Source organism: Chamaea fasciata, unplaced genomic scaffold (genome assembly GCF_029207755.1).
Source record: "Chamaea fasciata isolate MVZ Bird 193981 ecotype frontalis unplaced genomic scaffold, bChaFas1.0.hap1 SCAF_21, whole genome shotgun sequence".
NCBI classification, from domain to species: domain Eukaryota; kingdom Metazoa; phylum Chordata; class Aves; order Passeriformes; family Sylviidae; genus Chamaea; species Chamaea fasciata.
Window position 1 is genome coordinate 5,616,067 of NW_027094106.1, and position 273,944 is coordinate 5,890,010.

Consider the following 273,944-nt stretch of genomic DNA (forward strand, 5'->3'; position numbering starts at 1 on the left):
TGGATCACCGTCACATTCCCGCTCCCCTGCCCAGCTCTGAGCCAGCAGGAACATTTCTCTGTGTTTCCTTTGCAGACCTGGAAGGCAAAAAAGGGATGAAGAGCCGTGGCTGTGCATCCCAAATGTTTAAGGGAAAAGCGCTGGCAGCTTGGAACTGTGAGGGGTGAGAGGCAGGGAAAGAACCGAGTTAATTAACAGGGGCAAAATGATTATCTGAGGGAGCTGGTGGATCAAGGGCTGCTCACAAACCCTCCAAACACCTCCCGTGGCCCACAGGACTGCAGGAAATGTGACTTTATTGCCCAAACCTCTGGCAGAGCCCAGCTTTTCTTGGGAAAAATAAAAAAATCCTTTTTGTACAGCTCAGAGAAAACAGGAGCTTCACATCACTCTGACCTCCTGCTTTATTCCCACTGTATTATTTCCCCTGAAAAAAGCATCATTTTTTCACTTGATCCCCTGAGCTCTCTGTACAGGGAGCTGGAACACCCAAGGTCCATTTACAACATCTCCCTGACCCCAGGGCTCTGGTTTTTGGGAAGCTTTCCTGAGCTGAAAGCCTGTTCCACTCCACACACACCACTTCCCGTGGTCTCTCCCTCTCACTCTTCCGAGGCACTTCCAGCAAGAGAATGCCCAAAGTTTTTCCCTGGGGTGAGGCTGGGCACCTTTCTCCTTGCACAAAACCCACTGCAGGAATTGGCTGATCCTTCTCTGCGTGGGTGGGATGGTTGGAAGGGCAGCACAAAGGAGCTGAGTTCTCCAAGGGCACTCGAAGGGGTGGGACAGGCAGGAATTTGGTCATTCTGATTTTTTTTCTCTGAGTTTCCCCTCAGAGCTGCTCCCAGGATCCACATTCCCAGAAGCCAGCTCTCTCTCAGGCCCAGGTTTAAGCAGGAAGCATTTTTGGCTCCTTTGGATGTCAAACCTCCAGCTCAGCACCTCCCAGTGATGCTAAAACAGGACAAAGACCCTCCCAGGCCAATCGTGTTGTCGTGTCCTCTCAACTCCAACATTTTACTTTCCGAGTCCCTTCATTTTTGCTTTCTTTTTAGCCAAATTTGGTCCTGCTCAACTTGAAGATAAAGGTTTTTTTTTTTTTACTTCCTGGAGCAATGGCATTTGGTGCCAGACACCCATCTGACTGCCTGGCCTGGGGCCAGCAGCTCCCTGCCTCGCCAAGGATCCCAGGAATTTCACCCCCGGATCCTGTTTGCTTCCCATAGCAGGGACTGGTGCTGGCATCGAGCTGCAAGGGGAACAGCACCCTCAGAAGTTGTTCTGGGAGATAAAAAGGGGGTTGGGGTTTTTTTGTTTTCTTTTTTTCTCTTTGCATCGAGCTTGGAGCTGCAGATGGGCCCAGCTCAGAGAAGGGTTGGACTCAGCTCCGTGCCAGGACTAACCTGAGCCCAGACAGTCCAGACACTCCAGATAACTTCCCTCTCCACATTTTTGCCTTTCTGGAGCTGGCACAACCCAGGCTCTGTTCCTGGACACCCTTCATATCTCGCCATGCCCTGATTCTGCACCCTCAGCGATGCACCCGTGATCTCTTCCCATGTGCAGATCACTGAATCCCTGGAAACCAGCTCCAGTGGGAGATCAGCACTTTCCTGGCCAAAAACCCCACCAGTCTCATCAATCCTTGCAGGAATTAGCCCAAATTCACGTCACTGCTGGGTTTTCAGGCCTACCCAGCAGCAGCCTGGGGTCTCAGCTGGAGGCTGAGCTCAGAGTCTTCCTCTGCTTCCCATCCTTGGGGAGTGACTTTGCTTTTCCCACCTTGGAATGGGACTGGCAGGAATTGGGTGCTCTGGCTTGGAGCAGCATCTTAGAGGAGCCTGGGGCAAGGGAACAAACCCACAGCAGGGGAGAAGGTGGGTGGAGGTCCCAGGGTGCACTCAGGAGCTTTCTCTCCCTTTTCTTTCCCTAAACCCCAGGCTGGAACCTTCCAGGGTTTATCAGAGATCCCAGCGATCTCCTCCTGCTTCTCGGGGCTGGGCAGGTGGGTGGAACTGGAGCAGCTGCTCTGGAGCTGGGGACATCTCAGTCTCATCCCAGTGGCTCGGAAAGCCCTGCAGGCATCCTCCCCCTGGTTTATTGCCCTGTTGTCGCCTCCTGCCCCCACGCCTCGGGGAGGAAATCAAAGCCTGGAGCTGGAGAGCGCCGGCTCCCCTCTGAGCAGGGATTCATCCTCCCCAGACAAAGGAGGGTTTCTCCTCTCCCAAGCCCCGTCTAAATCCACGAACATACCATAACCGAAAGCAAAATACAAACCTTTTTGTTTAAACCGCTGAATTCAGGGGGAAAATCGATCCTTGAAGTGTGGGGCTGAGCCTCACCTCCCCTGTGCCCTCCCCGGGGCTGGGCTGCGGCAGGACCGGAGCTCTTCGGGATTTGGGGGGGAATTTTGGCTGCTGGGTGGCGGCGACGCCATTTGGCAGCGCAGCAGCAGGGACCTATTTCTGTCATCCTTCTGGCGCTGGGAGGGCTCAGGCTTTTTTAGGGGCCGCGGGTGCTGCTTGGCTCCCGTTTCCCAGCGAGGGGGAGCTGCCAATTGCATGACTCAGGGCGCTTTAAGGAAAAAGCGGGATGGAAACACCAGCGCTCTTGGCTCCCACCTCCTGTCTCCTGCCGCCGCCAGAGTTCATACAGCTGTTTCCTCCAGCCCAAAACCCGCTGCTAAAAATACTTCGGAAAACTCGGGGACGCTGGCAATACCAAATCGCCTCATTCCGAGGTTTTTCCGTGGGTTTTGGGGGCATTTTTTTCACTCTTAGTTGCTTTTCCCTGTGCAGAGGAGCTGCCCAGGTGCTCCCTGTGCTGGACCAGGGGTTGGGATGGGCCATGAGGAGGAGGAGGAGGAGGAAGAAGGGACAGTGATGAGCTGAGTCAGAGCTGCGAATGTGACCCCTGGGAGCGGCCAGATTTACACCAGCCCCGGTCTGTTCTTGGTTCAGCAGGGAAATATTCCTGCTCTCCCACCCCTCACCTCCGCCCTGCTGGCTGTGGCACAGGAGCCAGCCTAGTCCCCAGCCTGGAGCTGCCCACCAGGTAAGATTTGGGCAGCTGGGGCATCCCAAGCCATCCCTGAGCTCCTGGGAGCTGGGCAGAGCAGCAGGATGCTCCCAGGCTCCATTTATCCTTTTTGCTGCTGGGCACAGTCAGACTTTGGGGAAAGCCTGGATTTGGGGCTGTCCTGGGAGGGCAGTTTTGCTTTGCCAACAGGAAAGAGAAGCAGGGACGTGGTGGCTTTTTTCTCCGCGTCATCCCTGGGTGGATTCAGCAGGCACTGACTGCCCCGTGTGATCCTCTCCGTCAGTTCTCCCAGGATCCCGAATTATCTCCTGCTCCCAGCCTGAAAGGAGCGGTGATTCCAAGAAAAAACAGGAAAATCCACTCTGCCTGGTGTTTTGGTGCCATTTTTCCCCCTTCTCTTTGGTGTCCCCCATCCCCGAGCCATCCTTGGGCAGGGTGCAGCCCCAATTCCTGCCCCTCGAGGTTGGAATTCCCCCTGGACGCCGAGATCCAGGCGCTCTCTGGCTTTCCCTGCAATCCCCCTCAGGGCCACCGATCCCCAGCCCAGCAGGGAATCACCGCGAGGAGCAGCCTTTCCTTTCGGAACATTCAATTTTAACTCCCTCTCCCTTCGTTTAATTCCATCTTCCACCCGCGGGGGAAGCGATAGCGCGTCCCGATATCCGGGGAGAATTCGCTTTGCTCGTCTTTAATTCGTCTCCGCTGTCAAAAAAGGAGGGGAAAAAGGAGAGGCCACGATTCGTCTGATGGGATCTTAGCTTTCCTCTCATCCCAAAGTGCTTCCCAAAGCCCCGAGTCCGTGCTGGCAGCACCTCCAGGAGCTGTTGGAGGAGGATGCGGCTCTGTCCCAGTCCCTCCCAGTGGCTCCCAGCCACTCCACCAGTTAATCCCTTAATGCTCTCCCGACACGCTCCCATTTCCCGAGTGTTTCTCTTCCCCCCCCCCCCCCCCTCTTCCCCGGAGCTATTTTTACGAGGCCTTTTGTTACTTCCTAATTGTCCAAACCACTTTTCCACATTTCTCTTGATAAAGGCAGATTTCTAAAAGCAGTTCGGCATCTCAGCCATTTCAGCCTCATCATCTGTCTCATCCCTTTTATTGTTTAGCAAATGCCCTACTTTTGCTGGAGCATTTTTATTCCCCCCCCAAGAGAGGGTTGATTCCACCCCACCTCCTTTTTTTTTTTTTAAACAGTTTTTTCTACCTCTTAAATAATTCCTCTTACACTGATCCCTTCTGCCTTTATTTCACTATTTTACTCCCACCCATTCCTCTGCTGGGCCAGGCTCCATGGGCCCTCCCAGAGTTGAGATTTTGGGGTTATTTATTTTATTCTCTTTTTCCTCAGAAACATTTTGGGTTGGTTTGGTTTTTTTTTTTCTTTCGGGGTGGTTCAGAGCATTTATCAAAGGAGGGGAAGTGCTGGTGCTGGATTCCACCCACCCACAGTGATGTGCTGGTTGGCATCTCAGCGGCCAAACAGAGCAGGTTATTGAGGTTTTGGAATTTTCCAGCCTTTTCTTGGGAAAAAAAAAAAAATCCACACTTCAATGCTTTTCTGGTGATTCCAGTTGTTGGAGGAAAATCCCAGCAGGCCCTTGTCTCTTACCCCAGTAAAGAGGGAATTTGGTCCCTAAATGGAGTTTTTGGAGCTGCCTGGGGACCACTTGAGCAAATTATTTCCTCTCAGGGGGAAGGAAATGGAGAGGAGACAAAACTTTGCTGCACAAGCGTGTTGTTTGCAAATATTGGATTAAGGGACGTGAAGGGAAAGGGAATCCTGGATTCAAACAGAGCCTTTTCTTCCAGCTGAGACAGGGGAGGAAAAAAAAATCCCTCTGGGAGAGGATCCTGAATCCCATCCTGGATGGTTTGTGCAGCACTCCCTTTGCTCCGAGATCGACACAATCAAGAGCTTTTTGCTGTTCAGGACATTTTTCCCATGAAGGAAACAAAAAGTGTCAGGAAGACTCAAGTCCAGGTTTAAAACAAACCTTTCTGTGAAACCTCCTGAGGATCCAACCCGGTGTTTCCTCGCATTCCCCGGGATTCTGAGGGGGGACAAGTGATGTTTTCAGATGAGAGGGATGTAGAGCAGATCCCTGTGGCTGCCCGGAGCTGAGCGGGAATAGCAGGACAAGCACAGGAGGTGGTGCCTGTGCCCGGGAAAATCAGAGCAGCGCATCCTGAGGTGCCTTGGTGGAGGGTGAGGGTGGAGGAAAGGGTCCAGCTGGGAGGACTGGGGGTGTCCATGGCTTCCTTGGGTCTGGTGGAGCTCCTGCTTCCTGCTGTGAGTGTGGGACAGGGAGGGTGAGGGTGGAGGGAAGGATCGAGCCAGACTGGAGGAATTCATGGATCCTCCCTGGCTGGGAGGAAAGTTTTGAGGATTGGGGACGTCCATGGGTTCCTGGGTCTGGCTGAAGCTCCTTCTTCCTCCCAGGAGTGTGGGACAGGAGGGAACAGGGAAGGTGAGGATGCAGGAAAGGGTGCAGCCAGGGAGTATCCATGAATTCTGTGGGTCTGGCTGCAGTTCTAGCTTCCTCCCATGAATTTGGGACTGGGAAGGTGAGGATGGAGGGAAGGATCCAGCCAGGGAGGATCCATGCATTCCTCAAGTCTGGCTGCAGCTCCTGCTTCCTCTTGTGCCACAGGAGGGGACAGGGAGGGTGAGGTGGCTGCCCAGCAAAGGGAAAGGGAACTTTTCATCCTGGAGGCAAACAGAGCCTTCCCAAATTCATGGAGCAGACACCAGAGAACCCACACAGGACTGGGGTCCCAAACAGGAAACCCCTCCCTGAGCCAGGATTGCCCCACAAACCACCCCAAAGTCCCCGCAGCCAGCTGTGGGTTTCCTGCTGGCGCTGGATAGTGCTCCGGGAATTTCCCCAGGGACTGCTCCTAATTGCCTGGAGAGTCCCTGACGTCTGGTGAAGAGAAGGACGACATTCCCAGCACGGCCCTTTCCTCAGCAGGGCCATTAATTATGTCCTTCACTCCTCTGGCAGCCTGGGGATCCTCACCGAGCCTGTCAGAACATAATTCTCCTCAGATTCCCATTATTGCTGTCAAATCCAGTTCCAATTGCTTCCTGAAGTCAGAAATGAGGAGGGCAGACACTGCTGCTGTCTCAGGCACAGGGAGGGAGACCCCATAAACCTCTTTTCCCCAAGAAATCGGGTTTGCAGAAACCAAAATACTCCTTTTGTGTGTGTGTGTTTCTCTGCAGCTCAGCACATCCATCCTGGCGCTGGCCTCCAGCCCTCAGCAGAATCCAGGGATCTCTCCCTCCCTCCAGGAATCTCGGAGCACTCCTGGAAAGCTGTCCCAGCTGAGCCCACAGGGAATGACCTGTCCTGGAGCCACAGGAAAAGCTCCTGGAGCAAACCCAGCCCTGGAAGCAGCTGGTGGGCACCACAGTGGGAGAAGTCCCTCTGCCTCTGGATTTCACCCTGGGAATTCACATGGGCTTTAGCTAGAGGATAATTCCTGTTTTTTCTTCCCTCTGTGGGGTGCAGAGCTTGGTGCTTTCAGGGATTGGGATCGGCTCTATTTTGAGGGCTCAAAAGCCAGTTCATCCCTTCCCTGGGATGCACCAATGTCCCTGCTCATGGACAGTTTGGCACTTACCAAAAGTAAAATAAAATAAAAATGTCTTTCCAAGGTGGGATAGTGTCCATCCTTTGTCACCCTCTCCCTGTGTGTGAGTGCCAAGGAAAGCAGGAGCCAGCTGGGGCTGGAGGAGGCATCCTGAGATCCGCATCCATCTCAGCTCTGGAACAAACTAGAACAGAAATTAAACGTTTTCTCTCCCTTTTTAGTGTGCCTGCTGCCTTTTTTAGGACTCTCATGGGAGGCAGGGAGAGCGCAGGGATGTGGGCAGAATACAGCACTGGCTAAAGATGGGGAAAGGAGCTCCGAGTGGGAATAACTCCTTGCAGCAAAACCAGGGGGAGTGACACAGGGACAGGGACCTGTGCTGGGTGGGGACAAAACACAGCTCAGGAGCTGGAATATAAAAGGTGGGGAGAGAAAACAGGGATGCAGCAGTGGATGAGGGTTGGGAACAGGACAGGGCAGGACCCCAAGGGCAGCTGAGCCAATGTCACCTCGGCCAGGCTGTGCTGGGGACAAGGATTGGGCTGGGCTGTCCTGCAGGGACAGGGCACTCAGCGGGAAGGTGAAGGATCAGGATTGATCTTTCCTGCCTGGGAGGAGAATTTTTAGGGGCTGCTCCATCCCTTATGACAAAGAAACCACAAGGAAAACTCTCCCTGAGTGCTCGGGGGACTTGGGGGCTTTGCTCCCTCAGCCAGTGAGAGAGGGGATGTCTGGGGTGTGTGTTCTATTATCATCTGCTGAAACCGGTGGGGACGTCTTAATGGGCAGCTGTTAAACCAGCTGGGGCCGCGTTCTTCATCCCTTGCAGGACCCATCCTCCCTCCAGGGGATGTCTGCTGTTCACGGGCCATCCAGGCTCACTGCAGGGCTGATACAATCCCATCATCCCACGGGGAGAGGCTCCACCCAGGGGGAGGAGCCCAGCATTCCCGCCTGGATCAAACCTGGCATTCAGAACACCAGCACAGCCTGTGTGTGCTGGATTCCCAGAGGGAGACTGGACCCACCTCAGCACCACTGGGCCCTTCTCCAGGATCATCTCTGCTCCAGCAGAACCACAGCTGGCACTGCAGGAGGGTTTATCTGGGCTGCTCCCGACACACTGAACAGCAGGGTGACAGGTCGTATTTTGACTCTGTCAGTGTTTCTAGGAAATTTTTTTTGCATGGGTTTTTTTTGTTGTTGTTGTTTTTTGGTGGGTTTTTGTTTTGTTTTGGGGTTTTTTGGTTGTTTGTTTGGTTTGGGGTTTTTTGGTTGTTCTTTTTTTGTACTACTACATTTTTATTTTTGACATTCCTAGTAAAGGGCTGTTATTCCTATTCCCATATCTTTGCCTAAATGGCCCCTTAATTTCAAAATTAAAATAATTTGTAGGGAGGGGTTTTACATTCTCCATTCCAAGGGAAGCTCCAGCTTCCCCTGGCAGACACCTGTCCTTCCAAACCAAGAGCAGTGGAGAAGGGATCTGGTTGGGATGAAGGTGAGGTGAGCTCCTCTCTGCTGCCTGAGGACGCAGCCCTGAATGCAGCCTGCAATTCCCAGAACTCCAGAAGGAGAAACCAGGAGAGCCTCTCCCTTCCCCGGCACTTCACAGCTCACAGGAGCTGTTGGCGCTGCTTCCCCCGACACAGGAAGGCAGAACGGAGCCCTCGCTTCCTCTGGTGGGAAGGAACCAGGGAAGGGAAGGAAGGAAGTGAAATCATCCTCCTCCACGAGGCACCAGGATGCCAAAATCAGCCAGATCCCGCTCGGAAACATCCCCAGAGCGTTTGGGGGGTCGGTATCAGGGTGTGACACCCACGTCTGGTGTGACACGCACGTCCAGTGTGACCCGTGCTGGGTGTGGTGACACTGGCGAGTGCTGGCATTGCCACAAACCCCTGGCAAGGCACCTCTCTTCCCTTTAACACCCCAAGGAGATGGAAATGCTGGGAATGCTGGAAATGTGGCTGCCAAGGTGCAGGAGCTCCGTGCCTCCGAGCAGATGTTGCTCCTCCCGCTACACCAGCACTCGTCTGCTTCCCAGATGTCCCTGGCTAATGAGCAGCTCCTCTGTGCTCCTTCCCCTTGTTCCAGGGGTCATCCCAGGTCTGGGGTGTTTAAAAATATCCGTGGATGCTGCTGCTCAGCACAGCCAAAAGGTTTTGCTGTGTGTTGGGAGGTTCCGGTGCAGTGACTGAGCAGGGGGTGGATTTGGGGAGTATTTTAAACTCCTTTTGAAACCTGGAATGAAGCTGAAGTGTTGGTGCACGATACATCCCTCACTTTTCCTCCAGCAAACTCCATGGAGGCTGTGGCCATGGGATTCACCTGTCCTGGGGAAGGTGGGCTGAGTTTCCAAATCATTGGGTGGATGGGGAGATCCCAAATCATCCCATGCAGGAGGTGGATGGAGAATCCCCAAATCATCCCATGCAGGAGGTGGATGAGAGATCCCAAATTATCCTGTGCGGGATGCTCCATCTGCTCGTTTTCCAAGGGATTTTGGAAGGGGATGAGCCTCCTGCCCCTGCTACCTGCCCTGAGCCATATTATGGGGTTGGGATTAAACAGAAACCCCTTTGCAGGTGACAGTGCTGCACAAACAAATCGGAGCCGTGGTGAGAAGGAGGCAGGAGCCCTCAGCTCCAGCAGCGCTCGTGATCCGGAGGGAAATGAGTCTGTGAATAATGAATGGGCGCTGGAAAAATAAAACACATTATTGTGGGCAAGATAAGTCTATTAAAGTCTTGCTGCAGAGCCTGCCTGATGGATTAGGGAGCTCTCTGCCTCCGGCTGCAGCTCTTCCCCACGCTGGGCTGGGTGAGCATCCACCCAGAGAGCGCTTCCCAGGCATCCCAGCTCACCTTGATGGACATTCCTGGCCTCTCCTCCTGCTCCCCAGAAGTGCCCTGCAGTGGCTTTTAGCGAGCTCTAGGGAATCCCCACCATGGGATGGTGATGCTTTTTTTGGGGCTACCTAAAAAAACAGAGGCCAGGCAGAATTAAGGGAATAAAAAGCAATTTATTTTTATTTTTAAAATTATTTTTCTTCTATATTTTGCAATTTTTTATTTTTATTTATTGAAGGGCGTTCAGGTACATTTCAGGCAGACAAAGCCCCCCGGGGGTACACCCAAAATGGACCACGGGTCACAGATTTTCACGCTTTTATAAGTTTTATTTGCATATTGGGGGTTAATCTTCCAATTACAGCTGCAGGTAATGAAGTCACCCCCAGTTTGCTCCCCCAACTCACTTTTGTTTCCATTTCTTGGGGCCTGAGGCAGTGAGGGGTCCTCGGTCCCCAGGCCCGGAGAGGAATTGTTGTGTCTGACCAAAACGGGGAAGCAGCAGCTCACGCTGCATGTGGAGTTTGGAGTTACACACTAAAGAACTGCAGGAGTACAAATAGATGGAAAATATAAAAGCTAAAATCCCAAGGGATTAATGGGAGCTGGGTGAATTTGGGAGCGCAGCAGCCTCAGTCCTGGAGCCCTGGCGGGGTTTCCAGGCTCTGCCCCCACCCCTGCACGGGGACGGGGCTGCTCCAGGGTTATCCTGAAGGGAAATGCCAAATCCAGAGTTTCCGTACTCAGCTGTAGGAAATGAGCTGCCAAAGCTTGGACACCATCCCAGCATCTCCGGGTGCTGGAGATGGTGTCCAAGCTTTTCCCTCTCCTTGCACCACCTGAGCCGCCCTGAGATGGCTGGAACCCAACAAGAGGTGGGGCTGGGGGGTCCTGTGGGGTCTCCAGGCCTTCATCCCGCTCCCCCAGGCAGGGAATCCCCCACTCCTGTCCCTGGGGCTGCCACCTCAGGGGCTGCGTCCTGTGGGCCTGATATTTCTGGGTCTGAGAGATTTTATCCTGCTGGCAGCTGCTGACTTTTTCTCAAGGAAACATTTCTCAAGAAAATTTCTTCTCCAAACAATCTTGGCAAGCAACTCTCCTTTCTCCAAACAATCTCTCTCCAGGTGTTGTTTTGCTGTTTCTCTGGTTTAACCCATGGGATCAGTGAGGTGTCGTTCCTATTCACCAACCATGGTAAGTCTGTATTGAAACACCTTATAAAAGGCAGTAAGAATTGGACAATAAAAGCCTTTTTTATGTTCTCTTTGCCTTCTGAAGGATTTGGAGTCTCTCATCTTTCTTTTGTGTCCTACAGCGACAGTGTCCTGCTCTCTCCTTGCAGAGGTGTTGGGAACTCTGTCCCTGCCCCATCAGCCCTGGGTGTGCTGGCAAAGGGGGAAAACCCCTCTGGCCATCCCTCCTGGCTGTCCCTGCTCCTCCAGGGGATGGAGGCACCTCCTCACTCACCATCTGGGTCATCCTCGAGCTCTAAAGCACCCCCAGCTCGGCTCGTGGGCAGCAGAAGCTGTTTCTCCACCCCCTCAACCCCAGAGCAGCAGCAGGCAAGGTCCCCGTGTGCCAGGGCCTGGGGTCACACTGCTGTCCCCAAGCTCAGCCCCACAGCGCTGAGCCCGGCTGTGCCGCCCTAGTTAGGGACACCCAAATTAATCAGTGCGCTGCAGCTCTGAGGAGAGCCTGTGTTGTTCTGCACTGACCTGAAAGGATTTGTCAGGGGTCACTCCAGCCGTGTCTGCTCCCATTCCAGCTTTCCCTTCTGAGCTGGGCTTGGCTTCCATGGATTCTTTTTCTTCTTTTTTTTTTTTCCTTAAAGAAAAAGAGGTTTTGTTTGTGTTTCTCCTCCAGCAGCAGAAATTTTCCAAAGGCACAGCCACTTTCTGTCAAAGTCTATCCTTTCTGAGCGGGCCAGTGAGGTCTGGGGAGGTTTTCCCCGTTTCTTTTTGAACTTCTCCTGGATGAGGTTTGAGCTAGGTGGAAATGGGGAGTGGGGTCACCACCCTGAGCTCTGTGCAGGACAAACTGCTGTGTGAGCCACACTCCTGCCTTGTGGCAGATCCAGGGAAGTCCCTTCAGGGTCTTCCTCCCTCCATTTCAGTCTGGAGCCGTGACAGCTCAGGCTGTGCTGGGTTTATCACCCCAAACAGGGCAGGGAGGCTCTTTTTTTGTTTTCAGCTGAGGCTCTGTCCTGGGCTTTGATGGGGACACAGGGAGGACACGTGGGGATCAGACTTTTCTCCCGGGTGACAAGAGGAAATGGCCTCAAGTTGTTCCAGGGGAGGATTAGGGTGGATATCAGGGAAAATGTCTTCATAAAAGGGTTGTCAAGCCCAGAGCAGTGGTGGAGTCCCCATCCCCGTGTGTGGATGTGGTGCCTGGGGACATGTCAGTGGTGGCCTTGGCAGTGCTGACATTGAACTGGATGACCTTGGAGGCTTTTCCCAAGCTAAATGACCCCAGAATTCCAGTGCTCCCACGAGGAAAAGCGCCACAATCCATCCCTGTTTCTGCTCCCTGCCCTCCTCCAGACACACCCAGCCCTCAGCCCATCTGACACTCCCTGGAAATGGGGATGGGGAGCAGGCCACCAGCCCTGAGCAGAGGTGACATCCCAGCTGCTGCATCCTGCAGTGGAAAGTTGCCCCAATGTCATTGTCACTGCTGAAAGGCAGCCATAAAAGGGAAGGATTTACTTTGGGATGGTCATGGAACCTTCAGCCCACGGGCAAGGTGGCATTTTGGGGCGTGTGAGAGCTGCTGGGCGTCGTTTCCTTGCTCAGGTGTGCACCAAAGGAGCTCAGGGGTGGTGATTTAGGGCAGCCTGTGGTGTCACACCCCATCCCAGGTTTGCTCTGTCCCACAGCGATGCTCCTGGCCTCGAGGGCAAGGCTGCAGCTTCTCCTCCTCCTCCTCCCTGGGCTCCCACCCTGGGGGAAGGTCGCTGCAGCAGAGAGGCAGCACCAGCCCGGGGTTGGTGTTTGAAGAGCCAGCTCGATGAGTGCTGTGTGAGTTGGGGAATATTGGGGGTAAAATAACATCAATAGCGGAGAGAGCAGGGAGGGAACCAGCCAGGGCCGCCCGTCAGCCCGCTGCTTTAGGATTCACTGTGAAAACTGCAGGGGAAACACGTGCGTGCCCCGCCGGCAGGAGGAGGGAAGGGGAAGGATTGGAGGAGCAAAGCAGAGTTTTGTGGGGCCAAATCCCTTCAGGAGAGGAGCTGGGCAGGCGATTCCCACTCGATGGATGGAGTGTGAGTGGCCGGGCTTTGGCTCACCGGGAAGGGGAGGGGGAGAGGCTGGTCCTCAGCGCAGGAATTCAGGCACATCCCTCTGGGAAGAGCTTCAAGAGCTCTCCTGCCCCCAGCACCTTTCCTGCTTGTAGCCTCTGCTTTGCCTTTACATTGTTGTTGTTTTTTTGTTTTGTTTTGTTTTTTTTTTTTAAACACCACCTAATCACGCTAATTAATACATTCTGGGATAATTCCTCCTGGCTTCCATCGCACAGAAATCAGCTTTTATCAGCATTTTGCCGTGGCTGTGGTGGCTGCTCAGGTCCTGGTGCTTATCCCACCCTGCTGCCAGGGCCGGGTGCTCCTTCCCCAGTGCCTTTCTTCTCCCCAAAGGTGTCACGACGGGGGTGACGCTGTTTGGAATCGTCCTTCACAGCCAAAGTTGAGCATTTTTTGCCCTTTGATCCTGCTCTGTTCTTGCCTCCCCTTCCCTTATGCCAGCAGGAGCGATAAGGGATGCTGGGGATGGGTCAGCACAGGCACACAGGTGGTTTTGCTCCCCAAAACCATCTCTCGGAGCACACAGGAGCTCACACACCCTCCTGCAGGCTGGGGGAGCAGGAGGGGCTCCATTCGACTTGGGATGGGAGCCTGTGCTGGACGTTTGTGCACCGTGAGACATTCCTCGAGCCTTTATTGCCACATCAGCGTTTGAGACAATTGAAAGACGGCAGCAGCTCACATCTGCCAGCAGCAGCTGAAGATTTCTTCGTTACAGGGCATTTAAAAACTTTCCAGCCAATAACATGTTGCTAAAGCTTACAGACAATTGTTCTAGGCACACGGACACCTGCTTCAAACAATGCTTGCTTGGATGCTTTCCGTTAACAACACACAATATTCCATGATGAAGCTTTAAACCTTCCACTGTCTTGCTAGGCGTATTTTTTTCCTGAAGTCTTAAGGTCTATCCTAGCCAAGCCTAAAAACTCAAACTACTGTTTCATGTCCTTGCTTGCTGTACTATTGTATCTTCTACTTTCAAGCTTTGCAGCTAATTCCAAGTTGTCCTGCTCCTTCTGTTTCTGGGGCCTGCTTTCACAGCTTTCTGAAAGCCTCCTTACCTTTGACATTTCCCACAGGAGGCTGCACCCTTCTTCCTCATCTCCCACAGTGTGGGGAATGTTTAATCCCAGATTTCTGTGGAGATGAGGAGGTTTGGGGGTTACTACACGGATCACTCCTGATTTTTGGGGGTCAGAAATCCCCCCTGCCCCATTCCCTGCCCACCAACGCGCACAGAGAGTGCAGAGGCAGTAATGGAAGAGGCTTCGGGGTGTTTTTGGCACATTTACTGATATTTCCCGGGGCAAATTCCTGCCTTAGAGCAGAGCCACCCCTCCCTCCCCGCTGTCCCCGCTGTCCCTTGGCTGTGATGGATTCCCGGTGTCACCTCGGGGCAGGTCAGGGCTTGGTGCCCACAGCATCGTCGCGGTCATTAATCCTAATTAGACGTGCCAGGGCGGCTCGGAGCACATGGAGCCCGGCTGGTCTCGGCTGCCAAAGCCAGGTCCCGCCGGGCTGAGCCCACCGTGCCCGGGAAGAGGGCGGAAAGGATGGAGATTTAGGGAGGGGAGGAGTGCACACACCTGGTTTTTAAGGGACACAGATATTGGGATGTCCCTTTGCTGTCACCCTCTCCCTTCCCGTCCCAATCTCCCCTTTCACACCCTGATGCAGAAGCCCCCCAAAGAACCGGGAGGCAGCAGCACCACACCAGGATTAACACCGTCCCTAATTTTTTTTCCCCTCCTTCCCCAGCAATTATTTGCATTGAAAGATCTCAGAGACTTTTGGCTAACACAGCCCCCCCCCATATCTGCACTCCTTCTGAAAGCATTCCCAAAATATTCTGGGAAGTGGGGATGTTTCCCAGCTGTCTGACCATTTAGAAGGGAAAAAAGAAAAAAAAAGATCAAATTCCAGCGGCTGCTCAGTGCAGGGGACTTTGCTGCTGCATTAGCTGCATCAGCTTGGAAGATGTATCCTTCAATCAGTTTAAGCCTCTAGGCTTGATGTAATTTTACTGCTGCCTTCTCTCTGAGGTGCTTTTACGGCTGCTATCTCTGAGTATTTACAGCAAAGTGAGGAGAGACTCGGCTCAGTCTGTCCCCGCTCCAGGCTTGGCACAGGAGGGTTTTTTTTTTCCAGGGATTCATCCTGCTCTGACACGAGCAAGGAACATCTTCCAGCACCAGCAAAACCTTTTGGGTTTGTTTTATTTAGTACTGTAAGTGATATTTCATTTTATTTTATTTTGTTTTATTTTGACTTGTTTTATTTAGTACTGTAAGCGATATTTTATTGTGGTTTTGTCGTGTTTAAAGTGAAGTTACTAGGTTTTAGGGCTTTGGGCTTTGCGTTGGCGGACAAATTCTTGAGGAACTTCGAATGGGCAGGAGCTGGTCCTTAAATCCTCCCATCCCAGGTTTTTCCCTCCTGGGAGTTGAATTTGCTCTCGGATTTTTGCCACCCCTTCCATCCAGGTTTTCAGGAGGAAAAACCTCCCTGGAGATGAGGAAAAGCTGCAAAGATCCAGCGGTGATGCTGCACGTGCCGAGAACTCCACGTTTTCTTCCGCCTGGAACCGAGCTCGGCTTTAAATCGGGCTTAGAACAAGCGCCAGGGTTGGGCGTGAGCTTAATTGTAGATGGTGAGAGGATGAGTTGATTAATTGAAGAACTGACGTTGTTGCTTTTAAAATAGGGGCTTTTTATTTATAAACTATAAACGCATATTTATATTTTTATTTATAAGTCACTCAATTAGTTAAGGACATAATAAAAATATTAAACATTAAAATTCTATAAAAATAAAAATTAAAATATTCTTTTTACATTAATTTGAACTTAATTTTGAAAGTGTAAAACTACGAAGGATAGTATTAAACTTTACACAAAATTTACGTACATAGCATCTTTACTAACGTAAAAAGTTTTATTTTATTTATGTAAAGATTGTACTTGTTTTAGTTAGCACTGTCATAGATATTTTATTATGTTTTTGTTATTTTTATAGTTAAGTTACCAGGTTTTAGGGCGTTAGGCTTTGTGTTGGTTGACAGATTCTTAAGGTACTTAGAGTGTACCTTAATTTAAATTAATTTAGAGTAAAATTCAATTAATTAATTTAGAGTAAAATTTAAATTTTTACTTTATATTTACGTGGCTTAATATATTTTAATTTTTTCTAAGGGCTTTAATTTTTACATTTAAATTTTTTAAAAAACTTACATTCCTAATTTATATTTACATTTATAATTTATATTTGCACCTACAATTTATATTTGCATTTATAATTCTTAATTTTTTACATTTTAAAAAAATTTACCAAAAAAAATTTTACATTTATATTTTAGGGGTTTTTTTTCTAAAGGCTTTAATTTTAATTTTTACATTTTTCTCCCTCCCTCCGCCGGACGAAAAGAAGGACGCCGCTTGAAGTTCAGCACGAGTTTAAACCGCTCTGCGAGGCGGATCCAGCCCCGCAGCGAGAGCTTTAAATGAGCTTTAATTGCTCATTGTGTGCCTTGGGCGAGTCCTCGCCTCCAAAATCGCCGCCCATTATTTCTTGGGAAGGTTCTGCAGCAGCTGCACCGTCCACGCCAGCGGTGTTCCAGCTGGGTTGGCACGGCGAGGGGGAGTTTTGCTCGCTGGGTAGAAAAAGGGATTTATTAGAGCAGCCGGTGTGTTTTGGGTTCTTGGGGTAAATCCCGGTGGGACCCACAGCCCAAAACGCACAGGGGAACGGAGCAGGGAGAGGAGAAGTGATGGGAACCCTCACCAAGGCTTGCAGCCCGAAAATGGGGAGATTTCTGCATCATTTCTGCTTTCCTGGATCTGTCCCTGCTGTCCCTGCTCCTGGCAGGAGCATCGTCATCATCATCATCATCATCATCATCATCGCTCTCCTCCTCGCTTCTGGTGGCTCCTGGGCTGCTCAGGGTGACATTTCCAGTGGTGCCTCCTGTCCCAGTGCTGTCACCCGGGGGTGCTCGGGCAGGGGAATGTGACACAGCCGAAGTGTCCCCAGCCGGCTGCAGTGACGGCCGAAGTTGTCCCTCCTGGCGACATCCATGCCCACTGAACCCCAGGGAACAGCTGATCCCAGGGCCTTCAACTACACCAGCTTCCCTTCCCTCGGGTGAAACCCACCCTAAACCCACCCGGTGCCCGTGCAAGACCCTGGAAACGGTTTTTATCCCCTGGTTTTTACCCCACCCTGCAGATAATCCCAATAAATTCACCTGCATGGCCCCAGAGCTACCACGACCTTCCCCAGCAGCTGTCCTTGGCCTTTGGCTTGTCCCTGAAACAGCCTGGATGGATGGAAATGCTCCAGGTTTGGGTGGCAGGGACAGAAAACTTATCCTGGGACAAGTTTTGTGTTCTGGGACAAAGCCCATTTGTCCATCCCTCACATCTCAATTGAGCCACTTTGCTATTTGCTGCCCTGGCCCGGCAGATGAAGGTAAAGCTGTTAACGTGGTAAATGAAATTCATTAATCAAGGGGAAGAGAAGATCCTGCAGGGAAAGGTTCTCATTCATCCACTCCCTGCCACCTCTAATGGGGCTTTTGTTTTCCCTGCTTCTTCATCTCGCAGAGGCAGAAATTCCAGCGCTGAGCCGAGTTGGATATTCCAGCAGGAGGAAGCCCAAAATCTTCCTCCCATTCTCTCTTTGCATCCTCCAGACTGGGGAGGTTTCTGAGTGCCAGCGTTCCTGCTCTCACTGGCTTACCGTGAGAGCCTGAGTGCTTTAAAAGCAAGATCATGACGATTTAATCACCTGATAACTCCTGGGCTTGGGGGGCTCTTTGTTCTGGGAGGAATGGGGGGAATTCCAAGCAGGAATTTGGAGGGGATGGCTGGGAATTCCACCTTGCCTGCAGAGCTGGAGTGTGCCCAGATCCACGGGCATCCCTTGGGGGCTTTCAGCTCAGTTTGAGCCTGAGGGATGCCGTGCCTCAGTTTCCCTGTTTGGTGTGAGGAAGCTCAGGTCTGTCGGGACAGCCACCTGCCACATCTGGACGTCCAGGACCTGATGGTGATGCCACATCTGGATGTCCAGGCCCCTGGATCCTGTGCCAGATGTGACGCTGAAGGGCTGATCCCAATTTTACTGCCCAAGACAAAAGCTCAAGCCGAGCCTGCTATACCCTTTCCAGTCTCAGCTCTCTTCACCCGGGCAAATTCCCGAATGGATTGGGTGGATCCCGAGGCCCTGGAGCCCAGACCAGCAGCAGAGCCGGGTGCAGTCAGCCCAGCCCTTCCCCTCTCCGGGCTGCCAGGCAGCTCCATTAATTATTTTTATCCCGCTGCAGTTGGGATTGCTGTTCTGTGATCCCATTAAAAATCATTGATTTACCACCGAGGCCTCCAGAAGCAATTTGGAGCAATTGGAGCTGTTATCTCACTGTGGATCACGTGCTGCTGGCAGTGAGAGGGGGGAAAGGGGGAAAGGAGAGGGAAAAGAAGGAAAAGATCCAGGCTGGATCCATCCCTCACTCCATTCCACATCTCTGGAAGGGCGGGAGGGAGTTTGAGTGCTGTGGTCTGGGAGCAGGGAGATGGTCTTGGCTCCTTTTATTGGGATTTATCCTGGATTTGCCAGCACGAAGGGCCTGCAGGACAGGGAAGATCCAAGGAGGGCCCTGAGGGTCAGAACTTGGGAATAAACTGGATTTTTCCACCACAGCCATAGCCACAATCACGGGCACTTGTGGGAAGTATAACACAGCCCCAGCAGCAGAGCTGGGAGCTCTCCTGCAGCTTGGCTTCAGAAGTTTCTCCTCTCTCTGCTCAGGTTTGATGCCCTGGATGCCACCTTCCCTCCAGGCTGGCTTTGCCTCCCGTGTCTTCGGCTGTGTCCTTGGAAAAACACCTTTTTGCGTTCCCCAGCTCCATCAGGCAAAAAAACCATTCACAGGGTCGAAGGGAAGGATAAAACATTCCAGCACTGTCGTTTTTAGTGCTAAATTTCCAGTACATTCAAAGACCACCTGGAAAAGAGTTCAGGTCTTCAGAAAGTGCCTCAAAAAGCACGATTAGGGTGGGTTTTGGGGGGATCTGTGTCTTTTGAATCATTAGATGAAACCATAAAAGCCCTGGGAGGCTGTCCCACAGAGGCTTTGCTGATGGATGGAGAGCTCTCTCCTGGCCATAACCTCCAGGACAAACCCTAAAAATCCAAAAATCTGCTCGTGGAGAGAGTGAGAGGATCTGGTGAATGTGAGCGCTGCAGCGATCGGAAACAAACCATGAACGTTCTTCGAGTGGAGAGAAGATAAATCAGCCATAAAGCAGCTACCTGAGAGCTGTGGTAATAACAGCTTTAAAACCACCTCCATGAAGGGATCCAGCTCTTTTCCACAGGGTTTTGGAGCTGCTTTTTGGGGGCTGGGATGTGCGGGGTGTGCCTGTGCCCTGCTTGCATTGGCAGAGGCAAAGTGATGCTGTTTGGTGGCAGGGAAACACCTCAGAGATAACTTTTTTGGTGAAACGACACTGAATTTGTTGCTGCTGCTCCCGGAAGCGCCTGGTTTGTGTTCCTCCCCTGCCCCAAAGCTTTCTGCTGGAACGGAGCTCACCCTCGGGGCTTTTCCTGTGTCCTCACCCTCAGCAGCATGCCCGGTTGTGTGGGTGCCCCACACAGCACCCGGGGTGACCCCACCACTGCAACCAGCAGAAACCACCCAAGAAAACACCTCAGCAAAAAAACCCCAAACCCTTCCAAGTTGTAAAAGTCCCCAGTTTCCCTGTTTTTCTGTAGGGAAGAGGGAGATTTTTACGTGATGAGCTGGAGCAGGAGGCTCTCCCACAGAGCAGGACCCTGAGCTGCCTCCCTCGGAGGCCAAATCCTTCCAAGTGTCCCCAAAAGAGATCATTTCCATGCTGGAGGGCTCATCCTGGCTCCGGGCGTGCTGGATTCCATGCCTGTGCACCCCACAGCGTTTTTCCAGAGGCATTTTGGCACCTCCAGCTGTTGGCAGAGCAGAGCCAAGGCCATTCCTGCCAGAGACCTCCACAAACTCACTATCTCTCCTTTCCCAGCCATGCCAACAGAGGATTTATTTGGGCTTTTTCTTTTTCCTGGTTCTGGAGCAGTTGAGAAAAAAAAAAAAAAAAACAAACAACAAACCAGAAATCACTTTCCAGAGACATCATCTGTGCTCTGACTCCGTTCCAGTCAAAATCAAAAGGGCTTGGGTTGATTTCCAGCTTTTTAAGGTAAAAAATAAATAAAAGCAATCAAAGGATGTGTCAGGGGGGAAAGAAACTCCAGATCAAAAGATTGAGGCGGCTCATTGCGAGCCAAGGGAACGTGTCAAGAGGAAATGTTTTTATTTCTGAATGTGGGTTTTTTTCTGTCCCTTTTCTCCAGGAGTTTTCAGCCACAAACCATCAGGTGCAGCAGGGATAAATCCGAGGGGCTTGGAGCCACCTGGGACAGTGAGTTAACAAAAACCCAAAAAAAAAAAAAACCTTTTGTGTCAATGTAAAAAGTGTGGGAATCGTAGATCTCTATTGGCACAAGCGTGGTGTACATCATGTTATGATTTAGAACCCCAAACAAAGCACAAAGCCATTGAATTTTTAGTTGCAGTGCGTCACAAAGAAGAAAATTTCCACCGTCTTCCTGCTCCTAGGGAGGAATGCAGAAGAGAATTTTTGAGAGAATCAGAAGGGATTCAAATTTCCAGAGCTGAATGCAAACAAAACAATTTAGTGCCTGATGTTTGGTTGGTCCCAGAAGAAATCTGGGGGGAAAAAAAAATAAAAAGGAATGTGCTAAAAGATTTGCTTGGAAATTAAGAGTGAAAAAGAAGGTGCCCTAAATCAAAAAATTAACCAAAGAAAAAGCATTAAGCTAAATCAGGTATCATATTCTTGCCTTCAGCAATACAACCTTACCTGTCAATTAACTAATAATAATAAATAATAATGATGAATTTGGGGTTGAAGGTGTCCAGGAGGGGTGGAATGAGATGGTTTTTAAGGTCCCTTCCAACCTAAACCATTCCATGACCCCACATGTCCCTGTGGGAATCTGGGATGGGGAGAGGGAGCTTGGGATTGTCCGTGGAGCTGCCTCTGAACCTCGTGCTTCCAGAGGGACTGGGATGAATCCAGAGGGGCTGGGATCAGCAGGATGGGGGTGAATGGGTGGGCACAGCCCACAGAGATCAAAGGCGGGACTCTTTGCTGCTCATGGAGCTCTCACAGTGCTTCTCCCAGCTCATGTCCACACTCTCCAGCTCCATAAAGCCCTGATTTGGGATTTTTTGGGGATTTTTTTTTTTGGCATTTTTCCCACCTCCACTGCGGATGCAACTCAGAGAATCTTTCCTTTTCCCTAAGTAACCCCAGAGCCATCTGAGCAGCGATTTTTCCTCTTTTTTTTCCCCCGTGGTAAAACAGGGAACTGCTGCGCCTCCGTGTCCCCCCTGCCCCAGCCCCAAACCCCGTTTATTAATCTGCTCAGCGGGGTCCTGCCGGATGAAATGTCTTTCACTGCGAGGACAGCAAGGGATGGGCTGGCAGGAGGCAGCGGGATCATTTCCATGGCATTGATCGGGGCAGAGCTGCTGCTGGCTCAGCACTTCGGAACCCCTGGATTTCATCAGCAGGAGTGCTCGAGCCTCGCCTAATTGGATTTGCCGTCGTTAGGGTGATCTATGCCTCCTCCAAGTATTCCGGGCACGGGCCTGGCTGGGATTTTAGCAGGGACAGGGAGCCAGAAAGTCCAGAACCTGCAAGGTCAGGCAGGGAAAGGCATCCTGGGATGTTCAAAAATTGGGACATCAAACATTGGGACGTCACCGCCTGGAAAAGGCAGGGACAGAGCTGCAGCTGAAGTTTGGGCTGAGGGAGGGTTTTATTTTTAACTGGCAGGATCAGACCCTGCGAATCCAGCGTCAGGGAGGGTGTGAAAGCCCGGCTGGGGTTAATTACTGAGCAGTGAATTCCTGTCGCGTTAATTAGGCTGCAGCATCCCAAACCGCAGCCCTGAGCCTGTCACGGGCTAAGGGTGTGGCAGTGGCAAGGTAAGCTGAGGCATGGGTGGGTGAAGCTTTGTCACAGGGCCACCAAGAGGGGCTTTGAGGGGCTCTGCTCCTTGTCCCTGTCACGCTGCACCGTGACAGTGAAGCTGTTTCCATCCCCAGCCTGTTTTTTCCAGATGTGTCTCAGTTGAATCCACTTTTTCCTCAATCTGGTTTCCTCCCCCGTCGTGTGGAGCAGCTCTTTAGGTTTCTAATGAAGACAGAGAGTTACAACCAAAACCAGCTGCAAAGCCACTAATTTGCAGGGAATGAAAATCCATTACTTTTTTTTTTTCTTTTTCTGGCCAAAAGGCTTTGCTGTACCCGAGCTGGCAAAAAAAAAAAAAAAAAAAAAAAAAAAAAAGCAACTCAGTTTTGGACCCAAGCATGAGGAGAGCTCAGCTGTGCCTCAAAAATCCGATATCTGGGAGGTGTTTGCCCCCAGGGGAAGAAGGAGAGGCTCCAGCCCTGCCCAGCCCTCCCAGCCTGGTTTTCAATCATGTCCAACAGCAGCCCTTTGCCGGGAGGGAGCACAGACGGATAATTGGGAGCCGTGTCACGGCAGGTCAGACAAGCTGCTCTTCCCTGACCTTTAAATCCAGAAACTCACAAAATTGGGGCTTTTTCTACAGCCAGGCCGCCGGGACAGCATCTGCTGCTCAGCCCTGCCCGGCTGTGCCGTGCATCCAGGAATAGCTGGATTTATCCCAGCCATCCCTCTGAGCAGAGCTGGGACAGGGGACGGCGAATCCTGGCATGGGACCCCCGGGGACAGCAGTGCCAGGATGATCCCGGCAGGGCCAGGAGCGATCCGGGAAATGATTCCCCGCCGTGCTGAGTCGGGGGAATGGGAACGAGCCCGGCTCCTTTACGGGAAGCCGGGGCAGCTCATTGAAAATGCAGCCGTGGTTAAAGGATCTGCCTCTCCCAAAGCCATCCTGGCGGCGATCCTCGCCTGAAACGCTGCAATGACAGCCCAGAAGGGTTTGGAGGAGCAGCCTCTGCCCCAAAACAAAAAATTCTCGGTCCCAGAGAATTCCTGAATGATCCGGGTTGGAAAGGACCTTAAAGCTCACTTAATTCCAATGACATGAGCAGAGACGCCTTGCCCCACACCTAAAGAAACCCAGAAAGGCCCCCAAAATTCCCGGCAAGCCCAAAAGGAGTCCTGGAGAGCAGCAAAAGTTTCCAGCAAGCCCTGAAGAATATTTCAGAGGGGCTGCAGTCCTGCCATCCTTGGGGGAGTCCTAGAAAACGGGGAGAATTCATAGCAGGATCCTTGAGAAGGCTCCGTGGTGCTCCTGGGGGATTTGGGAACCGGGATGTTTCGGCAGCACGGAGGGATCCTCAGCTGGGAGGACGGGAACAACTTCCCCTCCCCAGATTTGGTGTCTGGTGGGTTTTCCTATTCCCCGGAGCCCCTCAGAAGCCGGCCTCCAGCTGGTGCGGAGACAGGAGCATCCCTCCTCTCTCCCTAGGAAGGGATCTCCGCTGAGCCTGGCAGAAAAAACAGCCGCGAGCCCCCAGAAATAATGGCGCAATTACCAAAGTAATTAAATCGCGGCTGGCAGCGCAAATCCTGCCCCGGTAATGTCAACAGCGGGGGCGGAGTGGGGACGGAGCCGGGTCCTGCCTTGATTAAACTTCCCCCGGACAGACAGACACTCTTCTTATCCCGGGAAATTGATCTCCTACGCTGCCAGGGATTTTCCTTCATCCCCTGGGATGTGGGGCAGCTCCGGGTGCAGCACCGCGGGTTTTGGGGTCTCCGTTCCCGGACAAATCCCACCCTGGGGACACCCTGGAGGCATCCCAAGGGGGTGGGATTGAGGGGAAAAAGGGCCCTGGGCGAGATTAGAGGTTGAGAGAAAACCCAAGGCGTGAGGAAATGATGGAGGAAAAGGGAAGGGGCTGACCCCAGCACAGAATAATCCCGATTTTTCGCTCTCCTTTGATCCCTCCTCTCTCTGAGCACACCGACATTGATACCCCGTGAGGTCTGTGGGGTTTTAGAAGGGTGTAAAGGGTTTGCAAGGCACGGCTGGGGCACCGAGCATCCCTTGGGGAGGTGGGGGACATCAGGGTGCAGGTCCCCAGCTCTGCCTCCTCCTCCTCCTCACAGGTGGCTCCCACAGCCTCACGAGGCCAAATTAAAATGCAAATATGTCCCTGCCTGCTGGGAACAGATAGTGAACCGCTAAACAGGGAAAAGGCAGCAGGGGTAAACACAGGGAGCACTGAGAGGAACTGCTCTTTCATTATTTTACCTTTTTTTTTTTTTTTTTGGCTATCTGTGACACTCTGGTTGGTTGGGGATTATTTAATGGGATCTGAGGCAATCAAGGAGGAAGGTTTTGGGGTAGCACAGGTGAGTTTGGGGCTTGTCCCCGTGGGTGCCACCAGCCCCCAGCTGCAACCTCCATCTCCTCATCTCCAACAGCACCCTGGGGTCTTTTTAAAAAATCATTATGTCCCAACAGGATCATTCCTACGGGAAAAAAAAATAATAAAAATGGCAGCGGCAGGAGTGAAGAGGACCAGATATCATCAGAGCCTTCAGAGAGTTCCCATTTTCCTGGGGTTTCTCCCTGGGTGTTTTTCATTTGCTGATGAACTTCCAGGGCATCAGAACCCTGGAAAAAAATCGGTGGGTAGCTGCTTTCCTGATATTCTGAGTTCCCAGAGGGCCTGGGATGGTGGGTGAGACTCAGGGGAGTGAACTCAGGGTTGTCTGTAAGTGCACCCCTGCCCCTGAGAAAAGCTTTGATATATTATATATATCTACGTATCTATACATCTATATTGATATATATAAATATATAAATAAATCTATAAATATATAAATAAATCTATAAATATATTAAAATAACTCTATATGCACACACACATTAGAGATGCATATATATATATATATATAAAGCCTAAATACATCCATATGTATGAAGTAGAAATATCTAATAAATAGATGGAGCTGCACAGAAGGGTTTGCTCTCCTCACCCTGGGCAGGGCTCTGCTCCCTCACCCAGGAGTGGTTGGGATCAGGGATGCTGGGAATTGCCTGCAGGAGATGCCAGGGATGCTGCAGGACACAAACTTGGGGGCACAGGGCCCTGAGAGCGTCCTCCAAACACCGTGGGGCTGTGGGTGCTGCCTTCCCAAGGATGCTGAGCTGGATCCATCAGCTGGAATGGGGAGTGACGGGCTGGAAAACCGCTGCTGATGCTCCGTGTCAGACCCTGGGCTTGGCTACGGCTGGGAGAGCAGCCAGGGGAAGTGGGAAAACCTGGCAGTGGGGACAGCCCGTGCCAAGCCTGGCCACGCTCCCTGATTCCCATGGATCTGTCCCTGTTGTCTCCAGCTTCCACCTCCATAGCCCCAGGACGTGCTCATGGACCGGAGTCAAGCACTGCCAGCTCTCATTACAACTAGAAAATTTTATTCCGCCCTTTTCTGACCTTTCCCCCCTCCTCTTTTTTCTTCCCTTTTAAAAGATTTCCCCCCCCCACAAATATTCATTTATGTTAATTGGGCCAGGAGGTTTGGCAGTTCCAGGCAGGGGATGCAGCTGCCTTAACTTTCCTGCTCAGAGCCACAATCAGCTCCCTGGCTGGTTCAGATAAGGGGGCAGAGTAAAACCAACTCCCTGCATGCCCTGCCTGCCCTCTGGGCAGGCCTCAACCCCTCCTGTATTCATATTTATATTTATATGTGTATATATGTATGTAGAAAACCAGCATAAAGCTCTCAGGTAAATTTTAAGGCCACCCAGCGGAGAAATTTCCACTGACCCAAAAGTGATAAACTCCTTAAAGAGGCTTTTGACACCCCACACACCACCCCAGACCACGGCTCACCTGCCAGGGAAACTGAGGCACAGGTGGGGCTGCTCTCTGCCCACCCAAGAGGGGAGGATTTTGGAGGGGGAGCCCTCAAAACCACAGCTTTGACCCCAAAATGCTCAGTCAAAGCTGAGCCACCCCCCAGCAGACCCCACAGCCACCAGAGCTCGCCCCCAAACCCACTGTGAACCCCCACCCCGGGCACCACAGCAGAGACAGGGCCCATGACAGTGCTGCCACTTGCTTTTTTGTTTCATTTTTTTTCTTTTTCTGGTCTTTTATTTAAGAAAAAAAAAAAAAAAAAAAAAAAAGGAAAAAAAAAGAAAAAAAAAAAAGGAAAAAAAAATAGAGACACAGTGGTGGGTAACTTTCGATCCAGAAATAATCCGCTGCCAGCCTCCAATGGTGATGCTGGGGGCGTCCCTGTCCCCCCATGCTGGGTGCTCACGGGGACAATTGCACAGCCCAGGGTGTCCCCCCCAGGCTGGGGGATGCTCCACACTGGGCTGGGAGTTGGGGTGGCCCTGGAGGTGGCCCCAGCACGGGGGGACCGGGAGGCATCGGGTTATGGCAGTCAGAAGGCACCACACAGGCTGAGCCCGGCCCCGGGCATCCCTGCTGGGCTGCCACTGGGACAACTGGGCTGCCACTGGGACACACAGGCCAGGTCCCTCCGAGGGTGCCCCCGGGGCACTGGGAAGCCCCCACACCACATTCCCATCCCATCCCAGCACTGGGAGGGGGCACAAAGCGGTGGCTGGCCCTGGAGGCCCCAGCAGGGCTGTGGGGTGGGGGGGCTCAGCACTGGCCCCATGGCTGGGACAGAGGGACAGCAGGGTGGGCAGCAAATGTCCCCACTGGTCACCCCCAAACTGCCTGAGCAGTCAGGGAGTGGGGCACACCGGGAATTTGGGGCTGGTGACGGGGACAGCAGTGCCCTGGGCCCGTGGCGACTGTGCCCCCCAGTCCTGCCTCCCCCAGCATCACCCAGTGTGGGCCAACACCCCAAAAACCACGCGGCGACCCAGCACTCACCCCCAAAATTGTGCAACTGAGCGCGGCGAAGGCTGGGGGAGACTCTAGGGAAGCCCTCACCCACCACCTCCCTGCTGGGCTCCGGGGGGAAAACAGGATCTGTCCCCTCTCCCAGCCCCTTCCCAGCAGGACCGACAGCCTCCCCCTGCCGGGGCCACACGCCCGCCCTGAGCTGTGACCCCATCCCCTCTGGGGGGGCCACGCGTGTGCTGCTGCCTCCCCTGGGAAAACCGGTGGCGGGGGGGAAAGGGCGAGAACTGAAGAAAGGCCGCCCCGGAGGTGCCTTTAGGGCGGGGTGAGGAGGTGAGATGTGTGGAGGAAGGAGCCGAGGGCAGGTGCCCGGCCCCGGGGAAGCGTGGTGGCGCGGCGTGGCACGGCGTGGCGTGGCGTGGCACAGCGTGGCAGCCCCTCCCTCCCGCCCCTGACCCCGCTGCCCCTGCGTTAAGCGATCTCCTTGATCCTGCGGATGTAGTTGTGGAGCTCCTCGGGGTCCTGCAGCCCCATGTCCTGGCACACCCACTCCAAGTCCTCCTCGTCGGCGATGGGGATGGAGTTGTAGGCCAGCTCGTCCGAGGGCATGGTGGCGAAGGTGGTGAACTTCACCCGCTTCCGTTTGGAGGTGGGCGAGTTGAGCGGGTCCTCGCTCTGGTCCCGCGTGGAGCCCCCCGAGGAGCCGTCCCCGCGCCCGTGCACCTGGCTCTGCACGCTGGTCTGCGAGCTCCCGCTGCTGTGGTGGTCCCCGTGGCAGCAGGTCTGCACGTTTTCCAGCGGGTTCCCCGGGCTCTCGGGCTGCGGGGAGAGGTCATTGTGAGCCCTCAAGGGCTGCCCGTTGCCCAGGAAGACCCAGTGGTGGGAATGGTCCATGTTGGTCTGGCCTTCCGGCGGGATGCGCTTGTGCCGGTACTTGAGCACAAAGACGATGCAGTTGATGAGGAAGACCAAGATGGCCAGGCAGAAGACGCCCAGCAGGGCGTACATCCCGATCTCCAGGTCCGTCAGCCCCCGCGTCACCTGCACGAAGCCGGTGGGGATGGTGGGGAAGTCCTCGGTGGGGTGAGACGCGCCGGACACCCGGCTGTCCACGCTGGGGTCCGCTTTCCTGTCCACCTCTGCCCGCAGGGTGGTGCTGGCCCCGGCCTCCCCCAGCCCCGGCCTGCTGGACACGTGGTCGTAGTCGTAGGTGGGGTCCTCCTCGGAGCCAAAGTGGACGCGCACGGTGGCCAAGGCCGTGGAGAGGACGCTCTTGCGCTTGGTCTTCTGGCAGCTCTCGCAGATGACCAGCTCCGCCCGCAGCAGCTCCCCCGAGCCCTCGCTCTCCGCCACCACCAAGGGGAACGCCCGGTCCTGGGTCACTGACACCACCTTCTCGTCCAGGCTGCTCACCACCAGGTTGTAGTCCTTAGGGTCATACAGGGACAGGGGGGCCGTGGTGCCGTCGCTGTAGGAAATCCACAGGCTCAGCAGCGCTTCCTGCGGGACCAACACAGGCACCGGTTGCCCAGCAGGAGGCCAGTCCCACCTGCAGCCCTTTGTCCAATCCCCCCATCCACCTCTCCATGCAATTCACCCTTTATCCCTCCATAATCCATCTTGTTCCAGCCATTCCCTGGTTTTTCTCCTCAGCCTGTTCTCTCCACGTTCCCCGTGCTTGCCGGGGCTCAACCCAAATCCCAGCGGTGCCAGATATGGCTACCAGGAGCTGTATAGGATTCCATCCCTCCCTCTTTGTCCCCACGGTTGTGTCCTGTCCCCAAGCCTGGATCACAGGTCTCTGTGAAGGTTTCTGGGGCGTTTTGTGGTCACCAGGGTGTCATGAGCACAGTGGGTGTTGTGTGGGCAGGATTTGGGAGGAGGGGCTTGCACCCCAGGTTCCCCCTCAAGCCTGGATGCCCCCCTGGCCTCACCTGCTTGAAGAAGCTGAGGGTTTGCTGCACGGACGTGCGGGCGATGATGGTGTGGCTGTTGCCAGGGCTGGGGTGGAGGGACAGCGAGAGGCTGGAGACCACCTGGGCCTTCAGGTCCGTGATGCTGACCTTCTCCTCCGCCACCGTCACCAACGTCTCACCCAGCACGGCCTCCACCAGCGGGGACACCACCTGCAGGGGACCAGGCTCCTGTCACCACCTGCCACCCCCAGCCAGGCTGGCAGAGGGAGGAAAGGTGGCCAGGGGTACCTTGAAGAGGGTGGTGCCCGGTTCCCGCCCGGCCAGCGTGGAGCTGTCCACCATGTGGGCCACCCGCGGGTCGTCCACGCGCATGAAGTCGCTGACCAGGTCGGTGACCTCCACCAGCCAGTCCGGTCCCAGCATGGTGACCACCTGGCCCGTGCCCTCAGCCGCCGTGGTGTGGAACTGGGTGAAGACCTGCAGCGTGGAGTGCTGGTACTGCAGGGCACAGCCCCGGCTCTGCTTCCGCTCGTCCTCGTCCTCCTCGTGCTCGCTGTCCCGCACCGACCTGCGGGAGGGATGTATGGATGATGGATGGATGGATGGATGGATGGATGGTGGATGGATGGAGGGATGGATGGATGGATGGATGGATGGACAGGGCAGTGGGTAGGCAGTGCTGCCAAGCTCCCCATACCGTGGGTCCTCAGCCCCACCCCCAGGAAAGGTAGCCAATCAGGGAAAAATGCAATGTCACCAAAAAATGGTGTCTCCTGGGCAAAGGATGCCCACTGTCCATGAGGGATTCAAGGGATTTAGCAGGAAGTGATAACAGCGGGGTCACCAGCATCTCTGCCCACTAAACAAATGAGAGGACATAGGAGGGACGCCTGGAGGTCTCTAGACCTCAAAAAAGGGACTTTGGAGCTTGGCTGTTCCCAGTTTCATCCAGGGAACTTTTGACCACTGCCAAGGAGGGATGTTCTCCACCAACCTCACTGTGAAATTTTTTCCTTCCCCATAACCTATGTCCATGGCTTGTCCCTTTTCCACCAAAGACCCCTGAGACACCTCTGTCTCCACCACCTTTAAAACCTCCTCACGAAGTAGCCAAGCAAGGCTATTAACCCACGACCACCACCTCCACCTCGCTTTCCCCAGTCTGACCAGTGCAGCTCCTCAGCACCCACCTCCTGTCCGGCAGGATGGGCACCCTCCAGCCCTTGACTTGGCTCAGCCGGGCGTCCGAGAGCTCGATGTGCAGGGGCAGTTTGGGCACCCACACCGTCATCTCCAGCGGGGCCGACAGGTGCTCGTAGGTGAAGGTGACCCGGGCGCTCATGGAGCCCCGCGACTCCTTCCCGCTGACGAAGACGTAGTCGCAGCTGCTGGAAACCTGCGGGGAAAGAGAGGGTGGGGATGGTCCTGTAGGCACAGCTGAGATCCTGGCAGGAGGCTGGAAGAGCAGAAGGTCACCCGGCATGAATCCAGTTCATGCCAGCCCCTGGAGCAGGGATGATCCCGCCTCCCGGAGATCCTACTCGGAGGGAGATCCACACCCCGTGTCCATCATCCAAAGTATCCCCTGACCCAGGTCCTCCTGAGGCACAGATCCACAGATCTGTGCCCACCATGCAGACTGTCCCTTGACCCAGGTGCTCCAGCCAGCCCTCACTCTCTCCCACCTGACCAAGAACCTCCACTTGGTGCCTCAGTTTCTCTTTGGCCTCCACACTGAATTGTCCCTGAGCTAGAGGCACCCATGGGTGCTTCACAGAGGTTGCAAATCGCTCAACCTGGAAATTTGCCCCAAAGTCTCTCCAGAGGAGGCAGCGAGTGCAGCCCCCCCTCGTGCCTTGTCCCTGTCCCTCCTGCTCACCCCAGAGCAAGATTCCTGGGGTCTGAATGAACTCTCCTGTTCCTCCTCTTGCTCCTCCTCTGTTTAATTCCCACTTATGCAAATGCCATTAGTGAAATTCGCTATAAAACAAATCCATCCTGCAGGGGGTCACTCATTACCGCCCGCCTGAGCTAATTAAGGAGCTCAGGGGATACCAGGGCAGCATCTCCCGGGGTTTGAGCTCAGGTCACCAGCCAACAGCTCCTTCCCAGCCAGAGTGGCAGAAGACAACCAGAAGAGGACTCCAACCTCTCATCTGCAGCCCCACGGCCCAACCCTGATCCCCTGTCAGGGATTGCCTCCGATTTGCTGGATGCTGGAGAAGAACAGAACTCGTTTTCTCAGCCAGCAGCACTGAGCACCTCAAACAGCACAGGAGAGCCGATTTCCAGCAACAGAGAATCCCTGGATTCTCTGATGGCTGATAAAGGGTTGAGGCCAGGCTGCAGGTGGCTGACAGCAGAGGTGACAGCATCCCTGGCTCTCTCCCAGCCTGTTCCTTTAGCACCTGTGGGCAACCAGATGCATTTCTGAGCCCAAAGCGGGGTTTGGCTTGTACAGCGGCTCCAGGAGCCCAGTGCATGGTGTCCACGGTCCCCTGGGGCTGGTGGAGGAGGCAGAGCCCTGGAGCTAGGCTCCTGGGGACACCCCTGAGCACAGGAGGGAAGGGCGATGCAGGAGGGTTTGTCCCTTGTCTTCCTATCAGAGGCACCAGCTCAGCAAGTCTGACAAGACAATCTCATCTGTGGCGAGGCAGCGCCTGAATAAGGATGAGCTCCCAGGTGAATCCTGCAGCAGAGGATCTCTGGATATTGTGCCATTTATCACAATAAACACGATGGGCTCTGCTTGCGTTACCTTGGCTAATAAAGCCCCCGGCACCTCCTTCTGGGCACCACTTGCTCTGCAGCCGGGAGGGGGTTGAAACTATGACAACAAAAAATCCCTGCACACCAGGCCTGTCCCGAAGATGGAGTGACTGCAGATTAGCTGGGAAATGAAGCTTGTTGGGGGAAACTTCCCGGATTTACGGCGAGGTGTCAGGAACAGAGAGGATGAGGGCTGCCAGGGCCCCCAGCCAAGGCACCGCTGCCTCCGCTGCTGTGGACAGGAGATCCCAGCTTGGGATGGAGACAGGCTTGGGATCAAGGGGACACATGTTCTCCAAGGCCCCCAGGAGTGGGGAGAGCCACCATGGTCCTGGTGGTGGCTGTGGGTGAGCAGGGTCTGTCCCATTGAGCTCCTGGGGGGTTCTCCAGGGGATGTGGAGTGTGGAGTTCTCAGAAGGGTCACGCACAGGTGGGGTTGAGCATCTCCCACCCCCTGTGTGTCCCTCCACAGCCCCACCCACTTTAAAAACGGGGCGATTTCCACACCACCCTGAGTGGTGATGTCCTCCTGCACGCCTTTGTCACCTTGTGTCACCACAGAAAGGGATGAGCATGACAACTCCCACTCGGGCTCTCCCACCACATCCTTCAGAGTCCACACCGAGCCCAGGACAAATCCCACGTTACACAAGAGAGCAACCACCGAGGAGCCACACCAGCTCCCCAGCCCGCCCTCACGTTAAATTATTTACAGTAACAGATAGCACATCCCACTCCGTAAGCTGTGATTTATGGAGCAGGTTTAGAGCCCTGACACCGCAATCATACTCCCCGATCTCAGCAGGTAACTGAGAGCTCCCTCGGAAAATGAAGCTCCAACACAAACACCAAATAACTCAGCGAGAAATTGCGCAGGGCTCCGAGCAGGATGAGAGCCGGGGCTGGAGGGCTGCTCCCTGCATTATTCATCCCGGCTCCTGGGCATGTGCCCGCTCCCCCCAGGTCTGGGGACAGAGTGTCAATAGATTTATGAGCAGAAAGGCAGCACATTAAACAGTTTAAGTGTCTTGGAGTCCATCCTGAAGTGTATTATTGCTCCAGTGTTTTATCACGCTGGGGAGGACTGGGCTCCATAAATTAGAGCCGGTCCTGTAAGTCCCATGGATCTGAGTTTTAGTCAAGAACTCGGGTCGGCACTCTGTGGCACTGGATGTCCCCCGTGGTGGGTAACACGGCCCCATGGACAGCAAATCCCAGCAGGGACAGGGGTCTGCCATCACCCCTGTGGAAAAGAGGAGAATCCCGACCCCTTCCCTGCCTCTGCCCACCCCAGAGGGAACATGGAAAGGGAGAGCTGGCTGGGTGCATGCAGGGAGAGGGGTGGGAGGTGTTTGGGAGAAGGGAATGATGTCTGGGGGCGGATGGATGGATGGAAGTGGTGGCAGAGTGACACGGGCAGGTGGGCAGATGGATTTATTCAGGGATGGAAAAATGTATATGGATGAACGGGGCTGGTGATGGAAAATTGAAGGGTTTGAGGGTCAGGGTCTGCCTCAGTGGCTGGGACAGGGAGCCTTTGGCATTGGCCCCGTCAGCACCTCTCCCACCTGGACCTTCCCCCTCAGCTCCTCTTTTCCCTCCATCATTCCCATCTCGCCAGTCCCCAGCCCACCATCTGATCCAACCAGGACATCAATGTCACTCCAAGGCCCGAGTACAGGCAGTGACGGGAACGTGCAGCTCAGCCCACAGTGCCAACATTTCCCCTTATCAGCACTATGTGCTGTGATAACCCACAGTCACTCTGCGGCTGCCAGTGCGGGAGCATCCCGTGGTCTCCTTGGGGACAGTGACAAAGTGTCTTGTCCTTCTCCCAGCAGGCCCCATGGCTTGCACAGACTGGAGCCACCCAGGGGATGACCCTTGGTTTGGGTGGGGTTGTGAGCCACACCAGCTCAGCCACCAGCCCCGGCCCAGGGTGCTGTTGGGGTCCTGGAGGAACCCCAGCCACTCATGAGGGTCACAAGACCCTCCCATCCCCACACCCACCTTGATGATGTCCTCGTTGTTGGACTTGCACTCCACCATGGCCGAGACATCCACGATGACGCCGCTGAGCTCGATGGCAATGACCTTCACGGGAATGGCCACGGTGCGCCCCGTCAGGATGGCCGTGTTGATGATCTCTGTGTCCTGGGGGTGGCATGGAAAGGGCAGCACCGTGTCAGAGGGCAGCCTGTCCCATCTGGGGCACAGAAGGACCTGGGTGTGGGTGGGATGGATGGATGGATGGATGATGGATAGATTGATCAATGGACAGATGGATGGATGGACAGACATACAGATGGATGGATGGATGCATGGGTGGATGGATGGATGGATGATGGGTGGATGGATGGATGGATGGATGGATCAATCAATGGACAGATGGATGGATGATGGATGGAGAGATGGAGGGATGGATGATGGACAGATGCATGGATGGATCAATGGAGAGATGGATGGATGGATGGATGGATGATGGATGGATGGATTGATCAATGGATAGATGGATCGATGGAGAGGTGCTATATGGCAGGTGATCAATCCCTCAGGGGGTCCCAACCCCTCAGAGCAGGTAACAGCTGAGGGCAGGAACCTGCTCACCATGGCCAGGGGCACGATGGCCCTGATGTCCCTCTGGATGACCGTCAGCTCCGTGACCACCTTCTCCAGGTCGGGTGGGGGGTTGCGGCCCCGGTAGTCGATGTGCCACATGATGCGGCGCGTCACCGACTGGCTCGTGAAGTTCTCCATCTCGAAATCCAGCTGCATGATCTCAGATGAGGAGTCCCCATCCCTGGGCAGGGGGACAGCAGAAGGGGACACAGTCAGGTGGCTGTCCCAGGTCCTACAGACATCCTGGGATGAACACCAGGCCGTCCATCCCTCTCTCCATCCATCCATCCATCCATCCATCCATCCACCCATCCATCTCTCCATCTCTCCATCCATCCATCCATCCATCCATCCATCCATCCATCCCTCCCTCCATCAGCTCAGCAAATACACACCAATGCCAGGGCTGAGGACAGCAGGACACGGAGTTAAAGGACAGGGAGTGACCTCTGGGGTGTCCCCGAGGCAGGACAGGGCGGAGAGGATGCCAACCCCAGCACGTGGTGCCAGACTAATGGACAGGTTGATGTCCATCTGCATCATGGCTTGGACACAACCTCACAGCAGCAGCATGAATCACTCCTACACCCCATCCCTACAGTGAAACCTCCCCAGACCTGATCCTGCCCTCCCAGCTCTGCCTCTGCCCTGCAAATCCTTGGAGTGACTCAGGGTTCAACCCTGCCCCAAGTCAAAGTTCCTGGCTCTCCAAAAATTGAACAGCCCTGGAGGAAACCCCAGAGCCCCCACAAACCACAGCACTGGTAAAAGCCCCCCAGAGCCAGCGAGGAAAAGTGAAATTCCAGTGGAAGGGAAGCCAGGACTGGCTGCAGTTTCATCTCAGTGCAGCAGCCACCGAGAAGGTCCCATCGATCTGGGGATGCAGGGCACAGCCGGGCTTCTCTCTAATCAATATCTGATGAGTGACAGGGAGCAGCGAGAGAGCAGAGCAAGAAGCTGGAGCTGCTCCGGGCCAGGGCAAGCCCTGCTCCCTTCTCCCTGATCCCACAGCAGCCGTGATGGGCTTTGCAGTGGAGCCGATCCACAGGGGCTGCTGGAGTCTTGCTCTGCCGCAAGGGGAGTTCAAGGCTTCAAGGGGAATGACCAAAGGCCACAGGGTCTGAAAAGCAGATTTGGCTGCTCTTCCAACACCAGGAGAATCAAACCCAGCTGGGAAGAGGCAGGTCCCAAGGCAAAGCAGAACCAGAGGTGCTGTGGCAGTGGAACTCCTGGCCGTGGGGTGCCCCGAGCTGTCCCAGGGGCGCTGCCAGGCCCAGCCACCATCCCCTGCCCTCCCCCAGCATCATCTGCTCTGAGCTGAGACACGAGCCAGGCTGCCCACATTGCGGGGGAACGATTTAGGGTACAGCTCCTGGGGTACAAAACACCCCAAATGGGCCATTCTGACCCCAAAACTCAGGGCTCTCAGCCCCTCCCTGCACAGCCAGCACTGCCAAACGCCCCCAGAGCCCCAGCGCAGCAACTCCTCTGTTTGCACAGCCCCGAGGGCAACACGGCTCGGAGTCATTCATCCTCTCCATTCCGTTAATATTTGATGGAGTTGTTTGTCTAAAAGGTGATTGTAATCACTTTAAATTCCTCCCCCGTCTCTAACCTTTGCAGGCTGATTGGAAGCGGTGCTGGCAGCGGCAGAGGGGGAAGGGGGAGAGGATCCTGCTGCCGGCAGTTCTGCTCTCCCTGCACTGGAGTGGGCGTGCAGGGGACAGCGGGCTGGCTGGTGGCCCTGGGGACACTCCAGGGTCAGCCATGGGGCCCTGGGTTTGGATGCTGTGGGTGCATTCTGGAAGCAGAGGGGTGGGGTGAAGGGAAATCCACCCTCCTGGTAAGAAGGGGGTTCTGCAGAGCTTTGGAGGTCACACCAGAGCAGGCAGAGCTGAGGAGCTCTTTCTTCCAAGAGTCTGGCCCCAGCTTTGCCCAGTTTTGGGATGGGGGACAGAGATGTGGGGAGATTCCCATGGCAGAGGACAGGAATGCCTTGAGCACATCAAGCTGCTCTAACCCAGCTCCTGGAGACACTTGTGTCCCTTTTCCCAAGGCACAGTGACACAGACATCACTGCTGTTTTCCTGCACTTCAGAACCTTTCCTGACCCCGTGCCCATCTCCTGCCCTGTCCTGCCTGGCTCACATCTCCCCTTCCTCAGGCTGAGAACCCTCCAGGAGTGTCACCTTGGCTCTGTGGGTTCTTTCTCCTTCAGATCATTCTCAGTTCCATCCCCAGGGCTCTCCTCAGCTGATCTGGGCCTTTTCCAGAGTCCCAGGAATGTGTGAGCAGGGCAGAACTGCCTGTCTCAGGTGCTGACTTGGATCCTGCTCCCCATCCAACACTCACCCATCACTTTAGGATTCAGGTGGGACCTTGCCTTGCTCCCCTTCCTTCCCAGAGGAGACGCCAGGATAGACAGCAAAGAGCTGCTGCTTCTCACAGTATTAAAACTTAATAAAAAAATCAAAATTCTTCCACCCCAGATGAAGGAATCATCCACAGCTTCACAACTGAGCCTTAAAATCCTCATTTTCCCCTGCCAACTCCCACGTGGCACTGCAGCCACCCAGACCCCCGGGCAGGGAACAGAGGGAGAAGTGCTCCAGGCCAAATCCCAGCACTTCCCTGGCACTCCCAGAGGTGCAGCCCTTACCTGGGCCCGGCCCCTTCCACCCTGGACACGTCCACGGTGGCAGTGGAGTGTTTGCCACCCGTCAGCAGCTCCGAGCTCACCAGCCACTGCCCGCTCCTGGACTTGGTGCTGAGCAGGTTCACACCTTTCTTGGCCTTCACCCTGCAGAGAGCGACAGTCAGGGGTGCATCCTCACCCACAGGCACTCCTGGATCCCCTTGGATACCCTGCCATGGCACAGGAGGAGTTCTTCCCCTGATCCCTTCCGGCTGTGGGGAGCACCATCCAGGCGGGCAGCAACAGCTCGTTACAGCTCCTCTTTCATGGCATTTCGTCCCTGCAATCACCGCTCCAGCAGGATGTTGGATCCCCAGCCCCACAGTGCTGCCCCAGGGCAGTAACACCCCTGTGGCATTGGGCATCTCTGGGGTGCAGGACAGGAGAGCCTGGAGCACCACACCCCCCATTCCAGGGGCTCCCTGCTGGTCCAGAGGCCACAGGGACACCTGAAAGTGCCCTTTGAGGAGGTGTGGCCAGGGCTTGTGTCCCCACCTCTGTGTCCTCACAGGGACAATTCCAAGCACACCTGCCCACACTGGGGTTCTCAGCACCTCCTGCCCATCATCCCATTCTGCTCCCACCTGCTTCTGGGGCAGGAGGAGGGGATATGGGGCACCCCCCTCACCCCACAGCAGCCCCAAGGCAGTGCCACGTCCTGTCCCCAAAGTGGCTCGGAATAATAATAATAATAATAATAATAATAATAATAATAATAATAATAATAATAATAATAATAATTCTGCCACAGCTGCTGGCAGAATCCCAGAGCAACTGGGAGCACTGGGAGAGCAAAGGCAGCAGTGCACAGATGTCCTGCGTGGACAGCCCTGCCCTGTAGCACTGTATTTGAACAGCTTAGGCCATAATGTGCTCCAGCCAAACCACCTGTAGTTATTCTCATCAGAACCCTCAGGAATTCGTCCAGGTTACTGAGACATAAACAGTGCTAAAATAAGTAAGAAGAGGCTGAGAAACAGAATACCAAGAGTGCAAGAACTAGATAAAGGAGGCCCACGAAGTGATGGACTGTGACCGATCATATTTCCTGAAAAGTGCACGCTGAATGCATGGACAAGGTAGAAGCTCCAATCAAATAATGCGTGATGGCGTGAACACCAGTGCTAGAATGCATAAATCAGCTTAATGTGAACAATAGATGGCTTCTGCAAAATCACATTGGTAGGTTGTACAGAAGTCCTGAGCTCCTGCACTTCCCTTTCCTGCAGGAAGCAATTCCCACATTCCAGATCTTGCTCTGGCCCCGCTTCCAGAGCTGCCCCAGCCTCCAGCAGATCCTACACACACCACACCCTCCCACCCCCTCCACAGCTGCTTTTCCGCAACAACCCCTCAGGAAAAGGGAGCGGGAACATCCCCAGGGCCTCACCTGAGTGTGAAGTGCTCCACCGTGGAGTTGGACATCAGGTAGAGGAGGATGCTCAGCACCTCTCCCGGCTTCAGCGGCTTGTCGGGCAGGCGGATGAAGACGTTCCCGTCCAGGCGATGCTCCTGCAGGGCGGGCCCGGGCGGGGGCTGCAGGAGGCTGACGCTGCCGATGCGCAGCAGCGGGTGCTGGGTGGGACCCTCGGTGCGAGCCCCGCCGGCCCCTCGGCGAGCCCCGCCGTCCCCCAGGCACTGCCCGGCCCCGTCGGGAGAGTGCAGCGTGTAGTACAGCTCAGCCTGCTGGCTCTCCCCCGCCACCACCTCCAGGCTCTCGGCGCTTTTCCTCCTGCCCAGCGGCACCGCCGAGGGCCCGAACCAGGCGTGCGGCAGCTCTGCCTGCACCAGGCACATGGCCAGGCTGCCCCGCAGGCGGCAGGAGCTCTTGAGCTCCCGGGCGTCGCGGAAGGCGTGCAGCCGAACGCAGGGCAGCCGCTCCGTCACCTCGAAGTCGTCCCAATCCCGGCCGGCCACGTAGAAGAGCACTTGGACCACGGGCTGGCTGGCCACCAGCCGCGGCTGCACGATGAAGGCGCGCACCTTCCAGTTGACGGTGAGGCGGTCGGGCACCTCCAGCGTGCTGGAGGGCTGGAGATGCTCCTTGGGCAGCACCAGCCCCGTGCTGAAGGGCCCCAGGGTGACGTTGAGGACGGGCAGCTCCTTGGTCTGGAAGACGACGAAGGGCTCGGAGCGCTGCAGAGGGGCGCTGCCGTTGCCCGCCCCCGGGCTGGCTCCCAGCTCCTTGAGGAAAAAAGCCAGGCGGGTGTTGGACAGGCGGTAGGCAGCAGGATGGCACCGGGGGGCTCGACGGGCTCCGGGCTGGGGGCTGGGCCCTTGGCCTGGGCTGCAAAGGGGAGGGAGAGTGAGGTTAGCACGGGCAGCCCCCTCTGGAGCAGCTCCTCAGCGGGGAACACTGATCCAGGTAAGAGTGGAACAAGGAGGAGTTGGAGTTTCAGCCCCAAAACCTCTGAGAAGGGCAGCAAGAGCCTGGCTGGGTTCCTGTCGCGCGAATCAAAAATGCAGAAGGATCCCGGGAGTGTGGAATCCTCCCGTTTTGAGGAGAGTGAAATCTGATCTTATTCTCCTTAATCTCCTCCCTTCACCCAAACCCGGGACTCCTGCCCTGCAACATCCGAAAAAAACCCCACCACCCTGCCCCTGCGGCCCCTTGGCCTTCTACTCCCTCCCCGGCTCGGGGTCGGAGGGAGAAATAAATTGGATTCTCGAGCTTAACACAACAGACACTTGTCTCGTCTGTTTCCCGCCGGCGGCTGTGCCTCCCTGGACACGATGATCACTGCGGCCACACGGCGCGACACAGGACCTGGAGCAGGGTTGTGCCTCCTGAGGGGCGGCAGCAGCCTCACCAAAGCCACCCTGGGCGTGGGATGGGGTGGCCGGGATGTGCTGAAGCCACTTCCAGTGAAGCACTGGTCACCCATACCAGCACTGCCTGAACCAGCACAAAACCTTTCACAGAAACAGGGCTGACTCCATCCCGGTTCCAATCCCTGCTCCTTCCCCGGCTCCATCCCGGCTCCATCCCAGCTCCATCCCGGCTCCATTCCTGTTTCCCAGGCATGGATGGTGAGTTTCTCCAGAGGCTCGTGACCAAAAGTTACATCCAGGTGTATTTCTGGCTGGCAGATCCCACCACGTATTTGTCATCATCAAGGCTTTCCTTCTGCTGCCAGATCGCCCAGGGAAGGTGGCTAAATCAGCCCTGCTCTGTCCCCACACCTGCCTTCAGGGTGGTGTCACAACCAGTCTGTCACCTGCCACCCACCCAGGCGTGCCACCCACACTGTGCTGTCGCCATGTGATAAAAGCCCAGATTTTTCCAGACCCCGTGGAAAGGTGACACAGATGACGTTGGTGCCACCTCGTGCAAACCCCAGCAGCGCCCCGGGCCCTTCAGAAATCCCCCTTTTTTTCCTTCATTTTGAGCAAATTTGCCTTAAAAAAAAAATAACTCCAGGCCTGGCACAGCAGCGACCCCCCTACCAGCCCAAGCCCCTCGGAAGAATCCCATTACTCGCTGCAAGCAGAGGGAAAACCCACGGAAATCTTCCTGGGAAGTGCTGCCGGTGCAGAGCTGGCGCCCGGCACGCGTTGTGCTGGCAGCTGCCGGAGCCTGGAAGACATCTCAAGGTCTTTGCCTTCTCCAGCGGCTGCCAAGAATTCCCGGGAGGGCTGGATCCACCCCCCCCCACCCCCCGCTCCCCTCGGCTCCCCGCATCCCCCCGCTCCCGGCGCTGATTGCAGCCGCTCCCAAGCGGCTCCCGAGCGGCGGAGCCCAAATTAGGTGGTGTCAAACGGCGGGGAAAGGTGTGGATGTGACGGCTCCGCTGCCGGGAATGACTCAGCCCCCTTCCCCACGGGGGCTTTGGAGCGTGCCGGGACCCGGAGGCTTTTTCCAGTCCTGAAAGTGACCCCAGCCACTTTTCCCTCGGGGTTCAAGGGATGCAGGAACCCCCTGGCCTAGCCGGGGAGGTCTCTGCTGCGGGGCACAGGGGAGTTTAAGCAGCTTAGAGGGTTGATAAAAGGATTAGCGCTGGATACGGGACAGGCAGAATGCACAGCCCGGGATGGAAGTTGTCCCGGAGCCAGGGAGAGAATTCCCCGGGGGTTTGGGAATGCTGGGGACACGCTGCCACGGTGGCACAGCCCCATCGCCTGCCCCATCACGGTGGCACAGTTCCCTCTGCCTGTTTTCCCATCTCCCGGGAGCTGCAGGAGAGGTGCTAAACCCGGGGCAGCACCCATGGGTGCCCTTCTGCTCAGCAATACCAGCACCGAGGGACTTTCTGCTCCTGGCTATTGAAGTTGTTTTCTGCTGTGAAAGGTGAAGGTTTGCACGCCCAACAAGTGGGAAAAGGGAATTTTTTTTCCCAAGGTATGAGATTATTTGAGGAAAAGGATCCAGCAGCTGGAGCAGCATGAGCTGGACTCACTTGGGTGAGGTTTAGGGAAAGGGGCTTTGCTCAACCCACTCCCTGAAACAGCACCAGACTTCATCCCTTCAAAATCTCCGGGGTTCTGAGCAGGACCAGGACATTTCACAGGGAAAACCCACCCCAAAACCCACCCAACTCAATCCCCAGCACAGCCCCAAGCCAAACCCATCCCTGAGGCGCTGCAAAATTCCTGGTGTCACCCTTGAGTGGGGGACAGGAGAAGCTCTGTGCCACCCGATGCCTGCGGTGAGGGGCACCCGCTGTCACCCCCCGGGAGGGCCGAAGCCGCAGGGTTTGGGTGCAGTTTGGCCCCTCCAGCACCCAGCTCCTTCCTCCTCTGATGGATAATGAGGGTTGGGCGCTGCAGGACGAGGAAAGCCCCTCCCAAACCGGTTCTGGGGACAGGCAGGGTGGCCCTGTCACCGAACCGTGCCAGCTGGGGCGGGGACAGGGCCAGGCTGGGCTGCAGATTAATGGGGTGGCCGCGATTAGTTGAGCGCCGGCGGATTGGCGGCACCCAGGGAAGTGATTTCCTTCCCAGACAAAATGCATTTAAATGATGCTCTAATCTGTAGCCGGGAGGGGACGGGAGCGGCGCCTCCTTTCCCTGGCCGTAAACTCATCCTGCCAGGAGAGGGGCTAAGCCAGCCTGGAATCACTGCCACAGGGACAGCAGGGAGGGAGAAGGGAGGTGTGCGGAGCTGTGGATGCAGCTGCGGGGTGAAGAAAAATGGGAATAAGGATAAAGAAAGCAGGAGGGAGACTGAAGGATGGAGGGGTGTGGGTTAAAAGTGTCTGGACGGCAAGAGAACAGCTCCGGGATGGGGGAGAAGGAAGGAAGGAAGGAAGGAAGGAAGGAAGGAAGGAAGGAAGGAAGGAAGGAAGGAAGGAAGGAAGGAAGGAAGGAAGGAAGGAAGGAAGGAAGGAAGGAAGGAAGGAAGGAAGGAAGGAAGGAAGGAAGGAAGGAAGGAAGGAAGGAAGGAAGGAAGGAAGGAAGGAAGGAAGGAAGGAAGGAAGGAAGGGAGGGAGGGAGGGAGGGAGGGAGGGAGGGAGGGAGGGAGGGAGGGAGGGAGGGAGGGAGGGAGGGAGGGAGGGAGGGAGGGAGGAAGGGAGGAAGGAAGGAAGGAAGGAAGGAAGGAAGGAAGGAAGGAAGGAAGGAAGGAAGGAAGGAAGGAAGGAAGGAAGGAAGGAAGGAAGGAAGGAAGGAAGGAAGGAAGGAAGGAAGGAAGGAAGGAAGGAAGGAAGGAAGGAAGGAAGGAAGGAAGGAAGGAAGGAAGGAAGGAAGGAAGGAAGGAAGGAAGGAAGGACACAGCTCAGGAGACTGCAGTCCCCACACCACTGTCCCCGGCCCTGCTTCCCTGTCACCCCCGGGAGGGGAGGTGACCTCACGTCCCCCTCTGGCCGGGTCTGGGGGCCCGAAGGGTTAAGCCCTGCCGGCTGGCTGTGCTCTGCAGCCCTGCTGCCGCTGTGCTGAGCGGGATTTGCAGCACCTGACCTGCATTCCGGGTTTATTAGGCCGGCACTGAGGGGCCCATATGGCCCTTCCACCCTGGCAGCCAAAACGCGGCTCTCCGTGCCCGCCCACATCCCCGCTGGCCCGGGGGCTTCCCGAGCCCCCCAGCTGAGGAGCCGCCCCCAGCCCCACCGCGGGACGGGGCGGGACTCCCGTGTGTCCCCTGGGCATCACCCGCAGCCTGGGCAGGGACAGCGAGATGTAAACACACCACCGGTGACCCCTTTGTGCAGCCCCACATCTGCCCCGCCAGATGTGCCCCGTGCCGGCCGCAGACATGGGGCCAGATGTGCACGAGCTGCTCTGCCCGCCCGGGAGGGCACGTGGGGACAGTGGCAGCGCCCTCCGGCCCGGCCTTAAACCCCAGGGCCGGCCCAAGGGGGAGAAAACAGCACCAAAATCCCCTGCACGTCCCCTCAACTTCGGGGTTAGGTCATCATCATCACCACCATCATCACATCATCATCGTCCCCACTCCTGGTGCAGGGGATGCTGGGCACACGGGAGACTGGATTGAGCCCCCAGCCCCATCAGCTTCCCCTCCTGCCCTGAATGCCCAGAGAACAGGGCACGGGCGCTCCTCTCCATCCTGCTCCCACCATCCCCGCTCCCAGCTGCCATCCCGGGGCTGGAGACCCTCCATCCTCCTCCTGACCCCAGCTCCAGAGCCCCCAGCAGAGCTGAGCCCCAGCTTAGCCCAACCCCAGCTGTCGGCCATAGGGATCTCTGCAGCCTCGCTCCAGGCGGGATCTTTATCCCGGCTTATCCCGTGGGACACAGCGGGGGCTCCCGGGGCTATAGCCCCACTTAGGGAGGGAAAAAACACCCGGGGAAAACCCTGGAGAGGAGGGACGGGAAGTTTGAGGTCAGCCCAGGAGGGTCAAAACCTCTCTGGATGTTATTGGGTGGCGCTGTGGATGGATGGATTGAAGGCAGCACCAAGGAATGTGGGACACCAGTCCCGGCTCTCACAGCTCCTGCCGGGCTGCCGTGGCAGTCCCAGCTTGGAACAAGGCAGGAGAGTTGGCTTGAGCTGCCACAATGATAAACCCACCCCAAATACCCGGGGAGGGATGGAGGGGGTGTCACTGTCCCTCCCAGAGGGCTCCACCCCAGATTCCAGCCTGGCTCTTCCCCACTGGACACCAGCATGGATCTCTCAGTTCTCTTTGCTTCCACTCCATTCCCCTGAGCATCCCGTGGATCCCAGGCCAAGCCCCAGAATCTGCTGGTTCAGGCTTTGCCACCCCATCCAAGCACCAAGGGGAAACAGGGGTGGCCCCAAATACCTGGGGTGTGCCACATCTGGAGCTTCCAGAGATGCCCCACGCCTGGAGCTCCCACAGCTGGATGTTCCCACAGCTGGAGGTGGTCCCAGCTCCCAGGGAAGGGTCAGGCTCAGACATCTTCGTTCCTCTCCTGGGAATCCCTTCCCTCCTCACCCTGCAGCACCGACCCCTGCCACCCTACACTCCCACCCCAGTGGGGTCAGCACCTCCAAATATCCCCCCAAAAACAACAAAAAAGGGAGAAAAGAAGCCTCCAGGCCTCCACTCAAAACTCAGCCAGCCCCAACATGTGCCCCTCTCCACTGCACACTCCCAGGGTAAAAAAACAAACAAACAAACCCAGGAATTAAATACAAACCAAAAGCAGAAAATACAGAGAGATCCCTCATGGAAATCTCCAAAACCTTCCTTGCAGGCAGAGCCTCGGAAATTGGTTTTGGTGACATAAATGACAACAAGCTCCCCCTTCCCTCTGATGCATCCAGAGCCTCCATCTCCAGTCCCAGCTAATTGGAACTCAATTAAGTGAATAATTGTTACAAATGCGGAATCACCTTCCCCTGGCGTGCGGCGTGGGAAGAGAGGGATGCAAGGATGCTCCTGGATCTGCCCATGGCAGGGATGAGCTGGGAATTCCCATGGCACCAGAGGCTAAACTGGCTCAAGCTTCCCAAAATCAGCCTGGGGTAGGGATTGAGTGGGAGCTGGATGGGATATGGAGTCCTGGATTCCTGGAGCAGCAAATGTGGATTCTCCAGCACAGGGTTGTGCCTGCTGGGCTCCTTTCCTGTAGATCCCTGAGATTCCTCCCTCTTCCAAAAGTCCAGCCTGGCTTTTCCATCAGCAGGAGCAATAAAATCTAATAACAGTGGTGGGACACATCCCTCGATTTTTTTAGGGGGAGAAGAAGCAGCACTGAGCAAAAGGGGAACCATCCCGGCAGTGCTGAGGGCTGTGCTTCCCCCAGGAAATTAATAAGAGGGAATAAACAAGACAAGGGGAGGGGAAAAAAAAAGGCAGGGACCTAAAGGAATAAATAAATAAATATGGCCTAAATGGGATGTGCCGTGCAGAGGCACAGCCTGCCATAAATTCCTGGAGCCAGCAAGGCTTTTACACGGCAGCTACTTTAGAGCAATTTCCACAAATCACGGCAAGGGACAGGCTGGGGGACAGGGAGGAGAAGGCCTTTCCGGAGGAGGGAGGAAAATGAAGAAATTAATTAAAAAGGAGGGATTAAAAAAAAAGGACAGGGAAGTGGCTGATTATGAATGTCCAAAAAAGCAACGGGAGGGGAAATACTCCGGGATGAACGGGGCAGCCCCAGAACGTTCCGTGGTGGCTGCTGGGCTGGGGGAGCCCAGCAAAAAAAACCCCAAAAACCACCCTGGGGAGGCAGAAATGGGAACAGGGGACAGGGACAGCAGGTCCTGAGGGACAAACCCCCAGCGCCCCAGTGTGGGGACTCCCAAAGCCACGTGTCCTGCTTGGATCCCCTCTCCACCCCTTCCCAGCATGGCCAGGAGCAGGAGCATCCTCCCAGCACCCTCTGAACATTGAATTTGTCCCCCAGGCTGCCCTCCCCGGCACCTCCAGGCCGTGCCCAGCAGCACCTTCCAGGATGATTTGATATAACTGGAATAACTCATTCCTTCCCCTCTGGTGACACGTGGTGGAGCCCGATTCCATTCCAGAGGCACCCAAGGGACATCCGGCCCCAGATCTCAGGTTTGGGGTCCAACATCACCCCTAAAAGCAGGGCTGGGAACAGGTACCAGCTCAAACACGGCTGGAATTCATCCCCTTCCTCTGCTCCAGGAGAGGAGCTGATCCCGCAGCAGCACCGAGCTGGCAGCAGCAGGGATTGCATATCCAACCTGATTTATCTTCCAGAGCGAAAACACAGCTTTTCCTTAAAGGAAAATTAATGGAAAAATGAATCGTTTCTCAAGTTTTGCCGCTCCTGGGGAAAAGCTCTGAGCAAACCCAAACTCCTGCAGGGGGACAGGAGGTGACAGCACCAGGTGAGGTGGCAAAGCCACCCCAGCAGCCCCTGCTTGGGCTTTTAGGGAAAATCCAGGGGGACAAATATTATCCAGGTGATGGGAAAATGCTCGCCAGAAGTTGACAGTGGCTTCATCAGAAGATTGAATTGGCCTTGTTGGTGGTGTCCTCCCCAAGGCCAGAGCAGAGGGGACGGGGGGGCGAGGGACATGGGACAGGCCAGGAGCAGCAACAGGTCAGCGAACAGCTCGAGGAAAAAGGGAGGGAGAGGCAAACCTTGAGGGACAACCTCGGCATGCCAGCCCTGGGGTGCTGGTGGCACAGGTGACAGCCCAGCTGGTGCCACCCCAGACCTCCCCATTTCCAGTCACATGAGCTCCAGCCTCCTTTTCCCCGGGAAAAGGGAGCAGGAGTCACCTCACTGCACCCCACTGAACCATTTCTCCTTCTGCCACCACAACTTCCAGCGGACATCCCATCCCCACAGCCACCACTGGCGTCCCCAACCCCATCCCAGCGTGTCCCACCCCAGGAGCAGCCCCTTCCCTCCCTGCCTGCCCAGGGGGGCTGCTCATTAGCAGAGCCACAGATTTAATCATCAAAGATCCTGATTAGATTAGCAGGAGTGACCTTTCCCAGATGGATGGGGCGCTCCTGTGGTGGCAGCGACAGGCGCCACACGGGGAGGGGACACCCAGCAGCTGCCACACAGCCAACACCATTTTGGCAATGCAGGGGCCCAAAAATAAATCAGGTTGTGCTGTCTGAGCAGCCCTTCCCTCACCCAGGATGATGCCACATCCCCCTGGCCCCCTCCACGAGAGGGACTGGAGCTGGGATGTGCTGATGGAACGTTGGGGATGCTCTGCAGGGATCCTCAGTTTTCCCTTTTTTTTTTTTGCCTTTTATAGGATGCAGAGGAGCTGGGAGAGGGACCTCAGCAGCTGGGGTGGTTTAAAGAGTAGCATTAAAAAAAAAAAAAATAATAAAAATTCTCAAGGAAATAGGCAGCTTTCCAAAAATTCCTGAGCAATCCCCAGCCAGGGGGTGCTGCCACCCCATCCCCTGCCTCAGTTTCCCCCAGAAGGACAGGTCTGGATGAGGACCAAACCCTGTGGCTGGTGCTCCCCACAATCATCGCTCAGGATCTCCCTCAGCCTTTTCCCTTCCCTCCAAAAACACCACGAGGGCAAAAGGGGTAGAAGAAAAGACAATTTCCCACGGGGGTTCCCAATTTCACAGCTCTAAATCCCAGCATGGGGCTGGGATTTAAGGTATTGGACTTTGGGGGAGGCGGAGCGGGCCTTGGGGTCACACAAGGGCACTCCAGAGGCAAAATCCGACAGGAATATCCCTGCGCATCCCTTCTTCCTGTGGCACCAACGGGAAAACTTGTGTGCTCAGAGGCTGGCTCCCCTCCCTTCACCTGCCTGCCAGGAATCCTATTCTCCCTTCCCTGCTCCTGGGAAGGCTCAGCTGCTCCGGGCCCATCCCGGGTTGGGGGCCGTTAGCCCAGCACACAGCGGGAGCTGTTCCCGAGGAGAATTCCCGGTGCTCAGCCAGCGGAGCCGGGTGTGGGTTGGCAGCTCCCGGCACGTTATGGCACATCTCCACCTGCTGGCCTGAAAACCCCGGAGTGGGAGAGGCTGGGAGCCGCGGGGATGGGGGCTGGGGTGTGTCCCCCGCCGGCTTTGGGGTGTCCGGGCTGGAGACCCCACAGGGATGGAGCCCTGGAGCCCAATCCTCCATCCCCAGTCCCATTTTCCTGGGGTGGGAGTTGGGAATGGGATACACGGGGAGAGCAGCACAGCCCAGCAGTGTGGGATGGGATGGGATGGGATGTGGGATCCAGCAGAGCACCCCGAACCTGCCCGGAATGCTGGGACAGCATAACCCCAGCGGATCTGGAGCACCTCAGAGCCTCCAGGCTCCTCTGGGAGCAGGGAAACTGAGGCACGCTGCAGGGAGCTGAGGGAAGGTGCAGAGTCCAGGTTCAACCCGACAGGCACAGCTCAGATCATCCCACAAAGCCATAAATTCCCTCCCGTGCTGCATCCCAACAGGTCCCGACACAGCAGCACGGAGCAGACACCACCAGCATCTCCTCATGTCCGTCTGTCCATCTGTCTGTCTGTCCATCTGTCCATCCTGAGAGCCCTCGGGGCCACCCTGGGGCCATCCCACCCCGGAGATGCCAAAAAACAAAATAAAACAAAAAAAAAAACCCAAAAAAAAAAACCATTTCTGGAAGCAGCCGATCTGGGGCCTCGGCCAAGCAGCTCCCGGGGAGCGCAGCAGGAGCGAGCCTGGCACGGAGGGCTGCTCTTAAATAAAAAAAATAAAAATAAAAAAAAAAAAAAAATAAAAAAAAAAAATAAAAAAAAAACCACAAGGGAAAAGGGGGAAAAAAAGGGAATGAAATCCTCCGAGCAGGGCGAGCGGGGCACTGCTTCCCCACGGGCTGACCCCGCCGCCAGCCCGAGCCGTTTGTGAGGAGCGCCGGGGAATCTGGAGCTCCCAGCGCCTTTTTCCGGCTCCCTCTGAGACCTTTATTTGTCCACCAAAGGCCAGCGAGGGCAGCTGCGAGTCCTGAAAGGAGCCTGAAAACTCCTGGCAGAGGTTTCCCTCTCGGTGGGCACAGGCGGCACGGCCAGCCCTGGCACAGGCCACCCTCGGCCACCTCGCAGTGTCACCGCTGCCACCCGGACCCGCCGGCGACACGGGGACACCGCATGCCCCAGGCCTGACCCAGCGGGTTTGTGGGGTCCCAGCAGCAATGGGGGAGGCTCAGAAAGGGGATGGGGAGCAGCGGGGGGGGTCACATCCAACCCCTGCAGCAGAGCAGAGGCCGTTCCCGAGGGATCGTCATTCCCACAGGGATGTTTCCCACAGCCGCCCCCGGCAGCGCACCCGACCCAGACAGCGGGATGTGAGCCGGGGAAATCGGGCACGGGGAGAGTTCCCGCTTCCCTCCAGGCTCCCAAAGAGCTCTGCCAGCACACCCCGCCCGGGGAGCACCCCGGGAACGGGCTGGGGGTGGGGACAGGGGTGCCTCTGCCACCTCTGAGGGTGCCACGGAAAGTTGTGTGGCTCCACAGCCTGGAGCATCCCTGCTCCTCCACCGGGGTCTCAATTTCCAGCGTGGAAAACCCTTTCCAGCCCCCTTCAATGCTCCCAATGTATCCCCTCCTCCTCTTTTCACCCCTCCTCCTTATTTCTCTCCTCCTCAAGCTCCTCCAAGACCCTCGGGTGCTGTGGATGCTGAGAGAGCCTCCAAAATGCCTTGGCCGCGGGCTGTTGGTGTGACACAGAGCCGGGCACGGTCCAGGGATCCCTGCAGCTCCCGGAGGGGTCATCCGAGCCGGGCAGTGTCCCCAGGACACCCCGAGTCCCGAGGCCAGGGCCAGGTGTCACCCCCAGGCTGCAAACAGCCCCATCTTTCTGCTTGGCCGGGCTGGGGAAAGCAGCTCCAGCCGGGGTGAAAAATCCATGATTTTAAATGGAAAGCATCCACAGAAATCATTGACGGGAACCAGCCCCGTGTCCCTCAGGCTGGGTGACCCCTCCGTGGCCTCGCTGGCCGATACCAGCCCCCAGCAGCAGGTGCTGGCGGCCCCAGCGCTGTCACCGGGCCAGGCCGGGATGTCACCGCAGCCCTGTGGCGGTGACACGGCGGCGACTCGGGGCAAGGGGGTGCAGGCCCCCCCAAAACCCACCGGGGCGGGAGAATGAAGGAGAGGGATGGGGCTGCCCCCACACCCCAAAACGCTGCCACCTGGGCTGGGCTTGCCCAGCAACTCGGCACAGACCGGGACAAGTGTCTGGGCGCGGGTCTGGGGGATCAGCGAGTGGATAATAGCGGATAAACCCCTGATCCTGCCGCTAAAGCAGCTCTGCATTAAGGAGACAAGAGTCGGGGGGGGGGGGACACCGGGGGACACCCCCTCGCCCCATGTGTCCCCCTGCCACCCTGCTGGCAGCCCAGGCTCAGCCCAGCCCGCTGCCAGCGCTCTCAAGCACAAGCTGTCATTTTATTAAGCCAGGAATAAACTCTAATCTTCACCCATTTCGCTTTGAGGAGGGGCGGGGGGGGGACACGGAGAGAACCAGGGAGGGGATGGCCGAGGGAGGGGGGCACAGAGGGGCAGGGGGTGCCCCGGGGGTGGGGGGCAGATGGTGCAAAGCCCGGTCTTGCAGACATATGAAATATAGAGATATATTTATAAATATTGCCCCCCTCCGTCTCCCCCGGCGGCAGCACTTACCGGGGAGCAGCAGGGAGCAGAGGCAGCAGAGCAGCGCGGCCGGTCCGGGCAGCATCTTCTCCGGAGAGGCCATTGCAAAGGTGGGGGGACAGCCAGAAAAAAACGCGGGGGGGGCGGGGGGGGCGGGTGGGAAGGGGGAAAAAAAACCACCCCGAGGCACCCCCGCGGCGAAAAAAAAATAATAAAAATAATAAATAAGAATAATAAAAGGAATCCAAACCAAGCACCAAAAAAACCCGCAGAAATCCCCCTAAATCCAACCACGTGCGAGCCGGGAGCAGCAGCCAGCGGCGGAATTTGGGGAGGGGGGGGGAACCGGGTCAGGTGAGGGGGGCTCGGCTTTGCCCCCCCCCCGGCTCAGCGAGCAGAGCACCCCATCTCCGGCCCCCCACCCCTCCCCAGCCCGCACCCCAAAGCTGCCGCAACCCCCCCCAGTGCCTGCAGGGCGGCCGGGGGAGCGCCCAGCCGGCGGGGGAGGGTCCCCCTCCTCTTCCTCCTCCTCCTCTTCCTCCTCAGGAGCCGCGAGCGGGGGGAGCAGAGCACGTGGAACCCCCTCCCGGAGGCAAAAACAGCCCCGATGTGCCGATGGAGGAGGATGATGATGCTGCTGCTGCTGCAGGGTGCGGGTCGTCAGCCCCCCCGCCGCCCTCCACTGCACGAGAAGAAAAAGCTGAATTCCAAGCGCTGTTCTTCCAAAGGGGTGAAAAAAAAATCGGGGGGGGGGGGGGGGGTGAGGAGCGGGTGGGAAGCCAAAAAAAAAAAAAAATCGGAATTAACGCGCTCCCCCAGAGGAAAAAGATAAACAGGCGGAAAAAAAAAAAAAAAAGAAATCAAGAAGAACGTAACCAAAAAATAATAAAAAAAAAAATTAAAAAACCACAACCCAGAGCCGGGTGAATAATTAATCCCAGGCAGATGCGATTAATCGGCGGCAGGAGCAGCTCGGCGGAGGAGTCCCCGCATCCAAAGTTTGGGGGGGCGGGGGGGACACCCCGGGGCTCGGCGCTGGCAGCGGGGGGACCCCGGCAGGAGCGGTCCAAGGAGGGGGTCCCCGCTTCCTCCGCGTTAAAGAGGGGGCGCCCCCCGTGCTGCTGGCAGATGGATGGAGACGGGGGGTGCCGGAGGGTCGCGCAGTCGAGGGGGGCTGTGCCGCGGGCCCCCCAGGCTGTGCCGGGCCGGGCTGGGCGCTCCGGTGCCCGCTCGCCCGGCCCGAGCCGCATCGGGCTCCGCTGGGCGCCAGCGAGGGGAGGGCGGCAGGGGGAGGCGCCTTCCTCCTCCTCCTCCTTCTCTTCCTCCTCCTCCTCCTCGCAGCTCCCACCTCCCGCTTCCCGAGCCCCCCACCCCGAACAGCCCCGGGGGGGGCCGGCCCTGCCCTGGGGGCAAAGCAAAGGGATGGTGAAAATTGGGGTGTTCGGAGCCCCCCCCCCCCGGAACGGGTGAGTGAGGAGAGGGGCAGCCAGAGGGTTTGGGCACTCCTGGCCACCCTGTGCCACACCTGCAGGGTGTCCCCTCTGTGCCACCTCTCTTGTCACCCCCTCCCCGCGGGCTGTGGGGTGTTGGGGACCCCCTGTGCCTCCCTGGTGCCCTGCACACCTCGGCACATCCCGGGATCGGCTCCTGCAGGGCCCAGAGGTGCTTCCAGCGCGGCTGGGGAGGGATTCCTTCACCCCGGCTTGCTGGAGCCATGCGAGAGTTGGGATTTTGGGAATGCCACGCTCCCCTCTAGTGCCCACCGGGAATGTTGAGAGCATTTGGGGGCTGAGACCCCATTCCCTCCGCGGCCGGCTGGCTTTTCCTGCCCACACCGAGCCCGGGTGCCTCCCCTCTCTCTGCTCTGCCTCCCTCCATTCCCCCATCTCCCTTTCCCAGGAAACCTCGACCGGCACGTTCCTCCTGGCAGCCTCGTTGGTGGTGGAAGCGCACAAGACATCTCCATTAACGCCCAAATAATTCACGGCAATTAATGGGATTGACCTTGAGCAGTGACAGGAGCTGGAGATGCCCCCGGGAAGAGGCAGCCTCGCAGGGCTGAGGGGGAGGATGGATTCCCCCCCCGCCCGAGGGTCCCCAGCACCTTTGGGTGCTGCTGGGAGGGCTTTGGGAACAACGCCGAGGAGTGGCAGGACCGGGGTGAGGAAGAGGAGGGAGATGGGATTGTGCCTCAAACCCCGCCACCTGGAATTCTGCAGGAATGCCGGAGGGTTGTTTTGGAGCGGCCCCGCCACCTCCCAGGAGCTGGCTGGGATTTCCATAAAAATCCCATGATTTATAAACCAATCTCCCGATGGTTTCAGAAGGGGAGGGCTGACTCCCGGGCCGAATCCCCGGGGACGACCCCGCGTTAGATGGAGCGAGGCCCCCGATTGCCCAGCCCCTGATTTCCTCCTCCCCACCAAAGCCTCAGTTTCCCCACCCCAAAACGAGCTTTGGGAAACGGGGACGAGCATGGGGATGGTGGCACCACCACGCCCCATCCCTCCCCGCCTTGGGATCCTTTTCCCGCTGATGGATGAGGGCTTTTAAAGAGGGATGTTTGGGTGCAATCCCTCCTGCGCTCCCGCGGCGCCTCTGGCAGGTTCTTGGCACCACCGCCGGGAGATTTTTTTCAGTCGTTCCAGAAAGGAGTATTTTTACCCCAGCTGGATTTTATTTATGACTCCGGCGCTGGCGGGAGCTGGGCTGGGATCACTCTTTCCCTGAGGAGCAAAGCCAGGGGGATGTGCTGGAGGTAAATCCCGATGTTCCAGCAGGAGCTGAGGCAGGGAAGGGCCAAATTCCGCCCCAGAACAATGTCCCACGTGTCCTTGCGGGGACCCACCTCAGCAGCTTCTGGGTGGATTTTCCAAGGAGTTATCCCAAAAAACCACTGAGGGACGTCCAGGCAGGCTCTGGCTTCCCAAATCACCACTGGGCATCTCCACCCCGTTGGCTTCACTCCCCCAAAACACCACGAACACCCCTTGGCCGCAGGCCCCGCACGGAGCGGGGTCTGACGGGCTGGAGGCGCTTCCCACGTGGATAAATCCGGGCTGCGGGAGCCAAATCCCGCAGATTCGGTGCCAGGTCGGGCAGAGAGCACCGCCGGTAATCCCCGGCCGGCGTTTCACCTGCCCTAATCCCGGGGCAGCACTAATCGCTGGGATAACAGGGCAATAATCACCCGGGCCAGCCCTAATCCCTGTGGGAGCCGCTCTGGAGGTGTCGCTGCTGCCAGGGGACACCCGGAGGTGACACCTTTCCCTTTTCCCTGAGGAAACTGAGGCACACACAGCTTCTCTCCAGCTCTGCTGTTCCCAAGGTTTCGCTGGGATGATCTGATGGATCCACGAAGATCAGGAGGAGCCCCTGGAGAGCAAACCCCTCCTCCTCTGGACGCATGAACAGGAAAACGCATCCCAAACCCCATTTTTTGGGATGCTTTGCACCTGGAGTTGTTATTTTTCACCCCCCAGGACCTTCCAGAGAAGATAAATCCCCTACAAACCAGAAAGAATTAATCCAAACCAGCCCTGGGGACAGGCCAGGAGAGTGAAAGCCTCACTCCAAGGTTTTCCCATTATTTTCCAATAATTCAGGCAGGGAAGTTCCTGGGTGGTGGCTGGAGCATCCCAGCCCCACAGCTAATCCTGAAACGTGATAAAAAATACATCTCCATCCCCTCCCTTGCAGAGCACTGCCCGAAATCCATTTGTATCCTCAGCCCCTCCTTCTATGGTTCTGACAATGACAGAAATAGAGAAATCCCGTAATTGCCATAAATTCATTTTATGTGAATATTTCTGAGGAGATGACGGGGGGAAGAAAGAAAGGGGAAAAAAGCCTTTTATTGGAATTAATTGTCCAGCTGGATTCATGGATTGTTCTGTGGATCCATGGCTCTGTCACTGGTCCCAAGGTTCTCTATCCTCCCAGGAAAAGGGGTGGGAAAAAAAACAACACAACAACAACAAAAAAAAAAATCAAAAAGGGCTGAAATACTGAAATATTTCACTCCCGAGCTGCTGCAGGTCCTGAGCACACCCCAGAAAATCTGACTTTTGGGTGCCCCGAAGAGTGCAAAGGCGCATTAGGTGCGGAATGCAATATTTATAATATTAAAATGAATATTTCAATAGGCCCCATAAAAGGAGCGGAAGGGAAGAGGCAAAGCAGCGGCGCCGAAGCCGCTCCTTCCTGCGGGATAAAAAATGTTTCATTTACAGTTTTACTGCTCCGGTTCGTCCCTGCCTCGACTTTTACGTTCGATTAAAATATTCATTTCGGGGCGTAACGGAGGGATTTAATATTTCAGCTGGTTTAACAATATTATCAAAGTTGGAGGGGGGTTGAGTGGGTCTCAGAGGAGAACATCTCAACAGACCAGCAGTGACATTATTCCCCTTTTCCTTCTGAAAATTTTTAATCCCGTGGGGAAATTTCTCCATTTACCTCTATTGTCGTGACAAAAAAACCACAAAAACCCCCAAAATATTGAGTTCCCCAATATTTAAATCACTGTGTCCAGGGGCTGGGCTGTGTTTTGTGTGCGCCCAGAACTACCTGATGGAAACAGAGCATCCCAACACCCTCGAAATCCAGGGAATTGCTGCTCACCCCCTTCCTCCAGCACCAGGGAATCAAAGCACCTAATTACAGCAGCTCGTTAGGAGGGTTGGTTATCTTGGCAGCCAGAGAGGCCAACAAGAGAGTTCCTTTCCTTGGCTTGCTGTTTGTTTCGGGGTTTTTAAAAGGAAAAAATAAACTGTGGAGGTTTGGAGTTGGATTTGAGCACTGAATGAGTTCAGGAGCAGCTCGTCTGAAATCAGAGCTGGGCTGGCCGTGGGTGTTTGGGGCTGGGAGCAGTGGGGTGAGGACCAGAACATCATTCTATCCTCATTTTTGGGAGGTTCAGGGAGGGTTTGCAGCACGGTGAGGACCAGAACATCATTTTATCCTCATTTTGAAGGCGTTGAGGGTGGATTTGCAGCACAGTGAGGACCAGCCCATTATTTTATCCTCATTTTGGAGGGGCTGAGGGCATTTGCAGCACCTAACTCAGCCTCTTGAAGTGAGCAAGGCCCGGGAGACACTGATAAAACCAAAAGCTTTTTGCTCAAGGTTCTGCCTTAAACAAAGCCCATTTTGATGCTGAGTTGCCATGAGGGCAGGATCCCAAATACATAAACACATAAAAATGGGAGAATCCCTTCTTTTCCAGCCCTGAGCAGGTTGGGGGCTGGCAGGAGGGCACCTGGAGCACCAAGGGACACCTCACCTGTCCCCACTGCCCTTTCCATGCCATCCCCACCCCTTCCCTGCCCCTCTGGCCCAGGTGAGAGCACAGGGAGGGGAAAGCATCACAGAGCAGCCTCATTTGTTTTGGTTTCCCAGTTTCGCCCTCACTTGGCTCCTCCAGGCAGATTTTCCAGAGGTTTTTTAGGATCAAGAGCCCTTAACAGTGCTTTGGGGACGAGGTCAGCACGGGGCACAGCCCTGGTGGCCCCTCAGGGCACCAAAGAGCTCCTGGCCAGCCCCTTCCCGCTTCCCCCAACTCCCCAGCCAGGATATTCCAGGCTTGAGCAGATCCCAGGAAATTCTGGGCAGGGGAGAGGTGGAGCTGGGGCTTTGCAGGGCGAGGGGAAGGGCACAGGGATGTCCTGGCCAGAAGTGCTCAGGGGTTTGCACCGAGCTCGGCATCCTGGAATTCCTGCCCTGGGAAGGGTTGGGCATCTCCAGGGTGGGAATTGCATCAGAAACTGGGATTGGCTGCTGGCTCTGTGCTCACTGCATCCCATCCATCCATCCATCCATCCATCCATCCATCCATCCATCCATCCATCCCCCCCCCCCCCTCCTGTCCCCTCTCTCCCCATGGCCACTGTCCCCTTTCCAGCTGGGGATCCCCATTCCAGGGGTTCCAGAGCCCCTTTCCCCCTTCCCTGGACCCGTCCCAACAGGTGTTTTCCATCTGGGACAGAGACAGTTGAGCATCCCACAGCCTGATTTGGGGTTTTGGGGTGCTTTGGGATCAGTTTTCTCCATCCCACAGCCTGATTTGTTGGTTGGGGTGCCCTGGGATCAGTTTGTGGTGGCAGCTCTGGGGTCCCACGACCACGTCACCTACAGGACACACACTGGGCACTCTGCTGCGCCCCAAACCCCACCCAAGCACCTCCAAAACCCCGAACCCCAACACCAACAGCAGGAGGGGGGTTCCCATTCTCCCTCCCCGCCTCCTGCCAGGGGATTTTAGCACATTCCCGAGGGAATCTCCCCCCGGGGCCGGCAGAGCGAGCAAGGAGGGATCAAACCCATCCCAAACTCCCCCCGGGCAGAGGGGGCAGCGCCCACCAGGCTCGGGAGGAGAAAGCAAAGCCTGGCTTTGATCCCGGAGCTCCGAGCTCCATCCCAGCGCCCGCCCGGCTGCCGCGTCCAGCGGGAAAACAACGGGAGCAGCTGCTGAACCAGCTGGGGTCAGCCTAATGGGCATCCCATAATGGCCAGGGGGCCGCGGGATCCCAGCTGGAGCGGCAGCCAGCACAATCCTTCCTGCCATTAGCCATCCCAGCTGGGATTTGGGCTGCTCCCGTCCCTCCCGGACCGCCGGAACCCCTCCCCCTGGAAGGAGCATTTAGGAGCATGAATTTTTCAGGAGCTCGTTTAGCAGCGAGGATCTGCCCAGCTGGTCGCGGGGATTTAAGGGGCAGATCCCGAGTGCCCATTGGGGCCGCTGGGATTTGGGGGGTGGGAAAGGCAGAATTCGGGGCAGGGAATGGATTTGGCTCCTTGTTTTGTTTTGTTTTTTTTCCAGACCAAGGAATGGCAGCAGGAGCAGCAGGAATTGTGTCTCGCCCAAAATATCCCTGAAACAAGTAGGGAAAACCCCGTCAGGGTGCACCTGGGAGGTAAAACCTGCCGGGAAATCCTCGCAGAGTCCCTGCATCCCCCATCACCTGCCGGGAGCCTTTGGGATCACAGGCAAACCCGGATCCGACGGGCAGGAGCCGCCAGCAGGGCTGGGAGGCGTCGGGGAAAATTGCATTTGAAGCAGAGCCAGTGCTGGAGTCCGGAATAATTATAGCAGCGGGGTCAAAAGAGCCTCCTGCAACATCGTTCGCCCGCTCAATAGGCAGCAGCTGTTCGAAATAAAATTAAAAATAAAATAAAAGCCCCCAGAAAGTCCACACCAGGGAAAGGGTGGGGAACGGCCAGGAGAGAGGGAGGATTCTCCAGTGGGATAATGGCCGGGCTGTCTCGGGAATAGAATCAGGATTTTCTGGCCAGCTCTGCCGTTTGAGGTTTCCAGCAATGATTTCTCTCAGGTTTTCCAGCAGAGCTCCCCTGCCCTCGGTGCTGTGTGGCCAGAAATGATTTTGGCTACAGGTGGGCCCGGCTCGATTAAAGCCCCCAGGGCCTCTGGTGAGGGTCTGATCGATCCTTTACATCGACCTGCTAATGGGGCCGGCTGTGGGGAGGGAATTTCCTGATGTCTCCAAGCCTTTTAGACCCTCTGGGATCAGGGGGAGCATCTGCTGGGTGATCCCGTCCTTCCTCAGCCTCATCTTCCCGTCAGAGGGTCCCCCATACCTGCGTTTCTCCAGTCTGGGATCAGGATTTGTAAAACCCAGTGGCCTCTGAGGGCCCTGCAAAAGGACTGAGGCGCTGTCACCGACGTTCAGGGTGTCCTTTGTCACCTCCCCTGCTCGGCCCCGGCCCCTGGGACGTTTCCAGAAGGGTCTTTCCCCACATCCCAAGGTTGGGGGGGTCCCACCACAGCCCTCCACCAGCTCCTCCTCTCCCATTTCCCCGTTTTTCCTCTCAGCCCTGCTCCCAGCTCAGCCTGAAGGTGAATTCTGGGGGGGAACAGCATTGATTTAGGATTAGTGTCACCAACAAAACCACTGGGATTGGTGACAAAGTGCCCTGACCGATATGTGCCCTCAGGATATTCCCCCAAACATCCAGGCTGCCATTCCCATGGAAAACCCCCTGGAAGAGACCAAAATCCCACAAATTCTAAACCAAACCTCCTGGAAGGACCAAAACCCCACAAATTCTAAACCATGTGATTTTTAGGGTCCTTAAAAGCATTTTCCAGCTATTTTTCCCTTCACTGCTGCTTCACCCTGAGATGCTAAAGGATCTGGGAAGATGGGGAATCCCAGGATAACCAGTTGTCAGGTGAATGGGATGCACTGGTGAGGATTTGTGGGCACAGGTTTGGGATGGGATGAATTGGGAGGGGTGAATCCCACCGGAGATTCAAGAAAAAAAAAAAAAAAATTAAAAATCCCTGAATTCCCTTTCCTCCGGCCAGAATTCCTGGTCCTGTGCCTGCCAGGGGATATTTATCCCTCTTTTTGGAGACAAAAACTGCGGGAAATTCCTGAGGGATCCTCAGCCCCTCCTCATCCTGGTGATGGAGGGGGGGAACGGGAGCATCCAGAGTGGGGAAACGGGCGAAACGATGGGAAAAGGGGTCGGAGAATCCAGGAGAGGGCGGAGCCAGAGCTGTGGGAATCAGGGAGTGAGGGGTGGCAGCTCCTCCGTGCCTGCGGCTGGATGCTGGCCCTGGCTTTGGGCGAACACAGGAAAGAAAATCCCCCCCGGGACTGCGGGCTCGGATGCTCTGAACGGCCCAAATTGGGGTTATTTTCCTGCTTTTTGGCCAAAGCTGCTGGAGCCTGACCTTGAACCAGTGTTTGGTTCTCTCCTGCCAAGCCCGAGCCGCCGGGATTTCAGCAAAATAAAACCTGGAGCTGGGTGTGAGCTGTTCCTGCCCAGCCCTGGAGCCAGGGAGCTTGGCTGGCACCCCAAATACCCCAAATGGCCCGGGGTGGCAGTCAGGCACCCCAAATATCCCAAATGGGCTCAAGGTGAAATCCAGGCACCTCAAAAACCCCAAATGGCCCTGGGTTAACAGCCCGAAACCCCAAATATCCCAAATGACCTCGGGGTGACAGCCAGGAACCCCAAATATCCCAAATGACCTCGGGGTAACAGCCCGAAACCCCAAATATCCCAAATGACTCGGGGTGACAGCCAGGAACCCCAAATATCCCAAATGACCTCGGGGTGACAGCCAGGAACCCCAAATATCCCAAATGACCTCGGGGTGACAGCCAGGAACCCCAAATATCCCAAATGACCTCGGGGTGACAGCCAGGCTTCAGCAGGGGGGATTTGCAGGCGGATTTTGGGGACACCCAGCAGCAGTGAAAGGGGAGCCCTGGGGAGGAAAGGGAAGCCAGCAGCCCCTTCCCACCCCCACTGCTCCCCCCGATCTCCCAATTAACGCTCCTAATTGCCCCTTTGCAGCCCAACCGCGGCGCCGATGGGATCAGGGATCCCTCTGGAGTCTCCCCTGCCCCGCGGGGAGCCACGGCCCGAGCCCGACTCCGGCACGGCGGCACCGCGCGGAGGAGATTGAATTATCCCGCTGCCTTCTGCTGGGAATTGCCAGTTAAGGCTCTTAGGCAGGGCTCCCTCCCAGCCCCTAATCTCATTCACCTGCCATTTACCCCGGGACGCGGAGATACCGGGGATCACGTTGCTAATTAGAGGGAATAATCAACATTTACCGGCGGGATCGCTTCGCTTGCCAGGGGGAACAATCGATATTTCGCAGGGGTGCTGCAAATTGCAGGGCAGAGCAGTTCCGATGTGCGGAGTTGGGGTGCAGCAAAGGGGAAAAAATGGGTCCTGGCGCTCCAAAATTCCTCAGGAAAGGAAGTGGGAAAGGAGAAATTTGGCGTTGCTGTGCGTGTGGATTCATCGCGTGAATAAAAAAATTAAAATCGCTCCCCAGGTACCCAACTAAGCGCCCAAAACACCAGCCTGGCACCCGGGAGCCTCCAGGGAATGTTCTCACAGTCCCAGGGATTTCTGGGCCCTGAAACCAGATTTGGGGACGCCAAAACCCTTTCTAAGCTCGATGGAACTCGGCCGAGTCGCTCATGAAATAAGGAGAGAGGAAATCTGACAGTTTGGGTTTCACACTGGCAGAGGGAGAGGCTTGATCCCAAAATCCCATCTCCAGCCCCAAGTTGCCTTCCGGGATGCTGGAAATACCCTGAAATCCAAGCAGCCCCCCCTCAAATCCCTTCCTTTCAGCCCTCAAAGTTATCATTTAATTAAATACAACCCGAAATGCTTTGATTAAGGCCCAAGACGGAAAAGTCTCATTTTTTCAAACCTATTAATGAAAGATAAAAACCCCAAAAGCCGTGGGGGTGGAAGTTCCCATCAATTTTGAGGCAGAACAGGGACGGAGCAGCATCAGGAATGGATGTGGTGCCACCGAGGCAGATGGAGGAGAGCTCTGCGTGAGAAATCCTCTTCACCCCCTTTGTATTTTGCTAAATTTTGATTATTTTTTTGGCTGGAAAGTTTTTTAAAAAAATACCTCTTTTTTAACACCTTCCCGAGGGCTGCCGAAAATAAAATAGGGAGGGTGCTGACACCCACTCCATGACTCCTCCCGTCCTCAGTTCCTTTTTTTTTTTTTTTGTGCTATTGATATGATTCTTTTTTTTTTTTTTTTTTTTCCCCTTCCGGCTCATTTCAAGCCTGAGCTCCCCAGCCTCTCGCTGACATCTGTTAATATCCCTGAAACCCGAGCCCGAAGGGTTTGGAGCCACGACTTGCTGCTATTTCCAGGATCAGGAGGGGTTTTCCCCACGCTGGGCTCGCCGGCAGCCCCGGGCGATCCAGGACATCAACCCGCTGAGTTTTCCGCTGGATTTGTTCTCCAGGGAACAGCAGAGACTCCAGAGAAGCTGCTGGAAGAGGGTGAAACACGAATTGTCCCCAATAACGAGGACAGAGGGGACCAGCAGGGAAAGACAAAGCATCCTGCACATCCCAGGGTGCCCAGCCCACCTTCCCCTCCTCATCCTGCTAATTCCAATCAAGGAAAACTCCATCTGAGGAGAAGAAAAAAAAAAAAAAGAAGTAATTTAATTTATTTATAATATTTTTTTTTTTTTTGGTGCGTATCGAGCGTGCCGCGCTCTCCGGCCGGCTCAGCCGCCCGATCCCAGCCCTCTGTTTCACCGTACTAATGACTTTTTACACTCCAGGTAAAATCAGAACAAGACAGGAAGGGCTTTCGAGAGAGCTCGTTCTGACAAATTCCTCACTGTAATTACTGGAGCAGAAAGAACTCATCAGCAGAACACGCCGTTGCTCGGGGCGCTAAAAGTCTCGAGTGGTGGTGAGTGGCCCAGATCCGGGAGCCGCAGCGCCGGGCAGGGCTCGGCAGGTCCCGCACGCCCAGCCCCGGCTCCCCCTCCCCGAACCAGGAGCGATTTTATACCCCAGTGACCCCGAGAAATCCCCGTCCCCTCGGGGCGCTGCGGGGGATGGGGTGGGGCCGATGGTTCCAGGAGGTTTGGGGCTGGTTGGATTCCCTGGGGAGGAAATCCAGGCTTGTTCCCACTGCTCAGCCAGGTCTGGTGCTGCTCTGGCAGAAAAAAAATAATAATAATTTAAAAAATAAAATCCATTTCTGTAGTTTTGGTTTTGTGCCTGAGATTGTTTTAGTTTTCTAAAATTCTTTTTTTTTGGGAACTTTTTTTTTTTAACAAGAAAAGTGTTTTTTTAAACTGCCCGTTTTTTAAATTTCTTTTCCCTAGGAGGGACTTCTTCTTGATGACCCTCTGCTCTGACCAATGCGATGGAAAAAGTTTATCTTTTTGTCACCAATCAGCTTGCTCTGTGTAAAACAGTATATAAGGGAGACACATCCCAAAAACAACAGAATCATTTTCAGCCTTCTGAAACTCAGAGTCTGTGTCGTTGTGTGCGTTGTGTCATTGCGTGCAACAGCGTCACGTTTCCATCAAAACCCAAATCAAATCCATCGAAAGGGGGAAGTAAAGCCCAGCCTGGGCTGGTGGCAAAGCTCCAGCAGTGGTTCCAGCAGGGCTGGAATGTCCCTTTTGGGCTGCACCCACAGCTCGGGAGGTGCTGGAGAAGCAGGCTGGGTGGGGAAAGCCACCGGGATGTCCCCAGGGGCAGGAGGAGGTGATGGGCAGGGCTGGAGGAGGGAGCAGCACCGGGGTGGAAGGAGGGGACAGCACAGAGGGACCCCAGGACCATCCCAACCCCACATCCTCACCCCAGACCTGGGCCTGACACCCTCACGGGGTCACCCACAGAATGTTTCTCTCCCACGAGCGATGGCTTGGCTGGGAAGGCGTTTGGGAAGAGCTTTTGGGGCGTTTGGAGGGAAGCACAGAGGTGTTGTGACATTCCTGTCCCTCATCCCTCAGGTCCTGGCCTCAGCACGGGAAAACCCCCCCCGGCTCGGCTTTCACTGCCCCTCCAGCCAAGGCAGCTCTCAGAGAGCGAAATCCCCTAAAAATACGGGAGAGGGAGGCTCTAAACCCGGTCTGAGCAGGTTTAGAGAGATGAGGGAGAGGAGAAATCCCTCCATCCTTGATCCTCTACGCCGGGATGAGCTTCCATCACGGCGGGCTGGGGGCTGCAGCGATGTCCCCCCGCCCAGGGGACAATGGGGACACACAGGGAGGGCTCACAGCGGCACACGGAGTGTCCATCCCCTCCCCTGCCGCCACCCCGCAGCCGCTGCTGGCACCTAAAAGGATTAGTCATTAGGGATTCATGGTGGATTAGACACTCGGCCCCATATGGCTTAAACACCGCGGGCGAAGCATTAGCGGGCAGCTGCCGGGGGAGGGACGGGCCGGGGGGCGGCCGGGGGACACTTGGGGACAGGCTGGCACCGCCCTGTCCCGCTGGCTGTGGCCCAGAGCTGGAGGGGCTCCCAGGCACCGGGGCAGGAGGGGGATTTGGAGCCCAAAAAGGGAAAAATATGGACCTGGCTGGATCCAGGATTGACCTGGATGGATCCAGAGCAGGATGGATCCAGGATGGATCAGGATGGACCCAGGATGGACCCGAATGGATCCAGAGCATGGATGGATCCAGGATTGATCAGGATGGAGCCAGAGCAGGATGGATCCAGGATTGATCAGGATGGACCCGGATGGATCCAGAGCATGGATAGTCCATGATAAACCTGGATGGATCCAGAGCAGGATGGATCCATGGATCTGGATGGATCCAGAGCATGGATGGATCCAGGATGGATGTGGGTGGATCCAGGATGGACCTGGGTGGATCCAGAGTAAGAGAAGTCACCTCCAGCTCCCCCCCACCGAGGTCAGCCCCACAGAGCATCCCAAACGGAGCTCTTCCAGCAGCACCACGATCCCACAAAGGTCTCCCTGCCCCCTGGAAAAGCTGGAGCTTGGATCCTGCCCCACCCTCTGCATTCTCCAGCTCCTCAGCTGCCAACCCATCGAAACATGAGGGCCCCGTGGCGCTGATGGGCAAAGCTGCTTTTCTGGCCCATCCTGAATCTCCAAAAATGACTTTTATAATTTCCTTGGACGGCTGGTTTGGATCTGCAACGCCCAGGTCATGCAAGAGTTCTCTCCCAGAGTGGGGCTTGGAAAAGAAACCCTTCCCTTTTGGGGGGCTCCCACCTTTCATCTGGGGCCCTGCACCCCGATTTTGGCACCGAGTGTGGCTCCAGGCCCCCCACAATCACCAAGATCCCCCCCAGCACCCTGAGAGTGGGGCTGGAGCACACGGGGAGAACGGATCCCTCTGCTCCTAATCTCCCTCTATCTGCTAATTAAATATTGATGGTAGTTAAATATTCATAGAACACTTGGCTCGGAGTTTTTTATCTGTCTTCAGGCAGACGTGGGGTCTTTGATGTGTTATTTTCCTGGTCACCCAAGGTCCCAGAAGCCTCCAGACTTGTCAACACTCTTTTGAGGGTTTTTTGTTTTGTTTTGTTTTGCTTTTTTTTTTTTCTCCTGTCATTGCCACGTGTTGCTGAGAGAGGCTTTTGGGTTCTTTCATCCGCAGCTTCTTCCCCCTCTGTACCCTCTCTCCTCCCGGATCTCTCCCCGGATGGTTCCCGCGGCTCCGGAGGTGTCTGGGAGCCTGGTGGTGCCTCCAGAGGGGAGGTCGAGCATCCCCCGCTGCTCTCGGCGTGTCTCCACCAGCGGGGAGAAGCCCCGGTGGGGTCCCCGCGGGTCCCGGGGGGCACGTCCGGACCCCGGGGTGCTGCACCCCGGTTTGGGGAGCCCCCCAAGGAGCGCCGTGGTCCGGCCTGGCCGGGCGGTGGAACGGCACCGAGAGCCGTTCGCGGGGCAGCACTGACATCTTGTGCCAAACGCAGGGAAAACAACATCCAGGGATTGTTGGGATGCAGGAATTCCTCCGCTCTCCCAAACCCTGCTCGTGCCCACCCTGGGCTGGCGCCACACTCATCTCAGCGTTTGGCCGCTGCCGGGAACCCCGAGCAAGTCCTGAGGTCCCAGAATTCACAGAGGGACCCAGGCCTCGCCCCAGCCCTGCACAGCTGGTGCTCACCCCCATCTTCCTCCCCATCTTCATCCCCATCATCATCCCCATCTTCCTCCCCATCTTCACCCCCAGCTTCACTCTCATCTTCATCCTCATCTTCATCCCCATCATCATCCCCATCTTCACCTTCATCTTCATCCCCATCTTCACCCCTCTCATCCCCATTATCCTCCCCATCATCCCCAGCTTCATCCCCTTCCTCATCCCCATCTTCACCCCCATCACCCCCATCTTTATCCTCACCTTCATCCCCATCTTCACCCTCATCTTCATCCTCATCATCCCCAGCTTCATCCCCTTCCTCATCCCCGTCTTCACCCCCATCTTCACCCCTATCATCCCCATCATCATCCCCAGCTTCATCCTCACCTTCCTCCTCATCATCCCCAGCTTTTCCCCATCTTCACCCTCATCTTCCTCCCCATCTTCACCCCCACCATCTCCCCCCATCCCCTTTCAGGCGTCCCATTCCAACTGCTTCCCACCTGGATTTTTCCCTGCAGCAAACTCACCAGGAAGGTCCTTCCCCACAGCCAGCCCAGGAAATGTTTGTGAGAGGATTTTAGGGGCATTTCCAAATCGGGGGAAGGAGAATCCACACCGGGGCTCTGCTGCGTGGGCTGCACCCGCCCCACCTGCTGGGAGTGATGCCAGGGGAAAGATTCTCGAGGAAAAACACCCCGGCCTGGGGCTGGAGGAAATGAATTCATCTCCCCTGGGGCGTCTTTTCCTCCCCTGGTCAGGCGGTGGCAGAAAATACGTGTGAAAAAAGGTCACCGAGGCCACAGAGGCCGATCGGAGCTGCTGATAGCCGGGAAAACACCGATGGGAGCCAGCTCGGGGAGGGGTCAAACAGAATTCCCCAAATCCTGGTGATGCTGATCCCCGTCACCCATCCCCACCTCCCCGCATCCCAAGGGCACCGTCCAGCCTTGGGGCTGGAGCCTGGAGGAAATCCAGCGAGCCCAGCAAGTCCCCAGCGTGGATTTTTTGGGATTAATTTTGATCCCAGCACCTGGGTCCTAAAGGTTTTACAAGCATCTTCCTTGCTGCTTTGGGATTTATCCTTTCCTCTTTTCTTGTTCTGTGCCTTTCAGGGTGCTGGGAAATCACGAGGGAAGTGGAAATTACAGGAATTGGGGTGCAGGTCAGGAATCAGGGTGAAGATCAGGGATCAGGGGGAAGATCAGGGATCAGGGGGAAGATCAGGAGTGAGAGGAGGCTTTGGGTGTCTTTGAGTTCCAAGTTGGGGTTTTCAAAGGTCAGGGCTGGGAAGAGCTGGCTCAGCCCGAGCAGCCCAGCGCTGATGGCAATCTCAGGCAGAGGAGTTGGGTGTCAATTCAGCGTTGGAGCCGGGGGCCGGCCCCGTGCGGGGGCAGCCAGGATGCCGGGGGCCAAAGGACACGGGAAATGAGTCATGAGCACTCGGAGATGTGTCGAGGAAGGGGGAAAGTTCAGCTCGGGACAGCTGAGAGAGGATGAAACGCTCAGGGGCGAGGGGACAACCACAAAACCCCTTCCTTGTGCCCAGGGACAAAGGGACAAGCAGGAAACCCCCGCCCTCAGGGGATGGGGACAGGGATTGGCATCCCAAATGGGAACTTTCCCCTCTCTGGGCTCCCCACCACTGCTCTGGGCTCCAGCCCCTTCCCTCTGGGGCTGCTCTCCCTCTGGGATGTGGGGACACAGCTCCAAAATCAGGAGACGAGCCCAAACCCTGGGAGATTTACACCAAAGCCACACAATGCCGTGTTTTTCACGGTGTTTCCACTTCCCACAGGTGGGAACATGGCTCCCAACCTTCCCCTGAGCCTGAATTAGGTAGGTGAGGGTGACATGGGCTTGTCCAAGCCTGGACCAGCACACCTGTGGCGTGCTCAGCATTCCTCCCACAGGATCAACATGTCTGAAATTGGATTTAGCCAAGATTTTCCTGGTGAAACCTCTGCTGGAACAGGAGGGCAGCACTCATTCCATCTTAATTCCATAGGAAGAAGGAGTCTCAGGGCAGCTGGGTGCTAGGCAATGCCTTGGACAAAAAAAGAAAAAATTAAAAAAAAACACCCCAAAACATCCCCAGTGCTTTTTGGGGGCAGAATCCAGCTGGGCTCTGCGGGGATGCGGGTGGCAAAGGGGACACTGTGAGCCACCTTTCCTTGGGGACCTTTTTTTGGTGACCCACCCCTGACAGAAACCGGGGGAAGTCCTGGGGGGCTGGGGCCGGACAAGGACTTTTAAAAAAGGAAATGGCACGAACGGGGCGTGAATTCAGTGGTTACCTCAGCGTCAGCCCCGGCCAGGCGACGGAAAAGCTGAGCCGACCACGCCTGAAAAGTGAGAAAAAGAGATCAAACAAAAGGTGAAGAAGAGATCAAAGGGAGAAGAAGAAATCAAACAAAGGGAGAGGAAGAAATCAAACAAATCCTTGTTAGAGGCAGCCCTGACCTGGCAAAGCAGCTTCGCTCCCAGCCCTGGCTTCGGCTGCCCCCGGGGGTATTGATCGGCTGGGAGGGAAATGCCGCAGCATCGATAAAGCAGCGGCTGCGAAAGCAGCTCTGCCCCGGGGGCGAGCGGCATTCCCGGGCTGTCCCGGTGTATCCCAGTGTGTCCCGGGCTGTCCCGGTGTATCCCAGTTTGTCCCGGGCTGTCCCGGTGTATCCCAGTTTGTCCCGAGCTGTCCCGGTTGGGGGGGTTTGTCCCGGTTTTGGGCCTGGTTGGGAGCGCAGGGCGGGATCCAGCACCGGCATTCCCGGTCCGGATTTCCCCAGAAATGTTCTGACTTCTGTCAGGAATTCTCAGCTTTGTCAGGAATGCTCTGAGTTCTGTCAGGAACACTCGCAGGAAGAGGGATGAGGGAAAAGATGGATCCAGCCAGGGAAAGGCGAGCCAGGAGCAGGGCCGGAGACATCTCCGCTCCCGGAGGAGGGATTAGTTGCGAAATTTGGGTGATGACAAAAGGTGCTCAGCTCGGCCAGACAAACACAACCCCCCTCACCGGCACCTCAGCGCCGTCCCACACGCGCGTCCCGAGCAAAGCGAGGCCGATTGCTGGGAGCCGCCTTTGGAGAAGAGCGAACGAGGCTCTCCCCGCTCCCCTCGGCGCCGGTCCCTCCCGGGAGCAGCACCCCGAGGCAGGGCCGTGTCCCGAGCACCCCAGGGTGCCCTCGGAGCCGTTCCCAGCCCCTCCAGCACAGCCCCCGCCTCTCCCCGCTGCTTCCCACCGCCCGCCAGCTGCCGGCAGCTGGGAAGCGCCCTGGGGATTCGCAGGGATTGCGGGGAGAGGGGATTTTTTTGACAGCTGCAGCCAGGCACAATCCACCAGGGAAGCCCCTCGCTGGCCCCTGCCTTTCCCAGCCCAGCGGGGCCAAGAACATGAGCTGTTGCTTTGGCACTGAGCTCGGGGAAGTGGAGCCACCTGCCCGTCCTCCCCCCGGCCCCAAACACCCCCAAAACCTGCTCAGAGGAGTTCATGTGCCTGATGCAACCGAGCAGGAGCTGTTTCTCTGCAGTTTGGGGGTTTTCTCTATAGGTTTATTTTCTCTCTGGCTGGTTTTGGGGGGCGGGTAAAGGGGGTTTCGGCTTTGGTGGTCCCCAGGGCCAGGAGAGAGAACTGCAGGGCAGGGGGAGGGCATGGACCATGGGAGACCCTACAGGGCACTGTGTCCCACCCAAAGGACATCCCCAAACCCTCTCACCTACCCTGGGGCTCCTTCCACGAGGCCTGGACACAGCCTGCCCAGGGAACCAGGGTGCAGAGCCAAACTTTGGGAACAGCCTGTCCATCAGCCCTAACCCCGGAGCTCAGGAAAAAATCCCAAGCCCATCGGTGCCAGAAGCGCAGCCTGGGAGCACATTTTTTCTTTCCCAGGGCTCAGGAGGGGATGAGGGGATGAGTATCACTTACCCTCTGTGCTTTGGGACGTGGCAGGGGACCAGGCCCTCCCCCTGGCTCCGGGGGAAGCTTTCCCCATAAAAGCAGCCGGGGCAGCCTGGCCCCGGCACAGGCGGCTCAGCCACGGCCACAGCCCGGCATGGGGACAGCAACCAGGGTGGTCTGCACCCTCCTCATCCTCTCCTCGCTGTGCTGGCACTGCCTGGCTCAGAGTGAGCATTACCCTGACCCCAGGGCTGGGGGACAGGGACAGGGACAGAACCCAGGGATGGGAGATGGAGACAGGACCCAGGGCTGGGGGACAGGGACAGAACCCAGGGCTGGGGGACAGGGACAGGACCCAGGGATGGGAGATGGAGACAGGACCCAGGGCTGGGGGACAGGGACAGAACCCAGGGATGGGAGATGGGGACAGGACCCAGGGCTGGGGGACAGGGACAGAACCCAGGGCTGGGGGACAGGGACAGGACCCAGGGATGGGAGATGGGGACAGGACCCAGGGCTGGGGGACAGGGACAGAACCCAGGGCTGGGGGACAGGGACAGGACCCAGGGATGGGAGATGGAGACAGGACCCAGGGCTAGGGGACAGAGACAGGACCCAGGGATGGGGGACAGGGACAGAACCCAGGGCTGTGGGGTCATGGACAGAACCCAGGGCGGGGGGTCGGGTTTGCTCCATGAATGGGGAGCATGCTCCATGCTCCAACTCCCCCAAGGAGCTGCCATTGCCGTGGCAGGAGGGCTGAGGAGGGACTGGGGGTCTCCAGACTAAGCCAGGCTCGTGCTGTCCCCCAGGAGCTCCGGCCATGCCCGACAAGTGCTGCTTCAACTTCCAGACGAGAAGGATCAAGAGGGACAACGTGGTGGCCTGTTACCCCACCAGCCCCGAGTGCCCACACCGGGCTGTGATGTGAGTACCCCAAATCCCTCCCGGATCCTGCCACAGCCCTTGCCTTGCTTTGGTGGGCCCAGCCCCATCCCCTGTGCCCCTGAGCCCCTCAGGAGCTCGCTGCTGGGGTCCCCACTGACCCCAGCCTCTCTGTGCCCCAGCTTCAGGGTGAGGAACGGGAAGGAGATCTGCACCCAGGCCAGCAGGGCGTGGGTCAAGAGGTACCAGCAGAGCTTCCAGGTCAGCTCCTTCTCCATCCCCAGCTAGCGGGGTGGCTGGGGACAGCGGGGACTCCTCCCCACGGGGGACACCTCCCAGGCACAGGGGACACTTTCGGATGGAGCAGCTCACAAGGGACATCCTCGCCATCACGATGACCCTCACCACCTCCCTGAAGGCAAACCCGCCAGGATGGAGTGTCCAGACCCTCTGTGGTCCACGGAGAGGCTGCAGCAGGTGGGGGGTGAAGGGGGAGCAGTTCCACTGATGGTTTTTGTAGACAGCGAACAGAATTAAACGTGATTCCCACATGCGAACATCTGTCTGTGCGAGTCTCTTGGGAATGGGCAGGTCCCTTCCTGCCCAGGTGTTGGGATCAGCAAGGAGCCAGGAAGAGCTGGAGCCTCAGCCAGGTCTCTGTGAGGATGTCCAGGGCTGAATGGGGCCAAACCAAACCCATGAGGCCTTTGGGGAGGAACCAGAGTAACAACAGTGCCCAGGAGGAGGGGGCTTCCTGTGCTCCTCACCCATCATCCTAATTAACAGCCCAAATTCCATTAGAGGGGGACCTCAGGGATGCCTGAGGCAGCCCAAAATCCCAGGATGCCACCAGGAAATGTGGCGGGCGCTGTGACAGTGGCAGAGAGCCACCAGGATGAGCAATCAGCAATGGGTGATGGAGAAACACCCAGGGACAAACCCAGCCACCACCAAGCCACCCACCCCAGAGCAGGCAGAGACCTCACAGCCACCATCAAGAGGTGATTTTTGCACAGGAACTCGCAAGGGGTGAGCATCACCCTGTGCTGCATGCTGCTGACCACAACTCAACCCAAAATAGACTCCCAGCCCCAGCAACACCGGCCGCTCCCACGCTTTCCAGCAGCCCTCGGGTGTCACCGTAGCCAAAGGGGCCACCAGAGGGAATTTCCCCCCACCACTCGCCCTTTATGGAGAGATCCAAGGGGTTCTTTCCATGGGGAGCTGTCACGGAAAGCGTGGCAGGGGCTGTTATAAATCACACAGGGCACCAGGCAGGAGGGCAGGCAGGTCTTGGTGGAATCAGAGCTGCTGGCACTGACAGAGCCTCGGGCTGGACATGAAGATCTCCTTGGCCCTGCTCATCCTGCTGCTGGCAGCTGCCTGGACTGGAAGCCAGGGGATGTCCTGTAAGTACCAACGGGGAAATTGTCCCCTCTTGAGCTGTCCCAGCTCCTCCTCTGGTGGGATTTGAGCACATCAAGAGGAGGGCAACAAGGCTGGTGAGGGATTTGGAGCACAAGCCCTGTGAGGAACGACTGAGGGAGCTGGGGTTGTTTATCCTGGAGAAAAAGAGACTCAGGGGTGACCTTATCACTCTCTACAACTCCCTGAAAGGTGGCTGTGCTCAGGTGGGATTGGTCTCTTTCTCCCGGCAGCAACTGACAAAAGGAGAGGACACAGCCTCAAGCTGTGCCAAGGGAAATACAGGTTGAATATTAGGAAAAAGTTTTTTACAGAAAGGGTGATAAAGTATTGTAAAGAATGCCCAGGGAGGTGGTGGAGTCATCATGCCTGGATGTGTTTAAGAAAAGACTGGATGTGGCACTTGGTGCCGTGGTTTAGGTGAGGTCAGGGTTGGGTTGGACTTGATGATCCTGGAGGTCTCTTCCAATCCAGTGGTTCTGACTCTCATTCTCATTCTCATTCTCATTCTCATTCTCATTTGGGGCTGGGGAAGGGGAGGAGAGTTCAGCTCCTGTTGGGGTTGTGGGGCTGTGGGGCTGTCATCACCAACTGCCTGAGCATGGGGCTGGTCCTGGATTTGTTCTAAACGAGTAAAAGTAGGGTTGGTTCAGCCCCAGAGACCCAGCAGGGGAGCAGGGAAATGAGGGGCTCCTACCCAGGGGCAGAACATCACCCCTGGGGCTGCAAGATGTTCTCTCTGTGGGATGGGGGAGCAGGAGCCAGGATGGGAGAGCACTGAGCCCTCCCTGCTGCTTTCAGTCCGCAGCCCCAGAGGCAGGTGCTGCACCAAGTTCTATCATAAGGAAATCTCAGAGTCCAAGATCCAAGGCTACCAGTACACACCTTCCAACTGCCCCCTCAGGGCTGTTCTGTGAGTAATCCCAGCTCCCACCCAGCCTTCCTCCCCACCATCCCATCCTCATCTCCCTCACCCTCCTCCACCACCAGCTGCTCTGCTCCTGGGGACTCCCCAAAAACCTGGGGATCAACCTGCACAGGGTGCCGTGGGTGGGGCTGTCCTGAGCTGGCTCTTCACACTCACCTCCCTCCCTGCTTAACCCAAACAGCCCCAAATCGCCCCATTTCTGCCGTCAGCAGGGCAAGAGCCAGCACTTGCAGGGAAAGTGGGGGGCAGGACGCTGCAGGAATCCCGGGTGGGATCCTCCCCTCCCAGGCTGACTCGGGATATTCTTTCCCCCCAAGTGTGAAGCTGCCACAGGTGCAGGTCTGTGTGGACCCACGGAAGAGATGGCTCCAGATGTACCTGAGGAAGCAGATGTCAAACTGCACCTCCACGTGAAGCTGCCTTCCCAAAAGCTCTATTTATTTGTATCCCCTAATTCTTTGTGTGTTTTCGTGTCACTCACTGATTCACGGAGCTGGCTCCGTCCCCTCCCCTGCACTGCACATCCCCACATGGACTCAGTAAACCTCCTTGTGTTCACCTGCAGCTGGAGTGAGGTGTCAATCCAGCCACAGCCTTCCCAGGAATAGTCCAGGAGCCCCTGGGAGGACAGGGACACCCAAAGGGCCCAGCTCCCCTCCAAGGTGAAGCAGCCCCTGCCCCGGTGTGGCGTTTGAGGATTCCCGTGGGATGGGGATGGAGGCAAGGCTGGCCACGGGAGGAAGATTCCCTTTGGGGTGTTTGAGGGTGTTTAGGGGTTGGGTTGGCTCTGTCTCTGGCTGGTGACAGCCCCAGCTGGGTGTCACTGCCTTCCCCAGCACTCCCAGAGCCAGCAGGCAGTTTGTCACCCAAACAGGGCACCCGTCCAAGCCATGGGCAGACAGTTTCTCCAGAATAATCTGCATTGTCCACTTCCCTCTTAGTTTGTGACTCATTTGAATAATTTTTTGATGAGTTAGGACATGCCTCACTCTTAAAGACACCTTTACACACATTGCCAGACTTTCTGCCCTTTATCTGCTCCCATTTAGAGCATTTCCTTGTACAAATCAATGACCTCGGGTCAATGAATCTGCCACAATGCCTACAGGACTCCAACACCTGGAACTGGTCTGGAACTGGGAGGAATATTCTTGCCTAGGACTGTGTAACTGCAATTCTCCATCAAAGCGTTTTTGCAGAGAAAATGAGAGTTAACAAGACTTTTCTGGTTGCTCTTTGGTGCTGGAAATCCCAGGACCCGGCAGAATATTGGGAAGTGTGAAGGATAGGGCAGGAATCGCTTCTCTGAATCATAGAAACATTGAGGACAAAACCTTGAAGGTCAAGTCCAACCATTAACCCAGCACCAAAACCACATCCCCAGGTGACACATCTTTGTGTCACACCTCCAGGGGTGGGGATCCCACTCCAAATGCCACGTTCACCCCGAGCATTCTGACTCAGAGGCAGAGCCCACACAGAGGTGCCAGATGGTGAAAGCATTGAATGAGCTGGAGATACCACGAGTGCCTTGGGAAGGCTGACCTGGAACAGAGACTGGGCAGAGCTAGAGAATTGATTGATATTTATTTAAAAGCTTTTGAGGATCCACCTTGGGCAGGGTAAGAGCCTGACCAGGGCTACACCCAAGGTGGACCCAAAATAGTCACAAAATGGACCCAAAATGGTCACAAAATGGCTGACTGGTCACCAGGTCTCACATTTTTATAAGTTTTGTTCCATTTGCATGTTGGGGTTTGATTGTCCAATTATAGATTCAGGGTTGTGAGGTCCCATCTTCTTGTTCCTCCCTCCAGCCCATCCTTGTTTGTGCTTTTGGGCCTGAAAGTTGTCCTTGGTGTGCAGCAGGAAAAGGATTTGTTTTGTGTCCCTGCTGTGTTCAGAGCTGAGTGACACTGACTGTGAGCTCAGAGCTGCACCCCTGGGCAGCACAGAACCTGAAAAACATGAAAGCTCAAACTTAAGGCATCACCAGATTGCCAAGGCTGGGGCAGAGGGCCCAGCTCAGTGTCCCTGTGGCCCTGGCAGTGCTGGGTGGCGGGAGGGTGGCAGGCACGTGTGGCTGCAGTGCCAAACCACCCCCCTGTGGCTGGACATAATCCCCCACTAATCCCTTTGGGATTTCCTGGACTGCCAGGTGTGCTGCAGCCTCCTGCCTGGGAGAGGCTGTTCTTTTCCTCACCATTCTTCCTCTCAGTGTGGTGCAAAAACCACTTTGACACAGGACCACAGAAAACCTGTCCTGGGCTGGGGGTTTTCCCACAGGATCCTCAGGGCGGGAAGGAATGTTTGGAAATCTGAATTACAAACCCACCAGCAGGGCCTGGTGTGGGAACTGTGCTTTGAATGCAGAGTTTCTCCCACAAAACCACACACACGAGGCTGAGGGACAGCTCATGAGCCTGCCCTGTGCTCTCCTTGAGGAACCAAGAGCCCCAGGACCCCTTTGCATAATTTTTATCAATGAGTGTCACTTCCCAGAGGGCTGTTGCATAACCCCAGTGGCTTCCTCTGCCCTGGCACGGGATCGAGGTGCTGGCACTGACTTTCATTTCTTTAATTTCTGCCTTGGGCTGAAGCCTGGGGAAGGCAGAAATTGCTTTGATGCCTTTGGTGCTGCAAAGTGTGGGGCTTCTCTCCTGGATGGGGTGCCCAGAGCTCCCCTCTGCCTCACGGTCAGCAGCTGGACTTGATAATCCTTGTGGATCCCTTCCAGCTCAAGAATATCCAGTGATTCTCCTCTTGTCCCTTATTTCTGGGCCCTAAGGGAGAGGTTCCTCACCCCGGGACTGAGCGAATTTGGGGTCTGCTCTGGCCCCACACTGTCCCTGCTGCTCCTGACTGCTCCCCTTTGTCCTGCCCTCAGTCAGGGATGGTCCCTCTGACAGTCCCAAGGACTGAGGGGGTTTTAGACCTAATTTCCTTTATTTAATTCCCTCCTTTTCTTTGGGATACCCATGCAAGGCGGTGCCAAAATCATCAGATTATGCCAGACCAGTGCCACGTTAGCTCTCCCACCCCATGTGAGTTTGTGCTGGTGGTGAGGTGGCCACAGCCTGGCTCAGGAGGAATTCATGGGAATCTTTGTAGCCTTTGTGTCTTGGCTGCACCTGCCTCTTCCTTCCTTATTTGTTCTATTTTCTCCTTTCTCTCTTGGGTGCACAAAACTTTGGTGGTGCTGAGAACCCGACCATAACCAGGCAAACCAAAAGGAAGTGGCATCTTTGGCTCTTTACTCCCCTCCCTAACCAATGGGCTTTTTCTTCCTTTAGTTTTTCAGATCTGCATTTGGAAAGGTGAAGTTGCTCTTTCCCTTTGTTCCCTCCAATTTGTGTTCTCCTGCTGGATCCAAACGTCACCTGCTCACAGAGGTCTTCCCTGGCAGGAGCAACAAAACCACGAGTCATTTCCTCACTCTCCCTTTATATCAGTTCCTTGTATCTAATTCCTTAAACAGAATTAAACACAAGCCTCCCTGCTCCTGCTGAGCTGCACTTTTGTGCAATTCTCCGTAATATCTCCCATTCCAGTCACAATGGAAAGTATTTCATCAGCATCCAGTAAGAAGTCCCATCCGGCCCTCAGCTGAATGGAGAACTGAAAGCTTGGCCAGTCACTTCTGCAGGAAAGAGGAAATGTTTTGGGTGGTTTTTTTTGCCTTTTCCATCAGAAATAATCTATTAATTGTGAGATTTTCCTGCTGGATGACAAGTCATGCTCTGGAAACTGCAGTGCCCACAGTGCCCTGGTCTCAGCTTCCAGGGGTTTCTGGCTGTGGGATGTTCCTCACCAAGCTCCTGGTGTTTGTGGTCCCCTAGTGCTGCTCTCTTGCCTATCCTGCCCCTTTTCCCTCTGTTTGGGCACCCACCTAGCCAAGCTCAGCTCATCCTTGGCTCTCTCCATAAAAAATCCCAGCCCAGGACTTGGACAGCGCAGGATCTCGTTCCTGTGGTTAACCCAGACAGCAATTCCTGGTTTCCTTCATCCTGTCTGTCCCCACTCCCAGTTCTCCCCCATGCACAAACACAGCTGGCCCTGGTGAGGGCAGGAGACGTGCCAGAATTCCAGGGGTGGCTGGAGGGCAGAGGTGTGGGGAAATCTCTGTGGGACACGTGGGGTTTACAGAGAGAGGGGCATGAAAGCACAAAAAAACTTCATGGAAACACAAAGAACTTCATGAAAACACAAAGAACTTCATGAAAACACAAAAAACTTCCACTGGCTAGCCCTGAACTTGGGATTCCTCTGCACACAGAAGGTGCTTTGAGTTCTAGAGAAACCTCTCGGTGTGTCTGCAACCAGCAGGGCAGAAAAACAGAACAAACTCGTGCAGATCTGCCTTATTCTGGGGAATCGAGGCCCTTCCTTCTACCTTTGTGTATCCAGGGACATGTGACAAAGCAGGAGCATCTACAGCAGGTGAATTTTCCAAACCTTCCTGAACCACCACTGATGGAGACCCTGGTTATTGTTAAATCCAAAAGGATTTACATATTCATTCCTTTGTATTTATTTATTTATTCATTCATTCATTTATAGCCCTATGCACAGAGTGGCTGAAACAGAAAGAGCTGAAAGTTGGGAGCTGGAGAAAGAGCTGGAACATCTGGAGCTGTTCTTCCACCACCCCAAGGCCAGATCAGCGCTGCCTGAGCAGCACCAGGAGATGATTTGCACCCATTCCCACCTCTGTCCCACAGATGCTCACACCAGGCAGGACCTGGTGGCTGGGGGAGCTTTTCTGGGCAAGAAATGGGGCTGGGAGCAACAGGCACTGCCATGGCTCAGCATTTTGGGCAGTTGGACTTTTCCCTTGAATCAGCCAGGAATTAGTCATGCCCGAGGCAGGGTCAGCAGCAAGGCCAGGGGAAGCTGAGGTTTGCATGGTAACTGGTGGCAGCATCAGGAAAAGGCTGGAAAAAGCAAAGAAAATTGGAGGAAGGAGTGATTTTGGCACTGGCTCTGTCTGGGTGTGCAGCATAGGGGGAGTGTTTGGGAATTACCCTCTGGCATTGCAAATGCTGCCCTTTTCCAGTCACTCTCCACTTTCCGGGAGACTTTATCTGCAATGAGCTGATCCCAGTGGGTACCAGCAGCATCCTCTCCTCCCTCTGCCTCCTACTCTTAATGCTGTCCCTGACAAGAGGAGGGTTTGCTTTTTGGGGCTAAATCAGGAGAGATTAAATGATCCTGCTTGGGAAGAAGTAGGCAAGCAGTTATTGCAACAACTTGAGCGCTGAGAGGCTGCAGCCAAAACTGAAACTCTTCGGTGTGAATTCAGCCGGGGTCAGGGAGGGTGACAGGGCTGATGCCTTGGGAAGGCTGAGCTGGAACAGAGAATGGACAGAGCTGGAGAATAAAGTAGATATTCATTAAAAAGCCTTTAGGATACACCTTGGGCAGGACAAGAGCCTGGCCAGGGCTGTACCCAAGGTGGACCCAAAAATGGTCACAAAATGGACAAACAGTCAGAAGATCTCACATTTTTATAAGTTTTGGTCCACTTGCATGTTGGGGTTTAATTGTCCAATTACAGCTTCAGGTTGTGAGGTCCCATCTTCTTGTTTCTCCCTTCAGTCCACTGTTGTTTCTGAGAAACATCAAAGTTAAAACTTACGGCATCAAGGGCTGTGGAGCAGCTCTGGGGTGCCATAGCCCAGCTCAGGTGCCCTGCCATGGACACCCCCAGCCACTGCTGCTGGCAGAAGAGCACTGCCAGGAGACAGATGCCAACTTCTCCCTGGGCTTGCCACAAATGCCACTTCTCACCCTGCTCCACCACCACAACCACTGCACATCTCCACTGCTAACACCAGCTCCTGCTTGGACAGGGAAAAAAGCATGAGGGAATGAGGTTGTGTTGAGCTAGGAGTCACTGTGGGCCTCACATTTGTCCCTTTTTGTTGGTGATTGATCAAAAGAACAATTTCCTTACAGGAAAGGCTGCAGAGGCACGGGGTCCCTGCAGGTGCAGGTGCAGGGTCTGACCTCTGGTGCCCTCATCCAGGCCAGCAGCCTGCCCTGATCCCTTATGTTTGAGCTTTCATATTTTCAGGTTCCGTGCTGTCCAGGGGTGCAGCTCTGAGCTCACAGTCAGTGTCACTCAGCTCTGCACAGAGCAGGGACACAAAACAAATCCTTTTCCTGCTGCACACCAAGGACAACTTTCAGGCCAAAAAGCACCAACAGCGGTAGGCTGAGGAGAGAAACAAGAAGATGGGACCTCACAACCTGAAGCTGTAATTGGACAATCAAACCTCAACATGCAAATGGACCAAAACTTATAAAAATGTCAGACTTTGTGACCGGTCAGCCACTTTGTGACCATTCCAAGCCTACCTTGGGCCCTGTCCCACCCAAGGCGTACCCTAAAGGCCCTTCAATAAATATCTACTTTATTCTCTAGCTCTGTGCAGTCTCTGCTCCAGCTCAGCCTTCCCAAGGCATCCCCCTGACACAGTCTGGGACCCCCAGGCACCCCCAGAGCCTCTGGAAAGCCGCAGCCTCGTGGCCAGCGCTTCCCCTTCTGCGGTTTCCTCGCCTTTTCCAGCTCAGCAAAACCGGGCGGTCCTGACATAATTTCCCCAGTATGATGCCCTCACTTTCTTTCTTTGAAACCCTGCACCCGCCCCTGGGATGGGGATAAAAGGGGAGCACGGCCCCAGGGGCCACAGAGAGATTCCTGCAGCCTCCCCAGCTCCAGCTCCAGCTCCAGCTGCACGCACAGAACCCTCGCCCGCAGCACCATGAAGGTCCTGGCAGCCGCCCTGGTCACTCTGCTCCTCCTGGCCACCTGCTCCACGTCTGAGGGTCACCTCGGTGAGTCCAGCACGGCTGTGTCCTCCCTGGAGAGCCCCAGGCCTGTGGGCAGGGTGGGGGGGTCAGTGTCACACTGTGGGATTGCAGGTTTGGAGATGACAGGCTCCTGGAGGGGGTTCTTGCCAGGGGGAGATGTGGCACCAGATGGCAAATCCCTGGAGGGGGCCGAGGCTGTGCTGCAGCTGGGGACTCACCAGGGCCCTGTGTGTGTCCCCTGTCCTCACAGATGGCGTCCCCAGCACCTGCTGCTCCAGCTACCAGAGGCAGCCCATCCCTCGGCGCCGCGTCAGCTCCGTCTTTGTCACCAGCAGCTCCTGCAGCCAGCCGGGCGTGATGTGAGTACCCAGCACTGCCAGCACTGGGGGACCTGGGGACACACATGGGACACCCGGGGTGCTGCTGGTGGCACTCAGGTCCCACTGCCTCAGCCCAGCAGCTCAAGGCAGGTTTTTTCCTGGCAGAGTGGTCACCAAGAAGGAGAAGGAGGTGTGTGCAGACCCACAGGCAGCGTGGGTGAAGGAGCTCCTGAAGCACTTCCAGAGCCAGGGGAACTGAGCCTTCCCTGCTGACAGCCACCATCCCACCCCTGCACAGCTTCCTTGGGCACAACAGAGAGGATTTGACCCCCAGCCTTCTCGACATGGAAAATTATTTTATTTAACTTATTTAAGTTAAACTAAATATTCTTTTTTTTTTCCTAAGGACAACGATTATTTAAAGTATGTCAGTATAATACACTAAAATAAAGATAATGTCAATTACATCTGTGTGTCTGTTAATGAAGGATCAGTTTTGATGCCTCCTTGCACCAAGGTGGGAGAAGGGACAACAGGGACTCCTGGGTTTGCTGTTCCCCACCTCAGGTGCCACCCAGTTTGTCCCCACAGGTGACACCAGTGTCTCAGCTGGGGCTGCCAGTGGTGGCTCTTGTTGGGGGAATGTCCCGGCAGTAGCCACGGGAGAGCTGGGGTATGATGGGATGGAACATCCTTTGGTCCATCCATCCATAGATTCCATCTATGGGATGGAATATCCTTTGGACCACCTGTCCTGACTCTGCCCCCTCACAGCAGCTCCTGAGCCCTTGAGGCAGGAGAACACCACTTAGGAACAGCACAAACATCACTGTGCTATCAACATTATTCTCATGCCGAATCCATCAGCAAATACCTTTAAAAAATTTAAAATTTGAGCTGCAGATCCTTTCCCAGCTCTGTTGTCCCACAGCACTGGTGACACCAGCAGCCAGTTTGTCACCCACCCATCCAGGACCCAAATTTCTGTGCCACCCAACCCTTCATTGATAGAACTGAAACGATTTTTGTTTAAATTATCATCCTGAGCTATTTTAAATACCACACCTAATAGGTGCCCTTCGTGAGTTCAGAGATACTTGTGGCGAAGGAAAGGCAGTAGATTTCACTCCTCTGGGCTTCAGGAAGACACTTGAATTAAGGCCAGATAGTAAATTATGAGCAAAGGCAGGGAAGATGTGACTGGCATATGAAAAGCAAATTTGGTCAAGAGCTGCCTGGAAGGGGAATGGTAATTGCTCCAGCTGAAAGGGGCTGTGTCACACTGAGAGGGGCTTGCCCACACCGTTCCTTGAGTTTCTGCCTCAAAAAATATCCTGCCTGACATTTGCATTAATGACCTTGGCACACGAAGCAGGAGAAGGCAGAGGAAATGTGCTGACGAGGCAAAACGAGATGGGATCATCAATCCAGGACAGCACACAAAAGGATTCTAACGACCTTGAGGGATGGAGGAGGGATCCAAGGCAGCAGAGCAGAGCAGGATCCTGCTGCTGGGGACAGGGATGACAGGAACAGCCCCTCCAGTTTGGGAGCTGGGAATGTGTGGGGCACAGAAAATCCCACAGCACATATCACAGAACTTGACTTTAACAACGTGAGAAGAGTTAAATGCAAAAGGTTTGGGTTGGAAAATGAGGGACTGATCCATGTGAAGGCACCAGAGGTTGGAAGGAGGTGCAGGAGTCACTGCTGGTGTGAGGGCAGGCTGGAAAGTGCCTGGGGATACCAACTGAGGGGGAATCAGGTTTGCATGGGGACGTTGTAAGGGTCTCATGCGGGTCTCTGACCCAAGATATAAACCAAGCACTGCTCCCATGGACACCAGTCCCACCAGCACCTTCCAAACCATCCAGACTGGAGCTGAGATTCCATCCCAGGGTGAACAAGGGCCTGTTCCCAGAGCCCTGTTTTCCAAGGTGTCCCCCCAAAGCAGTGTTGTTGTGGGATCCAACCTTCTCCCAGGCTGTCCAGCCACCAGCAAACTGCTCCCCTTCCCAGGAAAAGCACCAGATTCCCTCGTTCCCCTCCAGGCCTGCAGGTGGGTTTGGTGGTTGTGGGGTTTTGGTATGAGCTGCTTCACCCTGAAACTGGCTCAGCTCAACCCTACAACCACAGAATAACGGCATTTCTGTGAAGTCTCCTCCAGGATGTCCTTTCTGGACACTCTCAGCTCTAACACCCCTCTTTCTGTGCCCTGAAGGAGCAGAGCTCAGGCAGCCTCTGTTGGTGCAGACACCCCCATTTTTTTAAGCTGACCCCTTGCTGTTTCAGCTTGCCAGAGCTGAATGAATTTTGTGGTTCCAGCCTTTTACTCTCCACATTCCCTGTGTGTGCCCATCCCCAGGGATGTGTCACCACCACTGCAGTCCTTTAGCACACCAAATCTCCTCTGGGATCCTCAGGGGTTTCTATTTCTTTATTCCTCTCCTTTCGGTTTCCTCCACATCCTCATCTCTGACCAAGTCCCTCAGAGGTTCCTAGGCCGCCTCACTGCTGAGCTGAACGATTTTTATAGCACCATTTTAAATTTTCAGGCTTTTTCTAGCGACTTCCTCTTTCTCTGGAATTTCTCTTTCGAATTTACTGGGAAAAGACTAATCCTGGGGTCTGCTTGTATCCCTTTCCTTTTCAACCACAGGATGTGTGACTGACTCACGTTTTAGGGTGAATTACTTCTATCCCCCCCTGATCTGTGAATCCCAACACCCACAGCATCCCCCCACTCCCAAATCCCAGACAAAGGTGTCTCTCTGGACATTCTCTCTTGCTTTTCTCCTGAATTTTCCCTCTGTGAATTCCCCAGCAGGATCCAACCTTTGCTTTCCTTTTAGGACCAAGCCAGGAGTAATGGGAGCCATCAGCCCTTTCCCGTCCTTTTCAGAGCCACTTTCTTCCCCTGCAGCCTCCATGCCTGGACCCTGCTGGGTGTAATTCAGCATGACAAAGCCTCTTCCTCCCAGGAGAGGCATCACTCCTGATCCAAAGTGCTTTTTGGTGTGAAAACTGCTTTTTACCCCGGGCTAAATGCCTCGGTGCAGCCCCAGGGTGGGCTCTCCTGTGTGCCCACAGCCCCTGCAAAGAGCTGGCCCTGCTACCCCCAAAAAATGCCTTGCAGGAAGGTGGGAAAGGGTCCAGACAGTGCAGAGAACCAGAAATAACAAAACACAGCTGGGTTTTTGTGTCTGGGCCTGCCCTTTGCTCAAAGAGCTGAGGGAAAAAACAGTGGTTTTGCAAGCAAGGACTCAGGAGAGCTGTCCCCACACCGGGACTGTGTCCCCATCACCAGGGGCAGCAGGCTGGGAGCTCAGGTGACAACGACAAATTACAGGTGCCAGCCTAGAGCTCCGTGCACACGCCTGATGTTGGGGCACGAGTGCCAGGGATGCTCTGGGAAGGAAGGACACAGCCCCCAGCAAACACCTCGGGCACAAGAGCCAGCAGACCTCGGTGGCCCAGAGGGCACAACCCAGACACGGGGACGGCTGCAAGGAGAAAGAGGAAGGAGTTTGCTCTGGCCGTGATTCTGCAACAGGAGAGGTGTGAACTCATCCTGCTGCTGGTAAATGGGCTCCAGAGCAGCAGCAGCACGGGCAGGGAAGGGTCAGGATGACTCAGGGGTCAGCCACGAGTGTGTGGTGGTGCCCAAATTCCAGGGCCAGGTCAACCCTGGATCATCCAGGAGGTGAAAATAATCTGGTTTTTGAGAGATAGGTCCCAGCAGAGGATGTGCTGTCTCCAAGGATGGAACAGCATTTGCTGCTTTCCATGGCTCACGAGCACCCTGAGGAGCTTCCCATCTGCACAGCTCCCCTTCTGAGGGTTTCTGAGGGAAGGGAGAGGCCCTTGGGCTTAGAGCACGAGGTTTTTCAGAGAAACAGAGAAAGCAGGGCTGGGGACACTCAACTTGCACTCCCTGTGTCACTCTAGGAACAGACTTCCCCTCTCTCCAGGTGATCACTCAGCACCTCCTCACTGCCGCAGGAATTTTTCTCCCATTTTTTCCTCTGTTTGAGATCAGAACATCGTGTCCCTTCCCAAAGGAAAACAAAGGATGAGATTGTTCAGTGACCCCTGTGACTCGTTCTCAGGCCTCTCTCACCCTCTTTGCACTGCACACCACGATTCTTCCACGCTCTGCAAATTTAACAGATCCACGCTTGTTTCGAGCAGGCATTAATAAAAATATCACATAGCCCCTGAGCTGTGGGGTCCCACACGCTCCCAGCAGTCAGGGGTGAAATCCGCCCAGGCCATTTCCACAGGCTGACAATGACAATGAGGTGTCAGAAGCATTTAGGGGATTTTTTTTTTTTAATTTTTTTTTTTTTTTTCCAGTTTGGGGAGCTGGCTCATCCCCACGGGACCGAGCTGTGCTCATGCAATAATCCCTCCCCAGAGCGCAGCACTCGCAGATTTTGAATCCATGTCAAAAATGATGTCAGGTTAAACTCCACGAAAAGGACAGGAGCAAGTGAGTGCCTGCTAGTGTGGGAACAGAGGACTTGGCAGAGATTCCCGAGGAGGATTTCCCAGCCAGGTCCTCCCGAGCTGTTGCAGAGCAGCCTTGCAGCACCATCTGCTGCCTGCTGCTCCCCAGCTCCTCCACGGGCAGCTGAGAGATACCTCACTGCTCAGGGTGACAAACCCTGCAGTCACTGACCAGAAAGTGGTCAGTCTTCTTTTCTTGGGGGAGATCAGGGCTCAGGCCCCTCAGGCTGCCCTCAGCTGAAGCACAGCCTCCCATCCTGCTGCAGGTGAGTGTGAGCAGCAGCAGAAGCACCAACTTACAGAATTTAATGGCTGCAAATATTTACTCAGGGTTTAGGCAAATTAACGCCCTGCTGGCACTTCTCTTTGCAGTGGCCTCCCTGCGAGGGCACGGCACACCTGACTCCATGTGTGGCTGTGCACTTCTCAAGCTGATCTTCTCCGGACCCATCTGAAAGGCTCACAGCAGTTCCCAGCTCCTCTTTCTCCATCTGAAAGGCTCACAGGGGAACCCAGCTCTTCCTTCCCCATCCTAAAGGTCCACAGCAGATTCCAGCTCCTCTTGCCCCAGCTGAAAGATTCACAACAGACCCCAGCTCCTCTTTCTCCATCTAAAAGATTCATAGCACATCCCAGCTCCTCTTTCTCCATCTAAAAGATTCACAACAGACCCCAGCTCATCTTTCCCCATCTCAGTGGCTCAAAGCAGATCCCAGCTCCTCTTTCTCCATCTAAAATGTTCACAGCAGATTCCAGCTCCTCCTGACCCATCTGAAAGGTCCACAGGAGATTCCAGCTCCTCCTGCCACATCTCCAAGGCTCAAATACCCCTCCCAGCCTGCAGGAACACAGTGCTGCACAGGAGCAATGCACAGCAAGGACACTGCAGGCTGAGAACAGCTTGTAAAGGCAGGTTTTGTATTTGAACTGGCAGGAGCGTGACCTTGTCCTTTCCTTCACTGGGATTTTCAGGGCTAAGTCCAAAGGAATAAATCAAAGATGCACATGGTGCAGGTCTCCTCTCTGGGCCCTGCTCCATGGTGCAGCTCAGACACAAGAGCAGAAGGAAGGCCCAGCACGTGTGGAGGATGAGGGCACAAGCTCAGTTGGCTGCGGCAAGACACATGCCAGAAGAAAAGAGGGAACAGGAAAAGAAGAACCAGGGGGAATCCCAGCATTTCTCCTCACCCTCATATCCGAGAATGCCACACTCAAAGCTGCTGCAGCATTTCCTGGCTAACAGAGGAGATGGCTCACTGGCCCGAATCCCGGCCAATGCCCCCTCCCCAGCCTTGGGACCATGACAGCATCTGCCTCATCATTCTGGCATCTCCAACAGCTTCTCCCTCTCACACACCAGGCTTCTGCAGACAGCTCAGAAATTGTGTGTAACAGCCAATATCCTGCAAACATCTCGTGCCAGATTGAGCTGGGAGAGAATTAACACAGGCCAAGCCACCCAGGCAAGGCAGCAAGTGCCACCAGGGCTGGAGGCAGCCAGCAGAGCACTCCTGTCCCTCTGCACAGGCAGCTGCCAGCCCCCTCTGTGCCCAGCCTGCTGCAGATGTGTACAGAGGAGATTTGGGTGTTTGTTCTCCAAACCTGCCTCGGTAATGCTGGAGGAATATTGACACAACATTCCCTTCAAAGCAAGTGGAAACTGAAGCTTTTTATTGAAGCTGGTTTTGGTTTTTTTTTCTTTAATCCTAGCTTTTAGAACAAGACGCTTAACAACATTACCATTCATTTTTACACACGTGTCACAAGTTCAGCAGGGCTCCTGCTTTAGCTGCAGCTGAACGTTGTCTGCTTCCCCAGAGTGAAGATTTGTGGAGAAGCAAACACTTGAACACACACAAAACCAGAAAATGCAAGTGGGTTTTACTAATGAGGCAGGTGCTTTGCTGCATGCACCTCTCCACCAGAAACAAGTCCCACTTTAGCAGACACCACCAGCATCTTTTGTCTTTTCCTAACTTGGGAGCTGTGCTGCACAAGAAGTGGGAAGGCAGTTAATGTATGCAAAGTTTGCTCGAGCAGAAAGTGCTTGATCTAGTCAGGGACTGGAAGAACAGAGGCTCTGCATTCCAAACAAAGGATTCCCCCAGGAATGGGAGGTATTTGAAGATGTCCACTTCTGCAACTGGAATTAAAAGCTGAGATTTCTCACAGAGAAATGCAAATCAATTAAGTGAACCAAGAAATGTTTGGGGAGGAGAAGGAAAATATTTGGCAGGCAAACACTAAAACGTTGAGCCGCTCTGGGGGAGTCATGTCCCAGGGACTGGACCAAAAACATAATTAGTCTGTTGTGGAGATAAACACCAAGCTTGTGTTCTGTTTTCTCATCCCAAACACCTCCTGGGCACTTGGTGCCTCACATCCTTCCTCCAGCAGCAGAGCTCTAAGTGTGTGAAACACCAGGGGGAGGAAGGGTTTTAGCCAAGTGTGAAGTGTTCCTTCCAAAGTGCACGAGTAGCAAACAACATTTCCTCTGGGCTTGCACTTCTCCCAGCCACACCGAGGGCACTGTGACATTCCCAGCTGATGTCACCTGCCTGGGAGCTGGATGGCAGCTCTGCATCCACAGTACCTTGTCTCTCACACCTGGCAGCAGCCAGAGCTGCCCGAGTGTCCCCACAGAGGTAAAAAGACCACCAGTCCCACCAAGAAACGAGGGGCTTCAAATGTAGATGACATCTGAGTCATGCTGCTGAACCTGCAGGCAAATCAAAGAGGGAGAATTACTTCTGGCTCAGAGCAACTCCCTTTGGTCTGGGTCTTCCTTTCCTCCAACTCTGGAGCCTTTTGCAAGATGCTCTGCAATAGATTTTTCTTCCTTCTTTAAACAAATGTATTTGCCTCACCCCTGAGTTTGGTCTTAAAAGTTGCTTCTGTTGCCTCAGAAAGAGCTTCTCCTTCAGCTGCTGCTGCACTCAGCTGTGTCCTTTAGTTCTAAGCACACCAAACCCTGAAGGAGGTATTGAATGTTATATTCCGGGGCTTTTAATTGATCCTAAACCCCTCCAGTTTTGTTCAGATAAAACACAGCAAATCCATCAGGCTTTCCCCATTCCCAATACCTTGCCCAATTAGCACTGCCTACAGACAGCTGATTCCCTTCCCACTGTTCCAACCACATTTCCTTCCAGCTTCTTCTTCATTCTCCAGCCCAGTGACATTTCAAAGCAGGTTGTTTTCTCCTGCCACCCAGCTCATTGCTCTTCAGGCCTCATTGACAGGGAGCACATGGAAGAGAGCTGAGCTGTTGGGAGCCTGGGTATTTATTGGCCTCTTCCTCCCTGCCTTTTAAAAGCAGAAGAGGGGCACAGTATGTTTTAAGCTCTCTGTACCTGGGAGCACATTTCTCATTTCCAAGTCTGGCTGGTACAAATAAAATTTAACACAGATCCTCCTGCTGTGTACAGACATCTCTGCTTCATTTACCAAGGCTTACAGCTCTGCACTCCAGCTTAGATCAGAAGTGAGAAAAAACAGGCAGCCTCGAGTTATAAACATTCCCAAATGATGCGCCAGCACCAGGGGCTCCAAAATCCTGCAAAAGGGAGGCTGGGACAGAGCAGGACAAAGCAGGTCCCTACAGGCAGCCACCCCCTCTGAACTCTTCACTTTTAGGGAACATTTAGGTATTTACTTACAAATCTGATTACCTTTATGATCTGTTTTCTGGTTCCTGTGCCCACACTGTCGGCAGCCAAGGAATTGGCTTGGGGAGATGACTTTTCCACTGGCACCGTGTGCTGAATTTTGTTGGTGTAGGGCCAGCTGCTTGCAGTGTTTAACAAGGAAGCAGGGAAAGGTCTTTGAGGATTTACATCCAGTGAATCTCCAGTTTCGAAGGTTTTCATCCATGATGGGGCCTTTAAAAGAACAGAGCACATGGAAATTTAATGCCCTCTCTATATCAACACTCGTTAAGCCAAAAAGGACATCAGATGAGCAGTCAGAAAACAAAAGGCCATCTTTCCTCATCATTTTTCAAACCTCCCTCCTGTCTCTAAAAAAACCCATTGACTCAGAGCCATTTTTGCTCCATGAGGAGCAACCTGCAGACAAAGTCAGCCCTATTCCTGCCCTGCTTCAGGAAGAAGTTGAAGAGTTTTTTAAATAACAAGCAACTTATGACAAAAATTTGGGTCTAGTTCCTCATTGCCTTCAAAAAAAAACCACACACACCGAGGCTTTTATGACTTTCAGCAACCACAAAGCACATGAATGAGAATGTGATGCAAACTGCAAGAAACCACATTTAAATGTGTTAGTCACAACAATTTCATTTGCTCCAAGACCTTAAGCCCTGACTGTGATTTCATAATCATAAAATAGGATGATTATTTTTTTGCTGATGGTCCTGGTATTCAGCATAGGAAAAAGGCCTTGAGATTTTGTTTTGACATGAATTTTCCTCTAAAAGTGTTCATGTTTCTAATATTTTATCATCAAGGGTGCTAAAGGCTTGGACTGGAATACAGCAGCTCCCTTTGGCACACCCACACTGTTCCATTTTAGGGTTCATGCTGGAGAAAAGGGCAGGGATTTAGAGTTCTTACACTTCCTAAGGAGCGATCCAAGGAGCCCAGGACTTCATTCCAGTGACTGTAAAGCCCAGCCTGTTTCTCCTCCAGTTTCAGAGCATGAATTTCAGACTTCAGTTCTTTCAGTCGATCTTCAAATTTCCTGCTCTTTTCTAAGTAGTCCAGCCTGGGTCCACACATTGGAGACAAAAGGTTTAGGGTGGCATGATTTAACCCAAGAACAGGTGTTTGTGGAAGGAGGAGAGTCATTTCTTGTTTAATTTTATGTTTTATGACTAAAATAAACTCTGGCAATGTCAGCTTGGTTCCCCTGACCCAGTGGCCGGGGGGTTCAGTTGTTTCCTTTTTTGCTTCCTAACTTTTTACCAAGCATTTCCTCCCAGACTAAGGGATGTCTGATGGATCCAGCAATTCCTCACGTCAACACCAGAGGGAAACTTCTATCCTCTCACATGCTGTTACTTCAGTCCCTCCCCAAGACAGAAGGTTCTGGATTTATCATGCCTTGATGCCACCAAAAAAAACCCCTTCGCCTGTGAGAAAAGCCAGTCTGACACAGACATCACCCACACCAGCTCAGTAAAAGGCCTCCAGCCATATGCACATCCCAAATTATTAAAATATGAAGTGTGACTCCCAAAGATTTCATTGCCTCTCTCATTAATTTGCACCACAGGCACACTGATACCTCTCTCTCTCTATCTCAAAGGAGAGTCTCTTGAGGTCGATGTCCTTCAAGTCCAGCTTGGAGGATCCTTTGTCAAAGTTGGCATCTCTGCTGTCACCTGGGGAGTACTGGGGGTACTTGGCCATGTGCTGCAAGAGGCAACACAAGCACTGTCAGTCAGATCTGATGGACTGCTTTGGCATTTATCTCCTCAGTTCTGCAAGAATGCCATCTTGAGTTATTCCCACCATTTCTGAGACACCCACAGGCTCCTGCAGCCCTTCCCCTGCACCCAGCTGAAGTCCACAACCCCACAGAGCCAAGAGCAGAGATTCATCCTGACTGCAGTGTTTCTACCTCAGCAGAGAATGGAAACCCAGCCTCAGCAGGGCTGCAGCAGGAGAGGGAGTTGGGGATAGAACACCAGCAGTGCTTTCTTGCTGGGGACAACTTCACCTGCTTTGCCTAAAGACAGAGGGACGTGCCAGGATGACACAGCTGGCTCAGCACAACCACGTCCGCAAAAAACTGCCTGAAATGGCACCATGAAGGCAAGACATCTTCTGCTCCCTGAATCCATCACCAGTTCTGGTTTTAACTTTTGCCTTGCCTTTCTTACCATCCTGAACAAACCCAACTCCCATCCTCGCTGCTTTTCCACACCAGTTTGCCCCCCAGCTGGGTGCAGCCATGCCACTACTCAGCTTGATGGGGGCTATAAAAATGCCATCAGCTCCTGACTATCCCTGAAGGTGAAGTGGTGCCCAGTGGAGCAGGACTTACAGGATAATTAAGCCTGGTTATGTCCAAGAGCTTCTGCTTGGCTTTGCGCTCGGCCTCGCGGGCTTCGTGCAGGTCTTGTTTCAGGTGCTCTGCTTCCTTGGCTCTGCAAGGGAAATGTCCTGAGGGGAATGGCTCAAGCACCACATGGATTTCAGAGCTCACTGACTTCCAGAGAACAAGCCCACCACCGTGTTATCTTTACACCAAGGAACTCGTGGGAGGATGCTCACGTGGGCACAGCAGGACAGAGACACCCCTGCACAAAAGGCTGAATTAACATGATTGCCCTACTCCCCACTTCCATGGGCTCAGTTACAACCTGCTGACACAGATTCTCTCCGGGCCATCAGAGATCCTCCCTGAGGTGGGGAGAGATTGCTCTTTATTTTGGCAAGTTTCTTGGCAGTATCCTAAAACAAGTAGAAGGATGTCTTAAAAACAGAGTTTAAAAAATCCTCTGTCAACACTGGCCTGCTCTGCATGCTCAGGGAACATGCAAACACTCAGAGTGGTTTATATTCCACATGAGTTTACCTGGGTTTACACTTCTTAAAGATCTGAAAGGGGAACAAGAGACCATTCACTTGGTACTAATGAAAACAGCCTCATATCTCACAGGGCATAAAGAGTAAATTTAGATAGGTGGCCAGTGCTCATTTGATAGCAACAAACAGAAGGTGCGTCTGCATTCTGGATCTTTCTTGCCAAACATCTCTACAGCTTTGCATCTGATCCTCTGTAAACCTGACCTGCCATATAACAACAGCATCCAGGTGGAACAAACAAGGCACAAGGAGGCTTAGTCCCTCTGAAGTGTCACTTGAGGGATAATTCCTCGCTCCCGGGCTTGGCTCTGAGGAGAGCAGCACCCTCTGCAGCCCCAGGGAAGCAAACCCCACCTCCTGTCAGACTCCTTCACCAGCTTCACGGCGATCAGCTCCGCCTCCCGCATCTTCTGCTCCATCAGCCGCTTCTCCTCCTTGCTTTTCAGAGCTGTGATCTCCAGCCTCTGGCGTTCCTGCTCAGCCTCTGCAGCGTTCTGGGCCAGCAGCTTGGCCTCTTCTTCTGCAATCTGGGCTTTCTCAGCCAGCAGCTCTGCTGCTTCTTGGGATCGGAGCTGAGGAGAAAGAATTTTCCTTAGTTCCTTGTCTAGAACCTACAAAATCACCCCTGCAGGCAGGCAGGCAGGCAGGTGACATCTTTTACCAAGAGATCAAGTGATAAAATATTATTTCTTAAATAAAAACCAGACACAATTTCAAGGTCCAGTGTTCCTCCTCTGCTCCAGAATTTCCCATGCCTCACCTCTACAAAGCAAGGAGAAAAATCTCAGAGCTGGACAAAGCTGAAGTCAGCCCCTTCAGTTGCCTCTTTCTCCCAGTTTCAGCACCAAAATTGTTTCCTTTCCCCCCCCCTTAGCCTGAAGAGAGCACTGTGAGCCAAGTGCAGGGAGGGAATGGCTCACAGATTATGGCAGATCAGGGTTTTCCCAGGGATTCCTGCACACCCTTTCCACCAGTGACCAGAAACTCTCCAGCCCTGCCCGAGCTACAATCCCTGGTGTCAAAAAAATCCAGGAAAGCCCATCAGGCACAAGAACATTCAGCCTAACCCACCAGGGCCTCGTTGGCCTGCCTGGCTTCATCTTCCAGCTGGAAGAGGCGCCTTTCCAGCTCTTCTTTGGCTCTCTCAGCTTCTTCTCGGAGCTGCTTCTCCCTGGCCAGCCTCTGGTTCTCCATCTGGAAGCAGGAGGAGCAATAGTTGGTGGGATTGCAGCAGAATCTCACCCGGGCCTGAGTGAAATGCAGCAAATGAAGAAGGGGCTGCTCTCCAGCTGGGATGTTCAACCCAGAGATGCTGGAGCTGCCTGAACTTTGCAGCACTGACCTCCTCAGGCAGGCAGCCCTGGTTTATTTCAGACTGCTGGAAGAGGCCTTGGATTGCTGTGTTCTCTGCCCTGAATCTTTGGGATCACCTCTGCACACAGGCACCTCTGACCTCCTCAGGTGCCACAGAGCTGTTGCCACACTCAATGCTGCTGCACCTCCTCACCTCCCACACTCACACACTGATGGAATACAGGAGCAGCAAGGGCAGCAGCTGGAATAATAATCAGTGCCTTCAACAGCACAGGAGCAGGAAGAATCTACCTTTTTCCTGGCTTTTTCTTCCCTGGCTTGTGCTTTCATTTGCTGGATCTCTATGGAGTCCACTTTTCTCCTCCTCATAAACAGGTCGTGGTTTCCAATGCACAGCTGGAAAATCTGGATAGGAAAGGCAAAGCAAATGGGATTTTGATGGACTTGTGGCCCTGCCAGAGGGACAAAGAGGCCCCCACTGGCCCCAAAGGACAATTCTGACCAGCACAAGTGCTGGCAGCTCCAAGAAAATCAGCACCCAGGGCAGGCTCATAGCCAGGCACACAACAAACAGTTCAGGTCAGTTTGTAACAAGGTGAGAGATTCCCCCTGTCCTTCATCTCCCTCTGATCCCATTTTCCTGAATTACACAGGCTGATCTAGACTGACATCCCAAGATCACAGTTTTGTTTACAAACGATATTTCTCAGCAGGAAAGCAGTTCACTCACCAGTTTGTTCACTTTGAGCTGGGAGGAGAAGAACTTGAAGACTTCTGCTTTTTTGTCAAGGGGTTTAATTGTTAACTGCACAGGCAAAAGAAAAAGAGAAAGAAAGAAATATAGCACAGTGAGGAAGAAAACAAGTTGAAACTGTTAAAACCAATGCAAACTTGAGTTCATCTCCACTTCTCTCTGGGGAAGCAGGGATTTATGCCACAAACAGGGTGATGTAAAACTGGTTCTCTCCATAGAATCAGGCTGTGTTGGGGGATAAACCCCCAGTGCCAGTGTGGACGGGGGTTTTCCTGGTGCCACCTGTGCACTGCCCACTGTCCCCAGAGCTCTGGAACAAGCCCTGGTTATCAGAACAGGACATAGCAGCAATCCCTAGAAGCAGGCATGGCCTTAAACCCAGGGAAATGTCAAACACCTCTCAGAACAGCAGCAGTTGAAGGGATAAACAAATGTGTCAGAGGCCTAAGGACTTGTTCTACAGAGCAGCAGGTGAAAGCCCTGGAGAATTCCTCCCTTTTTCAGTCTCAAGCTGTTCCCAGAGGCCAGGCAGGGTTTTCCTGCTGCCAGCTCAGTGCTTCACTCCATACCTTGTGCTCTGTTTGGCTGCAGAATAAAATATGGCCCTTTTCTTTCTTAAGGCCCTGTTTTCTGTGCCTCACAGGTTCCCTGGCACTCTATTCTTCTAATTCATGGGCAAGGTAATTCCTGTCTAATTCCAGGGCATCTGAGTCACCGGGATCATAATGTCTTTTCACCCTCTAGGTAATGACTGGCTGCCTTTTGAGGAGCAAGGCTGTGATGTGTGACTGAATAAAGTGAAACTTAAACACAGGGCTGCCCAATTTCCCCCCCCAATAGGGAGTTAAAGCAGTTTATTCACAGATCTCAGGGGAAATCTGATGATATCAAAATTGTTTTGGAGGCAGCAAACCTGTAGTCCCCTCTGATTTAATGGACATGAATCTAAAATCTCATCTCAATTTTAGATCTCAGTTTTCTGTGGGTCATTTTCCAAAAGGCCCACAGAAAATAGAACAGGCTGAGCTGACAAATTGCTGCCCTTTGGCTGCCAAATTCCAGGTATTCCAGTACCACTGTAGTTTTCCTGGGTTTGTTTTTTCTGATTATAGCCTTCCATGCAGCCCACGAGCTGGACTGAGAATAAATTTTCCCCGCTCCTTCACTTTCTAGAAGCAAAAACTGTGCTTCATGGTGAAATTGCAGTGGTGGGGAGTGAAATCATGTCCCAACAAACTGGCAGAAGTGAGGCAGAAAACCATTAATACCTCCCTGCATGTCTCCTCTTGCCCCTGGGCTAAAAGGCTCAGCTTCTGTGTGTGCAAACAGCATTAAGGTTTTATGGATCATGGAATTCCTGCTGGGATAACTGAGGAAGCCAGGCACGGTGGCATTCATAATATCTGTCTTTTTCAGAGATCAACACATTTGTTTTGCAAAGGCCAAGCAGCAGGGAAGGAGCCAGAACAGAGTCAGAGCTCAGAGCAGCCTCGGGGAACCGAGGTGTTGAGCTCATCTGCAAGGCAGGGCTGTTATTTTTAGTTTTGGAACAAAGCTCCTCAGGTTTTTCCCCTTCTCCCCCAAAATTATTTCAACAGAGGAAGCTTTCAGCCTGTTCCAAGAATCCCAGTCCACACCCATGCCCATGGAAAAAGAATAATATATCAAAGCCATCATACCTCTTTCTCACTACAGGAAATGTTTCTGATAGAGCTCCACTCAAAGGATTTATTGGGGGAGAACCTGTTATTAATGCTGTAGATATGAATACCTTTGGCATCAACTCCAAGCAGGAGATCTGTGTGGTTTTTATTTTGCTAAAAAACAAGAGAGATCAGTAAGTGGCATTTTTGGTGACATTAAACAACCACAGACAAGAAGGACATATTTTGGTATATTGATATTTATTTGTATTTTAGGAAATCGGCGTTTATATAAAATATTATGAATGCTGTCACTGGTAATAATAAACTCAGTCCTCTAGGCTGCTTACAGCAGCTCAAACTATTTCTCCTTCCTATTCCATACCTGGAGTTACTCAAAACTTTTGTCAGGTTGTAAAATATTAATCTTAACTCTTTTATTCACCTGCTCATTTAGCAGGCAAGAAAACCGAGCTGGGGAAAAAAGAAAAACCAGCAGCAGGGAAAAGCAGAAGTCAGGAGTCCCAGTTCCAAACTCCCTGGAGGATTTTAAAAGGACAGCACCATTATCTGCAGCAAGTGAAAACTGCTAAAATAAGGCACTTACAGCAATTGGGAAATAATTGACACCGTACATTTCCAAGTCTTGGGCAATTTTCAGGTAGTTCATCTCAGCTTCATCCCTGGAGAATAAAGCCATGGTTATGAAATGCCTCTCCAGCCTTTCTCTCCATTTCCCACTTAGAAAAGAACAGCCAATCTAGCCCTTTGTACAAACTTACTTTAGTTTTGCCATCTTGCTCTCAATAATAGAAAAAAGGATAATAAAAACAGCATCTGGACAGACTAGAGGCAGTAAAGTTGCACCTATTTCTAAAGATGACTCATGGATAGTGTAATCTTCATTAAAATTCATGAAAAGTCTTATCCTTGTGTTAGTTTTGCCACTCCATGCCTCGGAAAATCCCCCTTGCACTGTTTTCCATGAATATATTTCTTTCAGGAAATAGAGTTCATTAAGAAATGAGTTTTGGACAGAGCTTTTGGCCAAGGCCAAAGAAGAGTGAGAATCTCTCCACTTGCTTTTCTTCTCCCTTCAAGGTAAATCAGTAAATCTTGAGGAAAATATTCAATAAAAACAATGCTAAGCAGCCTCCAGAAGAGAGAGAAATGCAACCCAAATATTAGGAAAAGCTGCCTCTGGGTGCTAACAGATCTTATTTATTGTTCAATTGGATTTCCAGATGGGCTGAATTACACTGAAGACAACAAATCCCATAAATAAATGTCTGGGGTTTCCAAGAAATGCAAAAGTTTCCTACCTGGCAATACCCCTGTGCTCAGCATACCAAGCAGTGATCTTCTCTTCCCACATCTCTGCTGTCAGCTGGTACTGCCTGAGCACCTGCAGGGGAAGGAAGGGAGGTTGGATCCCTGGGAAGATGCAAATCCAAGCTCTGCCTCTCCCAAGCAAAGTGAATGCAGAGGTGCAGTTCTCAGCTTGGTCATTTTGCAGAGTTTTTAACGCTCTGATTAATCCCCAGCAACATCTGCACTGCCAAGAAGAGATTCAAAGACCCTGAACTCCAAAAGAGGAGATTCAAAGACCCTGAACTCCAAAAGAGGAGATTCAAAGAACCTGAACTGCAAAGAGGAGATTGAAAGATTTGGTTTTGTATAAAGTTCAGACTCACCCTTTTGGGTAACAGCTCATCATGGGCTAGGAAGCCTGGCTCATGGAAGTTTGGGTCGTAGTCACCATACTGTCCCAAAAAAAGAAAAGTCATTTCAGTTTGTTCCTTGAATAGTCTGAAGTGGAAGCTTGAGGCAGATTTTTTTTTTTGGTTCCCCTCCTCTGAGCAGTCCATGGAAGTTCCTTCCAGCCCCTGTGCCATGGAGGTGGCTCCAAAACAGCCACTGAGCCACTCAGACTTCAATCCTAACCTGGAAACCTTCAACTCCATCCTGAAACCTTCAATCCTAACCTGGAAACCGCCAATTCCATCCTGGAAACCGCCAATCCTTACCTAGAAACTTCTAATTCCATCCTGGAAAACTCCAATCCCACCCTGGGAAGCTCCAATTTTAACCTGGAAACCTTCAATCCCATCCTGGAAACCTTCAATTCCATCCTGGAAACCTCCAATCCCAACCTGGAAACCTCCAATCCCAACCTGGAATTTAAAGGGGTTTTTTTTCTAGCTCTGCTTGTACCTCCCAGGATGACCACCTTTACCAGCAAATTTTAACCCTGCTGTGTTTTACACACCACCATGTAGATGTATTGGTTAAACAAAAAAAAAAAGTCGATTAAAAAAGAGATTTTTCTATGCACAAACCTTGGCCTGAACAGCATAAGAAGCCAGTAAAACTGTAGCTTCTGGTGAGCAATAGATTTCCTCATCCAGGATCTGCTTCTTAACCTAAACCAACAGAAAAAGGGAGCAAGTTCAAAGTCAGGACTTAAGTCAGGCTTGAAATGAAAGCAGACATGCCCAGACTATAACTTGGCACCAAATATCACCTTTAGGAGCTCATAACAGCAACAAGAAATTGGCATTCAGGAACACAGGAAGCCTTTAGTTAGCATTGCATTTAATGAGACCAAAAATGCCAGTCAGCTCTCTCCACACACTTACATAAGGAGTCCTATAAAAGAATATCCTATAAAACATCAATTTTATTGTCTGTGCTTCATTTCTTTTAACAATCCTCCTCTTTTTTTTTTTTTTTTTTTTTTTTTCCCCTGCCTGCTTTGGAAAAATCAGCTTTGCATCACGTCAGACATCAAATTTCAGCTTGGGAGGGAGCTCTGGAGGTCAGGTCTAAGCAGAGCAGGCTCAGGGCTGTGCAGCTGATATATAAAAACCATAAGAGATGTTCTCCAGAATGAGAGAATAAAGGAGACCCTCAAAAGAGAAGCTGAATAATAAAGCACTTAATTTATTCATTTTCAATGGTCCAAGCACAATCAGACAATTCTAAAGAGTCTTTCAACATTCTTTTCATTTTAATAACCTGTGGTGCTACCAAGAGCAGAGGTGTAATAGTTTGTAAGGTGTTGTTTGATTTTAAATCAGTTGTGCAATTTGTTTGAAAACCTAAAGAGGGAAGGGGAAATTAATCTTCCCAAATCCTCCTCTCAGGTGTATTTAGCTTAGGAACAAGCACAAGACAACAAAATTTTGCGCAGCTCACAGTCTTAAACATTTCCAAATAGAAAAATGACTTGAGCTAGCTGAAGTTCTGTTTACAAACACACGTCTGTAGGTGCTGGGAACTGAAATGAACCACCAAGGAAGGTTTTGCTTTTAAATTTAGTCCCTGGTGAGCACAATCCGTGAAGCTGAGTTACAGTGCAGGGAACATTCTTTCTAAGCTGTTAAAATGGAAAGAATGAAAAGATTTCTCTTCCCATTTGGAAAGCTCCAGCTTTCACTCTCCACGGTGCAAATCATGCTCCAGAATTTAGAACAATGTGGATAAATCCCCCATAAGTGCCTGGGTTGGTTTTGGGTTTTTTTCTGATCAGTTTTCACAAGGACTTTCTGTTAAACTTCATGAAGAAGTAGTAAATTACCTCATCTTTAAGCAGATAATAGTTAGCTTTAGTCACTGACATTTATTCAGGCATTTATGGCACATTAATTTGCAAAGGTCTGAAGAGTCAGGAGAGCTGAAATCTTCAGGTATCCAGATGTCTGTACATGTTTTTCCTATTAGCATCCAGGTGTGAGCTGAAGCTCTTACAGTCAGGAAGCTTTGCAAGTTCCAATTTGTTTCAGCCTTGTTTTCCTACTTTGGAATGAGAAGAATTTGCTAATTGCTTATCTGCTAGTTAAGGCAGGTTGAAGGAGAAAAGAAAAAAAAAAAAAAAAGTGGAAAAATCGGGATTAAAAGAGTAGGAAAAGAGTTCTGCTGTTCTCATTTCTTTCCAAAAGATAAACTGCCAAGTGGTTAAAAGTTCTGGATGAAGTTCTGGTGGGTTTATGAACCTTCAGAGCTGCAGCATTTCCCCATTATTTCATTAGCACATCCTCCTCAAGGAACAAGGGAATTTACTGGGTTTATTTCCAGCTGCAGGCTGAATTTCTCCCAGCTACCTGCACAGACACATCCTGCTGGAATAAAGCAACACTCCAGAGGCTGAAACTTCCAGAGGGACTCCACAGCAACTCAGGAGAGAAGCTGGATGTCCCAGACATCGGAATCGGCCATCCCAAACTCAGCTGTGGAACTTTTCCTGGTTGCTCCATCTTTATTTTTGATAAAGCTCCAAGATTTTTCTCCTTCATCTGCTTTTTGATGGAGCTCAAATAGTGTCTGCTGGTCTGCTCCTCTTAAGCTTTGCCAGGTGAACAAACCTGGATTTCAGAATGCCTCTCAAATTCCATGATGTTTTATTCCTACAATCCAAAATGAAGGTTTAGGGAGTCCTCGTTTTCTAGAGGTTTTGCCCTCCCCAAAAGCCTCACAGTTCTTCCAGCAGATACAGCTTTGCATGATTTTTTTTTTTTTTTAACACATATTAAGGAGCAAAACAAGCCTGGAATATTCAGGTTTGGAATTATCCCCCCAAACTGCTGGGTGCTTTCACAAAGACCTGCAGGAGATGAAACTTTCCGCTTACCTGGACACCGAACCCACAGCAGGCAGGAGAGATGTTTGTACTTCATAAAAATAATCTCTACAAAGTTCTTGATACAGCTGAAGCAAGCAAAACTATCCTGAGCTGCCAACAAGATCAAAGACAATGCAAAAGGACTGGGGGAAAATACAGAAGGAATTCATGGTTCAAAATTGTTCCTGACCTGAAGGAAGAATAAATGCTGGGTAATTTCCTGTAAGAGTTCCTCTTCTACCTTCTCTGGGTAGAATTTAGCCAAAAAATGAAAGCTGATGGGATCTTCTTTGGGGATTTCTTGATCTAAAACCTGTTTACAGATAAAATAAAATCAAATCAGCAGCAAAAAAAAATACATGAGTGTCTCCAGGTAATATCCCCGAGGAAAATCAGAAGGGAGCTAATAATCCACTTACAGCAGCCTTCCCATATTTTAAAGGGAAGGATAATTCTGAGCTTTAATCTAACAGCTATCAGCGGTGATTAGGGTGGGATGCTCCAGGTCAAATGGGATAAAAGCAATCAGAGCAAATAATCCAATTGTGGCCTTAAAGAAAGCCACCATGTCAAATTCCGAGTGCTCATGGAACACATCCCTTTAGCTCCCATGCTCCAGAATGTCAATATTTGTAGAAGTCAACAATTAATTGCCACCCATTTTGTCTCCTGTACCTTTTTGTCCATCTTTAACCAGGTGCACATTCCTTTAATTGTGTACTGCAAGCCAAAGAACCAAGTCTCCCTTAAACCAAGGGCTCGGCACACCAGGTCAAACAAATCCTTTCCCTTCCACTTCATCTGAAAGAGAGAAAAATCAAGGAAAAACATGTGCATCCTAAATGAATTTGCTCCATTTTAGCCCTTTCTCATATGAAATCTTGTTTCACCTTTAGGTTTTTTATGAAATGTTTTAGCGGCTGTGTCAGAGTTGCTGTGTTCCACCTCCTCTCCTTCTCCAGACACATCCAGAGAGCAGCTGGAGTCATTTCATTCACTTGAGGGAATGAGGGTTGTACCTTTGATTTCCTGGGATGTGGCAAGCCTTTATTAATACTTGTCCAAAATTTTGACTCAATGCTTTATACAAATTGGAGAGACTGGGAGAAAGCCAGGGGAAATCAAATCAGGACACGGGGTAGGAATGCTGAACAATGAGAGCAGATCCACCTCTCACACCCCTCAGGTATTTCAGTGGCACCAGGCCAAGCCTTTATCCTACTCTGATTTAAATGAGTCTTCTTAAATGTTCTCATTTCTATTTAGCAGCCACAGAGAGCAAACTTTGATTCAAGGTCCCACATCCACACACATCTGCTGCCTTGTTTCTTCCACCAAAGAGGCTGCTCATCTGTTTCTTCTATTTGACCCCGTTTCAGAAAGCTGACTTTCTCTAATTGCTAAAGCTAAAAACTCAATGGCAAAAAAAGAGTGGACTTTTAGGCAGTATTTGAGTGGAAAGCTGGAAATCATCCCAGCAGTGTCTGGGGAGAAAGGAGAGGTGGCAAAGGAAGGAATACAACTAATTGTTAACAAGGACTCTGATCTCTAAATCAAATTTTCTAAATCCTTTGTTTTCACTACTCTGCCTGCAAGTACTCCAGAGCAGTAAGTCATACAAGATTAATCTATTCTGTTTCTGAAGGACCTAATAAATTACATGAAATGGCTCACACAACAGTCAGGTCTCACTAAAACTGCCAGTCCCATTGGAACTGAGTTTTCTAACTCCCCAAAATACCTGTGTGTCTTGTTTTGCTTTTGCTGGATGATTAGAATTAATTAATCAGGGACAGTTCTGTCCCTTCAATAGTGCAGCCCAATTTAATTAGCAATCGATCATTTCTTCTTCTCCAGCCATGATTTCCCTAATCAATTTATCAGATAGCCATAATTAATTGAACTGCCAGCTTTCTCACCAATCCTTTTTTCTCTCCTGCCCAGAGATCCAAACGCCCATTGCAGGTAAAGAACTGGAGTTTATAAACGGCAAACTGGAAGAGAATGTCCCCGATCAACAAAAGTTACCTGTTCATAAATTATTTTACAAGCAACATCTTAGCACCAGCTCTGACCAGTTTATCCAAGCTGGAAGTGTCTTTATTAAAGAGTCGTGTCAGTTCCAAAAAAAGAAAAAAGAATTTAATGGAGAAGTAGGAATCCTTACAAACAACTGGAATGCTTATGAAGAAAGCAGGTTTAGTGTTAATTCAGCTGTGTCAGTCAAATGGATTTCATGCAAACAGCTTTAAATCCTGAACAAAGTTAAGAGAAGAACACACCTGAGATTAAATAATCCATTATTTATAAAAATAACAGATCAGTTTTAAGATCATCCATGAGCTGATAATCTGAATTTTTCGAATTTCTTGCTGATACAAAGGGCATTCCCCCAACTGCCCAGCATTTGCTGACGCTCTCACCTCACAGCTGAACTCCATCTCAGCATCCACTGTTATAATTCTGACTTTAAAAGTCTTGGGTTGTTTCTTCTTCAGGCCTCGGATGGACATATTTTTCAGCTGATGAGGGCAGCCACACCTGAAATCAAACATTGAGGGATGGAAATTCAGCAGCATTTCCTTGGTTCCATTCCAAAGTAGGACGAGTCCAAACGTGCAGAATGAAGTCACGTTTAGGGATGCATTTTTTTTGTGACTGCTAAGGATGTTGAAAGAAAAACCTTTAAAATTAGCTTGCTCCTTAAAGCAAGTTGCACAGAAAATGTTATTGCTGTCTTTTCTCAGATTTTTGGCTCTCACAAATAAAACTCTCTTTCTCAAGGGTCTCAGCAGCATCTCCACTCAGTAGAACACCAGAAAATGCAGCTAAACTTTATGATGTCAAGTCCAACACAACCCTTTTCCATCAGTTATGGCTCCTTCAGCAACTAAACTATTGGATTTCTTTACAACATGAGACTTTAACTCCCTGAAATTATACAAATGCCAAGAATATATGCATTGAAATTCAGCTGAATTCACCACATTCTCTTGTGCTGCTCACTCACGATGATAAAAGTTATTTAGAACAGGAAATTTCCCAGTGAAGTTCTTGTGAAATTAATTTAATTCTGCAGAAGCTGACAGAAAATTTCATCAGAAATCTTTTGTTCTAAATGTAATCACCCCCATGCCACCCCAAAAAAATGGCACAAGGGTTTTGTGGAAACAAAATATGGAAAGGTGGAGTGAAATGCTGGTGTGGATCTGCTCCAGGCAGTTCTCAGGCATTTCTTTCTGAGCCCAGGAAATCACCCAGTAAAGGTTTTTTGCTTCTTTTCACTTCATAAAATTAACAGGTCAAACTTGTATAATGCCGTGAGAATCTGTGAACTGTACAGGGCAAGAGACCGAGGCATTCCTGGTTTCCTGCAATATAAGACTATTACACTGTGGCAGAACTCCAATCTCTCCTCGAGGAATTCCAAAATAAAGCTCTAGTTTAAACTGAAAATTTCCATTTGCCTGCACCTTCCAGGATTTTATAAAATATTCTGCTCCCTTTTTTTTTTCTGCAGAGCTCTAAATTGGCTTGCAAATGTACTGGTTTTCCACTTACTTTGTTTGTACCCCTCACCCACAAATTTTGAGCAGTTAAATAGGAGGTGAAACAGAAATGGAAGTTCTCCTTTACAGATTATAAGGAAGTTGAGGCAGGGAAGAGATTAAATAGTTACCAAATCATAGGGACATCAGAGGCAGAGCTGAGAACAAGCGACTGGGACAGCTCAGAGGGGGGAAGACGAGCTCAGGAGGAAATTCATCCTTCTGACACCGCTGAGACCAGGTGGGGAATCCTCTGCCTCCAGCTGGCTCTGGTGGAGCTTCTGCTGAAATCTTGTTTGGGTTTGGGGCACCACTTCTGGAGCTGGGAAGAAAACTGGAGAGAGTCTGAAGGAGAGGTCCAAGGGCTAGAAAATCATCTGTGGTAAGATGAAAGCACTGGTTAGAACAGAGGAAGGACGAGTGGTGAGACATTGTGATGGCTGCTCTTCAGGACAAGGAATAATGGCCTTCATGAAGTGGCAGACTGGGGAGAATTCAAGAATAATCAGGATACTAATGATGTTAGGAAGGCACAGAGTGGAATTTCTCCTTCTGAACTACCCCCCAAAACAATGTGACAGCACTGTCCTCAGGACTGGAGGGACCCAAACCCTCATAGCACTCCCCCAAAGCTGGTCCCTCCTGGCAGTGCCCACCAGCAGCCCAGGAGAGGCCACACCACCAAAACCCAGTGAGACCCAAGGAACAGCACACCCAGAGCCCAAATCCCATCACCCCCAGGGGACCTTTCTCCTCAGGGATTGCATTTTAGAGCGAAAACCAGATCTTACCACAAACTTTCCTCTATAATTTAGGCAGCTCAGTGCACCCAACTGAGCAGAGCTCAGTCCTTCCTACTTAGCACAGCAAAGAGTGTTCAATTGAGGAATAAGGGAATATTGAAAACCCCCAAAATGACCACAGCAACATTGACAGGGAGAACATCATGTCAGGGCATCCAAACTAGTAGGAAATTACCACAGACATTTTTTGATCTCTAATCTGCAAAATTAAATTTTAACCTGTTGCATTCCAAATCTCTTTTCCATCAGTTTTCTTCAAAATTGTAAATAATTGTACCACTGGATACAGCATTTATAGCCTGAGTACTACAGACTTCTGCGCAAAACTGGAAATAGCTTTATTAGTTTCTAGAAGAAACATCAATGGCTGAAAACTAAGGAGAAAAAAAGCTTCATAATTCATTTTTAATAGGAAACCTGAAACAGCCAGCTGAGTTAAACAGGAACTTGGAGTTAGGGCCAGTACAGAACATTCTCAGAGTTTCATATGGAAAATTCTGAACAGATAAAATTGAGCAGCTGGAGAAAAATGTACTAATTTTCTCAAAATATGAGAAAAATACCAGAGCTTTTCACTTGGACTTTGAAGTTCTTTCTTTTTTTTCTTATATAACCAGGTTGAAATGACAATATAATTTGTTCAACATTTCCAATTGCATTTTTTTGTTGTTCTTTCCAGAATTTTTATTCCATGGAAAAGTACATTCTGACTCACAGCAAAAAGACATTTTTTGAATATCAAATTTTCCCCAGAAAAGTAAACTGCATTTTAATCAATAGCACTGGTAAAGAAATTGGAAAGGGTTTTCACACTGAATAGCTGAAACGAATGTCAGATCCTGACAACAGAAGCAAGAGCACTTAGCAGACGAGATTTTACAAAAAGAACTTTTTCAAATAAGAGAAATCTTGCTGAAAATAAGACAATTGGGTTTGCAATTTTTTTGTGTGTGTGTAAATGCAAAAGCAATCCCTTCCCCAGATCCCTGCTAACAACAGCCTTTAACTGGGAATCCAGTGCTCCAAGGCAGAGCTCCTGACACCCAGCTCCAGTGATTTATCCCTGCAGGTGCCACAGGGATCCAGAAGGAGCAAAATGTGATGGATCAGAGCATGAATGCAAAATAGGGCAGGGTGATAAAAGATCCCTGCCCAGCCAGAACCTGGGAACAGAGAGTTCAGGCGCTGGGAACAAGCACAGGGAGACGATAAAAGCTTGGTGTGGCGAGGGGGAACAGAAAGCCAGCGGTGGGGAATAAAAACGTGAAGGAACAGAACAGCCCAAACTCTCTGTTCACGCCCAAGATGAAAGAAGGGACACCCAGCAGCTCTGGATTTGAGTGTTCTCCCTCCTGGACAATGAGAAAACAGGAGCAAAGCATGGAGGGGGTGCAGTGGGAACTGGGAAGAGCAGGAAGAACTGGCCAGGTGACTGTTGCAGCAGCGGTGCTGATCTGTGTCACTGCACTTTGATCCACGTGGGGAGCAGCCCACACAGCAGACACCGCTCACTCACAGACAGGCAGAGAGAGAAAAGTGAAATCAGCACCGCCACACACACACACACCAAGCTCGACAAACCCACCAGAATCCAGCACCTTGTGGGCAAACACCTCAAGGAACAAGCTGCCCGAGAGAGAGAGCGTAATTTATTCCCAGTTTAGCATTTCCCAAGTGAACCCATGGGGTTTTGCAGGGCTCTCCACGGGGTATAAAAACTTCCCTTCACGTAGCACTGCCTCTCAGTGACAGCTGGCACACTTGGGGCAGCCACACTGGGGTGAAAAATCATCTGTTTTACACACACACACACACACACACAGAATTCAGCAGCACTAAGGTGAGAACTCATGTGCAGGCAGGCAAAGAATTAACGGCAATGGAGACCCCTCTCTTACATCCCCAAAATGAATCTGCCCTGTAGGATCAGCATCGTCCCCACAGGAGCTGGAAATATAAAATCTTTGGGAGAGCAACGAGGATTCAAGAGACGAGGCTTGGGAATTACTTTAAGAGCCACCAGCAGAAGATGCTTGAAGCAACCGCTGCAAAAGCACATTAACATAGCCACTACTACAGTTTGAAAGAGTGTCATCGCTGAAATATTTACTGCAACTCCGAGTGGCAAATTCCCCTGACTCATTATGTTTTCTCCCAGTTCCTGAATTTCCATACTCCAGCTCAGGAATTAATGCGAGCGATTTGAATGCAGACAACACAGGCGAGCGTCGTGGGCTTTGTGCAGTTGTTGACTCACGCTCCTGCCTGTGCTCCCTGCCCGAGGAACAATTTAAGCAGAGAATTCACTTTTGTTTTAAAATGGGTCAGCAAGATAAAGGGTTTTCTTAGCCCTCACTCTAAATAGAAGTTATCTAAAGTCACCAGTTGGAATCAAGACTTACCTCACAGATCCTTTTTTGAATGACGATAAGAAGGGGGGAAAAAAATTCCCGTTTAATCCAAAAACTCCGTATTTTCCCCACAGACATCAATATCCAGCCCTCACAAGTTCTGCCACTGAGAATAAAATCCAAGAACAACTTTTCTACTTGATCCCCTTCCCTTTGTTTCCATGAACTGCAGCATGTTAGCGCCCTCTGAAAAATCAAAGGATCGCTTTCCCAGGTGATAGGAACGGCTCTTAACCATTTCCTGCCTGCACCGGCGCTCCTCCCAACCTCCCTGCTCTGTAATTCAAGTAACCAGGCACTAAAATAAGAGAAACCCACGAGGCTTTGCTTGGATATCTGTTAAAAAAAAAAAAAAAAAAAATCAAGAACTTCTGAATAACTCCTTGGATGGTATGTGATCAAACTATTTCAGCAGTGCCTCCTGTTCTCCCAATATCTGCCACCTTAAGAAGGGAAACTGCCCGGAGTTGTGCTGTTAATTAAATGTGAATCCCTACCTGTCCTCTTCCTGCGGTGAGAGATGATGGGACACCCACCCCAGAAAGAGAGCAAGGCTCAAAACTGGGCAGCAGCCAAAATACCAGCAGAAAGTGGTAAGCGAACATATTTAAATTAAAATAAAGGCATGGCTTCAGCCTGAAGTCACAGGGGAAGTCCAGGAGCACGTTACCTCAAAGTCCAATAATTTTGCCATTATTCAGTTTCTAAGTGGTTTGGGAGTTTTTTTGCAAACTCTCCATTTTATACACAGATTCACAGAAACTGAATATCTGTCAGGTTATGGATAGCAAGGACAGCTCTCACTCCATATCTACTATAATTATTCTGGATTGATATGGAAAACCTTCAAGATTTGTCTCACGTCCATCATTTAGCAGCTGGGGGAAGAGCACCACACTTGTTGATGTGCAGAAACCTCAAAGAGGCTGCACTGAGAGTCATCTGCATCCCCAAAATTCCATGTAAAGGGGTCCCTCAGCAGCCACAGCCTGTGTTTGTTTCGAAGACGAGGCTCAGGGAGGAATTTCACCACTCCCCACAATTATCTGAGAGGAGGTTGTGGTGAGGTAGGGTCACTCTCTTCTACTGTGCTTGCAGTGAGAAGACAAGAAAATCCAGCCTTAAACTGAGATGGGAGATTCAGATTAGATATTAGGAAAAAATGTTTTCACTGTTTGGGTGGTCAGGCATGGGAGTAGGTTGCCCAGGGAGGTGGTGGGGTTACCATCCCTGGAAATGTCTGGACCCGGTGCTGGGTGATGTGGTTTGGGGTTGTACTGGTAGTACTGGATACACAGTTGGACTTGATAATCAGTCACGGAATAGCCTGAGGTGGAAGGAACCCATCAGGAACGTCGAGTCCAGCTCCTGACAGCGCACAGAACATCCCAGAAATCCCACCATGTATCTTGAGCTCTTGAGCAAGGTATGGTGCCATAACCACTGCGCTAAGGAGCCTGTTCCACTGCTCCACCACGCTCTGGGTGAAAAAACTTAACTAGATATCCAACATAAACCTCCTCTGACTGAGCTCCATTTCCTCGAGCCTTGTCAGACGTGAGGCAGAAGAGATGGGTACCTGCCCCACCTCTTACCCTCATGAGAATATCGAAGACCACAGCGAGGTCTGATCTTAGTCTCATCTTCACCAAGCTGAACAAACCAAGTGACCTCAGCCACTCCTCTTAAGGCTTTCCCTCCAGAGCCTCCATCATCCTTAAAGGATCTTCAAAGAGCTCTTAGGGAATCTCTTCCAACTTTAACGACCCCGCCCCACCACCAACACTCATTTCTCCCTCACCGCCTCTGAGGGAAGAACCGCCGCCTGCGCCTTTAAATACCCCGATAAGCCCCGCCCCCCCGTGGCCCCGCCCTGGCCCCGCCCCTTCCCGCCGCGCGGCGCTTCCGTGCTGGGCGCCGCCCGTTCCGGGCCCGTCCCTGTCAGGCCCCTGAGGCGCGGCGGCGGCAGCGGCGGTGAGCGGGGCCGGGGTCCCCGGGGCTGGGGGCTCCCCTGTGGGGGCTCCCCTGTGCTGGGACAGCGCCCTGGGTGCTGCACGACCCGCCCGGCTGAGCCCCGCTGCCTGCGCGGCCCTGCTGGCACGGAGGCCCCGGGGCAGGGCCTGGCGCGGAGCGCTGTGGGGAGCCGCGGTGGGGGGGGCTGAGGGCTCCCTGTCTGCTTCAGTTTCTTTTTCCATCCCTGTCCGCCGGTGCTCGGTGGGTGTTGGCTGTGCTGCACACCCTGTCTGCGTGGGGTGTTTAGCCCTGGGGCACAGGAGGGCCCCCCACACTGAATCTTCCCAGCCCCGAACACCCACGGCGGAGTCAGGCGTGGCAAAAAGCAGCCCCCGAGTATTTGCCGGAGCGTTTCATCCTATGGCTGTGTCCCTGTATCCCTAAACTCTTCTTTTGATGTGCTGCGACATCAAAGCAAGTTACAAATCGGGGGGCATGGAGAATACACAGGTGTTGGTGGTGCTTAACAACGGATCTGAGTGGGAGAGAAAATGGTCATTAATCTCCATCAGTTTTAATATTGATTCAAGTCTTCTGTTGGTTTTCCCCCTGACTCTTGCAAGAGTGGTACAGAAAGCTCTCCCTAATTAAACCGAATAAGGTAATGGGATATAATTTACTTGCAGGAAAGAACTGAAAAGCAAATGCAGGTACTACAGATCAGACAGCTCTTTGATGTGTCATTTATGGCTTGAGAAGCTCATTACCCTCCTTAGGTTTCATCAGCTCAGCTGATAATGAGAGGCACAGAAGCAAATGACTTTGAACAAACGCTGTAGGCTGCTCCCTTGTTTGGGTGCACTCTGTTCTGGTGAACAGGTTTCCAGCCGAAACAGCTTTTGGAGTGTGAGTTCAATGAATAAATTCCACAGCTGCACTTTACGGTGTTTGTGACAACTGGGGTGACTCAAAGGAGTTTTTGTGCGGTAAGGTCTCATCCTCGTGCTGTTCTGTCCAGTTTTACTGCTGTCCTGAAGTAACTTTCACTGATAGCAAGGACATGGTGACATCCCCTCTATATTGTCAAAAAGGCTGAGCTGGTGCAGTAAATGGAGATTTGACCTGTTCTTCCAACAAAGTGACCTAGTGAAGCTGTTAGTCCAAAATAAGGGAAATTTTGGTATTGATCAGAAAGGGGTTATGTTTTTTACTTTGTTACAATAACACATCTGCTTTCCTTGCTGCCAGGCACTGCATGACCATAAGTGAAGGATGTCTGTCCCACGTGGAGCTGTCCATGCAAAATGGATAGTGGGGAAAGTAATTGGGACCAAAATGCAGAAAACTGCCAAAGTGAGAGTGACCAGGCTGGTGCTGGATCCCTACTTGCTAAAGGTAACACCGGGGAACAGCTTCTCTTGCCTGCTGGGTTTGGTGTCTTGTGGAGAAATGTTCTGCTGAGTTGACTCTTGAAGGTTTTGATGACTCTTTACAAATCAAACTCCTTAAGGATCTGGCTGTGGGGGTGACTGCAAAGGATGAAAAGCCGTGAGTGGTGAGGACTTACAAATTACCTGCTAAATGTATTTCTTTGAAGTGCCTTGTTAATGCACTTCATTTGATCTTTTTGGAGAGGTAAGCTTTTGTTGTTCCACGCTCAGATTTAATGTTTCATCTTGATGTGGAGCATGCTTTGGAGGCTTGACAGTTTATTAGGCACTTATACAATAAATTTTATAGCTGTTTTGGTTTTTTTTTCTGTAGGCATAATTGTAACATTACTGTGATCTTGGATTTATCCCTTGTCAATGCACTTCAAACAGGAAGGTTTAAAATTGTATTTTCTCCATTTTAAACAGGGAAACAGTAGAACATGAAGGTAGAATAAATTGCTTTTGGTGACCAGAAGGCTAAGGATAGAGTCAGGACTGAAAAATGGGTCTTGTGGAGCCCATTTCAGTATTTTATCCAGTAGAAGAACCTTTATTTATTTCTTAACCTAATTTATTTCTTAAAGGATTCTGAATTCTGCTGTTCCAATTTAAAAAAAAAAAAAGCTTTTTATGTGAAAAAATTTGTTTCAGCAAGAAAACTCACATAAAAAACTTCAAAATACAGATTTCAGAGCTTTGTCTTCCCCATCCCCTTTCCTCCAGGCTCAGTTGGCAACACCACCCTGACAAGAGGTTGGGAAGGGCAGTACAGTGCTTTCTGTGGAGGACCTGTAGAGTGCACAGTTTCATTTTTTTTCATGATCCAAACCTATTCTCACTTGAAAAGCTGCAAAAGACTTCAGCAAAATTTATTTATTTGCTCTTAATTATATATTTGCCCATCGCGTAATTTTGAAATATCGTGCCAAGGTTTGTTTCTATTTTTATTGTTGTTGTTATTATTCTTTTTACAGTTCTTTAACAAAAGGAAAACCTATTTTGCCCATGACCCACTGCAGCAGTGTGTTGTTGGAGACATTGTTCTTCTGAAAGCTCTGCCCGAGCGAAGGAGCAAACACGTGAAACACGAACTGGCTGAAATTGTGTTCAAGGTTGGCAATGTCATAGATCCCATCACAGGAAAGCCCTGTGCAGGAACCAGATTCCTGGAAAACCTGTCAGATTCTGAAAATCTGACCGAGGCAGATACCACCTATCTAAGTGAGAAACTTCAGGAACTTAAAGTTTGTTCAACAGACAAATAGTTGGGGGGAAATATTTTAAGCAGAGGGCTTCCAGCTTTTGTCTCTCTCTCTCTCTGTTGGGGGTGTTTGAGGCCCTGCTGTGATATGTTCAATGTTTCAGTGAAATCTGTAGTCAAAATAAATAGTAAATGTAGTTGCTTATGCAAAGAGATGTTTTTTGCAGATTGATGGGCACCTGGAGCTTTGAATGAAAATAGAGAGAAAAATACAAGTTTAGTGTTCACACTTCATTTTGTTACCTGTAGTTTTGCCCCAGTGACAGCTCCCAAAGCCAGCTGCCCTCCTGGAGTGACTCCTCTGTGCTAAGACAAGACTACAACTGTGGGATGTTTCATTTTGGTGAGAGGGTCATTCTGTTACTTGATTGTTCTGTACTTCAGGCAGTCTCTTGTGGTTTGTAGGGTTACTGGAGATGATGCTATTAAAGCTTTTGAAAGGAAGTGTAGAATTTTAAAACCAGCTGCATGCCTGTGTCCTTATTTCCTCTTTACAGTGCCTTCTGACTTCCAAACTCTAACAAAAACACGGCCCTTTGCCTTTATAATGGTAGAGAGGTGAGAATCAAAGCTTTGGGCAGCTTAGAGTGGTTGGCTCTGTCATCACAGATTTATTTGGTCAAAATCCAAAGGCAGGATTTTGTCCTGGGAGATCTGAATCTCTTTGAGCTGCCAGCAGGACAGGAGAGCTGATGAGAATACAAAGCCAAAAAGTAAAAGTGAAGGTGATAAGATTTAGTCTCATTAGAAAAGCTAATTAAAATAACACATTTTGGGGAGATAGAGGTGCTGGTTTTGCTGCATGCTTTAATGTGGAGCTAAAGGCCAGAGCAGCTAATGATGAAAGATGACTTTATCCTGGTACAGCTCTGGGGATCTCATGTCCTCTGCTCCAGGGCATAGAGCAAGCTGAGAGCCTGTAGCTGTTGCAGCAGCCTCATGTTCCTGGCTTTGCATCTAAAAGGGCATCTGCCTCAAAATTTGGCCCTGTGGGAGGGGAGTGTGGGATACGAGAGCTGTGAGAAGCCCTTTCCAAAGAGGCTGTTGGTCTTTAGGGTCAGAAGCAAAACAAGGTGTATCAGACCTAAAATCTTACCCTCTGACCTAAAATACCTTACTTTAAGCAATTCTGTAGCTTCCAGCTGTGTTCTCTGCTGTTGTCAGATTACTAAAGATCATTTGCCCTTTAACTCCCTGCACAAAATCAGTTCTGGCTGCCTAAAAAGCCTGACTGAACTCAGCAAATGATTTGGGACAGCAGGAATGAGAAACTTTAACTTCCTTTGATGCTTCAAAGCAAAAAATGCTGCTCTTTGAATGCCAGTGTTCGTGTGGGATGTCAAGAGACCTTCACTGAAATGTCTCAGTGTAAAATACTGTGGGCTCTGAGGTTGAGGAAGTGCCTTAAGCATGTGGCTGTGGGGTTTGTCTTGTTGTTTGTGGCAGAGGTTTAGGTTTATGTAAATTCCTCAGGAACTGGAGCTGGCTGATCAAAGCAAAGGAAAAACCTGAGCTCTGACTCCTGCCCAGGTGAATGTAAAATGTGAAACTTCATCCAAGCAGAGATTGGGAGAACTTGGACACGGGTAGGATTTGGCCCTGGGCCGTGGGAAATGCACTGAAGCTGTATCCAAGCAAGACTTGACCTTCAGTATATGGGATATGAGTGTTCTAATAACTGGAAAATTATAAAAAATTGAAGAGCTTTCCTGTTTGCTTAAGAGGTTGCACCTACATGTAACTAGGGGAGTGAATATTTTCTTGTCTTTCTTGGGATTTCCCTTGAATAGCTGTGAAAATGCCACATTTTTTTTCTGTAAGATTGATTCATCACAGAAGGTTATAATTTTTCCAGTGTAGGCTCTGGGAGGGTTGCTCAAGAACCTGCCATGCTGTCAGATCAAAATGTGACTAAAACCAAATTACATATCAGACTGTGTTATTTAATAGAGTGATGGCAATTGTAGGTTAAATTGTTTTAAAGTACCAAGACTGTACTTTTGTGATGTTAAAGCCCATCATACGTGTTATCTTCTGGATTAGTCTCAGAGAGTGCTGATAGAGAAATCGTAAAATGGGAAGGGAAAGTTTATAGGGCCAAGATAGAATCATAATAGGTGTTATGTGGAATAAGGATTAGTAGTTAACTGCTTTCTGTGTTTATTGGCTTCTTGCTTTTAGAACTGCCCTTTAATTATTACCCTAATTATCACTTTATCCTTAATTTGAAGTGATTTAAGGATTCGATCCCAGCACATACCTCCTCCTCAGCCAAAATACCTCTGAGTGCAGCGGAGCAGATTGTGAGGAAAACCCTTCAGCTGCCAGCAAGTGAAAAATGTACCGGGAGAACAACAAATGGGGGCTGGGGGTCCCCTAAATCCACCTGGGTCCCCTAAAACCAGGGCTGGGATTCCCAGATTCCCCAAAATCTGACCGGGGTGCTCCAAACTGAGGCTGGAGTCTCTCAAAACTGGGACTTGGGAGTTTTGCTAAATCCAAGTGGGTCCCTCCCCAAACCAGGGCTTGGGTACCCCTAAACCAGGCTGGGGATCCCCCAAAACTGTGGCTGCAGTTCCCCCAAATACTGCCAGATCCCCACAAACTGGGGCTGGGCTCACCCCCAAACCAGGCTCAGTCTGACAGAGACCCCCCCAAAGCGGGGCCGGGGTCCCTCTAACGTCTGAGCAGGTGTTCCCAAACCAGGGCAGGGTCCCCCTAAACCCGACTTGCTCCCCCCAGACTGAGGCTGGGGTACCCCAAAACTAGAGCTGGGATCCCCTATGTCTGACGAGGTGTCCCCAGACCGGGGCAGGGTCCCCCCAGACTGAGGCTGGGGTACCCCAAAACTAGAGCTGGGATCCCCTGTGTCTGACGAGGTGTCCCCAGACCGGGGCAGGGTCCCCCCAGACTGAGGCTGGGGTACCCCAAAACTAGAGCTGGGATCCCCTATGTCTGACTAGGTGTCCCCAGACCGGGGCATGGTCCCCCCAGACTGAGGCTGGGATCCCCTATGTCTGACTAGGTGTCCCCAGACCGGGGCAGGGTCCCCCCAGACTGAGGCTGGGATCCCCTGTGTCTGACTAGGTGTCCCCAGACCGGGGCAGGGTCCCCCCAGACTGAGGCTGGGATCCCCTATGTCTGACTAGGTGTCCCCAGACCGGGGCAGGGTCCCCCCAGACTGAGGCTGGGGTACCCCAAAACTAGAGCTGGGATCCCCTGTGTCTGACTAGGTGTCCCCAGACCGGGGCAGGGTCCCCCCAGACTGAGGCTGGGATCCCCTGTGTCTGACTAGGTGTCCCCAGACCGGGGCCCGGGGTCCCCCCTCAGCTGAGGGGCCGCGCGGGGGTCCCGGGGCCGGCCCGGCCGCGCATGCGCAGGCGGCGCTGCCCGCCAGGGGGCGTGGCCGCAGCCCCCGGCCCAGGAGGGAGGCGGCGGGAGCAAGATGGCGGCGCGAGTGCTGCTGCGGGGGAGCCTGGCGGGAGCGCCCGCCGTGCCGCGCCTGCCGCCCGGCGCCGGGCCGGCCCTCAGGTGAGCCCTGAGGGGGCGAGGCGGGGCGGGACGGGGCCGCCGGGGGAAGGCTGCACGCGAAGCCGGCGGCCGCCCGAGCCGCCCGAGCGCTCCCGCCGCGCAGAGCGTCCCCTCGGCAGGCTGGAAATGGCGCCCCGCTCGCGGGGCAGCGGCCGGGCCTGGGCCGGGGAGTGCGAGGCGGCGGGGTGTCCCTCAAGGTCACGGGCCGCAAGGCCGGCCCCTTCCTTCCCTCCTCCCAGTCCGCCCCTGGGTGGGCGGGTGGCCGCGGCGCTGACCCGCCGGGACGGGGCGGCCGCCGGTGCCCGGGCTGAGGGGGCACCCGGAGCCCGTCCCTGCAGCGACGCCTCTTCCCCGCACGGACAGCCTGCGTGGAACACGGCACCCCACAGCCGCGGGCTCCGGGCTGTCCGGCCGCCCCGCGCACGTGTGTTCTGCCCGTTAAACACCTGGATGCTCCGCACCGCGCTATCGCTCCGGGATCGGGGCGTGCGGCTGCCCCGGATCGCAACTCCTCCGAGCAACAGGGTGCACGGCCGGCGGCGGCTCTGTCAGCGTGCACAGCCCCAAAGCCGTGTTCCCTCAGGGCTGGGCTGCCTGGCCGCACATCCCGACGTCTTCCTGCCTTCAGCGTTCACACAGAATCCCCCTGCGAGTCAGGGCTGGTGTGTCCGTGCTTCCCCTGGGAGCTGGGACCTGCACCCCGGTGCCGGGGCACACACAGAGGAACACCCCGCAAGTCTTGGGGTGCAGAGATTTGCGTTTCTGTGTGCAGGGCTGCCCGAGGTGCAGACACACACACACACACAGAGCTCCTGGGGCACCTCCCAGGGGTAGGGAGCAGGCACAGGGTGATGGAAACACAGGAATTCCCAAGCTGGGATGGATGTACACGGTTTTTCCTCCCTTTTATTTGAAGCTGCTGCCTCAAGCCTCAGAATAGACAAGACCAAAAGCATCCATGCAAGCAGCTGCTCAGGGAATATGTTGTGAGGTTTTACTACATGTTTTGGGGTTATTTTAGTTTCAAATAAACTTTGTTTAGATCACAGATCAAAAACTGTCAAAACGATAGACAAGTTGTTTTTCTTACTCTTCAAGCAGGTTTGGATTACTACAGAATCTAAATACTCGACCTGGTATGTCCCACCCAGATTATATTTTGTGCTATAGCAGGAGCTAAGTGTAAAGAAGTGTTTTCCCTGACGTTTTTAATCTAATCTAAGCAAGCTGTTGAGTGTTAGCCTTTTGTGTTCAGAGCCCAACCTTGGCAGCAAAAAAGCAAAGCCCACAGTTAAGAGAACTTGCTGCCAAAGACAAATTGATGCTCACAGCTGTTTAAAGATCTGAATTCAACCCCTACTCCTCCAGAGCTAATTTTGGGTACAGATTGCCCCCAAAATTGAACCAGTGATCAGTTCAGGGTTTCTTGGTTCATGGGAGTCTGGGGTGACAGGGGTATTTTGGGATTAAAAATCAGGCCCTTGAATCTCAGTTTAGGTGCAGTGAACATCTGCTTTAATAAACCCAGCCTGTTACCTGTATTCTGTGAGAGGTGTATATTTAGTGGTGGTTTGTTAGTCAGTGCTCATGAGGAGCTTTACAGCTGCTGGGGAAAAGATTTTCCATAAATGTAAAGTATTACTCATGTCGTTGTTTTGAAAATTACCCATACCTCCAGTTTTAGGTGCAGTTTAATGTTCAAGTCATGAGATTCTCCTGATAGCAAAGAAATCTGCTTTTCAGAGTTATCCCTGTAGGTCTGGCTTACTCCTGCTGCTGCTGCTGAAGTTCACAAAAAAAGCGTCAGGATTATTTCTCTTTCCTCTTCTAAGTTTGCTGCAAACGATCCTCAGAGATGAGTTTTTCTAAATATTACTTTGCTAGCTTTGTTTAATAAAGGGGAGGGCACGGTGAGAGTTTACAGGTCTGAGTATTGCAGGAATATTTCTGCCTCCTGGAGCCAGTGAGGGCTTAATTGGAGGGAGCTTTTTAAAACAAAGCTTGAATTTCTGAGCTGGGGTTCACCTCTGTGCTCAGAGACAGCTCTGCTCCAGCAGCAGCCTTACCATGGAATGCCCTTCAAATGCCTGCCCTCAGGAATAGCTGCTTGGCTTCCAGCACAGCCAAATGTCTGTGTGTGTGCCCAGGGCAAGGAAGGCACCATTTTCAATAGATACACCAAGATTTATACGTTATTTCTTCATGCTGAAGGTCATCTCAGCTGTGGTTGTTGTTTCTCTGCTGTGAAATACTTCCCCTCTCCTCCATCCTGCTCCCATGGGCAGAACCAGGTCATTATGTTCTTTCCTGACACTGGGATTAGAAGGTAAAAAACTGCTTTTGTGTAACGCAGGTGTGTTCAGGGGGATATCTTCCCAAAGGAAATTGAGATTTTCTTTCCCTATTTATTTTTTTTTTTCTGGAAGAAAGCTTTGGGCTGGAGATCCAGCTGTCTTCTGGATCCCCAAGTCAGCAATTAAGGGTGAAAAGTTGACATCTGAGGCAGGAAGAGGCTGAGATTTCCAGTTTAGGAGTAAATCTATGTGCTATAAATACGACTTTTAGTATTTCAGTATTTCAGGAGAAGCTTGTGACAGAATCAATTTTCATCACTGTGGCTACTGTGGGGCTGTCAAAAAAAAAAGGCAAATTGAAGGAAAAAAAAGAAGCAAAAACCTTTGAGCTTGTCAGACATTGTAGAGGATCAGTTAAATACATCCAGTTCCTTGTCCTGGTCATCTGGAAAAGAAGAATAATTCCTTTAACACATCACTTAAAAAAAACCCACAGTTGTCACTTGCTCTGTGTGCTCTGATGCACTTGGAACAGCTGAATAAAGATTAGATAAGAAAAGCCAGTGAGACCCTTGTGTTTTGAGGTGAGGGGAGCGTGGATGTACAGAGAGCCTGACTCTGTGTCCCCACATGACGCACTTGCCAGAATCTGGAATTGAAAAATCTCCTGGCTGCTTATTTCCTACCACTCATCACTTTTTTTTTTTTTTTCCCAAATTAGTCTTTCATGCTATTTTTCCCCTCTTGAAAACATTTCCCTTTCCCTTTTGTAGAGCTGTCTTTAAGCAGCATAGGAACATATGGCAGTTCCTTTCCCTTTTACACTGTGCACACTTTTCCTTCTGCACATTTCTTTGCTCTTTTTCACTCCTGACTCAGCCTCGGGCAGAGACAATGGGTTAAAAAGAGGATAAATAGGCAGGGGATAACCATGGTTATTAATTACACAGGGAAGAACCACGGGTAATGTGGATGAGTGTATGTAGTGAAATGATAAATCTCAGTGGGGATGAGCCGCCTTTGCCTTGCTGGGAGAGGCTGGGTGGGAAGTTCCAGCAATGTGGTGATGCCTTAAGTTTTAACTTTCATGTTTTTTAGGCTCTGTGCAGTTCTGAGCCTCACATTCAGTGTCACTCAGCTCTTCACAGAGCAGGGAGACAAAACAAATCCTTCTGCCGCACACCAAGGACAACTTTCAGGCCCAAAAGCATGAAAAAATGGTGGGCTGAGGAGATAAACCCCAATATGCAAATGGACCAAAACTTGTAAAAGTGTGAGACCTTGTGACCAGTGGTCCATTTTGTGACCATTTTGGGTCCAGTTTGGGTGCAGCCCTGGTCAGACCCTGTCCTGCCCAAGGTGTATCCTAAAGGCCTTTCAATAAATTTCTACTTTATCTCTGTCCAGTCTCTGTTTCAGGTCAGCCTTCCCAAGGCACCAGTGTAACTGTACATTGTGATTCTGTAATTCCCATTAAACATCTGGCTGCCCTGCCTGTCTGGTGGGAAGGGTGGGAAAAGTGGGAACTGCAGGGCTCAGTGCCTGTCCTGGTGGGAATTGCAGGGGCTTTGGTGGGAATTGGAGGGCTCAGTGGGAATTGCAGGGCTCAGTGGGATGTGCAGGGCTCAGTGGCTGTCGTTGTTCCCTGCAGGGGGCTGGGCTCCTCAGCCCGCAGCGCCCGCGAGGACAGCTGGTTAAAATCCCTCTTTGTGCGCAAGGTGGATCCCAGGAAAGACGCCCACTCCAACCTCCTGGCCAAACGAGAGACCAGCAGCCTGTACAAACTGCAGTGTGAGTGGTGGTTCTGTGCTCAGCAGCACCTTTCCTTCCCTCTGCCCCTGCCTGCCTCACTGCCCTCTTGTTGTTGTTGTTGTTGTTGTTTTTGCAGTTCACAATGTCAAACCTGAATGTCTAGAGGCCTACAACAAGCTCTGGTAAGTGTGTGAGTTCTCTTTTCACCTTTTAGATGTGTGGATTTGATCTGAAAGTTGGCAGGTAGCATAGTTATGTAGAGGGGAGGTGACAAAATTCTGCTTTTTTTTAGGATTTGGTATTAGATAGATCCTATGAAAGAGCAAAAAGCCCTGTACTCAGTTCACCCAACTTCCCTCTTGGTGTTATCATCTCCTAAGCTGCAGTTGGGGATGATTCCTGTCCTGAGAGCTTTGCTGGAGCAGCTCTCCCCCTTCCCTGAGTGGTCCTAAAGCTCCTGCTCCCTGCAGGGAAAGGTGGAGTGTTTGCATTCCCACTGCAGCTGCCAGGTTGAGGATGGATTTTGTCTGCACGCTGGAAGGAAAGAGAGATCACTGGTAAATAAAACTACACCGGTGTTAAACTCAGGTAGAACTTTGAGATGTTGAAAACCCAGGGGTTGGTTTCCTGTCAGCTCACTTGTATCCCTCTGCACAAGTCCTGTTGCTGAGCTGCTCCCAAGAAGTTACACAAAGCCTTGGGTGGGGTCTCTGCATTGGGGTGATGCCCTCCAAAGGGAGCAGCACTGGGACAGCTTTCCCAAAAAGTTCCCAAAAGGAATCACTCACACTTGAAATTGATTGCTTGAAGGGTAAAACTGCAGAAATGTTACTCCTTTTCTGCCTCCACAATCGCCCTTCTGGAGCCCTGAAAGAGCTGTGTGGTTAAATCTGGGGATGGAGTGAGCCTGGCACCCAGCAGTGCTTTTCTCACTGACAATAAAAAACATTCTCAGCGCAATGACACCTTTCTGCCACCAGCATTGAAGTGTGAGCACAGCAGCTGGGCTGGAGAGAGGGGAGGAAGTCCCAGCTCCCAGTTCATGTCCTCAGCTGTTCCTGGGTGGCTGCACAGCTCATCTGTCACCTCTGTGCCCCCCTCTGTTGGGCTGGATCACGCAAAACCGTTTCAGAAGCATAAAAAGCCACTAAAATAACATTCAGTTGAAATATTTTTAGCTTTTTTCTTGTTTAAAAAATAGATACACAGCAAAGGACAATTAACATTCAGCCAGCTTGCTGTTTAAAAGCTGAATATAAACATGTCCAATTGTGCAAGACAGGGAATCACTTCTCTGCAGTATTTCATGCACTGCCTGGATGTTGAGTGAGAGCAGAGATTGCTGTTTGCAAGGAAAGAGACAAACAGCAAAGAAAGAAACTGCTGACAGCAGTCAGATGAAATATCTGTGGTTAGATTGATTCTTTCCAAAGCAAATGGAAGTATCTCAGGCAAGGAGACAACTTGAATAAAGTAATAAACAAAATTAAGCCTCTCTGAACTTCCCTCCTGCCTCTCCCCAAAGAAAAAAAAAAAAAGAACAGGTTAATTCTGTATCCAATCAAAATGAGGGTTAATCATCAGGTATTAATAAATAATGTAATGAAGACAATTACAAGAATATTTAATGAATCACTGTGGTTAAGGAGCCCTTCCGAAGAATTAGGGACAGAGTTAGGAAAATCAAGGAATTTTTTAAAGGTGTTCTGTGGGTATTTTTTCTCTAATTTGCAACAATATATGGTAGAATTATGCCATAATTTCCCATTCCTCTTCAAAGCTGCCTTTCTAGGATCTCATTCTGCTTTACAAAAACGAACTGGTGGTGAAACATCCTTGAGAATGTCCTTGGAGAGTCATTTTATCATATTATTTACACTAGCTAGTGAGAAAATGTCGAGGTACAAATTGGTAATGAGATTTGCTCAAGGTTGTCTCGAAAGTCAGTGGCAGAATCCAGAGGAAAACTCATCTCTAATGACTCCCAGCCCCAGCCCAGCCTACTTTTTATTCCTTGATAGTGTGCAGAGACTCGTTCCCTGTGAGCCAAACTGAGGAAAAAGGATAATTATTTAGGGGAAAAACAGAAAAGGCAGAGTTCAACCAGACTAATTGATTTATTCATCAAGGCACAGTGCAGGGAAAGCTGTCTTGGCCAAGTCAGCAATCAGCAAAACTTAATTTCCTCATGCTAATATGGGCCACTTCGAAAGTTGGAAAGAGTGTTAGAAATCCTGGGAAGAGTCAGAAATTTTGAGTTGGAGGTGTTTTTAAGGCAGTCCTGCTGTTCATTAGTGGGTGAGTTGCCTCAAAGTAAGAACACTTTCTGAAATCAAAAAGCAATGCTCTGAGGTACAGCCATTATTTCCTTGATCAAATTATTTTTATTCATTCAGCTCAGCAATTGTAACTGGTTTAGAAGGGTGTGCTTTCATATTTCTGTGCATTCTCCCCCCCTTGAGGGGAGCTTTTCCTCAAGCAAAGAAAAACTTTTCCTCAGGCAAAGAAAAACTTTTCCTCAAGCAAAGAAAAGCTTTTCCTCAAGCAAATCACCCATGTAGGCTGAATTTTCACTGAGATATCCTGATATTTGTTTTCCTGATGTGTTGGATAACCTTTTAGATAGACATAATTATTTAGATACACCTAATTTACTGCATCCAAAGAATCCTTTGTTGTAGATTTCTACAAAAAAAAAAAAAAAAAGGTAACACTCACCTTAATTCTCCGTGGGGGTGTAGCCACCTTCCCCCTGCATAGCAGAATTTGATATTTCAGCTCCCCCCTCTGGAAAATAAAGCTTGTGAAATGTTCCTCGCATGATGCTGTGTTATATACATTTATGGACTGTGGCCTCCCTGAAGGTCAATGCAACCCAGTGTCTGTGTGTTCCTTGTTTTCAAGTCAAGAGGTGCTGCCAAAGATTCATGAAGAAAAACACTACCCTTGTGCTCTGGTGGGGACTTGGAACACGTGGTACGGAGAGCAAGATCAGGCTGGTAGGAGATAGAAGTACAACCCAATGTGAACCCATGTGCTTGGCAGGTTTCTTCTTTTTAAATCATCTCTGTTGGCACCCAAAAAAAAAGAAAAACCCTCCCCACTGTGGGGATGTGTCCAGTGCATCACTTCTCAGCTGTCTTTAAATGTGCACTGCTTGCTTTTGTCGTGCTGGGTTGGACAGCAGAGCCTTCATTCCTTCAGTTTTGTCTCGTTGTCGATGTATTTTTTTTTCATGTTTTCCAAGTGGTTGTTGAAATTAACAATTAATTAACAGGTTGTGGGGATGTATTTGTAAAATGCAGTGCTGTGGGCACAGCTCCTGAATATTTATGGATAATTTGCAAAGCCAGGGTTTGTCCTTCCTTTGGGCAGTACAAAAATTCAGACTGTAATTGCTGTGTGATAATGAATTGCAGATGATTCCAACCCCATCTGCATTGTAAACTTCATGTGAAACTTTACTGGGGGGAAAGTAAAAATCTTTCTGTTCATGTTCATACAAGGATACTGCCTAACTATGAAAACAAACTGGAACTAGACACATGACTGAAGAGCTGCTACAGAGGTAACTCCAAAGAGCCCAGTGTAGAGGGAAAACCTGAAAAATGCCCTGGGAATTGGAAGGAATGGGGAGCCACAGATCCAGATCCTGTGGGAGCTGTGCCAGGATCGGTGCTGTTGCTTCCTAATTAAAGAATAAACCCCTGCACACATCAGTTCTCCCTGCACTGCCAGCATATTGCAATATTGACACTGAACAAATGCAGGGAGTTAACAGCAGATGAACCAAACAGCGTCTGAGAGCCAACCCTGGAAGTTGGAGGGCAATTGGGGAATGAGGACAATTGAAATGGGAATTCCTCAGGCAAGTCCCAGCGGCTGCTTTTGGAACAGATGAACACAGGCTGGATCTGTCAGTGCATCCCCAGCCTGCCTTGGAAATGTTCTTGCAACACTTGGAACAAAGCAGATTGTGGGGTTTGACCCATTCAGTGCTGGGTTAATATCAGGTGGATCCATCAGATCTGCCCTGGGGCTGAGGCAGCAGGAGCAGGAGGAGAAATCTTCCTCCCATCAGCCTCCTGTGCTCTCTTGGAAAAGCTGCTTAAAAGGGGAGAAAATAGCTTTTGTTTTTCTGTGAGGTGAAATTATTGCCTTGCTATACTAAATGCTTGTAAATACATCTTCCTGTGATTTACTAAAGAGATTTATTCTGATTTATTAAAGAGGGAATGCTTTGAAAAAAATTCAGATACGAACACAGATGCTGGAATTGTTTTTATGGGGGAAAGCTCAGCAAATGTTCAGTTTTCTTCTGCTTTTGTTAATGTTGAGCTCAGAAATAACACCTGCATCGTTTTTCATGTCCTACAGAAAATGTCTTGCTTTTGTGCTGGAGTAATTCGCTGAACTGAAAATCTGCCCCTCTACTGCTCTTAGATGAAATTGGTACAAAGCACATTTTGGAACTAAGTCATCCTCTTCAGCTGAATCTTAATTTCAATAATAGTCATGACAAGTGATCACATCTCTACTAGCATGGCAACAAAAAGTCCTTTCAGAAACTCCCCTGTTACCCTCAGAGTAAATTGCCAAATTTTCCAAGAGAACCCCTTTCTAAAAGCAGATGATTCCATTATCCCTAAAATATTCCAATGTGTAGTGCTTTCATTAGTGAAAATCTGTTTTCAAACCTGCTGCCTGGTTTCTATTTTTGTGTAATTTTGTAGTGTGAAGAGCATTTTATAGTGTGATTTTTTTTTCCCATAAGATTTACCACTGCTCTGGGACATCCCTGAAAAAACTGAAATTTTCTCTGTTTCAGTTCATTTGTGGAGATACGAGGGAGGTTACCCAGCTCTCAACGAGGTCATGAGCAAACTTCGTCAAAATAAGGTAAAAAACACTGATTGTGTTACTCAGAAGAGAGCAAAGAACAGGCAGAGCAAATAAAAAAAATCCAGATTGAGATACCAAAGTGTCTCATCCCTTCCTGTACAAGCCCAGAAACCTCTTTGAGGCAGGATTTATTTTCACATTCAGCTTTAATTCCTGAATGCTTCATGTGTAAATCCTTGGAATTCTCAGATTCCTTTCAGTATTTCACTGTCCCACAACCCTGACAACATTAAAAAAAAACCCAGTCTAAGCCACTTTAAGTGCTGCTGTTCGTTGTTGCAGAATTTGACCCGTTGTCCCACGTTACTTTTTTAGGAATTCACAGAATTCCGTAAGGAGAGGGGTAACATGCTCCTGTCCCGTAAGAACCAGCTCCTGCTGGAGTTCAGCTTCTGGAATGAACCTGTCCCCAGAGATGGCCCTAATATTTATGAACTGAGATCCTACCAACTCAGAGTAAGTCAGAATTTTTTATTTCTTTCTGATTTTTGGAAGCTCTTTGCCGGCTTAAAACCTTCAGAGGGTTTTTATGGCAAGCAGAGCTTGTCTGGAAAATCTGCTTTATTTATCCAAGCTGGTTTCTGAGTCAGGGCTGCTCTCGGAGTGTGGAGTCTGAGGTAAAGACAGGCTCCAACAAGATCCTGATGTCTGCAGAGCTGAAACCCTGTGGTTGCTTTGAGGGATGCTCCAGAGATGATTAAGAGGTGGTAAACAGAGCAATTAAGAGATTATTTTAATATCCTTATCACTCAGAGGAAGGGATTGTGTTAATACAGGGTGGGTGCCATACAGAAACGGTGTGAAAATTGTATATATATTTTTTTGAACTGCAGCTTTAACAGTGTGTTTTGTTTTTTGCAGCCTGGAACAATGATTGAATGGGGCAATTACTGGTAAGTGCTGCCTTCAGGCCTGGGGTGGGAGGTGCAGGTGTAGGAAAAGCAGGACAGGAGGTGCCAGGGTGGCACCAAAGCCACCAAACCCCCAGTTAAGGGGCTGCTGCTGCACTTGCATCCCTGCTCACACAGTCCTGTGACCCTCTGAGGGGAAAAAAAATGGAATTTTGTGCACAAACAACCCTCTGTGGTTTGGTTTTGCTTCCCAGAACCCTTTTAGTTTGCTGCAAAACACCCGGATTTTTAGCAGAAAGCTGCTTGGGAAGAGTGGCACTTCTTGGTTCATCTTTCCCAAGACCACTTTCAGTTTAAATCTTGGATCTTTAACCTTTCAGAGTCAAATTGCTTCTTGAAAAGCTGCTGAGCAGCACATTTGTCTTTTAATATATGGGTTAGAAGTATTTGAGACAGTTTTCTATTGATTATATGCTTCTGGTTTTGTCTTATTTTTAACCAGTGTAAGCTTATTTCAATTTACACTCACTGTCCTTGCAATTCTAGTGGTTGATAGTTAAACAATTTGGAATATTTTCAGTTATTTGGACAAAGGTGAGGACTTAGGTTTTCAGGCTTGCCATTGATATATTTTTTTCAATTACAGTCATTTGAACAAATTGAATTTAGAAATTTTTTTTTAGAAAATAGGCACATCTCTACTGGTAGAAAATCTGTTTTATAAGATGCAACAAGAGAAGTATTTATCTTAATTTATGCAAAGATCCACATGAATAAAAAGTTGTGTTGCACTACCACAAAATCTGTGGGAAATTAATGTGGCAAAGCCAACATGACTAAAACTTAAAGATTTAGTTATAAAACCTGCTATAAAAATGCCACTTTACACTGTTCCAGCAATTACCTTTATCCTGAATTCAGCTGAAAAATGATGAATGTAAAGCTTAGTGAAAAATGTAACCTCCAATTTTAGCACATCCTAACAAGACACAGAGGTAAATCTTAATTACTTAGTGCTGAAAATGAGCACGGTGCAGATTTTTCTCTTACTTTTAATTGCTGAAGTGCCCAGCAAACACAGTTTTACATCCCAGCTTCCCTTCCACTGTGTTTTCCTGCCCATTTTCCCAGATTTCCTGCCCAGCTGTGCAGGCTGTGATGTGTCTCTGCTCCTCTGCAGGGCTCGTGCCATTCGGTTCCGACAGGACAGCAATGAAGCAGTTGGGGGATTTTTCTCCCAGATTGGACAGCTCTACATGGTCCATCACCTTTGGGGTAAATTCCTGCTCTCTGTTTGGTTTTTTTTTCTCCCACTGAGTCACTTTGCCCAGGAGGAAATAATTTTACAAAAGGCAAAGAAAATGGGGTCTTAAAAGTTGGGGTTTAAAGGGTTTTTTTATTTTCCTGATTTTTTTGATTGCTTAATTTGTTGATTTTTTTAAAAAAATGTGTAGGCAAATTTATTTTTTACCAAACAAGAAGTGAACATTTCCTGGTTTGTTCTGTTTCTCCCACAGTTTCTGCTGTCCCTTTCTCATTAGGAACTCAATGTTTGCTCTCAGTCCCACAACCACAACCCTGCTGAAATCAGTTTTTTACAGTTTCATTTCAAGCCTCACCTGCAGAAACGAAAGTCAGGCATTTATTTCCATGCCTGCATGGAGGTGTTTTGGCTTTCTCTGTGCATTCTTATTCATAAACACCTTAATATTGTTTCAATTTGGAAAAACAATAATCTGTTAGAATTGACTCTGATTTTTCTTCATATCCCAACAGTGCAGAATTTTATATTTCAGCAATCTGACAGCCCTCATGTAGAGCTCTGCATTCTCTTACCTGTGCCCAGGCATTCTCTCTCTTCCCCAGCTCCTCCTTGTGCTGCTCTGGGAGCTTTTCCTTCTGGCAGAGAACTCCTGATATCTTTTTTTTTCCTTCCTGCTGTTCCCAGCCTCCTAATTCCTTCTTGGAATTCTTTGAAGGGATCCCTTCTTGTGCAGAAGGGAAAGGAATCACTCTGTGCTTGTTTTCCCAGCTTACAAAGACCTGCAGACCAGGGAAGATATAAGGAATGCAGCGTGGCACAAACCTGGCTGGGATGAGCTGGTTTATTACACAGGTAACCCATTAACTTCTCTGGAATGCTGGGGGCAGACTTTGGGCTGTGCCACCCTCTCTGCTCCTCTGCACATCCAACTGGGAGAAAAAGGTTTCCTGTCTCAGGGGGAAATATGTGTCAGTTTTCAGTCTATAGAGGAGGAGATGGGCATTGCAGTGAGCTGTAAAGTGAATTTTTGGAGCTGGTTGCACGTGGAAGAGTTGCCCAAGTGACCCTAAAAAATTGCTGCATAAATACTGAATTTTTATAGCAGTAGAAATACACAGAATTTATATACAGAAAACACTTCTGTGGAAGAAGAGACTTATGTAAATGCTCGTCCAAAGGTTTAGGGAGCCAGGAGTGAAATTTACCTTTATATTAAGTGATTACTTTGAATATTTCTTGGGATACAGGAGCCTTGTTAAATGCATTGCTGGGAAAAGGGAATTTAGACTTTGGAACGAAAAGCCAGGAGATCTTTGAGATCAAAGCAAGCTGTCACAACAGAGCTCCCAGAAGTGTGCCAAGCATGTCAGCTCTGGGTTCCATAGGGCACATTTCAAAGGAAGTTACACCAGAAGAATGTAGGATCACTTCCATTTTGGTTAAAAGAATGGAAATACTTGTCTTCAATGAGCAGAGAGATGATATTAAAATCATTTTTTCCCAAAACTAGTGATTACTGAATGTGCTGAACTCTGTCAGTGAAATTAAAACCTCTCTCCATATTTTTCAGTGCCCCTTATTCAGGAGATGGAGTCCAGAATCATGATACCCTTGAAGATTTCTCCACTTCAATAAAGTCACTGATTTTCTTGTGCCTACATTGATGAAGTGACAAGTATTTGTCTTAATTTATGGTATACACTGTATATCATAGTCTGAAATATAAAAGTACTGTATTGAGCTTATAAAAGAGACCTCTTTTCTTCAGAACCCACAACCTTGTGCTCTTAGGGGGGGACAAATAACTCCAGGACTGTGATTAAAAGGTTGGAGAGTTGAAAACAAATCCCAATGTGTGGGCCAGGTCCCCAGGTAATGTGTGACCCAGAGGGTTTGAAATCTCCTGCTCCACAGGCGCTGCCCAGAGCTCAGTAACAGCCCTGCTGTGAGCAGTTAATGACTGCAGCTTTCCAAAACAAACGTGGGAGTGACACCAGAGCCTCTGGAGAAACAAGAATTTCAGATTGTGAAAGGAGCAGCTCCGGGGCTGCTGTGAAATCCCCCCTGGCTGGTGGAGCAGGCCTGAAATCAGCCAGTGTGCGTTTCCAAGCAGGCAGTCATTAATTGGGGATAATCCTGTGTGGCAGGGCATGGACTGGGGACATTGCAGGGACATTGCAGGGGCTCTGAGCACACCTTGGTGTGGAACTCCCCCCCGGGATGGATCCCACGCAGGGTGAGCTACGCTTCCCCCACAGACACTGCCTGAACACCCTGCAGGGAATCCACCCACTCCCAGGCACTTCCCTCCCCAAGGAGCTCCAAACTCTGGGAAAAGGGGTTGAATTTCATAAGCAGTGCTGGTTCAGACTCAGAGGCTGGGTTGGTGTGTGCAGCTGGGCTTGGCATTTCCGTGTACCATGGTGTCCAGTTCTGTTTTGGTTTCACTTCTAGGCTAGAATGTATCCACACTTTTTTGGTGTCTGCAACGATGTGAACATCCTGTAAGTGACAATAATATTCTCTTCTCTCTCTCTCTCTCTCTCTCAAGTGGCTCCAAGAATCAGTGTAACATACTGAATGTACAAATCAGTTCTGAATGTCCAGTTTGTACATTTCAAGAAGTTTTCAGGAAGAACATATCAGTCAATAAAAACCTTTTAATTTTCACTCTTTTTTTTGTTGGCATCTCCTATGTATTGCACCACTTGGGTTTTCTCTCCTCTTGCAGTGTTTAGTGTGGAAAATTTGGGATATTTCAGCTTAATTAACCAATATCACTTCTCTGGGTCAGGGACAGCATTTCCCATTTTCTGCTCTCCTTCTCCAAAGTGAATTGACAATCTCTCCATCACATCCCATTTTGCTGAGTGTTCTGAGTGCTTTGGTGATAAATACAAAACACTTCTCCTTTTGACTATGCTCCACAAACTGTGCTTCATTTTTCAGGTGTGGTTTCTTCCCTACTTACGTGAAATACACTGCACTTGTGCCTCCCCTTGAGTTTCCTCTTGAACAAAGCCAACATTTGACCTGGTTCTTGTCTGGTTTTGTATTTCCCTCCTGTTGTCAAGTAATGATGGAATTTTACTGAGTCACATTCTGTGCTTTATCAGCTTTAAGTTGCTCAGTGAGCCAAGGAAATAATTTGAGCTGATCTCCCTGTAAATCAGCCCTGAGCAGTGATATCACCTGGGGCTGCCATTTTATTCCAGACTTTTGGGGCTGCTCTTCAGCTGCAGAAGGAGAAAAGGGATGCCAATATCATCTCCCAGTCCTGTTCATCCTCCCAGATTTCCCTGGAGAATTGTCCTTGTAACTCTTACCCAGGAATCTCAAAGACAAACAGCAGAAAAACCATTTTTGGAGCCACAGGATTTTTTGTATTCTGATGCAATCCATGTTTTTTACCCTCACCAGGAATTAAATTCTGCCTGGCACAGCTCTTCTTGTTCAAAGGCCATGAAGTTTTGCCTGAATGAGGAATCAGAGCGACATCACAGAATGCAGGTCCTTTATCCCCTCCCACGATCTGAATTCCCCCTGGAATTCTGAATTCCCCCTGCCCTGATGTGTTATGGATGTGCCTCCCCTCATTCTGGGCTTCCTGCTGGTGCTCTGGCTGCCCTCAGGGGCAGGTTCATTCCTGTTCTTTTACCTGCCGATAAAACAGTTCCTGTTCTTTTCCTTACAGATAGCAATGTAAAGTCCAATGGAAATGGGAAATGCCAATCTTTCCTTGGCTTCCCTGTCCCTGGTCCTGTGAACACTGTTGGGATTTTCCCTCTGAATTCCATGGCTGAGTTGAAGTTTTCCGCAGACGAGCAATCCCTCAGCTTTTCTTACAGCGGTACTGCTGGAGTTCAGAGCTGGAGCTGCTTCCCAAAGGTTGGAAAGTGAGGGACAGTGCCTGGAAGGGCCCCTGGCAACTCACAACTCTTGTTCCATGACACAATTAAAGGTCAGCTTTAATTGTCCTGGAGAAGGCTGCAAAGTGTCCCTCGTGCAAACACATCATTTAAAGCAATTCTTCCTCATTGAACAATCACGAGAAAAGGCTTTATATGAAGGTCAAAAGACCCACCTGGAGCCCCGTGTGACCTGTGCTGCCCCCCGGACTTTGCCCCTCGGTGCTGGGATGTGCCCGGGCAGATCTGTGACACCGAAACTTCCCTCACCCCGCTTTATTCCCTGCTGGGAATTTTCCACTATTTCACGGACTAAACAGCTGAGCCTCTCCCTGAGCTCAGCAATCCTCCAGCTGCCTCCTGGGCTAGAGGTCACCCTCGATATTTGCCCAGTGCAAGGGGAGGGGGCTTTTTTTTTTTTTTTCCAAGCCAGTCCGACCTCTAGAGCAGTTGTGAAATCCCTGGCACGGCCCCACGTTTCCATAGTGCCCCGACGGGCAGAAGCTCCTGCTGTGAATGTTAACGTCCCTTCCAGGGCTCGGGGGGAATTGCCGAGCCCTGAGCCGTGCCCCAGTGCCTGCAGCTCCGGCTGATCAGCTCCATGGCAGGTTTATTTCCTTTTTATTCCATAAAAAACCGGCAAACTCCTTAACTCCTTTACCGTGGGGTTGCAGCAGAAACATTCTGGCCGTGCCCTGCTCGTGCAGCCTGGCCTGAACAAAAGCAGGATTGTCCGGGAGCTGCCCTGGGAGCTGGCTGGGACTTGGCTCAGGGAGAATTTCAAAGAGCCCATCTTGAACCCTCCCAGAAGTTGTGGGCAGCGCTGCCAACCATTGTCTGCCTGGCTTTTGTGGGCTTTGCTGAAGTCCCTGCAGATCCTCTGGGGTTCTGCCTTGCTCCAAAAAGTATCGCAAGTTTTCTTCTGGATTTGTTTTCTTTTAACCCTCCTCTACCATTGAAATGCTGTTGGAACTCCAAGCCAAAACCATCTGGCAGCATCACTGAGAGCTGCACCCTCACTCTGGGCTGTGGCATCTCCTCTGTCCCCCAGCCCCTCCTCAGTGGTGTCACAGGATGAACAGAACCAGTGTGTGCTCTAATTGTTGGGGATGCTTTAACGACTGGATAGCAGCTGTCTCCTGGCACCTTGGTTTAATCACTATAAATTAAGGAAATCCAGTGCTAATTAGGAAGAGCAGTGATTATTGTGAGACAATGTGAGATTTTGGAGGGTGGGGACATCACTTGTTTCTGTTCCACCCAGAAATACGTGGAGGGGTGAAAGAGAATTCCCACACTTCAGTTTCTGGGAAGATACTGGGGCTCCTTGTAAGCACTTAGAAGATAAAAACCTCTGCAGATATTACGTTTTTTTATACTAAATCTTGTCCTATTTACCCATCCTTCTCCTGTGTATTGTGGGGATTGAAGGAAGGGGCAGATGTGATGTATTTTAATGTTGGTAAAGCTTTTCACATCCTCACAGGTCAGGGAAATGAAAGTCCCACAACGTGAAAAACACACTCAAGAGAGCTGGCAGCATTTACCACGTGTGTTCTCCTGGATCAGGCACTAACGAGACTCCTTAAAAAACCAGGATCCATCAGCTGGAGCTCAGAGGAGTTCTCAGAACAGGTCAGGCTTAACTCTGGCAGAGTTCAGGGGTGGTTAATCCACGTTGGAGGCAGAGGAAGGGACTGAAACTTCCCAGAATTTCTTTAAACGTTGATGAATTCGCTCCCATCCTGTTACAGCTGATGGGGGTGGGTTGGTAAATGAATAAAACACTTCCACAAACACTGCGACCACTCTCCAAAAACAGAATCTGGAGGTTGATTGGAATATTTTGATGAAAGATGGGAACCCTCTATCCCTCATCTGAAAAATGTTTCTTGGCCAGGGGTGAAGGCTGGATCTGTCTCAGATTTCCATGCAGCTCCTGTCCCAGACAGGTTGAGTAACTGACGTTGAGTAAGAGATGACACCTCAAGTCCTCTGCAGCCATAATTTTAATGAAATCAGAGATATTCAGTGATGTTTTCCACCTGTTCACTGATCACCTGCTGCTGAGGTTCTGTGCAGTGAAAGGTACTTGCAAACTGTAGCCTGAATCACATTATTATTATTATTATTATTATTATTATTATTATTATTATTATTATTATTATTACTATTATTATTATTATTATCATCATCATCATCATCATCATCATCATTATTGATTAGGCAAAGTTCTTGTTTGTGGCCTTGTTCTTTTTTTTGTCACCCAAAATAAGCAGAGGCATTACTGAAGAAACAGCAGATGTGCAATTTTGACCAGGAGATAATCCCTCAAGGTATTTTTAACTTATTATTTTGTATGTTTGGTCTTCAGTTGGAAGTAAAAAAATAATTTATTTCTTCAACCACAGGAAAGCTTTCTAAAAAATCTTCCCCATTTTCATTACAACCCATTTGAGTAGAAAGGTGCCATTGGCCACAGCAGCCAGAGTGGAAGGTCCCCAACTCCCAGAACCATGAAAAACTCCAGCCCACGGGTTTGCAAACAAATAAATGTTTAATGGCATTGTATAATGGATTTACAGGTGTTAAATAGATTATTTTACACGAGGACTTATCGCTCTTCCAGCTCCTTTAGCAATTCATCAAAGTGGGTGATGTACCATTTTGCTTTCTCCTTTACTTGCTTTCTGACTACATTGCCTCCAAAGCCAATGAAGCAATCCTGGAAAGACACAAGGAATGGGCACATGGGTTATTGCATGGGAGGAATGGAGTTGTCAGTGATTAAATTTGCTTTTAAGATTGGATTTTAAAATCACGGCATTCCTCCCTGCCCTGGTTTCCTCAGCATGTTAATTTTTTCAGATTTATTAACGATTAATTCTGCAGCATTTTGGTTTATTGGGGTTTTTCTCAGTGCCTTGTCGCTTCCAGACTGTTGAGATGTGAGATTTTACTGAGAATCTGATGTAAATGTGATGCAATTCCTTTCAAGAGCAAGTAAACATTGGCTCATGCAGGAGCATCCCACAATTACCCCTCTGCTGTTTACCTTACCTCTGTTTACCTCATCTCAGAGATACCAAAAGCAAACTTTAACCCTGTCCTCAATCATTAACCAGAGCAATCATCATTTCTACATCTCACAAAACCCCCTGCAGTGAAAGTGCAGGGTTTAAAATTTCCACTGCAGCTTTTTTTTTTTCTTCTTCTTCTTTTTTTTCCCTTGAGGTGGGAAGCATTAAACAAATCCTGAGCTGCTTTGGGGTACTGGGGGACTTTTGTGTGGAGAAAGGAGCTGAAGGGGAGATGGAATTAAATCCCTCCATGGGACATGACCATTTATAAAAGTTGTCTTTTTGGTGATTTTTTTTTTTTTTTAATTAAAGAATCCAAACCTCCCTCTTCTTTTTTTCCCCCAAGGGTTTGCTTAGAAGGAATTCAGGATTTCTGTAATACTCACTCCAGGGGGGCAGGCTTCCATGTCTGTAGCTCCATCTCCAATCATAACCACTTTCTTGAAATGGAACTGTTCTTTCAGATGAGTGATAACTTTTCCTTTCCCCCCTGATTCAGCTGTTGGTTGTGTTTCATCAAACCCTGCATATTCTCCTAGGAAACAGTTGGAAGGACAGGTTGGAAATACAGATATTTTCTTGGAAGTGAAGGAAGACCTCTGCCTGTGGTCTTGACTTCACTGCATGCAGTCCTGTAAAACTCCCAGCATCAGCATCCCAAATACATAATTCCAAGGTGAGTTTAAGATTGGGATTTCACCCAAGCCTTCAGTGGGGGGATTTTCAAAGAAAAATAGAGAATTTTTAGAGAAGAACAGAAACCTGTGTGGGCAATGCTACCAATGCCTCCCCAGGCACTCTGGTGTGAATTTCCCAACAGCAGCACCCAGGACGATGCAGAGACAGTGTAGGAAACCCTGAGTAAGGAACGACCTCAGCCCCCACGGCTCTGCTGGGCCACTCCAGCTGAAAACCCAGAGCAGCTCTGCTCCAGAGCCCCAAAGCACTGAGAGGGAGGTTTGTGAGAGCAGCTCAGGTCATGAACTATTTCACTTGAAGGAGCAGGAGAAAATGAAACTTTGCTCTCAGCAGCTGTGACAAGTTTTACCTTTGGCACAGCCTGCAATTAAAAAGTAACTGCAGCTCTGTTTCTTACACCGAGTATGCCCTGAGCTGGTTTTGGGTGAAGTTTTGTGATTTTCCTCCACGGAGTTATCTGGATTGGTAACAGGACAGTGCCTGCAGCCCAGTGTGTGCCAGCTGGAAGCAGAGAAGTGCCATTATTGAGCAGAGAAAGGAGATTTGAGGAGACTCTCACCGTTGAAGTAAAACTTGAGCCTGTTGGCGAAGACGTTTGCTGTGGGAATGTTCAGCTGCAAGGCCACGTGTTCCACAATGCTCTGAAACCCCCCAGAGACCAAGAACACCTGAACCCCTCGTTGGTGCAGCCTGCTCACCAGCTCCCTGCGAGGAGACAGCACAAAGGTCAAATAAATCCTCCCTAAACCAAACTTGGTGCTATCCCAGCCTGGCTTGGGTGTGTGCTGCTTCCAGCTCCATCCATCTCTGCTGCACAAAACTTTTCCTTCTTTCCCTTTGTCTGTGCACACACCTGACTGGAAAGAGCTGGACAAAACCATAATTTCATTCCTCAAAAACAAGCACTCTTTAAACTCTTTCTTTTCCACTTTCACATTAGTTCCACTTCCTTCACATTAGTATAAATTCTTTCACATTTCTTTCACATTTCTTCCATTTCTTTCACATTAGTTCCCTTGAACAAGTGAGAGCATATCCGGCAGCTCAGGGTTTGTTTTGTTTTGTTTTGTTTTGTTTTGTTTTGTTTTTCTGAAGTGAAACAATGGCAAGAAAATGATTCTGGAAAATTGCAGCAAAAAGCAGGGAACGAGATAAAACCATTGCTCCAAAATGCTAAAAAAGTGCAAAGTGCAAATGTTTTCTAGCTCAGAGTTGGTTCACCAGATGCTGGACATGGATGCCATCTTTAGAAGAGGGCACCGGCTACAGAAAAGGAATCAATAAAAGCAGTTTGTGAGCCCAGCTCACGTGAGCAGGACTTGCAGGCAGTGAAAAGTTTTGGGGATTTGGCTCTGGAGGCAGGAGGATCAGCCTGCAGCAAGGGGAGCAGGGGAAGGGGTAGCAGAAACAGCAGAAACACTAAAGACTGAAAAGCAAAGCAGAGGCTTAAAGCAGGACACAGAAAAGGAGGAAGAAAGGGAAGGACTGAAAAGGAGAAAGAAAAGGAAGGAATGAAAAGGAGGAAGAAAAGGAAGGAATGAAAGGAAAATCACATGATCCTGAACCAGGAAACAATGTTCTCTTTGTAGGTATCTCTAGCTGTCTTCTACAGAAAAAAAAATATAAAATACTAGCACAGGATCATCTAAAATTCCTTTTATAGGCTAAAAATATTTCCAGACTTGAAGCTATGGTCAGATTTTGTAGTAAAGAAATTCTTTTCAATTGTTAGAAACAATGTGAATAGGGGAAAAAATCCCCAGAGCTTTTCAGTTTAAATAGTTCATGTTCATTCTAAACCTCAGGACAAATGAATACACATATTTATGTGTGTTTGCTGAATGAGTATTTTAATGTTTTTAAGGACTTCAGAATGAGTAGCTCTAAGCAATGGGTCCCCGAAACTGAGCCAGGGGTGTGACTGCACTGAGGAGAGTCAGAGAGAGGTCACAGAGTTGCAGAATAGACCAAATTTAAGGAGGTATTAAATCTCCTCCCAGTCCCATCACCCCTGAAAAAGCAGTGGTTGAACAGATTCTTTTCCATGCCCATTTAATCCTCAAGCCAGGATTTGAGCTTGGCAGCCAAGCTCCCAGTTAATATCTAAAAATCTTTTCTTTTTCCATGGATGCTTCACCACTTGCCATGGAGTCAGGCTCCCGATCCAAGCTCTGTAACACCCAGCAGGGAGATGGAGCAGGAAGGCAACACAAACCAGCTCTGTGGCCTTACAGGATCACTAATGACACAGAATTTAGTTTATTTATTCCATCTGCTTCCTGAATAATGAAAAAAAAATTCAGTTCTTCTTACCTTATTCCTGGAGTTAGCTGAGGTGGGTTGTCGGATATTAATTTCTGCACTTGTTCGTAGGAGGGCCGGATGAGACCTAACCGTGCTGTGAGAGCTGCCTTGAATGTCACAGTGCCACCCATGGCTCTGCGGGTCCTGAGGGACACCAAGAACTCACATCAGGGACACTTCACCAGCTGAGGCTTCTCCCAACTACAGAGAGAGGTAATACTGAGCCCAGAGACTGGTGGTGTCCACTGCTAGGAGATCTCCATGGATGGAGCAAAGGAGAACGGCTCTATTCCCTCTGTGATGCCAACGGGGATCGTATTCCTGAGCTGAATCTAACAAACCTTTAGCTAAAAGCTTCAGCTTGTGCTGTTTCCCAGCCTCAGCAAAGGGTTGGGAATGCTTGTCCCCTCTCCTCCATCTCATGGAAAGGTTTCCTCACTCAGAACAGGGTTTGGTAGCGCTTAGCCAAGTTTAATGATGAGGGCTGCTCCCAGTCTATCAAATTACCATTAGAGAATTCATGCCAGGATGGTTTTGTTGGGTGGCCTCACAATTCCCACACCAAGTTACTTCACCCTGCATTAATTCCACTTATTACCCCGACCCCGTTATAAACCTTAATAACCTACAGCAGACTCAAATGACCCTAAAGGATAAATTCAGGGTCTCAGATTAATCCCATCCCCGGCTCGTTCTGCCTGGCCCTGCGTGGGCTGCCCCAGCCATACGTACATCTCTGCCACGGCGTCCCCAACCCCACAGAACTTGGCCAGCTCGTCGATGCCCTCCTCCCTGATGACGGTGCTGTCCACGTCGAAGCACACGGCGTCGGCGCTGCGGAAGATCTCCTTCAGCTCCATCAGGGAGGCCATCCTTTTGGGAGCCTTCTTACTGTGAGGGGACAAGATGAAGTCTTTCTCTGAGTGGGAGTAGTGCACTGTTTCCTGAGCCATTGGTGCTGCTGCTCTGGCGCGTGCGAGAAGGGCCGAGCGCAGCCCGGCCACGGCTTTTATCCCGGGGGGAATGGTGGTGGAGGTCTGGCTCAGCTGCTGATTTGCTCCTGCCTGTTGCTGCCTACTGATGGTCACCTCGTGCTCCAGGTGGGCAGTGGAGCCCTGGGCTGCTGCTGATTTGCTCCCTGCTGCCTCAGCCCACTGATGTGCGTGGGTTCAAGGTTGTAATCCTTGGCATTGGCCGAGGCACCGGGCTGCCAAGGGCTGCGCGGGATTGCACGGCTCTGACTCATCCCAGGGGGGTCTTGATCTCTCATCCAGGCCCGAAGGATTGACTGCAAACTATCCTAAACATATCAAGGACTGGTTGTCCCTAAATCAGGAAGGTTTAAATCCTTTTCTACATTTTCATTAATAAAATGGGACTTAGCCTTCCATAAATCCATCAAACCCTTGGCCTTTGAGAACTTCACTCAACCCATCAAGACATCACAAATTTCCCTAACAGTCCCTGACAAAAGTTTATTTTCTACCCTTTTAGATCTGTCCACTTCAATATGTTGAGCACTTCTGCACATCAGACGCTTAAGGAGTGAATTATCTTCTCACCTTGTGCTTCGTCCTTTCATAGGGGAATTAATTCAGTGTGGATTTTACTATTTACTAATCTGTAATTTAGACACAAACAGCACCTTCCTAATTATCTCATTTCCCAGATTTTGGTAGAAGTTTTTCTTTCTTCTAATCTCTCAGACATGTCTTGTATGATGGGTTGCAGGTTCTTTTCCTGGGACAGGGGAAAAAACACCATCAGACAGCACATTCTTAAGAGTTATGGATGTCTTTATAACCTTTCATCTTTTGTTTTCCTCTCACTAATGGTCAAAGCAGGAATGAGAACTTTTGGGTTTATTTCCAGGACGTGGTGAATATCAGGATACGAAAGGCTTTATGAAAAATTCCCCTCATCACTACCAATGTAGAACACACACCTCTCTTATCTGCTCTTCTGCCTGGAATAAAAGAGAATGCTCCAATCTGTTGTTGAAAGGTGGAAATCTGTCTAAAGGAAACCACCCAGCCTGAGTGGTGAAACCTGTTGTGAACAGCCAGGAGCTGTGTCGGCACGAGAGAGTCTGCCTGACAAACAGGGAGATGTCAGCAAGCAAGGGACAGAGACAATAAGTGACGTGAGAGGCACGGGCAGCCCTCAGACAGGATTTCTTTGTGGGGTTTATTCTGCTACCTTTGAGGGGAGTGGGTGGCACTAGAGGAGATACCCCAAAAAAGGGCTTTTACAGAGCCCCTCTGAACTGCAGTTTGGCAGAACTCTGCCCATGGACACACCAGAAAACTCCAGCCTAGCCTGAGGATGGTGACTAAAGGATTATTTGCTGCAGGCCACGTGGGGTTTTATCTTTTTCTACAAAGACTGCACTGGACATATAAGAAGAATAGTTAAGAGCCATCAGCACAGCATCTAAAAGAAAAGTGGCCATGGACATCAAAACTTCCCTGTGCCAGAGGCCAGCTCTGAGGCAAGGCTGGGTGGCCAGAGGCCAGCTCTGAGCTCAGCCTTGGCACTGGCTGGGCAGGTGACACGTGAACTTCAGGTTTACTTTGCTTCAGCCTTGACTCGCCCCGGGCTGCAGAGCGCTCAGTGTGTGTGTTTGCAGTGAAATATCCCGGTGCTCCCAGCAGCAGGGCCGTGGTTCCAGGGCGGGGGTGACATTGGCGTCACGGCGACCCTGCTTGTGCAAAGGCAGCCTTGCCTCACCTGGGGCTGCGCTGCAACACCGCCGCACGGTGAGGCAACGGCACCGCGCGGGGACACGGCTCTGTGACGTGACAAGCTGGGATTTCGGGCTGGATACACGGATTTCATCTGTCCTAGAGAAATGTTATCTCCCTGAACGCGTGCTGGGAGCGGGGATGATGAAATGTTCACGTTTCCTTCTCTCTGATATCCACATTTCCCTTCCCTGCTGGATGGGCCTTACAGTGATGACATGAAAGTTGTTGGTGGACTCTGATGGGCAAATGAAGAATTATTGTGGAGTCATAGTCGGAATTAACCCTGTCCTCTCTTTAGTCCTGGAAATAACTCTCTGAAAATAGTTTCAAACTGTAGTAACTCTTTGAAAGTAGTTTCAAACTGTAGTAAATAACTCTTGGAAAATAATTTCAAACTTTGGTTTGCATTGTCTAAAAATGACAAATTGGAAGGGAAGAATTGCAAAAATCATCAGTAAAGAATTAAAGGTCTGTAGAGCCCTTCTAGGGACAAATCTCAGCTGCAGTCAGGGAAAAGCAATTTTTGTATTCCAGAGTGGTCCAGGCCTGTGTAAGTGGCAGAGATTAATCATTCCAAAATACACAGCATCTGATGGCTTAAAAGTGTAAATGTCTTAATGAGATGGGAAGACAAAAGAAATTCCCAAAAATACTGGGTTCTGTTTCCACATGAAAAACACCCTCTGATCTTCCCACCACTGAATTTCAGGTAGATAATCAATTCCTAGCCTGAAAAGCATCCAAGCAGCAAACATTTCAATGTCTGATAGAAAATATCATGGGGAAAAGCTGGAAGGAAGAATTATGGGGAAGAGAAGAAAAATGGGCAAAGAAGTGCCTAAAGACAAAAGAGTGACAGTGAGAGAGAGGTAGGGTGAAAGTTGACAAAAAGATGGAGAAAAAAGGAAATCACAAGGGAAAAGTGGAATTCCCAGGAGATCTCCTTGCCTCCAGACTATGAAGTGTTTCATTAGGCTGTTCTGAAAAAATAAAAAAAGAAGACATTTTCACAAGAAATAATTCTCTTTCATAATAGACAGGGTGGAGTCACAAACAGGAGAATTATGTAAGAGCACATGGGAAAGGAAAACAACTGAAATCCTTTCTGTTTGCTGTCCCTTCAAAGAAGGGCACTTGCCTCACTGGGAAAAAACTGCACCATCCTCTGTACCCACATGTAATGCAAATAGAAGCAGTAAGTGGTGCTCAGAACTGCAGGTGCTCTGCGGCTGCCAGGTTTTGATGAGATCTCAAACCCCTCATTGTGACTAGACCTCCCTTGTTGTCATATCTCAGCTTTCAGGAGTGCTGACACGCTGCTACTTTGCATGATGATCACATTTATTGCTGTTTAAAATGAAGATTAAGTGAATCTTAATGAAATATTACCCAGCACTCAGGAATATCCTTGTTTGCAAACAATTTCTGATTCACTTCCACATTTAACATTGTATTGAACGTTAACAGAAGTTCAACCACATTAAACTGTTTATTTTGCCTTGAAGGGGAACTGCTGCTCAGAGCAAAGGATTTGGAGAAAATAGTTCTCCAAAACTTTTTTTCAGGACCTTTTCCTCCTACAGCTTCTAAGAACATTCCCAGGAGTGTTTCCATGGTATGAGTTTAAACAAACCACTTAATCCTCATTGTTTCCAGTCCTGTGTCTGTAAAATGGGGATAATACAGTGACAGAGCTTTTCTGTGCTGAGCTTTCATCCTCAGAATTAGCAACGTTTTGAAAGCTTTAGAGGAAAGCTGATACATTTAAGCAGATTAGTTATATTTAAGCAAATTGTGTTTGTGTTTATATAAGTTTTAGAAGTTCAACCCATCCACCCATAACTTTCTATGGTTGCAGGGTAAGAATAGGAAGATTCAGTCCTTAATCTCCTAGGTTTTCTTCTTTTCTTTTTTTCTTTTCTTTTTTTTTTTTTTTTTTTTTTTTTTTTAGGTTGTTAAACCTCCCGGGCTTTCTATTTCATTTTAGGTTTTTCTTGACTCTCCTGCTCAGTTTGTAAAGGCGGTGGCATAAAGCTGTCTGCGAGTGAAAGGATGAACTGCTCGCAGCCCCAACACGATTATCTGCACAGCAGTGCCTCACAGCGAACTCATTTAAGCACCTCGTGAAAAGCAGGTGAAAAAGGGGCAGAAGGAACCTGTTGGATGTTGACATCCACCTCCCAACTCTCCAATCCCCTCTCGCCTGTCCTGCCAAAATGCTGCTGCTCCCCCCGTGCCCGATTGCATCATTCATTCACGCCGCTGTTATAAAACAGGCACCACGCCGGGCGCCGGGCAGCACAGGCACAACATCCTCCTCATTTTCCCCGCTGGAAAAAAAAAACTTCCCGGTGTTACGGATCTGCGAGCCAAACGCCAAGCCCTTCCGACCTGCGAGAAAAGCACGATGCCGGTGACTTACAGGACTGAACTGGCCGTGGCTGCCGCCGGGAACCTCTTGGCTGCGCCAGACAGGGAGGGATCGGCCGAGCCCTTCAGCGACACAAACCGCCGGCACGGGCTGCGCTGGACGAGAGCCGCATTTTGCCGCTCAGCCCCTGATAAAGCGCTGAGTCAGGCAGCCCGGGGGGTTTGTTTGAGGTGCTCGCACACATGGAAGCCGGAGCGGGGCAAGGCGCTCGCTGCCAGCGGGGGCAGCGGAGGTGTGACCGCCCCGCGCCGGGGGAGGAGCCGCCGCGGCCGGGCAGGGAGCGCGGGGAGCGCTCGGCCCTCTGCGGGCACGGGCCCCCGCAGTCAGCCGTCGGGAGTTTCTCCTGGCAGAAATCAGAGGCCGGGCACTTTTCTGTGTTTTCGGGACGCTGTTTAAGGGAGAGAAGAGAGGATTTGTGAGCAGAGGTCACGGAATCGCCGGGTTGGAAGAGACCTTTTAGGTCATCGAGTCTAACCCCAGTCCTAACACTTCAAACCATGACACCGAGTGCCACATCCAATCTTTCTTTAAACACATCCGGGCATGGTGACCCCACCACCTCCCCGGGCACACGAGTCCAGCACTTTATCATTCATTCAGTAAAAAACTTTTTCCTAACATCCGACCTAGATTTCCCTTGGCTCAGCCTAAGACTTGCCCCCCCTCATTCTGGAAAAAGAGACCAACCCCCCCACACTGACCACAACAACCTTCCAGGTATTTAAGTTTGCAATTTCTCCTCTTGGCTTTAGCTGTCAGTGCATCCCTGAGCGAAGTTACACACACTAATCACATCCAAAGCCGGCAGAAGCTCGGCAGCAAAGGGAAAAGGCGTGGGAAAAGGCTCCGTGTTGTTTCCCCAAATGCAGTGTTGTCAAAAGCTGTGGAAAAATTGCCAAAGCTGCCCGTGCTTGTGTTTTGGCATCCCACGGAAGAGCTGTCCTCACACTCTGCCATGGGTTGGAGAATGGGAGAGTGCCAGCCCTGGAGTTGTTTGGTTCAAGGTCAAGGAAAGCTGATTTAGCTGATTTAGCCACTTTTGTTCACTTGTGCCAGGAGTCCTGTGACTGCTGCCCGTCTGTTCTGCACCGCTGCCTGCTCCAGTCACGCTCTGTGCATGACCTCTCCTGCCACCCCGCAAAACTCCATTTATTAATTAAAACAAATCTCCTTTTCGTGCCCCTCCTCCCTTTATATCTTTGCAGAATTTCTCAGAACATGACCAAATGTTGACAGGATCATCTCTCAGTCACTTCTTCAGTCAGGAGGAGATGGGACCAGGCCCCTGTGCTGCCAAACCGGTGCCAGGGATCAGCAGCCTGCTGTTGTTTGTCAGCTTTAGACAGGATGTTGTTTAAAGCAGATTTAGAAATCATTTCTGTGAATAAGGTTAAAGGAAAACCCATCTTGATAAAGATGAAAGAAAATGGCTTTTACTGAGAATCTCAGAGGGGTTTTTGCCAAGATAAGCAGTGCCTGGTTTGACTAAGAGAACTGCTGCTGAATATTTCATGAAGGATATTGCCTTTATTTGGCTTGGTTTAATGGACATGTTGGCTTTAATTTAGTTAAATATTTTGATTCTAACCTGGTGTAATCCATTGAATTCATAGGGCAATTTATGTCTGGTAAGCATTCGCCCTTTATTTTTATTACACATAAAAAACGAATACACAGAACAGTTCTACAGCTAAGACTGAAAATAGGAAGAAAAGCTTGTCTTGATGGCTGAAAAATGCTGCAAAATGGGAATTTAATGTGAAGAGGCTCGTGAGAAATGTTACTATAACACAAAGTAACTATCCTGAGGAATGTGAGCCAGCAAAGAAACACAGAGAGCTCTGCCTGAGAGCTGTAGGAGGATGCTCAGGAATGAAAATACAAACTTGATACAAACACAGCACCCAACTCTTGTACATCACTACAGAACCTCTCCATTTGTACAAAAGCCAGCAGAAAACACCTGCATGGAGGATTAGGATGTCTTTGAAAACACATTTTCCTTTTTTTCCCGCTCTTCTAAAAAAAAAAAAATCTCAAAACTAAATTTTCCGTTTATTTTTCCTGCAGAAATAATTCCTTTCACAAACCTGAGAGAAATCACTGCCAGCCCCACACAGCACAGGTATTTTAGGGTGGGCAATTCCTGCCTTTCCATAGGCATCAGCAAGGAAAACTGAAAATACAACAAGCCTGCTGGGATGGGTTTGACAAGGCTGCCCTCTGCTGAGAGCAGCCCTGAGAGGAACAGGCAAAAAAATAACAAACCAGAGAAGCCAGAGCAACAAAATATTTGACCTGGGAGTTCCAGAACCCAGGGCAGAGCTGGGGATCCAGGTGTTTTACCTGGACATTGCACAGCAGCCTCTTGGGCCAGGTCTGGTGTTTTGCCTTGTTATGGTTTCAGCATCCCAACGAAGTGCAGACAACATTTTAACAGAGTTCCAGAGTCAAAACTGAAATGGCAATTTTGCAATGTTTAATGTTTATTCCTAATGATTGCAATCATTAGGAGAAAGCCCAGCCACACCACTGGAGTCAGCATCAAAATATTTCACAAGACACTGCTCAGCTAAACAAAAGGGTTCCACTCTTGTAGGATGCCCAAACATCACCTAAAACATTATAAAAACCAGAATCCCAAGGCTATCAGCAGCTGTCCCTTCCAGGGAGACAGACAGGCCACATATGGGAGTCCTCCTCTCGTACACAGCGTGGCATTTTGCCCAGAAACCTGAGATCCTCACCCAAAGCAGGTGGTGTAGCCAAACCCAGCCAGGCTGCCCTGACACCTGACACTGACTTTTCCCACCAGGCTCCCCAAAAACTCCTGTGCAGCAAAACTGGATTCAACAGCAGGCTCAGGCTTTATTCCAGGTGCCGGTGTTTGGTTGGAAAGGAACTTAAAGAATATCTTGTTTCAGCCCCCATGCCATGAGCCGGAACACTTTCCACTGTCCCAGGCTGCTCCACGCCCCATCCAACCTGGCCTTGGACACTTCCAGCTTCTCTGGGCATCCTCATGCCTGGTGGGCAAGGGCTGGGGAAGGGTTTCTGCCTTCCCTCTACCAGATCCTGACAAAATCCTGGTCTCGGGGCCAGTTGTCCCTGTGGTCAGCACCCTCTGGGCTGCAGAACACCGGGAACTGCCTGGGGATTATTCTGGGGCTGGGCACCTGCCTCATGCAACACCTGAAATAAGAAGTTGTTGTGTCACACCTGGTGTTGCCTTGTGCTCCAGTTTGAGGGTACAAGATGGAGCAATTTGGGATTCAAACCTGGTGCAATCAGTGCCCGCAGGGGTGTGAGGGACCATGGCAGGAGCTTCTTCTCAAGCTCCTCTCCAGGGAAACTCACTCATCCCTGTTTCGGAGTCCAAAGATACAAATGTTTGTCTCCAGGAGTGAGCCCCGACAAGCCACGAAGGGCAAATATTTCAGTTCCCATCAAGGTTGTCTTGACAACAATATTTCTAGTTTTATTCTACACGGAAACCACTGTGTGGCCCTGGGAGGGACCATCCCCATCCTTAGAACCCCTGGGAGGGGTTCAGGCCAGGAAAGCCCTGGGTAGAGGGCGTGCACTGGGGGCTCTGTGTTATAAGACGACGAGTTTTGATTAACCCCAACCCCGAATTTAACCAAGAACCGTTGATTATTAATCCAGTCCACTTAACTATTAATTCTATCGGCCCAATGTGAAATCACGCGGTTTAGTTATTTATTTTCACGGTTCTGGGGAGCAGCTGGGGGTGTCCGTGACATAAGAGGGCGGATTAGGCACCGACCATCCCCGCCCGCTCCCAGACCCCGGACCCGCCCCGCGCTCCCCTCACGGCCCGGTCTGAGGGCGGCGCCGCGCCCGCGCCCCAGCGGCGGGGCGGGGGGCGGGACTGGGCGGAGCGACAGGCGCTACAGCCAATGGGAACGCGGCAGGCGCGCTAATAAACCAATGAGAAGCCGGGACGCCCCAGCGGCGGGAGCATCGGCGATGAGCGACAGGCACTGTAACTAATAGAAACGCGGCACCGCGCCGGTGGGCCAATGGGTGAACCCGGAGGGTTCTAGAAGGGGCGGGCGGAGGCGGCTGCCCCGCCCGGCGCGGCCCAGAGCGGAGCGCGGTCATGGCGGTGAAGGCGCTCAACCCCAAGGCCGAGGTGGCCCGCGCCCAGGCCGCGCTGGCCGTCAACATCAGCGCGGCCCGCGGGCTGCAGGACGTGCTGAGGACCAACCTGGGGCCCAAGGGCACCATGAAGATGTGAGGGAGCCCCCGCGCCTCTCGCCGCGGGTGGGGTTGGGGGGAGCACGGCCTGAGGGGAGGCGTGAGGGGAGGCCGGGGTGTGCGGCGGGGAACAAAGACGGGAGGGGTGAGTGGCTGAGGGATGGAGGCAGCGGCGCGGGCCCGCGGCCCCGCACGTGTTCTGGGGCCGGAGATGGATGGATGAATGGCTGGGGAAGCAGCGGGGCGGGCCCGCGGCCTCACACACGTGTGTCGGGCCCGGGGCGCTGCTCACCCGCCCTGCGCCGCCCGCAGGCTCGTGTCGGGCTCCGGAGACATCAAGCTGACCAAAGATGGCAACGTGCTGCTGCAGGAAATGGTGAGCTGGGGCTGGTCCTCGCAGCGGGATTTAGGGAGGGATGGATGAGCGCCTTTGGGTGAGGGGGAATCGCGTCCCCCGCTGCCCCACCCACCCCTAAACATTGAAAGCGAAATATTCCTTGAGAGGAGGGTAAAGAAGTAAGAGCGGATTAAAGCAACCCTGTAAAGAAAATAACGTTAAAAACATAAACGGCACCATAAGAATGAGTAATATAACCAGCCAAAGGAGTAGCAAACCAATTAGGGTAAACCCTTAGAACATCACCTTTGTTTCTTTCTTAGCTGATCTCAGATTTTTGTTTAAGTGAAATTTAACTGCTCAGCTTCTTCTTTTTGTCCAGCAAATCCAACACCCCACGGCCTCCTTAATAGCAAAAGTGGCAACAGCACAAGATGACATCACTGGAGATGGCACCACCTCGAATGTCCTCATCATTGGAGAGCTCCTAAAGCAGGCAGACCTTTACATTTCTGAGGTGTGTATGCAGTGGTGGGCAAGTTAAAACCTTCACTGAGACATCTCTCTTTTTATTTTTCTTAAATACATTGTTCTGCCTAAAATGAAAAGTTATGAAAAGGGGGGAAAAGCTAGAGGAGAGGACTTAAAGCTTGTTGAAAATCAAACCCACTTATTGTGGTACTGTAGCTTTTAAGGTGTTGTGTGAGACCTGCTGTTACTTTGTTTTGTGGGAGTCTGAGCACTTCTGGAGTGTTAGAAAGGGGCTCCTCCCTGAGGGCAGGTAAAGGTGGACACTGCACAGCGAACACCCAAGTGTGCTTTGTAGTTCCCTTGGTTTCAGTCCTGTGCTAAATTAACCTGTACTTTTCCTCTGCATTGGAAGGATTTCCATTCCTTTTACATGTATTCAGAAGGACAGAACACCTGGCCTATGAGGGATATTCCCTGTGTTTTGCCATTGCATGGACTGTTGAAACCACGGGTTCTGTTTGTGGGAAAAGGGACCATTTTGTCTTCCATTGTCCAATGATTTCTCTCCCCTTGCCTTAGGGTTTGCACCCTAGAATAGTAGCAGAAGGATTTGAGATTGCCAAGGAAAAAGCACTTGAGGTTTTGGAGCAGGTCAAAGTGTCCAAGGAGATGGACAGGGAGACCCTGATTGATGTTGCCAGGACATCCCTCAGGACTAAAGTCCACACTGAGCTCGCTGACATCCTCACAGAGGTGAGTGTCCCTGTCACCTCTGCCTCTTGGTGTGCACAGATCCAGCTTTGAACGTGCTGGGATTATAACTCCAAGTGTGAAGGGTGTGAGCTTGCACTTTGGAAGACTGCAGGTCACTTGGGGATGTTTCCCTCCCCTGTGTTGCAGGCTGTGGTGGATTCTGTCCTGACAGTGAGAAAACCAGGTGAGCCCATTGACCTGTACATGGTGGAGATCATGGAGATGAAGCACAAATCAGAAACAGACACAACGTAAGTCAGGAGCATCCTTGAGCTTCAGTTTAGTGGGGTGTTGAGGAGCCTGAGTGGTTTTGGTTTCTCTTTAGGGTCTCCTAAAGCTGCCACTGGAAGAGCTGAAATACAGATTTCAGCCATAAATATCTTGGCAGGGGTTTCTCAGTTACTGAACTTGATTCCTTGATTAAATTATCAAATAGCTAAGAGTAACAGTGGCATAATTAATCTTAATTAATCAGCAGCATTTGATAAATGGAGACTGGGTTGTGGATTGGATGTTCCACAGGATTCCCATTTCCCTCAGTGCATGGATGAATTCTGCACTAGCTTTCCTCAGTAGCTGATGCAGTCAGACACCATGCCAGAGCAAATTCCTTTTTTCCACTGTGCCTGGTGTGCTTTTTTTCTGGGATTGGGCATGCCCTTGGAAGGGGAACACATCATCCTTGTTCACTGCCAACAGGAGGGCCCAGGCAGTTTGGGTTGGACCAGTTCCATCCTCTCCACTCCATGAAATCCTCTATTTGTGCCCATTGACACCCAGAGTTGTTTTTAATCTTGCAGATTGATCAGGGGGCTGGTTCTGGATCATGGAGCTCGCCACCCTGACATGAAGAAAAGAGTGGAAGATGCTTTTATTCTTACCTGCAATGTGTCTCTGGAGTATGAGAAAACGTGAGTACACAGCAGGTTCTCATGTCCTAAGGACTTTCATTTAAAGTATGCTTAAATACCAACCAAGACTGTGAAGGTGAAAGGTGATGCCCCTTCTGCAGCCCTTTTGGGAAAGGTGGTGGGTGAAGAAATCTCCACAGTGGTTTTTATTTTGTTGTTCAATCACAGGAAGGTTGTAAGTCCTTCCTTTCTTGGGCATAATTTGATATTCAAAAGCAAACATTAATACATTTCAGAGTTCTCTCAGCTTCAAGTGTCTGCCTTATTTTTTGAAGTAAAAGCTCTGAGGAAGCTCAGGAAAAGCTCTGAACTCAAGAGCAGGAACAGCAGTGTGGGTTGGGGGGCCTGGTTTGGTTTGGCTTGGCTTGATTTCTTTAGAATGTTACTGAAAGACCCATTCCTTATGCTCAAGTTTATTTCTACAGCAGAGAGGAAGGTTTCTCACTGCTTTTTTGTGGGGTTTTTTTCTCCTTCAGAGAGGTGAGCTCTGGATTCTTCTACAAAAGTGCTGAGGAGAGGGAGAAGTTGGTGAAAGCAGAAAGAAAGTTCATTGAAGACAGAGTCAACAAAATCATAGAGTTGAAAAGAAAGGTCTGTGGCGACTCAGACAAAGGATTTGTTGTGATTAACCAGAAGGTGAGAGGAGGAGAATAACTAAAAATTACTTGAAATTATGGTTTCTTTGTTCCTTCTCAAGTTCCAACTTGAGATCTTCTTTGAGCCTTGAGGAGGAACTTATTAGTGCCAGAATGCGAGAAGGTGTCTAGCTTGGTCCTTATGCTGATGGTCACTTTATTTTTGCAGGGAATTGACCCATTTTCCTTGGATGCCCTTGCCAAAGAAGGAATAGTTGCTTTGAGGAGAGCTAAAAGGAGGAACATGGAAAGGTCAGTTTTGGGGAGAGGAGAGGATACAATAACCTGCTCTTCCAAACTGAGACAGTGAGTCAAGTCTGGCTTAAATCCATCTTTTAAGACTTGACTAAAAATTCCACTTCCATCTGTGCAGCTCTTCTGGTGTAACTCAGGGCAGTTTGGACAAACTGTAGAAAGAGCAGCTTGAGCTCTCAGAGTGTTTTAAATGCAGATACCTACAGAGGAGCATTAATTCTACAAGTTAGTTTTTTAAGAGTTCTTCCATGATCAGAACCAAGCTGTTCCAAGCCTAGGCTCTGCATGCTGAAACACTGCACTTTCTGTCAGTGACTTTGTGTTTTATTGAACATAAAGCTGTGCCTGTTCTCTGTCAGACTGACCCTGGCCTGTGGAGGCACTGCCATGAATTCTGTGGAGGATCTCACTCCTGACTGCCTGGGACACACAGGGCTGGTCTATGAGTACACCCTGGTGAGTGACTGAGTGTTTGGAGAGTAAAGCTGGAGTGGGAAATAAAATACTGAAAACCCACTTGGATGTGGACATCTGCCTGGACGTTTGCTCCTCTCATAGACTGAGAAAGTGGAAATGCAAAAAGATAAAAGTTCTGCTGCTTCTCATCACTCCTTGAAGTGCTGTCAGTGCAGAACCCAGCCTGAGAGCATCCAGTCCATTAGTTTGTGTCCACATTGCTGAGGTAAGTGCCTGCCAGGCAAACACGAGTCTGTTTTCTACAGGGGGAGGAGAAATACACCTTCATTGAGAAGTGTGAGAACCCGCGCTCGGTGACCCTGCTCATCAGGGGCCCCAACAAGCACACGCTCACCCAGATCAAGGATGCGGTGAGGGATGGGCTGAGGGCTGTGAAGAATGCCATTGAGGATGGTGAGTCCCCTCCCTGCTAATCGTGATGAGCACTCATCCCAAAATTAGGGAATTATGTGTCAGCTCCCTTGGTTCCTGCTCCAATCCGAGACCGAGCTCAGTGAGGTGATTTTGTAGTTCTGTGGTTGATACCTGTGTAAGTGCTCACCTGTTCAGGTGCAGGATGTGGAGGGGAGGGATCAAGCTGCACTAAAAGTGAGCTGTTCAGACTGAAACAAGTGCTCTTCCCTTGCAGGGTGTGTGGTGCCAGGAGCAGGGGCACTGGAGGTGGCAGTAGCCAATGCTCTTGTGAAACACAAACCCAACGTGAAAGGAAGAGCCCAGCTCGGGGTTCAGGCTTTTGCTGATGCTCTGCTCATCATTCCAAAGGTAAAATGAGTTCCTGGGTGATGAAATGACTTTAAAGTACACACAGACTGACTGCTTTTTCTGCTGGAGGGCTCTGTAATCAGCAGAATGAATCCAGTCCCTGTGTCCTGTGGCAGGTGCTTGCTCAGAACTCGGGGTATGACCCCCAGGAGACGCTGGTGAAGGTCCAGGCCGAGCACGTGGAGTCGGGGCAGCTCATTGGGGTTGATCTCAGCACTGGTAAGAAATCCCTCGGCCCCAGGCTGATGATGCTCCTGTAAGAGCCTGGCTCAGCTCTGGAGAACAAAGTGCTCTGAATGCAGAAAGTTTTGCCTTTACTGATAAAAAGCTGCACAGAAGTCAGGCTGCTGTAGTTCAGTGTGTTCTGATTTGAGGTTTTTGGAGGATAAAGCGCGTGGTACCACTGTGCTGGGTACAGTGAGTGAGATCAGATGTCAGCCAGCACAAAGTCTCTGTGGGAACTGGATATTTAAAGGCTGCCTCACTTCTCTTGCAGGGGAGCCAATGGTGGCTGCAGCAGCTGGAATCTGGGACAATTACAATGTCAAAAAGCAGCTGCTTCATTCATGGTAAGGCTGGCAGTATTTCACTTCTAACATTACTCTGTGTGTGTTTAAGTGATGTACAACTGGGGATCCCACCTACAGGAAAATTGAAACAGTATTTCTTTCCTGTTTCCAGCACGGTGATTGCCAGCAACATTCTCCTGGTGGATGAAATCATGAGAGCTGGGATGTCTTCCCTGAAAGGCTGAGCTGGAGCTGCTCCCTGTGGAATTTCTCCCAGGAATCCACCCCAGGGCCCTGTCCCCTTGGCTGTGGTGGATATCCCAGCACCACAGGTCACTCTGCCACAGGGGCAGCCCTTTGGTAACACGGCCACTCAAAATCTCAGCAACTTCAATCCAAGATTTGGCTCTAAAAAGGAGTTATTTATTTTTGATTTCACTGAGCTGTGTGGCTGCAGTTGCTTTCCATTTTTACCCAATAAACTGTTCTGTTCTGTGCTTTTGGTGTCTGTTCTTTAACCTTCACCCCCTCCAGAATATTCTGCAGCTGGGGGGCTGCGTTCCTGAGTCCTGCTCTTGGGAATTTTACGAAATTACTGTTCTGGGAACAGGGTGGGATCAGGCCTGGAATTTGTTCAGTAAATTTTAAGAAAAAGCTGGATTAAGGCAATCACTTAATAGCTTTGTACTTGCTTGTGGAGAAAACAGTTCACTGACTGCAGAGTGGTTTGAAGGGGAGGGGTGAAGGACCTGTCTTAGCGGTTGGATTTTTAACTCTGGTTCTGCTGCATTGAAGGATTCATGGACAACGAGTGCTAGAGCAGGCACAGACACAGCTCTCTGGGGTTGTGCCAGGAGAACAGGCTCCTGCCTTTGGAATGATTTTCCCTGATCCCAGCCGTGCTTTGCGTTAAGAGGAATCTCCTTCCTCTGTCACACGCGATGCTGGATGACCATAAAACCTTGAATAAACCCTCGAACACCCAAAAACCCCCTCCCTTGTTGGGAAGGGTTGCGGGTGGCCCCGGTTCCTGGCAGTTTTACCCCGCTGTGCAGCCGGGGAGCCACAGAAATCCTTTTTTTTTTTTTTTCCTCTTACAGAACGGCTGCCCCGGAAGCGCTTCCCGAGCTCCGCAGCGCCTCCGGGGCGGGCCCGCGGATCCTCCGTGATGGGAACGGCGGCGGGACTGGTGCTGCTGTGCTGCGGCGTGCTGGGGGCTCAGCGCGGTGAGAGCCCCCAAAAATCCCCCCTGGCATCCCCCAAATCCCCCCTTAGCATCCCCCAAACTCCCCCTTAGCATCCCCGTCCACGGAGCCTCCTGCTGATCCCCCACTCAGGGCTCGCTCCTTTCCCGAAAATGGGGCTTTGAATGCTTTGAGCTGTCCGGACGCCGCTCGCTGTCACCCCTTCCCGCACACGCAGGGCCATCCCGTCAGCAGCTGCGCCTCGCTCCTGTTTGAAAGCGAAGCTCGGGCTGAATTTCTCCCTTTGCAGCGCTCGGAGAGGACGGGAGCATGGTGCAGCTGCCCGGAGGCACCTTCCAGATGGGATCCAGCTCCCCGCAGAGCAGCGGCGAGGAGGGACCCGTCAGGGAGGTGACAGTGAAGCCCTTCGCTCTCGACAAACACCCGGTGACAAACAGGGACTTCAGGTGAGCCCCTCCGGTGGCTGCGGGGAGGGGGCAGGGGCAGTGCCGGCTGTTCTGGGGTCTGAAAGCCGATGCTTGGGTGCTCATTGGGGGAAAAAATGTGTCTGGCGATAGTAAATCACCCCCAGAGGTGCCAGCTGAACCATCTTGGCAGTGTAGCTTGCAATCATGCTTTTATTTCCTTTTATGACCTTTTCACCTTTTCTTTCCTTTTTTTTTTTTCTTCTGTTTTCCATTTCCTCTTCCTCCTTCTCCTTTTTTTCTCCTTCTCTTCTTCACCTCCTCTCTTCTTCCTCTCTTTTTCTTCTCCTCCTCCTTTCCCTTTCTTCTCCCTATTCTTTCCCTCTCTTCTAACACTTTTCTTCCTCTCTTCTCCTCTTCCACTAACAGCAGCCACAGGTTTTATTGGCTTTTAAGGGATTTTTTCTCTCTGCAACTATGGAAACCTGAGTGCAGTCTGAGTTTACCTGCACAGGTAACATAAAAAGTATCAAATCTGTGCAAAGATGTACACTGGACTGTTTTATCTGTTAAATCTAAATGAAATCATCTGCAGCTGGGGGGTTCTGTAAATTTTGTACTTTTGCCTTGCTCTGAACTCGTTGCACGAGCAGATTTGTGAGGCAGAGCTTGAAGAACTCTTACCCAGAGCATGTTGTATTTATGCCAGGGAGTTTGTTAGAGAAAAGAAATACAAAACAGAAGCAGAAGCATTTGGCTGGAGCTTTGTCTTTGAGGATTTCGTATCTGAAGAGCTGAAAAAAAAAGTCACCAAAAAACTGGAGGTAAATCTGAATCCTATTATGAGTTTGATGTTGCTTTTCTGAGGAGCAGCTGCCTCTTTGCAGAGCCTGGCTGTTCTCAGAGGTTTGTCTTTGGTCTTTGGGGTTGTTTTGCTTTTGAACCTCAGCAGGATTGAGCTGGGGTTTGATTCATGTGCTCCTCTGTTTCCATGCTCTATGAGCTGTCAGTCTGGACTCCAGGGAGCTGGGAGGAAGTAAAATTTGTTTCAAAGTACTTCAATAATCCAATTTTCAAATAGAAAAACTGAACAGCATGAGCCTCTTGATCTATTTTCACTTTTAAAAGCAGATGCCTCTGCTCTGTGGGAAAGCAGCATCCAAATGTCTGTGATAACCCAGTTCCAACTGCAGCATTTCCCAGACTAACACACCCTGCTGTGGGACGGTGTCACCAGTCCAGGCGTCACCAGTTCACCTTTAATCTGGTGTCATTTCTTTCCCCAGTCAGCCCCGTGGTGGCTGCCCATCGAGAAGGCATTTTGGAGACGGGTGAGTAAAATCCTGGTGTAATAAAACCCTGCTGTGGTGACTCCTCCCCACGCTGGGAGCTTGTGTGTGTTGTGTGTGCTGAACCTTATCAACCAAAAATAGGTGCAAAAGCATTTTCCATCCTTTTGTCTCTTCCCCCCCCACCCTTATTCTCTTTGTAATGAAAATTGTATAAAATTAATTCCAATCTGCTTAAATCCCTCCCAGCCCTCAGGCCCTGGCTCCAGCATAAAGGACAGGCTGGATTACCCAGTGCTGCACGTGAGCTGGAACGATGCTCAGGCCTTCTGTGCCTGGAAAGGGAAGCGGCTCCCGTTGGAGGAGGAGTGGGAATTCGCTGCCAGGGGAGGACTGCAGCGTGAGTAGCACAAGCTCTGAGCTTTTCCCAAACCAGGCATGGAGTGGTGCTAGTTCCACCTGATCCAAACCTCCCTCCACATGTTAATCTGAGGGGGTTTGAACCACCTCTTTTGGCCTGAGAGTGTAATAATATTAATAATTAATTAAATGAATAAATAAAACCTCAGCATCCCAAGCTGAGCAGAAAAGGACAATCCTAAAAGCCTGGCTGGAGTAACCCAGGGTTAACAAGTGTCTTTTCCTCCCTGGCAGAAAGGATGTATCCCTGGGGAAACAAGTTCCAGGCAAACCGTACAAACCTGTGGCAGGTAAGATCCTAAAAATCATCCCATGCACAGTGTGGAGGGGTTTCACTGAGTGAGGGTGTCCTGGGAAACACTGTGGGTACTGAAACTGAGCTCCTGGGGGGTTGTAAAAATACCCTCAGAGGGAGCAGGCCCAGCCCATCTTCCCTGGGAAACCAGGATATCACTGCTGCTAAAAATTCATGCATAAATTCTTTCAGAGAGGGAACTTGTGACAGCTTCAGCTGGTTGATCTCTCTTGACCAGCATAAATTCACCCCAGAGAGTTATTTGCCTGCTTGAAGTGTGGCACAGCCCTGTGAGGAGCGGGATTTGGGGTTGTTTTTGGGGTGGCTCTTTGCTGGGAGTGGTTTCTGTTCCCCCAGGGTGACTTCCCTCGGGGGGACACGGCTGAGGATGGCTACCACGGCGTCTCCCCGGTGACAGCCTTCCCTGCCCAGAACAGCTACGGTACACAGCACCCTCAGCCTGCTTTGGGGATGGCATCTGCTCCCTAAATTCATGTTCATTGGCAAATCCTGGGGCTGGGCAGAGTTTCAGAGGGGTGGGATCTGGAGCAGAGGGAGTGAGCCCAGGAAAAGCATTGATGGTTGGTGCTGGAGTTGGCTGAGGGGCACCAAACCACCTCCTTTTAATTAAAACTGGGTTATTTTGCAGCTCAGTGGGATGTAACAAAAATTCCGAGGATATGGTTTGGCTGCCATGTCCTCATGCACATGGAGAATGATGACACCTTGAAGTTTGAAGTACAGTGAGGAATTTCTTGAGCCTCACCATTGAACCACGCTCTTGAGCAATGCTTTAAATGTAGTTCCCCCTCCCATACACCAAATTTGCAGCCCTTGCACACCTGTTCTCCTAATTCTCACACAAAACCATCTCAGGGCTCTATGACCTGCTGGGAAACACCTGGGAATGGACAGCATCAGAATTCTTGGCTCCAGGAAGGACATCCAGGGCTCAGAAGATGCAGGTGCTGAGAGGGGCCTCGTGGATTGACACTGCAGATGGCTCTGCAAACCACAGAGCTCGTGTCACCACCAGGTAGGTCTGACCAAAGCCCAGGTGCTGCTGCACAAGGATTTTCTCCGGGCTGGTTTTATTTTAAAAGATGTTTGTTCGTTCCTACACAATTTTTTTGAGAAGCAGTTGGCAGAGCACACTACAAATATGGCTAAAAACACCCCTGCTACAAATCCATTCCTAAATGCTTCTCAAATCATGTGTTTTCCAGCAGGTATTAATAATGAAATGCTTTTCATTCAGGGGATGTGGAAGATGTTTCTGGGCTGTTCCAGCAAGTCACATTAGGGTTGTGAGGGTTGTAATGTGTTAGGGATATGTGTCAGCTAGGAAGGATCCCTAATTTTGGGTCTTTTTTCCTGTGAGGATGGGGAACACACCAGACTCTGCCTCTGACAACCTCAGCTTCCGCTGCGCTGCCGACATCCCGTCCGTGCCGGCCTGGAAAAGCCAGAGCAAACCTGAGCTCTAAGGGCTCACTGGGAACACTCAGACCTGAGCTCTGGGGGCTCACTGGGAATACTCAGACCTGAGCTCTGGGGGCTCACTGGGAACACTCAGACCTGAGCTCTGGGGCTCACTGGGAATACTCAGATCTGAGCTCTGGGGGCTCACTGGGAACACTCAGACCTGAGCTCTGGGGGCTCACTGGGAATACTCAGACCTGAGCTCTGGGGGCTCACTGGGAACACTCAGACCTGAGCTCTGGGGCTCACTGGGAACACTCAGACCTGAGCTCTGGGGGGTCACTGGGAATACTCAGACCTGAGCTCTGGGGCTCACTGGGAATACTCAGACCTGAGCTCTGGGGGCTCACTGGGAACACTCAGACCTGAGCTCTGGGGGCTCACTGGGAACACTCAGACCTGAGCTCTGGGGGCTCACTGGGAACACTCAGACCTGAGCTCTGGGGCTCACTGGGAATACTCAGATCTGAGCTCTGGGGGCTCACTGGGAACACTCAGACCTGAGCTCTGGGGCTCACTGGGAATACTCAGATCTGAGCTCTGGGGCTCACTGGGAACACTCAGACCTGAGCTCTGGGGGCTCGCTGGGAACACTCAGACCTGAGCTCTGGGGCTCGCTGGGAAGACTCAGACCTGAGCTCTGGGGCTCACTGGGAATACTCAGACCTAAGCTCTAAGGGCTCACTGGGAACACTCAGATCTGAGCTCTGGGGCTCACTGGGAACACCTCAGGCATTTTCTCCTGTGGAGATGGACAGTAACCTCCAGCTGTCACTTCCATTAAACCCCAGTTGTTTTTAAAATTCAAAATCATTTTGATCTTTTCAGTGCTGGGATGGCTGGGTGGGAGCAGTGATTGGGATGGCAGGAAAGGGGGGTTTGTCTTTGGGGTCCTTTTGGTGTGGATATTCCAGCTCTCCTGCTGTTGTCCATGTAAAGCAGAGGGGTGCAGGTGTGGGACTGGGCCAGAGCTGCTCTGACCTCCAGCCCCAGCCAGGGGACACCCACAGCCCCCTGTGACCATCAGTGTGGGGCTGCCAGGGGGGAATTCATGGGGGCACATCCCTGGAAGGGGGAGTCATAATCAGTCCCCAGTCCCTTGGGAAGTTCCAGCTTTGGAGCAGTGCTGAGCCTTCCCAGAAGTAAAACAAGGCCCTTTCATTAGCATCTGAGCAGTGACAAAATGATGTGTGTGACAGATGCCACAAACCAGTGCCCCACCTCTCCCAGGAGTTAGAACCAGCACAAACTCTCTGTGCACGAGCTCTGCACCGAACCGGATGGGACCAGGAGCCTTGAGCACAAGGGTGGGCAAGAACACTGCTCAGGGATCTCTCATCCACCTCTAACTGTCCCAAAACAGGCACTGCAGGTGCCTGAGGGCTGAGCCTTCCCCCTGGGGAGCTGCAGCTCCAGTTGGACACACCCCAAAAGCAAATTATTCCCTGGGTTTGTCCCGAGCCCAGTGAAAGAAAACTTTTAAAAACTCCAGAAATCACCATTCCGTTTTCCAAGATTTTACTCGCCTACTGTGAGCCAAACCAGGGGCTGGGGCAGAGATCAGAACAGCTCCTCCTCTGCTGCCAGCGTGAGCAGGATGGCCTTGCAGGTGTTCTCAAAGAGGGCAGCTCTGTTCTGGGCCTCCCCTTTCTTCACCCAGTGGCGGTAGGTGCGGAAGGCACAGGCGTCGATGAGCTTGCGGACGGGCTTGAGGGCGTAGGGGTCCCTGACCACCAGCTCCCTGGTGACCGACTTCACCTGCCGGTACTGGTAGTAAATCCTCACCGAGGCCAGCACGGTCAGGCAGATCACCTGGGGCACAGGGAACAGCCTGGCACTCAGGGGAATTCTCCCACAGCAGCTTGGTATTCCCCATGCTGGGGGAGGCAGGAGGGAGCTCAGTGCCTGGCACAGTTTAGTTCCCGTGGGGCTGGCAAAGGGCAGGGGCTCATGCCAGGGAATCACAGAATTACAGCATGGTTTGAGTGAAAAGGGAACTTAAAAACCCATTTTACTCCATCCCCTGCCACGGGCAGGGACACCTTGCACTATCCCAGGGTGCTCCAAGCCCTGTCTGACCTGGCCTTGGACACCTCCAGGGATGGGGCAGCCACAGTTTCTCTGGGAAACCTCTGCCAGGGCCTCACCACCCTCACAGCCAAGAATTTCTTGCCACTATCCCATCTATCCCTGCCCTCTGGCAGTGGAAAGCTGCTCTCCCTTGCCCTGCCACTCCATCCTTTGTCCAAGGTCCCTCCCCAGGTCTCTTGGAGCCTCTTTAGGCAATGGAAGGGGCTCTAAGGTCCAGCCCCACCAGCCCTACCCAACCCCAAGTTCCTCCCAGCTCAGCTGGCAAACCCACCCCACCGCTGGCTGCTGCAGCTCCCAGCCTCATCCTCACCTTGAATTTTCGGAAGGGGCTGAAGTGCCGGACCTCCTCCACGTCGTACTGCTGGAAGAAGGGGTGTGCCAGCGCCTCGCCCGCCGTGTACCGCTGCCGCGGGTCCACCACCAGGAACCGCGAGATCTGCACGGGCCACCCGCTCGGTTTGGGCTGTCCCGGGGGTCTGCAGCACCCTCTGCTGACCCGAGTTCTCCCAGCCCAAGCACTCACCAGGTCCTTGACAGTGTCGGAGCGGTCGTCCCACTCCGGGGAGCCGAACTGGTAATCGCCGTTCATGATCATGCGCAGCATCAGCATCTGCTTGCGGTGCCAGAAGGGCGGCGAGCCGGCCAGCAGGGTGTACATGATCACCCCGGTGCTCCACCTGCGGGCAGCCCACACCGAGCCTCCAGCACCCCCGGGCCACCCCCGGGCCGCCCACCTGCCTCTGCCTCCCTGGAAAACCGGCAGGGAACTGCCCTGCCTGTGCCTGGGGCTGGGCTCGCTGCTGGAGCGGGGGTTTGTGCTGAGCTGGTGGGGAGTTGCTCCCTGGATGCTGCAGGATATTGAGTATTTGACCCTTGGAGAGTTTTTTAGGGAAGGGAGTGGGGCTTGGTGATGCCAGGCAGGCTGGATGCCCTCAGCTCACTGCCACGTGTCCTGGCTCCAACTGGGAAGGGGATGAAATGCCCTGGTGAGTGTCACAACTCTGAAGCCACCAGAGGTGGTGGCAAAGTCCCTGCAGGGCTCTGATGGGCTGCCCTGAGCTGGCTGCTCTCTCAGGAGCTGCATAAGGTGTGTCAAAACCCCCATGTCACAGAGGTCAGCCCAAGCTGACTTCCATGAACAGAAAGTGTTGCTTTCCCTCCCGCAATGGGGCGAAGTGGGGAGAGGGGCTTGTCCCCAGGCTGCTTCTCCCCCTGCTCTGTGCCAGAGCCCCCTGGTGACCCAGAGAGCCCCTCACAGCCACCAATATTGGCTTTAGCTGCATCATTTCCTTCTTTCCAAACACTCAAACAGGTCCCCATCGGCACAATTCTGGCCATGCCTCAAGCCACGTGTGTGTGTGTGTGTGTCTTTAGGGAACAGCTTCTCACTCACATATCCACCTCCTTCCCATAGCCTTGGTGCTCATCATCCATGGAGCACTGCAGGATCTCAGGGGCCAGGTAACCAGGAGTGCCACAGATCTCTGTGGGGACAGGACACAGGGCAGAGCATCAACCCAGGTGCCATTCCCACCCCCAGGCAGCCCATGGTGGGATCTTTGCAGGGATGGTGCTCACAGGGAGGAACTGCACCCTGTGTGCATCTCACTGGTGACTTTTTTGGTGAATTATTGTGGCTAAAAAGTGAGGAAAGAAAATTATAAAGGGTGCTTGTGGGAGGGCATGCCTGTTGTCAGATATGTGGCTCTTCGCATGTAGGAACTGGTGGAAATAATGCTGGGCAGTAAGTGGATGAGGTAATGGGGATCAACTGGAGGAAAAAAGAAGTGGAATGGATTAGGATGGTTTTCCTAAAGAGCAGCAAGGAGAGAGAGAGGTGTGGAGGATGTGTGCAGGCAGAACTTGCGTGTGAGGACAGCAAAAGCAGCCAAACAGCACCAATTTGCAGCCCCAGGTGAGACTTGGTGATAAGGAGAGAGTGGGGCTGGAAAATCTCACCAGGCCAGTATCCCCCCACCTCGCCAGCCCCTTACCTTTGAGCTTCTCATTCTCATTCAGCTGGCAGGAGAAGCCAAAATCTGTCAGCTTGATGTTCATGTCATCATCCAGCAGGATGTTCTCCGGCTTCAGGTCCCGGTGGACAATGTTGATGGAGTGCAGGTACTGGATCACTTCCAGCAGCGCTCGCATGATCTTCCTGGGGATGGGGACAGCTCATCCCCCATCCCAAACATCCACTGGCACCACGATCCCAGGGATGGGGACAGGGACAGTGCCCAGGGACACAGCCCAGGGTGCTGTGCTGCCTGCAAGGTCTCCCCTCTAACCCACGCTCTGCTCTTCCAAGGTGATTTCCACCCCTCTGCCCCTGGCCTTACCTGGTTTCCTTCTCGCTCAAGGTGACTTTCTCAGTGAGGTAGTCAAAGAGCTCCCCTCTCTTCATCCTGCATGAGAGAGGGGAAATAGAGTCTGGCAGAGAGTGAGCTGCAACAGCAAACCAGCCCTGAGTCCCTGGGGAGGATCAATCAGGGGTCTGTGCCCTTTAACAGCACAAAATAACTTCCATAAAAAGGGGTAAAAATGTCTTTATGTATTTCAGTAAAATATCAGGCAGGAGGAGAAGAAGCTGTGCCTGGAGAGGACAGGTTTTGGATAGAAACACAATTGTTAAGGGTGGAAAAGATCTTTAAGATCAGCAAGTCCAACCATCAAAGAAGGGGCAGGGATGGGGCTCTCCCAGTGCCATCCCACTCCTCTGACATCCACTGCGCTGCCCTGGCATTGGGAATTGTGGCTTTGAGACACCCTGGTCCCACTGAGCATATAAATAACCCTCAGGGATGCATGACAACTCCCACCAAAGGTTACAGGGAAACCCGAGCAGCGCTGAGCCGCTGACAGAGGGGAAACAGTGCTGGCAGCAGGGCTGCAATGAGCTTGCAGTAATTGGGGCTTGATTCTGCCTGAAGGGCTGCTTGGCCCTCCACTTTGCCATTTTTGGGCCACAAAAAGCTGGGGGACCAATCTGCAGAGAGGGAGTGGGCCCAGGCTGCTGAGCCAGCTGGTACTTACAGGTCAAACACCAAGAAGAAGAAGGTGCTGGATTCATAGCTGTCCTTCAGCTGGACTGCAATAAAGCACAGGGGGCTGTGAGCATGGTGCTCCTGTCCATCAATGGACTAAAAATCTGATTAAATTGCTAACTGAGTTAATGAGGAGCTGATCTTCTCAAGTGCTGTGGTCGGGAGACAACATGGGGGGCACTGCTGGGGCGTGTGTGTGTGGAGGGAGAGCAAACAATGCTCTGAGTGTCTGAGTCTGCATCATCCAGGGATTTCACCCCGAAAACCCTTCCTGGGGGACACCCTGAGGAACAAACAGGGCAGGAATTCCCCTTGGCTGGACGCTCGAGGCCTGACTTACTGACGTTGGGGTGGCCCGAGACCTTGCGGAGGATGTCGATCTCCTTGGCGGTGGCTTCCCGCAGCTCCTGCACCTCCTTGGGGGAGATGTTCCCCGCCGTGATGTCGATGATCTTCACAGCATATTCCTGCCTCGTGGTTTTGTGGATGCACCGCCGCACCACGCTGCTCACCCCCCTGCCAGGGACAACAGGGAGAGAAACAGGGGGGGTTCCATCCCTGCCTGCCCAGCCACCGGCACCTGGGCTGGCTGGGATTTTCATGCACCAGCGGGTCTCGCTCTGTCACCCTGTCTCGGTGGGACAGAAGGTTTTGAGCTGATGGAAAGTGCTGTTCCATGCTATTTTTAGCCCCATGCTGCTGTGGGCCCTGTTTGTATCAGATTCCCAGGGAACACTGTTCCTCTCTGGCTCTGGAGGACACGAAACCAAAACAAGGCGCTTGCCAAAAATAAAGCTTTACCTGCCCAAAATCTCCTTCGGCTCATATTTTTCATAAAACTCCTTGGATGAGTTCCAGTCTGGTAGATCTTCTTCCTTGGTCATCTCTGGCTCCTGTCAGGCAGCACTCTGGGCTTGTCTGAGGGCAGAAAGGGGCTGCAAGGAAAAAAAAAGTGAGGATGGGAACTCGCTGCCCCCAGAGATGGGATCATCAATCCTTCATGGAAGAAAAAACATTGAGGAGGAAGGAAGAGAAGGAAGATCCTGGACCAGCCAAAGGGGGTATTTTGCTGCTTGGAAAAGCCAACCTTTGCCCTTGGGATGCTGTGGAGATCCCACTGGGAACAGGAGAAACCCCACTGGATTCCCTCATGGCCTGGCTGTCCCCAGGGGCAGAAGCAGCCTGGCTGGGGCCCAGGCTGTGGGAAATGCTGCAGCACCCCAAAACCTCATCCCTTCCCTGTGCCCAGCACACAGCAGCAGCCCCCAGAAACACCAGCCCACCCCGACACCAACACAAGTGGAACCTGGAATCTGCCCCTATTGTTTTTCCTCTTTCTTTTCCTTATTATTTTTAAGAGGACAAAGTTGTCTTTGGTTGAGAATAAGGAGGGAAAATAATGTTTAAAGGGAAGGGAAAGGGACTGAGGAGGAAGAAGAGGTGGGTGAGGGTCAGTGAAGGGCTGGGTGCGTCAGGGTGCAGGTGGGGACAGAGGGACTGGGGACACTGGGAGCTGAGCCAGCATGAGGACAGCAGCTGAAAGCGCTCCCTCAGCCACTCCTGTGCAGCTGCCAGCAGCCTCCACAACTCCTGAAAGGCTCTTGTCCCATTTCTTTTTCCTATTTCAGGCTTGGAGAGGTTTTTACACAGCTTGTTTCTGTGCCCATACACGGAGTCCAAACAGTTAGGATGGAAAGCAGCTCTTACAAACCTGGGCAGCAAAACTGTCCCTTTGGGATGACGGTTGCTGGGGAGGGGACAAAGGTAGGCAGGAGATCCCCAGTTCCGTGAGCTTTCCTTTGCCCTCCTCTCAACAACTCTACCAGGGCACTGGCAGCTCTAAGATCATTTAAATCTCATTAGCAATGTGTATCTGTCCTGACCTGGTTTTAAGGACCAAAGTGGTGTTTTGGGTGTCTGGCTGCTGCTGCCAGGGGTACCTAACACAGGCTGGAGCATTTCTAAACAGCCATGAGTTTAACTTACAAAATTTTAGTTGTTGGAAACACTGTAACGCCAAACCAAGCTGAAATCACAAAGGAGAGGCAGGACCAGGAAGCAGAGAAAATAAAATATCTCTGAGTGGGGGGGGGTCACCCAAAACCTGATTATTTTTGAAAATCCACGTTTTGGGGCTTGGTGTTGTGGGGAAAGGCTGGAGGCTGGGCAGCACCCACGGAGCACTGCCGGGAGAAGCCTGGGGTCTGCTGCGAGGGAATAACCCGGGAGCTTCTTTAAAACCCCCTGGAATTACACACGGAGCCGGTGCAGGGCTCTTACGGGACACCCTGGGTACATCAGCAGAGTGCAGGGGGGGTCGTGAGGGGATTTTCTGCCTGGAGGAACACTGAGGGTGAGGCGCTGGGCATCGCCCCCCGCCCGCGGCTGCCAAACCGGGGTGGGTGGGTGGGGGGCCTCTGAGGAGGACAAAGATATTCAAATATTCATCGGGATAAACCCGCAAAGCTCAAGGGAAAAAAAAAAATAAAAAAAAGCAAGCCTTTAAGCCGGCAGGAGAACGCGGCCCCTCAACCCCGACCCTCCCGCCGCTGACCCGGAGACAAAGAACGCTGAGCACGGGAGTTTTCCGGGGCAGGACCCCCCCTCACACACCCTCCCCTCAGCGCCGCCGGCTCCTCACCTCGCTGAGGGCAGCGCCGGGCCCGGGCCTGGCGCCGGGAGCCGCCGGGAGCCGCCGGGAGCCGCCGGGAGCCGCCGGGAGCCGCCGGGAGCCGCCGGGAGCCGCCGGGAGCCGCCGGGAGCCGCCGGGAGCCGCCGGGAGCCGAGCGCTCAGGGCCGGCCGCCGCCGCCCGGCCCCGGAGAAAGCGCAACGCGAGTTGGCAGCGGCGGGCGCCGGGCGGGCATGGCCGGGCAAGGGGCAAGGGGGGGCCGGGGGCCGCCCCGGAGCTGCGGAGCTTCCCCGGTTTAACCCTCGGGCCGCCGAGCGCCGGCGCGGCCCCGGCCCCTCCTCCCCGGGGGTGTTGCTGTGGGGCTGCCCCCGGGGCGTGGGCAGGCCCGGCCGGGAGGGGCCGCGGGACGGGCCGGGAGCGCAGAGCCGGGCATCGGGAAAGGTGGGAGAGCCGCGGCACTGCCGCCCTAACCGCTGGGCCGGTCGGTCCTCACCCAGCGCCGCGTCCGGCGCCTCTTGGACACCTCCAGGGATGGTGACTCCACAGCTCCTCGGGGAAACTATTCCACTGCCTGACCACCCGAACAGTGTGCTTTTGTTTCCGTTTTTTCTCTAATATCTAACCGAATCTCCCCTACATCAGCTTAAGGCCACTTCCTCTTGTCACAGACTGGCCCAAACCCCCCATCGGTTTTCTTTCAGTTTCACCAGGACGGTGAAACACCCCAGAAAGGAGATGGGAGCTTGAGCAGCAGAGGCGAAGCTGCTCCGTCACCAGGACAGGCACTCCTGTCCTCATCCCCCCCAGTATGAGGTGATTCCTCGCCCTTTTGAACACCGATTTAACCTTTTCACTTCCAGGAACTGCAGGTGAGGGGTGCAGTGCTTTAGGAACAGGCAAAACATCCAACAGCACTTCGGGGAAAACAGGTCGTGCTAGGGAAAGTATTTTTCACAGGAACTGCATTTTTCAGAGCAGGGTTATTCCCCACCAGTTTCTGGTGGGAGCACAGCTTATCCAGGCCTTTCTAGTGGTGTCCAGGAGGGTGTTTACTTTAGCAGCCCCAAAGATTTGAGCAAGGCATGACGTAGCTGCTCCCTCCGATGGAAAGAGGAGGGTTTGCACTTCGAATCAGTAAACACTTTCAAAATAATTATTATTTTCACATAGCAGCAGTGGCTTTGCCTGAGCCAGGCAGGAGGGAAAGGCCACAGGCCCATCCTTCATGGTTCAGCCCTACCACAGCAGGAAAAGAAACACCTGCAGAACACCCTGCCAAAATCAATTCACCTCCAGCACTCAAACTCAACTAGAGCAAGGTACTTCAAGAGAGAGAAGTTTATTTAAAGACAACATTACATACATTCAACCCAACAATCAGCAAAACCAGTTAAACCAACGTTAGTTCATTCTGCTTTATTATTCACTCTTCCATTTTGTGCTAAATTAAATTGCGGCTGTGAAGTTGGCTCACATCAGAGGCAGCTATGGCAGGAGTCAAGCCACAGGGATGATGAGAGTGTGAACATATGGACTAACAAAATACCAGACAGCTTTAAACTTTATTACTGAAGCTTTTTGTTTTTCATTCATAGGTCAGTTCTTGCAAGATGATCTTCAGCAGCCTCGTTGTGCAGGCTTAGGCCAAACCTGAAAGGGAAGGAATCGTATCAGTGAGTTTTGGATCCCTGAATGGAAGGGTAAGGAGATATATCCCAGGAAGTTTTGGATCCCTGAATGGAAGTGTTTTCCTTGCCTTAAGACAGATTTGTTTTGTGTTCCCCCTTCCCTCATGCAATTTGCTGGGATATGCTGAGCTGCAGACATCAGCATGGTGCACAGCTGCCTCCTTCCTCCCAGGACAGGACAGTTTTGCTGTCCTTAGAGCTCTGCTAATGCCTCAAATGTGCTGCTGCCACTTTTCCAGTCACCTTCAATCCATGCAGCAGCACAAAGCACCAGGAATTCACCCTCTCTCCAGCCCAGCCACACGTACAGAACCCAAGCAGGAAGTCCAACAGAACAGCAGCTGCTTTACCTGACTTCAGAGCACCTTCATCACTCCCCGTCCTCCACCAGCTGGATCAAACCCTCCAGGACACCATTCCCACAATACTTTTACTGATTATCCCATTTAACAGCTGCCTGTCAGCACTGTGGACTTACCATTGGCAATCCTGCATTGCTTGAGCACCTCACTGAAGCCCTCACACAGCTTGAGGTCAGTCTGGTTCTGGGCACACTCCAGGAATTTTTTAATCTCATACTGGCAAGGACCATACTGCTGCTGCTCCTGGGCACCCTGAGCAGCCTGGGGCTCCTGAAACACCAAATGGCTCCGTAAGGACCCTTCCAACACTGCCAAACCACCCCCACGCTGCTTGCTGAGGGTTCTTCCCTGTGTTTCAGTCAAAATCTTCATTTTTTTAATGGAAAACAAGAGAAGGGCTGAAGCACAAAACTATTTTCCAGCAGTGGAATGCCACATTCAGAGCAGGTTTTTTTTTAAGTTACAAACATCTGAGTGACTTTGATACACTCAGATAACTCTGGATGGCACCTGAGCAAAAGTCTCCCCAACAGCGCACCTGGAACACGGAAGTCCTGCCTGGAGAGGAATAACACAGTAGAAAATAACACCAACACCTAAATAACACCACCAGCTTGCCACACATCACTCCTGCATCCCTCTGAATTTTTTTTAAGATGAGTCATGGTGAGTTACCTTGGAGATTCCGCCTGTAGCCACAGACTATCTATGGTTTTATATATATCTATAGTTTATAAAGACTGCAAGTACCCCAGCTGTGACTCATGTGGTGTTTAAGGCTCCCCCCCACGTGGGGCTCAGTCCGTGTCCAGCGGTGCCTCCCCTCACCTGGTAAGTGATATCGGGCCTGGCAGCCTCAGAGCCGCCCCCTCCGCTGAATCCCCCGGTGATGGCGTGGCCGATGGTGTGTCCCACGGCCGAGCCCACGGCCACCCCGGCAGCAGTCGTGGCCATCTGGGCCATCAGCCCCGGCTGCTTGGGCGCCGGGGCCGCCACGGCGGAAGGCGGAGCCGCTGCGGGGACGGAGGCCCGAGGAGCCGGAGATGGAGACGGGGCTCTCATCGGGGGCGCCCGGCTGCGGGGACACAGAGAGAAACATCACTCCATCATCATCATCATCGCAAACCACGCGGCTGCAGGGCCGGGAGTGCACCGCTCCTGCTGTGAGGAACAGAATGTCCCCAGCTGCAAGCGACACACGGGGACCGCCGAGCGCGACTCGTGGCGCGGCACAGGAGGCCCCAGGGATCACGCTGGGATTACACACACCCCCGTTACACGCTGAAGGAATGAACTCAGTGTCCTGGTGAGCGTCTTATGCAAGACCGGGTCAGGATTACAGGCTTCTTTCCGCCTGCTCATTCCCCAGCTCACATAGGGCTCTGCTGTTTCGGGGAAAAATACAATATGACCCAAAAGCGGTTGAATAACACGGTGCTGGCGCCCAGACCCTGCGGCCGAGCAGCCCCATTTCCATGCCCCAAAGCGCCCAACCCCGCCCCGCTAACCCAGAGCCAGCCCAGCTCAACCCAGCCGGGCGCTGCCACCACCCCGGTGCGTCACCCGCCCGCACAATGGCGGCCGGGCCGCTGCGGCCTGCGCGAGGGACACGGGAGAAGGAGAGGGGGCGCCGGCGGCCCTCACCTGGCGGGGGGCGCCATGCGGGACGTGCGGCTGCTGCGGCTGCCCCTGGGCATGGCGGCGGGAAACAAGAGAAAACCCCGAACGGCGCGGAGAGAACCGGAGGAAAGCCCCGAGTGCACGGCCTGGCCTGGCCCGACACCTGCCCGCCGCCTCTGAAGGTCACCTCCTGTGCGTCACTTCCGGAATGCCGCGCGCGGGGCGGGGCTGTGTCGAGGCCACGCCCTCTCCGCCCGCCTGAGGCGCCGCGCGCGGGGCGGGGCTGTGTCGAGGCCACGCCTTCTCCGCCCACTGAGGCGCCGCGCGGGGGCGGCCGCGTTGGTGACGGGAGCGGCAGTTCCGATAAATAAATAAACGCCTAAAGTGCGATTAAACCCGTGCTTGGGGGGCTGTCGGTCACAATAAACGTTTAAATAGCGATAAACCTGCATCTGCGGGACCTTCGGCCACAGTAAGCACCTAAATTGCGATAAATGTACGCGGGCAGGATCCTGGGTCACAATAAACGCCTAAATGGCCATGAACTCGCTTTTGTAGGATCTTCACCCACAGTAAATACTTTAATAGTGATAAAACCCCGTCTTTGTGGAACTTTCAGCCACAATAAACACCTGAATAGCGATAAATCCACTCCTGTAGGATCCTCGGTCACGATGAACACCTAAATAGCGATAAACCCGTGTCTGTGTGGGACCGTCGGTCACAATAAACGCCTAAACCACAATCAACCTGCACCCGTGGCACCTTCAGTCACAATAAAAACTAAATCGCCATGAAAAGTGTTCCAGCCTTCAGGGAGTCGTTCTCCGTGGGAAAGGAGCCTCCGAAAGCCTCTCGGTATTCAGCCCTTCAGTAGAGTTCCAGATTTTAGATTTCAGTCTGGAGCAGAGAAGGGATCCCATCAATCCATGGCGTGCCAGAGGACGATCCCGGATTCTTTTTGGTGATGTCCAGCAACAGGACGAGGAGTAATGGCTGTAAACTAAAACACAGCAAGTTTCACCTCAACGTGAGAAAGAATTTCTTTACGTTGAGGGCGGCAGAGCGCTGAACCTGCGGGGCCCCTCTCTGGAGACATTCCAACACCACCTGGATGTGCTCCTGTGTCACCTGCTCCAGCTGACCCTGCCTTGGATGATCTCCAGAAGTCACTTCCAATCCCAACCGTTCTGTGATTCTGTGATTTTCACCCCAAAAAAGAAGCAAGGCTCCCTCCTGCCCCCTCATCCCCACCCAGGGGCTGAGTATCCTTTGATTTAGAAACACTATCTACTTGGAGAAATTAATTTTAAATGAATTTATTATCTATGGTATTAATTAAGCTATTTCTATACACAGCAGCAATGATAAGGGAAACCACGGTCAACAGTTAGGATAATTCATGACAAAAAAAAATTCGCTTGTTCACAGTTTCTTCACTTAAAAAGGAGGTGAAAGACCAGGCATTTCAACATCTTTTACATCAGGGGATGTTACTGTTGCCTGATGAAAGAAGTGCTAACATTGTGAGTTTGTAGAGCAGAAGGACGGTTCAGAAAAGCAGTTGCTGACGAGAGAATTATCAGGAGATAAATATAAATGATAATTCACGTTTTGAACAGGGACATCTGCAGCAGCTCAGACCACTGGCGTTGCTGCAGGAGCTCATCCCTGAGAACTTCTCCTCCCTGGCCTCTCTCCAGCTCTGACAGCAAATCACAGCATTGAAAGCAGGAGTTATAATTTTGCTTTCACAGAGTTCAAGCAACACGTTTCTTAATGAGTGGTTTTCTCAGTGCTTTTTAATTAATAGCATTCAATTTTCCTTTTTTTTTTTTTTTTTTTCCTGGCAGAGGAATTCTTGACGCTCGAAGTCATTTCGCGGCCGCGTCCCTCTTGGCTTTGTTTTGTTCCGCAGAACAATGAGGGCAGGATGGCACCGCCGGCGGGATGAATGCTGCCATTGTGCTTTGTCCCCCCCGCTTTCCTTGGGAAAACTCCAGAGCTCCCTTTTGTACCGCATCACCCTCGCATCTGCTGATGCCCACAAGGATTTGGGGAAGGGCACCAGAACCAAAAATCAGCGATAATGGTGGCTGTGGTGATGTTTACAGCGAGCAGAGATTGTTTGTTTTCAGCTGCCAGGACTTTAGTGTGGGTACACCACAGGGATTCGGTGGTTCTTTAACCACCAGACAGGTGTTGATGCTATTTTTGATCGAAAGGCGTGAAAGGAAGAAGATCCAGCCCTGATTTTGGGTAGTGAGCCAGTCTGGCAGAATGCGATCCCAGATCACTGGGAAATAAGTGATGAAATCCCGTTGCTCAAGTGCAAGGCTGAGCGAGCCCTGGGGGAATCCATGGGCAGCTGCTCCCGAGCCAAGTGGAGCACAAGGCTGTGCTTGTGCGCTAGGAAAACCAAACTTTGAATATATTCCTTCTATCGTCTGTCGTGGTGAACTTCGGGAGTGTAAGAGGCCCTCTGCACACCAGATGGGCTCTGTGCCTCTGCAGGATGCGGGAGTTTGGTGCATTCTGCCCAAGATCATGGGAAAAAAAAACCTGGAGAACGGGGCTGAGGCTCACATCACCTTAGCTCCGGTGAAGTGACACATCGTCCCTGAGGGTCAGGTCAGCCGTGAAGACTTTTTTCGCGTTTTTCCGAACTGCCCAGTTTCTCCCGCGTCCAAGATCTGAGAGGGGAAACGCGAGGAAAACCCCATTTTTTTTTTAGGAAAACCCCATTTTCCTGCAGGAAAAGCCCATCTACCGGTGGAATCCGGCGGGGCGGGGGCGCGGGCGTGAGGGGACTCTGCCGGGAGTCCCGGCGGCCGCCAGGCGGCGCTGTGCCACGCCCCCCTCCCCCGCCCAGCCCTGACGTGACGTCGTCGCGGGGCGCCACGTCCGGCGCGAGCGGCGAGGGGCGGGGCCAGCGCGGGGGGCAGGGGAGGGGGCTGTGGCGCGCCCGCCCGCCCGGCCAATCAGGGGCCCGCGCGCGTGCGGGGCGGGCCAATGAGGAGCGCGCGCGCGTGCGCGGGGCGGGGCGGCGCCGGGCGCGCGTCGCGGGCTGAGGCGGAGGGACGGGGCCAAGATGGCGGCGCCCGTCCTGCTGCGGGTGTCGGTGCCGCGCTGGGAGCGGGTGGCGCGCTCCGCCGTGTGCGCCGCCGGCATCCTGCTGTCCCTGTACGCCTGCCACCTGGAGCGCGAGAAGGGCCGCGACAGCCACTACCAGGCCCTGTGCGACCTCAGCGAGCGGGTGCGCTGCTCCGCCGCCATCACCTCCAGGTGAGGCGCGGGTGGGAGCCGCCGCCGCCCCCGCGAGGGGAAGGGGCTGAGGGCTGCGGGAGCGCTGGGGACGGGTCCCGGAGGGCTGCCTCGGGGGTGCTGGGGGCCCGGAGCGGTGCTCGGAGGGGCTGCGGGCCGGGCGGGGCACGGAGGGGCCGGGGCAGCCCGGGGAGGGTCGGCGCTCCCGGTGTGGGGCAGCCCCATCGCCCCAGGGCCGCTCCGGGAACCGGGAATTTCGGGATCACTGCGGGCTGCAGGGTGAGGCACCCGCAATTGCTGTGTTGTAATCAGTGGTAATTAGGTGGAGTGACAGGCGGTTTAGTGGGAGAAGCTCGGCAGAGTGGAGTGTTGTGGCTGTGAGCAGTGGTTAAGGACAACATAAAGCGGTGCAATCGCAGGTGGTTTGCTTTGTTAGTTTTAATTGCAGTATCTGTGTTGCGTTTTCGTTGGGATGTCTGCTGGCAGCACAGGAGATGCTTTGGGGATACAGAGGAAGTGCTTCATTCAAGGGACACTTGGGTGCCCCTGCAGCACAAGCCCGGTCCAAATCCTGACTTATTTTTCCGACGTCCAGCCAGTTTAGCAGTTGTTTCCTAAAGGCTGAGGGCACTTATTCCTGTTAGGAGAGCCAGTGTATAAATCTGGTTTTTGAGCAAATTTATCGACTAACTCCTTTTTCTTCATTTTAGTGAGAATTTAGTTATTATTGTGCTGGTGCCTTCAACTGAGTGAGTACTAGGGGTTTCCTTTTCCCCCTCTCAGTGTAACCCGTGCAAAAGCTGTCACAGTTTTTATAGAGGTCCTTGCTGTATCATCACAACAAGCCGGTTTGAGGGAATATTCCCATCCTCTGCCAAGCTGGGAGCTGTGAAATTATTGAGGCAAAACATCCAGGGAGCTCTTTTTCCTAAAACCTCTCCTGTGGTGGCAGAAGTGAGATTGTGTGACAGAGATCTGCATCTCTGGCTGCCTGGAACTGAGGTTGAGTGAAGGCTGACTCTGTTTTTCTGTCTGCTCAGGTCATCTTTAGATTGTGAAGGTGCTTGTTCATGTCTCTGCTTGGAAAGTGTCCTGAGATGAGCAGTTTGGATCTAACTAGGGAGGAGACTTCAATAAACTCACCAGATAAATTCAAATAATATAAATGAAACTCTCCTTAGGCTGCTGAGCTAAAACCACGTGGGTCTCACTAGTCATTTCACTTGGTTCACACCTTCAGGGGTGAAAAGACAATAACAGAGATTTAAGCCATAAGTAGCCTGTTCTTATATAGCATTGCTTCTCCTGCAGCATTTTGTTTTTGCAGCAAATGCTGCTGTGACAGGGAACTGGATGTCACAGTTCTGATGTGTGTTTACCAACGCTCAGGAGAAGGAAATTACCTCAAGATATAATTGGAATTATTTCTAATTATGGCATGGAGCTCGGTAATTACAGCCTTCATTAGCCATGCTGCAGCTGACACGTTGAGTAAGACCTGGAATTCCTTTGCTGGAAGAATTCTGGGTGATAATGTGAAGAGTTTCAGGGATGAAATGCTCTCAGATCTCCCAGCAGTTGCTAGGAGAACCATGCCTGGAGTGAAGCTTGGCAAATGCCAGGGGAGCTCGTGATGGTTGGAGCAGGTGGTGAAAGGAGTTTGTGGAGAAGGAACGTGCAAGTTCTGTTCACTCCAACCATATTTGGAGAAGAATTTGCTTTCCAGGCTGTGCAGGACACAGAGGGGGAGTTCTGCTTTCAAAGTAAGGCAGGAGGACAAGGCATTAAAGTTGGAGAGAAATTAATTTTATTTTCCACGTTACCACAGCTCCCCATCCATGGTTCTCTGTCACTTTCTCCAGCTGAGTGTTCCTCGTTCCCACATCACCAGAGCAGCTCAGAAACTTCATTTCTAAAAGGAACTTTTAACCACAGTTTAGATTTCACTGGGGTTGCAGAGTTTCAATTCTGTGTTCCAGCTCTTCCTCAGGTTTGACTCTCACATTTCTTTTCTCACCAAGCTGTTACACTGACAGTCAGACATTAATTGATTTGCTGATTATTGGAGTTCACTCTGCAGAGTTTACTGCGTGAGAAACTTCTGTTTCTGCTTTGGCATTTAGATGGTTCATTGGGTTATGTGACCTTTTATTTAACTGGATTTGCTGGTGGAACTTGGAATGTTGCAACCTTCACATCTTGAGTTTTGACTCCAAGAGTGTGCTGAACTTTAAAAAGCACTTAATGCTGTTAGGGTTCATTTTCAACGCACAGAATAAATGAGTTTATTCTTTCCTGAGCTGACTTTCTGGTATGTTGGGCAGAGTTTTTTTTGCACCAGCTGTTGGTATTTCCAAGCCTTGCTTTTAAGCCAGACCTGGCATTGGCACAAGAAGAAGAACAGAAATGTAAAGACTGCCAGCACGCAGAGGGAGGAGCACAGAAAATCTCCTATCACAGCCTGACTCATGCAGAAGATTATTTTGGAGAGATCTCTTGCCCAAAACATGAATGGTCAGCATATTTCCAGTTTTTTTATCAGGGGGAAAGTTCATGAAATCATTTAAAAATAAAATCTGCTAAGGAGTGCCTGATAAAGGCAGGTATTAGGGCAATACCTCACATCTCTACTGGCAATTGCTGTATTTATTTTAAATCAATTGCTGTCTTACAGTTGAGAATAATTAAGTGTCAAGAATGGCTTTATTTATAGAATGAAACTGGCTAATAGCAGTTCCTGAAAAATACTTTTAGTCTTGCTGTAGTTTCACAGAGGGAATTAAAGTAATAAAACACATTTCAAGTCCTACAGGTCATGCTGCAGCTTGAAATAAAATGTGACCTTTAAGTGGTAATGCAGAGACCCAGAGCCTTTGGTCTTTTCCACACCATCTCCTAACACATTTCTGCTCTCTCTTGATGAACTGGAGATTGTGGAGGATAAATTAGTGGCTTTGAGGGATTTTTTTGCATTAATGAATGCTGTACCCAGTGTGGCAGAGGCTCAGGACAGCAGCACAAAGGAGCAAAGGACACATGTCCTGGGTATCTTTGGCAATATTTGCAGCTGCGTCAGTGGGGAGGTTTGGCAATAGTCAATATTGATCTTTGCCTGATTGCTGGAGGAGTTCTGGAGTCACAGTTGCATTTTGAGAGTCCGGATGTCTCTGATGTTTTAGGAATTCTGTGTTCATGGGCGAAGTCTTGGATGGGTGTGTTGTGTCTGAGGCACTCTGAGGAGTTCTGATGTGATGGAATGGTTTGGGCTGGAAGGGACCTTCAAGTTCCTCTTGTTGCAGCCCTTTCCATGGGCAGGGACACCTTCCTCTAGACCAAGGTGCAGCCACCTCGTGTTTTCTGGTGGCTGCAGCAGAATATTCACCTGGTAGTTCCGGAAAGTGCTTGTTAAATCTGGGCTGTGTTGTGGGTGGGCCTGTGACAGGTGTAGTGTTATAGTACAGCTCATAAATCACTTTAAACACTGGATTTACACCCCTCTGTGCTCACTCTGGTGTTCTGTGCACAGTGGGTGTGAATTGCTCTGAGAGCTGCAGGTAAAACTGCCCCGTGCTGGTTTCTCAGCAGAGCACACCTCGCTGGAAGTGTTCCAGTGCATCTTCACAGGGATCAGGGTGACAAGAACAACCCCATTATCCAAAGAAAAATGGACATGGAGAAAACTTCCCATATCCCCCCGAGCTGCTGTTTAAATAGGTTCCCACTGAGCTCTGTCGTGGGGCAGCTCCTGTAAACTTCTTGTCTGTCAAGTTTCCTTAATTCCTAAAAAAAGAACATTATGTAGCAGTTATTATTTGTATTTATAATAATAAATTCCTGATATCCCAGGAGTTTTTTCATTGCTGTACCTGCAGGAAAATGTCAGATGTGTGTGATTATTTCAGCTGCAAGTGTTGGTGACTGGTGTCAGGAGATGTAATAAGTTTTTTCAGGGATTCTGGATCCACTTTTAGATGGGTTTGGTGTGTGAGGGAAGCTCGGAAGATCTCTGCTTTGGAATTGGGCAGGGAGAAATTGGAACAGCCAAATTCAGTGCCACAGGGGGCGGGAGGGAAACCCAAAATCACTGCTCAGCTGAAGGGAAACCTGCCCTGTGAGCCAGGGTTCTGTGTCCCTTGTCCCCAGCTGGGCTGGCACAGGGGAGAGCAGAGCCTGAGGGGCTCAGCTGGGAGCATCCAGAGCTTCTTCCATGTGCTGGAGAGGGCAGCTGGGCCAGGAATGCTGCTAGAAACCAGCTTGGAAATTTAAACTTGCTCTTAAAGCTGCAGAAGCTGATAACTCAACTGGTTTTGGGGTTTTTTTCCATCTTTCTAGTAGAAAATTGATGATTTAATACTGATGCAACACTTACTGACTGAGGCGCATCTTTTATAAAGCACAGCACTGCCCTTGCTGTGGGAATCTTTTATTTCCCATCCTTACAGTGCTCACACAAACATTTTCATTTTAGCTTTTCATAAATACGTAATTTCCAGCTTGACTGGGATTTGTAATAGGGCTAGGAATTATTTTGCCTGGTGCAAAGTAAATTTAACAAAGTGCTTATAATTCAGACTTGGGCTTCATTTATGGTAGCTTAATAAAAAAGATTATGTAGAAGGAATCAGTACTGTTGGCTTCTTTCTTGAATAGCCAGTGCTTCTGTAAAGGCTGCTCTAAAATAATTACCCACTGTCTGCTTCACATTTTGCTGATCTGGACACTGAGAGTTTTTACAGATTCTTTCTGAAGCAGAGCTGGAGGTTACATAGAAGAAAACCTCATTTGGTTATGCTAAATGCTGCTAATAGATTTAAACATGAAATTAAGTGTATCAACATTTTTGAGCACTCCTGGCAAGTTTACAAATGGGAATTTTTAATCCCCTATTTTTTTTGTGGCTTCTAATTGAAGGCTTTTACTTAATTTATTAAAAGTGTTAGAGTGGCCTTGAAACCCTGAATTAGGTTTAATCCAAAATCCTCTGGTGAAGCTGGAAAGAAATTGCAGCCAAAGTTTCTTAACATGCTCCAGATCCTTTGACCTTTATATGAGCTTTTCCCTGAGGCTGAGCTCTGCTCCCCTCCGGGAACTTTCACTCTGGACCAGAAATTACCTCACAAGTCCAGTGGTGCTTCAGGAAATGTGCGCATCACTTAGCAAGTGTGGCCTTTTTTGGTTTCTTTAGAAAATTAGATTTATTGTTTCCTCAGGGTTACAAAGTGATAAGGAGTGCTTGCTGTTGATAACAAAATAATGCTCATGGGGTGATAAATAATCCTGAAATGAGAGGCTTCAAGGGAATACTGCTACCCCAAAAACACCCAGACTTGAGTTCCTTTCCTGCAGTTTGAGGACAGAATCTTCTTTATTGTTTGCCCTTTTCACTGCACCAAACCCAAAAACTGAGAGAGAATTGTGCTGGCAGAGCTGCCAATGCAGAGATTTGGGCTCAGACATCCTTTGAATCATCTGGTCCCCTGAAGGATTTGATTGAGGACACTGGAATGTGACCTGGGAGTTGTGTGCTGCTGGACCTGCCCTGGCCAGGGATGGTTCTTTGCACGTTAAAATGAAAACATGGGGGTTAATTCAGTTCTGGACATAAAACCGGAGGGGGTTACCAGGTGGAATTGAGGGGGTGTGATCCTGCTCATCACCAGGGGCTGTGGTGGAGGTCAAAAGTGCTCAGAAAACATCTGGGACATGCAGGAAGGCTTCAGGGTAGGGCACCAAGTGTCTTGGGCAGGTGAAACCCCAGCTGAGAAGTTTCAGCTGATCCTTAAGGACAGTGGAGGCCAAGGAAAATATCCTGGGGAATGATCTTTGACAAAATTATTAATAATATCTGCAGGTGACTGTCAGAGCTGGGGTTTGGCTACAAAAACACTCCAGCATTTCTTACCAGGGCTGCAGGGGACACTAATCCAGCTCCTGGCTAAACAAACACTTTTTGGTTTGTTTGTTTGACTTGGTGTGTTTGGCAGGCTTGGAATTCTGCTGCTTTTGGAGCCAGTGCTGATCACTCAGAGCTGTAACCTGTTAAACTGGAAGGTTGTTTGCTTGTCCTCTAAAATACTTGAGATACTGGGGGTCTAAATGAGGTTCCTGTGTTCCCTTTTAGCTTTTTCTCTGCTGTATTATGCTAAAATGTTTCAAGTGTGTCCAGTAATACACTGTTCTGGAACATAGAGGATGTTCATAATTGTGCAAAATAGATTTAAATGATTTTAATGATTTAAAAGGGTATGGTTTGATTGGAGGCACGTCACTTGTGGAGCACTGTGACCTCAGTTCTTTTTGTCTTCCTGTTAAGAAGTAACAATTGCACACAAATACTGCTTTAAACTTCTGAAAATGCAACATTGCTGAGCTTTGTGAAGCACCTCAGACCAAAGGGGGCTTTGTTTAGAGGGTGGATAATAACTTTCAAAACCTCCTTTTGATAAAAGTTTCTGCACATTGGACTGAAAATCACTGCGTTGTTCAACTGCAGATGTCGGGAAAGCAGATGAATCACTTTATTTTTGATTTCTTGAATCACTGTTGAACACTTTAAAGAACACTCCGAGTGGCACATGCAGATAGGGAGGGAAAACTGAGTCTCAAAGATGTCTTAAAGGTTTGTTCCTTGTAATTAGATCAGATTGCTCTTTATTCTTTAATAGCAATGAAACTGGGGTGTGGTGAAAGTGGGTTTGGCCCTTGTGTTTGTCACAGTGCTCTGAGTCACCTCGGGTGACTCCGACCTGGATCCACCATCAGAACCAGGAAAAACTCGGTGAAATCAGGCTGGGCTTCTGTCTTGCTGTGCAGGCAGCTCTGTGCTTACTGCAGGTCATTTTGTTTAGCGTTCTGTATCCAAAAAAAATGAATGTAAATTAATAACATGTCTTCTAAATTACTTTTTTTGTGAAGTGCATGTTACATGAAAGACTTCTGAGTTTATTTTTTGCAGCTTATCTTGCTGTAAGGACTTTCTTCTTGCTATTTGTTTGCCATATTTTTTTAGACTTTCGAAGTCATCATCAGTCAGGCAATTCTCACCTGAGTTTGGTGTGAAAAGGAACATTACCTACTCTGGCTTTATCCCTCCTCCACTTGCTGGCAGAAGTTCCTGGTTCATTGTGGAGTTTACAACCTTCATAAAGTTAGGAGACAATTTAGACTTTTCAGTAGGGAAATGAGATGGGAAAGGGATATACAAAGTAAATATATTTAAGGGTAAATAATTTGCTTTTCAGTTTGATGCAGAGCATTTGCTCCCACTCCAACCCTTATTAGGCTGGGAGAAGCGTTCTGTGCTAAACCCCAGGCTGCTTAGCTGTCTCCAAGCCTGTGGAATAAGATGTGAGATTAGACCTGGACTCCACGGGCTGAAATTTAATACTTGATGTCCTCAAAGCTGCTACAAGGCCAGCAAGACACTTAACGAACCCCTGCATGTGGAACAAGCTTTCCCTGTGCTCTGACCTTGCAGCTCTGCAGGGATCACTCCAGGACTGACTCTCAGGAAGGGCTGAATGAACTCACTATCCTTCCACTGGCAACATTTTATTCCCTCGCAGAACAATTGCCAAGGGTCAGGTTGTGTGGGATGCCATTTCTGATGTTTTCAGCGCGAGTTTGCTGTCAGACTCCACAGGATGTGCTGAGCACTCAGGTGGGGATGGATTCAGCATCCTGCAGTTTTTTGGGCTGAGGCTGAACCTTTGCCCACTTTGGGTTGTGCAGGAAAACCTGAGTGTGTTCAGATCATTTTAATGTCACCCTGCAAAGAATTCTCACTTGGAGTCCAGAACAGTAAACTGAGCCTGTGGATGGCAGGCTGAAACATCTCTAAATGTAGTAATACGGGAAAATAAGTATAAACTATTAAATATAAAAGTGATAAATCCTTTAATAGGTTTGTGTGGCTCTTTAATACAGCCTTTGGAATTTAGACAAGACAATTGTTACAGGTGCTGTGACCATCTTATCAAAGGAAGGCTAAACAATAAACAGTTCTCACTTAAAATCCAGATCACATTCCGGGTGTGGGATGAAATCTCACCACAGCTGAGGTTCTTTGTCATTCTTTGTCATTTCCACAGCCCCAGAGCTGCCCTGGGATGAGAGCAGAGAGCCAGGCAGTTCTGCACTGCTTTTCCCTGCAGTTCCCTGTCTGGCAGCTCTGGGATGCTGAGGCTCTGTCCCCTGGAAAATCATTGTCTGTGCTGCCTTGAAGCTTAATATTGGCACAGAAAGTTTCACTTTTAAAAGATTTGAGACCAAACTAGCTGAAAGTATGTTTGATTTTTGGCTGTTTGTACAGTAAATCTGCTTTCTAAGAATTGGGACCTGCTGGGTTTCTTGGGGAGAAGAGCACTAGAGTATTAATAGTGAAATCAAGCTTAGTCTGCAATTAAAATGATGAGTTTAAATGAGTTTTTGCACAGATGGCTGTGAGACTAGAAAGTGTTTTGGAGATGGTATTAAATTGTCCTTATTGTGGTGCTTCTCCCTGTGAGCAAACTGCTCGTGGTGTGGTGATGGCAGGTCCCAGCTGAGTGACACCAGCAACACTCCAGCCATGTGCAGGGACAAACCTGAGCTGGTTCATTGCCTCTAGGACAAGAAACTTCCTGAAAACTGCATTTTCCTTGGAGTTCCCTGCTGCAGCAGGATGAGGAGTGGCACTTCTTTACCTTGCTCAGTGAGGCTGATAATGTGAAACAAGCCTTACATTTGTGCAGTGCTTGGCTTGGTGCTCCAAAACTCCGCTGGCAGATATCCCAACGTGCTCCTGTGAGTTAAATCACTTGTTGGAGTAGCAAAATAACTTCATATTTTCAAGTGACACTCATAAATAGGGTCCTCACTTTGCTTTTACAAATAATGGCCTGATGTGCCTTAGGGCATGGAATTAATGGTTTCTGGCACAAACACATTTGCTAATTTAATCTTTCCCCCTCCTTCCCGCAGCAGCAGTAGTTTTGTCGGGCTTGTGCTGCTTTCTGCTTCATCACTGGGAAGCTGAAAGTCACTTTGTAGGGATTTCAGGTGTTGGTTCCAAGTGTCACACTGTGCAAGAGCTCCAACAAAACCAGGGCTGGGGATCTTGTGATGGTGCCACGCTCAGCTCGTGTGCCTGACAGATTTGGGTTCCTCCTGAGCTGTTGGGCTGAGGAGCAGCTGAGGTGCAGATTTGTGTCCTGATTCTCCTGCTCTGATGCAGGGAAGTGAGTGGAACAAATCCTTGCCTCAGCTTTGTAGTGACCTTGTGTCCAATTGGCTGTGGTGCAGGGAGCTGCTAAAGCTGTCACCGGGGGAAGGAAGTGTTTATTTGACAAAACAGCTCCAGACTCCAGCCCCGGGAAGCAGAGGTGGTGCAGCTGTGTGAACTCAGTGTTTCCTGGTGTGTCAAACAACTTTGATCAGCAAGGTGTGGGATAAAACCGTTCCCCTGTTGCTGCTTGGTTTTCCAGGAGAACTCCATCTCAATCATGTGTCCTTTTCTTTCCCCAACAGCCCTGAACTGAAACTGCTGCTGGAAAGCAGTAGGTGGCCAATGAAGAGTTAATTAGTTTCCCTGTTTTACAGATGGGGTCGAGGATTCGGTCTCTTGGGTTCCATCTTTGGGAAGGACAGTGCAATAAATCAGTCAAACAGTGTTTTTGGCCTGGTGTTTTATATACTACAAATGCTACTGGGTAAGTATTCATTCACTTCAGAGCCTCAAGTGTACAGCAGGGCTGTGGGGATGAAGGAGGACAGCAATATCCATTGCACAATCTGCAGGAAACCAGATAAATGATTCTGATTTTTATATCTTGGAGGGTTTTTTTAGCATCACTCTAATGATACATCTGTCCAAAGGGCTTAAAAACCCAACTGATAACGAGAGTAATTGCATTTTCTCCTGATATGCTATTAATAATCCGAGTGTGAAGACAGTTTCTGTGCTGGTATTTTCACTCCAATATATTTGGCATTGGATTGCATGGTGGGAAAGAGAGGGGAATAAAAATGGAATGGGCAACTTTTGCAGGAGTAATGGGGAGAGCAGGCAAAGAAGTGCACGAAATATAATTATCTCTATTTCTTGGCGACTCTGTGGTTTGCTCTAAAGCTATTAATCCTGACAGAAATAACTTGACCACTAATTTTCCTCTAACTCAGGAATATGAGCGTGGTTAATCCTACACACACTCCTTATCACAGACAGGGCTGGCAGACAGAGCCTGAGATCCTCCGCTCCAAACGCCCAGCCTGCTGTTTGAGCCAGAATTTTGTGTAACTGTTGCTGAGTTAGAATTCAGTTTTGCTCTCTGTGGAGAGGGGTGAGTAACTTTGTCTCTCTTGTTGCAGGTATGACAGCAAGTGCAGTAGCAGCTCTAATCCTCATGACCTCCTCCATAGTGTCTGTAGTAGGGTCCCTGTACTTGGCATACATTCTGTACTTCGTGCTGAAGGAATTTTGCATTGTCTTCGTGCTCACATATTTGCTGAACTTCATTCTCTTTATCATCAACTACAAACGACTAGTTTATTTGAACGAGGCCTGGAAGAGGCAACTCCAACCCAAACAGGAATAACCCCTGGTGGAACTTTTGACTGACAGTCTGAAGACCCAACTTCCATTAAGTTTATTTTGCAGTAATTTTTTTATTCTCCATATCAGACACTTTTTTTTCCCCCCTTCCCCCCCCCACTCCCCGAGAATCATAATGGAAGTTTTGAATTAGAAATTTCGTGGGGCCCCAGATAATTTCTCTGTGCTAATCTTCAGTTTAAATGTGGTTATGAAAGAAAGCTCTATAACAATCAAAGACAAGCTTTAACTTTACTTTGAAGGAGTTTTAGCCACAGCAAAACGTAGACTCTCTCTCTCTTCCCCCTCCACTTGTGAAGTGGGTAACACTTGCTATGAAATATCCTGTATATAAATTCAGGTATAACAAGATGTGATCATGACATGAAATATTCTAGACTAGCCTCACCATATTTAATGTTGCCATGTTTACAGTATGTGTATTTTTTTTCTTTTTTCTTCTTCCTTTTTTTTTTTTTTTTTTTTTTTTTTTTTTAGCTGATGGACTTAGATTTGACTAGGACTTATACTGTAAATAAAATTAGAACTGTTGGTTTCATCCCTGGAGAACTCACTGTCCCATGGGTTTGGTTAGGAGCTGTCAGAGGGTTCAGCTCAGAGTCGACTGACCACGATGGAAGAAGTGACCTCTAAAGAAGGTGGAGTTGCTGCTCTCACTGTTGTGTTTTCACAAGAATAATGCTTGGGGTTGGTTCCAGTTTTTCTTCTTTTTTTTTTCTTTTTTTTTCTTAAATCTCCAGTAACAAAAAATGGAATTAAAGCTGAAACGTGAAGTATGTTGATTAAACAACAACCTCATTAATTTCTGTACAGAACAAAAATAGCTTCATGTGGTCAATGAAAAGCTGATTTGCAGACCAGGGGTTGGATGAAGTGTTCTTTGAAAGGACTCAATTTCCAAGCAGAGCTGTTTTCATTTGAAGCTGTGCTCAGCCAGCCAGTGTTACTAATGTTTGATGTTCTATGAATGCTGCAGTATAGAATTGCAATTTGCAGTGGAAACCACTGAGTGAGCAGGATAACCAAGCAGTGCACTGAAAAAAGCAGTTCCTTAATTGATCTTGGTCAGGATCTTTGGTTTGTGCTATATTGGGAGATGAACTTTAGGCCTGACACACACACACACAGAGAAGATCTCTTGGAAGGGCAACCTGTTTAATGGGATAAGTAAGTCAATGTGCTCCTGAAAATGAAATGTGATATAGTGCTATCATTGCTCTTTCTAAGAACTAACTGGGGAAAAAAAAAAAGAAAACATTAAACTGCAGATTTAAACAAAGGAACAAAATTGTACACGTTGTTTCTGCACTCAGTATTCTAAGGCTGAATGTTAAAAGTGCCTTCTGTCTTCAAATCTTAAACCAAATACTTTGTGTTGAACTTGGCAGGCAGAAGTGTCCTTGCTTGAAAAATGAACAAACAGAATTCCCAGCAAACTTGCTGGGGATAGAAGAGTATTAAGAGATCTGGTTTTTTTTAGTTTTTAGACTGAGAAGTGGTAGCAGTATTGTTTTCAGTTTAATTTAAAAGGTTGATGTGATTTGGAAAAGTGAAATACGTGTGTTTCAGACTGTGACACCAAAATGTGTGGGTTCAGCTACTTTCTGTAATTGGTGCTGTGCTGCTTTTTGCCCTTGTCACTTCGAAATACGAAGAATTCCAACCGCATACCCATTTATTTAAAGGACTAATTTAACTCCTTTTAGCGTTTTCAGTCTCAAACACGAATGTCAGAGAGACACTTCCATTGAAAGTGGATTTTAAACACTAAGGATCAACTTGACTGTGAAACGAGCAGTGTTTCCATAGAGCAAAACGAGTCTGGAGCTTGAATTCACAAAATTAACACTGAAATTTCTACTGAAGTAATCCTGGTTTGCACCAAGGGTGGAGGTGGAAACTGCTTTTTCTGTACAGAGTTCTGTGGTGTGAGTAACATCTGTTGCATGTAACACTAAATGACTTGTCCCTCGTCTGACAGTTTTAGCCAACGATTCATTAAATGAGTTTTGTATTGACCGGAGTAGAGTTAAAGCTTGTCTTGATGTTTAGTTCTGTCTCTCAAATGCCTTCCACTTTGATACGAAGGGGAATGAATGATGTTAAATTGGTCCCTCAAGGCTTGGCTTTGTTCTCTCCCAAGCCTGGAGGCAGTAGCAGTGTTTAATGTGTTGTATAGATTTTTATTTCCATGCATTCCTGTGATCTACACTAAAGGCATCTTTTTTTCATCCAAGGAAGAGGTGAGCACGTGCTGCCTGAAAGTTGCTCCTCTCTCAGAGCAAGCAGCCATGGAGACAAGTCTAATCCATGAGTTCTTGGTCCAATTCCTGGGGAAAAAAAGAGGAAAAAAACTCACCCCCATCAGCTGAAAGTATTGGTATTGACTTAACTTCACTGTGTCTTGTGCTTGTTTGTGTGGGCATCGTCTGTTGATTCAGTTTGTTGAGTAAAAAAATTAGGGCCAGATTTTCAGCAGTGGTGTCTGCAGTCCTTGTGTGTGTGCACATAGGGAGCAAATGGAGCTGGAGTTGGGGCTCTGGGAGAATTTGCAGCCACACTTTGTGCACGACCTTGCAAATCTGATCCTTAATTGTGAGCTCTCTTGTCTTGTGTGCATCCCTTGCAGTTACTTTTTACTGGAAGTGATTTGCTAGAAACGGCCCAGATTTCTTCTAGTTCTCTCTCGTGCTTCAGAAATGCAGTTGGCCTGAATAAAGGGCAGAATAATCTTAGCAGGAGAGATTTGGACCTTTCTGCTTCCAGTTCTTTTGACTCTTTCCTTGCTGCTCCCAATGATGGAAACAGCATCTTCCTTCCAGTAAAATGGGTTGTGATGGAAATCAGGAGTGCAGCTGTGCCCCCCTGCCAAAACCTGGGGGCAAATGTGTGCTTGGTACTGGTTTTACCCTTACAAATCCAAAAAATTCTCAGTGATGCAGGAGTCTGGGTAAGGGCAGGTAAATGATATTTGGGCTGGCAGGGGACAGGGAGGTGTTACAGAGATCCTCATTGTGGTTTTAACACTCAGGAGAATGGACGGGATAAAAAATCACAGTGTCTGAACAGAGATTCTGAATTTGGGCTCTTCCTGCCCCTCTTTGGCTCTCTCAGAATCGCAGAATTCCTTTGGGATCACAGAATGTTCTGAGTTGGAAGTTCCACAGCGAGGGGCGGATTGGAAAGGCAAAAAAACCTCATCCCAAAACCTGCTTAGAAATTAAACATTCCTGAAATCCTCTTACTGTAAGGTACTTGCTACTCTTGGAGGCCAACACAGCATTTGAGTCTCGTGGAGGAAATGAATATTCTGGGAAGTTTCTTCCTCTAAAGCATTGGTGACACTGAGGCCAGTGAAACATTCCTGAGCACCTTGGAGATCTGAAGTGACAACAAATCTCTGCTGAGGAGGTTTCTGAGTGCTGGAATTTGCATTTTTTGTGCTGCTGTAGAGTCTCAGTTGTGCCAGGAGGTTGCTGAGGTGCTTCAGGCAGTTCTGCTCCTGATTTCTGTGGGCTGAATCAGAGGTTGGGTGGCTTTGGTTCTGCCAATGTTGTTTAAACTCAGAAAAGATGAAGTATTCTGTTACCATAGATCTGTGTTAAGCATGGCCTAAATATTAGGTGTTTGTTCTGTATAGTATGTTCCATCGACTATTTATTCCCAGTGCTTTCAACTCCAAATCCAGCACCCATTTAAAATGGAATCATTGGGCAAATATTCCTTTTCTCAATAGAGGCTGAGAGATTCTCTCTTGGAGGTTTAGGATACAATTTTGCTAACAGGTAAAAAAAAAAAACAAACCACAAACAAACCATGTAAATATGTATGAATTCTATTTGTTGCACATAACTCTTTTGGTATAAAAAAAAAAGAAAAAAAAGAAAAAAAAACCCAACAAAAAATAAATGTAGAAATTACCTGTGGATGTCTTGCTGCAATCATTCTTATGCTGCAATCATGCAGTCCAAACATAAGAGCTTGAATGAACCCAACCAGAGGCCTTTTTGGACTCAGTCTGAGCCTTAGAAACTGTTTTTAATGTCAGTACTGTAATTCTGTTTCTAGAAATTGTACCAAGTTGTGTGGGTTTTGGTTTTGTTTTTTGGTTTTTTTTTTTCTAAGACCTTGTGTGTGTTTAGCTGTAGAAGGGTTAAAGCACTTGATTTTCCCCCCAGATCCCAGTTTTCCCAGTAGAATTCCTGCAGCTTTGTGTCTGGCTGAGCATTGTGTGTAAAGGCTGAGCAGCGTTGACTTGAGGCTTTCACTGTTTACAGTTCTTTAAGCAAAAAACAAAACAACACAACCCAACATTGTGGTTTTTATCACTTTCTGCTTTATTTGGGCTGCTCAAAGCTGGTCCCACAGACCACAAAATCCCTGGGAACTGCTGGATGTGTCCCTGGATTTGGGGAGAGAGCTGCTGGGCAGGGTTGGGTTTGTTGAGAACAAGCAGGAATTAACGCTCAAATGTGTGCTCAGATTTTGGGGGGGCTGAGCTGAGCCCTGGTTTGTCAGGAGTGACCAGTGTCAAATCCTCAGCTGTCTTCTGGTCAGGTCTGTTGAAACGGGAAGAAAATGAGTTTTTAAAGGATGATGGCTGGAGATGGAGAGGCTGAAATGACTTTCAAACACTGCTAGTGGGCTTAAATACAGGAATTGCTCATACCATGGTATGTTTGAACAAATGTCTTTTTATTGTGCATAGAGATTTATATTCTGGGGATTTAGTTCTAGAGAAAATCTAGGCCTAGCACGGTGTGAGGAATGCTGTAGTGTTGTTTCTTTTCCCTTAAAAACACAAGAAAAATTGTTGTGGAGTCTGCAGTGAACATCTGTGTCCTTATTCTGCTGGGGCAGGGTGGAAGGTGCTGTTGGTTCCTGGTGTACCACCTCTGAAAGGAACAGAATTTGGCCAGCACACAACAGAAAACCAAGTATTTTCTTGATATGGTCAGATTTGGTCACTCCCCTGAGCCACTGACACCAGAGGCAGCTGCAGGACAGGGAATCATGGCACCAAGTTCACCCAGAATCTGTGAATTCCAGGAATCAAACTCCAGAACTGAAACTTCCCAAATGCACTGAGCAGCCTCTGGTTTTGTTGTGATGCTGCTGGGAAGTTTGCAGACTAAATCCACTGAGTTTTTGTGCGAGTGCTGGTGTGATCCATGCCAGGCTTTAGCCTGGCCCTGAAGGGACATCACTGGAGCAGCACAGGGATTTCCACCCCAGAGGGCTTCAGGCCACTCTCAGAAAGGCTTGGAACACAATTTCCCCCTGGGCTGCTCTTCTGTGGTGACACTGAATATGAAGGAAGCCCTTCCACGATGGAAGTGGCATTGTTAGACAAATTTGTGTCTAATGGTGGCAGTTTTGGTACTGTAAAATAAATAGATTTAAAGTTGAGTTGGTGTAGTCCCCTCCTTCTCTAACATTCCACCTTGCTGCTGGAACAGGAATCCCAAACTCTCTGCTGGAGTATGTTGGGTGGTTCACACCCTTCCTGACTGCTGGGAATGCTCAGGATTTCTCACACATCCATCCTGTCAGGCCAGAGCAGCTGCACAAACTGTGCTCCTCTGCAATCCTGTGGGCAGTTTGCTGTCACCTCAGTAGTGTTAATTCTTAGGGGAGTTTAACTGGACAACCTCATTTGCTTTAGAAGGACGTGATGTTCATTTAGAGTAACTTAGATTTTGTTTTTTAAGTTCAGCATCGAGTTGTATCATGTAATATTTGTAAATTTTTTTTTTTGCCATAAACAGATACCTCAGTCAGGATTTCTTAACTTCAGCTCCTTGAAAGTGACTATTTGTTTTCCTGCCTGGAAACAGGAAGCCTCCAGACATGGCTGAGCAGAGGAAACAAAAGTTTCTGATCTGCTTTGCATCACAGTAACTACTTCAGGTGGGCTAGAAATCGCATTGGACTTGCAAGACTTGAATCAGGCATAAAACTTATTTAAACAGAAATTTAATAACGTGTTCAACATAATCCCCAGCCACTAAACCCTTTGCGTTCATTGTAGGAAGAGGGAATGTGATGTTATCACTGGAGGAAGGCAGCTGGATTCATTTGCAATCTTCCAGTATCTGTCTCTAAGAACAAATGCAGCTGCTTTGGGCTGGCGCTGGCGAGTAAAGATTCCTTTCTTGTTCCCCAAAACTCGTGTGGTCCCTGCAGGGAAGTTAGAAAATAAAGAAATATTTAAGCCAAGCTCTTCCAGGCCCTGCTGTGAGCTGTTTCAATGTTGGTACTGGATCAGGCCAGGTGGAAGAGACCTCTGCACTTTCTTCTGCACAGTCAGGTACAAGAGGGAAGCTTGGCAGGATCCCAGGCTGTGACAGAGCAACCCAGCTGCAATTCCTTCTTTTTACAGCTGGGACACTTCACTGGGGTGTGCCCACTGATCCCTGTTAGATCTGCAATAGCTTGGCTCCACCTGCAGATTGGATGGAGGAAATGGTGATGACTATTTACTGTCCTCTCTGGTGTCTGGATCCTTTCTGCCTGTTTTAATTTTCATTGGAAATTAGAGAGGAGGATTGACAGACTGGAACTGCAGCTGTGTGTGACCTTGTCTACGTTTTCTCTGTCCTTTTTGATGCTGCTTTTCTGGCCACTGCCATCCCTGAGCCTTCCAATGCCTGTGCTGGTGCTCTGCAGGGTATTTTAGTGCTGTTCCTCCCTCTCACTGACCGCTCACCACCCCAACCCACTGCAGGTGGCAGAAGCAGAGCAGGCTCATCATTAGATTGTGATTAATTTCTGTGGGACTGCACTGTAAATTATGGATTTTTCCCTCCTTTGTGACTGCACTTATGTATTAGTAATGGGTGGAGTGTCATGGTGAGGCAGCTGTGTGCCAGTGTGGCATCTGCTCATCTACTGCTAAATGTTAATTGATGCCAAGTTAATGATGATGATTGAAGGTGCTCTGATCTCAGGGCAGCTGTAGGTGACACTGGGAGCACCTGAGATGGCCCTGAAGCTCTGAATTGAGGGTGGCCAAAAACCAGGAGCTGTCTGGGTCCCTCACAAGCTTCCCCTGTACATTGCCTCACATTCCTGGGAGCATCTGTGCAGGAGAAAAGATGAATTAAGCACAGGCAGGAGCTTCCGTCCTGGTCATGCTGGATTTTGGGACAAAACCAGCTGTGCTGTGTCCTGGTGAGCAGAGGGCAGCACAGTCACCAACCACTGACCTCCCAGGGAGGATGGGGAGGTGTTCAGAATATAAATAAAAAGCTCACCTTGATTGGTCATGAAATCAGCAAAATTCCAGATGAGCTCCCCGATGACGTACTCCTTCCTCTTCTTGTCAAAGACAGAGTGGTACTCCCTGAGCATGGCCTGCTGGTACTCCTCAGTGAACATCATGGGGGGGTCCTGCAGCCACAACAAGAGCCTGAGGGGACACAGAACCCCAGCAAAGCCATTCCCACTCACCCAGCAACTATTCCTGAACAGAAACCCTCTGGTTGCCTGCTCCGCATTAACTTGGCTGTTGTGACCATTAGCAAACACAAAATCCCAGGTATTCCCAGGGGGAATTCTGGTGGCTTTTGGCAGGACAGGGACAGGAGTGGCACCCCCCTGCATGGGACAGCACCAGGAACCTCCATTCCCCAGGGTTTGCTTTCATTGGAGCATTTTCTACCACTGCCACAGACAGATTTTGTCTCTTCAGACAGACAGAGTGGCAAAGCTCACTGGGTCTGGTGGAGCAGGATCCCAGCGCTGGAGCCTTTTGGACACTCCCAGGGGTGCCACCCTCTCCCAGTTCCATTTTGCTGCCCTGTAAGAGCTGTTTCCATCAGGCAAACACCACAACACTCACACTGTGCAGCCCAGGCACTGAGTCTGCTCCATATTCACTCTGGATTATGGGTTTTTGGTAGGTTTTATACCAGTTCTCAAACTGGGCTGTCAGTTGGAGTGGGATCACTTCCAGGTGGCCTGGGTCGTGGTACCAGGAGAAGTAGCTGTTCACACAAATCACATCCACATAGGGAGCCTGCAGAAAACAAGGTGAGAGTGTTTTGGCACAGACTCCAACCTTCTCTTGTAAACCTAAATCCTCCTTTGGGTTCATTTAATGGAATCCAGGTTTATTACACGTGGAATGAATCGTTTCCCCCATCACTCAGGCCCTCCAAACATCATTATCTTCCCCAGAAAAAAAAAAAGAAAAAAAGAAAAAAGCAGGATAAATTTAATAAGCTAACAGCATTAATCAGGCATTTTTCTCACAGATTAGGAAATCACAGCAAAGAGTTAGACAAGATCAACATGTTTCATTCTCAGGTTTGTTAGAAGTTGTTTTTTTTTTTGTTTGTTTGTTTCCAAGATGTCTCTGGCTTGCTGGTACATTTAGATGTACTTTTTCTTTTTGAGTATTGGAATGTGATTATCAAGTGAGTGGTCAAATATTTTGACTAGCAACTAAATTTTGTGCATCAATGGTGCAATACTAAGACTAAAGCATTCTGCAAGTTATTTGCCATTTCTACCACATGGACAGTGTGATAAAAGGGCACAAAGCCCCCTCAAGATAAAGTGATGTTGTATGTAACTTGTTCAATGTTCTCTTAACATGTTTTGTAATAAAAGAAAAAAAAAAGTTCTAATATCACATCAGTGTATGAGAGATCTGTTCTTTGGGTTTGTTTGCCTGAGCTCCTCCAGTTGGGCAGAGTGGGAGTGGGATATCCAAAAGCAGATTCCTGCTGGGATCCTTCAAATTTAAAGCCATCAGAAATTGTTTGTTTTGTTTTGTTTTCTCGGGTGGGGAGGAAAACAGAGTTGCAGTCATTCCTGCTGATTGGAAGACATTTTAGAAGAAATCCAAAGTGTAACCTGGAGCAGGGAGGTGTGGCAGCACAGACTCACCTGCTAGAAGTGATTATTGTACAAGGATCTACCCTGGAAACAAATACAACTGTTAAAAATTCCTTAGTCCATGCTATGAAAGGCCCAAAAGTCCAAGGAAAGTGCCTTTTGGTTATTTATCCAGCTCTAAGGCTTTAATTATGGAGCTGGAGGAGCTTTTAGATGATTCAACACAGACATCTGCCAAAGAAGATGTAGAGCAGTTTAAAGCAGGAATTAAAGCAAAGCTCCCTTCCTTTAGACTTCCACAAGGGTTGTGAGCATTTTAAAGAGGTTTAAGCTTTGGCTTAATTGCAAGTGAAAATCCTGAGCATTAGTAAACATAATCAATGGCATGGCAAAGCATGGCAATATTAATGGAATCCAGGGGCATAATCCTGCACACAAGGAATTGTTCTCTCTCTTACAGATTGTTTTTTCAGCTGGACTACAACTACAGCTTTCTACTAGAAACAAAAATGTAATTTTTCTTTAGCCTCTCCCTGCTAAATATCTCTAGGAAATTTAGGGAGTAGGAGGGGAAAGGACTATAAAACTAAGAGACAAGAGGAGGAAATCTAATGTTTGAATTAAAAAAATAAAATAAAATAAAGGAAAATCTGGAAAATGAAGCAAACTTACACCAAGATCAAGAGCGTAATTAGCATCTGTCACAAAGGTGACTGGTCTGGAGGGGTCCAGAGCTTTAGTGTGAGCTATCACTGTCCTGTTTGCAAACAGTAAAGCAAGAGTTCAACAACAGCATGGAGAAGCACAGCCCCCTCTCCCCAGGCTCTCTGTCCTTCCACCCTCCCCAGACAGAGCTGCTTTTGGTGTAGCAGGGTTTTAATGAAATGAAGAGAAGATCTGTCACCACGTGGTTGCTGCACCACCTGGAAAAGAGCAGAGTGGGAGCACAGGCACATGGGGTGGTGCCAGCAGCTTAGAAGTTAAAGGGACAGTTGAGTTTGAGGACAAAACTGTAAAAAGGGCAGTGGGAAGTTTGTTCTTGAGGCCCTGTGCCACAGCAGGCAGAGGCTGGATGCTTTTGAGGGAGCCCTGAGTGAGGGAGAAGGGACAGAATGGGACAGTCAAGCTCTGCTGCTGCCCTGACACTGCAGGAGGGTGGTGGAACATCCTGAAGAGTGAAACCTCACAGTTCTCTCCTAATGCACCTACAGCTCCCAGGGACAGTGTGCTGCCCATCACAGAGCTGCCTCTGGGCTATCCAAAGCTTAAATCTCTTCAGAAATAAACCCAAGGGGGCTGCAGGGACTCCAAGCAGTGGCTTTGAAGTGGGGAGCCACAGAACAAATAAGCAGCACTAACCGGAGAACCGTGTGTTCAGAATGAAAGGCCAGTTACTTTACAGCTTTGCTGTAATTCTCAAAGGATTCAGCACTCATCTTCCAGTGCTAACAAGGAACATTCCATTCTCACCAGGATTTTACTTAACCCTTAGCTCAAGAAGAGATGCTCAGACCAAGTGGACTCCTGGTAATTTTGTGGAGCTTTGGTGGTTCAGAACCAACACGCTGGGACAGTTCTGAGCATCAGCTGGGTACATGCAGCAGTTCCATTTCAGTTGGCATCCACAGGTTCAGTTCCAGGGCTCCCAAAAAATGCCTGCCCTCCCTTTACTACCTCTCTGTGCCATCCCAAAGGAAGAAGAGACATGCTGTACCCAGAGATGAGGAGCAGAGGCACTTACTTGAAGTAGTAAGCAGCTGGGGGCAGCTCTGATGCTGGCTCGTTGGCCACTGACCACATCACCACTGAGGGCCTGTTCTTATCCCTGCGGACCAGCTCCTCCATCACAGCCAGGTGATGCTGCAGGGACTTGTTCCCAAAGCTCTCGCTGCAAGACACAAGGAGGTGAGGGTGTAAAACCCATGCCCTCTGCCTTTCCCTGGGAAAACTCAGCCTCTGGGCACAGCAGAGCCTCGATGCTGAGGGTGGCAGAGGATGGCTCCTGCCCCTATTTCCCCAGTTTGCTGCACAGTTCAGGGTTGTGGTTTGGGCTCGTTAACGGAGCCATGTGGCAAAATGTGCCAAAATGCCCTCTGGTTGCCCAACATCACGAGGCACCGGTGGCGCAACGGGAGATTTCCACACGGAGCAAAGTACTCGCGTTATCAGCACCACGGGTGGGACACTGAGGACACAAGTGTAAAAAGGGTACTGGGACACTCGGAAAGGGCTCAGAGGGGAGCAGAGGAGCGAGGGGCAGGGCGTGCTGGGCAGCTCTTACGGCAGTTTGATGCCCACCCCCGGGCTCTCGTCGATGACCACGATGCCGTAGGCGTCGCACAGGTCCATGATCTCCTCGGCGTACGGGTAGTGGCTGGTGCGGAACGAGTTGGCCCCCAGCCAGCGCAGCAGGTTGAAATCCTTCACAATCAGGGGCCAGTCCAGGCCTTTGCCACGGATCTGGGGGGAGAGAGGGATCACCCTGTGTGACCACAGCTTCCCGGCCTGATCCAGCCCTGGAGCTGCCTGCCACCGACACTGCCCGGGGTGGGGAACCCAACAGCCACAGTCACAGGGGTTTGGGTTGGAGGGGACCTTAAAGCTCATCCCATTCCACCCCCTGCCATGGGCAGGGACACCTTCCACTAGCCCAGGTTGCTCCAAACCCTGTCCAACTGGCCTGGAACACTTGCAGGGATGGGGCAGCCACAGGTTCTCTGGGCAACGTGTGCCAGGGCCTCCCCACCCTCCCAGCAGACTGACTGAAATCTGGGGCTGGGAGATGCTTCAGTGTCTCCACCAGCACATCCATGTGCCCTGAGGGATGTCAGGGCTGTGGCAGGACTGGGCACGGTGTCCCCTTAGTGCCTAGCCTGGGAGGAGAGTGTGAGGAAATGAAAGGAGAGGGAAGAGGGAAGAGGACACAGGTGCCACCTCAGCAGTGTGAGCTGAGGTGCCCCTGGGTGTCCCTGCCGTGGGTGCCACACTTACATCTGCATCCTCGTGCTTGTTGACCCCGTGGAAGTAGAAGGGCCTGCCATTGATGAGGAACTGGGTGCTGGTGACGTGCACGGTGCGGATGCCGACCGGGAGCGTGTACACGTCCTCCAGCAGCACCCCGCCCACCTGGGCCTGCATCTTCACCTGCATGGCCAGGGAGGAATGGCAGGGATCCTCACAGGGGTGCCCAGTGCTCCCTCCCCCGTCTGTCAGGGAGATTTTGGCCCCACATCCCTTCCCAGCCCTGCCTCAGCACACAGCCTGCTCCTCACTGCTGCTGCTCAGGGAGGGGAGCCAGGTCTGACTGAACAAAACAGAAACCCAAGGAGTGGAAGCTGAAGGATGAAGAACGAGCCCCTGGATGAACCTTTTGGCACTTGCTCATCCCCAAAACTTCAGTGTCTTTTTCCCATGGCATCCACCCAGGCGAGAACATTTCTGTGCCCTGCAACTTCATGCCAGGCAATGCCTGACACATCACCTGCTGGAAACTCAGAGCAGCTCATCCTCCCTGATTCCTGCACCTGAACATCACTACTGATCCTAAAAGCCCACAGAATCTCCCAGGCTCGAGCTACTGAACTCATCATCTCCCCAGAAGGGATGGATTGGACCCTCAGAGTGAAGGGCCAGCACCTCAGAGCACACTCCAGGAATGCCCTTCTCTCTGCCAGACTCTTCAGAAGCTGCCAAAGCTTGATTTGATTACTGCCTAATTAGCAGAGCCACTCTGGTCACACACACAGGGCCCTTGAGAGGAGAGAGGATGGGCCACATGGCCGTGCCTTAACCCTGTTAAACACACCCACCCAGAGGAGGAAATGCCACTTTACCTCCAAGGAGTACAGGTATCCAGGGTTCTCGTGCATCAGGTAAGGCCACCAGAGGTTTGGGCTGAGGACTTTGAGCTCTCCCACTGGGCCATCACCTGCAGCAACCACCTTCCCCTCTTGGTCACGTAAACTCAGGGACAAGGAATTGGCTGTGCTGCCAACCACTGACACCTGATACTGCACCATGGCTGGCTCAGAGGAAACAAAACACAGAGAGTGCCGGAGGACAGCTCAGCTTCAGGAAAAAGCCACTGGGAAACAAATTCAATCAGACTCCTGCTGCCCTTGCCACCTCCACATGGAGTGTGAAGGAGCTGCTCTAATGGCAGTGGACCTACCAACACTGTCTGATGAGGTGGTTGTCACAGTGATGTCATCGATGTAGGCAGCAGGAGTGGTGTAAAGCACAACTGGGCGGTGGATCCCGGCGTAATTAAAGAAATCAAACCTGGTGTTCTGCACAAAATAGTTCCTGGGGTACCTGAGTGAGCAAGACAGGAGGACTGGCTGCATTTCACTTCATTACACGGCTGAAGGCAGCATGTGGATGCTGGCAGTGCAAAATAATCATGTAAAACATCCTTCCAACAGGGTGGATCTGTCTTTCAGCTGCTGCACTGAAGGGTTTTGTGTGGTAATGCACCCCACACCCCCAGCTTCCAAATAGGGAAACAGTTTCAGTTTATTTTTAGATATTTTAGGAAGTTTAACTGGAAAGTTCTGTGCCCTTCTCATTGTAATTAGCCCAGAGCCAAGAGATAAGCCCTTATTAGACTTTGTTACTGTTCTTCAAACCCTGTATCTCTATTGGCAGCAGGTCAAATTGTCCCTCCTAAAACATTCAGTATTTAGGAAGGAGCACAAAAGAAGTCAGAGGCTTTTTGAGTGTTTCTAGCAGGGTGTCAGAGGTTTTCTCAGACACCTGTGCACGGCTTTTGTTTTCTGTAACGTTTGTTATTTTTCTTTATTAAACCTTTTACTTCACAAACACCACTGAAGAGCAGTCTCCCTAAAATTGTTTTAAACCAATCTGCAAGGGCTGGACCCTCAGAGATGGATACATTTACACATGTTCATAACACCGGGCCAGGTGCTAACCTGTATCAGTTTTGCAGTTAACAAAGATCTTGATCCTTCAGGAGAGCTGAGGCTTGCAGCTTCCAGCTGAACCCAAGCTTCCCAAACCTGCCACGAATTCAGCCTGACAAATCACCCAACCTGACTGTGCACACAACCGATGCAACAACCCACTGCTGACTCCTCACAGTACCACAGTTTAAACTCCTCACAGTACCACAGTTTAAACTCCTCACTGCCCCACTGATGAATTCACCATAAACACAACCCCACGGAGGGATTTATGAACCAGCAGCTGAATAAACTGCCCCTCTCCCACCCCCCTGGGATGAGCCCAGCAGCAAAACACACCTGAATATTGAGTAAAACACACCTGAATACTGAGGAACTCACCTTGATCTGTCAGCCATGAACTGGATGGAGCCCGGGGGCAGCGTGTGGGGGCTCAGGGTGTTGTTGAGGGCCACGGTGATGCGGCACAGGGCGCCGGGGCTGCCCTGCACCACGCTGCTGATGTCAGCCTCAAAGGGCAGGTGTCCCCCTTCGTGCTCCACCACCTGCACCCCGTTCACCCACTGCAAGGAGAGACCCCCCCAAAAAAATCGGTTAGTGGGATTTTGCACGGAGAAGGGAAACCCAGTTGCAAGGAACAAGTTCGGGGGCTCGATCCTCAAAGGATCTTTGAGGGATCAGTCTTGATCTTTGAGGGATGTCCCTTTGCTGGGTCACATCAAGTGTCACCGAGGGACACGGTTTGGGGCAGATCCATTCATCAGGAAACGTTTAGTTACCAATCCCGACACTGCAGGATCAGGGAGGAGAAACTGGAATTCATTCTCGCTGGGGGAAAACAGGCACGAGCTCAGAAGGGCATGCAAAACCGAGGCAGGGACGCATTTGCTGGACGAACCATAAAACCGGCTTTAGTCCAGCCTAATTTAGGAAGCACGGGGCCAACCCCCGAGGCCACACGTACCACGATGGAGTAGTAATGGGCACTGCCGAAGCGCAGCACCACCCTGGGCGCGGGATCGCCCTGCAGCCAGCGCGGGGGGAGCAGCACCTCCTTCTCGTACCACACCCAGCCGATGTAGTTCTCCAGGCTGGGGTCCTGCGTGAGGTCGTTGAAGCTGGCAGGCACCGGCATGTCAATCACGGGGCCGGTCTAGCAGGAATTGCATGGAAAAGGAAGGAACAGAGAGTTTAAAAAATGGGATTTTACTGCTGGAGGTGTCCCCTCCCACTGACAGCCTTACAATGCCTTCGCCAAGGGGAAATACTTGGGAAAAGATGTTTAAAAACTGCTGAGATCTCTCACGGCTCCTACATAAGCCCTAATTAGCACCTGCCTGTTCCTACAGGAGAAAGCTGCTCCTTTCTTTTCCCCTCCTGCTGTGCAATGAAATGTTTTCTTTAATGGCACCGGCATCATGGAATCAGAGAAGTGAGGAGGGAAGAACACAAACCCAAGCTGTCCTTTCAGTAAGAATTTTCTCCTGCACAGCTCCAGAGCAATGTGGGAGTTGTGGTGCTGTTTTTCAGCTAAGACCTGTAGTAAAAGGGTAATAGTAGATACTTGAGCAGGAATGGATATTTTGGGATGTTCTTCTCCCCATGGAGACTGTTTGGGCTGAGTTCAGCCCTCCTCACTGCGTGAGAGCAACAGAGGTTCCTTGGAACTAAAACAGAATCCATTCAGTTGCTTATTCAATATGAAGCTTACAGGGAGGCAGTGTCACAGTACGTTGGATATTGAGGAATCCACAAGCTGTTGCCAAACAGAGCCGCTCATTTTCAGCACTTTCTGCCCTCAAGATGTTGCACAAAGGAGTTCTGCAGCTTCTCCTTTCCTGAGGAAGCCTCAGGGAACGGAATGAGGAAGGTCTGGGCACCCAGCGTGGGCATCATGTGCGTGGCTGACTCAGCAGTGGCACTGCAGAGAGCCCAGTGCCCTCGTCAGAAAATCCTAGCGGGAAAATCCTTGGATGGGGAAGAGGATTTTCTGTATCTGATGCAGGAAAACCCTTTCCTGGGCTGGCCAGAACCTGTGTGTCCTTCAGGGAGCTTCTCTGAGGTCTAAAACAGGTTGAATGCACTCATCTAAGCCTCCCTTGGAAGGAGCACATTTCAGGATTCCTCTCCTCTGGCAAAACTTCCAGCAGCACAGTGCCCTTCAGCTCTTCTCTCCTTCCATAGTCTGGCAACAAAATCGGCCAAAAGGCTAAAAACAGAAATAATGAACGACTTATCCATTTTATGCATAAAATCCGTAACTCTTTTCCTTCAGGTCATGTAGTTAATTTCCAAGCAGACCCCAGCCGCACCAAAACCTCAAATAAACAATTTCCAGCGCCCTTTCAGGCACAATTTTTGCCGATTCTGTGCTGCTGGAAGCTGAGCGCCGTGCAAGGCTCCTGCGGCACGGGACACGTGGAGGCGAACGGGGGTCATCCCAACCGTGTCTGCCTGCGGAGCAGCACCCGGGGGATCATCTGCGGCTGCTGCTGAGGAACTGCCTCAAAAAGAACCCGGGCACGGCCAGCACCGTGGGGCGAACGGCAGCGGCTCCGCCAGCCCCGTGCGGAGGAAAGCACGGAAAGAGGAAGGGAGGGAGAGGAAGAAAGAAGCGGAGCCCTCGGAGCGGGCCGGAGGCCGGCTCGGAGGGGAAAGAGCGCAGCCCGTGCCCGGGGATGGGCAGCGCCCGCCCCGCTCCCCGCTACCTGCCGGAGCGGCTGCCGGTACCAGCGCTGCGCGAACCCGGCGTCCCTGCCCGGAGACAGATCGGCGCGGAAGCTCCACAGCCCGCCCAGTTCCTTGCGCTCGCGGGACGGGGTGTCCCGGGGCTGCAGCATCCCGGCGGGACCGGCGGCCAGCGCCGGGAGGAACAGCAGCACCGCCGGCAGCAGCAGCAGCGGGCACAGCCCGGCCCTGCCGCCGCATGAGGCCGCCAGCGCCATCTTGGCTGTGGGCAGGGCCCGCTGAGGGAGGGGCGGGGCCAGGGCCGGGGCGGGGCCTGGCGGAGAGGCGGGGCCTGTGTGAGGGCGGGGTGGGGCGGGGCCGTGGAAGAGGGGCGGGGCCAGGGCCAGTCCCGATCCCTGTCACGATCCCGATCCCGGTTCCGATCCCGGTCCCCGTCCCGATCCCGCCCCAGCGGGATGAGCGACCGCAGAGCCCGACAGACACCGGGTCCTGTCCCACGGTCCCCTCCGGACAAAGCCACGAGTGTCCTGCCGGAAAGGCGCCTCCAGGAACTTTGAAGCTCAGTCCTGGATCGCTGGATTTCATCGAGCGGAGAGGGGTCTCCTCTCCTCTCCTCTCCTCTCCTCTCCTCTCCTCTCCTCTCCTCTCCTCTCCTCTCCTCTCCTCTCCTCTCCTCTCCTCTCCTCTCCTCTCCTCTCCTCTCCTCTCCTCTCCTCTCCTCTCCTCTCCTCTCCTCTCCTCTCCTCTCCTCTCCTCTCCTCTCCTCTCCTCTCCTCTCCTCTCCTCTCCTCTCCTCTCCTCTCCTCTCCTCTCCTCTCCTCTCCTCTCCTCTCCTCTCCTCTCCTCTCCTCTCCTCTCCTCTCCTCTCCTCTCCTCTCCTCTCCTCTCCTCTCCTCTCCTCTCCTCTCCTCTCCTCTCCTCTCCTCTCCTCTCCTCTCCTCTCCTCTCCTCTCCTCTCCGGATTTAAATGTATTTATCACCTATTTTTACTTATTTATTCACTTGCTTACTTATTTCCAGGTTGATTTACTTATTCATTTATTTGTCACAGAATCATTTAGGTTAGAAAAGACCCCCGAGGTCACCCAGTCCAGCCTGTGACCCAACAGCGCCACCCTGCCACCCAGAGCAGGGCACTGAGTGCCACATCCACCCTTCCCTTAAACACCTCCAGGGGTGGTGATGCCACCTCGCTGCTCAGCCCAGACTGTTCTGATGTTTGATCACCCTTTCTGTGAAGGAATTCTTCCTTGATGTCCAATCTAAACCTGCCCTTAAGCACAGCTTAGGTTTATTATTTTGGGTTATTTTCTTGCCTGCTTCCTTACTTCCATTTATTTTCAGAGTCACTTGTTGAAGTGTGACGGTTAATAGTTACTCGAAATGGCAGAAAGGGCGCTGGTGGCTTTTCAGAGAGGAGGGAGGACAAACCCTTGAAGAATCAAGAGGCAGGAGCAGGATTTCAGTGAACTACAGACACCCCGGTGTTTATTAACTCCAGGCACAACGCTGCAGGCACGGGATCTCTCCCCACACTCTAAGCCTGTTCCTTGAGCCTCTTGAGCAGCTCCCGCAGCTGCTCGATCTGGGCGGACACGCTGCTCTTGGCGGTGCCGCCCGCGGCCGTGTACTGCTCCACGCTGCTCACCACGCTGAACACCTGAGCCACATCGCTGCCGAACAGGGGGCTGCGGGCACGGCACGGCTGTCAGGGGGCTCTGGGATGCTCCAGGGGGGGTTTGGGGGGTGATTTGGGGAGTGGGGATAACAGAGGTGCCAACCTGATGTTCTGCAGCTCCTCCAGGCTGAGGCGGTTGATGGTGATGCCTTTGGTCTCGGCCAGCTGCACGGCCTTGCCAGAGGCCACGTGGGCTTGTCTGAAGGGCATCTGCAGGGGTAAGGGGACAGAGCAGAGGGGACTCGGCTCAGTTCCTCTGCATCCAGATAAACCCCAGCTCCAGCTCTCCCTCTGGCACTTACTCCCTTCCGAACCAGGTACAGAGCCAGGTCAGTAGCCAACATCTCCGGGCTCAGCGCCCTCTCCATGTTCGCCTTGTTGATCTGCAGGAGGAGGATCGCAGGGACACGTTACCATCAGCTCCTCCTTGGGGCAGCTTAGCGCTCAGGGTGAGAGGAATTCATCTAAAAGACTCTAGAAGACTGCTCTGACCCCCTGAGCAGCTGGCAGAGGGGACCAAAATGAGCAGCGTGGGTAAAGCACTGAAGAGTTTTCACTTTAGGACCAGTCTGGACTCCTGGGTTACTCACAGAATATGCACTGCACCATGATGTTGTCAAATGAACCCTTACCTGGAGGGTGGAAATCACTCCAGTGGCAACCTGGAGCACAGCATTCAGGGTGTCTACGACATCAAAGACGGCCTCCTTGTCCTCCTGTGTTGGAACAGTGATGGAAATGGCTCTGAGCCAGCCTGATACAGCACAAGAGGCTGAGCAGGCCAGGCAGCAGAGCAGGGATGTGATCCCAGAGGTGACACTCAGGGTGTCACCTGCAGCAGCCCCTTTCCAGGAGCTGTGCACAGAAATGGAGTGCTGGGACAGCTCAGGAGCAGGAGATGACTGTGTCTGCTCAGAGAGATGGTGTGGAGAGGAACAAGTGCTTTACCTGCAGGTCCTTGTTGTAGGTGCTCGGGAGGCCTTTGAGGACCATGAGAATTGCAGCCAGCTGCAGAGGGAAACAGGAGAGGCAGGAGTGAGGCACAGAGCAAAGCCGGGCAGGTGCAGAACCCACAGCTCTTTACAAAAGAAAAGGCAGGAAACAGGAGATTCTCCAGCCCCAACATGAGCAGTTTCCTCTCCCTCTTGCTCCCCTTTGGGGCTCACCCGTCCGAACACTCGCCCGGCTTTGCTGCGGATCAGCTCCAGACTGTCGGGGTTCTTCTTCTGAGGCATCAGGCTGCTGCCAGTGCTGGGTGGGAGATGAGTGGAGTGCACTGGTGAGCAAAACCCTCATCCATACACACTCATCATCACTGACCCAGCCCTCCAAATGCAATGTGTAGGACTCTCTTCACTGTACTCCTGTTTAGGGTGCAGGAAATCAGTGAACTGACTGAGTTGCTCTTGGGTTTTGCACCTTGTCTGGAGCTGCCACACAGTCCCACCTCTCAAAGAGAAACTTTAAAGGGGGCTCCCCTCCACGCTTCCTCAGGGTGGTATCAGCAGGTCAGACTAAGTGTCAGTGTGTCTTCATGGAAGGAGGGGCTGTGGCTGTGCCACCCTGCAGACAAGGAGTCTGTTGGGATTGCAAACCCAGCCAGGCAAGGAAGGCTCTGGCACCATTCCCAGCACAGCAGGAAGTTCTCTCTGCCAGCACTTCCAGGACAGGAATTGCTGGGCTGAACACAGACTTGGTTGAGTTAAGGGAATCAGAAATAAGTGACCATTGCTGAGGAATATTCACCCTGAGGGTGCCTTTGTGCCAAGCCCTTGATGTTGGGTCAGCCTCGTGCACACAGAGACCCCAACCCCTGCCTCACCCAGAGTGGGGGAGCTGAGAAGAGGCTGAGGGAGGAGCTCTGCACAGAGCTGAGGCCTACCTGTAGGCATCAGAGAGGGTCAGGAAGCCAAACTCGCTGGTGCTGTAGATGATGAGGTCCTCAGCCATCTTGCTGAGGTGGATCATCAGCAGGGTGGCAGCAGAGAGGAATTCCACTGCAGGGAAGCAGGAAATCAGGAGGGAAAAGGATGGTTGGAAAACTCTGGGAACCCTGACTGGGGCTTTACTCCCTAGTCATGGATTTCAGGCTTATTTTAAAGAAGGGTAACTGGAAAGGGGTCAGGAGCTGCTTCCCACAGTGCTGGGAGGGTTGGGCTGTGCTCACCCACAAAGTCCCTCTCGCTGACGGCATCCATGCTGTTCAGGCTGATGGAGGCAAAGTCCAGCTCTGCAAGGAAAGGGATGGACACAGGAGGTCACACTGGCCCTGACAGGACCCTCACTGCACCAGGCTGCCCCAGAGGAGGTGACTTTTTATCGATTCATGACCCTCCACCCCCTTGTTAAAGTGCTGTAACACGTCCAAAATAATATCAGGACAACCCACTGATGCTTCCCAAAATCCCAGATATTATGAGCAGTCCCGTTCCTCAGGCCCAGGGAGACATTTACCACTGCACAGCAGCTCTCTGTCGATTCCCAGGGGGTTTCCAGCCAGAGCTCCACTGCCAGGGGAGAAAGAACCAGAAGTCACATGTGGTACCCAAACTGATATCTGACCAAAACTGAGCTCCAGTGATATCAGACACCTCTCTGAACATTCCTCTCCCCTCATTCACTTTGATGTCACAGTGTGGCCTGAGGCTCATCAGACTCTGAACTCAGGACTAAACTAGAATTTCTCTCCCAAACAGGAAGAGTTGCTTAAGGGAAACCTTGTAATCCTTGAATTTCAAGAAGGAATAGAGAAATATTTCTCTGGTGAGAGTCTGTGGAGAGGGAATTGAGGTGTCTATGGAACAGAAACCCCAGTGGCTCAGGGGATGGATAGATCTGCCTCTTGTTTTTATCTCAGAGCAAAGTGAGGGATGAGGATCACAATAAAAAATAAACTTTACCTTCCCAAAGGCAAGACATTGATCCTCCTCTTCACCTCTCCCAGGCGCTCAGAATCCCGGGTCAGAGCAACAGCGTGGCTGGGCAAGGACAGGAGAGATGAGACAGGGAAATGAAGCTGGAAAATCTCCCACTCCAGGAGGTGAGAATGGCCAAAGGATGGAGAACAGGACGTTGCCCAATCCATGCTTGGATTCCCAGCTGGTCAAAGCCACGGGGAATTCCTGTTGCAGTTTGCAGGGTTCCCTCTGGTTTGTCACCACCCCCGGCTGTCCCCTGAGCAGAGCAGGGCCCCGACGGGCTCACCTGAGCAGGAACTGGCTCCATCGGATGGGCTGAGCTTTCTGCAGGTGGGTGTAGCCAGGCAGGATCACATCGATTTCTCTGGCAGGGGAAAGGACAGAGAGGTGACAGCAGGGACAGGAGGGAGGGCAGGGACAGGTCTGTAACTCCCGCTGCTGCACGGTCTCACAACAAACCAAGGAGTCTCCCGCCCCAAAAAGGCCAAAGTTTGGGAAAACAGGGACTGTGGACACGGACTCACATGGCAGCACGTTCCACCAGGGTCTCGATGAGCCGCAGGAGGTGTGTGGAGATGATGGAGAGGGAATTCCTCATGAACAGCTTCAGGTCAGTCACAACCTGTGGGAGATTGGCCAAGCACAATGGGACAGATTTAGTGACCAAATATTGCCCAGCAGAACCCTCTGGCACCGTTATCCCCTCCTGCTTCTGTGTGATGGGAAAGGGAAATCTCCCCTTGGGATGCATCCCTGGTCACTGATTTGTGAAAGCTGCTAGTGCTTTCCAGGGACAGAACCAAAATCTGGTATTTTCAGTGGGTTTGTCAGATATTGTCACCTTGGAAGCAGAAAATTCCCAGCCAACACAAGCTGATCATCCTGAGGAGGACTGCCCCTGAAAGATGTGTGTAGCCAGGCAGCAGAGTTAGGGCTTCTGGAGGTTTTCAGAGATGTCAGTGGAATTTTGTGGCCTTTTACCCCCAGGATGCAGCCCTGCAAATCCCACTCCCCTGGGTGGATGAGTCACTGCAGCATCATTAGTTTAAAGCAATCATTAATTTAAAGGGAATACAGGCTGGAGTGTGTCAGGGCATACAGAGCTGGCATAAAAATATTCAGTTCAGGAACTGAGGCGGAGGAATACAGAAGGAGAAAAACAAAGATTCCATCCATACCTGATCATTCCTGCTCCTGCCAGTGTGCAACTTCCCAGCCACGTCTCCAATCAGCTCCTGAGGACAAGAGCAGGCTTTCTGTCAGCATCTCTGTGCTCTGAACAGGACAATCCACAGCAGCAGATCCCCCTGCCTGGAGGGGACTCAGCTCCAGGACCCTCTGAGGATCCTCTGGGGAAGGGCAGATTTGGCTTCTGTGCCTGTCCAGCCCCAAAGGGGGTGTGGAGACCCTTGGCTGTGTCCCAGGGGGTTCAGTGCCAGCAGTTCCACAGGGATTTCACAGAGGGACACAGGGACAAGCCCTTAATGTCAGGCAGATGTGGAGGAACAGGAACAAGGGGTTAGGGAGCCAAACCTTCAGCCTGCGCTCGTTGGCAGTGTGGATATCCTCATCACTTTGTTTCAGCACAAAGACTCCCTTGGACCATTCCTCAGAGACCTGCAAACAGCACAAACACCAGTCAGCCACAGGAGTTAAATTAAATTAAATCCAGGGATAATTAATCATTGAATTTATTAAACTATTAACTCTCAGGTCAGGAGCCATTCATTCACCTGACAGTTTTTGAAGGAAAGAAGAAATACCTTTTCCAGGCCACTCAGGATCTTCTCCAGCTCAGTTTTGGACAGGATCCCAGACTTCTCCAAGGCTTTGGCATAAGCCATGCTCCCCTGGATATCCACCTCAGACAGTCTCTGGTCATAGCTAATGGAAGCATTGAGCATCTCCATGATGGGATCTGTGCTCCCACTGAATCTTCCACCCCAAAGTTTATTCCCCTGAGAGAGAAAACAGCAAGTTAAAGAGGCCTAATGACTTCAGATAAATCCTGTGCATTAAATAACACCCAGTGATCTATTTATCTGATACAGAGGCCATGCTCAGCTCCTTTCAGTGTGACAGCCCTGAGCAGGAAGTCCCCTGGACTCCAGGACCTCTGGCAAGTGGTTGAAGAGCTGGAGAACTCATCACTGTCAGTGTTATTTACCCCTGAGCTCCGAAGTCTGGCCCAGGAACCCTCCAAGGTATTTTGCCTCTGCAGGACTCTGCTGGGAGTCCTTGAAATTAATATCAGGGAAAGATGCAAGACCAGCACAGAATTCTGCTTTGAGGCCTTGCAAAGGGAGGAAAAACTAAGCACTCCGTAGGATTAGAGTGAAATTAATATCCTCTAAATCCTTTTTGTGCTGTTTAACTAACAGACCCTTCTCTGATTGAGGGAGAGCTGTGGGCCAGCACAGAAACAAAGGTGGGGTTTTCCCACCCAGACCAGGATTCCTGTGGTGACCTCAGCCCTGGAACGTGTCACCCAGTGACCAGAGGCTGTGCAGGGTTCCAGCTGTGCCCCAGAGCAGGGTGTGTGCTGTGTGGGAGCTTCTCCAGCACTGATTCACACTCTGGGTGGCCTCACCTGAGCTGTGTCACCTGCTCAGAAGATTTTTGCTTGCTTTGGACAACCCAAGAGGTTTTAATTCTGTCAGGCTTGCACTGAAGTGGGTAAGAATTTTCCTTGGGCAGAGACAATGAATTTTTCCAAGGTTTCAAAAGCAACTCTCCAGTGCTACCAGGCACAAAAAGGAATTGGAGGGCACCTGAAGGAAAGGACTAAACAGTGGATAATTACCAATCTACTCGATTTTTTAAACACCACTGGCACGTTTCTTCTCATGCTGGTCTCTATAACTACCATGGACAGCAAGGAGCTGGCAGGACAGCAGGAAGCTGATCTGTGCCAGGGCTTTACCAGCCAGACAAAACACTCAAAAATGTTTTCCCTGGTGACTGTTTCCATGTCCCTGTGGCTGAAAGGACAACAGGAGAGAGCCTGCAGAGGTGAGGGTGTAGCCGTGTGTAAAAGGCAGCTTTGTCAGAAAGCTGAGGAAAGGCAGAGAGGGGAATCAGAATTGAAAAGGAAGTGTTAGAGCTCCTCAGCACTCATTTGGTGGCCTCAGGAACAAAGTTAATGATAAATTAAAGGCCGTTCCAGAGGCTCAGCATTCCTGGGGACCAGGAATATCCAGGTATAACTTCAGTATTTAAAGCTTCCCATCAAAGCTGCAAGTGTGCCAGCAGAAACATTGCAACATACACATTTACAACCGGGAAATCCAAGCTGAAAAATTCATTTTAGGCATCTCCAGGACTCTGCCCAGTGGCTATGCAGCCTGGCAATGCCGGGCACTGCCTGGAAGGTGGAGCAGCGATGTGGAGAGCAGAAAGCGAACTGGCCAGGGTGCCTGATCACGTCTCGGCAGGGAAGGAAACTGAAAACGCGGTTTTTGTGCCGAGCAGTGTTTACACAAGCGGCTGGGAAGTGCCCGAGCACGAGTGTCGGCCTTTCCCAGGGACACAGGGCAGGAACGCCGAGGCTCCGGGACAGCCTCGCTCGGCTGAGCACCCCCGGCCACCCCCGGGAGGCAAAGTTCGCTCTCACCTCGGCTGCTGCCATCGCGGGCTCCGTGTGCTCAGCGGGCCGGGACACTGCGGGCGGCTCCGGGCACGGTCCTGGTCCCGGTCCTGGTCACAAGTCACGATCCCAGCTCTCGTGCTGATCCCAGCTCCAGTCCCGATGCCGGTCACAGTCCCGGCCCCGATCCCAATCCTGCTCAGAGTGGCGGTCCCAGCTCCGGTGCCGATCCCAGCTGTAATCCTGGCCCCGATCCCAATCCCAGCTCCAGTCCCTATCCCAGCTCCGCTCCCGGTGCCGGTGCCGATCCCAGCCCCGGTGCCGGTCCCAGCTCCGGCGCCGCTCCCGGCGCTCCCGCAGCCCGTCCCGCCCGTCGGGGCGGGGAGTTCCCGGGCCAGCCCCGCTCCCGGCCGTGCTGAGCAGTGCCCCGGCTGGTCCCTGTGCCTTACAGCACGCTCAGGAACAACATCCCCGTTTTCTTGTCGCCTTTCGGGGTTTGCTGCCCTTTAACCAGCCCCGGTGCCGGAATTCGGCCGGGAAGGGACCTAACCCAGCCCTTGGGTCCTTGTCCGGAGCAGCAGGACACTGCCAGTGACATCCAGCTGCCTCTGGATGCACCCACAAGGTCCTTTCACAGCTGGATTTCCCGTGTGCTGCCCTCGGTGTCCATCCAGAGCAAGGCTCAGACTCTTTCAGCCACCAATTAATTCCCTGCTTGTCAAACATTTCCACTCATGATTATTTTTTTTTCTCTTTCAGGCTTCCAGGCTTGAGGATGCACAGACCATCACATTATCTACACCGAGAAAAACTCTGGACCACTTTGTTTCCAGATTCCTTCTCCTTCTGGAGTGCCTCACTTTTAATGCTTCTCCTTCTTTTGTGTTCATCCTTTATGGATGGCCAAACTCCAGGCTTTCACAGGAGGTTGCCGAGGGTTCGGAAGGATGGTGAGCACGAGATTTACATCCAGAACGACCAAGCTGATGATCAGCCTAAGTGAATTCCTGCCTCAAGTGCCTTCCTGTGATGAGCAGGGGTTTGAGACCAAATCCCAATGAGTGAGGACGGTGATGGTGAAAGTCTGGAGACACCATAGACCACACTCTGTAATGTCTGTGGAGCTCCACAGGCCCCTCCAATCTCAAACATTTCACAATTTTAAGAAAAGGGTGGATGGGTGGGAAGTACCAGTCACTGTAAACTACTTATTTATGTAAGAAACTAAAATGTGGCAATCTGCTGCTTCCCTTTTCCTTTCATTTTGGCCCTGTGTCACCCAGCACTGGCCATGAAGGACAATGCCAGACTTTTGCTGCTGGGAGCAAGAGAAGATCTATTCAGCTGAGGATCTGAAGAGAAGGAACCAGAACATAAAAATAGGAAAAATAAGGGGAGTGGCGTGGATAAAGAAAGTTTATGGCAGGAAAAAGAATTGTGAAGGGGAGATGAGGAAATCTCTGTTCTTCTGACTCTGCAGGTGTTGAGTATTTGTGGCACCTGTGGCTTTCTTGTCCCTTCAGCCTGGCAGCTGAGTGTGCAGAAGTGATTTCCTGGCCACAGGTGACCAGTCTGGAGAGTGAGACATGAACCAAAACAGGAGCACAGCAGGAAGGAAGGGAGCAAACACAATGGAAAGGTAATTGAAGTGTGTTGCTTAAATGCCAAGAGAATGGATTTGTTTTAAGGCTAGAAAAAGGAGAGCCTGAGATTGGTGAGAAGTTGGAAAAGGGGAATTTTGCTGTTGCCGATCCTTCTCCACGTGTTAAAAGCACGAATACTCCGAAGGTGCAAGCACTCTGTGTCTCCTCGCGTACTCAGGCTGGAGATTCAGCTGCTGGCAGTTTGTCCTGCCCGTGCTGCAGCCCTTGCCCTAAACTCGGTGTGGAAACACCTTTGTTATTTCTGTTCCCTGCGTGTGTTGCAGACCTGCAGCTCTGAGTCAACAACGCGCTGCTGCCTCAGCACGGGGCCAGGGGGCTGAGCAAAACCCCGGCTCCGCAAGGTTGAGGACGGGAAAGGAATTCAGCTGAGTAAAAAGGGACAACCCCAGCCTGCCCTGCCAGGCACACGGGGGAGGAAGAGCCCACACCCCCTTTCCAACCCGGGCTGAGCTCAGCCCGCCCTCACGCCGAAGAATCAAGAGGCAGGAGCAGGATTTCAGTGAACTACAGACACCCCGGTGTTTATTAACTCCAGGCACAACGCTGCAGGCACGGGATCTCTCCCCACACTCTAAGCCTGTTCCTTGAGCCTCTTGAGCAGCTCCCGCAGCTGCTCGATCTGGGCGGACACGCTGCTCTTGGCGGTGCCGCCCGCGGCCGTGTACTGCTCCACGCTGCTCACCACGCTGAACACCTGAGCCACATCGCTGCCGAACAGGGGGCTGCGGGCACGGCACGGCTGTCAGGGGGCTCTGGGATGCTGCACCACCTGCCCCAGTGGCTGAGGGAGCGAGGGCACGGCAGCCTCCTGCCCCTCTGCTGATGTCAGCACCGAGGGGACGCCGAGCAGCTTCAAAGCCAAACCCCTCCGGGGGTTCTCCTGCCTCCCGGCCCCTCCCAGCCCCTCCTGCCCGTGCCCTGCTCGAGTGGAATGCAGGTGGTGTTGTCCCCTTCAATGTTTTCAGCCCCAGCGGGAGCAGCCTTGCTATTCAGGATACTGAGGTGCTGCCCAGCCCAGACACATCAGTTTCCCCTTTGGGGAAGGCCGTGCCCTGTCCTGCCCCTATGAAAGAGCTGAATGGTTCAGATAATTTTTTTTTTGCTTTACTTCTGTGCAAATTCTTTCTGGGATTCCAGTAGGTTGGATTTGCAGGATAGCTTTCTGGGCTGCTTCCTTAACATCTGTAATTACGTGTTGAGGCAGACCTACAGTTTGAGATTCTGGTTTATCATGAGGCAGGTCACCTGCTATATGGGCTAATATAAGGGCTGTAATTGGACCTTTAGCATAAAACTTTATTAATTGGGTGAGAGCTCTTCATGACTTTATTAATTTGGTGAGAGCTCTTCTCTATTTGACTTTTTATAGCATGCATTGTGAATCTGTTAAGATTGTGGTGGTAATATATTTGCAGCTATAAGGTATTAGATTGTAATTACTGAAAGTGCATTTTAATAGTTGCTTGAAGTAGGGAGAGCCTGAGCCACTCTCTTTAATTGCTTGTCCTAAGTTTTTTAATTATGTCGTGTGTTAGTTGTATCTCTCTGGGATTTATATTTGGTATGGCTGTTGTGTTGATGCTATGTCAAAATCATCTTTTAATGCTTTCCTTCTAATTTCTGCCTAATTGGTAAAATGTGCTAGAGTTTTTTTATAACAGAGGCACAAACCTGATGCTCTTCAGGTCCTCCAGGGTGAGATTGTTGATGGTGATGCCTTTGGTCTCGGCGAGGTGGACGGCCTTGCCAGCAGCAATGTGGGCTTGTCTGAAGGGCATCTGCAGGGGCAAGCACAGGGGGCACTCAGTCAGTGCCCAGGCAGCTGGGCTGCTTTTCCGTGAGGAAAATGGATGTGCCACTTTTTTTTTGGCTGGCCTGTTTTCCCTTAGGGCTATGCAAGCTGAAGCTGGCAGTGCTGGGGTGGAAGAGGGGAGGATTTAGGAATGAATTCTGATCAGGTAATTTGGGTGTAAATTAGCATGAAGTCCCCCAGGGCAGCACTTCGTGTGATGCATGTACAGGATGTGTTTTCAGCTTCCATGGTTGTTGGCTGCTCATCACCCAGGAGAGAACAGAGGGGCCTCATCCCAGCTCCTCCCTGAGCAGTTCTCTGCATCCAAAGGAATCCCAGCTCCAGCTCTCCCTCTGGCACTTACTCCTTTGTGAACCAGGTAGAGAGCCAGGTCAGACGACAGGATCTCAGGGCTCAGTGCCTTCTCCATGTTCTCCTTGTTGATCTGCAGAAAGGAGGGGCAGAGGGAGATGTTATCTCTCATCAGCTCCTCCTCAGGGCACATTAGCTCTAAGAGGGGACCAAAATGAGCAGCGTGGGTGAGGCACTGAAGAGTTTTCACTTTAGGACCAGTCTGGACCCCTGGCCCCTGGGTTACTCACAGAATATGCACTGCACCATGATGTTGTCAAATGAACCCTTACCTGGAGGGTGGAAATCACTCCAGTGGCAACCTGGAGCACAGCATTCAGGGTGTCTACGACATCAAAGACGGCCTCCTTGTCCTCCTGTGTTGGAACAGTGATGGAAATGGCTCTGAGCCAGCCTGATACAGCACAAGAGGCTGAGCAGGCCAGGCAGCAGAGCAGGGATGTGATCCCAGAGGTGACACTCAGGGTGTCACCTGCAGCAGCCCCTTTCCAGGGGCTGTGCACAGAAATGGAGTGCTGGGACAGCTCAGGAGCAGGAGATGAGTGTGTCTGCTCAGAGAGATGGTGTGGAGAGGAACAAGTGCTTTACCTGCAGGTCCTTGTTGTAGGTGCTCGGGAGGCCTTTGAGGACCATGAGAATTGCAGCCAACTGCAGAGGGAAACAGGAGAAGCAGGAGTGAGGCACAGAGCAAAGCAGGGCAGGTACAGAACCCACAGCTCTTTACAAAAGAAAGGGCAGGAAACAGGAGATTCTCCAGCCCCAACATGAGCAGTTTCCTCTCCCTCTTGCTCCCCTTTGGGGCTCACCCGTCCGAACACTCGCCCGGCTTTGCTGCGGATCAGCTCCAGACTGTCGGGGTTCTTCTTCTGAGGCATCAGGCTGCTGCCAGAGCTGCAGGGAAGGTGTGAGGAGTGCAGTGGTGAGCAAAACCCTCTGGCTGAAATCCCTGATCCAGCCCTCTGAAAGGAACCTCTAAACCCCCTTTCCTTGTGCTCCAGTTTAGGGCTCAGGAAATCAGTGAGCTGAGTGTGCAGAGTCTCTCATGTTTCCCACAGCAAAGCCTGGGGTTTTGCACCTTGTCTGGAGCTGTCACACAGTCCCATCTCTCACACAGAAAGGAAAAGGGGGTTCCCCCTCCAAGCTGCTCCAGAGGTGGTATCAGCAGGCCAGGCTAAGTGATCTCAGGGCTGTGGCTGTGCCACCTTGCAGACAAGGAGTCTGTTGGGATTGCAAACCCAGCCAGGCAAGGAAGGCTCTGGCACCATTCCCAGCACAGCAGGAAGTTCTCTCTGCCAGCACTTCCAGGACAGGAATTGCTGGGCTGAACACAGACTTGGTTGAGTTAAGGGAATCAGAAATAAGTGACCATTGCTGAGGAATATTCACCCTGAGGGTGCCTTTGTGCCAAGCCCTTGATGCTGGGTCAGCCTCAAGCACGCAGAGATCCCAACCCCTGCCTCACCAGGGTGGGAGAGCTGAGGAGAATCCCTCAGCAGGGACCAAAAACCTACCAGTAGGTATCAGAGAGGGTCAGGAAGCCAAACTCGCTGGTGCTGTAGATGATGAGGTCCTCAGCCATCTTGCTGAGGTGGATCATCAGCAGGGTGGCAGCAGAGAGGAATTCCACTGCAGGGAAGGCAGGAAATCAGGAGGGGAAAGGATGGTTGGAAAACCCAAAGAACCCTGACTGGAGTTTTAGTTCATCCTAATGATGGATTTCAGCCCCTTTATTAAATTAACTGGAAAGGGGTCAGGAGCTGCTTCCCACAGTGCTGGGAGGGTTGGGCTGTGCTCACCCACAAAGTCCCTCTCGCTGACGGCATCCATGCTGTTCAGGCTGATGGAGGCAAAGTCCAGCTCTGTAAGGAAAGGGATGGACACAGGAGGTCACACTGGCCCTGACAGGACCCTCAGTGCACCAGCCTGCCCCAGGGGAGGTCATTGTGAGCCCTTGAGCAGTCCCAGGAACACAAACACAATTAGTGAGGCTTTTGTTATGATCTCAGACAAGGCAGAGTGCAGCAGGGGAGGCTCTTCTTCCCCCCCCCCCCCCCCCTCCACTGGCACTGCCTCTCTCTCTGCAGCCAAAATCCCAGAAAATGAAAGGCTCTGGCTGCAGGATGGGACATTATGGTGCCATTCCCTCCCTCCCAGGTGTGACAGGCTCTCCCACCCCCCTCAGTCCCAGGGAGATATTCACCACTGCGCAGCAGCTCTCTGTCGATTTCTATGGGGTTCCCAGCCAGAGCTCCACTGCCAGGGGAGAAACAAACAGAAATCAAGCAATCTTCCTTTCATATCCACCCAAAGCTGAGCTCTGGGAAGCAGGGAAGGCACCCCTGAAGGATTTGCAGAGCAAAGCAAGGCCCAGTGATCACACACGCAGCAGATCTTACCTTCCCAAAGGCAAGACATTGATCCTCTTTTTTATCTCTCCCAGGCGCTCAGAATCGCGGGTCAGAGCCACGGCATGGCTGGGGAAGGACAAGGGGGAGAAAGCCCATGAAGCCAGGGAATGGCTCTTCCCTTTCCCATCATAATCCTGCCATGCCTGGAGCCTGGGATCCCCCCCTCAAACATGAGGTTGGAGCAGAGCCTGGACAGAGCCAGGGGGCACAGGGAATTCCTGGTGCAGTTTGCAGGGTTCCCTCTGGTTTGTCACCACCCCCGGCTGTCCCCTGAGCAGAGCAGGGCCCCGACGGGCTCACCTGAGCAGGAACTGGCTCCATCGGATGGGCTGAGCTTTCTGCAGGTGGGTGTAGCCAGGCAGGATCACATCGATTTCTCTGGCAGGGGAAAGGACAGAGAGGTGACAGCAGGGACAGGAGGGAGGGCAGGGACAGGGACACGCCAGGGCTCCTGGAAAGGTCACAAACTGAGCATCTTTAGCCTGTGTTGTGCTGAAGCTGGTCTATCTCCTGTCAGCTTTCAGGCCAAGCACACAGGTTTTCGATATTGCAGAGTGGTGAATCTGCCCTGAGCCTCCCTGGAAAATTTCCTGGAGCAGCAACCCCTCAATGACAGGCCAGGATTCCCCAGCCCACCCCAGGTTTGCAGTGTGAAGCAGGGGTGGACAGGGAGGTGACACAGCTGAGCTTTTTCCTCGTATAGAAAAACCTGAAACATTTTCCCCACTCCTTCAGATGGCTTTGGTGCCTTCTAAAATCTGTGGAGCTCCCACCTGAACTCCTTTGCCAGGCATGAAGGGAAGGGTCTCTGAGGGATGAGGAAACTTTCTGTGAGGTGAACTCTGGAGAAAAAGGGGCTGTTGTGTCCCCAAACTGCCCGGCTGTACCTCCCTGCACAGGAGACCCTGCTGCTGCCCAGTGGGGTCAGACAAAGGACAAACCAAGGAGTCTCCTGCCCCAAAAAGGCCAAAGTTTGGGAAAACAGGGACTGTGGACATGGACTCACATGGCAGCACGTTCCACCAGGGTCTTGATGAGCTGCAGGAGGTGTGTGGAGATGATGGAGAGGGAATTCTTCATGAACAGCTTCAGGTCAGTCACAACCTGTGGGAGATTTTGGCCACAGTCAGGCCACAAAGAATGTCACGCATGCAGTGACAGCAGGTAAACCCCTCCTTGCCCTGTGTGATAGGAAGGTGCATCTTCTTCTCATCATTCGGTTGTATTTATGTGGTGATGTCACCATTTCTTCTCTCCAGGAAGAGTTCCAGAGGCTACCCTGGACTGAGGTCTCCTGAAATAAGGAAGAGGAGGAATACAGAAGGAGAAAAACAAAGATTCCATCCATACCTGATCATTCCTGCTCCTGCCAGTGTGCAACTTCCCAGCCACGTCTCCGATCAGCTCCTGAGGACAAGAGCAGGCTTTCTGTCAGCATCTCTGTGCTCTGAACAGGACAATCCACAGCAGCAGATCCCCCTGCCTGGAGGGCACTCAGCTCCAGGACCCTCTGAGGATCCTCTGGGGAAGGGCAGATTTGGCTTCTGTGCCTGTCCAGCCCCAAAGGGGGTGTGGAGACCCTTGGCTGTGTCCCAGGGGGTTCAGTGCCAGCAGCTCCACAGGGATTTCACAGAGGGACACAGGGACAAGCCCTTAATGTCAGGCAGATGTGGAGGAACAGGCACAAGGGGTTAGGGAGCCAAACCTTCAGCCTGCGCTCGTTGGCAGTGTGGATATCCTCATCAGTCTGGATCACACCAAACACTCCCTTGGACCATTCCTCAGAGATCTGTAAACAGCACAAACATCACAGTTACCCTGCTGTGTCTCAATGTCCCCAGCAGTGTCCCCTGTCATTCCCAGAAGTCTCATGCAAACTGCATCCCGATATTCCATACTACAGGTGGGATTCACCTCTCTATCCATGATAATCCTGCAGGGTTATGGAGGATTTAAGCATTGTAAGGAAAGATTGAGCTTAAATGTCAGTGATTCCTTCAGCACCAGCCACAAAACTTTTCCTATAAAACATTGCCCAGACTCACCGCTGTCCAGGGTGGGGGAGCAACAACAACGGATATTTTATAAAAGCATTTCTCTGCTGCCTCCTCTTCCCCCCTACACCTGCTCTGCATTGCCTCCTGTCGGGCAGCAAGACTCAAAATGCCTCAGGGAAAATACCAGCAGGAAAAGGGTGTTCTTACTTCACACTGAAATGATTCCTAGTGACTGCTCAGGCTGAAGAGGACACGAGGACATTTAAAAACACTCTTTGAGACAGCAAAGTGCTGCGGGGTAAGGAAAGATTCATTCCAGCACACACGAGAGGTTGTGAAGGGAAGAAGAAATACCTTTTCCAGGCCACTCAGGATCTTCTCCAGCTCAGTTTTGGACAGGATTCCAGCCTTCTCCAAGGCTTTGGCATAAGCCATGCTCCCCTGGATATCCACCTCAGACAGTCTCTGATCAACAGTGATGGAAGCGCTGAGCATCTCCATGATGGGATCTGTGCTCCCCACAAACCTTCCTGCCATCATTTTGTCCCCCTGCAAGTAATGAAGGGAAGAGACACAGATTTATGGATATACCCCCTAAAAATCAGCTTTGTGTCCATCTCAATCCTTTACCAAAGTAAAACTGAGGAACCATCTCAGGAGTGGTTTTATTCAGTCTATACCAGCAAAACCCTGGACTTGGAGCGTGTCACTGTCACTAGAATTTAGCCCTTGAGGTTACAGGTCTGGCTTGGGGATCCTCCAAGATATTTTACTTCTGCAGGAGTCTCTGAAAAGAAGCATCAGGGCATGTGGTGCAAGACCAGCATGAAACTCTTTTTAAAAAGAGAAAAAGAAAAAAAAAAAAAGAGTGAAAAGTCAGGGTTATAGTGAAAGCTGTTCCCAAATCCTTGAAATAATTAAAAATCCCACTCTTTTAGGGAGATTAGAAGAAAATATCCAGCTCCTAAGGAGCTGTGGGCCAGCACAAGCCACATGCTCAAAAACATCCCTGTGACTATAAAGTGCCTGAAGTCACCGTCTGAAGCAGCTCCAGAGCCCACGACGTTGTTGCATAAAATCAGGATAAAACCAGCAAAGGTGCAGGTTGCAGACAGGGAGGCCTGGGTGCCTTTCAGTGACACAAATGTTCCAATGAGGTGAAAAGAGAAGAGAAAAGCCCAAAGCAGCCGCAGAAGGGCTCGGCGGGCGGGCGGCGGAGCTACCATGGACAGCGGGCAGGGAGCGCGGCATCAGCGCCCTTTTCCCCAAGGATTGGCACGGGGAAGAGCAGGAGGGAGCAGGATGGAGTGCGGGAGGTCTGCGTTTCCAGCGGGTTTGTCCGCAGGAGCTGCCGCGGAGGGGAAATGGGGGGGCGGGGGGGGGGGGGGGTGGGAATCAAAGTTTGGAGCTCCTGGCTGGACAGCCCGAGATGGGCGGAGGGGACAGGGAGCAAATGAATGGTGCTGCTGGGAGGGAAGGGATGGAATGGGATGGAGAGGGGTGTCCAGGGACATCTTGGCTGCCCGGATCAGAGGTGGGACGGTGGATTATTGCAGCAAAGGCGTTCGCTGCCCTCTTCTCCATTGGGAACCCGGGAAAACCACGCACAGAATCGTTCAGGTTGGAAAAGACCTCCAAGACCAGCGAGTCCAACACTGCCAGGACCACCCCTAACCCACGTCCCTGAGGACCACACGGACACCCTTCCCGATCCCACCCGTTCCAAACGGAGCACAGAAGGACCCGGAGCAAAGCCAAGCTCCCCCTCACCTCGGCTGCCATTTCGGACGACGTTTTGCTCGTTTCTGCAGCGATCCTGGCACCTGGTGCAAACCTGCGGGACAGCGCGGAGATGCTCAGCTGCGGCGGTGCGCGCTCCCGGTTCCTGGGGCATCCCTCCCTGCCCCGCTCCCGGTGCGTTCCCCGTTCTTGGGGCATCGTTCCCGGTGCGCTCCCGGTTCCCTGGCACCGCTCCCGGTGCTCTCCCGGTTCCTGGGCATCACTCCCTGCCCCGCTCCCAATTCCCCGGGCATCGCTCCAGGTGTGCTCCCGGTTCCTGGGGCATCACTCCCTGCCCCGCTCCCGGTGCATTCCCGGTTCCTGGGGCATCGCTCCCTGCCCCGTTCCCGGTGCGTTCCCGGTTCCTGGGGCATCGCTCCCTGCCCCGCTCCCAATTCCCCGGGCATCGCTCCAGGTGTGCTCCCGGTTCCTGGGGCATCGCTCCCTGCCCCGCTCCCGGTGCGTTCCCGGTTCCTGGGACATCCCTCCCTGCCCCGCTCCCTGTGCGTTCCCGGTTCCTGGGACATCCCTCCCTGCCCCGCTCCCGGTGCGTTCCCGGTTCCTGGGGCATCGCTCCCTGCCCCGTTCCCGGTGCGTTCCCGGTTCCTGGGGCATCGCTCCCTGCCCCGCTCCCGGCGCTGTGCCGGTTCCCCGGGGCCCGCTCACCTGCTCCGCACGCAGCCCCGGCCGCTCTGTGGCTCGCTGCTCCCCGGCCCCGCCGCCCCGCTTTTACAGCCCTCGGCTCGGGGCCGGCGGCTCGGCCCGCCCCGCCGGGGCGGGGTGTGCCCGGGGCCGGCCCCGCTCGGGTCCCCCCCGTGTCCCCCGTGTCCCTTCCCACCCCTGCGCTGCGGCTCGGGGGCAGGGGGTGATTTGGAGAGGGGAGGCTTGGGAGGGACGCTCCAGTGATGCTTCTTACCCGGCGTAGCTCCTGCGCCGTGGACGGGTCAGGAGTATCCTTGGAATGCTTTGCCGGGAATATCCCATCGCTCTGTGTCACACGCCTCTCATGAGCAATCTTAATTATAAATAAAAATAGTATAAACAATATAAACAATATAAATAATATAAATATAGCTGATCCAGGGCTCTGTCCCTACTGCCACCCCAGCAAAGGCAAGCAATGGATGGGAGCCCCTTGTTCTTTCCCATCTCTGCATGGATGAAACTGTTCACCCCTCCTGGAAAGTGGCTGCAGCCCCAGATTTGGGGCTCCCCACGTTGTGGGGCCACCTGAGAGCCTCAGGCTCTGGGGCTTGGAGTTATTATGGCAATAACCTCTATCTCAAACTCATCACACCCTAAATGTCATGGAATTAAGTGACTGATGTAAAGCACAAGAGACCTCTGAGAGCACCAGAGCTGCGGCTCAGCACGAATTTCTCATTAACTCCTCAGACAGAGCATTTTCTGCAGCCCCTCCACAGAAAGCTGAAGATTTGCTGCTTTCTCAAAGTAAGCTCCTGCAGTGTCATATTTTTCCAGGTACATTGTCCAAACCTCTAACAGAGTTCAGAAAATGTATTCCAGCTTTCTTATCCATGTTTTTGTTGGATTTTCCTCCCTTAAACTGACCCTCTTGCTCTTCTTCTACAGTTCTCTCAGTTCTACAACTTATCCCCTTTTCCTTTTTCCACTGGGAAACCGAAACAGTTCTCGATCCTTTTGCAGTCCTATTCCTCCCTCTTGTGAAATCCCTAATTTTTACCACGTTTCTTGTCTCCTTCACCTTTTCAGAGTGTCCTTGTCCGTACTCTGGGCTTTGACAGGAGATTGCCAGTGTGTTGTGAAAACATTAAGCACTGGATTTATAACCAGAGTGAATCGGTGTAAATAAGATTTTGCTACCCCGTGTCTGATATTACATGTGACAGGGGATATTCCATCCACATGGGATCTGTCAGCAGTGCCACTGTGGATTTAGCAAACTTCCCAGGGATTAGTTGGTTTGGAGTGCTCTGCTCAGCTCCTGCCCCAGTGTGTATCTAGGAAATGATGAATTCTCTCTTTATTTCTAGATCAAACAGGCAACAACTATGGTTTTCTGTATAATAAACAATGTAGAATGTAGATTAATATCTTTATAATCAGAGTGGAAGTAAAACAAAATACAAGCAGAATTCCTCAACTGAAAGATGAACATTGAAGAAACAGGATTTCTTAAAGATGCTTGGAGCTGGGGAGTTGAACTTTTTTGAGGGGAAAACAGTAAAACAGCAATGCAAAATACACTTTAATGCAATAAAATGTACTTTCTAATGCAAACTGAAGTGCATTCTCTTTACTATCTTCTCCATTTGTTCTGGTTTGGAAGTCTCTCCACTTCCCATCATCGTCTTTCAGTGTTTTATTTGAAACAGAAACATCAACCTCAAAATCCTCACCCCACAGTTAATACCAAGGAAGTTCTGAAGGAAAAGTCTCTCACTTATTTTCCTTTCTAGCACAAGAGATGGCAAATTATTCCTACATCAATATTCCCAGCTCCACCTTTTTCGAGATGAAAATAAGTGCTAGAGAGCAAATTGCCAATTCTGCAGCACAGAGAAGTTGAATTAAATATATTTGAATGTTCTCAAAGATCTGAGATTTATTTGTATTTCTGTAATCAGGGTCTTTCCCTACTATTTCACTTTTTTGCTGTAAGTGCGCAAAGCTGATGGAGCGCAGCTCCCAAGGAGCTTTGGTGGCTCTGGAAATCCACTTTAACAACAGGACTGCAAAGGAAAAGGATAGAGGCAGAAACAGCTACACTGCACCTTCTTTCAAAAACATCTTTTTTTTTTTTTAGCTGTCTTTTCACTTTGGAGAAAGAAAGAAAACAGCTCCATGGGCTGAACGTGCCGGTGCAAACGCATCGTCAGCTCGGCTGACGCGGAGCCCGTGCTGACATTTTTTTTTTCCAAAAAAAACCCCAACAAAACCAACCCAACTTTGTTTTTAACGATTTTTTTGAATGTAAAAGGCAAAAGAAAGAAAAGAAAAAAAATAGACGCCATAGGGTGCTGAGCGAAATGCTGAACACAGTAAACATCTTTCATGACAAAGAACACAAATAGCCAGCGGATCTGCTGTCAATAGCAAGTCCTGGGCCCCCTGCTTTCAACAGTTAATACTGAGGCCCCTCTCTCCCCAAGCCTTACTGGTAACAATCACAATGTTAAAATGTTGACATGCTAAGCACATTTGGAAAAAACCCATGTCTGCATTCCCTATGGATGGTGCAGCATCGCTGTCTAACACCTAAAGGGCAGCAGTTGAAGCCAAAGTGACCTTCTCACCTCAGCCAGTTGGTTCTCTCTTGATATTCCCTTTCAGGGTGCCAGTGGAGCTGGAGCTGACCCATATTTGTATTTACAGCCTACCAGGCCTCCTGTCCCCACTGGGAAATGTTTAGGAGGAGTATCTCAATTAGGGGGGAAAAAAAAAAAAAAAGCTGCTGGATGAGGTTGTTTGTGTTATGCTCCTTCAGCCCCAGCTGCGTCTTCGTCGTGGGTTGTAAAAAGCAGCAGTGATTGGAAAAACGTGTCAGGAAAGTGAAAATTTGGGGACAGGCTGGAAAAATGTGTCAGGAAAGTGAAATTTTGGGGAAAGAGTGGGAAAAACATGTCAGGAAAGTGACATTTTGGGGAAAGGGTGGAAAAAAACGTGTCAGGAAAGTGGAATTTTGGGGAAATTGTGGAAATAAGTATAATAATTTGCTGCTGGGGGAGAGATATAAAGAGGTGTAAAGGAGAATTAAGATTTTTGTGCTGAAGGTTCTGAACCCTTATCTATGAGGTGAGAGGCAGACAAGGATTAGCAGATTTCTGGGCTGAAACCCTTAAATTCGATTGTCTGGAAATAGTCTATTTTCACACGAAACCTGGCATCCTTTCCCTTCTTTCAGGCAGCTGCCTGTGGAGGGTTTGGGACATGGCAGGGCAGTCACAGAGCTTTTGCTGTGCCAGTTTTGGCCAACTTACAAGGCCAGTTAATCCTGACATGAAAAAGGGCAGCATCCATCGCATCCTGTGCCCTGAGTCACACCAGCAGCTCTCACTCTGCCTTTGGACACCTCTCTCCTGGCTTTTTTTTTTATTCCACAGGACTTCACAATAGATGATTCTGAAGCATAAATAAATTTCTGTCTGTACTACAACCCGAGTGTGATGGGGTGCACATGCCCACTGAAACTTTTTTCGCGGTTTTTCAAATTAAAAAGGCTAAAAAGCCTTTGCAGTCGGCTTTGAAATTTTGCCCAGCACTTCTAGATCTGGTGATGAAAATTCCTGGAAAACTGGGAGCTGGTGCTCACCTGCTGTCCTGGAGACTGTTCCTAAAGCACTGCAGTTTGCTCGTGTTACTCTGAATTGATTCAGCATTTGCAACACCCCAAGGAGAAGAAAAGATTTAATTTTGTCTGGTTTGGTGGTGGAGAAAAAAGCTGGAATTGCAAGGCAGAGGTTGCGGGCACAAGTCTGACCCATTCAGTTCCCTAAATCCCTAAAAGGTTCTTAAATCCCAGCTGCAAGCAAGCAAATACATCTGTATGACACTCCTCAGGGAGTTAGAGGTGCTGTGTCTGCATATAAATTTTTCTGAGAGATAATGTCAAAATTAAGGAATGAATATTTCCCAGGCCAGGTAATTTTCCCTGTTGTTGCCACTAGGATTTTCGGCTGTTTGCACTCATTGAAGTGCCACTGGTTTTACTGAGGACGAGAAGGGCTCTTGGAAAATTTAACAGCACGTGGTTTAGATGGGAAAGAGTCACGGTGAGGGCTGGGAAAGACACGATGCTGATGAATTTGATGGATGCACAGATGGCTGCTCTAAAAGACACCAGGAGTATCACACACCTGCTTCAGCCTCCCAGTACTCCGCACATGGTTAAAGATTTGATTCGAAGGTACTTTCGCGATAATGTTTTGCCTTGGTCACGGTTAACAGCGGCTAATTGCCAACCTGGGTGATGTCGGGCAAAAATTACACAAGTTTTTACCTGAAATACGTAGAAAACCTGTGACGGGGAAGCGCTTCTCATCACCGGCATTGGTGGTTCAGTGGTAGAATTCTCGCCTGCCACGCGGGAGGCCCGGGTTCGATTCCCGGCCAATGCAGTTGATCTTTTCCCGCCTCTCTCTCTCTTTTTTTTTTTTTTTAGTTCCTTATTTCTCCTTCCTTTTCCGCTTCCGTCGCGGCCGCCGAATCCTCCTTCAGCTCCACCGGGCCCGTTCCGCCGCCGTGTCCCGCCGTGTCCCGCCGGGCTGCCCGGGGATAGCGGGAGGATCCTCGGGGAGGACAAGATGGAGGTGTAAGGAAGGGCCTGAGGGGGGAGCCGAGGGCACGGCCAGGCCTGGCAGCCGCCCTGCCGTGCCCACAGCGCGTCTCTGTGGGGTTTCTGTGGGGTCTCTGTGGGGTTTCTGTGGGGTCTCTGTGGGGTTTATCCCTATGGGGTGTGTGGGTGCATCTCTGTGTGTGTGCGTACATCTGTATGTGGTGTGTGTGCGGGTTCAGCCATGTCGGCTGGTGCGTGAGGGCTGTGAGGGTACAAGAAATCCGCGGCTTGGGCGTGAGGGTGCAGTGAATCCGTGAGGGGTTTGTTGCCCCCAGCAGTGAGTTCAGGCGTTCTGCTCAATGTCCGAGGGGTTTGTTTTCTTTAAAACTCCTGCCGGACAAGCTTTTGGGGCGAAAAGCGGCGTGAATCCTGCTCTCGTCCCCTCCTGTCACATCCCCTCCCGCTCCCTCTGCCCTGGGAGAGGCTAAATGGGATTTTTTTTCGTTATTCCCGGGAAATTTTCATTATTCCCGTGAAATTTTCATTATTCCCCATGTTGTGTAGGGGCTGGAAATGCTGGGAAAGGAAAAAACCCGGAGGGGTTTGTGCCAGCGATTGCAAACACAGTAAGAGTCGGAATTTTGGCTGGGCGCTGTTTCAGGGCTCTTACACCCGGCCTGCTTGCCGTGTGTTTCGAGCACAAAAATACAGGATTTGACCTGTAAAATCTCACGAGTTCTGTGGAGCTGGTTAAATTTCTAGTTTTTATTTAATTTTAATTTCTCTAATGGGTGGGGGCACTCTTGGGATGTGTCCCCCGAAGTCACTGAGCTCCTCCTGCAGCTGGATAACCCAGGGATGCTTTATTATCATTAAATCTTCTCTGCTATGAGCGTGAAAATCAAGAGCTGATAAAAAATATTAAACATCTGCTGAAGTACAGGTTTGTATGGCAGTCTTTATACGTGTAGCAACCTGCAGAGAAACAAGCTGTTGTACGCTGAGAAAGATGCTTTTGACACAATAATAAAAAAAATAAATCTGTGACACTTCTTATAAATCCATTGAGTTTTTATTAATCTTCTTTTGCCTCCTGCCTGATTTGGAAGGGAAGCTTTGCAACTCTCCAAGTTCTTACTGGAATTATTCTGTATTTCTTACCAGAATTATCTGTTATTAGAGGAAGAAAACTCTCAGAAAACTGTGTGGATTAAAAACACAACACATGGGAAGCAGCAGACTTAAAAATATGAAGTGTCAGTGATATTTGTAAAGGTGTGATGCCCTGTGCTAAGATTTTTTTTTTGTATAGATGCAGCCCTACTCAAGAGTATTTTGGCTTAGAACTAAAATTTGGGCAAATATTAGCTATTTAAAGACTCTAAAAAGTGTTTATACTTTTGGTGTTACCATGAAAATTTTTGCCTTTCTGCTCAAGTCTTGATCACATAAAAATTAACCGAAGCGTTGAGCTGACTGCTGAAAAATATACATTAGAACCCATTATTCAGAATTCCTTATTTCCTGACTGAAAAATTGGTCAGGACTGAAGGAAATTTTATTTCTATTGTGAATGTTGATCGGTTTATAATTTTGGTGGTTCAGCACAACCAGGTGAAGAGTCAGCTGTTGAAGATTTGAGGCTGACTCGTTGGCAGAAATGGGAAAAAAAAAAAAGTATTTTTGTGAATGGCAAAGTGGATAGGAGTGGAAAAAGGAAAGCAGCTTGTCTTAAATCATTTCATTCTTGACCTTTGATGCCTCGCTTGCGTGGCGACGTGTTTATTTCACCCTCATCCACACGTAATTCTCCCCATAGAATGTCTTTGATCCGCGGGGATTTCTGCGGGGGCCCGGCTGAATGCAAACATTCTGAAGACTTGCATTTAACCTCCCAACAAAAGCTACATATATATATGGCTTGTAAAACATGAATGAAAAACTAATGCGTGCCTGAGCTCACTCGCTGAAGTTTTCACTCGGGTCAGCGAAATGGAAGTTTGAAGTTCATCTCAGCGTATTTTAGGAGGTCCTTTTCATTTAAAAACAATGCTAGAACCTGTGGAAGTTTGTGGACGCATTTACCATTTGAAAGTGATGAACGTGACAGTTCTATTCAGGCGGCTCGCTGTGCTTAACAACACATTGTACCTTTTTTTTTGTTTGTTTTATTTTCTCTCTTTCCTAAGCTGCCGCACAGACCTGAGAAAAGCCTTTTTTTCCTTTTGTATGGAAACTTTCTGCTGTTGTGGCTACTGACTGCTCAGCAGAATGTGTTGTTCAGGGACTGGGGCAGTTTTTCTCCCTCTTTTTACTTTAAATGTATAAATTTATAATATCCAGGAGGAATAAAGGCACGAGGTGCTTGGCTCTGCAGTCACCCTGGATAAGGATTCTTGCTGAAATGGGGACTGAGGAAGTGGAAAATGGGGAACTCAGCCTTGCCTTTCTAATATAGAAAGAGGCACATAAAGATGGGAAGAATAAATAAAGAGGAAATTCAATAAATTGGTGGTTTTTACACTCAGTACAACACATAAAAATTAAAGCCCTCTTTGTGTCTATACACAGACACGTGTCCATGGTACTAAAACACTCAGGGTGCTCTTGACTGATAAAATAGTGCTTGTAATCTGAATTCTTTTTCCCATCAGTCTTTATTTGAATAAAATCAGAGGCGTTTTTCCCTAAGGAAGAGGCAAAGAAATTTGATTTGAGTGTGTGAAATTGGGTGAGTAAGTCAAAATAGGGCGACTGAGTGAAAGGAGTGTGTTGTACAAGTGTATTATGATTTGTGGGGCAAACTGTGCAAAATCTACTCAATATTTATGTCATAATTTTTCTGACAGCATGGAAAATATTTTCCAGAGATGGCAATTGTAGAATCACCAAAATAAGATGTCTTGGGGCTTTTTTTTTTTTTAACTTCATGTTCTTTTAGTGTCTGTGACGGAGCAAAGAAAAGCTTCAAACAGTTTCATTTGGAACATAATTAATTGTTTTCATTTTTCGTTTTAGGAAAGATGCAAATGCTGCATTGCTGAGTAACTTTGAGGTAAGTTTGCCTTCGTTCTGCTTTTAAAGCAGCAATTTCAAGCTGTCATCAGTCCCTTGTAGAATCTTTGGAAGCTGCAACCTGGCAGTGGCAATCAGCAAAACCTCCTGGGGATTCACTCTTCTTTGCATTTGGTTAGTTTTCAAGGAAAAAAAAAAAAAGCTTTTAAAAGAAGATTTGGGAATGGTTTTGTTTGTTTGGAAGTGGTATTGTGTGTTTGGTCTTGAGATCATTCCAAAGTGGGTATTTTTCTCTCTCCTTTTAAGAGGGGTGGGAAGAAATCTTGTGTCCTTGTTGGTTTAATTTAAGCCAGGTAATGGAAATATTTTGCCTTGCTGATTAATGTGATTTTTGGCACAGTTTTAATAACCCAAGTGGTGTTGTGTGTGTTATTGTATTGCTGAAGGAGATCTTGATTGAAGCCAGGTACAAATGAGGGGAGGAAAAGTGAGAAGTGCTCAATTGCTTTGCTCTGGATATTGACTCTGGATATACTGCAAGGCCTGAAGCAAAACATCTGAAAAAGTTCCATTCATCTGTTTAAAATAGTCACAGCTTTATAAAAAAACAATTCACATCCTTATTCGTCACTCTGGGGCCAAAACATTTCTCATTTCAGTTGCTGGTCCATCCATAAAACAGCCACACACATTCTGTTGTGTGGCTGACAGGAATTTCCTGTTCATTTATGATTTCCTGCTGTAATATTTCCAGGTGAAATGCTCTCAGATCCTCTAAACCACTTTATTTTTTTTTATCTTTAGGTGTACCAGTTACTCACTGATCTGAAGCAGCAGCGAAAAGAGAGTGGCAAAAGCAAGCAGAGCTCTGGGCAGCAGAACCTGAACACAATCATGTATGAGGTGAGCAGCACTGGGAAAATCCATTCACCTCCTAGCTCAAGCTAATAATTCACATCCTCAGGGCTGTGTATTAAAGATTTGGTATCAAATGTCCCCTAATTCAAACCGGAATAAAATGTTTCATGTTCTGTGGTCAGCTTGTAGGGTAACTGTGCTGTCAGGGCAGAGTTAGGCAGCTGCTGTTCTTAAAATCTAGAAAAGAGTTTCAAGATTTCAAGCCCCCTGGTTTTCAACTGTTGAGTTTTGTTAGGATTTTTTTTTAAATTCTGAGTATTCCATCCTTTTAAGACACAGGGCAGAGCTCGCTATCATCTGATGAATTTCTGATGTCACCCAATGTGATAATTAAGATGATGATTTCAAAGCCGAGGCACAGATTGCATGGTATTTTTTTATTAACAGAATTAAATTAAGAATTCCCAGCCAAAGCAGATAATTTAAATCCGGTTTTTTGCTCCAAAAAAAAGCCAAACCACATGTACAGATGCCATCACTAGGATGCCAGGTCGGGAATAAACATTTCACCCCTTGCTGGGGAGGAATTCTAAAATCTTGCGATACAAATATCAACATTTAAAATAAATGAGCAACTTCCCAGAGCCTTGCAGTGAGAGCCATTGTGTGTGTGCTGGAGAACTGCACGAGCAGCACCCTGACTGACAGGCAGCTGAAAGCACTTTGCCTTTGCTTGCATGAGTAATTCTGTTGAGCCCTGGAACGACTCATGTGGATAAGATCTGGCCTAGGCTTTGGTTTTGTTTTAGTTCTGGCTTTGTTTGAAAAAAAGGTACAGGGGCTGTAATTCCTAAGCCTTGCATTCAACAGAATAGGGGTTTACCAAAACTGGGAATTAAATCTTCATGGAGACTGACAGTCTCTTCCCGCACCTCTGGGAAACAGCTGAGGAAGATCCTGGAAGTCAGTTTTATCAGGGTGCACCTGAAATCTTGAATTGCTTTGTTATTCTATATGTTCAATACCTAGAGGATGCTTTAGGGGTGTAGCTGGTGTCAATTCTGGGTGTATTTTCTACGTTTGACTGAAAGAAAAGCAGAATTTGATTTTACAGGATTGTCTTTGGATTTCTTCACAAGCTCCCTGCAGACTTGGATCCATTGGCACTGAAGTAGCTCCATGAAAGGAGCTTTGTTCTTCTGTATATTTGGCTTTTTCATTGATTTGGAATTGCCAAAGAAAAGATGAGCCTGGAAGAGAAATGACTCCTATGATATAATTAAATGACAGTATAATAATTTCATTTCAATCACTGGTGGTGAATAACAGCTTCATTTTATCTGGAAAGGTCAGACAGGGCTAAAAGAAGGGAATAATAAATTCTAATTATTTCCAGTCCTTCATTTTAGTGTTTAATTCAAGCAACAGTAAATATTTTAAGTCACTTCCAGTGAAAAGTCAGCTGTGAACTGGAATTTTTGTGGGGTTTTTATCTACAAATTGTTTTTTTACCAGGTCAGATTACTTTGTGTAATATAATTCCATTATCCACCTGCTCAATGTTGTTATTTTAAATACAGCAACTAAATGAAATATCTGCTATCAAAGTTGAGGTTGGTGGGTGTTACATGGAAAAAATTGATCAAAGTTTAATTGTCTCAATTTTTAATAACAAAATATCCATGTAGATTTCATAACAAGCTACTTAATCTGCTTCTGTCAAACTTTAAATTGCTGAAAAAGGAGGTAAAAGATATAAATAAAGACAGATTAGATATCTTAAAGAGGGATTTCTGGGCTGGCAGGGAGAATATTCCTGGCACTGAGCACATGAAAATTTGGGTTTAAGGATGAATTCAACTTTCCTGTGTGCTCTTAAAAGACAAAAACAAAACAAGGAGCAAACCAAGGTAGCAAATGTCTGCCACAAACAGCAAGAGGGTTTTTTTTTAATAGGCAGAACTAAAACTCAATCCTTTCCTGTATCCTTCAACTTGCAGTTTTGAGCTTTGAACAGCTCAGATAAAGTTGATTTCCAAACCTGAATTGATTTTCCAATTTTTCTCGGGGCTGAGGAGACTTTTCAGAGTTACTTGTTCCACACACAACTGGTAGAACAAGTATGAAGTGTGAAATAATTCGTATTTTCTTTCTGTCGCTTGCAGACGCTGAAGTACATTTCCAAAACACCCTGCAGGTACCAGAGTCCTGAGACTGTCAGGGAGTTCCTGGTAGCAATGAAAGGCCATAAATTAACCAAGTAAGTGCAGCTGTGCATTTGTACAGGAGTAAAAACTCAATTAATGCTGAAAAACTGATCCCTGTGGATGGTATGATGATCTGTTCAATGGATTTTCAGTATTTTCTGCCATTATTTAAATGCTCAGCCTTACATCTTTTCCTTCACTCGTGGGTATTTCCATCTTCTCTTCATGTGCTGTTTGTCCAGAATCTCTGAGATCTGCATTTCAGTTATTTAAATATTAGATCAACCAACCTTCCCTCCTCCCCCAGCAGTTTCCAGTGAAGCTGAACATCCAGGGGTTATTTTGGGAAGTTCTGCCTGGAAAAGAAAAGATTTCCAGTGCAGTTCCAAGACTCCAAGGGCTTTTGTCCCTCTTTGGCTCTGCTGTGAGTGCCTGTTCTTGAGGCACATAATCCTCTTGGAGCTGTGCAGAGTGGCAGTGAAGCCTGATGTAAGTAGAAATGGAATTAGCTCTGATCACTCCTCTGACTTCTAAAGCAGAAGAAAATCCAATATTTAGCTGCTTCTAAAGGACTCCTCCTTCATGTCTGAGGAGTTTATGCTTTATAGACACTGAGTGTTTTTATTCCCTGCTGGGAGAACTCCCAAGGAGTTCATCCTCTGGGGAAAAAAGCCTTTCATTCATTTGGCTGTGCCACAGAGTGCACAGTGAGAGCTCTGGGGTGCTGCAGGACAAGTTTTTAGCCTGTGCAGAGCAGGGAAAGCAGATTGTCAGCTTTTTGTTAGACTTTCAGTGCCCCCTCTCTACAGCCAGACACATCCAGCACAGCAGCAGCAGCTCTGCACAGAGGGATGCTGCTCCTTGGGAGTTCTGGAATTGTGCTTGTAGTGCTTTCCTTGCCAAGAAAGTCAGTGTTTAACCCTCCTGCAGCTCATTTTATGCAGCAGGATACTCACTTATCTGTCCTAATTGTTTTCTGGAGGTATTGAAGCATGGAGAAAAGAAAATGCTCTGCAATGAAAATACTAGAGGTGTACAGAGGTGGAAATGTGGTACTGAGAGGGTCTTAAAATTGGCAGCAAACATTTCTTGAGTAGTAGTGAGCATCCTTCCCTTCAGGTAACGTAAACCAGCCCTTTTTGAAGAGGAATGAGCTTTGCTGTGTGTGCAGGGCAGCAGTTCAGGAAGAACCAGCAGAAGGATGTAGCATAGCAAAAAGGCAGAGAAGGATTTTTCAGAGTAAAAGAAACTGAACGATGTTGATGGAAAACTCCCATTAAAAATCAAAGTGTTTATTTTAATTTAAAGCTCATTTCTAAACTTCTTTCAGGTAGGATTGGAGCAGGACCTGAGGGTTAACTGTTAGTGTTATCACTTTAGGTACCTCGACTGCAACTGTTCCCCTGGATGGGATGTCCAAGAATGAAATACTAAACAATTTAAATTATAACAGACAAACTTCCAGCTGCAGGTTCTCTGTCTCCCACAGTGCTGAGCACTTTTGTAGAAGATCTACCCAAATATTCACCTTCCCACACCTGCTTGTTCAGTGAGCTGGAAAGACTGGAACAGTTTCAAGCTTTTAAAGAACTTCTGGACTGTTTAATTTTTTCTGGGTGCTCTGAGGTGCCTTTGAGGTTAGGTATTATCCTGTGTGTCCTTTTCCTGAGGCAGTGAAGCAAGGGAATTATCCTCAAATCATTCTTTGTGCACAGTGGCAGCAGGATGAGAGTGAAGAGCCAGCCAGTGGTGTAGGTGACAAATTTACTCTGTCAGAACTCAGATTTGCTCTGTGAGCATCCTCTACAACTTTGAATTTTTTTAATCCCCATCTTATCTGGTAAAGAACTTCCAGAAGAAAACTTTACAGAATAAAAACCAGGACTGTTCTGTGTGATCCTGGCACTTCTTTTTTCTGGTTTTTTTTTTTTTTTTTTTTCATGCAGCCACTTGAAGGCAGAAGTGTCAGGGCCCATGTGGCAGCCCCTGCACCCCAAACCACAGAGAGCACAGGGGGTGCAGTTCCTCTTGAAGGCACTTCATGTTAAACCACTTAAAACAGCCCTGCCTCCAAGGCAGTTTGTCCCTTTGGTTCCTGACCAAGGTCATTTCAGCACTGCTGCTCTTGTTAAATGAAAAGGCTTTGATGGTTTCCATTCTGTGGATGGAGGTGGTGGTTAGGGATTTCATTCCAGCTGTCTGCCACAGAGCTTCCTTCCCCTGGAGAGGAAAGACCTGCAGGGTTTGCTCTTCCAGGACCTTGCTTGAGTGATCCCTGTAATGACCTTTCCTCCCACCAAGAGTAATGAGCTCCAGACTCTGTTTGCTGCTTCTTTTCTGGGTGAGGCACCCCAAAATGTGCTCTGTGAGCTGATCAGACACTGGCTGTGCTGGTACCAGCTCTCTGCAGTGGCTGATGAGATTTAAGACTTATTTGTGTTAATTGGGGTCTGTCCTCAAGGCAATTCAATCAGGTTAAAGGGTCAGCAACACCCCTTCACCCCATTTTGCTTCCCTGCCCTTTAAATTCCTGTCATGACTCCACCTCTGCTCAGAGGGGAGACAATTAAGCAGCGTGATCATGCTCTTAATTAGGCTCAGCCTGTTTCCTAAGATGGGGACTTTGAGGATGAGGATTTGCAGCCCTGCCTTGGGATGAGCCGTTCCCTGCTCAGGCTGTGATTGCTGCCCTCAGCACTAGGCTGTGCTCGTGGATGGGAGAAGCCCCAGCCAGGGAAACACCGGGAACTGAGGCACAGCAGAGCTTTGAATGGAGGGAATTGTTATTTTCCCTTCCACAACCCTGCAGGATGTCAGGCTGCACGTGATGTCTCTGCTCCACTGAGAGAACTGATAACGTAATTGTGGCCAAGTCTGCAGTTCCTGGAAAATAACCTCAAATCCTGCTGTTAGCACTGATTTTTGCCACTCCAAAGACCAGGTTAACAGAACCAACATCCATTTTGTGATGGGTTTGTCTCTTTAGTGTTAAGACACAAAAAAAAGCTTCCTAAAAGGGAAATTTTAAAAATAAACACCCAGAGTGTGCAAACAGATATTCCAGAGTCATTTCAGAAAGCTGCCTTGCTAAATGGAGCATATTCAAAGGCAGATATTTCACTGATACAGTTAATAAGTGCTAGAACAGTTTTCCCCATCATTTTTAATCATTACTTTGCTAAAATCCAAACTGTGGAACTGAGTTTGGTTTTTTTTTTAAGAACTGAAGCTCTGAACCCACATCATGAATTTTATTATTACCTTGTTGAGGCCTCAAGCTTTGGCTGGAGCTCCAGTTCAGTGAGCCATGTTGTACTTGGAAATAGAGTTTGCCACTAGCAGCTAATTTTCCAGTTTTAGTGCTGGAATGGCTTCGTATTTGTAAGGTCTAGTGAATTGCATTGCATGAAAAGAACATTTATTAAGCTGGAGCTCTGTAATTATGATTCAATGAGAACTGGCCCTACTTGTGCATCTTCCTGTTACTGATAGCTGATCTTGGATCTCATTTTGGGATAACCAAATTTCCACTCACTGCCTATTATTAGAATTTTAAAAAAAAAAAAAAAAAAAAAAAACAAAAAAACTGCTCAGGAACATTGCCCTTTTTGTCTTTAAATCAACACAGTTGAGGAAGTGCTGAGCTGAAAATCTTCAGTACTTGTAGAAAGTATTTTCCCTCCTGATTGCCAAAAGCTGCAACAGATACAAACCTCTGCAATATTAAAGGCTGAAGGATTTGCTTGGTGATTTTTGTCTCCTCCAGAGCTTTCAAAATGATTATTCAGCAGCAAGTCAGGATCGTGCTCATTGAACAGCAGCATCATTTATGAGATTTTAAAGAGATTATTCTCAGCTTTTCCCGGTGGGAATCCCTGTGGAGAATCACAGCACCCACTGGGGCTGTGATTTCCCATTTTGTGCTCAGGATTCAGGCATTAAAAGTTGCCCTGGTTGATTCAGGACCATGGGATTTCTATTTCCAGCAGGAATAAAACCCCTGGTTGTGTGTCCAGCTGTTACTTCCTGGTTTTCCTAGCAACTCTCAGACATCCATTCCTGAAGATAAATTTGCTTCTGCTCAGGCACAGATGTTTGAAGGGGTTTTTTTAAGCTCTCTGTGCTGGATCTTGGCACTGTCCTCTCCTTACCCAGACCTCTTGCTGGAAAAACACTCTGGGAGTTCAGCAGATTAATGAAAGGGTAATACCAACACACGCAGAGGAGATTCTGGTTCAAATACAAACTGCAAAATTTGCTTAGTGCTGACAGAAAATGGTTCATTTTGTCTGAATTTCCACAGGAGCGTGGAAGTATTTGTATTATTTTTTAGAATGGATGTGTCAGTGTAGGAGCGTGCTGTCTGTTCTGTCTGTGATCTTGAACATGACCCAGAGGTGGTTTTTGTCCTGTAGAAATGGGGTTTTTTAGGATTTTTTGGATCTTCACCTCTTCCAGCACTCTCCCCTCATCCAGACCTCAGACCCATTTTCCTCCCCGTAACCGCACAGGTTTTTGTCCCCTGCAGCCTGAGCTTCGTGTGTGTCCCCAAAGCCACTCCAGAGCATTTTTTTTCCATCCTGGAGAAGCTGCTGCTGGCTCCAGCTGAGCCCCAGAGCTGCAGGACGTGGCTGAGGCTCAGCCCCACAGCAGGAATTGCCATGTGGGGATTTCTCAGCAGGCAGGTCCTGTACAAGTCTGCAGCACGGCCCATTAACTCTGATCAGTGGAATCTTGCTTTTATGTGAGAAAATTGCTTTCAACTGTCACTCATCTTTTGTATGGATTCTCCTCTTGAGTGAGCAGCCCTCGTGTTCCAAACTGTTACTAAAATCCAGGCAGAGCAGGGAAAAGGCAGGTGCTGAATTTTGAGGGCAATGAAGCTGAAAATGTTCTTCACCTTCTGTTTGGATAAATGGGACAGTTCCCCTTTTTATTTAATGAGCATCAGCATGCTGTGGAAAGTGTAAAGATGAATTCATGGCAGCCGGAAAAAGTTAATTTTACTTTTTAGATTTAATGGAGCATGAGCTAAATGCAGGCTTAGGTCTGTGGCCAAGCCAAACGCTGCAGTCAGGGCTGATCCTAATGCGTGGTTGCCTTGCTTAAAGTTAATCTCTGATGAAATTGTGGTTATTCAGGTTTTGATTTGTGCATGTGCTGTCAGGAAATTCCAGGTACACAGAGAGCATGATCCTAGCAGTGAAATTTTGAGATCAGACAGAAAGAGCCTGATCTTAGCAGTGAATTTTTGGGATCAGACACAGAGGGCCTGGTCCTAGCAGTGAATTTTTGGGATCAGACACAGAGAGCCTGATCCTGGCAGTGAATTTTTGGGATCAGACACAGAGAGCCTGATCCTAGCAGTGAATTTTTGGGATCAGACACAGAGCCTGGTCCCAGCAGTCAGTTTTTGGGATCAGTGTTACAAAGGAGCAGTGTGTACTGAGCTCCAACTCAAACCTCTGCCTTCTGCTGCTGGCTGAGGGCTGAGCAATCCAGTTTCCTATTAAATGAAATTTAGAGACATTTTGGGAGTGTTTGTTTCATTGCTTACCTCCTAATTACATATTACCATGTCTAAAGATCGTTATGTTGGGCTGTTAATTAGTGCTCACGCTGCACAAGCAGCTCCAGATGAAATATGGCATTCATGCAGCTTTTGGGGTTTTTTTTTGCACCCTGCTGCTCGTTCCTTTGTGTTGTTCTGCATCATTTTCCAGAAGGGAGCTTTGCTGATCAAAACCAGCCATGAAATCCTTCAGAGTACACATCTGAATGTGTTAATCACTTGTAAGTCCTCTCTCATTCTTCCGTACACATTTGTAAAAACTGCAAATAACCCTGAAATGATGCTTTGAGGATCTGTTTGGCCTGACTGTAAAATTTCTGTCTATCCCTAATGAGTCTGAGTGGTGTTCATGGCTTATAAGCAAAACGTCTTGGAGAAGTGACCCTTTTTTTTGTTGTTGTGTCCTCTATTTCTTCAGGAAACATGAGCAGTTGCACTAATTGATTGTTTTAGTCACCATGTGTAATTGGTGTTAATTTATTTCTGCTTGCTGCTGTGCCAGTAATCTCCCGGTGATAAACACAAGCTCGACGTGCTTGAAAATAGCCCTGAGTAAATCAGGTTTGCCTTCTTCAGCTCAGGCATGAAATGGCTTTTGCTATTTGATCCTCTTTATTTGGCTCTGGAGTTTTGCTGGCAAGGAATTTCAAGGATATTACTTTGAAAAGAAGAAGAAGATGAGGAAAATTATTTCATAAAAGTCAGATAATGTGCTTTGTGTGGGGGAGTGGTGGAGCTGGAGGGTTGGGATGTGTACTGCTGCAAAAGAGAAGAAAGAGTTGTTTGAGAAGGCTCTGATCTCAGCAGTGGCATGTGAGAGAAACTTGGGCAAAATATGAATTCATCACAGCCTGTCCTTGTAAGTAGGGCTGGAGGAGGAGGGAGGTTTTTACAAGGAGGAGCTGTTGGAGAGCTCTGGAAACTGAGGCACCACCGCTGGCTTGGCCAGGGAGCAAAGCAAAGAGCACTGAAAGCACCAGCTCTGTGCCTCCATCAGGCAGGGAATTTCCCAGCTCTGCAGGAAAAATCTGTCACCAATCCAGCTGAATTGGCCAGATTTTTATAGAGCAAAGATATTATTTAATATTCTTTGCCCAGCTCTGCATGGCAGTGCTGCCTTTAGCCTGGCTTTTACACGGGTGAGTTTTATCTCTCATTGATTCCTTCAATCCCCTGCTTTCCATCTGAAGGATCTGAGTGCTCATCTCCTGGCATTATTGGGGTTTTATTCCTGCTTTTTATGACAGGGCTAGATGGCAGCAGTTACAAACACCTCATCTTTCTGCCAGTAAAGTGCTCTGAGTCCAGAGCAAAATCCAGGCACGCTCTCCATAAAGCCTCGTGATGAAAACAGCAAACAGATTTGAGTGATTCACATGGGAAAGCAAGGGAGGTGCATTCCTTGCTTCCCATCACCAGTGGAAACATGTTTTGGCTCTCCAAAAGCAAACCAAACTATAAGTAAATAAATAAATAAATAAATAAATAGGAGGATCTCCTGGAGCTTTCTGTTAGGAATGGTTAATATCTCACAAATGCTCTGTTGAAAATTTACAAGCTTTTCTTCTGAAGCTGAAAGGGATGATTAAAATGGACATTTGAGCTGGATCATCCAGCAGCCCGTGGCAGAGGCCATTTGAAATGAAATTCTATCTCTGAGGTATCTCCAGACACACAGAAATTGTTGGTTGTAAACCTCCAGTGATCTGTGTTCTCTTAAAAGCTGTCAGGTTTCCTTTCTAAAACCCCCCCAGGGGAAAACCCTCCAGAGTCAGGTTAAATACGCTTTAAACCCTCCAGAATCCATTTAAATATGCTTTAAACCCTCCAGAATCAGTTGAAATATGCTTTAAACCCTCCAGAATCTGTTTAAATATGCCTTAAAAAGTCCTATAAATAGTAAAAAATGCCAAGATGTAGTTTTTTTCCAAATTGTAGTTCCCTGCAGTTTGGAAACTGGAACTTTGTATTTGCAGTGAGCTGAAAGGATAAACAAGTTGCTGCCATTTGATGGGATTGTAACTCCTTAGGTATGAAAATTGTTCCTGTGGTTGTGTGTTCACAGCAGTTTTTGAGCTCTGCTGAGTTGTTGAACATTTCTGCACAGCTTTAACAAAGCAGCAGTTAATTAATGCTTGCACAGTGATGATCTGAGGGTCTCTGCTTGCCACCTTGGGCTCGAGATGCCAACAGCAGCCTGGCTGAACACAGGAAAGTCCCCAAATTATCCGAATTATGGCCCTTCAGCCACACTGCAAACCCGGCCAGGATTATTCCTGGCAGTGACATTTCGTCCCTAAGTTATCAGGAATGTGTTTGCATCACCGTGCAGGCATTGAGGGGATCCTCAAACCACCCAGTAATGTGGATTTTTCTTCTACTGTGCTTTTACCAGGGCAGAGAAGCTGCAGCTGCTGAACCACAGGCCTGTGACTGCAGTGGAAATCCAGCTGGTGAGTAACAAAGCCTGGGCCTGTTCAAAGCTGAACTGGGAGCAGCTTTTTAACCTTGGAGATCAAGTGAATAATTGCTTTCTCATGGGCCAGTGATGGAATGGATCCCTTTATGCACATTTTACATCCACTCAGGTTCCAATCCACTCAGCTTCCTGTCAGAGCTCTCCTCAGAGCCCTCTCAGACAGATTCTCCACCTCTGTTTGCTCCAGTGGCACACATTTAAAATGCCCAATGCAGTCATTAAAGGTGATTTAGGAAAGTATTGCAAATAAGGATGTATTTAATCTTTTTGCTCTGCAGCTCTGTGGTGGAATACTTTATTTTTTTATTTTATTTTTTTTTTTTTTACATCTTCCCTTGTTATTTTAATGGCAGGGTTAGACTAAAATCAAAAATTCCAGAAAGAAATGAGCTCAGTAATGCAGGACGAGAAATGGGTTTAAACTTTCTGATGGAAAGGAGCCATTGTCAGTCCAAGAATAATTCAGCTGTAAGGAGGGATTGCCGCTAAATAGAAATAGATGCTTCTGTTCCCTCAAGCATCTCCTCAGGAATACAAACCCCTGTGGTAATGAAGAGATTGTTACAATCAGGATATTATTTCAATAAAGATCTCTTGCATTAAGAACATCTGTTTGCAATCTTCCCCCTGGAACCTGAGGAGGAGCAGGATCATATTTTGCTGCACAAAAAGGGGAGGATTAAAGAGGGACCAGTAGGACTGTTTTTCTTCTGTCACCAAGGAGCAGAGCTCAGGATGCTGAAGGCTTCTCAGAAGAATGATCCCAGCTGAGGAATTAATGCTGTGCTCTGTGGCTCAGGAGATCAGTGTCCAGCAGCAGCCCCAGCAGGAGCTTTGAGGCTTTAAGTTAATCAGAAACCACGATTTGGAGCCTGTCTCACACCTTTGTTAGCTTCATATGCTTAGACAGATTTATTTTATTGCCATCTGCAGGCTTTTCTTCCCTTCTTTAAATCTTTTGGGGGCTCTCAGGTGACTGCATGGCTTTGTCAGTCTCTCCCCTCCTGTCCTGCCTGCTTCATTGGTATCCTTCCTGCCCATAAAATCTTGAAAATAGTTTGCTCTTGTGTCATGTTTGAAGAAAAGAAGAATTTGGGGCCTTTCTATTAGAAGTCAGCTTTCTGTAGAGCGCCATGTTTTAGATATTCCAAGTTAAATAAAACTCGTTGAAGCTTAGAGAGCACAGACACAAGATTTGAGTTCAGTGCCAGTTCATTATTGATCCAATAATGATCAATTGCTGATCATTATTGATGATAATGATCTAAATGATCTCCTCTAATGCTCTAAAACCACCTGTGAGAAGTTGAATATCTGTACATTTGGGGGTTAGGAAGTTGAATATCTGTACATTTGAGGGTTAGTCTGAGTTTGTATCTTCATGGAGTTATTGGGGATGCAGTTACTCCTGCTCCATTGTGATTCCCCTGTAATTCCCAGGGCACATTTCCCCAAAAATCAGCATGGCAGTGCTGGGAGTGTCCTGGATTGTTCACCCTGTGTCAGGTGAGCCCTCCCCAGGACTGCACCACATTTGGAAGTGCTTCAATCAAAGCTTTTGGAGCCCAGGGACTGTCAGGGCAGCTGCAGGTTGGTGTTACTGAAATCCAGGGCTGGGAGAAGCAAGGAGATGGTTTTGCTGTTCAGTTGCTGCCTTGGATCCTGGTTTTGGTGAGGACAGAGGTTGCAGCAGTCACTGAACACACAAAATCTGCCTTTCCTGGCTGTAAAATAACGCAGAGGTCACCCCTGCACAGCTTCCCTGCAGCGATGGATGAGACACAACCTGCTGAGAAGTGAATTTGGACTCTAAAATGGCCTGGATTCTCTCCTCACTGGACTTGCCCCTGAATCAGAAATAAATGCTGGGGAGAACTTCTGAGCAGTTCCTGGAATGGAGGCACATCAATCTTCTTTTTCAGAAAGCTTTAAACAAAATGCCAGCCTAGTCCAAGCTGGCTCTCACCAGCTCAGTTTTGATGTCTCAAACCTTTACTCATTGCAGCCTGACCATGGAATGGAGCCTGATTTACCTGGCAGCCTCATGGGAGAGGATATTTATATTTATAATTATAATTATTGCTGCTTTTTGCCTTTCCAGCTTGTTAGTTTTACTCTCCCTCTACAAAATTCTGTATTTTTAGCTGTATTGCAAACAATAAATCCATTTTGATGAAATTATTTTGCAGCTAAAAAGCAATTTTCTGTCGTGGTCTTTTGATCTTTTGTAAACCTTAATGCATAAAGTTCTGCCATTGCCCATCTTTGCCTCTTTCAGCCTCTGTGCCAGGATTTATTTTCCAGCAATAAAAGCAACAAAAAGGAGCATAAAGTTCAAATTCTTACCCCACAGAGTAAAACACTGTACACATTGCAGTTATCTTCACCTCCTGATTGAAATTTTATATATTGAGCCTGGCCCAATGATTCCCAAAAGGAGGAAATAAAAAATCAGGGATGTTCAGCTCACCATGAGAGTGGTTCAGTTTTATTTAATGCTGGAGATGAAGCATCATCTTTTTTTAAGGAACAAATTGCTCCACATTTTTCTCTCTGAGTGGAAAAGCAGATTTTAATTTTGTGCTTTTTGAAAATGCATTTTTACCTTGGAGAATTTCATACTTATGTGCATAACCAGGCTGGCAAGTTGTCTTTTATACTGGAAAATAATGATGAAAAGTGTTTTGGAGAATGAGAGATCTTAAGAGGGTTTGAACATTTTATTTTCTCAACAATGTATTTTGCCTTGCCCTTGGTAAATTATCTCTGAGGGACATTAATTCAATCATTCAGTCTTTAACTTTATTTCTTTTTTTTTTTTTTTTTTTAATGTGCTTTTTTCCTATTAATGTGGTGGTGGCTGAGCAATTTCAAGTCACTGCTCAGAGGAGGCAATAACAGTGATTTTCTCATCAAACATCTCCCTCCTCCACTGGAGTTAAATGATGTGCTGGCTTGCTTTGGAAATGATCAGAGCCCCTGTTACCTTTATTACCCTACTTTACTGATTATTTTAAAATCTAACCCTTTAGCTTATTATTCCAATAAACAATAACTTTTAACCCACAGGTTGTTCTGTGATATTGAGACAATTTCTCAGTTCTTTCAGGACTTTTTGGGGTTCTTCAGTGTGGCTTCATTTATTCTTCATTTCCTGATTTATTGTTGTGTCTCAGGGGACAAAACCAAATAAACATTAGCATTGGAAGCAGCACAGGGAGGAGGATGAAGTCTCTTAAATTCTGCTTTTATTGGGGTAAGCACAAAAGATAGGTATGGTTTGAATTAAGGATGTTTGTCCTTGTTTCACTGCGGAAAAAAAAAGGAATTTAGACAGTCCTGAGTGATTTTGTGCTTCCATTTGTCCAGAGCACTGCGAACATAGATTTGCATCTTAATTTTTGAATAAACACTTTAATCCCTGGGATTATCTTCATGGGCTGGCTGTGAATTAAATTTGAGCTGCAGGGGGAACGTGCTGCTTGTCGTTTGAGCTGGGAGAATTTTCTGCCAATTAATTTATAAAGTTTTCCTGATTCCCTCTTTGATCAGATGTGGAGCATTGTGGAAACTAAATGGGAGCATTGCTGACTTCATGGAAACTAAGTAACAAACTGCTCTAATTTGGGTGAAATAGAAATTATTAGCTGAGTGAATGACCACATTTCACAGGTATCACACGCTGGGTGTGTTCAGGAATGACATTGGTGTGCTGCAGCAATTTTTTCCTAAACCCCTGGAGTTACTTTGGGGCAGCACAGCCTTGAATGCTGAAAAGCAAAAGTGAGAATTATTCATGACATCGAGGGGGGAGCTTTTTATGCACAAATTGTATTTCTGTCACCCTGCCCACTTCTGCTCCTCACCCAAATCTCCAGATATTGAGGGCCAGCAGCACTTTGGTCAGAAATACCCCAAACTTTTCACATGAGAGGGGCAACTGTTCCCCTTTGGGCTGGGTGGCACTGCCAACATCAACATCTGAGCTCATCCCCTCCCTTCAAACATTTGCGTTTTTGTTTTCCTTACTATAAACTTTGCATTCCTTGCTGCTTATGGGCTCAGTCTGGCTCTTGAGCAGTTTTAACCAGTGCAGGGCTTTTTGCTGGAGATTTTCTCCAAGATTGGTAAAATTGCTGCTGCAAAAGGAGGTACCTGAATCCAACTGGGTTTTTCTTTTTTGCCTCTTAGGCTGCTTCTTGCACTTCATTTCTCTTCTCAGCACCAGATTTCTTAGTGCTGTCAGCATCAAAGGTATTTTGTCTTGCAGCTGTAAATCAGAAGGCTGTGGGAACATCTGCTGAGTGTAGAATGAGCCTGGAGTGACCTCCTGTTCCCCCTGAGATCTGTTTTCTTTTAGGACAGTTTCATTTGTCTCTTTATCTGCCTGCTGTCTGTGCTTAATTTCTGAGTTTTTCCTTTTGGCTTCTTGCTTTGCTGCTTCCTCACTGCTTATGTTTTCATAAATCAGGCTCAGGCTGTTTTTTCACTTCCTGAAAGAGTGGAAAAATTTGATTTTACAGTTTGTGCTTTTGATCCTTTGAAATCTCACATAATATCACAGCAAAATAAGGCTGAAGCATCAACTTGACTAGGAAGCCGTCTGTCCATGCTGCTAAATGTTGATTTGTGTCTGTTGGTGATTCCTGGGAGCTGCTGGAGAGGCACCAAGAGATGAATTTGCTGCAGGAATTCCCACTTCCCTCTGGATCTGTCAGCAGAAGGGAATTTGGGAGCTCCATCCCCTTCTCAGTGCAGGGTCTGACATCTCTAAAAATGCTTTTCACAACGTTTTCACGAGACATCACAAACACCAGAGATGATTTTCTTTCATTTCTGGGATTTCTGGGGCTGCTGTGTCTGTCCCTGCAGTTTGTCAGCCTCGTGCTGTGCCAGTAAAAGTGACATCAGTGGGGTTCTTCATACTGGGAGTTGGGGCATTACTCATTGGGAGTCACTGGGGAACAGGGAGGAAAACAGGGATTAGAATTCACATGTTCTGCCTTAAAATCAGGAGTTGGTAAGAGCTGGTGCTGGTCAGAAATCCCTGGTTTTTATTTGAGTTCTGATTTCATCAGAGCAAGCACCTAAAGGAGAAAGTGGAAGGGAAAAAAAAAGGGAGAGGAGATACAGCTAGAGATAAAATGAAAATGGGAAGAGGGTTGGGCTTTATGTCCTGCAATAAATCAAATCTGAACAAGGCCAAGTGCTCTTTCTCTGAGGAATGGTAACAAATCTGGAGACATTGGTTCAGTCATCCTACCTGGAGTAATTCCTTAATCCAAAACACCTGGGCTGCTTCTTTGTGCAGCTCCTGCTCCTGCAGCACCTACCCCACCTTGAAAATTCAGAGTAACAGCCATGAGTAACCCCATAATCCAGTCTGAAAGCCAGCCTGATAATCCTCTGTGAAATTTAATAGCAAAGGTCATCTGGAGAGGAGGGATTTGTCAGCAGCACTGGCACCGAGGAGTGGGTGGAGCAGGTTTGATCATGGAATCACAATCCCAGAATAGTTTGGGCTGGGAGTGACCTGAAAGAACATTTAGTTCCAGGAACATCTTCCACACTTGGTGTGGTGCTGATGCTCCGAGGTGTGCTGAGCTGATTCCCTGGGGGAATTGCCTGGCAGGAATCAGCTGCCAGGGGATCTCCCAGGCAGGGAAGGAGGATTTGGAGTGTTTGAGCACAGGATGAGCAGTGGAGCAGCTGCTGGGAAGCAGAGCCAGGGCTGCTGTTCAAGCCAGTGTCCTAGAGTAGTTGTTGAGCTAACAGTGCTTGGAAATCCCACTCCACAGGGATTTGCATCCTTTGATGGGGATAGTCCCCAGAAAGTCATTTACAGATGGAAATTCTCTGTCTGCCCTTTGCTGAGCACTGGATTCTCTGTGTGTGTGCAGATCTGTGGATGATCCTGATGAAAGATGATCAGATTGTGCAAAGAGGGCTCGGAGGACTCTGAAGAAAAACAGAAATGAATTGAATGTCCCACTCTGCCTTTTCAGAAGGCATCTGAAGAGCTGGCAATTTACAGCTCGAGCTGATTAAACCTGCTCTGACTTGGAACTGTCACTCATATAAATCACTCCTCTTCAAAGGCCATTCTCAAGGACTTGGTGTAAAAAAAGAAAACTCAAACCCCTCAATCCTAATTGGTTTCATTTGTGTTTGAAGAGTTCTTCTGACTTGCTTTTCCAGTCCTCTGACAAGCTTTTTTTCCTTTTAACAGCTGCCTATAAATTAGGGCAGTTGTTTTACTGGTAGCAATGATCTAAAAGCTGCCACAGCTCCACAGTGGGAGTAGGTCCCTAATTAATCTCATGGAATCATGGAGTTGATTCATGACAGCGTTTTTGATGTTGCTCAGAGCTTTTAAATGTCTTTATATCCAGGAATCTCCCAATCCAAGCAAATTCCAGCTGCTGTAGGATGAGGTGGTTTCTTTTATGGGCCGATGATTTCCTGTAGGTACTGGATGAGATGCCATGGTGGGTCCAGGGAATCCCTCTCAGGATATCCCATGGAAACACAGAAACTTGGGGAAAAGGCTCGGGAATGTGGGGCTGCATCTGAGCTAAAGGAAAAGCCTGGTTTAGGACATGGATGTGGAGGCTGAGAGAGGCTTTAGGATGAACCAGGCTGTTCCCAGGGTGGTGTTTTCCTTGCTGGAAGGAAAGCAGGATCTCATTACACAGTGCCAATTGTCGTGGGGAACAATGGAGTTCTTTCTCATTTTTTTTTTCCACAATATTCCAAGAGTTCTGCTTTGTCAAATGCTTTTGTGATGAGCTCAGGCTGTGTCTTGACAAAGTCTTCCCTGCTGAGCTGAGTCCTTCTCTCTGAGGGAGGAAGTGTGCATTTAATGATGCCAATGAGGGGTTTTTTTTGACCTGCAGATGGTGGAGGAGAGCGAGGAGAGGCTGACAGAGGAGGAGATCGAGTCCCTCCTGCAGACAGTCACCACCATCCTGCCAGGGGACCCAGAGGAGCAGCAGAGAGACTCAGCAATGGCAGCAGAAGACAAAGGTGACCAGGCATAGGAGGCGGCACTTCCAGAAGACAACCAGCTGCTGTCAGTCTGGGTTTGATACCAGCTCAATCCTGCATTGGCCATAACTGTAAAATATATTCCTTTTTTTTTTTTTTTTTTATGATTTGGAGGTGATGAGGGAACCAATTGTTCCCAAGCAAGCAGGGAAAAGGACACTATTGTTTGGGTGTTTTGTCATAAACAGGGGGGGCAGAGTTTGCCTGGAGCAGCCTGAGCAGTGCTGGGGCTCAGCATCTTTTGGGGGTTTTCCATTCCCCAGGGGATCAGCACAGCAGTGCTGCACTGAGAATTCCTTTCAGAAGCTTTGGAGTTGCCCAAGTGGCTTCCAGAGCAGTGCAAAGGCCATTTGGGGGCTGTTTACGGGGGTGTACAGGAGCTCTTTGGGGTCTGGGCAGGCACTCCCAAATCCTGGCATCAGGGAATGGAGAGGATCTGTGGGAGGGCGACTCAAGGATGTCTGATAGACCCTTCTGAATAAAAGAGATCCAGATTCAGCAAATGGCACTGAAACCAGGGAGCTGGAGCTGTGAAATCAAAGCTGTGAGTGCCCAAACAGCAGAATATTGAGGTGTCTCTGCCCTCTGAACATTTATTCCAATATTTACACACAGATGAGGCACTCCTGTGATAGAGGAATAAATGAGGCAACACTGAGCTCTTGATCTGGTTTGGTAAAATGAGAGTCAGGCGTGGATGAAGCAGAATTTCCTGAGGTTTTTTTTGTCTGATGAAGGATTTCAGGATCAAGTATTTCATGTTGAAAGCCTTTGTGATTATAATAAAATCATCTGTGTGTGAATATCCACACAAAGTCAGCCATTGGTTTAAATTGTGGCCGCAGACCATTCTTTTATAATTATTATGATCTACTGGAAATAGAAATAAAATTTTAAATACATCCTGGGGAGTTTTGTGGCTTACAGGCGAGATCAAATCACAGTATCTGACTTTTTTTTTTCCCCCCCTCAGCTCTGTCATGGGTTTATTTTGTGTTTTTATGCAGAGAATTTGTGCTTTCTGAGCTTCAGTTGTGCAGTGTATGAAAGGGACTGATAAATTCCAGTGTCTGGGGGATTTGTCATATTCGTTTCCATGGTATTTAAGCTTCTTTGATGTCTGGAGAGGAAAGAAAATCATTGGAAAAAATATATTTGTCGCCTCTTAAAGATAATTTATCGTACATTAAATGCCTTTCCAGGCTGGAGACTAAAGGTACATTTAGACTGGGTTTGTTTAGTGTTGGAGGGGGAAAGTCCTTGTTGGGTTTTTGATACATCAATGTATATTTTTCTCTCCAAAAGGGAAAGAAAGCAAGAGATAAGTGGATCATAGCATGGAAAGACACACAATTAATTTTAATATTAACATTTTTTCTTCATAGCAACCACTGATGCTGTTTGACAGGCTGCAGCCTTGGGCTGCAAGTGTTTACATTTTCATCTGCCCCTTTCCTAAAATGAAGTTATTGAGATTTGCTCTGAACATATCAAAAGCAGCTGGGAGCAGACTGTAAATATCTTCAGCCAACAAGAGCAACTCAACAGATCCCTGGAGTTGGATGTTGCACCTTGAGGATTGATTTGTTGCTGGGATGGATTGTTGCCAGCAGCTGTGTTGTTCTGGGGGTGCTGTGCAGGGTGCAGAACTCCCTCACTGGCTGTTGGAGTGAACCTTTGTGTCAGGATCAGTTCCAGATGTTAACAGCTGTTGGCCCTCTGCAAATGCATGGATGGCTTGTAAACAGTAATTCCCCTAAAAATCCAGTGCTGAACAAGGCTCTGGGCTTGTGGCATGTGCACAACATCAGGGAATGAGTTTTAAACCTGTAAATTCAGGGGAGAATTTACTCTGAGGACAGCTTTGAGTTGTGGTGTTTGATCTTCTCTGTGTCAGAACCCCCAGAGCAGAAATGATTTCTGGAGAGCAGATCCCACCTTGCTGATGTGGCACCATTTCCCAATGTCCTGAATATCACACAGAGGATCTGCCAGTCCCCCACGTTTCTTTTTATTCCCTTAATTATTCCCTTAATGAACCATTCCCTACCACAGGAGATGGATCCTCCTAATTCTTGGAACAGATGAGGTGGCACCGAGTGGCTCTGAGGGTGCAAGAAAGGTAAATCTGTGTCCTGAGGAGAAACTGAGCACTCAGCACTTTCTGAGTATCTAAGAAGTGGATATTACTCTTAATTTTCTCATTTCTTATCTCTCCCTCACTCTTTTTTCTCTGTTCTGTGTGTTTGGCTCTGCTCAGGGCTGCTCTTGTGCTGAGAGAGTGGAACAAGCTGACAGAATTCCTGATCTGATACTTCAAAACACCTGGGCTTTCTCTTCCCGTAAATCCTGATTTCTTGAGGATTCTTTGGCAGTCCCTGCTGGAGAAGTTTCATCAGAAGGAGATTTGTTTTATGGGAGGAGAAGGAGCTGCTGCTCCTACCTGGCTGTGGGCAAGGGTAATGGATCTGCTGGAAGCAGCCGTGCACTGGGAATTTTGAGGAAGATCTAGGAAATCCCTGCTGCTGAGCTGAGCAGCTTTGGGGGAGCTCAGGGCTGTGTGTGAGGCTGTGCCCAGCACTGAGTGCAGAATGGGACAAGCAAGGAGCAAAGTTCATTTGGTTCGTGTCTGTGTGGGTGTTCATTAGCTAAAGGTGGGGCAGGAAAAGCAAACCCACAGAATTTAGAGCTTTGGGGGTTTTTTTGGAAGCAGATGGATTAAGGGCTGGGATGCAGAAATCTGGGATTTGCTCCCTGTCCCCCTTCCCATCCCTGCCTGGCACCTTGGCAGGTGGGAGCCTGACTCTGGCACAGTGCAAATCCTTCATTTCTGGGATGTGGGCAAAGGGCAGGGGCCAGGCTGGCAAGGCCTGCAGCAGGATTTGGGGTTGTGCCTGTGGGTTCAGCCCTTCCTTGGGGCTGGATTTGGGGTTTGTGGGCAGCTGAGGCTGTTCCAGAAGAGGCTGCTCTGGTGTGAAGGATGAGTCCCAGGATGCTGCTGGGAGATGGTAGAGTTTCAGGGTGATCTTAACCACAGTTTTCTCTTTAAGTTTTCTTACTTTAGTTAAAATTACTCCACAGTGCCTCTCCGCTGCCTTAAATTTGGCCCAGGCCAGAACCATTCCCTCCTGCAGCCTGGCCGTGCTGGGCCCCTCCAGCTCAATCCATCCCAGCCCAGACTGGGATTATTCTTTTCAAACACACACAGTTATTTTTTGTGTTGCATTTTCTCTGATGAAACTTTTCATTGCCTCTGCCTGCCCTGGGGTGGCAGCTGTGCCAGACAGCACGTTCTGCATCCCAGAAACTGCCTGGCTGCCTTGGCACCACTTCCACTTCCCTGTGCTCCACAGGCTTCGGAAGCAGCAGCCTCAGCTGGGAGTTCAACTTGTGAAACTCTTTTTGGTTTTGGCAGAGAGGAGTCAGGAAAGGCTTTGTGCACCTCAGCCTGACCAGTATCAGGATTTTCCTTTTTTTTTTTTTTTATTGCTGCCCATAACCAGAGTGGAATTTAACCCCTGGAGATGTGCTGGAGGCTTTAAACATGGACTTAGAGAGATTTTGGCCAGGTCTAAAAGCCTCTCCCAAGTTTTTTGCTGCCTGTGAAGGAGGGAGAACCTGAGGGCTTTTATTGGCAGCTGTGGGTCAAGTGTCTGCTCTTGTACAGGGCTGAGAGGGTTCAAAAAATTGCTGGTTTTTAATTGATTTGATGTTTTCTGAGTGCCCCAGACCAGGATGGGGATGAGCAACACACGCTGAGCCCCAAAATGTTGTGGGTGAACAAAAGGCAGGTGGAGAAATGTGCAGAACAGGCACCTTGGATTCTCTTGGGGGAAAGTGGGATAGGATTCACCTTGCTGGGGCTTGGCTGAGCCCAGGCAGCTCTGGAGCCCTTCCAGCCTCACCAGCTGCAGTGTTCAGTCTCAATCCCCTGCATCATCTGCTGGGTTTTTAACACTCCTCAAATTCATCTGCATTTTCCCTTCTGTGTGGTTCCTGGATTTCCTGACACGAAGCCCTGGCTCAGGGGTGCAGCAGCCCTGAGGGAGGCAGGGAAAAGGAAAGGCTGGAAACACCCACACAAAACCTGATGGGATCCAGCTCTTCCTCCCTGCAGGTTTGCTGCTCATCCCCCATTCCAAATGGGATCCAGCTCTTCCTCCCTGCAGGTTTGTCCTTCATCACTCAGAAACTCCCCCAAAAGCTGCTGCTTCCCACTGCCCACGCTGGGGGATGGAATGCACCATTCCAGGCCAATTTAAACATTGTCCCTTTCCCTCTTCAGCATCCTGCCCCCAGGCATGGGCTCAGCAGGAATTAGCCTCTTTCCCATCCCCATGGGCTGCTCCCAGTGGGACAGGAGCCCCTGTCCTGTGTCACCACCTCAGGTGAGCTTCAGCAGTTGAATCCACAGGGAAAAGCTGCTCAAATCACTGGAAATGGCCCCAGTCCTCCTCATGCTCCCAAAAGCTGCTTGTCACCCTTGGAACCCAGCAGGTTCAGTGGGATGAGATGGGATGTGAAGGTTTTCACCCCGAAGCGTGACTGACTCTCCAAGCGCTGCTTCTTCCTCTTTGAATTTTGAGTTTTCCCCAGCCTTTTCCCCCTGCTTTCCCACTGAAATCTTCCCTCCAGTGCCAGCTGAGCTGGTTGGAGCAGGCCAGGAGCAGCAAGGAAAGCCACAATATTTTGGGAGCAGTGGTGAGGCAGGGAGAGTCGGAGGGAGCCTTTTGGATTTAGCATTTTCTACTGGGGCCTCAGCGGAGCCCAGGAGTTAATCATTCAAATATGCTTATGTGTAACTAATCTCTGCAGGACAATGAGCTGAGGAATTACTGAATGCAATTGAAATGGGGCAGAGTGGCTGCTATAAAAAGGGTGTCCCGAGCCAATGGGAGCCAGCAGGCTCCTATAAAAGTGGGTGGGGAAGGAAAAGCAGCTGGTGGGGAGAGATCCCCAAAATCCCAAAGCGTGTCCCGAGCTGCCTCTGCTTGGGCAGAGATCATCCTGAGCTGCTGGAAATCAGGCTGAGCCCTTCTCCCAGCACTTGTGGGGTCAGTGGATGTGGTGGGATCTGCCCAGAATCACCTGGTGGAGCCTAAGAAGATGAATTCCAGCAGTGCAGTGAGTTGGGATCAGATTTTGGGGAGGATTGGGATGCTGTTCCAGGAGCTGGGTGGGATCCGTGGAAGGAAAAGTAGCTGGTGGGAGGAGATCCTCAAAAATCCCAAAGAGTGTCCTGAGCTGCCTCTGCTTGGGCAGAGATCCTCCTGTGCTGCTGGAAATCAGGCTGAGCCCTTCTCCCAGCACTACTGATCCCTGTGGGGTCAGTGGATGTGGTGGGAAGGGCAGGATCTGCCTGGAATCGCCTGGTGGAGCCAAAAAGATGAAATCCAGCGGTGCTGTGAGTTGGGGTTGGATTTTGGGGAGGAGCAGGATGCCCTGCCAGGAGCTGGGTGGGATCCATGGCAGTGGAAGGCCAGGTGAGGCTGGAATTTGGGGGCTGTGAGGATGTTCAGCAGCGTTATCCCGTGGGATATCCATGGAGCAGGCTGCTGCAGTGGGAATAGGGAGGTGGGGAAGGGGTGGGAATGGATTTTAGTGGATTTAGGGATTAGATCAGATGGGCTGATCCCGATGACCATCTCAGGGCTTGTCCTGCACACTCATCCCTTGGCTCCCAGCCTTCCCACCAACAGGTTTTGGCTTTATCCCTGGTGTTGTTTGGAGCCTCACGGGATCCATGCTCCGGGTGCCATTGGTGAGCTCAGCACTGGCCAGGGCTGGCAGGAGAAGATTCCTCCTGGAGCTTTCTGCCAGCCTTCAATTCCCCCAAAGAGGTGTTAAGTGCAGCTATTTCCAGCTCCAGGGCACAGACATTTATTCCTCCCGTGATGCCACTGCCAATCCTTCCAAAAGCAGGAAATCCCAGCATCTCCAGGCATCACATTTCTCCTGCTACTCGTTTTTTTTTCTCCAGGCTTTTAGTTGAATAATATTTTATCTGTCTCTTTTTGTGACTTTTCTGCCTCGTGGCCCATTTGAAGCCACAAACAGATGATTTACACCAACGTCCCCCCCATGAAATCAGCCTTCAGCCCCCTTTTTTTCTCTTGCAAATCAGCAAATGGGTGTGAGGAGTTTTGGATGGGATCATCCCTGCCCCAGCCAGCTGCTCTCCCATCCAGAAAACGAAGAGCACAGCCTGTTTCCTGTTAAATCTTGCTGCTTGCATTGGTTTACATTGTTTGTCTGATGTTTTACAGCTTCCAAGCTGATGTTGCATTAAAGCTGGCTGGAGCTGAGGCAAGAAATCAGATACAGGCACTGGCAGGGTTCCCCAAATGCATTCATGAGGGTTGATCCCACAGTCACATTTTCTCAGTCCCTGCAGGAGCTGCGTCCTGGCTGAGGCTCCGAAAGGTGCGTTGGGGACAATTTGGGAGTTTTAATCACAGGGCAAGTGGTGGAGGGGCTGTGCCTGCCCCTCCTCCAGCCAGGTTTGCTGGCTCTGGGGTGGCTCCTGAGTTTCTCTTGACCCCTGAGCTTTGTTTGCAGTTGCTCTGGGGCAGAATTTTTATTAGATTTAGATTCAGAGTTATTTATGTGTGTGTTTATAGAATCATTGAATGATGGAGTTTAAAGGGATCCCTAAGGATCACTGAGTTCAATTCCCTGCTCTTCACCCCTACCTAAAGTTATCCGTGTGAGTAGGAGGATCCAGATGCCCCTTGAACTCTGATGAGCTCCCTTCCCTGGAGAGCCTTTTCCAGAGCATTTTCTGTGGAGATTATGGATATAAAAATGGATTTTGGGCAAAGCAGGATGAGTCTGTCGTGCCCTTGCGCAGATGAACAGGACAGGGCTGAATTGGGGTGGCAGATCCAGATCCCCCACGGTTTGGTGGTGTTGTCCTTGCTGGATGCTTCCACAAAAAAAAAAAAAAAATCCCCAAAAAACCCCCCAAAAACCCCCAAAACACTAAATCCAGCTGCTTTCCATCCATCCCAGCTTAGCCAGAGGCTGCCTGAAGGGCAAGGCAAGGATTTCTGCCTAAAGGAACCAAGTTTTTGGGATCCAAAGCTCTGATGTAAGGGCAAAAGCTTCTTGCTGCCTACAGGAGTGCAGGGAGTTTTTTATGTGGCTTTAGGAGCAGCAGCAGGTGTTGGCTGGGGGGTTCTGCCCTTTGTGGGCACCATCCCATCAGCAGCATTAATGACCTTCCCTCAGAGGTTTGATCCTGTGTCTTTGGCAGTGGGGAGTTTTATTTTATTTTTTAGATGCTGGGGTTTGTGAGCTGCTCTCACTTCCTTGTGCCATTTTCCACGTGGAGACGAGATCATTCCTTGATGATCTCTTTATTAACGAGCTGGTGGATATTTATCTCGTTAGGAGGCCTGTGTGCTAAAGCTTTACAATCTCTGGCCTTGATCTGGCCAATCGCTGGGAATTTTCATCCATTTAAACCTCATGGGACAAGAAATAAGAAATCCCTCTTCTTTTAAGGGTCAGCTGAGAGCATCACGCAAAGCCTTCAGTGGAGACTTTATAAAAACTCTAGCTTAGCCAGTCTCTGTGATACTGATTTGGGGTTTTTAGGGGAAATTTTTTCCTTCTGGAAAACCTAAAGAAGGGGAAGGAATTAGGCAATGGGTTATTCTGGGATGTCCCCGTGCCGGAGATGAGCTCTCTCCTCCCGCACACGTCCTCGTGCCACATCAGCAGCTGTCTGCAAGCCAAGGACACGGGGAGATGCCTATGGCTGGAAAAACAGCTCCTTCTGTATTTATTGGACTTCCTACCAGCTGGAAAATCCCAAAGATCTGCACCTCCAGGGGCTCCTGCAGCTGAGGGAAAAAGGCTTCCTGTGAAATAAATCCGTGCGATGGCTAAAATGCCTCTCCTGTGATGAGGGCAGCATGGGGATGCTCCTACCCCCATAATTATTTCTCCAGACACGTGGCAAAGTCAGTTGGTAGCTGTCCCATCTAGAAACCAGCAGGGATCAGGCAGAGGTGGGGAACATGGAGCTGTTTATTAGAAAATGCTGCTTTTGGGGTCAGAACAAAAATCACCTTGATCCTCTCCGAGCCACAAGCAGGTGGAGGTCAGATTGTAAAAATGAAATCCATGTTCTTGGACTTCATTTTTAAATGAAGTTTAAATCCTTCTGCAGTGGTGCTTGCAGCAGGAAAAGCCTGCTCAGTGATGGAGCAGGATGAGTCCAAACCCTGCAGGAGCCAGGGATCCCTGCCAGGGAATCCAGGGAAAAGCTGGAGGGGACGATGCTGTCACGTTTGCACGAGGGTGATGCTGATGCAGATTTGGGGGATCCCTGTGCTGGCAGCTGAGGGGTTTTGCTGGCAAACACTGGGAATGGCATTTCTGCTCCCACAGGGGTTCCCATGGCTCAGTTTGGGTGGCTTTGGACAAACCTTGCCCTGCCAAGGGCAGGCTCTGCACGGGCACTGCCATTGCTACACGAGGGCCAGAAAAATCTCAGCAGCAGGGAAAAGCAATAAAAATGAGTGTTCCTCTGGGAAAAGCTGAGCCAGACACGGACATCCTTCCAAGTGAACCAATGTCCTGGCTGTTTGTGTGGCTGATAGGTTTGCTCTGCTCCTAAATTCATCTGTGTTTGGCTCAAGGCAGGATCTGACTGCAGGAACATCTGATTCTCCTGGGATGCAGCAAAATGTCATCAGCTTCATGTCTTGTGGGGCCTGTTTCCCCTAAACTCAAAGACTTGTCAACACGGTCCTTGGATTTTCTCCTGCTCTGGGAATTTGAAGTCTTCCCTGAATGTCCAGGTTGGGGTTTTTTGGCTCAGCCTGCCCTTGCAGACACTGCTGGGGTCCATCTGTGGTGCTGGGTGCCAGCTGCCCCCATCCTGCAGCCAGCAGTGGGGGGTGTTCCCATTCCCTGTCCCTGCTTCTGGGCTTTGGGATCACCCTCAGCCCAAGGGCATCTCAGAGCTGGGATGTGGAGAGGGATCCTGCCCTGGGATCCTCTGAGGGCATCAGGGCTGTGCTGATGGAATAATTGGCAGTTTCCCTTTGGCAGGAAGGTGCCAATCCCATTGTTTTTCCCGAGGTTTTGTTCCTATCCATGAATGCCCAGATAACAGCCTTGGCTCAGCACATCCCTGACACAGCCAAGGAAGCTCTTGGGGCTGTAGGGAGAGGGAAGGGTGCCCAGCACAGGGCACACGGGGCTTGGGATTTTGGAATTTTACCCAAAAGCCAAATGAACTTCCACAGGACAAGCTGAAATCCAACCCTGCTGCTTTGTGTGTGCTTTATCCTATCCTCCAAATCCCTCCCTTCAGTTTCTTCTCTGAAGGCTCCAGACTTCTACAGCAGAGGTAACAGATATTTTTTGGAGCCACTCACCCCTCCCTGCCTTTCCAAACACCCTTTAGTGACTCCAGATATGAAAACCACAAGCACTGAACCTCCTCCAGCAGCAGCTTCTCCATGAAGGAGAGATCAGAGATCCTTCTAGTGTGAGACAGAAAATGGGGCCGTGCCATTGCTGCTGAGGTTTTCGAGGAAAAAGAGTCGCGAATGGTATTTAACAGTTCTGGCAATCCCTGCTCCGGGGCTGCTGGAATGAGCTGGACAGAGCCAGGGGGAAATTCTCTACATTCTTGGGATTGGGAGGTGGAATTAAGGTAAAATGCTCCTGGATGAGGGCCAGCCTATCTGGAGTAGCAAAGCTTTTAAATATCACACTGGACTTGAATTCAGAGATACTTTTGGAGTGGAGCTGATGGCAGGAAGAGCGTTGGATTGGGAGTGCAGGGAGGGAGGGGAAAAGAAAAGCCTCATTTTGGCCAGTGAATATGCCAGAGTGCAGCTAGCAGAGGTCAGGGCAGCAGGGCTGGGGCCTTTGCTGGCTCAGCAGCTCGGCTGATGTGGCAGCAGAGATGCTGCTCCCCAGGAGGGCCCTGCGTTGGTGCCAGGCAGCAAAACCTGTCCCTGCGGCTGGGGCTGGCACAGTGTGAGCTGCCCGAGGCTGTGCAGGGTGTGCCTGGCTCCTGCCCTGCCCTGCCCTGACATCCAGCTGGGCTCTGCCACGTGCAGGAAAAGTCCTGTCGGGGCTGTGCCTCACATCTGGAAGGGAGATGGAGAAAAAGGCGTCATTTAAGCTCCTTAATAGCACCAGAGCTCAGGGATGCTCCTTCCTCCTCCTCCCGCCGGCAATCCCAGGCACAGCTGGAGCTGAGAGCATGGCAGCAACCATAAGCCGTGACAGAGATGAGGGAAAACAGGGAAAACAGTGTAAAACGAGGAAAAACAGCCACCAGCGCCCACTGCTGCTCCTCTCAGAGCCCAGCAAAGCCCAGATTGTGACCCTGCAGCACTGTCCTGCTCCCCCTGAGCTGCACCTTTGCCCCTGGGCTCATCCTTTCTCCCTGCTGAACCCAGCCAGGGGAATCATTCCCAACATCTTGGAACAGAACAGGGACAGGCCGATGCAGATGTCCCAGCTGCCCCTTCTCGGGGTGTTTTTCTGCCCCCAGCCGTCACTTGGTGCAATATTTGTGCAATATTTGTTGGGTTATTTGATCTCTGCCTGCCGGGTGAGCATTGATTAAAGCAGAGCCCAGCGTGAGGCAGCCTCTGCATCCCGGATTTCCATCTGCTCCATCCTGCAGCGCTGTTTTTTCCCCCCTTTTCCCTCGGAGAACGGCGTTTCCCCCAGCCCGGAGGCACCGTTTGATTGGATGGCTTTAAAAGGGACAATCTGTGTGTGAGTCACAGTGAAAGCCATAAAAGAAAAACCAATAAAGCCATCTGAAAAGTGCTGTTTAATGGATCGGGGCAAAGTTACTGGAAACAGGAGACAGATTGTTTCATCTCGAAATCGTTGCTTCAAATCCGTCTGCATTTGGGAGCAAAGGACATTTATTCCTCATCAATAGCTGTCAGGGAAAAGAGATTTGAAAGGGATTTTGCCACCTTTGAAAGGAGTTGTGGGTTTCTCTGGGCTCCCAGCAGCTCTCTGAGCACATTTAAAAGCCTTTCAAGTGCTGGGTACTCTGGAAATTCAGTCCTTCCAGGGCACAGCTTTTCAGAGAATGAAAATAATTGTCCCTGTCATGGACATAGGTATCTGCTTGCATGGCAAATATTGGCTTTCTTAGCAAATAAAATGCACCTGAGCTGAGCCGCATTCACCTCTGGAGAGAAATGCTTGTCCACTCTCACTGTGCCTTTTCCCAGGCTGAATTTTGGGGTGTTGAAACCCTTTGGCTGATTTTTCCCCCTTCACTTGGCAGGCAGCACAAATGTGGGGAATGTCCTGTGGGATTGTTCCCTTTGCTGTGACGCTGCAGCAGCACTGACATCTCTGCAGGCTGTTTGTCAGCATCTGGGCTGCTGTTCGTGAAGAAGAAACGTGTTTTCAGTTGGATTTAGCTTTTGCATATCGCTGTGTTACCCTCAGCGAGTCCAACTCAAGGAGTTTTCCTGCTCTTGAGGAGCTAAACCTGGCTTTCCCCGAGGACCACTGGGAGTGAAGGGGTCGGATGGCCTCAGGCCACACTTTTAAAGAGGTGAGTTAATCTAGAGATGTGAATTTCCTTATAAAGCTGCACCTCCAGGGACAGAGTCACCCTCACTCCTTTCCTGGCCGCTTCACCCAGCCGTGGGTTAGAGTCGGGATTTTTGCCAGCAGCTGCCGCAGGCTCCGGCTCGTGCTCCAGCCTGACGCTGTTCCAGATGTTTTCCCAGTTGCACACGTGGTGGGCACATGGCTGGAGCTTCCCGTGTGCTGCAGAGCAGGTGTGTGACCCCAGGGAACACCTGAGCCGGGCTGTCAGCACCGCCTGCCTCTCAACGCCTTCCGAGCTTCTCTCCATTCACGGCACAGCTGGAGCGCTGCACTTCCACCGCTCGCCCAGTTCAGCCGAGCTGTGCGTTTGGGGTGGTTTCCCCTGTGAAAGCCAAGCCGGGGGGGCAGAACTGGGGACAGAGTTTTGTCTGTGGAATATTCAAGAATAATTTTCGGTTAACAAAGAGGGAGAGGGGGGCGTGCGAACTGTGCGGGGCTGCCGGCCGCCAACATCTGCCGGGCACATCTGGCCAGACGCTGGCGCACGTGGGGTGTCCCCGCTCCAGACGCTCGCGCGGCGCCGCCGCCCAGATGTGCGCGCCAGATGTGCGGGGAGGGGCGGGGACACCGCCGAGGCCGCGCCCCCTCCCGATGCCAATCACCGGCGGCCACCCAATGACGGCCCGCGACACATCGAGGCCCGCGACCAATCAGGGCGTGGTTGTGATTTCCATGGCAGCCGCAGCCGCGCGGCTGAGGGGAGGCGGCGGCGGGGCCGCTCCCGGTGCCGTTCCCGGTGCCGTTCCCGGTGCCGTTCCCGGTGCCGTTCCCGGTGCCGTTCCCGCTCCTCGTCCCGCTCCTCATCCCGCTCCCTGCCCACTGCCATGCTGCCCGAGCGGAGCCGCGCCGGCCGAGGGGCGGCCGTGCCGCTGCTGCGCGGCTCCAGCCCGGCGCGGGGGCGGCGGCAGCAGCAGCAGCAGCAGCAGCGCAGGTGAGGGAGGGGCCGCGCCCGCCGCGCACCTGAGGCGGCCCCGGGGCGGCTCCGTGCCCGCCGCTCCCCGTGCCCCGCCCGGCCCCGCCCGCCGCCCTGCCGTGCTCAGGGCCGGGGGAGCCGCGGCCTGAGGCGGCGGAGGAGCGGGTGGGTCCCCGGCGGGTCCCCGGCGGGCTGGGCGGCCCCGCGGTGCCGCCCAGGATGCGCCCGGGGGCGGGCGCGCTGCTCCCCGCGGCCGAGCCCAGCCGGGGAATCGGCAAAGTTTCCCCGCGGGAGGGAGAAGTTCACGGCCGGGGCTGCCGCAGCTCCGGGTGCCTTTGTTCGGGGTCGGGGAGGGCCGGGAGTGCCCGGGGATGGTGCTGGGTTTGCCGGGTTTGTGCCTTGAGCGGGTTTGGAATGGCTCGGCTGGAAGCGAGCCCAGCAATTATCTCCCTCCGCGGGCAGGGACACCTTCCCTAGAGCAGCTTGTTCCAAGCCCCATCAGTTTTATAGTTTCACAGTTTTACAGTTTTATAGCAGGAGAGTGAATCCGTCGCTTTGCTGGGAGTGGGTTTGCTGCCGCCGTTGCCGTTTGCGTTTGGTTTTTTGTGAATGTGCCGTGCAGTTTTTTATGGATTTGGGTGTTTTTGCTGCTGTTCAGGAGTTTGATTCTCTGCAGCACCTCAGTGTATAACCGAGTGCTGAAATCCCTCCGAGGAGCGCACAGAGAAGTGCACAGAACAGGAGTTCATCTGCTCTCAGCGTGACGTTTTTCCTCTCTTTTTCCCTTTTTTCTTCTTTTATGCATGACTTTAGAGAACTTGAAGCCTCTGCGTGTCGCCAGTAAAATTCCTTTTGTTGAATTGTTCTCCAGCAGGAACTGTAGGACTTAACAAATACTGTTTGTTCTTGCATAACCAGGAGCATGTTGGTAACTCTTTTTTGACCATTGTCTATGCAAATCCTGATAATTTGCTGTATATGTTATAGATGTAAGCAGAGCAGAATGGATGAAGGTATTTCCTTTCATTTGAAGCAGAACTTTTTAATTATGTGGTTTTTAAAGTGATTTTAGAGGCCTTAAATGTTGAAAAACTTGAAAGTGTTGAATTTTGAGTGCTTGGGTAACAAAATGGAAATGCAGCAGTATGAGCATATCTTGTTTTTACTCTTTATTATGTGGTTGTAATAGAAATCATGAAATGATTACATAGTTGTGTGTTGTATTCCCTGATATGGAAACTTCAGATTTCAGCAGTCTGTGCCAATGAAGGTTAATTTGGTGTTTTAAATTTTTCAGGGCTTTAGATTTAAAAACAAACAGGCAAAAAATGTAGGTTCAAGGAACGCAGATGTGTGACCAACATCTCCATGGTTCCTGCAGCATGAAGAGTTGTTCTCCCATCTGCATTCCCTGGTATTAATCTTGTCCTACTTTGTTCTGTCATTCCAGGAGCTGGCTTTCATTCCAGATGTTTGCATGCCAGGTGGTTTACTCCTTCTTTATTTGTGGGCTCCTTGTTGCTTTGTGGAGGTGAATAAAAATTGCTCCTGTTTTATCATCCCTTTTTTAAAAAAAAAAACAACTCTAGGATTAATGGGAGGAGAAATCTGGGGCAAACAGCTGCAGGGTTTGAAGTCCATGAAGGCTTAAATAGCTAAAGATGGACTTGCAACTCAAGACTTGGTGATTTTTATTTTTAGCTTTGAGATTTTTGGTTGGGATCTGCTTCCTTGTGCAGATCCTGACCCTGAATTGTGGTAACACAGATCCAGCTTGGGGAGAATCATTAAGGTGATTGTGCAGAGGGATAAAAACGCCTCCTGAATACTCCAGTTCTGTAGGGAACAATCTGCTAAATGAGGCTGTGGTGGCTTGGGTGGCTCTGGCAGTGGATATTTTGTGGATATTTCAGTGCTGTTCCCTGGTCTTGTGCTCTGCCATTATCACGTGCAGTCATCTGTGGTGAACACACAGAAACAACCACAGCCAAACAGCTCCTTGAGGGAGAACTTTTATGGGATTCCTTCCTTAGACTTTCATTGAGGGGTGCTGAAAGAGCTTAGGGTAGAAGTTCCTCTAAGGAAATACCTCTTCAGTTTCTAAATGTGTATTGTTTTGAGGGTGATTCTGGATAATTCCCAGTATCTGCTGCCTCTCCAGTATTTATTTTAAGAGAAAAAGTGCAGGGTGCAGGAAGCGGAGGGAAGAAACTGATGGAGTTGACATTTACTTTGTAAAGTCCTAACAGCATTTTCATTTCTCCTTCTCGAAGAGAGTGACAATAGATAACAGCACTTTGAGATATTTTCCCATTCAATTTAGCCACTGTAAAATGAATTTCCTTGGTAGTTTTGGGTGTAGCAGTCAGGCTGTGCATCAGAATCTTCTGTTTCTGCAGGCTGTATTTTGGACTCTGCTCCACAAAGCCCTGGGCAGGGAGGGGGTGTTGTCACAGCCCCAGAGAATCAGGGACTGAGCAGATCTCCTGAGGAGGAAAAGGAATCACAACAACCTGGTAGGAGGACATGAGGGAAAAGACAGTTTTCCAATGGTATGAACTCTTCCCCTGCTTCTTCTTGCTCCTCTGTTTTGGCACAAAATGCTCTTTTTTTTGGCTTTTTGTTTTGAGGATGTCTGTGGAGCCTCATGCCCTGTTGACACAGAGCTGACTGTGACCTTTCCTCCCAGCAAAGTTCTCCACAAGAGCTGAGCTCAAACTCTGGCCCTTTACGTTTTTCAGAGCTTCAGATTTAAACCAACCCATCAGAAAAGCCTCACTTCAAGGGAATGCAAATGTGTGAAAACACATTTCCTGTAGTTCCTGCAGTGGGAACTGTAAGGGGAAGTTGTTCATTGCACTTGGAACAAATCAGGAACAAAACAAATCCCATAAAATCTAATTTCTGCCCTTCCTAGAAGGAGATTCTGGTGTGATGGTCAGAATCTGAGCCAGGAGTTCAGGCCATGGAAGCAGAGGACAAGTTAATCACTGGAAAATGCTTTATGTCTATTTGGGGTTGTGTTTTATTTTGGGATGGATGATGGCACAGTCAGTGCCCTCTCAGTTTAGCCCTGGAAAAGCTCTGGTAGAACAGGAGAAGGGAGGAGCTCCCTTTGCAGCCTCCAGAGAAAGTCTGAGCTCTTGTCACTGCCTGGGAATGGAGCATCTTTTTATTCCTCTCGCAGGGAGTGGCTGAAACACCAACAAACCCCAAACTGCTCGAGCATGAAACACAAATGGATGAGTTGCCTCTTGACTAAGCTAAAAATTTTCAACATTTTTTTGGATGAACTTGAGGAAGAAGGTCTTGACCTGCTGCGTGGAAGGGGAGGGCAGGAGGATGAAGTGTGTGCAGAAGGAAACAAAGCAGGGCAGTCAGCTTTGCTGTGCTCACATCATCTGAGGCTGACTCATAGGCCTGACTTTTCTGGGCAGAAAATTCACTTACAGAAAATTCTGCCTGGCTGCACTGTCTTGTGATGAAACTTGTAGATCCTAATTCTTTTTTGGTTTTTTTTTTTGAGTACCACATAAATTTTTATGGGAATTCTTTTTTTTTTTTTTTTTTTTTCCTGGCATTTGAAACTTGCTGCCAAGGGCCTCTCTACCATTGTAATCCTCTATAACTTCCTCAGCTTGTGTTTTGTGTGAGGGGACTGTGTTTGTTTGGGTGATTGTGGGGTTTGTTTTGGGATATTTTCAATAAAAGCTGCCTGTGTTTGTAAGGTGAGTGGCACTTTGCTCTTCTCAGGTTAAAAATCCCACAACATTTCAAAGCTCAGCTTAAACGCTGCCCAGGGCTCGCTGATTGCCCTGCTGTGATTTTGTAACGCTGTGTCAATTTAATTCCTGTTAACAACAGAGCAATAATAACTTTTATAATCCTTCAGGCTGACAGATGTGCTGCAGAGCACTTACGGGGAGGAGGGGAAGGTGGGGTTCGTTTGCAGAAGGGCAGCAATTTCCATGTGTCATCCTTATCCCAAAGAACTCTCCTTGGAACTTCAGGCACAGAAGGGAGTTTGCTGGCTTGGAGAAGAAATTAATTTGTGGAGAGGAGCTGTTTGTGACACAAAGCCTTGGTCTTTATGGCAGTGCATGTTCCAGGTATTGCTCCAGGTTAAAAAACAGGACAGAAGGTTGTAGGATAATTAAATCCTGATTCTTTATGGTCTTGCAGCCTTGGGCAGCTTTGAGCTTCCCAAAACGAGTTACTGCATCAAATGAAAGTGTTTGTGGGGGTTTTGTCACGTGGGTGGGATTTTGGTGGTGTAGGTGAGTCAATACTCACAGAGATTTAGGAAACCTCCTCACAGTCTGCAGCATGAATTGGAATTCACAGCTGGAATTGTGCCCAGAGGGAGTCATCACTTGCTTTACCCAACCTGTGAATTAAAGATTTCAGCCTTCAATCACCAGCTTTCCTCCAACACTGAGAGTTCTTCAGCTTTGTTGTTAAAAGTTTATTTTGCTTGAACTGATATTCTAATATAAATCTTAAATTAAATCTCGATATGCTTTTCTCCAGTGGTCACCTACCTAACTTTTACATTTGGGGAATGTTGGTGTATCTTCAAGGAGTAGGTTTTAGTTTGGAAGATGAAGGTTTTTGTGGAGGATTTTTTTTTTCTCTTCCGGAGGAAACTGGTTTTGTAGAATTTACTCAAACTGAGTAATGGTAGGAATCGTAGGAAGTGTAAATATTTGTAGGGCTTGTGTGTTCTGTGCTGAAATGCTGTTTCACTTGTGTTAACTCTTCTCTCCAGTGGCTACTGTATCTAAAGAATTTAAAAAGATTCTGTATTATCTGTTACTTTTAAGCAGAACAATTTCCCCTTCCCTCATCTCAAGTTATGTCTGCATGCTGGATCTTTCAGAAGAGAAACTTCGACTTTTGGTGCTATGGAAGTATGAACTGCATGATTTATTTTGTTTTTGAGCTCGGTTCAGATGACCTCCACTTCAATTTCTGGGAATTTGAGGGGGGTGGGTTTAATGTTCAGACATTTAAGGTCCAGTTAAAGCAAGGAGAGGTGTGTGAGTAGAGTGAAACTTGTCACAGAGGATGAATTGTTCCCGTGAGTGGTGTTCTGGCCAGAGAGTGCTGGCCACTTCACAGGAAAAGAAGGGAATTAATCTTGGAGTTATATTTGAGTTTAATTTTGGTAACAGAGACTCAAAGCTGAATTTGAGTGGAGTATTGTGACAGCTGTTGATTGGAATAAGCTTTGTTAATGTGAAGGGCAAAACCTTCTCTTGGATCCCCTGCCAGGCAAAGCCACTGCTGGGACAGATTCCTGCGGGAGGAATTCCCTTCAGTGGGAATTCTGTCCCCTGCCTGCCTGCACATTCCCAGAAAACAGGTAAAATCAGGAATGTCTGAGTTACCAAGTGGATTTTAGGAGGAAAAGGTTAAGTGGATAATGCTTTGCAGAGAAGCAGCGGGCAGGCAGAAGGATGTTCTCCACTCAGGGCTGTGTCCTGCAGTGCTGACACAGATGGAAAAGCCTGCAGGACGCCAATCACTGAAAATGTTGGCGGCACCTCCGTGCCTGGAGCTCCTCCCAATTAAAAGCATCTGTGATTCCCAGTGCTCAGTGAACTATTCCAGCTCTTCCTTAAAAATTCCAGTAGAGTACTGATTGCCTTGGAGGTTTGGGAAGAAGAGTCAGTTTTGAGCCCACCTGATCTGAAAACCCAGAGCAGGTGAACTACAGAACACAGGTAAATGGTTGTCTCCACATTAACTGTTAAAATTAGGAAAAATAAAGGTACAGGTGGGGTCATCCAGCAGCAGAATAAAGATTTATGTAAGCCAGTGTTTGATACAATCCTCTGATATTCACTATAAAACATGGCATGTTCTTAGTCCTTCCTGGAAATGGAATTCAACAGACAGATTGTGAAATTATTTTCTATCTAAAAGTTTTGTTCAGACTCTTCTGCACGTCTAGAAATCATCTGATTTTCTTTTTCCTTCTCATCTGTAGAAGTGAAAATTACTTTCGAATAATGCAATTTTATGAAGCTGAACTGAAAAAGAAATAATGAGAAACCTTGATTTTATTGTGGGTGTTTTGGGGTTTCAGACTTAATCTTGTCTCATCTCTTGGAATTTGTGTTGGTTTATTGTAAAGAAATTCTTATTTATTTATTTTTTAATTTTTTCTCTGCTTGCCAGACCTTAATTTCTTTGGGATTAGGATTCCCATGGCACGTGAACTAGAGGATACTTTGGAGTAGGAGCTGTCTCTGTGCTGCCCAAGATGGTGGGGAAGCTGAAGCAGAACCTGCTGCTGGCATGCCTGGTGATCAGCTCGGCCACCGTGTTCTACCTGGGCCAGCACGCCATGGAGTGCCACCACCGCATGGAGCAGCACGGGCAGCCCCCGCGAGGGGACAGCTCCAGGGCCACCCTGAGGACAGTCCCCAGTGCCAGCACCAACAGGAGCCTGCCCTACAGCAAGGACATGCCCCTGATCTTCATCGGGGGCGTGCCCCGCAGCGGCACCACGCTGATGCGCGCCATGCTGGACGCGCACCCCGAGATCCGCTGCGGGGAGGAGACCAGGGTGATCCCCAGGATCCTGGCCGTGAAGCAGATGTGGGCCAGGTCCAGCAAGGAGAAAATCCGCCTGGACGAGGCCGGGGTCACGGACGAGGTGCTGGATTCGGCCATGCAGGCCTTTCTCCTGGAGATCATTGTCAAACACGGCGAGCCCGCCCCTTACCTGTGTAACAAGGATCCCTTCGCTTTGAAATCCTTGACTTACCTGGCCAGGATCTTCCCCAACGCCAAATTCCTGCTGATGGTGAGGGATGGCCGTGCCTCTGTGCACTCCATGATCTCCAGGAAGGTCACCATAGCTGGCTTTGACCTCAACAGCTACAGGGACTGCCTGACCAAGTGGAACAGGGCTATAGAAACCATGTACAACCAGTGCATGGAGGTGGGCTTTGAGAGGTGCATGCTGGTGCACTATGAACAGCTGGTGCTGCACCCTGAGAGGTGGATGAGGACTCTGCTCAAGTTCCTGCACATCCCGTGGAACCAGGCAGTGCTGCACCACGAGGAGATGATTGGAAAAGCAGGGGGGGTTTCTCTGTCCAAGTGAGTATGAGCTTTCACCTTGTGCTGTTGTAAAACAGTACATTCTGTGTATAAAAAATCACAGCTTGGTTTTTGTTTCCCCCTTGGGCAGCTGATTTTTGATGCATCTTGAAAAGAAGTCATTGCTAATTAACAGTTTTCTCAAATTGGCTATGTATGTGATGTGAACAAACTTCTAATCTTCAAGGCTAACTGGAATTTGAGTATCTGATATCAGCTTTGCCTTTCTCTGTGCCCCAAAATAAACCTGAGCTGTTTTATCTAGACTGGTGTCACCCATCCTGGCCAGATCACCCATTTGATTTCAGCAACAATATTGTTGTCAATGCAAGAATGGCCTTGGGAGCTGAGCGTGCCAAGAACATCCTCTTTCAGGAAACTGGAGAAACTGCTCCAAGAGAATAGAAAGCAGAGTTGGCAGCTTTTCTCCTGGCATGTGCTCCTAAAAGGACAAGCATTTTGATGAAAATTAACCTTGTTGTAAGCAAATCTTTCATTATTCTGCAGGGCCATCTGTGCACCTGATTCAGCTGCTTTCAGAATCCAAAATTCAGCTCTGCTTAGGAAAACTAGATGGGTGTTGTTAAAAGAAAATCTGATTTATTCTCTGGTTAAACTACTCTGGTTTCTTTGCCACTGTTCACAGCTGAACAACTGAAATGCAGAAGCTGTTTCATCTTTACACTTAGAGAAAAATGTCAGGTTTTGACACTCCTCCTATCTTTGAATCCATCAGATTAATTTGTAAAATACTGAATAAGAAGCCCTATTCCAGCGGCAAGGCCTGCCCAGTTCAATTACTCCTGGATTTGGAATACTCAGCACTGGCCAAGTGCTTCTGGCTGAGAGGCACCTTGCACAGCAAGCAAGTTTAAATTTATTTAAACTCCAGTTTTGAGAAATAAAAATGGGAGATTTCCTTTATTTAATGCCTAGAAACACGGATTTCCTAATGTCTTGTAAGGGCATTTGATTTCAAGCAAATATAAAATTATTATCAGTGATTACAAAGAGAACTTAAAAACTCAGGTCCCAGTTTAGATATTTCCACTGTGGAGGTTTCACATCACCACTGCCACTGAAGAAACAGCCTCCACTGTGTTCCCAGGGTTATCGGCAAGGGATCTCCTCCCTTGTTTTGGCAATGTTGTTTGCCAGCAGATTGGAAATGTTAACCTGAAATGTTAACCTGAAGCAGGGCACTGTGAGGCCTCCCTGGAAGCTGATTTACATGGGAACTTTTCCCTAATTCCTGGGGGTTGTTGCTGCTTCAGCAGCACCTGAGTGGGGATAACTCATTTTTTTTTACTGAGATAAATGGGTGGTTGCCAAGCTTTAAGTGGCTTGTAAAACACAACTGTGTATAATGGCATTTCTAGTCAAATATGAGTGCCTTACAGCTTCTAGATTAATGTTTTTAAATATTAATGGACCTTTATACTGTAAAATTCATTACCCTTACCGAATTCTTATTAATATTTCTTATTAAATCTGGTGGAATGGGGTGTGAGGAGTAGAGGATATTTATTTCTAAAAATTAAGAAAATGGATTGTTCAAAGTCAGATGTGGCCTCGTGTTTATTTTTTTTAGTAAAACCTTCACATTTAAGTGTGGATGTGTTCTTGTGACCCTCAAGTCAGTGTGGTCCTGGAGTTCTTTATGTTTTATGATCTCTCAGGAGATGATCTGGGGAAGCAATTTCTGATTTCAGGAGGCTCTGGCAGTGGTGGGAAAGGACTGAGTAATGGGTATTCTGTCTGGGCTGGGTTTATCTAATCAAATACCCTTGCAGCAGGTGCTGACATTTGGTTTTCAGTTGCAGGATTTGATAATGATTTCAGTGACTCAGGCTGCAGAAAACCCAGTGAAAATCAAAACATTAGATGTTGTGTGTTTATGGGATTCCAGCTGAAATTGAGCTTGAGATTTCCTGGTTTAATGCCCTTGTTCCAGTTCAGACGTGCTGGCTTTGGCATTCCCAGCTGTGAGATTGTGTAAAAAAACTTCTGGAAACAAGCAGAGCCCTCTGCTTTAATCATCTTTCACTCACCTGAAAGACCTCCAGGTCCTGCAGACAGGCTCAGCATCCACTTCACATTGTCCAGCCTGAGATCCTGGAGGTGTTTTAACTCTTGGAGGTATTTTTTGAAAAGAAATCTGACAAGTTTTTTGTCATCTTGAGATATTTATAAACATTCTGAGAGAGGGATCACAGCGTCACTGAAACAGTATCACTTTATAACAATGTTATTACTTGCTAATAAATGTTTAGAATTCGTTTCTCACCCCTTACTTAGATTTTTTTTTTCCAGGAACACTGCAGGGGCTGTAGGGATGTGCAGGATTTGTAGGAGTGTGAATTTTCTGTGGTTTGAAGTCCCTGCCAACGTGGCTGTTGAAGAAATGCATTATGGACTCCATGCTCTAACCAGGATTGTTAATTGAGCTCTGGCATTTGCCTAAGTGAAAGCAGCTGTGCTGACCACTGATGTAAAGAAATGTCAACCCCTCTAGAGCAATTTTTATTAGGTTTATTATGGAAATAGCTGTCCAGGCAGAATTACTTCAGAATTTACTATATTTAGCACACAGCTCTCGTTTGAGTCTGGGACAGATGCAGAATTATTTGGGGTTAGTCCTGTGTGCTTCCAGCTGCTCCCAAAGCTGAAGCTCTTCCTAGAGCTGGAAATGCTGCCATATAATCAATTTCCTAAAAATTGGTGTTTCCTTGTTTTTCTGTTTGGATTTTTATATTTTTCTTTCTTCCTGTCCCCACTCTGTCTTCCCTCACAGTCCTCATAAATTCCTTATCTGAGGAATCTTTTCCACAAATGGTTTTATTTTCCTTCCCACAATTTTTTTTTCCTTCCCACCTTAACTGAAAGGACAGAGAAGGATTAAATCAGACCAAATATGGAGCAGTGAGTTTTTTATCAGTGCTTGGGAGCAGTTAAATGTACTCCCTGCTATCAATCACCAGGAAATGCTTCATGCTGAGGGTATTGTTAACAAAGACTAAAATGACAGAGGGACAAAACACATATTTAAAATTTGACATGAGGATGAGGAGCAAGCTAAAAGGTCTTAATGCCATTGAAGAATAATTGCTTGGAATGGAAAATATAATTTTTTTTTCCTCCTTCCCCAGGGTTGAAAGATCCACAGACCAAGTGATCAAGCCAGTGAACGTGGAAGCCCTGTCCAAGTGGGTTGGGAAGATCCCAGCTGATGTCCTGCAGGACATGCCAGTGATTGCCCCCATGCTGGCCAAGCTGGGCTATGACCCCTATGCCAACCCCCCCAATTATGGGAAGCCAGACCAGAAGGTGGTGGAAAACACCAGGAGGGTAAGGCTTTTGTGTGTTCAGTGACTGACTGCATGGCTGTGGGCTCTAGAGCAGGAGTCTTCTGTCAGATTTGAAGGCTCTTCCTGATCCTTTTTGCTACTTCACACTGTGTTTTCTTTGGGGGAAAATGAAAGAACTCTTCGGGGCCTCGAGCTGTGCTCCTTGGTGTGTGGAGCTGAACCTCTTGAGAGCTGCCCAGGAAGTTAACAGTGGAAAAAGCTTTCTTGTCTGGATTTCAGACTTGATGGACGAGCTCAACTTTTTCTAGATGAGGCTTGGCAGAAGCTCTGTCACAAAATCACACCCCAAACATTGGTTAGGGTTTGAAAAACGACCCATAGAAAACAGCCTACGATCATCAAACTGTCTGATTTTCCAGTTCTTTGGAGAGCAACCCAAAGATGAAGAAAGGTCTGGTGCTAATTAACCTAAACTTAAGGATTTGAATCTGAATTTCATGTTGTTGCAATTTGAGTAGTTGGGCTGTAGAGCTGTTTATCCCTGGGGGTATCCCTTGAAAAACTCATTACCATTGTTGGAAATAGAATTAATAACTCTGCTTCTGTTCTTTTGGGCATGTATAGTTTATTAAAAGAAGGTGACTTTTCCTGCTGCAGCAGAGTAATCAGGGGGAAAAAATTGAATTAAACAATTTAAAAGGACTGTCTTCCACCAGCCTTCTGGTTTTGAAAAAAACTGCTTGGAATACTGATGGGATAGATAGGAATGAAACAGGAATTGGGGTTTGTGAAGTTTCTAAACACTTTTGCATTATTGCTTTTTAGAAAAAAATGTCATTAAGTATTGAAGGCTGTCAGGTTGATTGTTTTAATTCATAGCTGATAGCTCAACATGGAAGAAGTAACCCACCCTTTTTGGTTACAATTTTTAAGTTCTCTGTTTTAAAAGGCTCACAAGCAAATTCACTTTTCTGCACTCAGTTAAAATCAATGTCCAACACTAGAAATTGCAGACTGTATTGGTTGTGTCTCGCTGGTAGAACTGACAGAAGTTTTTACAGCCTGCTGACCTCTCTGGGGCCTCCACCTGTGTGGGGCAAGCTCAGGCCAAGCTGTGAAATTGTCTGGATTTCTGTCTCTTCTTGAAATGGATTTGATTTCAAAATACAAGAAAGGAATTCAGGTAATAAACAAAGCCAGGATTTTCTCTCTAAAGAAATGAAAACCTAATTCAAAGGCTGACTGAGGCTTTTTCCAAGTTTGTTTTGAAGGATAATTTGTTTGCTGATGCTAAGAGCAGCTGTTACAAACTGAAGCTGATCTAAATATTGCAGACATATGGAACACTCATTAATATTTTGGCTGCTACTTTAATTTAATAGCTTTACTTACAGCCCCAGACAGCATTTTCATTTTGTTGTTTATTGTAGTACCCAGTATATATTTTTCTAGTCACTCGTTCTTTGCCAAAATTCCATTTGCATGTCTGGTGTGTGCAGATAAAAATGAGGGAGTTCTGAATGAATGCTAAAAGCAAGAGAGTACAACATGGTTCATCTTCAAAACTTAGAATATTTCTTTTAAAATAGAGCAACATGAAGATTTCAAACTGTTTCAGACTCTGGTGTGTGAGTTTGGCCCATCAGGGACAGCTCTTGTGGGGTTTCCCTTCTCCTGCAGGAACCTGTGCTGATTTGTTCCTTGCTGCTTCAGCCTGGAGAAAAAAGCATTTATTTAAAGGGATAAAATAAATAAATCTGGGATTTTCCAGCCTTTTGGAGCTGGCACTTGGCAAGTTAACTGTGTACTCTGAGCTGGTGAATTAGAAAATCACTGTAGCACTACTTTTGCTCTTCAATTTCTTCGCCTGGGATAGCCTTTCACAGAGTTTTGTACTGGATATCTGGAATATGGAATGTGGATGAAGCTGGCCAAAGAAAATGTGTCCAGAATTGCTTTTCAGTGCATAATAAGAATATCTGGATCTTGTTTGTAGCCATTTATTGGCTCATTTTGTGTTTGGAATCAGCTCTCTTACAGTTATATTTATATTTGTGGTCTCCAAGACTTTCAAGTGAACACAGAACTTGAATTGTACTCATTGGAAACAGATAAAGTTTAGACTTCTAAAGCTGAGCAAAATCTGTCCCTTCTTGGAAAAGACCACAAATTGCACTTAACAGTGAAAATAATGCTCAGCAATTTAAAGCTGCTGCTCTTGGTCATGGAAGTGAGAACCAGCAGTGTAAGAATTCCTAAAACAAGGGCTGGTACTGGAGAAAAATGGGAAGAAACTGCTGGTGTGGTGCAAAATATTAGTTTTCCTAAGCTTTCTGAACACTCCTGTGCTGTTCTTTATTCCTCTTTTCTCCTTTTCTGTCCCCTACTGGTGACTTCCATACGTACAGCTTAAATATCTTGGGTTTTTTTATTCAGTCTGGGGACAATATGATGCTTTTCTCCACTAAAGGACGGTGCTTAAATTAGAAATGCTATCTCCTTGTAGGTACTGCAATGGAAGCAATGCTCTCTGCTAAATTTGGACTTTTCACTTGCCTGTTACCTGTGTAGGACACCCAAATGCTGAGGTTTGCTTTCTGTGCTCCTGCAGCACAGCACAAAAATGACAAGAAGCAACCTGGGTTTGTACTTTGGCATCTCTGATTTTGTTTGAGGAGCTAACAGAGCACGAAGGGAACGTCATCTCTTGTTGTGTTGCTCTCCCAGTGCGGTGGTAGGGAATAAAACATCTCTGACAGGATCTGCACTGGGCCAGCCACGAGTTCAACAGATTTTTTCTGATGTTTTCACTAACAAAGCCATTAACTTTTTTTGTTTCTCTGTTTTCTGTTAAGCCTGACAATATTATCTTTCCTGACAGTTTCTCTTGTCTCAGTTAAGGAATGCAGAGCAGAGAGAGCAAAGTCTGGCCAGGCTTGTGCTGCTCAGCAGATCCCTGCATGTGACCTCTCCAAGGAGGGAATTTTGCCTTCATGGAATATGTTGTGGTTTTCTTGTAATTCTGTTGCTGAGCTGTTAATTTATCACTGCAAGGGTTCCTTCCTTATGGATACATAATTACTTGTTGTTCCCCCCTAGGGTTTTAACGAATTCTACATCCTGAGCAGAAAGGAAATCCACATCCTGAAGTAAATGAAGTTTTCATCTGCAAATCATGCAGAAAATGCAAATAATTAAGCTGTGTGTGAGCCAGTAACCCAATCTCTATGGGGTGAAATACAAAAGTGCTTCACTCCTCATTAGAACAGTGTGTGATAGCTCCTTATCAGTGCAGTGAGATGGTGTAAAAGTGAATTTCAGCAGTTTCCAGAAGAGCAGAGAGCAGCTCCCAGCTGCAGAGCTCTGCCTCCTGCCCAGGAGAAGCTGCATTGTTGTGTTATGGTTGGCACAGTGGTTTCCTCTCCCATCTGTACTGAATTACAGCAGATTTTCTTTGGCACGTCCTTCCCGCTAAATAAATTTGTATGCTTGGAACACACACTCCAGTAAGTTCTTTTAACTTCTTCATGGAGCTGTGCTCCCTGTCCTGGAGAGATGCAGAGGTGGAAGTGACAGAATTCCAGAGAAAGAGCCCTGGTTTTCACCAGGACTGTTCAAATCCAGGGGTTCTGCCACTGACAGCCCAAAGCTGTTCTCCAACTCTGCTTTATGGCAACATCTAGAGATAAAAACTGACTTAACTCACTCGAGTCTCATGCCTGGTTTAAATTGTGAGGAGCCATCTCCTGTTCAGAGGCAAAACATCTGTGACCACCACGATCTCAAGAGTTTGTCTTGGAGATTTTAATGGCAGCAGCAGTCTGTTATAAAGGTAAAAAGTGTTCTTATCCTAAGGGGTGAGGATAACTGTGCTGTCAGAGGTGTTTGAGTGCCTGGCTGCTCAGGGCATTCTCTGCATCTCCATTTTCACTGATTAACCTGGTCATAAAGGCATCTGGCTTTGTTGGCATTTTCTCTGGCATTTAAAACAGAAATTTGGGGGTTATTCCATCTTTCTTGTGCCCACAACAGCACAGACTTTCTCAGTGCCCTCCAAATTTGTTTCATATTCCCTTTAGTGGGTGTTTCTTCCAACATGTGGATTCCCAACTGCATCGTTTCTCTCCAGAGGTGCTACTATCTCATTTTTACAATAAAAACAAAACCCCAAACCCCTTAACTCTGCATAAATATGATAAATAATGCATAAAGGGAGTTATTACCAACCAAAATGAAAACTGAGGTGTGGTTGCAAGCTGCCTTTTGGCAGGCATTGCTGGGCCTGTGTAAGATCCTGCTCTCTGTGTTGTCCCTCCTGGGTAAACATTTACATCTCACATGGCCCTTCCTTGGCAGGTCCAGCAGAGCTGAAGAATTGTGTAAACCTTTAAAGCTGCCTTCAAAGCTCACGAAAATCTGAAAGATTGAGGGTCCCTCCACGTGCTGTGGAGTGGTTCTAGAAAGGGGCTCAGCTCTGCTTTTGCCAGTGTTCTTTATTTGATTTCTTTTTCTTTTACCATTAAGCATCAACAGCCTTATACTCTGCAGCTTGGGTGTTTTAAAGTTTACCAAGGCCGAGCACACTTGGTTGCAGGGTGACTTTTACACAAAAAACCCATTATTTTTGTGTACTGGAAGTGACCAAATATAATGGGACTCTTTCCAAAGCAGACAGGAAAGTGGGTGAAAAGAAATGCTTTTATCTTCTATAAAAAAAAAGAATTATAGGTTACACTTCTGTTCTGAAGTTCTCCCTGTGTGTTTAAAGGGGTTTTCTCAGACAACTAGATGTGAAACTTGTTTTCTGCTCTCTTTTTGAGAATAATATCCACTCAGTTTGGCCATAAGAATGTGCTTTGGTTTTTATTTTTAATAGAACAGCTTGAATATTGCCAACACTGAACAACAAACTGACACAGGCCTCAGATCCCCTCTTCAGGAATTTCATTTGGACTTGCAAGATAATTCCCTTAGAAATGGTAAACACCATTTCTTCTCATTTTGACTGAATTCTTGCTTAGACTGGAAATAATTCCAATGTCCTGCTTCTGTCTCTGTGATGCCACTGTGAGTGGTGTGTTTTACACTTACAAATTGGTCAGAGAAGAAGTTGGAGTCTGAAGCCTCTTTAATTTCTTTGGCTGCAGATGGAGTCATTGTTTTTAGAATTTCTGGACTGATGTTGATCCCTGGGTTTTGACTCAGAAGGGACCATTTATGTTTTTGGAACTACTTTAAACCAGTTTTTATGCAGTCTCCTCCTGACAAAACCAGCCCTTAGGTAATGTCAGTTCTCAACCAAAATTTGTGTGTTAAACCTAATCTTGGGCCTGCCACTGCTTAGATAAATTGTGCTGTGTAAATACTGATATTTTCATGTGAATATAATATGAAATACCCGCAAAATATTTGCTTTCCAGTGATATTATTCTTAATATTGCTGGTCTTAGCTCTCTGCTGTCAGATGTTTATTAGGGGTGAATGCTGTTCCTGCAAAGGTGGAGCAGACACAAATCTAGATGTGTAATGTAAAAATTAGACTGAGTCATAATTGCAGGAGAAGGAGGATTCTGCAGAGACAGCTGTGGTCCTTCTGGCTCGGAATCAGTCACAAAGTGCTGTCACCATCAGGATTAACTGTTTTTAAGGATTCCCAGAAAAGGTGAAGGTTCCTGGCTGTTCCTTCCAACATCAGCAGCACCTAACAAAAAACCCCCTGTTTTTTCCTGCAGCCCTTGCTGAAGTTATTCTGTAACATTTTTGCTGTGATAATGTTGTTTTGTAGCTTCCATTCCTGTTTTCCAGGACACAGCCTGCATTTTAATGGTTTGGATAAAAGCAGAAAAGGAGAAATCCTCTCCTTGATTTATAAATATTTATAGTGGAGCAAGGTTCCAATAGCCACACACTGAATTCCTGCCCAAGGTGACTTTCCTTAATGTTCCCTTGGGAATGCCAGTGGCCCCTGGCTGAATACAGATGTTTCCTATTTGATCTAAACCATGGAATATCAGAGTGCCACGACGTGTGTGTGTAGTAATTCCTGCTCTCAGTGAATCCCTGGATCCCAGGGATGGATTGGGATGGGAATGCAATCCCAAATCCATCCCCTGAGTCACAGGAAATTCAGAGCTGACTCAGCTGCAGTCCCAGGCCACTGCAGAATATTGACAAGCTGAGCATGGCTTTGTGTTCTGGTCATCTGCACATGGGAGAGCAGAGAAGGTTGTCATAAACATCCCCTGACTTCCTGCAGCTCCTTCCTTTGACGCAAAGCAGGGAAGTGCAGCTCAGAGCCAGGCTTTGGAGGAGCCCCATGTGCATTTCATGGCTTTAGGGAATTCTTCTGAGTAGGTTTGGTGTAGCCCCATTTCCATTTCATGGCTTTAGGGAATTTTTCCAAATGGGTTTGTGCCCTTTTTAAATTTTTATTTTGAAATGATTACACAAGACCACTGTCATGACATTGGGATGATCAATCTCTATGCTTCAGTAGACAGGATGGTAAAACTCTTCAAATATACTTCTGTTTTGGAGGAAAAAAAAAAAAAAAAAAGAACAAAGTACTTCTTTTTTACCCTTTGGAATGTTTATTCTCAGAAGTAAAGAGCTTTTAAAAGTTATCGTCTAGAGAGAAGACAATATGTTGCCAAAACATTTAATTCTAGCATTCTAGCATTAGTGGATGCTAACAACACAAAAACCCTTATTTTCTTTTTTTTTTCTCTTTCCCTTAGCAAGCTCTTCAGCATTTCAAACAATAGTGAATGAGGGCTTTGAGTAGTATAATATTTTTGTTTGTTTTTCCAGGTCTATAAAGGTGAATTTCAGCTTCCTGACTTCCTCAAAGAAGTGCCACAGGTACAGTATTGAATTGATTTCCTTTGTGTGGGTGTAGCAGCAAATGATACCAAACAGCCACTTCATGAGCTTGGTTTTCTGACTGATGGCAAGATTTGCTGATTATCCATGAGGTGGAATCTTGAACTCAGCATCCCAAACCTCTCCTGATTTCATGTGTAACTCTAGAGTTAAGAGTGGTGTCTGTCAACCTGAGCTGCCTGAATATCCCTGTGAAATGGAAGGAAAAATTGAGCCTCTTTTCTGAAACAAATGCCAAGTTTATTACTTGTAGAGGAGCTTTATCTTTTGTTATCTTGGTTTAAAGCAATTCTAGTCCACAGGGCAGAGTTATAAGTACTGAGAGATTTTAAAAGTAAATAGAGATGTTATCAAAGTCAACAAACCCAGCCATGGATAGGGGTGGTGTTGATTTAATAGTTAAGTGTGCTATGGAACTTCAGGTTGTACTGAAAATTGACAGTTTGGTACCCCCCAAATGCTGTTCATTGTCATCAGCTCCCTAAGGGACCTGCAAGAAAACAAAAAGAAATACCCTTATCATGAAGCTCTCAAACTGTAGGATCTTGTGGCTATCACAGAACTGTAAAATCCCAGAATGGTTTGGGTTGAAGGGACCTTAAAAACAAATTTTTTCTACCCCCTGCCATGGGCAAGGACAATTTTCATTATGCCAGGTTGCTCCAAGCCCTAGCCTTGGACACTTCCAGGGATGGGACAGGTTAAAAACACTCAGGAATCTACCACAGAGAAAGCATTTTGACTTCTCCATTTGTTCAAATAAAAAATGACTTGATTAAAAAGGAAAACCGATTTCTTTTGTTCCAGCCAAAGAAGACAATAGAAAGGAGGTCTCGTGGCAAGATAAAATGAACGTGGATCAGTGAAGTGGCATAGCTGTAGTGTGTGTTTCATGTTCTCAGAAAATAACCCTGCTGTGGCCACCAAACCTTTCTGAGCAGCCTTTGTGTGATCTCTTAACGTGGGCTTGGCTTTTTGCTGCCTGTTTTGCCTGCTTGGATCACTCAGTGCTCCTGCTTTGCTCAGCTCTGGAGAACCATCCCAGCCCTGCTGCTGCCAGCATTGTCCCTGTCCCTGAGTGTCTGCTCCATGTGTGCTGCTGCTGGGCTCACTCCTGGGGCTTCCACATGGCATTGTGCTGGGATTGCAGCATTAGCCACAGGAATAGGCTGTGTCTTAACAGGAGGGGAAACAGTGCTGAGGGGGATTTATGGAAAATGCAGGGAGATCCTTCAGAATTGAGCACGTAGATGGTGTGCTAGCAAAAAACATCCTTGATTTTGAATAAATCCTGGTTAAATCCTTTAAATCCTTGTTTGCTCACAGTATCAGTTAAATTATGCTGTTTGTGGTTTTGAATTATCCCAGGATACCCAAAAGAACCTGGGCCACTGATAAATTCCTTCTTCAGTCCACGGGATAGAGGGGTTCCTGCTAAATTCCAGGAGGTGGATTTATACAATTAGCTTAGTTTAAATACAGTATTGACCAAAATCTGAGCAGATTTATCCATAGTAAAGAAAGACTGTTTAAAAGACAAAAACAAGCACTGTGGAAGAGTAAGATAATATTCCTTAAACCATAAAAACTTGATCAAATTGATGCTGATAGTGTTCTCCTTCAGTATTAACACAATGTAACTAAACAGCTCAAAGGTTTGGAGAATAGACATTGGTACTGATATTTTTGTCCTCTAATATAAAACAACTAATTTAATTTTAATTCTTTTTTTGATAGACTGAACCTATGGAATAGAAGATAAAATGGACATTTCTTGCACAGAAGGTAATAAAAGAGCGTTGCAGTTCTGCTCTTTTGTTGCTCTTCATTTAAGATGGTTTTTGTTTAGCTTCTGTAACTCCATGGGTAAGACAAACATGAGGTTATGTTTTTTCAAGGAAACTGCTAAAGATGAGCTGGTTTGTAATATTTGATTTAACATCTCATAGCCACTATTCAAAAAGCTGCATTTTAGTCACTGAATAAACAATGACAAAAATTTTCAGGGGGCTGAGTAAATTCCACGTGAGTTAAGAAATGAGTGATGCAAGATTTCCTGTGTTAATCCAGGATTTTTTCTTGTCAGCCCTGCTGTCAGATGTTCTGGCCTGACAACAAAAGATGGCAAAATTTAAATCCAGTTTATAAATAACCCAAAGCAATGTGCCCTACAAATATCCCCAAAAATAGATCCTTATGTGGCCATAAATATAAACCCCCTAAATATAGCCAAAAGCACTGCTCTGTGTAGAAATAATGGATCTAAAAGCTTCCCAGAGATGAATTACAGGCCTTCACTGTGAAATCAATAGAGAAACCATCATCTTTCCACACAGTCAATGTTAAAATGACTAAAGCATCAACCTCATTTTGCCACTTAGCTCTGAAGAATGGATTTCAACTTGCAATATTTCTGTCTAAAGCTGCTGCCCAGTTTCTGGGAAGCCAAACAGGGAACTTCCCAGCAGTGACTTCCCACTGGCTCACAAGGGTTTGGAATATAAGTGGAGAATCAATATAATTGGGTTGGTTTTTTTTTTTGCACTATGCTCCAAGCAGTCTCTCTAATGATAAAGGATGGACAAAGCAGCCACATTCCTTACAGGAATGAGATTTGTCTTGGCAGCGACTTTCCACCTGCTGAGACAACAGTGGCTACTCTTCATTCTGCATTATTTGTAATTCCAAAACGCTGTCCAGGATAAAAAAATGCTGTGCCAGGAAAGCTCCAACATAACTTTATTTCTTTTCCCTTAGAAGATCAACTGCTGCCTTTTCCATGGGAATGATCCCCCTGGGATCAGAGGTGTGCTGCTCATGGCCTGCTCTCTTCAGAATGTTCTCTCCTGTTTCTTTCATCCTCTTTTCGTTCCAAATTTTGCTGTTGTGAGCGCATGTAAACCTGTTTAAAAACAAACAAAAAAATCACTGATGTTAATGTAGCATTACATTCGCACAACTTTTTTTTATGGTTTTAAAAAAATTCAAAAGCAATGCCTGTGTCTCTGAAATTGCTCCTCTGTTTTAATTACAGGGCTCCATCTTCAAAGATTTTTCTTTGTTTCTTGTAGCAGTTTGGTTTTAAATGTACAAAGCTTTCAAGAGTGGTCTGTGCTTGTCCTGAAAGATTTTTGGTGGAACATTTGTTTGTTTTATTCATATGTGGAAAATGTTAAATATCTTTTATTTAAAAAAAACCCAAACACTTGATAAATTACATGTACAATTACAATTCAATGATCTTTTGTATTTTATTTTTCAAAATAAATGCTTTAAATGTGATTTTGTTTATTTATTAATTGCTTCCAATTTAAGTTTTAAATAATTCATGATATTGATGTGTTACTTATTAATTCAAGATATTGTTGTGAGGGAAGATACGATCTCATGTCCTGGGTTTGGATCTTATTTTAAGGTTTGCAATTTAATGCTTTTTGTTTGCTTTTAATAGCTGGGTGATGAAAAAATAGTAAATTGGAGTGTCCCACTGAGAGGTATAAGGTGAGATTTGTTTACTGCAGGAAGAAGTAGGTAATTTTTAGACTCCTGAATTTGTTCCTCAAAAGCAGTTTCGTTCAGAGATGCTCTGCTGGGGGCAAACTGCTGCTGTGAGTTGTATCCTGAAGTTACAGAATGGGGAACATGATTCTTTCCATAAGGTATTTTTGGGATGGTTGTTGTGTCTCAATTTCTGCTTCAAGGTGGTGAAGGTGGTTCCAGCCTTCCCCGCTGGTTTTGAGAGGAGTTCTTGCCAAAATATTTGTATTTCCTCGGATTCTGGATCTGACGGAGTTTTGCTTTTCCTCCGTTTCTTTGTTGCTGGCTTTGGGATGACTGTAAAGCCGCAGTGCCCCGAGGAAGGAGGATTTCCCCGCCGCTTCCCACCCGCGATGCCGGGGCCTCCCCTGCTGCCGGCTGAGGGCAGCGCGGCCCCGCTGCTCCCGAGGCCGCTAATTA

At 49.9% G+C, this 273,944-nt stretch overlaps 18 protein-coding genes and 3 non-coding genes across 31 annotated transcripts; 13 read left to right on the plus strand and 8 right to left on the minus strand.

The window, feature by feature from the left end:
* Positions 1-25,933: 25,933 nt before the first annotated feature.
* Positions 25,934-50,223, minus strand: TMEM132E (transmembrane protein 132E). The gene is given in 10 exon segments (XM_066202115.1): positions 25,934-28,180; positions 28,615-28,806; positions 28,885-29,164; positions 29,787-29,992; positions 33,376-33,519; positions 33,973-34,165; positions 36,644-36,784; positions 38,070-38,913; positions 38,916-38,966; positions 50,151-50,223. Coding segments are annotated over 10 exon segments (3,153 nt in total). The 3' UTR covers positions 25,934-27,151.
* An 18,324-nt stretch (positions 50,224-68,547) lies between these two features.
* Positions 68,548-69,851, plus strand: LOC136299986 (C-C motif chemokine 3-like). The gene is made up of 3 exons (XM_066202050.1): positions 68,548-68,642; positions 69,228-69,342; positions 69,483-69,851. The coding sequence occupies exons 1-3, from the start codon at positions 68,570-68,572 to the stop codon at positions 69,586-69,588; spliced, it is 294 nt and encodes a 97-aa protein (XP_066058147.1). The 5' UTR covers positions 68,548-68,569; the 3' UTR covers positions 69,589-69,851.
* A 778-nt stretch (positions 69,852-70,629) lies between these two features.
* LOC136299987 (C-C motif chemokine 7-like) lies at positions 70,630-72,156 on the plus strand. The gene is made up of 3 exons (XM_066202051.1): positions 70,630-70,709; positions 71,527-71,638; positions 71,971-72,156. The coding sequence occupies exons 1-3, from the start codon at positions 70,640-70,642 to the stop codon at positions 72,065-72,067; spliced, it is 279 nt and encodes a 92-aa protein (XP_066058148.1). The 5' UTR covers positions 70,630-70,639; the 3' UTR covers positions 72,068-72,156.
* A 6,119-nt stretch (positions 72,157-78,275) lies between these two features.
* Positions 78,276-79,244, plus strand: LOC136299989 (C-C motif chemokine 5-like). The gene is made up of 3 exons (XM_066202052.1): positions 78,276-78,493; positions 78,720-78,828; positions 78,955-79,244. The coding sequence occupies exons 1-3, from the start codon at positions 78,421-78,423 to the stop codon at positions 79,046-79,048; spliced, it is 276 nt and encodes a 91-aa protein (XP_066058149.1). The 5' UTR covers positions 78,276-78,420; the 3' UTR covers positions 79,049-79,244.
* Positions 79,245-84,941: 5,697 nt separating this feature from the next.
* LOC136299976 (merlin-like) lies at positions 84,942-105,378 on the minus strand. Its single transcript, XM_066202032.1, has 19 exons — positions 104,935-105,378; positions 101,861-102,106; positions 100,605-100,722; positions 98,857-98,982; positions 98,372-98,494; positions 95,900-95,983; positions 95,255-95,323; positions 94,883-94,965; positions 94,168-94,243; positions 93,597-93,734; positions 91,894-91,968; positions 91,455-91,568; positions 90,921-91,043; positions 90,204-90,421; positions 89,305-89,407; positions 88,543-88,670; positions 87,870-88,020; positions 86,970-87,179; positions 84,942-86,017 (listed from the first exon to the last, which is right to left on the minus strand). Exons 2-19 carry the CDS (start codon positions 101,866-101,868, stop codon positions 85,982-85,984), a joined length of 1,983 nt encoding a protein of 660 aa, XP_066058129.1. The 5' UTR covers positions 101,869-102,106; positions 104,935-105,378; the 3' UTR covers positions 84,942-85,981.
* Positions 105,379-106,840: 1,462 nt separating this feature from the next.
* Positions 106,841-110,050, plus strand: MRPS17 (mitochondrial ribosomal protein S17). Of its 2 annotated transcripts, none has more exons than XM_066202048.1 (3): positions 106,841-106,917; positions 108,145-108,291; positions 109,304-110,050. In XM_066202048.1, exons 2-3 carry the CDS (start codon positions 108,169-108,171, stop codon positions 109,592-109,594), a joined length of 414 nt encoding a protein of 137 aa, XP_066058145.1. In that variant the 5' UTR covers positions 106,841-106,917; positions 108,145-108,168; the 3' UTR covers positions 109,595-110,050. The 2 variants fall into 2 exon arrangements, with proteins under 2 accessions (XP_066058145.1, XP_066058146.1); XM_066202049.1 differs by lacking the exon at positions 106,841-106,917 and adding an exon at positions 107,537-107,557.
* Positions 110,051-113,005: 2,955 nt separating this feature from the next.
* On the plus strand, positions 113,006-126,854 carry NIPSNAP2 (nipsnap homolog 2). Of its 2 annotated transcripts, XM_066202042.1 has the most exons (11): positions 113,006-113,121; positions 117,067-117,206; positions 117,304-117,349; positions 120,072-120,166; positions 121,996-122,066; positions 122,385-122,525; positions 122,931-122,962; positions 124,101-124,195; positions 124,953-125,036; positions 125,755-125,859; positions 126,736-126,854. In XM_066202042.1, the coding sequence occupies exons 1-10, from the start codon at positions 113,036-113,038 to the stop codon at positions 125,817-125,819; spliced, it is 855 nt and encodes a 284-aa protein (XP_066058139.1). In that variant the 5' UTR covers positions 113,006-113,035; the 3' UTR covers positions 125,820-125,859; positions 126,736-126,854. The 2 variants fall into 2 exon arrangements, with proteins under 2 accessions (XP_066058139.1, XP_066058138.1); XM_066202041.1 differs by having other exon boundaries at positions 125,755-126,854.
* Positions 126,855-130,630: 3,776 nt separating this feature from the next.
* PSPH (phosphoserine phosphatase) lies at positions 130,631-139,541 on the minus strand. 2 transcript variants are annotated; one of them, XM_066202045.1, is made up of 6 exons: positions 139,345-139,541; positions 134,908-135,066; positions 134,185-134,319; positions 132,431-132,576; positions 131,559-131,707; positions 130,631-130,817 (listed from the first exon to the last, which is right to left on the minus strand). In XM_066202045.1, the coding sequence occupies exons 2-6, from the start codon at positions 135,045-135,047 to the stop codon at positions 130,707-130,709; spliced, it is 681 nt and encodes a 226-aa protein (XP_066058142.1). In that variant the 5' UTR covers positions 135,048-135,066; positions 139,345-139,541; the 3' UTR covers positions 130,631-130,706. The 2 variants fall into 2 exon arrangements, with proteins under 2 accessions (XP_066058142.1, XP_066058140.1); XM_066202043.1 differs by lacking the exon at positions 139,345-139,541 and having other exon boundaries at positions 134,908-135,154.
* Positions 139,542-143,440: 3,899 nt separating this feature from the next.
* CCT6A (chaperonin containing TCP1 subunit 6A) lies at positions 143,441-149,181 on the plus strand. The gene is made up of 14 exons (XM_066202034.1): positions 143,441-143,610; positions 143,887-143,950; positions 144,294-144,428; positions 144,962-145,135; positions 145,283-145,386; positions 145,936-146,046; positions 146,523-146,682; positions 146,851-146,933; positions 147,296-147,392; positions 147,659-147,806; positions 148,042-148,175; positions 148,292-148,394; positions 148,672-148,744; positions 148,857-149,181. Exons 1-14 carry the CDS (start codon positions 143,477-143,479, stop codon positions 148,927-148,929), a joined length of 1,593 nt encoding a protein of 530 aa, XP_066058131.1. The 5' UTR covers positions 143,441-143,476; the 3' UTR covers positions 148,930-149,181.
* On the plus strand, positions 144,706-144,837 carry LOC136300126 (small nucleolar RNA SNORA22). The gene has a single exon (XR_010723627.1). It is a non-coding gene; the product is annotated as a small nucleolar RNA SNORA22 (small nucleolar RNA).
* LOC136300125 (small nucleolar RNA SNORA15) lies at positions 145,677-145,814 on the plus strand. Its single transcript, XR_010723626.1, has one exon. It is a non-coding gene; the product is annotated as a small nucleolar RNA SNORA15 (small nucleolar RNA).
* A 591-nt stretch (positions 149,182-149,772) lies between the features above and the next one.
* Positions 149,773-154,825, plus strand: SUMF2 (sulfatase modifying factor 2). 4 transcript variants are annotated; one of them, XM_066202038.1, is made up of 10 exons: positions 149,784-149,910; positions 150,179-150,335; positions 151,003-151,117; positions 151,580-151,624; positions 151,832-151,982; positions 152,237-152,292; positions 152,655-152,739; positions 153,174-153,333; positions 153,679-153,807; positions 154,446-154,825. In XM_066202038.1, the coding sequence occupies exons 1-9, from the start codon at positions 149,853-149,855 to the stop codon at positions 153,782-153,784; spliced, it is 933 nt and encodes a 310-aa protein (XP_066058135.1). In that variant the 5' UTR covers positions 149,784-149,852; the 3' UTR covers positions 153,785-153,807; positions 154,446-154,825. The 4 variants fall into 4 exon arrangements, with proteins under 4 accessions (XP_066058137.1, XP_066058136.1, XP_066058135.1 ...); XM_066202039.1 differs by lacking the exons at positions 153,679-153,807; positions 154,446-154,825 and adding an exon at positions 153,556-153,666 and having other exon boundaries at positions 149,778-149,910; XM_066202037.1 differs by having other exon boundaries at positions 149,785-149,910; positions 153,679-154,825.
* A 455-nt stretch (positions 154,826-155,280) lies between these two features.
* PHKG1 (phosphorylase kinase catalytic subunit gamma 1) lies at positions 155,281-161,864 on the minus strand. Its single transcript, XM_066202036.1, has 10 exons — positions 161,556-161,864; positions 159,716-159,849; positions 159,255-159,430; positions 158,904-158,958; positions 158,210-158,275; positions 157,865-158,028; positions 157,264-157,354; positions 156,394-156,547; positions 156,181-156,306; positions 155,281-155,591 (listed from the first exon to the last, which is right to left on the minus strand). Exons 2-10 carry the CDS (start codon positions 159,796-159,798, stop codon positions 155,340-155,342), a joined length of 1,167 nt encoding a protein of 388 aa, XP_066058133.1. The 5' UTR covers positions 159,799-159,849; positions 161,556-161,864; the 3' UTR covers positions 155,281-155,339.
* A 1,003-nt stretch (positions 161,865-162,867) lies between these two features.
* Positions 162,868-165,413, minus strand: CHCHD2 (coiled-coil-helix-coiled-coil-helix domain containing 2). Its single transcript, XM_066202047.1, has 4 exons — positions 165,239-165,413; positions 164,423-164,669; positions 163,711-163,864; positions 162,868-163,194 (listed from the first exon to the last, which is right to left on the minus strand). The coding sequence occupies exons 1-4, from the start codon at positions 165,289-165,291 to the stop codon at positions 163,184-163,186; spliced, it is 465 nt and encodes a 154-aa protein (XP_066058144.1). The 5' UTR covers positions 165,292-165,413; the 3' UTR covers positions 162,868-163,183.
* Positions 165,414-168,302: 2,889 nt separating this feature from the next.
* On the plus strand, positions 168,303-179,845 carry VKORC1L1 (vitamin K epoxide reductase complex subunit 1 like 1). The gene is made up of 3 exons (XM_066202046.1): positions 168,303-168,499; positions 178,058-178,167; positions 178,826-179,845. The coding sequence occupies exons 1-3, from the start codon at positions 168,306-168,308 to the stop codon at positions 179,050-179,052; spliced, it is 531 nt and encodes a 176-aa protein (XP_066058143.1). The 5' UTR covers positions 168,303-168,305; the 3' UTR covers positions 179,053-179,845.
* A 5,182-nt stretch (positions 179,846-185,027) lies between these two features.
* GUSB (glucuronidase beta) lies at positions 185,028-195,785 on the minus strand. Its single transcript, XM_066202033.1, has 12 exons — positions 195,544-195,785; positions 193,800-193,988; positions 193,217-193,398; positions 192,085-192,227; positions 191,747-191,934; positions 190,905-191,057; positions 190,195-190,373; positions 189,655-189,801; positions 188,586-188,670; positions 186,913-187,089; positions 186,326-186,461; positions 185,028-185,249 (listed from the first exon to the last, which is right to left on the minus strand). Exons 1-12 carry the CDS (start codon positions 195,778-195,780, stop codon positions 185,092-185,094), a joined length of 1,974 nt encoding a protein of 657 aa, XP_066058130.1. The 5' UTR covers positions 195,781-195,785; the 3' UTR covers positions 185,028-185,091.
* A 1,204-nt stretch (positions 195,786-196,989) lies between these two features.
* LOC136299794 (argininosuccinate lyase) lies at positions 196,990-204,049 on the minus strand. Its single transcript, XM_066201731.1, has 16 exons — positions 203,733-204,049; positions 201,883-202,077; positions 201,653-201,736; positions 201,298-201,354; positions 200,644-200,741; positions 200,406-200,483; positions 200,102-200,179; positions 199,656-199,708; positions 199,369-199,431; positions 199,084-199,198; positions 198,368-198,452; positions 198,150-198,209; positions 197,834-197,917; positions 197,504-197,584; positions 197,305-197,411; positions 196,990-197,211 (listed from the first exon to the last, which is right to left on the minus strand). The coding sequence occupies exons 1-16, from the start codon at positions 203,745-203,747 to the stop codon at positions 197,061-197,063; spliced, it is 1,404 nt and encodes a 467-aa protein (XP_066057828.1). The 5' UTR covers positions 203,748-204,049; the 3' UTR covers positions 196,990-197,060.
* A 1,754-nt stretch (positions 204,050-205,803) lies between these two features.
* On the minus strand, positions 205,804-214,407 carry LOC136299805 (argininosuccinate lyase). Its single transcript, XM_066201743.1, has 17 exons — positions 214,384-214,407; positions 213,709-213,772; positions 212,293-212,487; positions 211,647-211,730; positions 211,292-211,348; positions 210,948-211,045; positions 210,242-210,319; positions 209,930-210,007; positions 209,734-209,786; positions 209,330-209,392; positions 209,045-209,159; positions 208,340-208,424; positions 208,122-208,181; positions 207,806-207,889; positions 207,526-207,606; positions 207,041-207,147; positions 205,804-206,091 (listed from the first exon to the last, which is right to left on the minus strand). Exons 2-17 carry the CDS (start codon positions 213,718-213,720, stop codon positions 205,941-205,943), a joined length of 1,401 nt encoding a protein of 466 aa, XP_066057840.1. The 5' UTR covers positions 213,721-213,772; positions 214,384-214,407; the 3' UTR covers positions 205,804-205,940.
* A 4,338-nt stretch (positions 214,408-218,745) lies between these two features.
* Positions 218,746-218,816, plus strand: TRNAG-GCC (transfer RNA glycine (anticodon GCC)). Its single transcript has one exon. It is a non-coding gene; the product is annotated as a tRNA-Gly (tRNA).
* Positions 218,817-241,076, plus strand: CRCP (CGRP receptor component). Its single transcript, XM_066202007.1, has 6 exons — positions 218,817-219,010; positions 221,993-222,029; positions 222,794-222,892; positions 225,013-225,107; positions 233,022-233,079; positions 240,002-241,076. Exons 1-6 carry the CDS (start codon positions 219,003-219,005, stop codon positions 240,143-240,145), a joined length of 441 nt encoding a protein of 146 aa, XP_066058104.1. The 5' UTR covers positions 218,817-219,002; the 3' UTR covers positions 240,146-241,076.
* A 4,032-nt stretch (positions 241,077-245,108) lies between these two features.
* On the plus strand, positions 245,109-273,269 carry TPST1 (tyrosylprotein sulfotransferase 1). Of its 5 annotated transcripts, none has more exons than XM_066201913.1 (7): positions 245,109-245,276; positions 258,868-259,797; positions 262,947-263,145; positions 269,916-269,966; positions 270,795-270,870; positions 271,725-271,772; positions 272,745-273,269. In XM_066201913.1, exons 2-5 carry the CDS (start codon positions 258,953-258,955, stop codon positions 270,837-270,839), a joined length of 1,140 nt encoding a protein of 379 aa, XP_066058010.1. In that variant the 5' UTR covers positions 245,109-245,276; positions 258,868-258,952; the 3' UTR covers positions 270,840-270,870; positions 271,725-271,772; positions 272,745-273,269. The 5 variants fall into 5 exon arrangements, with proteins under 5 accessions (XP_066058010.1, XP_066058009.1, XP_066058008.1 ...); XM_066201912.1 differs by lacking the exon at positions 245,109-245,276 and adding an exon at positions 252,484-252,702; XM_066201911.1 differs by lacking the exon at positions 245,109-245,276 and adding an exon at positions 254,078-254,215.
* Positions 273,270-273,944: the final 675 nt, after the last annotated feature.

Coding starts and splice junctions, on each gene's coding strand:
- NIPSNAP2 (XM_066202041.1), top strand. CDS start 113,036: ATGGCGGCGCGAGTGCTGCTGCGGGGGAGCCTGGCGGGAGCGCCCGCC. Junction 122,067..122,384: donor GCAAACTTCGTCAAAATAAG/GTAAAAAACACT, acceptor TTACTTTTTTAG/GAATTCACAGAATTCCGTAA. Junction 122,526..122,930: donor TGAGATCCTACCAACTCAGA/GTAAGTCAGAAT, acceptor TGTTTTTTGCAG/CCTGGAACAATGATTGAATG.
- CRCP (XM_066202007.1), top strand. Junction 222,893..225,012: donor TGAACACAATCATGTATGAG/GTGAGCAGCACT, acceptor TGTCGCTTGCAG/ACGCTGAAGTACATTTCCAA. Junction 233,080..240,001: donor CTGCAGTGGAAATCCAGCTG/GTGAGTAACAAA, acceptor TTTGACCTGCAG/ATGGTGGAGGAGAGCGAGGA.
- GUSB (XM_066202033.1), bottom strand. CDS start 195,780: ATGGCGCTGGCGGCCTCATGCGGCGGCAGGGCCGGGCTGTGCCCGCTG. Junction 193,399..193,799: donor CCCATTACTACTCCATCGTG/GTACGTGTGGCC, acceptor CTCTCCTTGCAG/TGGGTGAACGGGGTGCAGGT. Junction 191,058..191,746: donor GATACCTGTACTCCTTGGAG/GTAAAGTGGCAT, acceptor CTGGCCATGCAG/GTGAAGATGCAGGCCCAGGT.
- LOC136299989 (XM_066202052.1), top strand. CDS start 78,421: ATGAAGGTCCTGGCAGCCGCCCTGGTCACTCTGCTCCTCCTGGCCACC. Junction 78,494..78,719: donor CACGTCTGAGGGTCACCTCG/GTGAGTCCAGCA, acceptor CTGTCCTCACAG/ATGGCGTCCCCAGCACCTGC. Junction 78,829..78,954: donor TGCAGCCAGCCGGGCGTGAT/GTGAGTACCCAG, acceptor TTTTCCTGGCAG/AGTGGTCACCAAGAAGGAGA.
- SUMF2 (XM_066202038.1), top strand. CDS start 149,853: ATGGGAACGGCGGCGGGACTGGTGCTGCTGTGCTGCGGCGTGCTGGGG. Junction 152,740..153,173: donor CCCTGCCCAGAACAGCTACG/GTACACAGCACC, acceptor AAACCATCTCAG/GGCTCTATGACCTGCTGGGA. Junction 153,334..153,678: donor AGAGCTCGTGTCACCACCAG/GTAGGTCTGACC, acceptor TTTTCCTGTGAG/GATGGGGAACACACCAGACT.
- MRPS17 (XM_066202048.1), top strand. CDS start 108,169: ATGTCTGTCCCACGTGGAGCTGTCCATGCAAAATGGATAGTGGGGAAA. Junction 108,292..109,303: donor TGGATCCCTACTTGCTAAAG/GTAACACCGGGG, acceptor TTCTTTTTACAG/TTCTTTAACAAAAGGAAAAC.
- LOC136299805 (XM_066201743.1), bottom strand. Junction 208,425..209,044: donor ACCCTCTCTGATACCTACTG/GTAGGTTTTTGG, acceptor CCTTCCCTGCAG/CTCTGGCAGCAGCCTGATGC. Junction 207,890..208,121: donor CCTACAACAAGGACCTGCAG/GTAAAGCACTTG, acceptor GTTCCAACACAG/GAGGACAAGGAGGCCGTCTT.
- LOC136299794 (XM_066201731.1), bottom strand. Junction 199,709..200,101: donor AATGTCTTGCCTTTGGGAAG/GTAAAGTTTATT, acceptor CTCCCCTGGCAG/TGGAGCTCTGGCTGGAAACC. Junction 197,585..197,833: donor GAGTGATTTCCACCCTCCAG/GTAAGGGTTCAT, acceptor CTCCTCCTGCAG/ATCAACAAGGCGAACATGGA.
- TPST1 (XM_066201913.1), top strand. CDS start 258,953: ATGGTGGGGAAGCTGAAGCAGAACCTGCTGCTGGCATGCCTGGTGATC. Junction 259,798..262,946: donor GGGGGGGTTTCTCTGTCCAA/GTGAGTATGAGC, acceptor CTCCTTCCCCAG/GGTTGAAAGATCCACAGACC. Junction 269,967..270,794: donor TCCTCAAAGAAGTGCCACAG/GTACAGTATTGA, acceptor CTTTTGTTCCAG/CCAAAGAAGACAATAGAAAG.
- CCT6A (XM_066202034.1), top strand. CDS start 143,477: ATGGCGGTGAAGGCGCTCAACCCCAAGGCCGAGGTGGCCCGCGCCCAG. Junction 143,611..143,886: donor CCCAAGGGCACCATGAAGAT/GTGAGGGAGCCC, acceptor CGCCGCCCGCAG/GCTCGTGTCGGGCTCCGGAG. Junction 147,807..148,041: donor GAAGAATGCCATTGAGGATG/GTGAGTCCCCTC, acceptor CTTCCCTTGCAG/GGTGTGTGGTGCCAGGAGCA.
- LOC136299976 (XM_066202032.1), bottom strand. Junction 91,044..91,454: donor AAGAAAAAGCCAGGAAAAAG/GTAGATTCTTCC, acceptor TCCTGCTTCCAG/ATGGAGAACCAGAGGCTGGC. Junction 88,671..89,304: donor TAACCAGGCTTAATTATCCT/GTAAGTCCTGCT, acceptor TGCCTCTTGCAG/CACATGGCCAAGTACCCCCA.
- PSPH (XM_066202043.1), bottom strand. CDS start 135,128: ATGGCTCAGGAAACAGTGCACTACTCCCACTCAGAGAAAGACTTCATC. Junction 132,577..134,184: donor CAGCTAACTCCAGGAATAAG/GTAAGAAGAACT, acceptor GTCTCCTCGCAG/GGAGCTGGTGAGCAGGCTGC. Junction 130,818..131,558: donor TGGAAGCCTGCCCCCCTGGA/GTGAGTATTACA, acceptor GTGTCTTTCCAG/GATTGCTTCATTGGCTTTGG.
- LOC136299986 (XM_066202050.1), top strand. CDS start 68,570: ATGGGGACAGCAACCAGGGTGGTCTGCACCCTCCTCATCCTCTCCTCG. Junction 68,643..69,227: donor CTGGCACTGCCTGGCTCAGA/GTGAGCATTACC, acceptor GCTGTCCCCCAG/GAGCTCCGGCCATGCCCGAC. Junction 69,343..69,482: donor TGCCCACACCGGGCTGTGAT/GTGAGTACCCCA, acceptor TCTGTGCCCCAG/CTTCAGGGTGAGGAACGGGA.
- CHCHD2 (XM_066202047.1), bottom strand. CDS start 165,291: ATGCCCAGGGGCAGCCGCAGCAGCCGCACGTCCCGCATGGCGCCCCCC. Junction 164,670..165,238: donor CGCATGGCGCCCCCCGCCAG/GTGAGGGCCGCC, acceptor GTGTCCCCGCAG/CCGGGCGCCCCCGATGAGAG. Junction 163,865..164,422: donor GGCCCGATATCACTTACCAG/GTGAGGGGAGGC, acceptor TTGGTGTTTCAG/GAGCCCCAGGCTGCTCAGGG.
- LOC136299987 (XM_066202051.1), top strand. CDS start 70,640: ATGAAGATCTCCTTGGCCCTGCTCATCCTGCTGCTGGCAGCTGCCTGG. Junction 70,710..71,526: donor TGGAAGCCAGGGGATGTCCT/GTAAGTACCAAC, acceptor TGCTGCTTTCAG/TCCGCAGCCCCAGAGGCAGG. Junction 71,639..71,970: donor TGCCCCCTCAGGGCTGTTCT/GTGAGTAATCCC, acceptor TTTCCCCCCAAG/TGTGAAGCTGCCACAGGTGC.
- VKORC1L1 (XM_066202046.1), top strand. CDS start 168,306: ATGGCGGCGCCCGTCCTGCTGCGGGTGTCGGTGCCGCGCTGGGAGCGG. Junction 168,500..178,057: donor TCCGCCGCCATCACCTCCAG/GTGAGGCGCGGG, acceptor CCTGTTTTACAG/ATGGGGTCGAGGATTCGGTC. Junction 178,168..178,825: donor TATACTACAAATGCTACTGG/GTAAGTATTCAT, acceptor CTCTTGTTGCAG/GTATGACAGCAAGTGCAGTA.
- PHKG1 (XM_066202036.1), bottom strand. CDS start 159,798: ATGACCAAGGAAGAAGATCTACCAGACTGGAACTCATCCAAGGAGTTT. Junction 158,959..159,254: donor CTCGGGCCACCCCAACGTCA/GTAAGTCAGGCC, acceptor GCTTTATTGCAG/TCCAGCTGAAGGACAGCTAT. Junction 158,029..158,209: donor TTGAGCGAGAAGGAAACCAG/GTAAGGCCAGGG, acceptor CCCCATCCCCAG/GAAGATCATGCGAGCGCTGC.